Consider the following 287,500-nt stretch of genomic DNA (forward strand, 5'->3'; position numbering starts at 1 on the left):
GGTGATAGGATTGGGGCAAAGTTTAGCATTAGAGTGCGTGTTAGGTTTAGAGTTGGTGTTAGGGTGAAGTTTAGGGCTGTGGTTGGGTCTAGGGCTGGTACAAATTTGAGGGCTGTGTTTAGGATTTTGTTCGGGTTGGGTTTAGGGTTTGGGTTAGAGTTGGTGGTACAGTTTGGGATAGGGTAAGGGTTTTGTTTAGGGTTAGGGTTAGGGTTGGTGTTAGGGTGAAGTTTAGGTCTGTGGTTGGTTGTAGGGTTGGTATAAAGTTGAGGGTTGTGTTTAGAGTTGGTCTGGGGTTAGGGTTTGGGATAGGGTTAGTGACACGGTTGGGGCTAAGGTTAGGATTAGGGTAAGTATTAGTGCTGGTGCTAGGGTGAAGTTTAGGGTTACAAATGGGTGTAGGGTTGGTATAAAGTTGAGGGTTGGGTTTAGGGTTGATGTTAGGTTTGGGGTTAGGGTTCAGTTTAGTGTTTGTGGTAGGGTTGGGGCTAGGGTGAGAGTAAGGGTTCGGGTTAGGGTTAGGGTGAGGTTTAGGGTTTGAGTTGGTGTTAGGGTGAAGTTTAGGGCTGCAGTTGGGTGTAGGGTTGGTATAAAGTTGAGGGTGTGTTTAGGGTTGGTGTTGGGGTTGGGGTTAGGTTTTGAGTTAGGATTTGTAATAGGGTTGGTTCTAGGGTTAGGGTTATGCTTAGGGTTACGTTAACAGTAGAGTTTGGGTTGGGATTAGGGTGGCATTAAGAGCTGCAGTTGTGTGTAGAGTTGGTATAAAGTTGTGGGTTTTGTTTAGGTTTGGCATTGGGATTGGGGTTAGGGTTCGGGTTAGGGTTGGTGGTAGGGTTGAGGCTAGGTTTAGGGCTTGGATTAGGATTAAGGTTAAGGTTGGTGTTAGGGTGAATTTTAGGTCTGCAGTTGGTTGTAGGGTTGGTATAAAATTGAGGGTTTTGTTTAGAGTTTGTGGTGGAGTTGGGGTTAGGGTTCGGTTTAGGGTGGTGGTAGGGTTGGGGCTAGGGTTAGGGTTAGGGTTAGGGCTGGTGTTAGGGTGAAGTTAAGGGCTGCAGTAGGGTGTAGGGTTGGTATAAAGTTTAGGGTTGGGTTTAGGGTTGATGTTTAGTTTGGCGCTAGGGTTTGGGTGAGTGTTGATGGTAGGGTTGTGTCTAGAGTTAGAGTAAGGGTTATGGTTAGGGTGAAGGTTAAGGTTAGATTTCATGATAGGGTGAAGGTTAGGGCTGTGGTTGGGTGTAGGGTTGGTGTAAAGTTGAGGGTTGTGTTTAGGGTTGGTGATGGGGTTGGGGATAGGTTTCGAGTTAGGGTGGGTGACAGGTTTGAGGTTAGGGTTAGAGTGAGTTTTAGTGTTTGTGTTAGAGCTTGGGTAGGTGTTAGGGTGAAGTTTAGGGCTGCAATTGGGTGTAGTGTTGGTACAAAGTTGAATTGTGTGTTCAGGGTTGGTATTGGGGTTGGCATTAGGGTTCAGGTTAGGTTGATGATAGGGATGGGGATAGGTTTAGATTTAGGGATAGGGTTGGGGTTAGGGTTGGGGTTAGGTTGAAGTTTAGGGCTCCGGTTCTGTGTAGGGTTGGTATAACGTTGAGGGTTGTGCTTAGGGCTAGTGTTGGGTTTGCGGTTAAGGTTCAGGTTAGGGCTGGTGGTAGGGTTGGCACAAGGGTTAGGTTTAGAGTTAGGGGTAAGCTTAGTGTTAGTGTTGGTGTTAGGGTGAAGTTTTAGGATGCGTTTGGTGTAGAGTCGGTATGAATTTGAAAGTTGTGTTTAGGGTTGGTGTTGGTGTTGGGGTTACAGTTCGGGTTAGGTTTGGTGGGAGCATTTGGGCAAGGGTTAGGGATAGGTTTAGGGTTAAGGTTAGGGTTGGTGTTAGGGTGAGGTTTAGGGCTTCAGTTGGGTGTATGGTTGGTATAAAGTTGTGTTTTGTGTTTAGGGTTGGTGTTGATTTTGGGGTTGGAGTTCACATTAGGGATAGTGGTAGGATTGTGGCTATGTTTAAGGTTTGGGTTAAGGTTAGGGTTAGGGTTGGTGTTAGGGTGAAGTTTAGGGCTGTGGTTGTTTGCAGGGTTGGTATAAAGTTGAGGGTTGTGTTTAAAGTCATTGGTGGAATTGGGATTAGGGTTCAGGTCGAGTTCAGGTTAGGGTTAGAGTTGGTGTTCAGTGAAGTTTAGAGTTGCGGTTGGGTGTAGGGTTGCTATAAAGTTGAGGGTTGTGTTCATGGCTGGTGTTGGGGTTCAGTTTATGGTTCAGGTTAGGACTGGTGATAGGGTGGTGCTAGGGTTACGTTTAGGGCTAGGTTCATATTAGGTTTAGGGTTAGTGTTAAGAGGAACTTTTGGGATGCAGTTGGGTGTAGGATTGGTATAAAGTTGAGGTTTGTTTTAGGGTTGGTGTTTGGGTTGGGGTTAGGGTTTGGGTTAGGGTTGGTAGTAGGGTTTCGGATAGGGTTATGGTAAAGTTTTGGGTCCAGGCTAATGTGTGGGTTGTTGTTAGGGTTAATTTTAGGTCTGTGGTTGGGTATAGGGTTGGCTTAAAGTTGAGGGTTGTGTTTAGGGTTGGTGTTGGCATTGAGGATAGGGTTCGGGTTAGGGTTGGTAGCAAGGTTGAGGCTAAGGTTAGGGTTAGGGTTAGGGTTAGTGTTCAGATGAAGTTAGGCATGAGGTTTGGTATAGGTTTGGTATTAAGGTGAGGGTTGTGTTTGGACTTGAGGTGCAGTTGGGGTTAGGGTTTGGGCTAGGTTTGGTGGTAGGGGTTGGCCTAGGGTTAGGATTAGTGTTAGGGTGAGGTTTAGGGTTTGTGTTAATGGGAAATTTAGGACTGCAGTTGGGTTTAGGGTTGGTATAAAGTTCAGGGTTGTGCAAGGGTTGGTGTTGGGATGGGGTAAGTTTTCAAGTCGGTTGGTTTTAGGATATGTGCTCAGATCAGGGTTAGTGTTAAGTGTTGGGTTAGCTTAGAGTTAGTGTTATGGTGTACTTTAGGGTTGTGATAGGGTGTAGGGTTGGTATAAATTTGAGAGTTGGTGTTGGGTTGGGGATTTGGGTTTGTATTAGGGTTGGTGGCACAGTTGGGGCTAGGGTTAGGGTATGTGTTCAGGTGAAGTTAGGCATGCGTTTTGGTGTAGGTTTGGTATTAAGTTGAGGGATGTGTTTAGGGATTGAGTTGCATTTGGGGTTAGGGTTCGGCCTAGGTTTGGCAGTAGGATTCGGCCTAGGGTTAGGGTTAGTGTTAGTGTTAGGGTTAGGGTTTGTGGTAAGGGGAAGTTTAGGGCTGCGGTTGGGTTTGGGTTGATTTAAAGTTGAGGGTTGTGTTTAGGGTTGGTGTTACGTTGGGGTAAGTTTTCAGGTCAGTGTTTTTTTTAGGGTAGGTGCCGAAGTCAGAGTTAGTGTTAGGTGTTGGGTTAGGTTAGAGTTGGTGTTATGGTGAAATTTAGGGTTGCAGTTGGGTATAGGGTTGGTATAAATTTGAGGTTTGTGCTTAGGGTTGGTGTTGAGGTGGGGATTAAGGTTCTGGATAGGGTTGGCAGTAGGGTTGGGATTAGGGTTAATGTTAGGGTTTGGGTTAGGGTAAGGTTTCAGTTTGGTGTTAGGGTGAAGTTTAGGGATGTGTTTGGTTTTAGGGTTGGTATAAAGTTGAGGGTTGTGTTTAGGGTTGGTGTTGGGTTTATGTTTAGTTTTCGGGTTAGGGCTGGTGGTAGGGTTGGGGCTAGTGGCAGTGTAACGGTTATGGGTAGGGTTCGTGTTTGGATTGGTGTTTGGGTGAAATTTAGGGCTGCGGTTGGGTGAAGGGTTGGAATAGGTTTGAGGGTGTGTTTACTGTTGGTGTTGGTGTTGGGGTTAGATTTTTGGTTAGGGTTGGTGGCAAACTTGGAGCTAGGATATGGCACAGATTAGAGTCTGAATTAGGGTTTGGGTTCCTGTTAGGGTGAAGTTTAGGGCTGCAGTTGGGTGTAGGGTTGGTATAAATTTGAGGGTTGTATTTAAGGTTTGTGTTGGTGTTGGAGTTAGTGTTCGCGTTAGGGTTGGTGGTAGGGATGGGGCTAACATTTGAGTTAGGGTTAGGATTAGCATTAGGGTTGGTGTTTGGGTGATGTTCAGGGCTTTGGTTGGGTGTAGGGTTGTTATAAAGTTGAGGGTTGTGTATAGGTTTGGTGTTGGGGTTAGTGTTTGAGATAGGGTTGGTGGTGGATGGGTGCTAGAGTTAGTAGTAGGGTTAATGTCCAGGTTAGGCTTAGGGTTGGTGTTAGGGTGATGTTTAGGCCTGCAGTTGGGTGTAGGGTTGGTATAAAATCGAGGATTTTGTTTAAGGTTGGTGTTGGGGTTAGGGTTATGGTTTGGGTAAAGGCTGGTGGTAGGATTAGGGCTAGGGTTAGGGTAAAGGTTTGGGTGAATTTTAGGATTAGTGTTGGTGTTAGAGTTATGTTTAGGCCTGAAGGTGGGTGTAGGGTTGGTATAAAGTCAAGGATTGTGTTTAGGGTTGGGGTTAGGATTGGGTTTAGTGTTCACGTTAGGGTCAGTCATAGGTTTGGGCTAGGGTTAAGGTTAGGGTTAGAGTTAGTGTTAGAGATAGGGTTAGGATTGGGCTTATGGTGACTTTTAGGGCTACAGGTGTGTGTAGGGTTGTTATAAAGTTGAGGGCTGTGTTTAGGGTTTGTGTTGGATTTTAGGGTTAGATTTTGGTTTAGGGTTGGTGTTAGGGTTGGGGCTAGGGTTAGTGTAAGGGTTAGGGTGGTGTAAGGGTGAAGTTTAGGTCTGTGATTGAGTGTAGGGTTGATGTAAATTTGAGGGTTTTGTTTACGGTTGGTGTTGGGGTTGGGTTTAGAGTTCAGGTTAGGGTTGGTGGTAGGGTTGGGAATAAGGTGAGTGTTAAGGTTAGGTTTAGGTATAGGACTGTTGTTATGGTGAAGTTTAGGCCTGCAATTAGGTGAAAATGTACTATAAATTTGAGGGTTGTGTTTAGGTTCCATGTTATGGTTGGGGTTAGGGTGCTGGTTAAGGTTTAGGGTTAGGCTTAGGTTTAGGGTTGGTGTTAGCGTGAAGTTTAGGGATGTGGTTGGTTTTTAGATTTGGTATAAAATTGAGGGTTGTGATTAGGGTTGGTGTTGGGGTTAAGGTTTAGGTTCCATTTTAGGCCTGTTGTTTGGGTTGTGGCTAGGTTTAGGGTTAGGGTTAGGGTTAGTGTTTGGATTAGGGCTGGTGTTAGGGTGACATTTAAGGCTGCGGTTGAGTGTAGGATTGGTTAAATGTTGAGTGTTGTGTTTAGGGTTGGTGTTGGGGTTGTGATCAAGGTTCAGGTTAGTGTTGGTGGTATGGTTGGGTCAAGGGTTAGGGTTAGGGTTAGGGTTAGGATTAGGGTTAAGGTTAGTGTTAGAGTTAGGTTTAGGGTTGAGTTAAGGTGAAGTTTAGGCCTGTGGTTGGGTACAGGGTTGGTATAAAATTGAGAGTTGTGTTTAGGATTCGTGTTGGGTTTGGGTTAAGTTTTGGGTTAAGGTTGGTGGTAGGGATGGGGCTTGGATTAGGGATAGGGTTAGACTTAAGGTTAGGTTTAGGGTTGGTGTTAGGGTGAAGTTTAGGAATGCACTTGGGTGTAGGGTTGATATAAATTTGAAGGTTGTGTTTAAGGTTGGTGATGAGGTTCGGGTTAGGCTTCACATTAGGGTTGGTGCAAGGGTTGGGGCTAGGTTTAGTGTTAGGTTTAAGGGTAGGATTAGGGTTATCCTTTGTGGTAGAGTGAAGTTGAAGTCTGCGATTGGATGAAGTGTTGGTATAAAGATGAGTGTTGTGTTTAGGGTTGGTTTTGGGGTTTGGGTTATAGTTAGGGTAATGGTTAGTGGTAGGGTTGGGACTAGGGTTAGGTTTAGGGTTTGTGTTAGTGTTAGGTTTAGTGTTTGAGTTAGGGAGAAGTTTAGGGCGGTGGTTGGTTGTTGGGTTGGTATAAAATTGAGGGTTGTGTTTAGGGTTGGTGTTGGCGTTGTGGTTAGTATTCGTGCTAGGGTTGGTGGTAAGGTTGGTGCTAGGATTATGGTTAGGGTAAGGTTTAGAGTTGGTGTTTAGTGAAGGTAAGGGCCAGTTGAGTGTAGAGTTGGTATAAAATTGAGGGTTGTGCTTAGGGTTGGTGTTGTGGTTGTGGTTCGGGTTCGTGTAAGGTTTGGTGGTAGGGTTGGGTCTTGTGTTAGGGATAGGTTTAGGGTTACATTAAGGGTTGGTGTTAGGGTGATGTTTAGGGATGTGGTTGGGTGTAGGTTTGATATAAATTTGAGGATTGTGCTTAGGGTTGGTGTTGGGGTTGGAGTTATGTTTGGGGTTAGGTTTGGTGGTGTGGTTGGGTCAAGGGTTAGGGTTTGGATTAGTGTTAAAGTTAGGTTTAATATTGAATTAGGGTGATGTTTACAGCTGTGGTTGGGTGTAGGGTTTGTATAAATTTGAGGGTTGTGATTTGGGTTGGTTTGAGGTTGGCATTCTGTTAAGGTTAGGGTTGGTGGTAGGGTTGGGGCTAGGGTTAGGGTTAAGGTTAGGGTTAGTTTCTGGGTTGGTGTTAGGGTAAAGTTCAGGGATGAAGTTGGGTGTAGGTTTGGCATAAATTTGAGGATTGTGTTTAGGGTTGGTGTTCGGGTTGGAGTTAGGTTTTGGGTTAGGGTTGGTGGTATGGTTGGGTCAAGGGTTAGGGTAAAGGTTAGTGTTAGAGTCAGGTTTAGATTTGAGTTAAAGTGAAGTTTAGGGCTGCAGTTGGGTATAAGTTTGGTATAAAATTGGGAGTTGTGTTTAGGGTTGGTGTTGGGTTTGGGTTTAGGGTTCGGGTTAGTGTTGGTGGTATTGTTGGGGCTTGGGTTAGGGATAGGTTTAGACTTAGGGTTAGGTTTAGGGTGGGTGTTAGGGAGAAGTTTAGGAATGCACTTGGGTGTCTGGTTGGTATAAATTTGAAGGTGGTGTTTAGGGCTGGTGATGGGGTTAGATTTAGGCTTAGGATTAGGGTTGGTGGAAGGGTTGGGGCTAGGGTTAGGGTTAGGGTTAGGTTTAGGGATAGGGTAAAGGTTAGCCTTTGTGGTGTGGTGAAGTTTAGGGCTGAGATTGGATGAAGGGTTGGTATAACGATGAGGGTTGTGTTTAGGGTTGGTATAGGGTTGGGTTTAGGATTAGGGTAACAGTTGGTTGTAGGGTTGGTATTACATTTAGTGTTAGTGTTAGAGTTAGGTTTAGTGTTGGAGTTAAAGTGAAGTTTAGTGTTGCATTTTTGTAGAGTTGGTATATATTGAGGGCTGTGTTTAAGGTTGTTGATGGGGTTGGGGTTATGGTTTCGATTTTTGGTTGGTGGCAGGGTTGGAGCTAGGGTTATGGTTAGGGTTATGGTTAGTGTAAGTGTAAAGTTTAGGGCTGCACGTTGGGTTTAGGGCCGATATAAAGTTGAAGGTTGGGTTTAGGGTTGGTATTGGTGAGAGGTTTAGTGTTTGTGTTAGGGTTGGTGTTAGGGTGAAATTTATGGATGTGTTTGGATGTAGGGTTGGTATAAAGTTGATTGTTGTGCTTAGTGTTGGTGTTGGTGTTGGTATTGGTTTGGGGGTTAGGGTTCATTTTAGGGTTAGTGGTAGGATTTGGGCTATGGTTAGGTTTAAGTTTAGGTTTGGTGTTCATCTGAAGTTTAGGGATGTGGTTGAGTGTAGGTTTGTATAAAGTTGAGATTTGTGATTAGGACTGTAGTTGGTGTTTCAGTTAGCTTTCAAGTTAGGGCTGATGGTAGAGTTGGGGTAGGGTTAGGCTTAGGATTAGTGTTAGGGTAAGGGTTGGTTTTGATGGTATGGAGAAATTTAGGACTGTGATTGGGTGAATGGTTGGTATAAAGTTGAGGCTTGTGTTTAGGTTTGGTGTTGTGGTTGGGGTTAGGTTTTGGGTAGTATGATCATAGTGTTGGGGACAATTTTAGTGTTAGGGTTAGGGATGCTGTTATGGTGAATTTTAGGGCTGCTTCTGTGTGTGGGGTTGGTATAAAGAGTTGGGTGATGTTTAGGGTTGGTTTTGGGGTTAGGTTTATTGTTCCAGTTAGTGTTGGTGGTAAGTTTGGGTCTAAGGTTATTTTTAGGGTTAAGGTTATGATTAGGGCTAGGTTTACATTTGATGTTAAGGTGAGTTTACGGATGTGGATGTATGTAGGTTTGGTATAATGTTGAGGGTTGTGTTTAGGGTTGGTAACGGAGTTAGAGTTAGGCTTTGGTATAGGGCTGGTGGTTGGGTTGGGCCTAGTGTTAGGGTAAGGGTTAGGGTTGGTTTCGGATGAGAGTTGGTATTGTGGTGATGTTTATGGTTGGGATTGTTTGTAGGTTTGGTATAAAATTTATGATTTTGTTTAGGGTCAGTGTTGGGGTTGGGATTAGGGTTTGGGTTAGGAATGGTTTCAGGGTTCAGGCTAGGGTTAGGGTAAGGTTTAGTGTTAGGGTCCAGGTTATTGTTGGTGTTACGGTGATTTTTAGGGTTGCAGATGGGTGTAGGGTTGATATAAAATTGAGGGTTGTGTTTAGGATTGGTGTTGGTGTTGGGGTTGGGGTTCGTTTTAGGGTTGATCATAGGTTTGGGGTAGGGTTAGGGTTAGGGTTAGGGTTAGGGTTGGTCATAGGGTGAAGTTTAGGGCTGCGATTGGGTGAAGGGTTGGTATAAAGTTGAAGCTTGTGTTTACGGTTGGTGTTGGGCTTTGGGTTAGGGTTCTGGGTAGGGTGGCCTTAGGGTTGGGAATAGGGTTTTTGTTGGGGTTAGAGTTAGGTTTAGGGCTGGTGTTGTGGTGTAGTTTAGTGCTGTGATTGGGTGTAGAGTTGGTATAGTTGAGGGCTGTGTTTTCGGATTGGTGTTGGGGCTGTGGTTAGGGTTTGTGTTAGGGTTTGTGGTAAGATTGGGGCTAGGGTTAGGGTTAGGGTTAGGGTTGGTGTTAGGGTGAAATTTAGGGATGTGGTTGGGTGTAGGTTTGGTTAAAAATGAGGGTTGTGTTTAAGGTTAGTGTTGTGGTTAGGGCTAGGGTTAGGGTAAAGGTTAGGGTAAGGTTTCCTGTTAGGGTTGGTGTTAGGGTGACGTTTATGGCTGCTGTTTGGTGTAGGGTTGATATAAAGTTGAGGGTTATGTTTAGGTTTCGTGTTGGGGTTGTGGTTAGGGTTTGGGATAGGTTTCATCGTAGGGTTAGGGATAGGGTTAGTTTTAGGGTTAGGGCAGTTTTAGGACTGGTGTTATGATGAAGTTTGGGCTGCATTTGGTATAAAGTTGGGAGTTGTGTTTAGAGTTGGTGTTGGGTTTGGGTTAAGTTTCAGGTTAAGGTTGGTGGAAGTGTTGGGGTTCAGGTTAGGGTTTGGGTTAGAGTTAGGCTTAGGGTTAGGGTTAGGTTTGCTGGTAGGGAGAAGTTTAAGGTTGTGTGTAGAGTTGATATAATGTTGAGGGTTGTGTTTAGGGCTGCTGTTGGTGTTGGGGTTAGGGGTAGGGTTAGGTTTGGTCATAGGGTTGGGCCTAGGATTGGGGTTAGGCTTAGGGTTAGGGTTAGGTTTGGATTCGTGTTAGGGTGAAGTGTAAGGATGCAGTTGGGTGTAGGGTTGGTATAAAGTTGAGGGCCATGTTTAGGGTTGGAGTTTGGGTTATGGATAGGTTTCAAGTTAGGGCTGGTGGTAGCGTTGAGCTAATATAAGGGGAAGGGTTAGCATTAAGGTTCAGGTTAAGATTGGTTTTAGGGTGATGTTTAGGCCTGAGGTTCAGTGTATGGTTGGTATAAAGTTGAGGGTTGGGTTTAGGGTTGGTATTGGGTATGGGTGAGGGTTTGTGTTAGGGTTGGTGGTTGGGTTGGGGATAGGGTTAGTGTTAGAGTAAAGGTTATGTTTAGAGCTGGTGCTATGGTGAAATTCAAGGCTGCGATTGGGTGTAGGGTGGGTATAATGTTGAGGGTTGCGTTTAGGGTTGGTGTTGGTGTTGGGTTAGGGTTCGAGTTAGGGTTGGTGGTTGGGTTTGGGCTAGGTTAAGGGTTAGTTTCATGGTAAGTGTCAGGTTTACGGTTGGTGTTTGGTTGAAGTTTAGGGATCCGGGTGGATGTAGGTTTGGCATAAACTTGAGGGTTGTGTTAAGGGTTGATATCGGGGTTAGGGTTAGTGTTCAGGTTCAGGTTGCTGGTAGGGTTGGGGCTACTGTTAGGGTAAGGTTTAGGGTTAGGGTTAAGTTTAGGGTTGGTGGTAGAGTGAAGTTTAGGGATGTGGTTGAGTGTAGATTGGTAAAAAGTTGAGGGTTGTGTTTAGGGTTGGTGTTGGGTATAGGGTTAGTGATCAGGTTAGGGCTGGTGTGAGGGCTTGGGCTAGGGTTAGGGTAATGTTTAGGTTTAGGGTTCGGGGAGGGTTTGTTTAGGTTGACGTTTAGGGCTGCAGTTTACTGTATGGCTGGTATAAATTTAGGGTTGTGATTAAGGCTGGTGTTGGGGTTAGGGTTTAGATTTGGTTTTGGGCTGTGGGTTGGGCTGGGGCTATGGTTAGGATAAGGTTTAGGGTTAATGTTTGGTTTAGGGCTGGTGTTAGGGTGAGGTTTAGAGCTGCAGTTGAGTGTAGGGTTGATTTAACGTTGAGGGTTGTGTTTAAGGTTGGTTTTGGGGTTGGGGTTGGGGTTAGGATTCAGGTTAACGTTGGTGGTACGGTTGGGAATTGCATTAGGGTTAGGGTTAGGGTTATGTTCTGGGTTGGTGTTAGGGTGAAATTTAGGGATGTGGTTGGGTGTAGGTTTGGTATAAGCTTTAGGATTGTGTTAGGGTTGGTGTTGTGGTTGGGATTAGGGTTCGGGTTAGGGTTGTTGGTGTGGTTTGGGCAAGGGTTAAGGTTAGAATTAGTGTTAGAGTTAGGTTTAGGGTTGAGTTAGGGTGAAGTTTAGGGTTGCAGTTGGGTGTAGAGTTGATATAAAATTGAGAGCTGTGTTTAGGGTTGGTGTTAGGGTTAGGGTTAGGGTTCGGTTTTGGGTTGGTGGTAGGGTTGGGGCTAGGGTTAGTGTCAGGGTTAGAATTAGTTTTAGTGTTAGGCATAGGGTTAGGGTTAGGTTTAGGGTCAGGGTCAGGGTTAGGATTAGGGTTCGGATTAGGGTTAGGGTTTGGTTTGGTGGCAAGTTTGGTGCTTGGGTTAGGGATAGGGTAGAGTTAGGGTTAGTTTAAGGGTTGGTGTTAGGGTGAAGTTTATGGATTCGCTTGGGGGTAGGATTGGTATAAATTTGAAGGTTCTGTTTAGAGTTGCTATGGAGAAGTGTTACACTTTGGGCTAGAGTTGGTGGAAGGGTTGGGGCTAAGTTTAGGGTTAGCGTTAGGGGTAGGGTTAGGGTTATCCTTGTGGTAGTGTGAAGTTTAGGGCTGCGATTGGATGAAGTGTTGGGAAAAGGATGAGGGTTGTGTTTTGGGTTGGTGTTGAGGTTGGGCTTAGGGTTAGGGTAATGGCTGGTGGTAGGGTTCATGCTAGGATTAGGTTTAGGGTTAGTTTTAGGGTTAGGTTTAGTGTTGGAGTTAGGGTGAAGTTTAAGGTTGTGTTTGTGTGTAGGGTTGGTATAAAATTGAGGGCTGTGTTTAGGGTTGGTGATGGGGTTCGGGTGTCGGTTTTGATTTTTGGTTGGTGATAGGGTTGGTCCTAGGGTTAGGGTGAGGTTTAGGGTTGGTGTAAGAATAAAGTTTAGGGCTGTAGTTGGGTTTAGTGATGATATAAAGTTGAAGGTTGTGTTTAGGGTTGTTGTTGGTGTGAGAGTTAGTGTTTAGGTTATGATTGGTGTTAGGATTGGGGCTAGGTTACGGTTAGGTTTAGTTTTAAGGTTGGTGTTAGGGCGAAGTATATGGATGCACTGGGGTGTAGGGTTGGTATAAATTCGAAGTTTGTGTTTAGGGTTGGTGATGGAGTTAGGTTTAGGCTTTGGATTATGGTTGGTGGAAGGGTTGAGGCTAAGGTTAGGGTTAGGGTTAGGGGTAGGCTTAGGGTTTTCCTTTGTGGTAGGGTGAAGTTTAGGGCTGCGATTGGATGAAGTGTTGGTGTAAGGATGAGGGTTGTGTTTATGGTTGGTGTTGAGGTTGGGGTCTGGGTTAGGGCTAGGGTAACGGTTGGTGGTAGGGTTGGGGCTAGGGTTAGGTTTGGGATTAGTGTTAGGGTCCAGTTTAGTGTTGGATTTAGGGTGAAGTTTAGGGCTGTGGTTGTGTATAGGGTTGGTATAAAATTGAGGGCTGTGTTTAGGGTTGGTGATGGGGTTGGGTTACGGATGATTTTTAGTTGGTGCTAGGCTTGGTGCTAGGGTTAGGGTTAGGGTTAGGATTGGATTGGTGTAAGAGTAAAGTTTAAGGCTGTGGTTGGGTTTATGGCTGATATAAAGTTGAAGGTTGGGTTTAGGGTTGGTGTTGATGTGGGGGTTAGTGTTCGGGTTATGGTTGGTGTTAGGATTGGGGCTAGGTTTAGGGTTAGGGTTGGTGTTAGGGTGAAGTTTAGGGATGCGTTTGGGTGTAGTGTTGGTATAAAGTTGAAGATTGTATTTAGGGTTGGTGTTGAGGTTATGGATAGGGTTCAGTTAATGTTTGGTGAGAGGATTGGGGCTAGGATTAGTGTTAGGGTTAGGGGTAGGTTTATCGTTTGTGGCAGGGTGAAGTTTAGGGCTGAGATTGGGTGAAGGGTTGGTATCATGATGACAGTTGATTTAGGGTTGGTGCTGGTGTTGGGGTTAGGGATCGGGTAAGGGTTGGTGTTAGATTGGGGCTAGGGTTAGGGTTAGGGTTAGGTTTAGGGTTGGTGTAAGGGTGAAGTTTAGGCATCCAATTGGGTGTAGGTTTGGTATAAAGTTGAAAGTTCTTGTTGGGGACAGGATTAGGTTTAGGTTAGGTCTGGTGGTAGGGTTGGGGTTAGTGTTAGGGTAAGGTTTAGGGTTAGGGTTTAGGTTAGGTTTGGTGATAGGTTTTGTGCTTGGTGTGGGTGAGGTTTAGGGTTAGAATTCGGTTTAGGTTGGTGTTGTAAAATTGAGGGTTGTGCTTAGTGTAGGTGTTGGAATTGGGACTAGGGTTTGGGTAAGGGTTGGTGGTAGGGTTGGAACTTGGGTTAAGGTTAAGGTCAGGATTAGGGTTAGGTTTAGGTTTGGTGTTAGGGTGAATTCAGGGATGCATTTGGGTGTAGGACTGTATAAAGTTGAAGGTTGTGTTTAGGTTTGGTGTTGGGGTTATGGTTAGGGTTTGGGTAATGGTTGGTTGGGAGGTTGGGACTAGGGTTAGGGTTAGGGTTAGCATTGCTGTTAGTGTGAATTTAAAGCTGTGGTTGGGTGTTGGGTTGGTGTAAAGTTGAGGGTTTTACTTAGAGCTGGTGTTGGTTTTGGTGTCAGGTTTTGTTTTAGGGTTGGTGGTAGTGTTAGGTTTAGGGTTAGTTAGGCTTAGGGTTAGGGTTAGGCTTAGTGTTAGGGTTGGTGTTAAGTATAGTTTAGGGCTGCAGTTGGGTGTTGTGTTGGTGTAAAGCTGAGGGTTTTATTTAAGGTTGGTGTTAGTGTTAGTGTTAGGGTTCGCTTTAGTGTTGGGGTAGTGTTGGGGCTAGGTTTAGGGTAAGGTTTAGGGTTAGGGTTGGTGTTAGGATGAAGTTTAGGCCTTTGGTTGGTTGTAAGGTTGGTATAAATTTGAGGGTTGTGTTTAGGGTTGTTGTTGGGGTTTGAGATAGGTTTCAGGTTAGGGTTCAGAATAAGGTTGGTGGTAGGTTTGGGGCCAGGGTTAGGGTTAAGGTTTGTTTTCAGGTAGGGGTTAGTGTTGGTGTTGTGTGTGTGTAAATTTGAGGGTTGTGTTTAGGGTTTGTGTTGGGGTTTGGGATAGGTTTCCAGTTAGGGTTTGGAATAGGGTTGTTCGTAGGTTTGGGGCTAGGGGTAGGGTTAAGTTTAGGTTTCGGGTAAGTGTTATAGTTGGTACAGGATGAAATTTAGGATTGCGTTTGAGTGTAGGGTTGGTATAAAGTTGTGCATTGTGTTTACAGTTGTTGGGGTATGGGTTAGGTTTTGGATTAGGGTTCGGGAAAGGGTTGGTGGTAGGTTTGGGCCTAGGGTTAGGGTTAAAGCTTGGTTTTGAGTTTGAGTTAGGGTTGGTGTTCGGGTAACGTTTTGGGCTGCTGTTGGGATTAGAGTTGGTTTAAAGTTGAGCGTTGTGTTTAGGGTTCATGTTGCAGTTTGTATTAGGGTTCAGGTTCATTTTGGCAGAAGAGATGGGACTAGGGTTAGGGTTAGTGTTAAGGTAAGGTTGGTGTTAGGGTGAAGTTTAGTGCTGCAGTTCGGTGTTGGGTTGGGGTAAAGTTGACAGTTTTATTTAGGTAGGTGTTGGTGTTGGTGTTAGAGCTTGTTTTAGGGTTGGTGGAAGTGTTGCGGCTTGGGTTAGGGTAAGGTTTAGGGTTGGGATGAGGGTTATGGTTGGTGTTTGGGTGAAGTTTAGGGCTGTGGTTTGTTGTAAGGTAGGTATAAAGTTGAGTGTTGTGTTTAGGTTTTGTGTTGGACTTGGGGTTAAGAATCAGATTAGGAATGGTGGTAGGGTTGGTGCTAGGTTTAAGGTTAGGCTTAGGTTTATGGTTGGTGTTAGGTTGAAGTTTAGGGCTGAGGTTGGGTACAGAGTTGGTATAAAGTTGAGGGTTGTGTTTAGGCTTGCTTTTGGGTTTGGGTTAGGGTTCAGGTTAGGGTTGAGTGTAGGGTTGGGGCTAGGAACAGGGTTAGGGTAAGGGTTAAATTTAGGGTTGGTGTTAGGGTGAAGTTTAGGGATGCAATTGGATGTAGGGTTGGTATAACATTGAAGCTTGTGTTTAGGGTTGGTGTTAAGGTTGCGGCTATGGTTTGGATTAGGGTTAGAGGTAGGGTTGGGGATAGGGATAAGTTTAAGGTTAGTGTTAGTGTTGGTGTTAGGGTAAAGGTTAGGGTTCTGCTTGTATACAGAGGTGTTATAAAGTTGAGTGTTGTGTTTTGGTTTGGTGTTGGGGTTGGGGTTGGGGTTTGGTTCAGTTTGGGCTTGGTGGTCGGGTTGGGCATAGGGTTATGGTTAGGTTTAGGTTTAGGGTTTGGGATAGGATTGGTGTTTGGGTGTGGTTTAGGACTACAGTTTGGTGTTTGTTTGGTATACAGTTGAAGGTTGTGTTTAGGGTTTGTATGGGTTGAGGTTAGTATTTGGGTTAGTGTTCATGTAGGGTTTTGGCTAGCATCAGTGTTAGGGTTAGGGTAGGTCTTAGGGTGAAGTTTAGTGCTGCAGTTGGCTTAGGCTTAATTTAAAATTGAAGTCTGTATTTAGAGTTGGTTTTGGGGTTGGTGTTAGGATACAAGTTAAGGTTGGTTGTATGGTACATCTAGGGTTAGGGTAGTGGTAGGGTTAGGGTTAGTGTTAGGGTAGGTGTTAGGGTGAAATTTAGTGCTTTGGTTGGTTGTAGGGTTGATATAAAGTTGAGGGTTGTGTTTAGGGTTGGTGTTTGGGTTGGGGTTAGGTTTTGGGTTAGGGTTGATTGCAGGTTTGCGGCTAGTGTTAGTGTTAGGGTTAGGGTTAGGTTTTGTGTTGGTGTTAGGTAGAGGTTTAGTGGGGCGTGTGGGCCTAGGGTTGGGTTAAAGTTGAGGATTGTATTTAAGATTAGTGTTGGAGTTGGTGTTAGGGTTAGGGTTAGGGTGGTTGATATGGTTGGGGCTATGGTTAGGGTTAGAGTGAGTGGTAGGTTTAGTGTTGGTGTTAGTGTGAAGTTTAGGGCAATGGTTGGATGCAGGGTTGGTATAAAGTTAAGGGTTGTGTTTAGGGTTGGTGTTTGCATTGGGGTTAGGGTATTGGGTTAGGGTTGATGATATGGTTGGGGCTAGTCTTGGGGCTAGAGTTAGGATTAGGGTTAGGGTTGGCATTAGGTTGAAGTTTAGTGCTGTGGTTGGGCTTTCATTTGATATAAAGTTGAGGGTTGTGTTTAGGGTTTGTGTTGGTGTTGGGGTTAGATTTCGAGTTAGGGTTGATGATAGAGTTGTATCCAGGATTAAGGTTAGGGTTAGGATTAGGGTTAGGGTTGGTGTTAGGGTGAAGTTTAAGGCTGTGGTTGTATGTTGGATTGGTATAAAATTAGGGATTGTGTTTAGTGTTGGTTTAGGGGATGTGGTTAGAGTTTGTGTTAGGTTTGGTGATAGAGATGGGACTAGGGTTAAGGTTAGGATAAATGTTATGATTAGGGCTGGGATTGATGTTAGGGTGCAGTTTAGGGTTGTGCCTGGGTATAGAGTAGGTTTAAAATTGAGGGTTGTGTTTATGGTTTGCATTGGGGTTGAGGTTAGGGTCCAAGTTAAAGTTGGTGGTAGGCTTGTTTCTTGGGTTAAAGTGAAGTTCAGAGTTAGGTTTGGTATTAGGGTGAAGTTGAGGGCTGCACCTGGGTGTAGGGTTGGTATAAAATTGAGTGTTGTGCTTAGGAACGGTGTTACGGTTTCAGTTAGGGTTGGTGATAGGTTTGGGGCTAAGGTTAGGATTAGGGTTAGGGTTTGGGTGAGGGTTAGGGTTAGGTTGGTGTTAGGATTGGGGTTGGGTTAGGATTATGTTTAGGTTTAGGGTTAAGTTGAGGGTTGGTGTTAGGGTGAAATTTAGGGCTGCGGTTGGGTGTAGGGTTGGCACTAAGTTGAAGGTTGTGTTTTGGGTTGGTTGTAGGGTTGGGGCTAGGTTTAGAGATAGGTTATGGACTAGGTATTATAGTGAAATTTAGGCTGCATTTGGGTGTACGGTTGTATAAAGTTGAGGATCCAATTTATGGTTGGTGCTGGGGTTGAGGGTAGAGTTCGGGATAGGGTATGTGGATGTGTTGGGGAGAGGGTTTTGGTTAGGTTTAGGTTCAGGGTTATGTTTGGGATTGTTTCAGGGTGAAGCTTAGGGCTACTGAAGGGTGTACTGTTGGTATAAAATTGAGGGCTGTGTTTAGGTTAGGTGCTGTGTTTTGAGTTAGTGTTTGGGTTAGGGATGGTGGTAGGGTTAAGGCGAGGGTTAGGGTTAGGGTTAGGGCTAGATTTGGCGTTAGGGTGACGATTAGGGTGGCAGTGGGGTGTGGGGTTGGTATACAGTTGAAGGAAGTGTTTAAGTTTGCTGTTTGGGATGGGGTTAGGATTCAGGTTTGGGTTGGTCATAGGGTTGGGGCTAGGGTTAGGGTTGGGGTTAGGGTTAGGGTTGATTTTAGGGTGAAGTTTATGGCTGCAGTTGGGTTTAAGGTTAGAATAAATTGAGGGTTATGTTTGGGGTTGGTGTTGGGGTTGACATTTTCTTTAGGGTTAAGGTTGTTGGTAGGGTTGGGACTAGGGTTAGGGTTAGCTTTAGGATTTGTGTTGGTGTTTGGGTGAAGTTTACAGCTGCCATTGAGTTTAGGTTTGGTACAAAGTTGAGGGCTGTATTTAGGGTTGGTGTTGCAGTTGGTGTTAGGTTTTGGGTTAGAGTTGGTGGTAGGGTTGGGGCTACATTTAAGATTTGTGTTAGGGTTGGGCTTGAGGTTAGGGTTGGTGTTAAGGTGAAGTTTAGGATTTCATTTGGGTGTAGGTTTGTATAAAGTTGAGGGTTGTGTTTAGGGTTGGTGTTTGTTTTGGGGTAAGTGTTCGGTTATGGTTGGTGGTTTGGTAGGGGCTAAGGATAGGGTGAGGGTTAGAGTAAAGTGTTAGGGTAAGGGTTAAGGTTGGCGTTAGGGTGAAATTTAGGTCTGCGCTTGGGTGTAGCATTGGCATAAAGATGAGTGCTGTGTTTAGGGTTCACATTAGAATTGTGGTTATGTTTTGAGTTAGGGTTGGTTGTAGGGTTGGGGCTAGGGTTAAGCTAGTAGTAGGATTGTGGTTAGGGTTAAAGTTGTTTTTAGGGTGAAGTATAGGGCTGCATTTAGATATATGGTTGGTATAAAGTGGAGGGTTGTTTAGGGTTGGTATTGGGGTTGGGGTTAGATTTCAGTTTAGAGTTGCTGGTAGGATTCAGGCTAGGGATAGGGTTAGGTTTAGGAATAGGGTTGGTGTTAGGGTGAATTTTAGGACTGCAGGTGGGTATAGAGTTGGCATAAAGTTGAGATTATGTTTATGGTTGGTGTTCAGGTTGGGGTTAGGGTTCAGATTAGGGTAGGTGATAGTGTTGGGGCTTGGGATAGAATTCGGGGTAGGGTTAGGGTTGGTGTTAGGGTGAAGTGTAGGGCTGCGGTTGGGTGCATGGTTGGTATAAATTTGAGGGTTGTGTTTAGGGTGGTGTTGGGGTGAGGCTAGCGTTTGAGTTAGGGTTGGTGGTAAGGTTGAGCTTGGGTCAGGTTTAGGGTTAGGGTTGTTGTTATGGTTGGTTTTGGGATTGGGGTTAGAATTCATGTTATGGTTGGTGTTAGGGTTGTGGTTAGGGTTTTATTTAGGGTTATGGTTTGTGTTAGGGTGAAGTTTAGGGCTGTGTTTGTGTACAGGGTTGCTATAAATTTGTGGGTTGTGTTTAGGATTGGTGTTGTGGTTGTGGTTAGGGTTCGGGTTCGTGTTGATGACAGGATTGGTAATAGGATAAGAGGTTAGGGTTACGATTAGTTTTACGGTGAAGTTTAGGGCTGCAGTTGGGTATAGGTTTGGTATAAATTTGTGGGTTGTGTTTAGGGTTGGTGTTGTGGTTGGGGTTAGGGTTCTGGTTAGTGGTGGTAGTAGGATTGGGGCTAGGGTCAGGGTTCATGTTAGAGTCAGGTTTAGGGTTAGTGTAAGGGTTCATGGTAGGGTGAAGATTATGGGTATCATTGGGTGTAGGGTTGGTATAAAGTTGAGGGCTGTGCTTAGGGTTGATGATGGGGATGGGGTTATGTTGCAGGTTAGGGTTCACTTCTTGGGTTGGTTCTAGGATAAGGGTTAGGGTTAGGGTAAGTGTTATGTTGGTATTAGGGTAAAGTTTAGGGCTGCGGATTGGTGTAGGATTGGTTAAAGTTGAGGGTTGTGTTTAGGGTTGATTTTGGGGTCGGTGTTAGGGTTCGGGTTTGGGTTGGTGGTAGGCTTGGGGCTTTGGTTATGTTTAGGGTTAGTGTTATGGTTGATGGTAGGGTGAAGTATAGGGCTGAAGTTTGGTGTAGGGTTGGTATGAAGTTGAGGGTTGTGTTTGCAGTTGATGCTGGTGTTGGGGTTATGTTTCGAGTTAGGGTTGCTGGTACAGTTGAGCAAGGGTTTGTGTTAGGGTTAGGGTTATGGCTTGTGTTGGTGTAAGAGTGAAGTTTTGTGCTGCATTTGAGTATAGGGGTGGTATAATTTTGAGGGTATGTTTAGGGTTGGTGTTCGGATTGAGGTTAGGGTTTGGGTTATGGTTGCTGTTGGGCATGGGGCTACGTTTATGGTTAAATTTTGGATTAGGGTTAGGGTTAGGATTGGTGTTAGAGTGAAGTTTAGGGCTACGGTTGGGTACAGGGTCAGCATAAAGTTGATGGATGTGTTTAGGATTGGTGTTGGGTTTGGGGTTAGGGTTCTGTTTTGTCTTGGAAGTAGGGTTGGGGCTACATTGTTGGTTAGGGTTAGATTTAGGTTTATGGTTGTTGTTAGGGTGAAGTTTAGTTCTTCAAGTGTGTTTAGCATTGGCATAATATTGAGGGTTGTATTTAGGGTTGGTGTTGGTGTCAGGGTTATGGTTTGGGTTAGGGTTGACTGCTGGGATGAGGCTAGGATTAGGATTAGAGGTAGGGTTAGGGTTAGGTTTGGGTTGGTATTAGGGTGAAGTTTAGGGCTGTTTTTGGGTTCAGGGTTGGTATAAATTTGAGGGTTGTGTTTAGGGGCGGTGTTGGTGTTGGGGTTAGGGTTCATGTAAAGATTGGTGGCAGGGTTGGGGCTAGGGTTAGGATTAGGTTTAGGGTTAGGATGAGAGTTAAGGTTGGTGTTAGTGTGACGTTTAGAGCTGCACTTGGGTGTAGGATTATTACAACATTGAGTGTTGTGTTTACATTTGGTGTTGTGGTTTGGGTAGGATTTGGGTTAGGGTAGATTGTAAGGTTTGGGATAGGGTTGGGGTTAAGGTTGGTATTAGGGTGAAGTTTAGGGCTCCAGTTGGGTGTAGGGTTGGTATAAAGTGGAAGGTTGTGTTAAGGGTTGGCTTTGGATTTGGGGTTTGGTTTCAGGTTTGGGTTGTGGTTGATATGATTGGGGTTTGGGATAGGGCTAGGGTTATGAACAGGGTTGGTTTTAGGGTGAGGTTTAGTGCTGCATTTGGGTGTACAGTTGGTATAAAGTTAAGTGTTGTGTTTAGGGTCGATGCTGAGGTTGGGCTTAGGGGTCAGTTTAGGGTTGGTGGTTGGGTTGTGTCTAGGGTTAGGGTAAATGTTAAGGTTGGTGTTAGAGTAAAGTTTGTGGCTACCATTGAGTGTAAGGTTGGTATATAGTTGATGATTGATTTTAGGATTGATGTAGGGGTTGGGGTTAGGGTTCTGGTTAGGGCACATGTTTGAGTTGGGTCTAGGGTAAGGGTTATGGTTAGGGTAAATGTTAAGGTTGGTGTTAGGGTAAAATTTAGGGCTGTGGATCAGTGTAGGATTGGTTTAAAGTTGAGGGTTGTGTTTAGGGTTGGTGTTGGGGGTGGTTTTAGGGTTTGAGTGAGGGTTTGTGGTAAGCTTGGGGTTTCGGTTAGCATTAGGGTTAGTGTTTGGTTGATGTTAGGGTGAAGTACAGGGTTGTGGTTGGGGGTAGGGTGAGTATAAACTTGAGGGTTGACTTTAAGATTGGTGTTCAAGTTGGGGTTAGGGTTCGGATTAGGTTTGCTGGTAGGGTTGGGGATGTGGATAGGGTTAAGATTAGGGATAGGTTTAGGGTTGGTGTTAGGCTGAAATTTTGTGTTGCAGTTGGGTGTAGAGTTGGTGTAAATTTGAGGGTTGTGTTTAGGGTTGGTGTTGGTATTGGGATTGATGGTAGGGTACAGATCAGGGTTAGGATAAGAGTTAGTGTTAGGGTTAAGGTTAGGGTTGGTGTTATGATGAAGCTATGGTAAAGTTTAGGTGGAGTGATGGTATAAAGTTGAGGGATGTGTTTAGGGTTGGTTTTGAGGTTGGAGTTAGGGTTTGGGTTAGGGTTCTTGGTAGGGATGGTGCTATAGTTTGGGTTATGGTTAAGATTAGTGTTTGTGTTGGTGTTAAGGTGAAGTTTAGGGCTGCATTTGAATGTAGGTTTGATATAAATTAGAGGGTTGTGTTTAGGGCTGGTGTTTGGATTGGGTTAGGGTTCAGGTTAGGGTTGGTTTTGGGGATGGGGCAAGCATTGGAGTTAGGTTTTGGTTTAGTGATTGTGGTTGTGTTGGGTCTAGGGTTAGGTTTAGGGTTTGGGTGAGGGTTAGAGTTATGGCTAGGCTTGATGTTAGGGTGAAGTTTAGCTCAGTAACTGGGTTTAGTGTTGGTAAAAAGTTGAGGGTTATCTTTAGGGTTGGTGTTTGGATTGGGGTTAGGGTTCAGATTAGGTTTGGTGGTACAGTTGTGGCTTGGATTAGGGTTAGGGTTAAGATTATGGTTATGGTTGGTGTGAGGGTGAAGTTTAGGGCTGAGGTTGGGTGTAGGGTTGGTATAAAGTTGAGGGTTGTGTTTAGGGTTGTTGTTGAGATTGGGGTTAGGGTTTGGGATAGGGTTCCTGGTAGAGATGGTGCTATAGTTTGGGTTATGTTTAAGGTTAGTGTTTGTGTTGGTGTTATGGTGAAGTTTAGGCCTGTGTTTGAGTGTAGGTTTGATTAAAGTTGACGGTTGTGTTTAGGGTTTGTGTTGGCGTTGGGGTTAGGTTTCTGGTTAGGTTTTATATTAGGGTTCATACTAGGGTTAGGGTTAGGGTTAGGGTTAGGTTTCATGTTAGAGTGAAGTTTAGGGCTATGGATGGGTGTAAGGTTGGTATACAGTTGAGGCTTATGTTTAAGGTTGGTGTTCGGATTGGGGTTAGTGGATGGATTAGGTTTTGTGGCAGGGTTGGGGCTTGGGTTAGGGTTAGGGTAAAGGTCAGGGTTCTGGTTAGAGTTGGTGTGAGGGTGAAGTTTACAGCTGAGTTTGGGTATAAGGTTGGCATAAAGTTGAAGGTTGTGTTTACAGTTGGTGTTGTGGTTGGAGTTAGGGTTCCTGGTTAGGGTTGGTGGTAAAATTTAGGTTAGAATTAGGGGTAGGGTTAGGGTGAGGGTTCTGGTTGACGTTAGGGTGATGTTTAGGGCTTCAATTGGGTGTAGGTTGGTATGAAGATGAGGGTCGTGTTTAGGTGTGGTTTTGGGGTGGGGGTTAGGGCTCAGGTTACAGTTGGTGTAAAGATTAGGGCAATGTTTAGAGTTAGAGTAAGTGTTGGGTTTAGAGTTAGGGTTGGTGTTAAGGTGAAGTTAAGGACTTTGGTAGGGTGTAGGGTGGGTATAAAGCTGACTGTTATATTTATGGTTGGTGTTGCGTTTGGAGTTAGGTTATGGGTTTGGGTCAGTGGTAGGCTTTCGGCTAGAGTTAGGGTAAGAGGTAGGGGTAGGGTTATGGTTAGGGTTGGTGTTAGGGTGATGTTTAGGGGTGCAGATAGGTGCAAGGTAGGTATGAAGTTGAGGGTTGTATTTAGGGTTCTTGTTGGAGTTAGGGTTAATGTGGGTGGTATGGTTGGGGCTTGGATTAGGGTTAGGGATAGGGATGATGTTAGGATGAAATTAAAGCTATGGTTTGCTGTAGGGTTTGTATAGAGTTAAGGGGTGGGTTTAGGAATTGTGTTGGGGTTGTTATTATGGTTTGCTTTAGGTTTGGTGGTCAGCTTGGGGCGAGGGTTAGGTTTAGGGCGAGGGCTGGTGTTACGGTGAAGTTTAGGGCTGCAGTTGGATGTAAAGTTGGTATAAATTTGAGTGTTGTGTTTTGGGTTGGGTTTGGGTTTGGGGTTAGTTTTCAGCTTAGTGTTGATTGCGCAGTTGGGTCAAGGTTTAGGGTAAGGGTTATTGTTAGGTTGAGGGTTAGTATTGGTGTTAGAGTGAAGGTTAGGTCTGCAGTTGGTGTAGGGTTGGTATAAATTTGAGGGTCGTGTTTAGGGTTGGTGTTGGGGTTGTGGTTAGGCTTTGGGTTAGATTTGGTTTTTGGTTTGGGGCAAAGGTTAGGGTTAGGGTTAGAGTTAGGATTAGGGTTGGTGTCAGGGTGAATTTTAGGCCTGCATTCGGCTGTAGGGTCGGGATAAAGTTTAGGGTTGTGTTTAAGGTTGGTGTTGGGATTGAGGTTAGAGTTCGCATTAGGGTTGGTGTAAGGTTGGGGCTAGGGTCAGTGTTAGGTTTTAGGATAGGGTTGGTGTTAGGGTGAAATTTAGGGCTGCAGTTGGGTGAATGGTTGGTATAAATTTGAAGGTTGTGTTTAGGGTTGGTGTTCAGGTTGGGATTAGGAACTGGGTTAGGGTTGATGGTAGGGTTGAGGCTGTGGTTAGTGATAGGGTTTGAGATGGGTTAGGGTTGCTGTCAGTGTGATGTTTGGACTGTGATTGGGTGTAGTGTGGTATAAAGTTGAGGGTTGTGTTTAGGGTTGGTGTTGGGATTGGAGATAGGTTTCAGGTTAGGGATGGTGGTAGGGTTGGGGCTAGGGTTAGGGTTATGTTAGGGTTAAGGTTGGTGTAAGGATGATATTTAGTGCTGTGGTTGGATGTAGGCTTGGTATAAAGTTGAGGGTTGTGTTTAGGGTTGGGGTTGGGTTTAGGGTTCGTGTTAGGTAGGTGATAATGTTGGGTTTAAGGTAAGGTTTAGGGTTAGGGTTAGGGTTGGTGTTAGGGTAAAGTTGAGGGTTGCAGGTAGGTGTTGGGTGAGTGCAAATTTGAGCTTTGTGTTTAGGGTTGGTGTTGACATTTGGGTTAGATTTCAGTTTAGGGTTCGGGATAATGTTGGTGTTAGGGTTGGAGCTAGGCTTTGGGTTAAGTCTTGTTTTCGGGTTTCAGTAAGGGTTGGTGTTCTTGTGAAGTTTAGGGCTCATTTGTGTGTAGGCTTGTAAAGTTTAAGGTTTTGTTTAGGGTTGGTGTTGGGTTTGGGATTAGGGCTCAGGTTCGGGTTGGTAGGGTTTGGGCAAGTGTTAGGGTTAACGTTGTTGTTAGGTTAAGTTTAGGACTGCAGTTGGCATTTGGGTTGGTGTAAAATTGAGGCTTTTATTTAGGGTTGGTGTCAGTGCTGGTGTTAAGGTACATTTTAGGGTTGGTGGTAGTGTTGGTCTTAGGGTGAGAGTAAGGGTTAGGATTAGGGGTAGGGTTATGGTTGGTGTTAGGGTGAAGTTTAGGGCTGTGGTTAGTTGTAAGGCTGGTATAAAGTTGAGTGTTGTGTTTATGGTTGGTCTTGGGCTTGAGGATAGAGTTCGTAGTGATGATAGTGGTAGGGTTTTCACAAGGGGTAGGGTTAAGGTTAGGATTAGGTTTGGTGTTAGGGTGAAGTTAATGGCTGCTTTTGTGTGTAGGTTTGGTATAAAGTTGAGGGTTGTGTTTAGTGTTGTGTTGGATTTGGATTTAAGGTTTGGTAAGTGCTGCTGGTAGTGTGGGAATTAGGTTTAGGGTTAGGTATAAGGTTAGGGCTAGGATTAGGGTTGGTGTTAGCATGAAGTTTAGGGCTGCAGTTAGGTATAGGTTGGGTGTAAATTTGAGGGTTGTGTTTAGGGTTGGTGTTGGGGTTTGGGTTTGGTTTCTGGTTAGAGTTCATGATAGGGTTGGTGGTAGGTTTGGGCCTAGGCTTAGGGTTAAGTTTAGGTTTTGGGTTAGGGCTAGAGTTGGTGTTCAGGTGAAGTTTACATCTGTGGTTGGGTGTAGGGGTGTTATAAAGTTGAGGGTTGTGTTTTAGGTTGGTGTTGGGGTTGGGGTTAAGGTTCAGGATGGTTTGGTAGTAGGTTTGGGGAAGGGTCAGTGTTAGGGTAAGGGTAAGGGTTGCTGTTAGGGTGAAGTTTAGGGCTGCAGTTGGGTGTTGGGTTGGTGTAATCTTGAGTGTTTTATTTAGGGTTGGTGATGGTGTTGGTGTTAGGGTTCATTTTAGTGTTGGTCGTAGTGTTGCAGCCAGGGTTAGAGTAAGGTTTAGGGTCAGTGTTAGGGTTAGAGTTGGTGTTAGGGTGAAGTTTAGGGCTTTAGTTGGTTGCAAGGTTGGAATTAAGTGTAGAGTCGTGTTCAGGGTTGGTTCTGGGGTTGAGGTTAGAACTCAGGATAGGGATGGTGGTAGTGTTGAGGCTACTGTTAGGGCTAAGATTAGGGTTAGGATTGGTGTCAGTTTGAAGTTTAGGGCTGCGACTAGGTGTATTGTTGATATAAAGTTGAGGGTTGTATTTAGGGTTGGTGTTGGAGTGGGTTTAGAGTTAGGGTAAAGGTTGGTGGCAGTGTTGGGTTTAGGGTTATTGTTAGCATTTGGGTTAGGGTTAGGTTAGATTTTGTGTTAGGGTGAAGTTGAATGTGGTCGTTTGGTGTAGGGTTAGTGTAAATCTGAGGGGTGTGTTTAAGGTTGGTGTTGGAGTATGGATTAGGTTTCAGGTTAGGGTTCGGGATAGGGTTGGTGGTATTTTGGGGACAAGGGTTAGGGTTAAGGTTAGGTTTCTGGTTAGGGTTAGGGTTGGTGTTAGGCTGAAGTTCAGGGCTGCGGTTGGGTGTATGGTTGGTAAAATTTGAGGGTTGTGCTTAGTGTCGGTGTTGGGGTTTGGGTTATGTTTTGGGTTAGGGTTCAGGATAGGGATTGTGGTAGTTTTATGACTAGCATTAAGGTTAAGGTTAGGTTTTGGGTTTGGAGAAAGGATGGTGTTCAGTTGACGTTTTGAGCTGAGGTAGGGATTAGGGTTGGTGTAAAGTTGACGGTTGTGTTTAGGGTTGGTGTTGCGGTTGGTGTTAGGTTTTGGGTTCGTGTTAGTGGTAGTGTTGGGTTTACAGTTAGGGTTAGGGTAAGGGTTAGGGCTCAGGTTAGGGATGGTGGTAAGGATGGGGCAAGCATGAGGGTTAGGGTTAGGGTTGGTGGTAGGGTGAAGTTTGGGGCTGCAGTTGGGTGTAGGGTTGGTATAATGTTGAGGGTTGTGTTTAGGGTTGGTGTTGCAGTTGGGGTTAGGGTTCGGTTTCAAGTTGGTGATAGTGATGGGGCTAGGGTAAGGGTTAGAGTTAGGGTAGGGTTTTTGTTAGGGTTAAGTTAAGGGCTTCGTTTGGGTGTTGGGTTGGTGTCAAGTTGAGGATTTTTTAGAGTTGGTGTTGGTGTTGGTGTTAGAGTTCCTTTTAAGGTTGGTGGAAGTGTTGGGCCTAGGGTTAGGGTAAGGTTTAGGGTTGGGGTGTGGGTAAAAGTTGGTATTAAGGTGAAGTTTAGGGCTGTGGTTGGGTGTAAGGTTGGTATAAAGTTGAGGATTGTGTTTAGGGTGGGCGTTGGGCTTGGGGTTATGGATGATGGTAGGGTTGGGGTAGGTTTCAAGTAGCGTTAGGCATAGGGTTAGTGTTAGGGTATAATGTAGGCCTGCAGTTGGGTGTAGGGTAACTATAAAGTAGAAGGTTGTGTTTAGGGCTGGTGTTGGGTTTGGGTTTAGGGTTCGGGTAAGGGTTGGTGGTAGTGTTGGGTTTAGGTTTAGCGTTAGATTTAGGATTAGGGTTAGTGTTAGGATTAATGTTGGTGTTATGGTGAAGTTTAGGGCTGTGGTTGATTGAAGGTTGGTATAAAGTTGAGGGTAGTGTTTATGGTTGGTGTTGGGGTTGGGGGTAGAGTTTGGGTTCGAGTTGGTGGTAGTGTTGTGTTTAGGGTTAGGGCTAGGTTTGGATATAGGGTTAGGGTTAGGGTTGGTATTAGGGTGAAGTTTAGGGCTGCAGTTCGGTGTTGCATTGGTAAAAAGTTGAGGGATTTATTTAACGTTCGTGTTCCTGCTAGTGTTCAGGTTCCTTTTAGGGTTTGTGGCAATGTTAGGTCTAGGGTTAGGGTCAGGGTTATGTTTGAGTTAGGGGTGGTGTTAGGGTGAAGTTTAGGGCTGTGGTTGTTTCTAAGGTTGGTAGAAAGTTGAGGGTTGTGTTTAGCATTGGTGTTGGGCTTGGGGTTAGTGTTTGGCTTAGAGGTGGTGGTAAGTTGGGGTAAGAGTTAGGGTTAGGGTTAGGTTTAGAGTTGGTGGTAGGGTAAAGTATAGGACTGCGGTTGGGTGCAGGATTTGTATAATGTTGAGGTTTTGTTTAGGGTTGGTATTGGGGTTGGCTTTAGGGTTGAGGTAAGGGTTGGTGGTAGTTTTGGGTTTAGGGTAGGGTTAAGTTTAGGTTTAATATTAGGTTTTGGGTTTGTGATAGGGTGAAGTTGAGAGCTGCAATTTGGTGTAGGGTGGGTGTAAATTTGAGAATTGTGTTTAGGGTTGGTGTTTGGGTTTGTGTTAGATTTTGGGTTAGGGTTCAGTATAGGTTTGATGGTAGCATTGGGCCTAGGGTTAACACCAGGTTAAGGTTAGGTTTATGGTTAGGGTTGGTGTTCGGTGAAGTTTAGGGCTTCAGTTGGGTGTAGGGTGGGTGTAAAGTTGAGGGTTGTGTTTAGGGTTGGTGTTTGGCTTAGGTTTAGGTTTCGAGTTAAGAATGGTGGTAGGTTTGGGGATATGGTTAGGTTTAGGATTAGGGTTTGTGTAGGGTTTGGGTGAAGTTGAGGGCTGCAGTTGAGAGTAGGGTGGGTATAAAGTTGAGGGTTTTGTTTAGGGTTGGTGTTGGTCTTGGGTTTAGGATTTGGGTTAGGATGGTGGTAAGGCTGGGTTTAGGGTTAGGTTTAGGGTTAGGGTTAAGGTTGGTATTAGGATGAAGTTTAGGGCTGGGGTTGTTTGTAAGGTTGGTACAAAGTTGAGGGTTGTGTTTAGGGTTGTTGTTGGACTTGGGGTTAAGGTTCGTGTTAGGGATGTGGTTGGGTTGAGGCTAGGGCTAGGGTTAGGGTTAGATTTGGTGTTAGGGTGATGTTTAGTGCGGTGGTTGGGTGTGGGATTGTTATACAGTTGAAGGAAGTGTTTAAGTTTGTAATTAGGGATGGGATTAGGTTTCGGGTTTGGGTTGGTCACAGGGTTGGGCCTAGACTTAGGGTTATGGTTGATTTTAGGGTGAAGTTTATGGTTGCCATTGGGTGTAGGGTTAGAATAAAGTTGAGGGTTATGTATGGGGTTAGGGTTGTGGTTGGCATTTTCATTAGGGTTAGGGTTGTAGGTAGGGTTGGGACTAGGGTTAGGGTTAGATTAGGGTTTGTGTTAGTGTTAGGGTGAAGTTTATTGCTGCCATTGAATTTAGGTTTGGTGTAAAGTTGAGGGTTGTATTTAGGGTTGGTGTTGGGGTTGGTGTTAGGTTTTGGGTTAGGGTTGGTGGTAGGGTTGGGGCTAGGCTTAGGGTTTGTGTTAGGGTTGAGTTTGAGGTTAGGGTTGGTGTTAAGGTGAACTTAAGGGTTTCGTTTGGGTGTAGGTTTGTATAATGTTGAAGGTTGTGTTTAGGTTTGGTGTTCGTTTTGGGGTAAGTGTTCAGCAATGGTTGGTGGTTGGGTAGGGGCTAAGGATAGGGTAAGGGTTAGAATAAAGTGTTAAGGTAAGTGTTAGGGTTGGTGTTAGTGTGAAGGTTAGGTCTGAGCTTGGGTGTAGCATTGGCATAAAGATGAGTGTTGTGTTTAGGGTTTGTGTTAGAATTAGGGTTATGTTTCTGGGTAGGGTTGGTTGTAGGTTTGGGGCTAGGGTTAGGCTAATGGTAGGGTTAGGGTTAGGGTTGGAGGTGTTTTTAGGGTGAAGTTTTGGGCTGTGTTTAGATATAAGGTTGGTATAAAGTGGGGGGTTGTGTTTAGGGTTGTTGTTGGGGTTGGGGTTAGAATTCGTTTTAGAGTTGCTTGTAGGGTTTGGGCTAGGTTTAGGGTTAGGTTTAGGTATAGGGTTGGTGTTAGGGTGAAATTTAGGGCTGCAGCTGAGTAGAGGTTTGGTGTAAAGTTGAGGGTTGTGTTTATGGTTGGTGTTTGGGTTGGGGCTAGGGTTCCAGTTAGGGTAGGTGGTAGTTTGGGGTTTGGATTAGGATTCGGGTTAGGGTTAGGGTTGGTGTTAGGGTGAAGTATAGGGCTGCAGTTGGGTGTACAGTTGGTATAAATTTGAGGGTTGTGTTTAGGATTGGTATTGGGGTTGAGGTTAGTGTTTGAGTTAGGGTTGGCAGTAAGGTTGAGCTTGGGTAGGTTTAGGCTTAGGGTTAGGGTTAGTGCTAGGGTTAAGGTTGTTTTTAAGCTTGTTGTTGCAGTTGGGGTCAGGTTTCGTGCTATGTTTGGTGGTAGGGTTCGGGTTAGGTTTAGTGTTATGGTTTGTGCTAGGGTGTAGTTTAGGACTGTGTTTGTGTACAGGGTTGCTATAGATTTGTGGGTTGTGTTTAGGGTTGGTGTTGTGGTTGTGGTTAGGGTTCAGGTTAGAATTTGTGGCAGGATTGGGGCTATAATAAGAGTTAGTAAGGGTTATGGTTGGTTTTAGCTTGAAATTTAGGGCAGCGGTTGGGTACAAGGTGAGTATAAATTTAGGGATTGTGTTTAGGGTTGTTGGGGTTGGGGTTAGGTTTCTGGTTAGTGTTGGTAGTAAGGTTGGGGCTAGGGTCAGGGTTAATGTGAGAGTCAGATTTAAGGTTAGTGTAAGGGTTGGTGTTAGGGTGAAGATTATGGCTACCATTGGGTGTAGGGTTTGTATAAATTTGAGGGCTGTGCTTAGGGTTGATAATGGGAATGGGGTTATATTGTGGGATAGGGTTCATTTCTTGGATTGGTTCTAGGGTAAGGTTTAGGGTTAGGGTAAGGATTAAGGTTGGTGTTAGGGTAAAGTTTAGGGCTGCGGATTGGTGTAGGATTGGTTAATGTTGAGGGTTGTGTTTAGGGTTGGGGTTAGGGTTGGGGTTAAAGGTCAGGTTAGGGTTGATGATAGGGTTGGGATCATGGTTAGGATAAGGGTTAGGGTTAAGGTTAGGGTTAGGGTTGGTGTTATGGTGAAGTTTAGGACTGTTGTTGTGTGTAGTGTTGGTCTAAAGTTGAGAGTTGTGTTTGGGTTGGTGTTGAGGTTGGGGTTAGAGTTCGGTTTAGGGTTTCTGGTAAGGATAGTGCTATAGTTTGGGCTATGGTTAAGGTTAGTGTTTGTGTTGGTGTTAGGGTGAAGTTTAGGCCTGCGTTTGAGTGTAGGTTTGGTATAAATTAGAGATTGTGTTTAGGGTTGGTGTTGGGGCTGGGTTAGGGTTCAGATTAGGTTTGATTGTGGTGATGGGGCAAGCATTGGGGTTAGGTTTCGTGTTAGTGATGGTGGTTGTATTGGGACTAGAGTTAGGGTTAGGGTTTGGATTAAGGTTAGGGCTAGGTTTGATGTTAGGGTGAAGTTTAGGGTTGCAGTTGGGTGTAGGGTTGGTATAAAGTTGAGGGTTATGTTTAGCATTGGTCTTCAGTTTGGAGTTAGGGTTCAGATTAGGTTTCACGGTAAAGTTGGAGCTTGGGATAGGGTTAGGGTTAGGGTTAGGGTTATGATTAGGGTTGGTGTGAGGGTGAAGTTTAGGGCTGAGTTGGGTGTGGGTTGGTATAAATTTGAGGGATGTGTTTAGGGTTGGTGTTGAGGTTGGGGTTAGGGTTCAGTATAGCATTCATGGTAGGGATGGTGCTATAGTTTGGGTTATGTTTAAGGATACTGTTTGTGTTGGTGTTAGGGTGAAGTTTAGGGCTGTGTTTGAGTGGAGGATTGGTATAAAGTTGACGGTTGTGTTTAGGGTTTGTGTTGGGGTTGGGGTTAATTTTCTGGTTAGGTTTTATTGTAGGGTTCATGCTAGAGTTAGATTTAGGTTTAGGGCCTAGGGTTAGGGTTAGGTTCAGGTTAGGGTTAGGGTTGGTGTTAGGATGAGGTTTAGGGCTGTGTTTGGGTGTATGGTTGGTATAAAGTAGAGGGTTGTGTTTAAGATTGGTGTTGGCATTGGGTTTAGGGTTTGGGTTCGGGTTGGTGGTAGAGTTGGTGCTAGGGTTAGCTATAGCGTTAAGCTATGGTTGGTGTTAGAGTGAAGTTTAGGACTGTGATTGGTTGTAATGTTGGTATAAATTGAGGGTTGTGTTTTGGGTTAGTGTTGTCTGGGGTTAGGGTTCGGGTTAGGGATGGTGGTTGTGTTGGGGCAAGGTTTAGGGTTAGGCTTATGGTTAGGGTTGGTGTTAGGGTGAAGTTTGGGGCTGATGTTTGCTTTTGAGTTGGTATAAAGTTGAGGATTGTGTTTAGGGTTGGTGTTGTGCTTAGGCTTAGGGTTTGGCTAAAGGTTGGTAGTAGTTTTGTGTTTAGGCTTAGGGTTAGGGTGAGGATTAGTGTTAGGATTAGGGTTGATGTTAGGGTGAAGTTTAGGTCTGTGGGTTAGGTGTGGGTTGGTGTAGAGTTGAAAGTTTTATATAGTGTTTTTCTTGGTGTTGGCATTAGGGTTTGTTTTAGGGTTGGTGATAATGTTCAGCTAGTGTAAGGGTAAGGGTTAAGGTTAGGGTTGGTGTTAGGGTGAAGTTAAGGGCTGTGGTCGGTTATAAGGTTGGTATAATGTTAAGGATTGTGTTTAGCGTTGGTGTTGGGCTTGGGATTAGGGTTCAGTTTTTGGATAATGGTAGGGTTGGGGCTAGGTTAATGGTTATGGTTAGGGTTAGGGTTGGTGTTAGGGTGATGTTTAGGGCTTCAGGTGGGTGTAAGGTTGGTATAAAGTGGAGGGATGTGTTTAGGGTTGAAGTTGTGGTTGGGTTTAGGATTTGGGTAAGGGTTGGTGGTAGGTTTGGGGTTAGGGTTAGAGTAAAGGTTAGGTTTCGGATTAGGGTTAGTGTTGATGTTTGGGTGAAATTTGGGGTTGTGGTTGGGTGAACGGGTTGTAGAAACTTGAGGGTTTTGTTTAGGGTTGATTTTTGGATTGGATTTAGGGTTTGGTTTTGGGTTGATGGTAGTGCTGGGGTTATGTTTAGGGTTAGGGTTAGTGTAAGGTTTGTTGTTTGGGTGAAGTTTAGGGCTGCCATTGGGTGTTGGGTTGGTGTAAAGTTGAAGATTTTCTTTAGAGATGGTGTTGGTGTTGGTTTTAAGGTTCAATTTAGGTTTGGTGGTAGTGTTTGGCCAACATTAGGGTAAGGTTTAGAGTTAGGTTTAGGGTTAGGGTTGGTGTTAGGGTGAAGTTTAAGGCTGTGATTGTTTGTAAGGATGGTATTGAGGGTTGGTGTTTGGCTTGGGGTTAGGGTTCAGATTAGGGATGGTGGTAGGGTTGGGGCTAGGGTTAGGGTTAGGTTTAGTGTTAGGGTTACTGTTAGGGTGAAGTTTAGAGTTGCTGTTGGGTGTTGAGTTGGTGTAAAGTTGGGGGTTTTCTTTAGGGGTGGTGTTGGTATTTGTGTTAGGGTTCGTTTTAGGGTTGGTGGTTGTGTTGCACTATGGTTAGGGTAAGGTTGAGAGGTAGGTAGGGTAAGGGTTGGTGTTAGAGTGAGGCTTGGGGCTGTGGTTGTTTGTAAGGTTGGTATAAAGTTGAGGGTTGTGTTTAGGGTTGTTTTACTTGGGGTTAAGGTTCGTGTTAGGGATTGTGGTAGTGTTGAGACTAGGGTTAGGGGTAGGGTTAAGGTTATGTTTGGTGTTAGGGTGACTTTTAGGGCAGCGGTTGGAAGTGGGGTTGTTATGCAGTTGAAGGAAGTGTTTAAGTTTGGTGTTCAGGATAAGGTTATGATTTGGGTTTGGGTTGGTCATAGAGTTGGGGCTAAGGTTAGGATTAGGGTTAAGGTTAAGGTTGATTTTAGGGTGAAGTTTATGGCTGCAGTTGGGTGTAGGGTTAGAATAAAGTTGAGGGCTATGTTTGGGGTTGGTGTTGGGGTTGGCATGTTGGTTAGGGTTAGGGTTATTGGTAGTGTTGGGACTAGGGTAGGGTAAGCTTTAGGGTTTGTGTTGGAGTTAGGGTGAATTTACGGCTACAGTTGAGTTTAGGTTTCGTATAAAGTTGAGGGTTGTATTTAGGGTTGGTTTTGGGGTTGGAGTTAGGTTTCAGGTTAGGGTTGGTGGTAGCGTTGGGGCTAGGTTTAGGGTTTGTGTTAGGGTTGGGTTTGAGGTTGGGGTTGGTGTTAAGGTGAAGTTGAGGGCTTCGTTTGGGTGTAGGTTTGTATAAACTTGAGGGTTGTGTTTAGGGTTGGTGTTCATTTTGGGTAAGGGTTCAGTAATGGTTCGTGGTTGGGTAGGGGCTAAGGATAGGGTAAGGGTTAGAATAAAGGGTTAGGGTAAAGGTTAAGGTTGGTGTTAGGGTGAAGTTTAGGTCTGAGTTTGGGTGTAGAATTGGCATAAAGATGAGTATTCTGGTTAGGTTTTGTATTTGATTTTGGGTTACAGTTTGGGTTAGGGTTGGTTGTAAGTTTAGGGCTAGGGTTATGCTAGTGATAGGGTTAGGGTTAAGGCTAAAGTTGTTTTTAGGGTGAAGTTTTGGGCTGTTTTTAGATATGGGATTGGTATAAAGTGGAGGGTTGTGTTTACATTTAGTTTTGTGGTTTGAGTTAGGATTCAGGTTAGGGTTGGTTGTAAGGTTTGGGGTAGGGTTGGAGTTAGGCTTGGTATTAGTGTGAAGTTTAGGGCTGTGTTTGGGTGTAGGATTGGTATAAAGTGGAGGATTGTGTTAAGGGTTGGTGTTGGAGTTAATGTTCAGGGTCAGGTTGCAGTTGATGATATGATTGGGGTTTGGGTTAGGGCTAGTATTATGATTAGGGTTGGTTTTAGGGTGAAGTTTAGGGCTGCGTTTGGGTGTAGAGCTGGTATAAAGTTAAAGGTTGTGTTTAGGGTCGATGTTGGGAGTGGGGTTAGAGTTCGGGTTAGGGTTGGTGGTTGGGTTGTGTCAAGGTTTAGGGTTAGGGTTAAAGTAAGTGTTAAGGATGGTGTTAAGGTAAAGTTTGTGGCTACCGTTGGGTGTAGGGTTGGTATATAGTTGAACGTTTTCTTTAGGGTTAATGTTGGTGTGGGGTTAGGGTTCAGGTTAGGGCTCATGCTTGGGTTGGGACTAGGGTAAGGGTTATGGTTAAGGTAAGTGTTAAGGTTGGTGTTATGGTAAAGTTTGGGGCTGCAGATCAGTGTAGGATTGGTTTAAAGTTGAAGGTTGTGTTTAGGGTTGGTGTTGTGGGTGGTTTTAGGTTTCAGGTGAGGGTTGGTGGTAAGCTAGTGGTTTCAGTTAGCATTAGAATTAGTGTTCTGGTTGATGTCAGTGTGAAGTATAGAGTTGCAGTTGGATGTACAGTGAGTATAAAGTTAAGGGTTGATTTTAGGGTTGGTGTTTGGGTCGGGGTTAGGGTTTGGATTAGATTTGCTGGTAAGATTGCGGATATGGATAGGGTTAGGATTAGGGATAGGTTTAGGGTTGGCGTTAGGCTGAAGTTTTGTGTTGCAGTTGGGCATAGGGTGGGTGTAAAGTTGAGGGTTGTGCTTAGAGTTGGTGTTAGGGTATGGGTTACGTTTCTGTTTAGGGTTCGGGATAGGGTTGCTGGTAGGTTTAGGACTAGGTTTAGGGTTAAGGTCAGGTTTCAAGTTTGGGTTAGGGTTGGTGTTTGAGTGATGTTTTAGGCTGTAGTTGGGATTAGAGTTGGTGTAAATTTGAGGGTTGTGTTTAGGATTGGTGTTGCAGTTGGGGCTATGGTTCATATTAGAGTTACTGGTAGGGTTGAGGCTAGGGTAAGGTTAGGGTAAGTGTTATGGTTAGGGTTAGGGTTAGAATTGGTGGTATGGTGAAGTTTAGGGCTGTGATTGGGTAAAGGGTTGGTAAGAAGTTGAGGGTTGTGTTAGGGTTGGTGTTGGGGTTAGGGTTAGGGTTTGGGTTAGGGCTGGTGTTAGAATTGGGGCTAGGTTTATGGTAAAGGTTATGAAGAGAATTCAGGTTTTTGTTTGTGATTGGGTGATGTTGAGGGCTGTGGTTGGGTGTAGGTTGGTGTAAAATGGAAGATTATGTTGAGGGTTGGTGTTAGTGCTGGGGTTAGGGTTCAGGTTAGGGTTGGTGATATGACTGGGGCTAGTGTTAGAGTTAGGCTTAGGGTTAGACTTAGATTTCTGGTTAGTGGTATGGTGAAGTTTAGTGCTGTGATTGGGTGAATATCTGGTATAAAGTTGGGGGTTGTGTTTAGGGTTGGTGTTGGCATTGGGGTTAGGTTTCAGTTTAGGTTTTTTCATAAGATTGGGTCTAAGGCTATGGTTAGGGTTTAAGGTTAGTGTGAAGTTTGGGATGCAATTGGTTGTAGGTTTGGTATAAATTTGAGGGCTGTATATAGGGTTAGTGTTGGGCTTAGGGTTAGGGTACCAGTTAGGGCTTGATGTAGGTTTGGGTCTTGGTTAGGGTAAGAGTTAGGGTTAGAGTTCAGGTTACTATTGGCGTTATGGTAACGTTTAGTCCTGCAGTTAGGTATAGGGTTTGCATAAAGTTAAGGGTTGTGCTTAGAGTTGGTGTTGTGGTAGGAGTTAGGGTTCCGGTTAGGGTTGGTGGTAAGGTTGGGGCTAGGGTTAGGGTTAAGTATAGGGTTTGAGTTAGGATTCGGGTTGGTGGTAGGTTGAAGTTTAGGGCTGTGGTTGGGTGTATGGCAGGTATAAAATTGAGGGTTGTGTTTAGGGTTTGTGTTGTGGTAGGGATTAGGATTCGGGTTAGGGGCTAGGTTTAGGGTTCATGTTAGTGTTAGTGTAAGGGTGAAGTTTAGGGCTGTGGTTGGGTGTAGGTTTGATATAAACCTGAGGGTTGAGTTTAGTGTTGGTGTTGGGGTTGGGGTTAGGTTTCGGGTTAGGGCTCATGGTAGCATTGAGAATAGGGTTAGTGTTAGGGTTAGCACTAGGTTTAGGGCTGCTGTTATGGTGACGTTCAGGGCTGTGGTTTGGCATAGTGTTGGAAAAAATTTGAGAGTTGTGTTCAAGGTTGTGTTTGGGGTTGGGGTTAGGTTTGGGGTTATGGTAGGTGGTATGGTTGGGACTAGGGTTAGGGTTAGGTTTAGCGACAGAATTAGGTTTAGGGTAGGTGTTTCAGTTAAGTTTGGTAAGGCTAATGGGTGTAGGTTTGGTACAAAGTTGAGGGTTTTGTTTAGGGTTGATGTTTTGCTTAGGGTAAGGTTAGGGTTACAGCTGGTGGTAGGTTTGGGGTTAGGGTTAGGGTAAGGGTTAGAGTTAGGATTGGAGTTAAGGTGACCTTTAAGGCTGGCGGCAGTTGGGTGCAGTGTTGGTATAAAATTGATGGTTGCTTTTAGAGTAGGTGTTGGGGTTGTGTTTAGGCTTTGGTTAAGGGTTGGTTGTAGGGTTGGGGCTAGGGTTAGTGTAAGAGTTAGGGTTGGTGTAAGGGTGAAGTTTATGACTGTAGTTGTGAGTAGGGATGATGTAAAGTTGAGGGATGTGTTTAGGGTTGGGGTTGAGGTTGGTTTTGGGGTATGGGTTAGGGTTGGGGGTGTGGTTTGGTATAGGATTAGTGTTAGGGTTATTGTTAGGTTTAGGGCTGCTGTTATGGTAAAGTTTTGGGCTACAATTTGGTATAGGGTTGGTATAAAGTTGAGGGTGTTGTTTCAGGTTGGTGTTGAGGTTGTGGGTAGGGTTCAGGTTCGTGTTGGTGGTAGGGTTGGGGCTAGGTTTAGGGTTAGGGTTAGTATTGGCTTAGGGTTGGTGTTAGGCTGAAGTTTATGGATTCGGTTGGGTGTGGATTTCGAGTAAAGTTGAGGGTTGTGTTTAGGGTTGGTGTTGTGGTTAGGGTTAGGGTTCGGGTTATGGCTGGTGGTAGCATAGGGGTTATGGTTAGGGTTGGGGTAAGGGTTAGGTTTGGTGGTAGGGTGAAGTTTAAGGCAGCAATTGGGTGAAAGGTTTGTGTAAAGTTTGTGTTGGGTGGTGGTGAGGGTTCGGGTTAGGGTTTTTGGAAGGGTTCATGTTAGGGTTAGTGTTAGTGTTAGAGTTAGGTTTAGGGCTTGTGTTATGATGGAGTTTAGGGCTGCGATTGGTGTAGGTTTGGTATAAAGTTGAGGACTGTGTTTAGGTTTGGTGTTGGGTTTGGGGTTAGGTTTTAGGTTAGGGTGGTGGTAGAGTTGGGGCTAGTGTTAAGGTTATGGTTAGTGTTATGTTTAGGTTTAGGGTTGAAGGTAGAGTGAAGTTTAAGGCTGTAGTTGGGTTTAGGGCTGGTATAAAGTTGAGGGTTGTGTTTAGAGTTGGTGTTGGGGTTGCGGTTAGGGTTAGGTCAGGGTTGGTGATGGGGTTTGGGCTAGGGTTAGTGTTAAGGTTAGGGTTGGTGTAAGGGTGAATTTCAGGGTTGTGGTTGGGTGTAGGTTTAGTATAAAGTTGAGGGTTGTGTTTATGGTTGTTCTTTGGATGGGTTTAGGGTTTGGTTAGGGGTTGGTAGCAGTGTTGGGTTTAGGGTTAGGGTTAGTGTTGGGGTTAAGTTAGGGTTTGTGTTAGGGTGATGTTGAGGGCTGCTATTGGGTGCACGGTGGGTGTAAATTTGAGGGTGTGCATAGTGTTGGTGTTGTGGATTGGCTTGGGTTTTGGGGTTGGTGGTAGACTTGGAGGTAGGGTTAGGGTTAAGGTGAGGTTTCAGGTAAGGGTTAAGGTTGGTGTTTGGGTGAAGTATAGTGCTGTTGGTAAGTGTTAGGGTTAGGTTTAAGGCTGGTGTTAAAGTTAAATTTAGGGCTATGATTGAGTGAAGGATTTGTATAAAATTCTGGGTTGTGTTTAGGGTTGGTTTTGGAGTTTGTTAAGGTTTGGGTTAGTGTTGGTGGTAGGGTTAGGGATAGGGTCAGTGTTAGTGCTAGGGTTAGGTTTAAGGCTGGTGTTAAAGTGAAGTTTAAGGCTGCGACTGGGTATAGGGTGGGTATAAAGTTGAGCGTTGTGTGTAGGGTTGGTGTTGGGGTTGGAGTTAGTGTTTGAATTAGGGTTGGTCATAGGGTTAGAGCTTAGGTTAGGGTCTGGTTTATGGTTGGTGTTAAGGTGAAGTTTAGGGATGCGTTTGGGTGTAGTTTGGTTTCAAGTTGAGAGTTGTGTTTAGGGTTGGTGTGATCATTACTGTAAGAGTTCCGGTTAGGGCTTGTAGGAGGGTTGGGGTTAGGGTTAGTGTAAGGGTTACAGTTAGGGCTCAGGTTAGGATTGGTGGTAGTGTGACGTCTAGGGCTGCAGTTTTGTTTAGGGTTGGTATAAATTTCAGTGTTGTATTTAGGGTTGCTGCTGTTGATGGGGCTAGGGTTCGGGTTAGGGTTTGTGGTAGGGTTGTTGATAGGTTTAGGGTTAGGCTTAGGGTTAATGTTTGGTATAAGTTTGGTGTTTGGGTGAAGTTTATGGATCCAGTTGGGTGTAGGGTTGGTATAAAGTGGAGGGTTGTGTTTAATGTAGGTATTGGGGTTAAGGTTATGGATTGGGTTAGGGCTAGTTGTAGGGATGGGGCTATGGTTTGGGTAAAGGTTAAGGTTAGGTTTAGAATTTGGGTTGGTGAAGTTAAGTGCCATGGTTTGGTGTAGGGTTGGTATATATTTGAGGGGTGTGTTTAGGGTTGGTGTTAGGGTTGCAGTTAGGTTTTGGATTAGGGTTGGGACTAGGTTTAGGGTTATGATTAGGTTTATGGTTAGGGTTGGTATTAGGGGAAAATTTAAGGTTTGCTGTTAAATGTAAGGTTGGTTTAAAATTGCGGGTTGGTTTTAGGATTGATGTTGGTTTTGGGGTTAGGTTTCAGGTTAGGTTTGGTGGTAGGGTGGAGCAAGGGTTTGAGTAAGGTTTAGGGTTTGGGTTAGGGTTTTGGTTGGTGTTCGGGTGAAGTTTAGGTCAGCGATTGGGTGTGAGATTGAATAAAGTTGAGGGTAGTGTTTAGGGTTGGTTTTGGGGTTAGGGTTAGTGTTCAGGTTAGGGTTGGTAATAGGGTTGGGGCTAAGGTTAGAGTAAGGGCTAGGGTTAGGGTTTGGTTTGGTGTTAGGGTGAAATTTAGGACTGCAGTTAGGTGTATGGTTTGTATAAAGTTGAGGGTTGTGTTTAGGGTTGGTTTTGGGTTGGGATTAGGGTTCGCATTAGGGTTGATGATAGACTTGGGGCTAGGGTTAGACTCAGGGTTAGGGTTAGGGTTACGGTTGGTGTTAGGTTGAGGTTTTGTGCTTCAGTTGGATATAGAGTTGGTATAAAATTGAGGGTTGTGTTTAGGGTTGGCTTTGGGGTTGGGATCAGTATTCTTCTTTGGTTTGGTGGTTGGTTTGGGACTAGGGTTAGGCTTAGAGTTAGGGTTAGTGATAGGGTTTGGGTTGGCGGTAGGGTGAAGTTTAGTGCTGCAATTAGGTGTAGGGTTGGTATAAAATTGAGGGTTGTATTTAGGGTTGGTGCTGTGGTTGTGGTTAGGGTTCAGGTTAGGGTTGATAGTAGGTTTGGGGCCAGGTTTAGGGTAAGGCTTAGGGTTAGAGTTAGGATTAGGGTTGGTGGAAGGGTGAGGTTTAGGCCTGTACTTGGTTGTAGGGTTGGTATAAAGTTGAATGTTGTGTTTAGGGTTGGTGTTGGGTTTGTGGTGAGTGTTCACGTTAAGGGTGGTAGAGTTGGGACTATGGTTAGATAAGTTTTAGGGTTAGGGTTAGTGTTAGTGGGACCTTTTGGGCTGCACTGGGTGCAAGTTTGGTGTAAAGTTGAGGGTTGTTTTTAGGGTTGGTGTTGGGGTTGGGGTAAGGGTTCGTGTTAAGTTTGGTGATAGGGTTGGGGCTAGGGTTAAGGCTAGGGTTACTGTTAGGGTCAGGTTTAGAGTTCATGTTAGGGAGATATTTAGGGATGCAGTTGGGGGTAGTTTGGTATAAACTTGAGGGTTGTACAAAGTGTTGGTGTTGGGGTTAGGGTTAGTGTTTGGGTTAGGGTTGGTGTTAGGGTGATGTTTAGGGCTGTGGGTGGGTGTGGAGTTGGTACAAAGTGGAGGGTTGTGTTTAGGGTTGGTGTCAGGATTGGGGTTAGGATTCGGGTTAGGGCTGGTTGTAGTGTTTGTCTTGGGTTTGGGTAAGGGTGAGGGTTAGCTTTCTGATTAGGGTAGGTTTTAGAATTGAAGGTTGTGTTTAGGGTTGGAGTTGGGGTTAGGTTTATGGTTGGTGTTATGCTTGAGTTGAAGTATGAGGTTGGTGTAGGTTTGTATAAAGTTGAGGTTTGTGTTTTGGGTTGGTGTTGAGGTTAGTTTTAGTGTTTGGGTTATGTTTGGTGGTAGGGTTGGGGACGCGGTTAGGGTAAGGGTTATGTTGTTGAGGCAAGGGTTAGGGTAAGGGTTCAGGTTCGGGTTAGGCTTAAGGTTGGTGTGAGAGTGAAGTTGAGGGCTGTCATTTGGGTGTAGGGTGGGTGTAAAGTTAAGGGTTGTGCTTAGGCTTGGTGTTGGTGTTTGGATTAGGTTTTGGGTTAGGGTTAGGGGTGGTGTTAGGGTAAAGTTTAGTACTGTGGTGGGGTGTAGGGCTGGTATAAAGTTGATGGTTGTGTTAAGGGTTGGTGTTAGTTTCCTGGTTAGGCTTCATGCTCAGGTTGGTGGTAGGGTTGGGGCAAGGGTTAGGGTCAGATTTAAGGTTAGGGTTGGAGTTATGGTGAAGTTCAGGGCTGTGTTTGGGTGCTGGGTTAGTGTAAAGTTGAGGGTTTTATTTGGGTGCTTTTGGTTTTGGTATTAGGGTAGTTTTTAGGGTTTGTGGTAGTGTTCGGTTGAGGGTTATGGTTAGGGGTAGAGTTGGGGCTAGGGTTAGGGTTAGGGTTGGAGTACAGGTGAACTTGAGAGCTGCCATAGTGTGCAGGGTGTGTGTAAAGTGAGGGTTGTACTTAGGCTTCCTGTTGGAGGTTGAGTTAGGTTTCAGGTTAGAGTTCAGAATAGGCTTGGTAGTCACATTGTGGCTAGGGTTAGGGTTAAGGTTAGGTTTTGGGTTAGGGTTAGGGTTGGAGTCCAGGTGAAGTTTAGGACTGCAGTTGCTTGTAGGGTTGGTATAAAGTTGAGGATAGGGTTTAGGGATTGTGTTGGATTTCGATTTAGGGTTCAGGTAAGGTTTGGTGGTAGTGTTGGGTTTAGGGTAAGGGTTAAGGTTGGTGTTTGGGTGAAGTTCAGTGCTGCTGTTTGGTGTACGGTTGGTATAAAGAAGAGAGTTGTGTCAAGGGTTGTGTTGGTTTTCTGGTTAGGTTTCGGGTCTGTGTAGTGGTAGGTTTATGGTTAGGGTTAGTGTTGGTGTTAGGCTGAAATTTAGAGTTGTGTTTGGGTGTTTGGTTGGTGTAAAGTTGGGCATTTTATTTCAGGTTGGTGTTGGTGATGGTGTTAGTGTACATTTTAGGGTTGCTTGTAGTGTTGGGACTAGGGTTATGCTAATGGTTAGGGTGAGGGTTAGTGTTGGTGTTAGGGTGAACTTTAGGACTGTGGTTGGTTGTAAGGTTGGTATAATTTTGAGGGTTGTGTTTAAAGTTGGTGTTGGGCTTGGGGTTAGAGTTTGTGCTAGGGATTGTGGTAGGGTTGGGACTAAGGCTAGGTTTTGGATTAGGTTTAGTGTTAGGGTTGATGTTAGGGGGAAGTTTAGGTCTATGTAGGGTGTTGGGTTTGTATAAAATTGAGGGTTTTGTTCAGGGTGATGTTGGGTTTGGATTTAGGTTTCAGGTAAGGGTTGGTGGTATTTTTGGATTTAGGGTTTGGGTTAGGTTTAGGTATAGGGTTAGGGTAATGGTGGGTGTGAGGGTGAATTTGAGGGTTATCATTGGGTGTAGTGTGGGTGTAAAGTTGAGGGTTGTGCTTAGGCGTGGTGTTGGGATTTGGATTAGTTTTCAGAATGCAGTTAGGAATAGTGATGGTAGACATGTTGGGGCTAAGGTTAAGGTTAAGTTTAGGTTTCACATTAGGGTTAGGGTTGGTGTTCGTGTGAAGTTTAGGACTGTGGCTTGGTGTAGGGATGGTATAAAGTTGAGGGTAGTGTATAGTGTTGGTGTTGAATTTCGTTTTAGGTTTTGGGTAAGTGTTGGCAGTGTTGGGTTTAGGGTTAGGATTATATTTAGAGTTAGGGTTAGGGTTAAGTTTCGGTTTAGGGTGAAGTTTATGGCTGTGGTTGATTGTAAGGTGTGTATAAAGTTGAGGGTTGTATTTAGGGTTGGTGTTGGGGTTGCTTTTAGGTTTCATGTTAGGGTTCGGAACAGGGTTGGTGGTTGGGTTGGGGCTAGGCTTAGCCTTAAGTGAGGTTTCAGGTTAGGATTAGGGTTCATGTTCGGGTGAAGTTTAGTGCTGCAGTTGGGTGTAAGGTTGGTATTTGAGGGTGTGTTAATGGTTGGTGTTGGTTTTATGGTTAAGTTTTGGGTTCAGGTTAGTGGTATGGGTTAGGACTAGGGTTAGGGTTAGGTTTAGGGTTAGGGTTGGTGTTAGTTTGAAATTTAGTGCTGTGGCGGTGTGTAGGGTTGGTGTAAAGTTGCGGGTTTTATTTACTGTTGGTGTTGGTGTTAAGATACGTTTTTGGGTTGGTGATAGTGTTGATGCTAGGGTTAGCATAAGAGTTAGGGTTAGGGTTAGGGATGGGGTTGGCGTTAGGGTGAACTTTAGTGCTCTGGGTGTTTGTAAGATTGGTATTGGGTTTAAGGCTGTGTTTAGGGTTGGTGTTGAGCTTGCGGATAGAGTTCATGTTAGAGATGGTGTTAGGGTTGGGACTAAGTTTAGGTTTGGGTTAGGGTTAGGTTTAGTGTTAGGATTGGTGTGAGGGTGAAGTTGAGGGCTGCCTTTGGGTGTACAGTGGGTGTAAAATTGAGGGTTGTGCTTAGGCCTGGTGTTGGGCTTTGGGTTAGGTTTCGGGTTAGGGTTCAGTATAAGAATGGTAGTCGTATTGTGGCTAGGTTTATGGTTAAAGTTAGGTTGTTAGTCATGTTGGCATTAGTGTTAGGGTTAAGTTTAGGTTTAGGGTTAGGGTTAGGGTTGGTGTTTGGTGAGGTTTAGGACTGTGGTTGGGTGTAGGGTTGGTATAAAGTTGGGGGTAGTTTTTAGGATTGGTCTTGGGTTTGGATTTAGATTTCGGGGAAGGGTAGTGGTAGTGTTGGAGTTAAGGTTAGTGTTAAGTTTAGGGTTGGTGTGAGGGTGAAGTTGAGGGCTGCCATTGGGTGTAGGTTTGGTGTAAAGTTGAGGGTTGTGTTTAAACTTGATGTTGGGATTCGATAAGGTTTGGGGGTTGGGTTTGGAATAGGGTTGGTAGTAGTGTTGGGGCAAGAATTTGGGTTAAGGTTAGTTTCAGGTTAGGTTTATGGTTGGTTTTCGGGTGAAGTTTAGGGCTGTGGTTGGGTGTAGAGTTAGTATAAAGTTGAGGGTAGTGTTTAGGGTTCGTGTTGGATTTCACTGTAGGGTTCAGGTAAGGGTTGTTGGTAGTGTTTTGTTAGGGTTAACGTTAGGGTTAGGGTTAGGATTAGGTTTCCAGTTAGGGTGAAGGTTAGGCCTGAGGTTGGTTGTAGGGTGGGCAGCTGAGGTTTGTGTTTAGGGTTGATGTTGGGGGTTGTTTTATGTTTCAGATTAGGGTTTTGAACAGGGTTGGTTGTAGGGTTGGGGCTAAGGTTAGGGTTAATGTGAAGTTTCAGGTAAGGTTTAGGTTTGGTATTAGGGTGAAATTTAGTGCTGCAGTTGGGTTTAGGATTGGTATAAAGTTGAGAGTTGTATTAAGGGTTGGTGTTGGCTTTGTGGTTAGGTTTCAGGTTTGGGTTGGTGGTAGGGTTGGGGCTATGGTTAGGGCTATGTTTAGTGTTGGGTGAAATTTAGGGTTATGGTTGATTGTTGGGTTGGTGTAAAGTTGAGGGTTTTATTTAGGGTTGGTGTTAGTGTTAGGGTATATTTTAGGCTTGGTGGTCATGTTCAGGCTAGGATTAGGGTAAGGGTTCGAGTGAGGGTATGGGTCAGGGTTGGAGTTAGGATGAACCTAAGGGCTGTGGTTGGTTGTAAGGTTGGTATAGGGTTAGGGTTGTGTTTAGGATTGGTGTTGGGCTTGGGGTTAGGTTCATGTTAGGGATGGTGGTAGGGTTGGGACTCTGATTAGGTTTAGGGTTAGGGTTAGGGTTGGTGTTAGGGTGAAGTTTAGGGGTGCATTGGGTGTCAGGTTTGTATAAAATTGAGGTTTGTGTTTACAGTTGTTGTTTGGTTCGGATTCAGATTTCGGGTAATGTTTGGTGGTGGTGTTGCATATAGGTTTAGTGTTAGGGATATGTTTTGGTTTAGGGTTAGTGTTTAGGTGAAATTTAGATTTAATTGGATGTCGGATTTGTATAAAATTGTGGGTTTTGTTTAAGGTTGTTGTTGAGTTTGGATTTAGGGTTCGGGTAAATGTTGGAGGTTTGAGTTAGGTTTATGATTAAGGTTAGTGTTAGGTTTCAGGATAGGGTGAAGTTTAGGGCTGCGTTTGTCTCAAGGGTGGGTATAAGGTTGGAGGTTGTGTTTAGGTTTGGTGTTGGGGTTTGTTTTAGGTTTTGGGTTCTGGTTCAGGACAAGGTTGGTTTTAGGGTTGCAGCTAGGGTTAGTGTTAAGGTGAGGTTTCCGGTAAGGGTTAGAGTTGGTGCTCGGGTGAACTCTAAGACTGTGGTTCACTGTCAGCTTGGTATAAGGTTGAGGGTTGTGTTTAGGGTTGGTGTTGGGCTTGGGTTAAAGTTCGTGTTCAGGATGGTGATAGGGTCGGGACCAAGGTTAGCTTTAGGTTTAGGGTTAGGGTTATGGTTGGTGTTAGGGTGAAGTTTAGGGCTGCATTGGGTGTTGGGTTTGTATAAAATTGAGGGTACTGTTAAGGAATTAGTGTTGGGTTTTGATTTAGGTTTCAGTTAAGGGTTGGTAGTAGTGTTGGATTTAGGGTTAGGGTTAGGGTACAGTTAGGGTTAGGGTTGGAATGAGGATGAAGTTGAGGGCTACCATTGGGTGAAGGGTGGGTGTAATGTTGAGGGTTGTACTTAGGCTTGGTGTTGGGGTTTGGGTTATATTTTGGTTTAAGGTTCAGAATCACGTTGGTAGTCATGTTGGGGCTAGGTTTAGTGTTAAGGTTAAGTTTCAGGTTAGTTTTAGGGTTGGTGTTTGGGTTTAGTTTAGGGCTGTGGTTGGGTGTAGGGTTGGTAGAAAGTTGATAGTTGTGTTAAGAGTTTGTCTTGGTTTTGTGGTTAGGTTTCAGGTTTGGGTTGGTGGTAGGGTTGGGGCTAGTTTTAGGGTAGTGTTAAGGTTAGGTGTAGGGTTAGATTTCGGGTTATGGTGAAGTTAGGGCTGCGGTTGGTTGTAGGGTGCGTATAAAGTTGAGGATTGTGTATAGACTTGGTGTTGGTGTTTGTTTTAGGTTTCTGGTTAGGATTTGGGACAGGGTTGGTGGTAGGATAGGGGCTAGGGTAGAGTTAATGTGAGGTTTCGGGTAAAGGTTAGGGTTGGTGTTTGGGTGAAGTTTCATGTTGCAGTTGGATTTAGGGTTGATATAAAGTTGGGGTTTGTGTTAAGGGTTGGTGTTGGTTTTATGGTTAGGTTTTGGGTACAGGTTGGTGGTAAGGTTTAGACTAAGGTTAGGTATAGGGTTAGGGTTAGGTTTGGTGTTCAGGTGAATTTCAGGGCTGCAGTTGGGTGTAGGGTTGTTATAAATTTGAGGGGAGTGTTTAGGTTTGTGTTGGATTTCCATTTAGGTTTTGGGTAAGAGTTGGCGGTAGTGCTGTGTTTAGGGTTAGTGTTAAGTTTAGGGTTAGGGTTAGGGCTAGGGTTAGGTTTCTGGTTAGCATGAAGTTTAGGGCTGCAGTTTAGTACAGGGTGGGTATAAGGTTGATGGTTGTTTTTAGAGTTAGTGTTGGGCTTGGGGTTAGAGTTTGGTAAAGGATGGTGGTAGGGTTGGGTCCAGGTTAAGTTTAGGGTTAAGGTAAGGGTTAAGGTTGGTGATAAGGTGAAGTTTAGGGCTTCACTGGGTGTAGAGTTGGAATAAAGATGAGGGTAGTGTCCAGGGTTGGTGCTGGATATCGATTTAGGGTTCGGGTAATGGTTGATTATAGTGTTAGGTTTAGGGTTAGGATTAGGGTTAAGGTTAAATTATGGTTAGGTTTCAGGTTAGGGTGAAGTTTAGTGCTGTAGTTGGTTGTAGGGTAGGTATAAAGTTGAGGGTTGTATTTAGTGTTGGTGTTTGGGTTTGTTTTAGTGTTCAGATTTGGGTTGGTGGTAGGGTTGGGGCTAGGTTTAGTGTCAATAAAACCCAGTGGCAACCTTCAAGTTCACCCTCACAACAACACTAACTCTAACCCTAAATCCAACACTACCACCAATCCTTACCCAAAACCTAAATTCAAATCCAACTCCAACCCTAAATGCAACTGTCAATTTTATACAAACCCGACACCCAATGCAGCCCTAAACTTTACTCTGACATCAACCCTAATTCTAAACCTAACCCTAACAGTATACCCTAGCCCCAACCCTACCACCAACCCAAACCCGAAACCTAACCACAAAGCCAACACTAAAACTTGTGCCAAACCCTAACCCAACTGCGGCCCTAAACTTCACACGTACACCAACCCTAAGCCTAACCCCAAACCTAACTTTAACCATAAACCTAGCCACAATACGGCTACCATCCTTATACTGAACCCTAACTGGAAACCTAACCCAAACCCCAACACCAAGCCTAAACACAACCGTCAACTTTACACCCACCCTACACACAATGGCAGCCCTCAAATTCACCCTTACATCAACCCTAACTCTAAACCTAACACTAAACCTAAACCTAACCTTAAATCCAACACTACCACCAACACTTACCCAAAACATAAATCCAAACCCAACACCAACCCTAAACACAACCCTCAATTTTATACAAACCCAACAACCAATGCACCCCTAAACTTCACCCTAACACCAACTCTAACTCTAACCTTAACTTAAACCCAAATTTAGTCCCAACCCTACCACCATCCCTAACAGGAACTCTAACCACAAGTCCAACACCAACCCTAAACACTACCCTCAACCCTATACTAACCTTACAACCAACAACAGCCATAAAGTTCAAACTATCACCAATGTTAACACTAACCTTAACCCTAACACTTACCCTAACCCTAGCCTGAAATCTACCACCAACCCTAAAATGTACCCTAACATCATCATAAACACCAACCTTAAATAAAACCATCAACTGTACTCCAACCCAACACCCAACTACAGGCCTAAATTTCACCCTAACACCAACCCTATCCCTACCCCTTACTCTAACCCTAGCCCCAACTCTACCACCAACCCAAACCTGAAACCTAACCACAAAACCAACACCAACATTAAACACAACCTTTAAATTTATAGCAAACCTACAATCAACTGCAGCACTAAACTTCATGCAAACAGCAATCCTAACCCTTACCTGAAACCTCACCATAACCCTAACCTTAGCCCCAAACCTACCATCAACTCTCTCCCGAACCCTAACCCGAAATCTAAAACAAACCCCAACACCAACCCTAAACACAACCTTCAACTTTATACTCACCGTACAACCAACTGCAGCCCTAAACTTCACTCTAATCGAGACCTAAACTTAACCCTAACCATAAACCCAACACTACCACCAACCATTATCTGAACCCTAAATCAAAATCCAACACCCTAAAAACTACCCTCAACTTTATACCAGCCCTACACCCAACCACAGCCCTAAACTTCACCCAGAGACCAAACTTAACCCTAACCCTCACCTTAAAACCAACCTTAGTCCCAACCCTTCCAACATCTATTACACAAATAGTATCCCAAGCCCAACACCAACCCTAAACACAACCTGCAACCCTACACCAACCTTACAACCAACCACAGACCTAAAGATCACCCTAACACCAACACTGAAGCTAATGCTAACGCGAACCCTTACCCTAACCCTAGTCACAACACTACTACCAACCCTAAAACATAACCTAACACCTACACCAACACAAACCCTAAATAAAACCGTCAATTTTACACCAACTGAACACCAGCCACAACACTAAACTTCACCCTAATCCAAAACATGACCATAATCTTAACCCTATCCCTAACCCTATCCCAAGCCCCAACCCTACTATCAACCCGAACCTGAAATCTAACCAAAAAACCAACACCAACCCTTAACACAAACCTCAACTTTATACCAAGCCTACACCCAACCATAGCACTAAACTTCACCCAAACACCAACCCTAACCCTAACCCAAAACCTAACCTTAACCCTAACCATAGACCCAACATAACTACCAACCCTATTCCAAACCCTAACCTGAAACCTAACCCAAGGCACAACACGAAACCTAAGCACAACCCTCAACTTAACACTCACCCTACACCCAAAGGCAGCCCTGAACTTCACCCTCACACCAAACCTAACCTTAACCTTTATCCTAACCTTAACCCTAACCCTAAATCCACACTGCCACCAACCCTTACCCAAAACCTAAATCCAAACCCAACACCAAGCCTAAAGACAACCCTCAATTTTATACAAATGCAATACCCAGCCCAGCCTTAATCTTCACCCTAAAACCAACCTTAACTCTAAACCTATCCCTAAACCTAACCTTACTCCCAACCCTACCACAATGCCTAACACGATCTCTAACTCCAAGCACATACCAACCCTAAATGCAACCCTCCACCCTATACCAACCTTACAACCAACCACAGCCTTAAAGTTGATGCTAGCCCCAACCCTAACTTTAACACTTACCCTAACCAATACCCTCACCCTGGCTCCAACACTAACACCAACCCTAAAACGTACCCTAACACCAGCACCAACATGAACCCTAAATAAAATCCTCAACTTTACACCAACCCCAAATCCAATGGCAGCCCTAAATTTTACCCTAATACCAACACTAATGATAGCACTAACCCAGACCCTAACACCTACCCTACCACCAAGCCCAACCTGAAACCTAACCACAAATAAAACAGTCAAGTTTACACCAAAGCTACACCCAACCATAGCACTAAACTTCACCCAAACACCAACCTTAACCATAAACCAAACCCTAAATTTACCCTAACCCTAGCCCCAACTGTACCACCAACCCGAACCTGAAACCTAACCACAAAACCAACACCAAACCTTAACACAATCCTCACATTTATACCAACACTACACCCAACCAAAGTCTTGAACTTTACCCAAATGACAACACTAACCCTTATGCTAAACGTCACCTTAACCATAACCCGAGCCCAATCCTGCCACCAACTCTGTCAAGAACCCTAACCTGAAACTTAAAACAAACCTCAACACCAACCTTAAACAAAACCGTCAAATTTATACCCATCATACAACCAACCACAGCCCTAAACTTCACCCTAAACCGAAATCAAATCCTACCCTTAACCTAACCTAACCCTAGCCCTAAACCCAACACTACCACCAACTCTTATTTGAACACTAAATCAAATCCAACACCAACTCTAAACATTACCCTCAACTTTTTTACCAACCCTATGCCCAACCACAGACCTAAACTTCACCTGAACACCAACCCTAACCCTAATCCGAAACATAACCTTAAACCAAACACTATCCCCAACACGACTACCAACCCTATTCTGAACCCTAACCCGAAACATCAACCATACCCTGACACCAAGTCTAAGCACTACCCTCAACTTTTCACCCACTCTACACCCAACAGCAGCCATCAACATCACCCTCACACCAACCTTAACCCTAACACTTACCCTAACCCTAACCCTAAACCTAAATCCAGAACTACCACCAACTCTTACCCAAAACCTAAATCCGAACACAACAACAACCTTAAACACAACCATTAATTTTATAAAAACCTGACACCCAATGAAGCCCTCAACTTCACCCTCACACCAACCCTAACCCTAACCCAAATCCTAAACCTAAGCTTTGTTCCAACCCTACCACCATCCCTTACACTAACCCTAACTCCAAGACCAACACCAATGCCAAACACAACCCTGAACCCCATACCAACCTTACAACAAACCACAGCCCTTAAGTTCACCTTAACACCAAGCCTAACCTTAACCCTAACCTTAACCCTTGCCCTAACCCTAGCCCGAACACTACCACCAACCAACCTTAAATAAAACCCTCAACTTTAAACTAACCCAAAACCCAACAGCAGCACTAAATTTTACCCTAACACCAACTGTAACCCTAACCCTAGCACCAACCCTACCACCAACTGGAACCCGAAACCTAACCAGAAAGCAACACCAACATTTAACACAACCCTCAAATTTATACCAACCCTACTACCAAACGCAGCTCTAAACTTCACCCTCACACCAACCTTAACCCTAAACCTAACCATAACCCAAACCCTAACTCTAAATCCAACACTACTCCCAACCCTTACCCAAAACCTAAATCCAAACCCAACACCATCCATAAACACCACCCTCAATTTTATATAAACCTGACACCCAATGTAGCCCTAAACTTCACCCTAACACTGACCCTAATCCTAAACCCTAACTCTAAAACTGACCTTAGTTCCAACCCTACCACCATCCTTTACATGAACTTGAACCCCAAGCCCAAAACCAACACTAAAGAGAACCCTCAACCCTATACCAGCCTTATAACCAAACAGAGCCTTAAAGTTCACCCTAACACCAAACCTAACCCTAACCTTAACCCTTACCCATACCTTAGCCCCGAAACTACCACCAAACCTAAAAGGTACCATAACACCAACACCAACACCAATCCTAAATAAAACCCTAAACTTTACACCAACCCAGCACCCAACCACAGCCTTAAATTTCACCATATCATCAACCCTAACCATAACCCTTACCCTAACACTAACCCCAACCCTACCACCAACCCAAATTCAAAACCTAACCACAAAACCAACACCAAACCTTAACACCACCCTCAACTTTATACCAACCCTACACCCAACCATAGCCCTAAACTTCACTGTAACCCAAAACCTAATCCTAACCCTAACCCTCACCCTAAACCCAACACTACCACCAACCCTTAGTCGAACCCTAATCGAAATCAAACACCAACCCAAAAAACTACCTTCAACTTTATACCAACCCTACACCAAACAGCAGCCCTAAATTTCACCCTAACATCAACCCTAACCATAACCCTACCCCTAACCTTAGTCTCAACCCTACCACCAACCTGAACCCTAAACCTAACCACAAAACCAACACCAACCCTTAACACAACCCAAAAATTTATAACAAATGTACAACCAACTGCTGCAATAAACTTCACCTGAACACTAACCCTAACTCTTACCCGAAACCTCACCTTAACCCTAACCCTGTCCACAACCCTACCACCTACCCTATCCCAAGCCCTAACCCAAAACCTAAAACAAACCTCAACCCCAACCCTTGACACCACCCTCAACTTTATACCAACCATACACCCAACTGCAGCCCTAAACTTCACTCTAACCCAAAACCTAACCCTAACCCTAATGCTAACCTTAGTCCCAACGCTACCTCCATCCGTAACATGAACTCTATGCCCAAGCCCAACACCAACCCTAAACACAACCCTAAACCCTATACCAACCTTACAACCAACCACAGCCCTACAGTTCACCCTAACAACAACTCTACCATAATCCAAACCCTTACACTAATCCTAGCCCCAATACTACCACAAAACCTAAAATGTACCCTGACACCAACACCAACCCGAAATAAAACCCTAAACTTTACACCAACCCAACATCTAACTACAACCATAAATTTTATCCTAACACCAACCCTAACCCTAACCCTAACCCTAGACCCAACCCTAACACCAAGCTGAATCCGAAACCTAACCACAAAACCAACAACAACCCTAAACCCAACACTCAACTTTACACCTGCCATACACCCAACTGCAGCCCTAAACTTCACTGTAACCCGAAATTTAACCCTAACCCTAATGCTAACATTAGTCCCAACCCTACCTTCATCCCTAACATGAACTCTATGCCCAAGCCCAACACCAACCCTAAACACAACCCTAAAACCTATACCAATCTTACAACCAACCACAGCCCTACAGTTCACCCTAACAACAACTCTACCATAGCCCTAACCCTTATGCTAACTCTAGCCTCAATACTACCACAAAACCTAAAACATACCCTGACACCAGTGCCAACACCAACCCGAAATAAAACCCTCAACTTTACACCAACCCAACACCCAACCACAACCATAAATTTCAAACTAACACCAACCCTAACCCTAACCCTAAACCTAGACACAACCCTAACCCCAACCTGAATCCGAAACTCAACCACAAAATCAACAACAACCCTAAACCCAACGCTCAACTTTACACCTACCATACAACCAACTGTAGCCCTAAACTTCACCTTAACCCAAAACCTAACCCTATCCCTAACCCAAACAATAACCCTAACCCGCAACCCAACACTAACAACAACCCTTACCTGAAACCTAAATCGAAATCTAACACCAACCCTAAACACTACCCTCAAATTTATATGAATGCTACACCCAACCACAGACCTAAACTTCATCCGAACACCAACACTAACCCTAACCGAGAACCTAACCTTAACCTTAACCCTAGCCCCAACATGATGACCAACACTATTCCAAACCCTAAGCCAAAACTTAACACAAACCCCAACACCAACCTAAGTGCAACCCTCAATTTTACACCCACCCTACATCCAATGGAAGCCCTCACATTCACCCTCACACCCACCCTAATCCTAACACTAACCCTAACCCTAAACTTAACCCTATATCAAACACTAACCACAACCCCTTTCCAAAACCTAAATCCAAACCCAACACCAACCCTCCACGCAACCCTCAATTTTGTACAAACCTGACACCCAATGCAGTTCTAAATTTCACCCTAATACCAACTGTAAGCCTAACCCTAACCCTAAAACTAACCTTAGTCCCAACTCTACAAGCAACCCTCACACGAACTCTAACTCCAAGACCAAAACCAACCATAGGCACAATCCTCAACCTTATACCAACCTTACAACCAAACGTAGCCCTAATCCAAGCCCCAACACTACCACCAACCCTAAAACATAATCTAACACCAACACCAACCCTAAATAAAACCTCAACTTGACACCAGCCCAACAACCAACTGCAGCACTAAATTTCACCCAAACACCAAACCTAAACCTAACCCTAACCCTAACCCTAGACACAACCCTACCACCAACCTGGTCCTGAACTCCAACCCGAAACCTAAACAAACCCCAACAACAACCCTAAACACATTCCTCAACTTTGTACCTACCCTACAACCAACCGCAGCCCTAAACTTCACCCTAACCTGAAACCTAACCCTAACCCTAACCCTAAACCCAATGCTACCACCAACCCTTACACAAAACGTAAATTGAAATTCAACATCAACCCTAAACACTACCCTCCACTTTATACCAACACTATCCCCCACTGCAGCCCGAATTTCACCCAAACATCAACCCTAACCCTTACTCAAAACCTAACCATAACCCTGACCTTAGCCCCAACATGACTACCAACCCTATCCTGAACCCTAACCCAAAATCTAACCCAAACTCCAACACCAAGCCTAAGCACAACCCTCAACTATACACCCACCCTATCCCATAAGGCAGCCCTCAACTTCACCCACACACCAACCCTAAACCTAATCTTAAATCCAACACTAACGTCAATCCTTACCTGAAACCAAAATTCAAACCCAACAAAAACCCTAAACACAACCCTAAATTTAAACATCCTGACACCCAACACAGGCCAAAACTTCACCCTAACACAAACCTTAACCCTAACCCTAACCGTAAACTTAACCCTAACCCTAACCCTAAAACCAACACTACCACCAACCCTTACCCAAAACCTAAATCCAAAACCAACACCCACTCTAAACATAATCCAAATTTTGTACAAACCCGACATCCAACACAGCCCTAAACTTCACCCTAACACCAACCCTAACCCTAACCCTAACTGTAAACCTAATCTACTCCCAACCCTACCACCATCCCTAACACAAACCTAACCCCAAGTCCAACACCAACCCTATACCAACCTTATAATCAACCACAGCCCTGAAGTTCTTCCTAACTCCAACCCTAACCCTAAGCCTCACTCAAACCCTTACCCTAACCCTAGCCTGAACACGACCACCAAGCCTAAAACATACCCTAACACCAACACCAACCCTAAATAAAACCCTCGACTTTACACCAACCCAACAATCAACCACAGCCTTAAATTTCACCCTAACACCAATCCTAACACTAAACATAACCCTAACCCTAGCCCAACCCTACCACCAACCCGAACATGAAACCTAACCACAAAACCAACACTACCCTTAACACAGCTCTCAACTTGATACCAACCCTAAACCCAACCACAGCACTAAACTTCACCCAAATAACAAATCTAAGCCTTACCCAAAACCTCATACTAACCCTAACCTTAGCCCAAACCCTACCACCAACACTTTCCAAAACCCTAATCCAAACATAAAACAAACCCCAACACCAACCCTAAATACAACCCTCAAATTCATCTGCACCCTACAACCAGCCTCAGGCCTAATCTTCACCTTAACCAGAAACCTAACCCTAACCCTAACCCTAAACTTAACCCTAAAAGAATACTGCCACCAACCCTTACCTGAACCCTACATCAAAATCCAACATGAAACCTAAACACTACCCTCAACTTTATACTAACCCTACACCCAACCACAGCCCTAAACTTCACCTGAAAACCAACCCTAAATCTAACCTGAAACTAAACTTAACCCAAATCCTAGCCCCAACATGACTACCAACCCTACTCCAAACCCAACCCTGAAAACTTATCGAACCCCAACACCAAGTTTAAGCACAACCCTCAACTTTACACCAAACCTACACCCAATGGCAGCCCTCAACTTCACCCTCACACCAACCCTAAACCTAACACTAAACCTAACCCTAACCTTAAATCCAACACTACCACCAACACTTACCCAAAATCTAAATCCAAACCTAAGACTGACCCTAAAAACTACCCTCAACTTTATACCAACCCTACACTCAACCACAACCCTAAACTTCACCCGAGCACCAACCCTAACCTTAGCCCAAAACCTCACCTTAACCCTATCCCAAGCCCCAACCCTACAACAAACCTGTGCTGAACCATAACTGAAACCTAAAACAGACCCCAAAACCAACCCTAAACATAACCCTCAACTTTACACCCACCAGAAAACCAACCACAGCCCCAAACTTCACCCTATCCTGAAAACTAAACCTATCCCTAACCCTAAAACCAACACTACCACCAACTCTTACCCGAACCCTAAGTCGTTTGAGTGAAGTTTAGCGTTGCAGTTGTGTGTAGGGTTGGTATAAAGTTGAGGGTTGTGTTAAGGTTTGGTGTTGGATTTGTGGTTAGCTTTCAGGTTCGGGTTAGTGGTAGTGTTGGGGATAGGGTTTGGGTTAGGGTTACATTTAGGGTTGGTGCGAGGGTGAAATTTAAGGCTGCACATGGGTGCTGGGTTGGTGTAAAGTCGAGGGTTTTATTTACGGTTGGTGTTGATGTTGGTGTTATGGAACGTTTTTGTGTGGGTGGTAGTGTTGGGGCTAGGGTTAGGATAATGGTTAGAGTTAGGGTTAGGGTTCGTGTGAAGTTTAGGGCTGCATTGGGTGATGGGTTTCTATAAAATTGAGGGTTGTGTTTTAGATTTGGTCTTGTGTTTGGGTTTAGGTTTTGGGTAAGGGTTGGTGGTAGTGTTGCATTTAGGGTTAGGGTTGGTGTTAGGGTAAAGTTAAGGCTGCATTGTGTGTAGGGTGGGTGTAAAGTTTAGTGTTGTGCTTAGGTTTGATGTTGGGTTTGGGGTTAGATTTCGGGTTAAGTTTCAGAATATGGGTGGTAGTCATGTTGGGGCTAGGGTTAGGGTTAAGGTTAGGTTTCGGGAGAGAGTTAGGGTTTGTGTTTGGGTGATCTTCAGGACTGCATTTGGGTGTAGGCTTGGTATAAAGTTGAGGGTAGTTTTTCAGGTTGGTGTTGGATTTCGATTTAGGGTTTGGGTATGGATTTGTGGTAGTATTCGGTTTAGGGTGATGGTTATGGTTAGGGTTAGTGTTAGTATCAGGTTAGGGTGAACTTTAGGGTTGTGGTTGGTTTTAATGTTGCTATAGGGTTGAGGGTTGTGTTTAGGTTTCCTGTTCAGCTTGGGGTTAGAGTTCGTGTTAGGGATGGTGGTAGGGTTGGGACTATGGTTAGATTTAGGGATAGGTTTATGGTTAGGGTTGGTGTTACGGTGAAGTTTAGGGCTGTGTTGGGTGTTAGGTTTGTATAAAATTGAGGGTTGTGTTTAGGGTTGGTGTTGGGTCTGGATTTTTGTTTCAGGTAAGGATTGGTGGTAGTGTTGGATTTAGGGTTAGGGTTAGGGTTAAGGTTGGTATGAGGGTGAAGTTGATGGCTGCCATTGAGTTTAGGGTGGGTGTAAAGTTGAGTGTTGGTCTTAGGCTTGGTGTTGAGGTTTCAGTTAGGTTTCAGGTTAGGGTTTGGAATAGGGTTGGTATTCGTGTTGGGGCTAGGGTTAGGGTTAAGGTTAGCTTTAGGATTAGGGTTACGGTTGGTGTTCGGTTGAAGTTTAGGGCTGCAGTTGGGTGTAGGGTGAGTATAAAGTTGAGGTTTGTGTTTAGGGTTGGTGCTGGGTTTTGTTTTATGTTTCGGGTTAGGGTTCAGAATAGGCTTGGTGGTTGGTTTGGAACTAGGGTTAGAGTAAAGGTGAGGTTTTGGGTAAGGTTTAAGGTTAGTGTTCATTTGACGTTTTGACGTTTAGTGCTGCTGTTGGGTGTTGGGTTGGTATAATGTTGAGGGTTGTGTTAAGGTTTGGTGTTGGATTTGTTGTTAGGCTTCAGGTTTGTGTTGGTGGGAGTGTTGGGGATAGGGTTAGGATTAGATTTAGGGTTGGTGTTAGGGTGAAATTTAGGTCTGCAGATGAGTGTTGGATTGGTGTAAAGTTGATGGTTTTATTTAGGGTTGGTGTTGGTGTTATGTAACATCTTAGGTTTGGTGGTAGTGATGGGGCTAGGGTTAGGGTAAGGGTTAGGGTTAGGGATAGGGTTAGGATTAGGGTTGGTGTTAGCATGAAGTTTATGGCTGAGTTGGGTGTTGGCTTTTTATAAAATTGAAGGCTGTGTTTAGGGTTGCTCTTGGGTTTGGATTTAGGTTTCAGGTAATGGTTGCTGGTAGTGTTGGATTTAGGATTAGGGTTAGGGTTAGGTTTGGTTTTTGGGTGAAATGTAGTGTTCCAGTTGGGTGTAGGATTGATGTAAATTTGAGTGTTTTATTTGTGTTTAGGTTTCAGGTTAGGGTTTGTGGCTAGAGTTATGGTTAGGGTTAGAGTTGGAGCTAGGGAGAAATAAGGGCTGTGGTTGGGTTTTGGGTTGATGTAAATTGATACTTTTATTTAGGGTTGGTGTTGGTGTTGGTTTAGGTAAGGTTTTAGAGTTGGTTGTAAGGTTGGGGATAGGGTTAGGGTAAGGGTTAGGGTTAGGGTTAGGGTCAACTTTAGGGGTGTGGTTGGTTGTAAGGTTGGTAAAGGGTTGAGGGTGTGTTTAGGGATGTATTGGGCTTGGGGTTAGATTCGTTTTAGGGATAGTAGTAGGGTTGGGATTAAGATTAGGTTTAGGTTTATGATATAGTTAGGGTTGGTGTTAGGGTTAAGTTTAGGGCCATGTTTGTTGTCGGGTTTGTATAAAATTGAGGGTTGTGTTTAGGGTTTGTGTTGGATTTCAATTTAGGTTTCGGGTAAGGGTTGCCGGTAGTGTTAGGTTTAGGGTTAGGGTTAGGGTGGGTGTTACAGTGAAATTTAGAGATGCAGTTTGGTGTTGGGTTTGTGTAAAGTTGAAGGTTCGATTTAGGATTGGTGTTAGCATATGTTTTTGGGTTTGTGGCAAAGTTGTGACTAGGGTTTGGTTAAGGGCTAGGGTTAAGGTAAGGGTTAGGGTTGGTGTTAGTGTGAACTTCAGGGCTTTGGTTGGTTGTAAGGTTGGTATAGGGTTGAGGTCTTCTTTAGGGTTTGGGTTGGGCTTGGGGTTTGAGTTCATTTTAGGGATGTTGGTAGGGATGGACTAAGGTTAGGGTTAGGGGTAGGTTTAGGGTTAGGGTTGGTGTTAGGGTGAAGTTTAGGGCTGCATTGGGTGTCAGTTTTGTACAAAATTGAGGGTTGTGTTTAGGGTTAATGTTGGGTTTCGATTTAGGTTTTGGGTAAGAGTTGGTGGTAGTGTTGGACTTAGAGTCTGGGTTAGGGTTAGGGTTATGTTTGGTGTGAGGGTGAAGTTGAGGGCTACCATTGGGTGCAAAGTTGGAGTTTTTGCTTAGGTTTCGTGTTAGGGTTTGGATTAGTTTTCGTGTTAGGGTTCGGAGTAGGGTTGGTAGTTGTGTTGGGGTTTTGGTTAGGGTTAAGTTTATGTTTTGGGTTAGGGTTAGGGTTAAGTTTATGTTTTGGGTTAGGGTTAGGGTTTGTTTTCGGGTGAAGTTTAGGGCTGCAGTTGGGTGTAGGGTTGGTATAAAGTTGAGGGTAGTGTTTAGGGTTGGTGTTGGATTTTGATTTAGGGTACGGGTAAGGGTTAGTGGTACTATTGGGTTTAGGGTTAGGGTTAGTGTTAGTGTTAGGGTTAAGGTTTGGTATCAGGTTAGGGTGAAATTTAGGGTTACAGTTCATTAAGGGTGGGTATAAACTTGCGGTTTGTATTTAGGGTTGGTTTTAGGGTTTCTTTTTGGTTTGGGCTTAGAGTTCAGAACAGAGTTGGTGGTAGGGTTGGGGCTAGGGTTAGTGTTACAGTGAGGTTTCAGGTGAGGGTTCGGGTTGGTGTTCGGGTGAAGTTTACTGCTGCAGTTGGGTGTAGGGGTGGTATAAATTTGAGGATTGTGTTAAAGTTTGGTGTTGGTTTTGTGGTTAGGTTTTGGATTCGGGTTGTTGGTAGGGTGGGGCTAGGGTTAGGGTGAGGATTAGGGTCAGGGTTAGGGTTGGTGTTAGGGTGAGATTTAGGTCTTCGATTGGGTGTTGGTTTGGTTTAAAGTTGAGGGTTTTATTTAGGGTTGGTGTTGGTGTTGGGGTTAGGGTACATTTTAGGGTTGGTGGCAGTGTTGGGGTTAGGGTTAGGGTAAGGGTTAGGGATAGGGTTAGAGTTAGAGTCAGTGTTAGGGTGAACTTTAGGACTGTGGTTGGTTGAAAGGTTGTTATAGGTTTGTTGGTTGTTATAGGGTAGGTGTTGGGCTTGGAGTTAGAGTTCATTTTAAGGATGGTGGTAGGGTTTGGACTAAGGTTAAGTTTAGAGTTAGGGTTAGGGTTAAGGTTGTTTTAGGGTGAAGTTTAGTGCTGTGTTTGGGGTGTAAGGTTGGTATAAAGTTGAGGATTTTGTTATGGGTTGGTGTTTGTTTTGTGGTTAGGTTCGGGTTCGGGCTTGTGGTAGGGTTGGGGTTAGGATTAGGGTTGAATTTCAGGTGAAATTTTGGGCTGCAGTTGTTTGTTGGGTTGGTGTAAAGTTGAGGGTTTTATTTAGGAGTTGTGTTGGTGTTGGTGTTTGTGTAAGTTTTACGGTTGGTGGTAGTGTTGATGCTAGGGTTAGGGTAAGGGTTAGGGTTAGTGTTAGTGCTAGGGTGAATTTTAGGGCTGTGGTTGGTTGTAAGTTTGTATAGGGTTGAGGGTTGTGTTTAGGGTTGTGTTGGGCTTGAAGTTAGATTTCGTGTTAAGGATTGTGGTGGGGTTGGGACTAAGGTTAGGTTTAGGGTTAGTGTTAGGGTTTGTGTTAGAGTGAAGTTGAAGGCTGCTGTTGGGTGTCGGGTTGGTATAAAATTGAAGATTGTGTTTAGGGATGGTGTTGCATTTGAATTTAGTTTTTGGGTAAAGGTTGGTGGTAATATTGGATTTAGGGTTAGATTTAGGGTTAGGGTTAAAGTTGGTGTAAGGGTGAAGTTTAGGGCTGCAGTTGGGTGTTGGGTTGGTGTAAAGTTGAGGGTTTTATTTACAGTTGGTGTTGTGGTTGATGTTAGTGTACTTTTTAGTGTTGGTGGTAGTGTTGGGACTAGGGTTAAGGTAAGGTGTAGGGTTTGGCTTATGGGTAGTGTTGGTGTTAGGGTGAAGTTTAGGGCTGTGGTTTGTTGTAAGTTTAGTATAGTGTTGAGGGTTGTGTTTGTGGTTCTGTTGGTCTTGGGGTTAGAGTTTGTGTTAGGGATGGTGGCAGGGTTAGGACTAAGGTTAGGTTTAGTGTTAGGGTTAGTGTTAGGGTTAATGTGAGGGTGAAGTTGAGGGCTGCCGTTGGGTGTAGGGTGGATGTATACTTGAGGATTGTGCTTAGGTTAGGTGCTGAGGTTTGTGTTATGTTTCGGGTTAGGGTTTGAAATAAGTTTGGTAGTCGTGCTGGGGCTAGGGCTAGGGTTAAGTTTAGGTTTTGGGATACGGTTAGGTTTGGTATTCGGCTGAAGTTTAGGGCTGTGTTTGGGTGTAGGGTTTGTATAAAGTTGAGGGTAGTGTTTAGGGTTGGTATTAGGTTTCGATATAGGGCTCGGGTAAGGGTTGGTGCTAGTTTTGGGTTTAAGGTTAAGGTTAGAGTTAGGGTTAGGGTGAGGTTTCAGATTAGGCTGAAGTTCAGGGCTGTGGTTGGTTGTAGGGTGGTCATGAAGTTGAGGGTTGTGTTTAGGGTTGGTGTTGGGGTTTGTTTTTGGTTTTGGGTTAGATTTTGGGAGAGGTTTGATATTAGGGTTGGGGCTAGGGTTAAGGTTTCAGAGAGTTTTTGGGTAAGAGTTAGGGTTGGTGTTCAGATGAAGTTAAGTGCTATTGGGTTTAGGGTTAGTATAAAGTAGAGGGCTGTGTTAAGAGTGGGTGTTGGTTTTGTGGCTAGGTTTCATGTTCAGATTGGTGGTACACATGGAGATAGTTTTAGGTTTAGGAGTAGGGTTAGGGTTCATGTTTTTAGGCCTGCAGTTGGGTGTTCAGTTGGTGTAAAGTTGATGGTATTATTTAGGGTTGCTGTTTGTGATGGTGTTAGGGTATGCTTTAGGGTTGGTGGTAGTGTTCAGGCTAGGGTTAGGGTAAGGGTTAAGGTTAAAATTTGTGTTTATGTTGGTGTTAGTTCGAACTTTATGGCTGTTGTTGGTTTTAAGGTTGGTATAGCATTGAGGGTTGTGTTTAGGGTGGATGTTGGGCTTGGGGTTAGAGTTCCTGTTAGGGATGATGGTAGGGTTGGGACTAAGTTTAGGCTTAGGTTAGGGTTGGTGTTAAGGTGAAGTTTAGGCTTAGGGTTGGTGTTAGGGAGTACTTCAGGTCTCTGGTTGGTTGCAAACTTAGTATAGGGTTTAGGGTTGTGCTTATGGTTGGTGTTGGGCTTGGGGTTAAATTTCCTGTTAGGGATGGTGGTAGGATTGAGACGAAGGTTAGGTTTAGGTTAAGGGTGAGGGTTAAGGTTGGTGTTAGGGTGAAGTTGAGGGCTGCATTGTGTGTCGGGTTTGCATAAAATTGAGGGTTGTGTTTAGGGTTGGTGTTGTATTTGAATTTTGGTTTCAGGTAAGGATTGGTGGTAGTGTTGGATTTAAGGTTAGGTTTAGGGTTAAGGTTAGGGTTAGAGTTAGGGTTGGTATGAGGGCGAATTTGAGGCTGTAATTGGGTGTATGATGGGTGTAAATTTGATGGTTGTGCTTAGGCTTGGTGTTGGAGTTTGGGTTAGAATTTGGGTTAGGGTTTGGAATAGGGTTGGTAGTGGTGTTGGGGATAGGGCTAGGGTTAAAGTTAGGTTTTGGATTAGGGTTAGGGTAGGGGTAAGGATGAAGTTTAGGCTGCAGTTGGCTTACGGTTCAGTACAGGTTGGTGGTAGAGTTGGGACTAGGGTTAGGGTTATGGTGATGTTGTGGGTTAGGGTTAGGCTTGGGGTTCAGGTGAAGTTTAGTGTTAACCATCGTAGGGTTGGGACCAGGTTTAGGATTTGGGTTAGGTTTAGGGTTAGGCTTAGTGTTGGTGCTAGGGTTAGGTTTAGGGCTACGATTTGGTGTAAGGTTGGTAAAATGTTGAGGGCTGTGTTTAGGGTTGGTGTTGTGGTTGGGGTCAGGCTTCAGATAAGGTTTGGTGGTCGTTTTAGGGCTAGAGTTAGGGTGAGGGTTAAGGTTAGGGTTAGGGTTAAGGTTGGGATTAGGGTTAAGTTTAGGGCTGTGGTTTGGCATAAATTTGGCAGTTGGGTTTAGGGTTGGTGTCTGGGTTGCAGTTAGGGTTTTGGCTAGGGTTGTTGGTAGGGTTGGGGCTAGGGTTAGGGTTGGGGTTGGTGTTAGGGTTAAGTTTAGGTGTGTGGTTAGTTGTAGGGTTGCTATAAATTTGAGGGTTGGGTTTAGGGTTGGTGTTGGGGTTGGTGTTAGGTTTCGGGTTAAGGTTGGAGGTAGGGTTGGGTCTAGCATTAAGGTTAGGTTTAGGGTTAAATTTACTGTGTCAGTTTAGGTTGAATTCAGTCAATGGGTTGATTTTTGGACCAGATTTGGGTGTTGGGATTTGTGCCAGTATGGGTTCTTCAGTGTTTTGGTTTCTGGTTGTGTTTGTGGTGGCAGTAGTGTCACATTAAATTAATTGACAGTGAGGGTTCTCTGAAATCTGCAGTTCTGGTAAAAAAATAACCTTATGCCAGTGAATGGAACCAGGATGCATTTAAGTTTTCCAAAGATACTTAGGTAATGTTTTCCACTGTCATAGGTGAGTACTCCACAGAAATGCCATTGTTCTCCGAAAAAACTGCTTGAAAGTGAACGGAGCTGGTAAGTCAATGAGCTCTCAAAACACATGTACAAACTGGTCTCCTATTAATGGGTAGCATTAGTTTGCTGTGGTGTTTTCCATGAAAACTGCTTGGAAATGTGTGCAGATATTAGTATTACTCGGTTTTTGAGACAGATTTTGTTCATGTTTGTGTTAGGCTCAGGGTTAGTTTCAGGGATCTGTTTTGGCAAGCATTTGTGGTTGGTTGTGGGTAAGAGTTCATCTTAGGCTAGGGTTAGTATCTGGATTCTGCTTCTGGTGTGATTAAGATTGGTGAGAAGCTTGGCATAGGATTTTGTCTCTCGTTGGTTTTGAGGTACCTGTACATTTACGGGCAGTGCTACTGTCAACTTTAGGTGAGGTTAAGCGTAGTGTTCTCAGAAAAAAATTCCCTTCAGCTCAAAATGTGCATTGAAGTGAATGGATCCAATATGTCCTGAGCTTTCAAAATAGTACTAGGTAACAGATTTGCAGAGCAATTTTTCCATTTTCTTGGAAAATCCTAGTTTTCATGTAAGACGTGCATCCAAATGAATGTTGTCAGAATGTCACTCAGTTCTACAAACCCGTTCTACAGATTTTTCAGCAAGAATAAGGTGATATATGTTGGAAAATTCCGTTTTAACCTAAAAATAAGTATGGTCACATGTGAACCAGGTACATTTCTCTGTTTCTGAAACCAATTATATTAAGGCTTGGTCAGTGCCAGGCTTAGGTTTAGCATTAGCGTTACTGTAAGGATTGGGTATAGAATTAAGTTTCAGGCTGTGTTTGGGTGCCTGGTCAGTATAAAGCTGAGGTTTGTGCTTAAGGTTGGCTTTGGTTTGGGATTAGGGTTTGGGCTAGGGTTGGGTCTAGGTTTAGGGTTAGGTTTAAGCTTAGGTTTAGGGTTAGGATTAGACTTTAGTGTTGGTGTTAGGGTTAAGTTTAGGGCTGCAGTTTGTAGTAGGGTTGGTAAAAATCGAGAGTTGTGTTTAGGGCTGGTGTTGGGGTTGTGGTCAGGTTTAGGGCGAGGGTTAATGGTAGGGTTGGGTCTAGGGTTAGGGTTAGATTTTGGATTAGGGTTAAATTTAGGGCTTTGGTTTGGTGTAGGTTTGTATGAATTTGAGTATTTGTGGTGGGGTTGGTGTGGAGTTTGCGGTTAGGGTTAGGCCTGGGGTTGGTGGTAGGGTTGGGGCAAAGGTGAGGGTTAGGGTAAAGGTCAGGGTTCAGGTTAGGTTTCATGTTAGGTTTAAGTTTAGGAGTGTGGTTGTGTGTAGGGTTGCTATGAATTTGAGGATTGGTTTTAGGGTTCGTGTTGGTGTTGGGATTAGGTTTTGGGTTAGGGTAAGAAGTATTTTGGTCTAGGTTTAGGGTTTGGTTTATGGTTCCATTTAGTGTGAGGGTTTTGGTTGAAGTCAGGCATCGGATCAATTTTCGGACCCGGTTTCAAGGTTTGGATTTGTGCTGGTATGGGTTCTTTGGTGTATTGGTTTCTCTTTGTGTTTGTCATGGCGTTAGTGTCACATTCCAAGTAAGTGAAAGTGAGGGTTCTCTGAAATATTGCAGTTGTGGTAAAATATCTTACACCACTGAATGGAACCAAGATGATTCTGCTTTCCAAACATGTTTAGGTCATGGTTTCCATTGCTGTAGGTGAGTCCTCCTCAGAAATCCCATTTTTCTCCAACAAAATTGCTCGAAAGTGAATGGAGGTCATAAGTCAATGAGCTTGCAAAACACATGTACAGACTTTTCTCTTATTTTAGTGGTTAGCATTAGTTTGCAGTGATGTTTTCCATGAAAACTGCTTGGAAATGTGTGCAGATATTACTATTACTTGGTTTTTGAGACAGATTATGTTCATGTCCGTGTTAGGCTCAGGGTTAGGTTCAGGGTTAAGGTTCAGCAAGCATTAGAGGTTGGTTTTGGGTTCGAGTTCAGCTTAGGCTAATGTTAGTATTTGGATCTGCTTAGGGTGTGATTAAGATTAGTGAGAAGCTTGGCGTAGGTTTGTGTCAGTCATTGGTTTTGAGGTCATTGTACATTTACGGGGTGTGCTAGTGTTAGTTTTAGGTTAGGTTAAGGATAGTGTTCTCTGAAGAAAGTACTTCCAGTTCAAAAAGTGCATGGAAGTGAATGGATCCAATAAGTCCATTAGCTTTCAAAACAGTATTAGGTAAGGGAATTGTATAGCAATTGTTGAGTTTTCTGTGAAAATACTAGTTTTCATGCAAGACATGTATCCAAATGAATGGAGCCAGAATGTCGCTCAGTTCTACATGTTCACAGACTTTTTCAGCAAGAATAAGGTGAGATAAGTAGGACAACGTCATTTTAACCTAAAAATAAATATGATCACGTGTGGACCAGGTACTTTTTCTCAGTTTCTGAAGCCTAGTATGTTAAGGCTAGCTTCATGTCAGGGTTAGAGTAAGGGTTAGGTTTAGAGTAAGGGTTGGGTCTAGATTTGTGTTTCTGTCTACGTTTGGGTGCAGGGTCGGTATACAGCTGAGGGTTGTGCTTAGTGCTGGCTTTGGGTTTGGGTTAAAGTTCGGGCTAGGATTCATTGTAGGTTTGGGTCTAGGTTTAGGGTGAGGTTTAGGGTTAGGGTTAGGCTTAGTGCTGGTTTTAGGGTTAAGTTTAGTGCTGCATTTTGGTGTAGGGTTGATATAAATTCATGGGTAGTGTTTAGGGGTTGGTGTTTGATTTTGATTTAGGGTTCGGGTAAGGCATGATTGTAATGCTGGGTTTAGGGATAGGGTTAGGGTTAGGGTTAAGTTTCGATTTAGGATGAAGTTTAGGGCTGTGGTTGGTTGTAGTGTGGGTCAAAGTTGAGGGTTGTTTTTAGGGTTGGTGTTGGAGCTTAAGATTGGGCTTTGGGTTCGGGACAGGATAAGTGATAGGTTTGGGGCTAGGTTTAGGGTTAAGGTGAGATTTCCAGTAAGGGTTAGGGTTGGTGTTCAGGTGAAGGTTAGAGCTGCGGTTGGGTGTAAGGTAGATACAAATTTCAGGGTTGTATTAAGGGTTGGTGTTGATGTTGTGGTTAGATTTCAGTTTTGGGTTGGTGGTAGGGTTGGAACTAGGGTTAGGGTTTGGGTTGGTGTTCGGGTGAAGTTTAAGGTTTCAGTTGCTTGTACTGTTGGTGTAAAGTTGAGGAGAGTCTTTAGGGTTGGTGTTGGATATTGATTTAGGATTAGGGTAAGGGCTGGAGGTAGTGTTGAGTTTTGGGCCAGGTTTAGGGTTAGGGTTAGGCTTAGGTTTAGGTTACGGTTTAAGGTGAAACTTAGGGCTCCAGTTGGGTGTAGGGCAGGTGAAAAATTGAGGGCTGTGCTTAGGCTTGGTGTTAGGGTTTGGGTTAGGTTTTGGGTTAGGTTTCAGAATAGGGTTGGTAGCCCTGTTGAGGCTAGGGTTAGGGTTAAGGTTAGGTTTCGAGTTAGGGTTAGGGTTGGTGTTCGGGTGATGTTTAGGGCTGCAGTTTGTTGTAGGGTGGGTATAAAGTTGAAGGTTGTGTTTAGGTTTGGTGTTGTAGTTGTTTTAGGTATCAGGTTAGGGTTCAGAATAGGTTGGTTATAGGTTTGGTGCTAGGGTTAGGGTTAAGGTGAGGTTTTGGTTAAAGTTTAGGGTTGATGTTTGCGTGAAGATAAGGGCTGCATTTGGGTGTAGGGTTAGTGCAAAGTTGACTGTTTTATTTGTTGTTAGGTTTCATTTCACATTGGTTGTAGGGTTTGGGCTAAGGTTAGGGTTAGGGTTAAGATAAGGGGTGGTGTTAGGGTGAAATTTAGGGCTGTGGTTGGCTGTTGGATTGGTGTAAAGTTGAGGGTTTTATTTCGGGTAGGTGTTGGTGTTGATGTTATGGTACGTTTTAGGGTTGATGTTAGTGTTGGGTCTAGGGTTAGGTTAAGGTTTATGGTTAGGGTTAGGGTTAGGGTTGACGTTAGGGTGAAGTTGAGTGCTGCCATTGGGTGTAGGGTGTGTGTAAAGTTGAGGGTTGTGCTTAGACTTGGAGTTAGGGTTTGGGTTAGATTTCGGGTTAGTGTACAAAATAGGGCTGGTAGTCATGTTGGGGCTAGGGTTAGAGTTAAGGTTATGTTTCAGGTTAGGGTTGGGGTTGGTATTTGGGTGAAGTTTAGGACTGCGTTTGGGTGTAGGGTTGGCATAAAGTTGAGGGTAGTATATAGAGTTGAGGTTGGATTCTATTTAGGGTTCAGGTATGGGTTGCTGTTAGTGTTTGGCTTAGGGTTAAATTTACAGTTAGGGTTAGTGTTAGGGTTAGGTTAGGTTTCGGGTTAGAGTGAAGTTTAGGGCTGCTGTTGGTTTTAAAGTGAGTATAAAGTTGAGGTTTGTGTTCAGGGATGGTGTTGGGCTTTTTTTTAGGTTTCAGGACAGAGTTCAAGGCAGGGTTAGTTGTAGGGTTGGGGCTAGGGTTAGGGTTATGTTTAGGGCTAGGGTTGGTGTTAGGATGAACTTTAGGGCTGTGGTCGGTTGTAAGGTTGGTATAGGTTTCAGGGTTCTGTTAGGGTTGGTGTTGGTCTTGGGGTTAGAGTTTGTGTTACGGATGGTTGTAGGCTTGGGACTAATATTAGGTTTAGTGTTAGTGTTAGGGTTAGGGTTGGTGTTAGGGTGAAGTTAGGGTTGTTTTGGGTGTTGGGTTGTATAAAATTGAGCGATGTGTTTAGGGTTGGTGTTGGATTTGGATTTAAGTTTCAGGTAAGGGTTGGTGATAGTGTTGGATTTTGGGTTAAGGTTAGTGTTCATGTTAGGGTTAGGGTTAGGTTTGCTGTGATGGTGAAGTTGAGGGCTACTGTTGAGTGTAGGGTAGGTGTAAAGTTGAGGGTTGTGCTTAGGTTTTGTGTTGGGATTTGGGTTATGTTTTGTGTTAGTGTTCAGAATAGGGTTGTTAGTTGTGTTGGGACTAGGGTTAGGGTTGAGGTTAGGTTTCAGGTTAGGTTTAGGGTTGGAGTTTGGGTGAAGTTTAGGACTGCAGTTGGCTGTAAGGTCAGTATAAATTTGAGGGTGGTGTTTAGGGTTGGTGTTGGTTTTCAATTCTGGGTTCAGGTAATGGTTGGTGGTAGTATTGGGTTTAGGGTTAGGGTTTGAGTTAGGGTTAGGGTTAGGGTTAGATTTTGTGTTAGCGTGAAGTTTAGAGCTGCAGTTGGTTGCAGGGTGGGTATAAAGTTGAGGGCAGTGTTTAAGGTTGGTGTTGGATTTGTTTAAGTTTTCAGGTTAGGGTTCAGGACAGGGTAGATGGTATGTTTGGGCTATGGTTAGGGTTAATGTGAAATTTCGCTTAAGGGTTAGGGTTGGTGTTCGGGTTAAGTTTAGTGCTGTGTTTGGGTGTAGAGTTGGTGTAAATTTGACAGTTTTATTTGTGTTTAGATTCAGTTTCGGGTTTGTGGTAGGGTTGGGGATAGGGTTAGGATTCAGTTTAGGGTTAGGGTTGATGTTAAGGTGAAATTTGGGGCAACGGTTAGGTTTTGGGTTGGCATAAATTTAAGGTTTTTATTTAGGGTTTGTGTTGGTGTTGGTGTTAGTTTACATTTTAGGTTTGGTGGTATTGTTGGGGCTAATGTCATGGTAAGTGTTAGGGTTAGGGTTAGGTTTAGGGATTGGGTTAGGGTCAACTTTAGAGCTGTGGTGGTTGTAAGGTTTGTATCGGGTTGGTGGTTGTGTTTAGGGTGGTTGTTGGGCTTGGGGTTAAAGTTCATTTTAAGAATGGTGGTAGGGTTTGGAAACCTAAGGTTAGGTTTAGGGTTAGGGTTAAAGTTGATGTTTGGGTGAAGTTTAGGGCTGCAGTTCGGTGCAGGGTTGGTATAAAATTGAAGGAAGTGTGTAGGGTTGGTTTTGGATTTCGATTTATGGTTCTGGGTGAGGGTCTGTGGTAGTTTGGGTTTAGGGTTAGCATTAGGGTTAGGGTGAGGGTTAGGGTTAGGTTTCATGTTAGGGTGAAGTTTATGGCTGCAGTGGGTTGTAGGGTGGGTATAAATTTGAGGGTTGTGTTCAGATTTGGTGTTGGGGTTTTTGTAGATTTCAGGTTAGGGTTCCAGACAGGGTTGCTGTTATAGCTGTGGTTTGGGTTAGGGTTAAGGTGAGGTTTCAGGTAAGGGTTAGGGTTGATGTTCAGGTGAAGTTTTGTGTGTAGGGTAGGTATAAAGTTGAGGGTTGGGTTAAGGCTTGGTGTTGGTTTTGTGGTTAGATTTCAGGTTCAGTTTAGTGGTAGGATTGTGGCTAGGGATAGGGTTAGGGTTAGGGTTAGGGTTGGTGTTCGGGTGAATTTAGTGCTGTGGTTGAGTGTAGGGTTGGTGTAAAGTTGACTGTTTTATTTATGTTTAGGTTTCGGGTTTGGGTTGGTGATAGGTTTGGGGCTAGGTTTAGGGTTAGGGTTAGTGATAGGGTTAGGTTTTGTGTTAAGGTGAAATTTAGGGGTGTGGTTGGGTGTTTTGTTGGTGTAAAGTTGAGGGGTTTATTTAAGTTTGGTGTTGGTGTTAGGGTTCATTTTAGAGTTGGTGTTAGTGTTGTGGCTAGGGTTAGAGTAAGGTTCATGTTTAGGTTTAGGGTTAGGGTTGGTGGTAGTGTGAACTTTAGAGCTGTGATTGGTTGTAAGTTTGATATAGGGTTGAGGGTTGTGTTTAGGGTTGGTGTTGGGCTTGGGGTTAGAGGTCGTGTTAGGGATGGTGGTAGGGTTTTGACTAAGACTAAGTTTAAAATTAGGGTTAGGTTTAGGTTGGTGTTAGGGTGAAGTATGTCTGAATTGGGTTTCAGGTTTGTATAAAATTGAGGGATGTGTTTAGGGATGGGGTTTCGAGTAAGGGTTGGTTGTAGTGTTGGATTTAGGGTTAGGGTTAGGGTTAGTGTTGGTGCGAGGGTGAAGTTGAGGGCTGTGTTGGGTGTTGGTTTTGTATAAAATTGAGGGTTGTGTTAAGGATTAAGTATTGGGTTTGGATTTAGGTTTCGGGTAAGAGTTGGTGGTAGTGTTGGATTTAGGGTAGGGTTTGGTTTAGGGTTAGGGTTATGGTTAGGGTAGGTGTTATGGTGAAGTTGAGGGCTGCCATAAGGTGTAGGGTGGGTGTAAAGTTGAGGGTTTTGCTTCGGCTTCATGCTGGGGTTTGGGTTAGCTTTCAGGTTAGGGTTTGGAATAGGGTTGGTAGTCATGTTGGGGTGAGCATTAGGCTTAGCATTAGATTTTGAGTTAGGGTTTTGGTTGGTGTTTGGGTGAAGTTTAGACCTCTGGTTGAGTGTAGGGTTGGTATAAATTTGAGTGTAGTGTTTAGGGTTGGTGGTGGATTTCGATTTAGGCTTGGGGTAAGGGTTGGTCTTAGTGGTGGGTTAAGGGTTAGGGTTAGGGTTAGGTTTCAGGTTAGGGTGGAGTTGAGAGCTGCAGTTGGCTGTAGGGTGGGTATAAAGTAGAGGGTTGTGTTTAGGGTTGGTTTGGAGGTTTGTTTTAGGTTTAGGATTAGGATGCATGACAAGGTTGGTGGTAGGGTTGTGGGAAGGTTTAGGGATATGGTGAGGTTTTGGGTAAGGGTTAGGGTTGATGTTCAGGTGAAGTTTTGTGTGTAGGATAGGTATAAAGTTGAGGGTTGGGTTAAGGATTGGTGTTGGTTTTGTGGTTAAGTTTCAGGTTCTGGTTGGCCGTAGGGTTGGGTCTAGGGTTAGAGTTTAGGTGAGGGTTAGTTTTGGTGTTAGGGTAAAATAAGGCTGTGTTTGGGAGTTGGGTTGGTGTCAAGTTGAGAGTTTTATTTAGGGTCGCTGTTGGTGTTGGTGTTAGGGTACATTTTAGGATTGGTGGTAGTTTTGGGGCTAGAGTTAGGGAAATGGTTAGGATTAGAGTTAGGGTTAGGGTTGGTGTAATGGTGAACTTTAAGGCTGTGGTTGGTTGTAAGTGTCATATAAGATTGAGGGTTGTGTTTATGGTTTGTGTTGGGCTTGGGTTTAGAGTTCGTTTGAAGGATGGTTCTAGGGTTGGGACAAAGGTAAGGTTTAGGGTTAGGGTTAGGGTTAGGGTTGGTGTTAGGTTGAAGTTTAGGGCTGCATTTGGTGTTGGGTTTGTATGAAATTGATGGTTATGTTTAGGGATGGTGTTGTGTTTGGATTTAGGTTTCGGGTATGGGTTGGTGGTAGTGTTGGATTTAGAGTTAGTGTTAGGCTTAGGTTTAGGGTTAGGGTTAGCCTTGGGGTTAGGGCTGGTGTGAGGGTGAAGTTAAAGTCTGCCATTGAGTGTAGGGTGGGTTTAATTTGAAGGTTGTGCTTAGGCTTGGTGTTGTGGTTTGGGTTAGTTTTAAGGTTAGGGTTCAGAATAGTGTTGGTTGTCATGTTGGGGCTAGGGTTAAGGTTAAGGTTAGGTTTTGGGTTAAGGTTAGGGTTGGCATACAGGTGAAGGTTTGGACTGCCATTGGGTGTAGGATTGGTATAAAGTTAAAGGTACTGTTTTGGGTTGGTGTTGGATTTCAATTTACTGCTCAGGTTAGGGTTTGTGGTAGTGTTGTGTTTAGGGTTATGGTTATAGTTAGGGTTAGGGTTAGGTTTTGGATTAGGGTGAAGTTTAGTGCTGTGGTTGGTTTTAGGGTTGGTATAAAGTTGAGGATTGCATTTATGGTGGTGTTGGGGTTTGTTTTAGATTTCAGGTTAGGGTTCAGGACAGGGTTGATGGTAGGATTGAGGCTAGATTTAGGGTTTGGGATAGGGTTTGGGTGGTGTAAGGGTGAAGTTGAGGGCTGTCATTGGGCATAAGGAGGGTGTAAAGTTGAGGGTTGTGCTTAGGCTTGGTGATGGGGTTTGAGTTAGATTTCGGATAGGGTTCAAAATATGGTTGGTAGTCGCATTGTGGCTAGTGTTAGGGTTAATGTTAGGTTTCGGGTCTGGTTTAAGGTTGATGTTCAGGTGAAGTTTAGGCCTGTGGTTGGGTGTAGCATTGGTGTAAAATTGAGTGTGGTGTTTAGGGTTGGTGTTGGATTTCAATATACGGTTTGGGTAAGGATTGGTGGTAGTGATGATTTTAGGATTAAGGTTAGGGTTATAGTTAGGGTTAGATTTTGGGTTAGGGTGAAGTTTAAGGCTGCAGTTTGTTGTATGGTGGGTATAAAGTTGAAGATTGTGTTTAGGGTTGGTGTTGGTGTTTGTTTTAGGTTTTGGGTTAGGGGTTGGACCGGGGTTCGTGGTAGGGTTGGGTCTAGAGTTAGGAAAAAGGTGAGGTTTCAGGTAAGTGTTAAGGTTGATGTTCAGGTGAAGTTTAGTGTGGTGGCTGGGTGTAGGGTTGGTATAAGTTGAGAGTTGTGTTAAGGGTTAGTGTCGGTTTTGTTGTTAGGTTTCAGGCTCGGGATGAGGATAGGGTTGTGGCTAGTGTTAGGGTTAGTGTTAGGGTTAGGGATGGTGTTAGGGTGGAATTTAGGGTTGCAGTTGGGTATTGGGTTGGTGTAAAGTTGAGTGTTCTATTAGCATAGATGTTTTTGTTGTTAGGGTACGTTTTAGGGTTGGTGGTAGTGTATCCAAACCTACACGAAACCACAGCCCTAAATGTAACCTTAACACCCACAATAAGCCTAAATATGACCCTAGCTCTAACTCTAAACATAGACCCAACCCGGTCTCTTACCCTGACCCTAACCCTAACTATGACGCAGCTAGCCTTCACATAATTGGTTTTCAAAACTGAGAAGTGTACCTGGTTCACCCACGACCATACTTATTTTTAGGTTAAAATGGCATTATCCAACATATCCCACCTTATTCTTTTTTTTTAATAATTTTTTATTAATTAAAAAGAAATTACAAGAAAGAAACACAAACATCCATAATATATGCTCATTCCGTTCTACATATATAATCAGTAATTCACAATATCATCACATAGTTGCATATTCATCATCATGATAATTTCTGAGAACATTTGCATCAATTCAGAAAAAGAAATAAAAAGGCAATAGAAAAATAAAACAAAAACAGAAAAAGAAAAAAAATTTTTACATACCATATTCCTTATCCCTCCCTTTCATTGATCGCTAGTATTTCAAACTGAATTTATTTTAACATTTTTCCTCTATTATTAATTTATTTTTTTCCTGAATCTACTATGTGCTTTTATTTTTTTATCCAATTTTTAAAAATTTTTTTAATTAATCAAAAAAAGAAAAGAAATTAACACAACATTTAGAAATCATTCCATTCTACATATGCACTCAGTAATTCTTAGTATCATCACATAGATGTATGATCATCATTTCTTAGTACATTTGCATCGATTTAGGAAAAGAACTAGCAAAACAGCAGAAAAAGATATAGAATGTTAATATAGAGAAGAGAATTAAAATAATAATACTAATAAAATAAATATATAAAAAGGAAAAAGAAAAAAAAACAAAAACAGAAGATACAAACAAACAAACAAACAAACAAAAAACCATATTTCAGGTGCAGCTTCATTCAGTGTTCCAACATAGTTACATTACACTTAGGTATTATTGTGCTGTCCATTTTTGAGTTTTTGTATATAGTCCTGTTGCACAGTCTGTATCCCTTCAGCTCCAATTACCCATTATCTTACCCTGTTTCTAACTCCTGCTGGTCTCTGTTACCAATGATATATTCCAAGCTGATTCTCGAATGTCGGTTCACATCAGTGGGACCATACAGTATTTGTCCTTTAGTTCCAGGCTAGACTCACTCAGCATAATGTTCTCTAGGTCCATCCATGTTATTACATGCTTCATAAGTTTAGTCTGTCTTAAAGCTGCATAATATTCCATCGTAGGTATACACCACAGTTTGTTTAGCCACTCGTCTCTTGATGGACACTTTGGCTGTTTCCATCTCTTTGCAATTGTAGATAATGCTGCTATAAACACTGGTGTGCAAATGTGTGTCTGTGTCTTTGCCCTTAAGTCCTTTGAGTAGATACCTAGTAGTGGTATTGCTGGGTTGTAATCCATTCTGCCATTCTATGTCTTTTGATTGGGAAATTCAGTCCATTACCTTTTAGTGTTATTACTGTTTGGATAATATTTTCCTCTACCATTTTGGCTTTTGTATTATATATATCATATCTGATTTTCCTTCTTTCTACACTTTACTCCATACCTCTCTCTTCTGTCTTTTCGTATCTGACTCTAGTGCTCCCTTTAGTATTTCTTGCAGAGCTGGTCTCTTGGTCACAAATTCTCTCAGTGACTTTTTGTCTATAAATGTTTTAATTTCTCCTTCATTTTTGAAGGACAATTTTGCTGGATATAGAAGCCTTGGTTGGAAGTTTTTCTCTTTTAGTAATTTAAATATATCATCCCACTGTCTTCTAGCTTCCATGGTTTCTGCTGAGAAATCTACACATAGTCTTATTGGGTTTCCCTTGTATGTGACGGATTGTTTTTCTCTTGCTGCTTTCAAGATCCTCTCTTTCTCTTTGACCTCTGACATTCTAACTAGTAAGTGTCTTGGAGAACGCCTATTTGGGTCTATTCTCTTTGGGGTGTGCTGCACTTCTTGGATCTGTAAATTTAGGTCTTTCATAAGAGTTGGGAAATTTTCAGTGATAATTTCTTCCATTAGTTTTTCTCCTCCTTTTCCCTTCTCTTCTCCTTCTGGGACACCCACAACACGTATATTTGTGCGCTTCATATTGTCATTCAGTTCCCTGATCCCCTGCTCAAGTTTTTCCATTCTTTTCCCTATAGTTTCTGTTTCTTTTTGGAATTCAGATGTTCCATCCTCCAGTTCACTAATTGTAGCTTCTGTCTCTTTAGATCTACCATTGTAGGTATCCATTGTTTTTTCCATTTTTTCTTCTTTGTCCTTCACTCCCATAAGTTCTGTGATTTGTTTTTTCAGATTTTCTATTTCTTCTTTTTGTTCAGCCCATGTCTTCTTCATGTCCTCCCTCAATTTATCGATTTCGTTTTTGAAGAGTTTTTCCATTTCTGTTCGTATATTCAGCATTAGTTGTCTCAGCTCCTGTATCTCATTTGAACTATTGGTTTGTTCCTTTGACTGGGCCATATCTTTAATTTTCCGAGCGTCATCCATTATTTTCTGCTGGTGTCTGGGCATTTGATCAGATTTCCCTGGGTGTGGGATCCGGCTGGTTGAAAGGTTTTTCTGTGAAATCTCTGGGCTGTTTTTCTTTTCCTGCCCAGTAAGTGGCACTCGTGGTGCTCGTCTGTCTGTGGGGCCCACCAGTAAAAGATGCTGTGGCTCCTTTAACTTGCCAATCCGAATCTTGCAGTCAGCCCGGGAAACCACGCGTGGAGGGGGTGGGTCACCAGCCGCCGTGGCTTGGGGGACTGCCGGTCCAAATTGCCCAGCTGGCCCGAGATGCCAAGCGTGGCGGGAGAGCCCCACTATCCAACGTTCCCACTCAGACCGGGGAGCCACGTGCGTGGAGGGGACCCTAGTCGCCAGCCGCCCTGGCCGGGAAAACGCGCGCCCCTTGGGTATCTCACCGCAGTGGATTCTCCCTGCCTGTTCAGCTGTTCCAGAATGGGGTACGCTGTCTTTTTGGTCTCTGTTGTGGCTCCGGGAGCTGTTTCGTATTGTTTCTGTTTCTTTAGTTGCTTTTCTGGAGGAGGAACTAAGACCCGCGCGTCTTACTAAGCCGCCATCTTCTCCGGAAGTCCCCACCTTATTCTTGCTGAAAAAGTCTGTGAACGGGTTTGTAGAACTGAGTGACATTCTGACTCCATTCATTTGGATACACATCTTGTGTGAAAACTAACATTTTCCCAGAAAACTCAACAATTGCTCTGCAAATCCATTGCCTAGTACTGTTTTGAGAGCTAAGAGACTTATTGGATCCATTTAGTTCCATGCACTTTTAGGACAGAAAGGACTTTCTTTGGAGAACTCTACCCTTAACCTCACCTAAACCTGATACTAGCACTTCCTGCAAATGTACAAAGACCTCAATACCAAGGACTAACACAAACCAATGCCAAGTTTCTCACTAACCTTAATCACACCCTAAGCAGAATCCAGATCCTAACCCTAGCCTAAGCTGAACTCTTACTCACGACCAACCACAAATGCTTGCCAAAACTGAACCCTGAACTTAACCCTGAGCCTAATATGAACGTGAACATAATCTGTCTCAAAAACCGAGTAATACTAATATCTGCACACATTTCCAAATATTTTTCATGGAAAGCACCATGGAAAAATAATGCTACCCCCTAAAATAGGAGACCACTTTGTACATGTGTTTTGTGATCTCATTACTTACCAGCTACGTTCACTTTCAAGCAGCCTTTTCAAGGAAAAACAGCATTTCTGCAGAGCACTCGCCTACGGGAACAGAAACCATTACCTAAACATTATTGGAAAACTTAGAGGCATCCTGGTTACATTCACTGGAGTAATATTTTTTACCAGAACTGCAAGATTTCAGAGAACCCTCAATGTCACTTAATTTAAATGAGACATTAACGCCACCACAAACACAGAGACCAAAACACCGAAGAACCCATACCAGAACAAATCCTCAACTCCAAACCCGGTCTGAAATTCGACACAATGTCTGACTTCGACCCAATCCCCACACTAAATCTAACCCTAAACCTAACCCTAACCCTAACCTTAGACCCAACCCTACATCCAACCTTAATCCAAAACCTAAACCCAACACCAACACCAACCCGAAACCCAACCATCAATTTATAGCAAAACTACACCCAACCACACCCCTAAACTTAAACCTAACACCAACCCTAACCATAAACCTAACCCTTATCCTAACCCTAACCCTAACCCTAACCCCAACCCTACCAACAACCCTAGCCCAAACCCTAACTGCAACCGAGATACCAACCCTAATCCGAACCTCCAAATTTGCACCAAACCTACACCAACCACAACCTAAACCTAACCCTAATCCCAACCTTAAAACTATACCTAACCCTTACCCTAACCCTAATCTTAGCCCCAACCCTGCCAACAACCCTAGCCTGAACTCTAATCACAACCCAGACACCAACCCTAATCCCAACACCCAAATTTGCACCAAACCTAACCAAATCGCAGCCCTAAACCTAGCCCTAATCCCAACCATAAAAATAAACCAAACCCTAACCCTCACCATAAACCTAGCCCTAACCTGAACACCAACCCTCACCTGAAACTTGACCCCAACCTCAACGCCAATCATAAACACAGCACTCGAATTTTGATGAACGCTACACCCTAAGCAGAATCCAGACCCTAACCCTAGCCTAAACCGAACTCTTACCCAAAACTAACCACAAATGTTTGCCAAAACTGAACCCTGAACCTAACTCTGATCTTAAGATGAACATGAACATAATCTGTCCAAAGACAGAGTAATACTAATATCTGCACACATTGGCAAGAATTTTTCATGGAAATCACAACGGCAAACTAATGCTACCCACAAAAACAGGAGACCAATTTGTAAATGTATTTTGAGAGCATATTGACTTACCAGCTCCATTCACGTTCAAGCAGTTTTTTAGGAGAAAAACGGAATTTCTGCAGAGCACTCACCTACGTCAATGGAAACCATTACCTAAGTATGTTTGGAAAAATTAGATGCGCCCTGGTTCCATTCACTGACGTACAGATTTTTACAAGAACTCCAAGATTTCAGAGAACCTCGCTGTGACTTAATTTAAATGTGGCAGTAACATCACCCCTAACACAAACAGAAATTTAAACACTGAAGAACCCATACGAGCACAAATCCCAAATTTCAAACCCGGTCCAAAAATCGACCCGATGCCTAACTTCAACCCAAACCCACACACTAAATCTAACCCTAAACCTAACCCTAATCCTAGACACAAATCTACTTCCAACCCTAACCTGAAACCTTACCCCAACTCCAACACACACCCTAAACACTACCCTAAAATTTATAGCAAGACTACAATCAAATATACCCCTAAACTTAACCCTAACACCAACTCTAACCCTAACCCTAACCTTACCCTAACCCTAACCTTAGCCCCAACTCTTCCAACAACCCTAGTCCAATCCCTAATCACAACCGAGGCACCAAACCTAAATCCAAAGCCCAAATTTATACCAAACATACATCAAACCACAGCCCTAAACTTAAACTTAATCCCAACCCTAACCCTAACCGTAATCCTAAACCTCACCCTACCCTAGCACTAATCAGACAACCAACCCTCGACTGAATCCTGACCCCAAACCCAACACCAACCCTAAATACAACCTTTGAATTTTAACCATCTCTACACCACAATACAGCCCTAAATTTAACCCTCACACTAACAGTAAGCCTAACCCTAATCTTAACCCAAACCCTAAACGTGGACCCAACCCTACCATGAGCCCTATCTGAACTGTAAACCCAAAATCAAAGCCAACCCTAAGCACAACCCTCAGCTGTATACAGAGTCTGCACCCAAACTCAGCCCGAAACACAAGCCTAACCCCAACCCTTACACTAACCCTAACCATAATCCTAACCCTGACACTGAGCCAGCCTTCACATTACTGGTTTCCTAAACTGAGAAATGTTTCTTGTCCCCATGCGAACATGCTTATTGTTAGGTTAAAATGGTATTGTCCAACATATCTCATATTATTCTTGCTGAAAAAGTCTGTGAACTGGTTTGTAGAATTAGGTGACATTCTAACTCCATTCATTTGGATACAGGTCTTGGGTGAAAACTAGCATTTCCCCAGAAAACTCAACAACTGTTCAGCAAATGCGTCACCTGGTACTGCTTTGAAAGCTGAGGGACTTATTGGATCCATTCCCTTCCATGCACTTTTGGACTGAAAGGACTTTCTTCGGAGGACACTCTCCTTAACCTAACTTAAACCTGACACCAGCACTCCCCATAAATGTACAATGACTTCAAAACCAAAGACTGACACAAACCTATGCCAAGCTTCTCACCAATCTTAATCATACCCTAAGTAGAATCTAGATCCTAACCTTAGCCTAAACTGAACTCTTATGCACAACCAACCACAAATGCTTGCCAAAACTGAGCCCAGAACTTAACCCTGAGCCTAACACAAATATGAACATAATCTGACTCAAAAAAGGAGTAATCCTAATATCTACACACATTTCCAAGCATTTTTCATAGAAAACACCACGGTAAACTAATGCTACACACTCAAATAGGAGACCAGTTTGTACATGTGCTTTGAAAGCTCATTGACTTACCAGCTGCATTCACTTTCAAGCAGTATTTTCATAGAAAAATGGCATTTCTGCAGAGCACTCACCTACGGCAATGGGAACCATTACCTAAACATGTTTTGAAAACTTAGAAGTATCCTGGTTCCACTCACTGGCATAAAGTTTTTTATCAGAACTATAATATTTCAGAGAACCCTCACTGTCATTTAATTTAAATGTGACACCAATGCCACCACAAACACAAAAAGAAACGAAACATCATAAAACCCATACCAGCGCATATGCCAACCTCCAAACCCGGCGCAAAAATCGACATGATGCCTGACTTCAATCCAAACCCACACACTAACTCTAACCCTAAACCTAACCATAACATAGACCCAAACCTACCTCCAACCCAAACCCGAAACCTAACCCCTACCCCAAACCAATCCTAAACACAACCCTGAAATTTATAGCAACCCTACACCCAAAAAGACCCTTAAACATAACCTTAACACCAACCCTAGCCCTAACTCTAACCCTTACCCTATTCCTAACCCTATGCCCAACCCTACAAACAACCTTAGCCCAAACCCCAACCGCAACCCAGACACCAATCCTAAACCCAACCTCCAAATTTGTACCAAACCTACACCAAACACAGCCTTAACCTTAACCTTAAACCCAATCTTAACTCTAACCCTAACCTAAACCTCACCCTAAGCCTTACCCTATCCCGACCACCAACTCTCGCCTGAAACCTGACCCCAAACCGAACGCCAACCCTAAACACAAATCTCGGCTTTTTACCAATCCTACACTAAACCGCACCCCTAAACTTAACCCTAACACCAACACTAAGCATAACCCTAACCCTAACCCAAACCCTAAATCAGGGCCAAACCCTACCACGAACCCTAGCTTGAACCCTAACCCCAAACCCAAAGCCTACTCTAAACAACATGCTCTGCTGTATACCGACCCTGCACCTAAATGTATCCCAAAACGTAACCCAAACCCACACCCTTACTCTAACCCTAACCATAACCATAACCCTGACACTGAGCTAGCCTTCACATCACTGGATTCTGAAACTGAGAAAGGCACCTGGTCCACACGGGAACATACTTATTTTTAGGTTAAAATGGCATTGTCCAACATATCTCACCTGATTCTTGTTTAAAAAGTCAGTGAACGGGTTTGTAGAACTGAGTGACATTCTGTCGCCAATCATTCGGATACACGTCTTGCATGAAAACTAGCATTTTCCCAGAAAACTCAACAATTCCTCCACAATCCCATTAACTAGTGCTGTTTTGAAAGCTGACGGACTTAATGGATCCATTCCCTTCCATGCAGTTTTTGCACTGAAAGGACTTTCTTCCCAGAATACTACCCTTAGCCTCAGTTAAACATGACACTAGCACTTCCCATAAATGTACAACGACCTCAAAACCAGAGGACTTCCTGGAAGATGGCGGCTTAGTAAGACGCGCGGATCTTAGTTTCTTCTCCAAGACAGCTACTAGGGGAGTAGAAACGATACAGAAAGCGCCCAAAGCCACAACAGAGATAAAAAAGACAGCGTACCCCATCCTGGAACGGTTGGCTGGCTGAGAGAAGCAGCTCGGGTGAGATCGCCGAGGCGCGCGGGCCTCACCGGGTGGGGTGGCAAGCGGCCGGATTCACTCCCTTCCCCCTTCCCAGGCCGGCTGGGAGAATTGGAGAGGTGGTCCCCTGAAACTGCGGCGGCTGGCACCCACACCACGCGCAGCCCCCCGGACCAACTGAGAGAATTGGATCGGAAATCCCCAGGCTGTGGGGAACGGTGACGGGTGGGGGAGGCCCCTTCCAAACCCGTGACTCCCGGGGAACGTGCACTCTCTCGGGCGGGCCACTACCGCTGGTGCCCTCCCGCCACGCTTGTCGCCCAGGGCCGACTAGGAAATTCGGACGGGCTCTTTCCCGGGCTGCGACGACCACCAACCCTCCCTGCGTTCGGACCCCAGGCCGGCTCAAGCCGCTTCGGCTAGTGAACCCCCCGGACGGCAAGAGTTTTCCAAAGTTTAAGGTCCCACAGCACCTTTTACTGGTGGGACCCGCAGACAAACGTGTGCCACGAGCGCCACCTACTGGGCAGGATAAGAATAACAGAACCCAGAGATTTCACAGAAAAATCTTCCAAACTTTTGGATCCAATACCCAGGGAAATCTGTCTAAATGCGCAGACGCCAACAGAAGATAACGGATCATGCTCAAATATTTGAAAATATGGCCCAGTCAAAGGAACAAACCAATAGTTCAAATGAGATACAGGAGCTGAGACAACTAATGTTAAATATACGAACAGAAATGGAAAACTTCTTCAAAAACGAAATCGATAAATTGAGGGAGGACATGAAGAAGACATGGGCTGAACATAAAGAAGAAATAGAAAAACTGAAAAAACAAATCACAGAACTTATGGAAGTGAAGGACAAAGTAGAAAAGATAGAAAAAACAATGGATACCTACAATGATAGATTCAAAGAGACAGAAGATAGAATTAGTGATTTGGAGGATGGAACATCTGAATTCCAAAAACAAACAGAAACTATCGGGAAAAGAATGGAAAAATTTGAACAGGGTATCAGTGAACTCAAGGACAATATGAACCACACAAATATACGTGTTGTGGGTGTCCCAGAAGGAGAAGAGAAGGGAAAAGGAGGAAAAAAACTAATGGAAGAAATTTTCACTGAAAATTTCCCAACTCTTATGAAAGACCTAAAATTACAGATCCAAGAAGTGCAGTGCACCCCAAAGAGATTAGACCCAAATAGGCGTTCTCCAAGACACTTACTAGTTAGAATGTCAGAGGTCAAAGAGAAAGAGAGGATCTTGAAAGCAGCAAGAGAAAAACAATCCATCACATACAAGGGAAACCCAATAAGACTATGTGTAGATTTCTCAGCAGAAACCATGGAAGCTAGAAGACAGTGGGATGATATATTTAAATTACTAAAAGAGAAAAACTGCCAACCAAGACTCCTATATCCAGCAAAATTGTCCTTCAAAAATGAGGGAGAAATTAAAACATTCTCAGACAAAAAGTCACTGAGAGAATTTGTGACCAAGAGACCAGCTCTGCAAGAAATACTAAAGGGAGCACTAGAGTCAGAACCGAAAAGACAGAAGAGAGAGGTATGGAGAAGAGTGTAGAAAGAAGGAAAGTCAGATATGATATATATAATACAAAAGGCAAAATGGCACAGGAAAATATTATCCAAACAGTAATAACTCTAAATGTTAATGGACTGAATTCCCCAATCAAAAGATATAGATTGGCAGAATGGATTAAAAAACAGGATCCTTCTATATGCTGTCTACAGGAAACACATCTTAGACCCAAAGATAAACATAGGTTGAAAGTGAAAGGTTGGGAAAAGATATTTCATGCAAATAACAACCAGAAATAGCAGGAGTGGCTATACTAATATCCAACAAGTTAGACTTCAAATGTAAAACAGTTAAAAGAGACAAATAAGGACACTATATACTAATAAAAGGAACAATTAAACAAGAAGACATAACAATCATAAATATTTATGCACCGAACCAGAATGCCCCAAAGTACGTGAGGAAAACACTGCGAACACTGAAAAGGGAAATAGACACAAATACCATAATAGTTGGAGACTTCAATTCCCCACTCTCATCAATGGACAGAACATCTAGACAGAGGATCAATAAAGAAATAGAGAATCTGAATATTACTATAAAGGAGCTAGACTTAACAGACATTTATATGACATTACATCCCACAACAGCAGGATACACCTTTTTCTCAAGTGCTCATGGATCATTCTCAAAGATAGACCATATGCTGGGTCACAAAGCAAGTCTTAACAAATTTAAAAAGATTGAAATCATACACAAAACTTTCTCGGATCATAAAGGAATGAAGTTGGAAATCAATAATAGGTGTAATGCCAGAAAATTCACAAATACCTGGAGGCTCAACAACACACTCTTAAACAACGAGTGGGTCAAAGAAGAAATTGCAAGAGAAATTAGTAAATACCTCGAGGCAAATGAAAATAAAAACACAATATATCAAAACTTATGGGATGCAGCAAAGGCAGTGCTAAGAGGGAAATTTATTGCCCTAAATGCCTATATCAGAAAAGAAGAAAAGGCAAAAATGCAGGAATTAACTTTTCAGTTGGAAGAACTGGAGAAAGAACAGCAAACTAATCCCAAAGCAAGCAAAAGGAAAGAAATAACAAAGATCAGAGCAGAAATAAATGAAATTGAAAATATGAAAACAGTAGAGAAAATCGATAAGACCAGAAGTTGGTTCTATGAGAAAATCAATAAGATTGATGGGCCCCTATCAATATTGACAAAAAGAAGAGAAAGGATGCAAATAAATAAGATCAGAAATGGAAGAGGAGACATAACTACTGACCTCACAGAAATAAAGGAGGTAATAACAGGATACTATGAACAACTTTACGCTAATAAATACAACAATTTAGATGACATGGACGGGTTCCTGGAAAGACATGAACAACCAACTTTGACTCAAGAAGACATAGATGACCTCAACAAACCAATCACAAGTAAAGAAATTGAATTAGTCATTCAAAAGCTTCCTAAAAAGAAAAGTCCAGGACCAGATGGCTTCACATGTGAATTCTACCAAACATTCCAGAAAGAATTAGTACCAATTCTCCTCAAACTCTTCAAAAAAATCGAAGTGGAGGGAAAACTGCCTAATTCATTCTATGAAGCCAACATCACCCTCATACCAAAACCAGGCAAAGATATTACAAAAAAAGAAAACCACAGACCAATCTCTCTAATGAATACAGATGCAAAAATCCTCAATAAAATTCTAGCAAATCGTATCCAACAACACATTAAAAGAATTATACATCATGACCAAGTAGGATTCATCCCAGGTATGCAAGGATGGTTCAACATAAGAAAATCAATTAATGTAATACACCATATCAACAAATCAAAGCAGAAAAATCACATGATCATCTCAATTGATGCAGAGAAGGCATTCGACAAGATTCAACATCCTTTCCTGTTGAAAACACTTCGAAAGGTAGGAATACAAGGGAACTTCCTTAAAATGATAGAGGGAATATATGAAAAACCCACAGCTAATATCATCCTCAATGGGGAAAAATTGAAAACTTTCCCCCTAAGATCAGGAACAAGACAAGAATGTCCACTATCACCACTATTATTCAACATTGTGTTGGAGGTTCTAGCCAGAGCAATTAGACAAGAAAAAGAAATACAAGGCATCAAAATTGGAAAGGAAGAAGTAAAACTATCACTGTTTGCAGACGATATGATACTATACGTTGAAAACCCGGAAAAATCCACAACAAAACTACTAGAGCTAATAAATGAGTACAGCAAAGTAGCAGGTTGCAAGTTCAACATTCAAAAATCTGTAGTATTTCTATACACTAGTAATGAACAAGCTGAGGGGGAAATCAAGAAATGAATCCCATTTACAATTGCAACTAAAAGAATAAAATACCTAGCAATAAATTTAACTAAAGAGATAAAAAACCTATATAAAGAAAACTACAAAAAACTGCTAAAAGAAATCACAGAAGACCTAAATAGATGGAAGGGCATACCGTGTTCATGGATTGGAAGACTAAATATAGTTAAGATGTCAATCCTACCTAAATTGATTTACAGATTCAATGCAATACCAATCAAAATCCCAACAACTTATTTTTCAGAAATAGAAAAACCAATAAGCAAATTTATCTGGAAGGGCAGGGTGCCCCGAATTGCTAAAAACATCTTGAGGAAAAAAAACGAAGCTGGAGGTCTCGCGCTGCCTGACTTTAAGGCATATTATGAAGCCACAGTGGTCAAAACAGTATGGTATTGGCATAAAGATAGATATATCGACCAATGGAATCGAATAGAGTGCTCAGATATAGACCCTCTCATCTATGGACATTTGATCTTTGATAAGGCAGTCAAGCCAACTCACCTGGGACAGAGCAGTCTCTTCAATCAATGGTGCCTAGAGAACTGGATATCCATATGCAAAAGAATGAAAGAAGACCCATCTCTCACACCGTACACAAAAGTTAACTCAAAATGGATCAAAGATCTAAACATTAGGTCTAAGACCATAAAACAGTTAGAGGAAAATGTTGGGAGATATCTTATGGATCTTACAACTGGAGGTGGTTTTATGGACCTTAAACCTAAAGCAAGAGCACTGAAGAAGGAAATAAATAAATGGGAACTTCTCAAAATTAAACACTTTTGTGCATCAAAGAACTTCATCAAGAAAGTAGAAAGACAGCCTTCACAATGGGAGACAATATTTGGAAATGATATATCAGATAAAGGTCTAGTATCCAGAATTTATAAAGAGATTGTTCATCTCAACAACAAAAAGACAGCCAACCCAATTACAAAATGGGAAAAAGACTTGAACAGACACCTATCAGAAGAGGAAATACAAATGGCCAAAAGGCACATGAAAAGATGCTCAATGTCCCTGGCCATTAGAGAAATGCAAATCAAAACCACAATGAGATATCATCTCACACCCACCAGAATGGCCATTATCAACAAAACAGAAAATGACAAGTGCTGGAGAGGATGCGGAGAAAGAGGCACACTTATCCACTGTTGGTGGGAATGTCAAATGGTGCAACCACTGTGGAAGGCAGTTTGGCGGTTCCTCAAAAAGCTGAATATAGAATTGCCATATGACCCAGCAATACCATTGCTGGGAATATACTCAAAGGACTTAAGGGCAAAGACACAAACGGACATTTGCACACCAATGTTTATAGCAGCGTTATTTACAATTGCAAAGAGATGGAAACAGCCGAAATCTCCATCAACAGAAGAGTGGCTAAACAAACTGTGGTATATACATACGATGGAATACTATGCAGCTTTAAGACAGGATAAACTTATGAAGCATGTAATAACATGGATGGACCTAGAGAACATTATGCTGAGTGAGTCTAGCCAAAAACTAAAGGACAAATACTGTATGGTCCCACTGATGTGAACAGACATTCGAGAATAAATTTGGAATATGTCCTTGATAACAGAGTCCAGCAGGAGGTAGAAACAGGGTAAGATAATGGCCAATTGGAGTTGAAGGGATACAGACGGTGTAACAGGACTAGATACAAAAACTAAAAAATGGACAGCACAATAATACCTAATTGTAAAGTAATCATGTTAAAACACTGAATGAAGCTGCATCTGAGCTATAGGTTTTTGTTTTGTTTTGTTTTGCTTTGTTTTTACTATTATTACTTTTATTTTTTTCTCTATATTAACATTCTATATCTTTTTCGGTTATGTTGCTAGTTCTTCTAAACCAATGCATATGTACTAAGAAATGATGATCATGCATCTATGTGATGATGTTAAGAATTAATGATTGCATATGTAGAATGGTATGATCTCTAAATGTTGGGTTAATTTCTTTTTTTCCGTTAATTAAAAAAAAAAAGAGAGAGAAGGGATAATTGGAGCTGAAGGGATACAGACTGTACAACGGGACTGGATATAAAAACTCAGAAATGGACAGCACAATACTACCCAATTGTAATGCAATTATGTTAAAACACTGAATGAAGCTGCATGTGAGGTATAGGTTTTTTGTTTTTTTTTTCTTTCTATTATTGTTTTAATTCTTATTCTGTTATCTTTTTATTTCTTTTTCTAAATCGATGCAAATGTACTAAGAAATGATGAATACGCAACTATGTGATGTTATTAAGAATTACTGATTGTACATGTAGATTGGAATGATTTCTAATTGTTTTGTTAATTCTTTTTTTAATTAATAAAAAAATAAATAAAAATTAAAAAAAAAACCAATGACCAACACAAACATATGCCAACCTTCTAACCAATATTAATCACACCCTAAACAGAATCCAAATCCTAACCCTAGCCTAAGCCAAACTCTTACCCACAAACAATCAAAAATGCTTGCAGAAACTGAACCCTGAACCTTACCCTGAGCATAACATTGATATGAACATAATCTGACTCAAAACAGGAGCAATCCTAGTATCTGCGCACATTTCCAGGCATTTTTCATGAAAAACAACACTGCAAACTAATGCTACACACTAAAATAGGAGACCAGATTGTACATGTGCTTTGAGAGATCATTGATTGACCAGCTCCATGCACTTTCAAGCAGTTTTTTTTTTCAGAGAAAAATGACATTTCTGTGGAGCAGTCACCAATGGCAATGAAAACCATTACCTAAGCATGTTTGGATAAGTTAGAAGCATCCTGGTTCCACTCACTGGCATAAGTGTTTTACCAGAACTGCAATATTTCAGAAAACCCTCACTGTGACTTACTTTAAACGTGATACTCACGCCACCACAAACACAAACAGAAACTGAAACATCAAAGAACCCATACCAGGACAAATCCACCCTCCAAACCCGGTCCAAAAAGCGACACGATGCCTGACTTCAACCCAAATCCACAAACTAAATCTAACCCTAAACCTGATACTAACCCTAGATCCAACCTTACCTCGAACCCTAACCCGAAAACTAACCCCAACCTCACAACAATCCTAAACACAATCCTCAATTTTATAGCAAACCCACAACCAAACAAAGCCCTAAACTTAACCCTAACACTAAACCTAACCCTAACCCTAACCTTTACCCTAACCCTAGCCCTAGTCCCAACTCTACCAACAACCCTAGCCCAAATCCTAACCGCAACCAAGACACCAACCCTAAACCCAACCCCCAAATTTATAGCAAACCTACATGAAACCACAGCCCTAAACTGAACCCTAATCTCAAACCTAACCCTAAACCTAATCCTAACCCTAACTCTCACCTAACCCTAACCCTAACCCATCCACCAACACTTGCCCGAAATCTGACACCAACCCAACGCCTACCCTAAACACAACCCTCGACTTTTTACCAACCCTACACCAAATTGCAACCCTAAACATAACTCTAACACCAATATTAAGCCTAACCCTAACCAAAAACCTAAACATGGACCCAACCCTACCACGAACCCTAGCCAGAACCCTAAGCCCAAACCCAAAGCCAATCCTAAGCACAACCCTCAGCTGTATACCTACCCTACACCCAAACACAGCCCAAAGCATAACCCTAACCCCAACCATTACTCTAACCCTAACCATAACCCTAACCCTCACACTGAGCTAGCCTTGACATCATTGGTTTCCCAAACTGAGAAATGTACCTGGCTCCCACACGACCATACTATTTTTTTATTAAAATGGTATTGTCCAACATATCTCACCTTATTTTTTCTGAAAAAGTCTGTGAAGGGGTTTGTAAAACTGAGTGGCATTCTGACTCCATTCATTTGGATATATGTCATGTGTGAAAACTGGCATTTTCCAAGAAAACTCAACAATTGCTCTGCAAATCCATTACCTAGAACTGTTTTCAAAGCTGAGGGACTTATTGGATCCATTCCCTTCCATGCACTTTTTGGACTGAAAGGACTTTCTTTGGAGAACACTACCCTTAACCTCACCTAAATCTGACACTAGCACAACCCGTAAATGTACAAAATCCTCCAAACCAACGACTGACACAAACCTACACCAAGTTTCTCACCAATCTTAATCACATCCTAAGCAGAATCCAGATCCTAACTCTAACGTAAGCCTAACTCTTATCCACAACCAACCACAAATGCTTGCCAAAACTGAACCCTGAACCTAACCTTGATCCAAAAACGAACATGAACATAATCTGTTTCAAAAACCGAGGAACACTAATATTTGCACACGTTACCAAGCAATTTTCATGGAAAAACCATGGTAAACTAATGCTACCCACCAAAATGGGAGACCAATTTGTACATGTGCTTTGAGAGCTCACTGACTTACCAGATCCATTCAATTTCAAGCAGTTTTTTTTGGAAAAAAAACGGTATTTCTGCAGAGCACTCACCTACGGCAATTGAAACCATTATTTAAGCATGTTTGGAAAACTTAGAAGCATCCTGGTTACATTCACTGGTGTAAGGTTTTCTGCCAGAGCTGGAAGATTTCAGAGAACCCTCATGGTCACTTAATATAAATTGAAACTAATGCCACCACAAACACAAACACAAACCGAAACACCGAAGAACCCATACCAGCACAAATCCCAACCTACATACCCGGTCCGAAAATCAACCCGAGGCCTGACTTCAACCCAAACCATACAATAAATCTAACCCTATACCTAATCCTAAACCTAGACACAAACCTACCTCCAACTCTAACCTGAAACCTAACACCAGCCCCAACACCAACTCTAAACACCCCCCTCAAATTTATAGCAGCTCTACACCCAACCACACCCCTAAACTTAAGCCTAACACCAAACCTAACCCTCACCCTAACCTTTACCATAACCCTAACCCTAGCCCCAACCATACCAAAAACCCTAGCCTAAACCTTAACTGCAACACGGATTTCAACCCTAAACCAATCCCCAAATTTATACCCAAACTACAACAAACTGTAGCCCTAAAGTTAACCCTAATCCCAACCCTAACCCTAACCTTAATCCTCACTGCAACCCTAGCCCTAACCTGACCACCAACCCATGCACAAAACCTGACCCCAAAACCAACACCAACCCTAAACACAACCCTCGACTTTTTACCAACCCTACACTAAATCACAGCCCTAAACTTAACCCTAATATCAATACCAAGCCTAACCCTAACCCAACCTCTAACCCAAACCCTAAACCTGGACCCAGGTCTATCATGAACCCTAGCCCGAACACTTACCCCAAACCCAAAGCCAACCCTAAACATAACCCTCAGCAGTATACCACCCTGCCACCAAATGCAGCCTGAAACGTATCCCTACACCCAACCCTTACTCCAACCCTAACCCTAACCCTAACATGACATTGAGCTAGCCTTCACGTTATTGTTTACCGAAACTGAGAAATGTACCTGGTCCACAAGTGACCATACTTATTCTTAGGTTGAAACGACATTGTCCAACATAGCTCACCTTATTCTTGCAGAAAAACTCTGTGAATGGGTTTGTAAAACTGAGTGACCTGACTCCATTCATTTGGATACACGTCTTGTGTGAGAACTAGCATTTTCCCAGAAAACCCCACAATTGCTTTGCAAATCTGTTTCCTAGTACTGTTTGAAAGAAAGCTGAGGGCCTTATTGGATCCATTCCCTTCTGTGCAAATTTTGGACTGAAAGGACTTTCTTCGAGAACACTACCCGTAACCTCACCTAAACCTGACACCATCACTCCCCTTAAATGTACAATGACCTCAAAACCAACGACCGACACAAACCTACGCCAAGCTTCTCACCAATCTTAATCACACCCTGAACAGAATCCAGATCCTAACTCTAGCCTAAGCCGAACTCTTACCCACAACCAACCACAGATGCACTGAAACTGAACCCTGAATCTAACCCTGAGCCTAACATGAACATAATCTGTCTCAAAAACCGAGTAATACTAATATCTGCACACATTACCAAGCATTTTTCATGGAAAACACCATGGCAAACTGATGCTAACCACTAAAATAGAAGACCAGTTTATACATGTGTTTTGAGAGCTCATTGACTTACCAGTAAATGGATTTACTTTCAATAGTTTTGTTGAAGAAAGACTGCATTTCTGTGGAGCACTAATCTATGACAATTTAAACCATTACCTAAGCATGTTTGGAAAACTTAGAAGCATCCTGGTTCCATTCACTGTTGAAAGGTTTTTTTTTTTTTTACCAGAAATGAAAGATTTCAGGGAAGCCTCACAGTCACTTAATTTAAATGTGACACTAACGCCACCTCAAACACAAACAGAAACTGAAGCACCAAACTACCCATACCAGCACAAATCCCAACCTCCAAACCAGGTCCGAAATTCGACCCAATGCCTGACTTAAAACCCTCATACTAAATGGAATCCTAAACCTAACCCTAACCCTAGATCCGACCTTAACCCAAAACTTAACCCCTAACCCAATGCCAACCCTAAATCCAACCCTCAAATTCATAGCAACTCTACACCAAACAACACCTCTAAACTTACCCCTAACACCAACCCTAACCCTAACCCTAGCCCCCACTATAACACCATCTCTAGCCCAAACCCTAACCACAACCCCACATCAAACCTACGACCAATGCTCAAATTTATACCAAGCCTACACCAAAATGCAGCCCCCAAACTTAACCCTTTCCTAACCCTAACCCAAAACCTTACCCTAAACCTAGCCCCAACCCTACCACCAACACTTGCCTGAAAGCTGACCCCAAACCCAACACCAGCTCTAAACACAACCCTTGACTTTTTACAAACCCTACACCAAACCGCAGCTCTAAACTTAACCCTAACACCAAAACTACACATACCACTAACCCTCAACCTAGACTCAAACCTAATCCTAACCCTATCCTTTTCTCTCACACTACCCTACCTGAAACCCAACCACCAACCCTAACCAACCCCTAAACGCAACCCCCAACCAACTCTACCACCAATCCTCAGTCTTATACCATATTTTCAGACCAGATTTGGGGGTTGGGATTTGTGCTAGTATAGGTTCTTTGGTGTTTCGGTTTCTGTTTGTGTTTTTGGTGGCGTTAGTGTCACCTTTCAATTAAGTGAAAGAGAGGGTTCTCTGAAATATTGCAGTTGTGGTACAAAATTTTACGCCAGTGAATGGACTCAGGATGAATCCATGTTTTCCAAACATCTTTAGGTCACGGTTTCCATTGCTGTATGTGAGTGCTCCACAGAAATGCTGTTTTCCTTGGACAAAATTGCTTGAAAGTGAATGGAGCTGGTAAGTCAATGAGCTCAGAAAATACATGTACAAAGTGGTCTCCTATTTTAGTGGGTACCATTAGTTTTCTGTGGTGTTTTCCATGATAAATGCTTGGAAATGTGTGCAGATATTAATATTACTTGGCTTGTGAGACAGATTATGTTCATGTTCGAGTTAGGCTCAGGGTTAGTTTCAGGGTTAAGGTTTGGCAAGCATTAGTGGTTGGTTGTGGGTTAGAGTTCGGCTTAGGCTAGGGTTAGGATTTGGATTCTGCTTAGGGTGTGATTAAGATTGGTGAGAAGCTTGGCGTAGGTTTGTGTCCGTCGTTGGTTTTGAAGTCACTGTACATTTACAGGGAATGCAAGTGTTAGGTTGAGGTTAGGATAAGGATAGTGTTCTCTGGAGAAAGTACTTTCACTCCAAAAAGTGCATGAAAGAGAATGGATCCAATGCATCCTTCAGCTTTCAAAACAGTATTAGGTAAGGAATTTGCAAAGCAATTGTTGAGTTTTCTGTGAAAATGCTAGTTTTCATGCAAGACTAAGATATGTCGGACAGTGGCATTTTAACCTAAAAATAAGTATTGTGGCGTGTGGACCAGGTACATTTCTCAGTTTCTGAAAACAATTATGTTAAGACTATCTCAGTGTCAGCATTAGGATTAGGATTAGGGTTAGAGTATGGGTTGGGACTAGGATTAAAGTTTGGGCTGCATTTGAGTGTAGTGTCGGTATAAAGCAGAGGGTTGTGCTTAGGTTTCACTTTGGGTTTGGGGTTAGGGTTTGGACTGGATTCTTGGTAGGGTTGGGTCTAGGTTTACAGCTGGGGTTAGGGTTAGGGTTAGGGTTATGCTTAGTGTTGGTGTTATAGTTGAGTTTAGGGCTGCGGTTTGGTGTAGGGTTGGTAAAATTCAGGGGTTGTGTTTAGAGCTGGCGTTGGTTTGTGGTCAGGTTTCAGGAAAGGGTTGGTGGTAGGGTTGGGGCTAGGGTTAGGGCAAGGGTAAGGTTTAGGTTTAGGGTTTTGTTGGTGTTAGGACTAAGTTTTAGGGTGTGATTGGCTGTACGGTTGCTATAAATTTGAGGGTTGGTGTTGGGGATGGTGTTACATTTCGGGTTAGGGTTGGAGCAGGTTTGGATCTAGGGTTAGGATTAGAGTTTGGGCTAGGGTTGTTGGTAGGGTTGGGGCTAAGGTTAGGGTTCGGGTAAGGGTCAGGTGTAGGGTTAGGGTCAAGGTCAGGTGTAGGGTTAGAGTGCAGATATTAGTATTACTCGGTTTTTGAGACAGACTATGTTCATGTTTGTGTTAGGCTCAGAGTTAGTTTCAGCAAGCATTTGTGGTTGGTTGTGGATGAGAGTTCAATTTAGGCTAGGGTTAGGATCTGGATTCTGGTTTGGGTGTGATTAAGATTGGTGAGAATGGGTGGGCTACGGTGGCTCATCAGGCAAGAATGCTTGCCTGCCATGCCAGAGGACCAGAGTTCGATTCCTGGTGCCTGCCCATGTTAAAAAAAAAAAGATTGGTGAGAAGCTTGGCATAGGTTTGTGTCGGTTATTGGTTTTGAGGTCGTTGCACATTTACGGGGAGTGCTGGTGTCAGGTTTTGGTGAGGTTAAGGGTAGTGTTCTCTGAAGAAAGTCCTTTCCATCCAAAAAGTGCATGGAAATGAATGGATCCAATAAGTTCCTCAGTTTTCAAAACAGCACTTTGTAATGGATTTGCAGAGCAATTGTTGAGTTTTCTGGGAAAATTCTAGTTTTCACACAAGATGTGTATTCAAATGAATGGGTTTAGAATGTCACTCCAATCTACAAACCCGATCACAGAGTTTTTCAGAAAGAATAAGGTGAGACATGTTGAACAATGCCATTTTAATCTAAAAATAACTATGGTCGTGTGTGGACCAGGTACATTTCTCAGGTTCAGAAACAAATGATGTGAAGGCTAGCTCACTGTCAGGGTTTGGTTTAGGGTTAGGGATAGAGTAAGGGTTGGGGTTAGGATTAGGTTTCAGGCTGTGTTTGGGTGAAGGGTCGGTATACACCTGAGGGTTGTGTTTAAGGTTGGCTTTGGGTTTGGGGTTAGGGTTCGGGCTAGGACTCATGATAGGGTTGGTTACAGGTTTAGGGTTAGGGTTAGGGTTCAGCTTATGCTTAGTGTTGGTGTTAGGGTTAAGCTTAGGACTGCGATTTGGTTTAGGGTCAGTGAAAATTTGAGGATTATGTTTAGGATTGGTGTTGAAGTTGAGTTCAGGTTTTGAGGGAGGGACGGTAGTCGAGAAAAGGCTAGGGTTAGGGTGAGGGTTAGTGTTAGGGTTAGGGTTAAGGTTGTGATTAGGGTTAAGTTTAGGGCTGTGGTTTGGTGTAGGTTTGGTATAAATTTGGGGGTTGGGTTTAGGGTTGGTGTCTTGGTTGTGGTTAGGATTTGGAATAGGGTTGTTGGTAGGGTTGTGTCTAAGTTTAGGGTTTGGGTAAGGGTCAGGTGTAGGGTTATGGTTGATGTTAAGTTTAAGTTTAGGGGTGTGGTTCTTTGTAGGTTTGCTTTAAATTTGAGGTTTGGTTTTAGGGTTGGGGTTAGGTTTCGGGTTAGGGTTGGTGGTAGAGTTGGGTCTAGGGTTAGGGTTAGGTTTACGGTTAGATTTAGTGTGTGGGTTTGGGTTGAAGTCAGGCATTGGTCGATTTTCGGACCGGGTTTGGAGGTTGGGATTTGTGCTGGTATGGGTTCTTTACTGTTTCGATTTCTGTTTGTGTTTGTGGTGGCCTTTGTGTCACATTTAAATTAAGTGATAGTGAGGATTCTCTGGAATCTTGCCGTTCTGGTAAAAAACCTTACAACAGTGAATGGAACCAGGATGCTTCTAAGTTTTCCAAACACGCTTAGGTAGTGAAGCACTCACCATTGCCATAGGTGAGTGCTCTGCAGGAATGCCGTTTGTCTCTGAAAAAAAAAACTTGAAAGTGAATGGTTCTAGTTTGTCAATGAGTTCCCAGAACACTTGTAAAATCTGGTCTCCTATTTTAATGAGTTGCATTAGTTTGCCATGGTGTTTACCATGAAAAATTCTTCGAAATGTGTGCAGATTTTAGTATTCCTGGGTTAGAGAGATTACGTTCATGTTCGTGTAAGGCTAAGGGTTAGGTACAGGGTTCAGTTTTGGCAAGCATTTGTGGCTGGTTGTGGGTTTGAGTTCGGCTTAGGCTAGGGTTAGGATCTGGATTCTGATTAGGGTTTGAGTAAGGTTAGTGAGAAACTTGGCATAGGTTTCTGTTGGTCATTGGTTTTGAGATCATTGATCATATACAGGGAGTGCTGGTGTCAGGTTTAGGTGAGGTTAAGGGCAGTGTTCTCCGAAGTAAGTCCTTTCAGTCCAAAAAGTGCATGGATTTGAATGGATCCAATAAGTCCCTCAGCTTTCAAAACAGTACTAGGTAACGGATTTGCAGAGCAATTGCAGAGTTTTCGGGGAAAATGCTAGTTTTCATGCAAGACGTCTATCCAAATGAATGGAGTCAGAATGTCACTCAGTTCTACAAACCTGTTCACAGACTTTTTAAGCAAGAATAACGTGAGATATGTTGCTGTTTTAACCTAAAAATAAGTATGGTCCCATGTGGACCAGGTACATTTCTCAGTTTTGGAAACCAATGATGTGAAGCCTAGCTCCATGTCAGGGTTAGGAATAGGGTTAGAGTTAGAGTAATGGTTGGGGTAAGAGTTACTTTTCTGGCTGCATTTGGATGCATGGTCGGTATACAGCTGAGGGTTATCCTTAGGGTTGGCTTTGGGTTTGGGTTTAGGGTTAGGGCTAGGGTTCGTGGTAGGGTTGAGTCCTGGTTTAGGGTTTGGGTTAGGGTTAGGGTTAGGCTTAGTGTTGGTGTTAAGGTTAAGTTTATGGCTGCAATTTTGTGTAGGGTTGGTAAAAATTTGAGGGTTGTGTTTGGGGTCGGGGTTGGGGTTGGGGTCAGGTTTTGGGCGAGGGTTGGTGGTCGGGTTAGGGGTAGGGTTAGGGTGAGTTTTAGGGTTAGGGTTAGAGTTAAGGTTAGGGTTGGGATTAGGGTTAAGTTTAGGGAGCGGTTTGGTGTAGGTTTGGTATAAATTTGGGTTTTGGGTTTATGGTTGGTGTCTGGGTTGCAGTTAGGGTATGGGCTACGGTTGTCAGTAGGTTGGGGCTAGGGTTAGATTTAGGGATTAAGGTTAAGGTTGGGATTAGGGTTAAGTTTAGGGAGCAGTTTGGTGTAGGTTTGGTATAAATTTGGGTTTTGGGTTTATGGTTGGTGTCTGGGTTGCAGTTAGAGTATGGGCTACGGTTGTCAGTAGGTTGGGGCTAGGGTTAGATTTAGGGATTAAGGTTAAGGTTAGGGTTGGTGTTATGCTTAAGTTTATTGGTGTAGTTGGGTGTAGGGTTGCTATAAATTTGAAGGTTGGGTTTAGTGTTGGTGTTGGCGTTGGGGCTAGGTTTCGGGTTAGGGTTTGAGGTAGGGTTGAGTCTAGGATTAGGGTTAGGTTGAGGGTTAGATTTAGTGTGTGGGTTAGGGGTGAAGTCAGGCATCGTTTTGATTTTTGGACCACGTTTGGAGGTTGGGAGTTATGCTGGTATGGGTTCTTCAGTGTTTTGGTTTCTGTTTGTGTTTGTGGTTGCATTAGTGTCACATCTAAATTAAGTGACAGTGAGGGTTCTCTGAAATTATGCAGTTCTGGTAAAAAAAAACTAATGCCAGTGAATGGAACCAGGATGCTTCTAAGTTTTCCAAACATGCTTAGGTAATGCTTTTGATTGCCATAGGTGAGTACTCTGCAGAAATTCCGTTTTTCTCTGAAAAAACTGCTTGAAAGTGAATGGAGCTGGTAAGTCAATGAGCTCTCAAAACACATGTACAAACTGGTCTCCTATTTTAGTGGGTAGCATTAGTTTGCTGTGGCGTTTTCCATGAGAAATGCTTGGAAATGTGTGTAGATATTAGTATTACTTGGTTTTTGATACAGATTATGTTCATTTTCATGTTGGTCTCCGGGTTAGTTTCAACGCTCCGTTTCAGCAAGCATTTGTAGTTGGTTGTGGGTAAGAGTTCGGTTTAAGCTAGGGTTAGGATCTGGATTCTGCTTAGGGTGTGATTAAGATTGGTGAGAAGCTTTGTGTAGGTTTGTGTCCTTCATTGTTCTTGAGGTCGTTGTACATTTACGGGGAGTGCTGGTGTCAAGTTTAGGTGAGGTTGCCGGTAGTGTCCTCGAAGAAAGTCCTTTCTGTCCAAAAAGTGAGTGGAAGTGAATGCATCCAATAAGTCCCTCAGATTTCAAAACAGTGCTAGGTAGCAGATTGCAGAGCAATTGTTGAGTTTTCTGGGAAAATGCTAGTTTTCACGCAAGACGTGCATCCAATGAATGAAGTCAGAATGTCACTCAGTTCTACAAACCCGTTCACAGACTTTTTCAGCAAGAATAAATTGAGATATGTTGGACAATGCCATTTTAACCTAAAAATAAGCATGGTTGCATGTGGACCATGTACATTTTTCAGTTTCGGAAATCAATGATGTGAATGCTAGCTCATTGTCAGGGTTAGGGTTAGGGTTAGGGTTACAGTAAAGGTTGTGGTTAGGGTTACATTTCATGCTTCATTTGGGTGCAGGGTCGGTATACAGTTTGTGGCTGGGGTTGGCTTTGGGTTTAGGGTTAGGGTTCAGCCAGGAGCTCATGGTAGGGTTGGGTCCAGGTTTAGGGTTTGGGTTATGGTTAGGGTTAAGCTTTGTGTCAGTGTTAGTGTAAAGTTTAGGGCTTCAATTTGGTGTAGGGTTGGTAAAATGTCAAGGGTTGTGTTTAGTGTTGGCATTAGGTTTGGGTTAGGTTTCAGATGAGGGTTGGTGCTCGGATTAAAGCTAGGCTTAGTGTTAGGATTAGGGTTACAGTTGAGATTAGGGTTAAATTTAGGGCTGCAGTTTGTTGTAGGTTTGGTATAAATTTGGGGTTGGGTTTAGGGTTGGTGTCTGGGTTGTGGTTGGGGTTTGGGCTAAGGTTGTTGGTAAGGTTGTGGCTAGTGTTAGGTGTAGGCTAAGGGTTAGGGTTAGAGTTAGGGTTGGTGTTAGGTTCAAGTTTAGGGGTGTGGTTGGGTCTAGGGTGTTACCGGTGTTATGAACCTAAGGAGTGTTAAAGTAAAAACGATGGAAAGGAATCAGTGGGTCTGAAGCTTTTGCAGTAAAGACAACAGACAACTTTATTCTTAACTAATTCCTGCTTATATAATTCAGGGTTAATGTGACAAAAACCATGTATACATTTCGTGATAAAACAGAGTGCCTACTTTCAGTATATTACTTCCTACATACAAGAGATCACTAACATGACCTTGGGGTTTAGGAAAAAAACAAATATCCTCTTCCTCTCAGACTGTCCTCCAAGTAAGCAGGTAAGAGTCTCCTCAGTTAACTACTGATGCCACTTTGAAGTCAGTAACTCCCAATAAATTCTGCAGGTTTTCTATTAACCCTTGGATCCTACAATTTCCCCTTTTTATTTTATATGTTGAGGTTACTGTGCCTGTCTTAGGTTTCCCTTAAGCTCTGAATGAAGGGTCTTAGCAATCATTGGCTACCAGTCAAGCACACTGACTTTGATTTGGGAAGGGAGCAAAGAGTTTTTCAAGAATCATACTGTTAGTGTGGCTTTGCTCAGTGACTGTGCCTGTCTTAGGTTGCCCTTAGGCTCTGAAGGAAGGGTCTTACTTGTCATTGGCTACCAGTCAAGAGCTAAACCTTATTTAGGGGAGGAATTCAAAGCCTTTATAAACAATACATTGAAAGCTTGTGTTTGTTTATGATTAGAAGATATGACAGAGAGCAACCGGTGCTTCAGAACACTTAAGAGAAAAAGAAATAGTATAAAAAGTAAAATTCCTACTACCAATGTTGTCAGAAAATGAGAAGATTTCCAAGAATAAGCAGGATTAAGATTTTTTAGCTTTTGGGTAATTGATTGTATAATATCATCTCCATAGGCTATATGTAAATTATTCTGAGATATTTCTAATACACTTTTTAATTTTAAGATATCGAAACTTAAAATATCTGAATGCCCCAAAAGATGCCTCTTTTATCTTTTCCCATTCTATTTCAGAACGATTGTATCTTAAAGGGGTAATACAAAAAATTTCTCACATTCCAGTCACATCTTAAACTTCTTAAAAATTTAAATTATACATTTGATCTCTAATATGAACCAATGCTGTCTCTATATCATTTAGTCTATATTAATTTGCTCATCAATGAGATTGATTATGCCACAGTTCATTGGCATTTTTATGCTATTCTTTAACATAATGCTGTGACTGTATAGTTTGATGCAATGTAGTTCCAGCAACCCCAGCCACTGTTATAATTCCAATGATTCCAATGACAGCTGCAATAATGAGTTCAATTAGTCTCTTAGTCCTTTTCAGATATTCTTTTGCCAAACGGATCAGGACTTGTGTTTCTGGAGAGGATTACCAGGATCTTGACATCTGCACTGGCAGCATACCTCTTCTTCTCCTTGCTGCTACAGTCATCTCATTTTCCTACAACGTAAATGCTTGAGATAAGTGAATAGAGAACAATTCTCAAAATTAATAGTTTGATTTCTTATATGCACCTGATTTTTAACAAATACATATGGATCTCTAGTACATATTTGCAAATCATGTTTATGGCTGCTATTTAAAGAGAAGTTATAGTTACTAGAATTTGCTATAAAAATTTATCCCAGTCCTAGGAAAATTTTCCATAAATTTCTCTGTTTAATGTTATATTTATCATCCCATGGATTTGTCACAAATCTCCATGTATTAAACTCTGATTTAGCTTACCTGTCCATATAGTCTCAATTATCTTCAAGTTAGAGATGGGAGATGCGACAGGGGCCACATCTCTTATTATTCCATAGGAATCATTGATTATGATAACTGCTCAGTCCATATGACATAACTGCCATCCATTCCAACTTTCTTTCCCATACAACAGGCAAGTATCATTTGAATCCACAGAGTTAAAGGAGGGATATACATATAGGTAATTATGAGAATCATTCTGAATCTTAAACCATGTAGTTCAATTATTTATTGTCATACACAGTAATTCATTACCTATACATATGGGTCTTTCTAAAAATGGAACAGTTAAATTTGATACTATTTTTCCTTCTTCCTTAAGTAGTTTTGGAAGTCTTAAATCTACTGGACCTTGGAATCCTAAACTAGTATTCAGATATATTGGTAAAGTTGGACCTGCCCATGTTAGGGTCCTCAGCAGAGGTGGCTTAGGAATATAAGCCCAATAGGTATAATTATGTCCCTGTCCTTCAGCAATTAAAGTTATATGTCCTATAATGTACATTACCCATTTAGTTATTATTTTCTTCCGGGTCGACATGTCTGGGTTTTATTCTGTTCGAGGGAATCCAAACCGAGTTTCCATCATCTGCAATGACAAGAGCAAATCCCCTACCCCACACATTTATCATGCCTGGTTTTCATAGATCATCCTTACATCTTTCAAATAGATTGGCTGCAGCTGCAGTTCTGTTTGGTTCATATCATTTTTCTTTTCCAAATTACTAAAATTTTGTTCTGCAGGAGACTGTGATGAATTATCATAAATGTTTTAAAAATTTAAAGTAAATAGTACTTTTGCTAATTGATCTTTGGTGTACTTCTTTTCACAACTCATACTCTTGATCTCCCCCTTTTTGTTTTATGAGCATAGACTTTAGCATCCGGTTTGTTCAATTAATCCTTGCCCAGAGGGACTATGTGGAATTCCTGTGATATGAGTAATATGAAAAGTAGAATAAAATTTACGAAATTACCTCCCTGTATAAACAGGACCATTGTCTGTTTTAATAGATTGAGGGCATCCCATAACAGCCAAAGCATTAAATAAATGTGATCGAACATGACAGAAATGTTCTCCAGATTGTGTTGTAGCCCAGATGAAATGAGAAAATGTGTCTATGACAACATGTACATATTCCATTCTACCAAAATGTGAAATATGCGTAATATCCATTTGCCATAACTCATTTGCTTTTTGACCTCGAGGATTAACCCCTGATGCAAATGGGAGTGCATTTAAAGGTCCACATGTTGGACAAGTCCAAACAATGTCCTGAACTTGCTGTTTAGATAACGATGGAAATTTCTTTCATAGCCCTTTGCTATTAAGATGAGTCAATTTGTGAAATGTTGTGGTATCCTGAATTACCCCCACAAGAGTGTCTCCTTGCTGATTTCATAAAGAAATGATTTTTTGCAGACATGTATTTAAACGTTTTTGTCAATTATTTGGCAAAAAAATCTATTTTAAAACATTATTTTGCCAAAATAGGCCTGTGGGAGATTGCAAGGTAAAGAAAATAATAAAATCAACAGGTTTTTCTAAATCTATTTGAACAAGCTGTCCTTCTTGAATGCATTCTTCAATTAACTTTAATTCTTGTTAAGCTGCAGCTGTTAACTGCCTTTTGCTTAGTAAATCAGAATTTCTTTGTAAAATATCAAACAAGTTCTGTAACATATAATTAGGAATCCCTAAAGTGGCAGGTAGCAAAAATGAAAGAAGAGTGTCAATAGTGACGTGTACCCATAGTAAATGACCAGATTTTTTTAATTGTATTCATTGAATTGATTGAAAAGGAATGCAGGAATGTGGATTCTTTATAATTGGCTGTGCATTTTTGGTAATTTTAAATTTATTGCATGCAGTTTTTATGATGTTTTCCCAAAATAGTGGCCAAATTCCAATTTGCTTATATGACTGGGCCCAGTTAGTTAGGTACTCTGGGAACAGGCTATGAACCAAGAAGAGCTTTCTGGGACCTAAATATCTTTATTAAAGTACACCTTCTTCCAGGAGGATAGCCAGTCCTCCCAGCTAGAGTGCACATTTTAATTGTTTCTTACCAAGGTGATGTGACAGCAACATCGGTTGCATGTAATGGCAACATCAGGTGAACAGAACAGACTCCACAAGTATATTTGGCCTTGCATTCAGCCCTCAAATTTTATCTGCTCCCAACATAGGTCATGGTTATTTTGGGATAAATTTAGTTTGTACTTATGTAGTTTATATAAATTTGAGGGTTGGTGGTAGGGTTTGTGTGAAGGTTGTGGTTAGGTTTTGGGCTAGGGTTTGTCATAGTGTTGGGGCTTGATTTAGGATTAGGGTAAAGGTTATGGTTACAGTGCGGGTTGGTGTTAGGATTAAGATTAAGGGTGTGGTTTTTGCTAAGAATTTGAGGGTTGGGCTTAGGGTTGGAGTTGGGGTTGGGGTTGGGTTTCGGTTTAGTGCTGGGGTAGGGTTGGGTCTAGGGTTAGGGTTAGGGTTAGGGTTCCATTTAGTGTGAGGGTTTGGGTTGAAGTCAGGCATTGGATCGATTTTTGGACCAGGTTAGGAGATTGGCATTTCTGCTGGCATGAATTCTTCAGTGTTTTGGTTGCTGTTTGTGTTTGTGGTGGTGTTAGTGTCACATTTAAATTAACTGAAAGTGAGGATTCTCTCAAATATTGCAGTTGTGGTTAAAAATCTTATGCCAGTGAATTGAGCCAGGATGATTCTAAGTTTTCCAAACATGTTTAGGTCATGGTTTCCATTGCTGTGGGTGTGTTCCAGAGAACTATCGTTTTTCTCCTACAGAATTGCTTGAAAGTGAATGGAGCTGGTAAGCCAATGAGCTTGCAAAACACATGTACAAACTGGTCTCCTATTTTACTGGGTAGTGTTAGTTTGCAGTAGTGTTTTCCATGAAAAAAATGTTTGGAAATGTGTGCAGATATTAGTATTACTCGGTTTTTGAGACAGATTATGTTCATGTTCATGTTAGGCTCAGGGTTAGGGTTCGGCAAGCTTTAGTGGTTGGTTGTGGGTTAGAGTTCGTCTTAGGCTAGGGCTAGGATTTGGATTCTGCTTAAGGAATAATTAAGATTGGTGAGAAGCTTGGCGTAGGTTTGTGTCGGCTCTTGGTTTTGATGTTGTTGTACATTTACAGGTAGTGATAGTGTTAAGCGTAGGTTAGGATAAGGATAGTGTTCTCTGAAGAAAGTAATTTCTGTCCAAAAAGTGCACGGAAATGAATGGATCCAATAAGTCCCTCAGCTTTCAAAGCAGTATTAGGTAAGGGATTTGCATAGCGATTGTTGAGTTTTCTGTGAAAATGCTAGTTTTCACATAAGACGAGTATCCAAATGAATGGAACCAGAATGTCACTCAGTTCTACAAACCTGTTCCCAGACTTTTTCAACAAGAATAAGGTGAGATAAGTTGGACAATGCCGTTGTAACCTAAAAATAAATACGGTTGCGTGTGTAGCGGGTACATTTCTCAGTTTCTGAAACCAATTATGTTAAGGCTAGCTCAGTGTCAGGGTTAGGGTTTGGGTTAGGGTTAGAGTAAGGGTTGGGTCTAAGGTTATGTTTCAGAGTGTGGTTGGGTGCAGGGTCTGTATAAAACTGAGGGTTGTGCTTAGGGTTGGCTTTGGTTTTGGGGTTAGGGTACAGGCTAGGGTTCGTGGTAGGGTTGGGTCCAGGTTTAGGGTTAGGGTTAGGCTTAGTATTGGTATAGGGTTAAGTTTAGGGATGTGCTGTGGTGTAGGGTTGGTAAAAATTCGATGACTGTCTTTAGGTCTGGTGTTGGGGTTGAGATAAGGTTACAGGCGAGGGTTAGTGGAAGGATTGGGGCTAGGGTTAGGTTTAGGGTAAGGGTTTGGGTTAGGGTTAGGGGTGGGATTATGTTTAAGTTTAGGGCTGCAGTTTGGTATAAATTTGAAGGTTGATGGTAAGGTTTGTGTGAGGGTAGCGTTTAGGGTTTGGGCTAGGGTTGGCCGTAAGTTTCGGGCTAGGGTTACGGTTAGTGTTAGGGTTGGTGTTAGGGTTTAGTTTAAGGGTGTGGTTGGGTGTAAGGTTGCTATGAATTTGAGGGCTGGGTGTAGGGTTTGTGTTGGGGTTGGGGTTAGGTTTCAGGTTAGGGTGGGAGGTAGGGTTGGGTCAAGGGTTAGGGTTACGTTTAGGGTTCTGTTCAGTGTGAGGGTTTGGATTGCAGTCAGGCATTGGGTTGATTTTTTTTCTTTTTTTTTCATGGATCAGATAATCCAGAGTTCGTGCTGGCCAAATCCTAACCCAGCCTAAGCCGAACTTTAACACACAATCAACCACTAATGCTTGTTGAACCTTCACCCTGAACCTAACCCTGAGCCTAACACGAACATGAGCATAATCTGTCTCAAAAACCGAGCAATACTAATATCTGCACACATTCCCAAGCATTTATCATGGAAAACACAACTGCAAACTAATGCTACCCAGGAAAATAGGAGATCCGTTTGTACATGCGTTTTGGGAGCTCATTGACTTCCCAGCTCCACTCACTTTCAATCAGTTTTGTTGGAGATGAACGGCGTTTCTGTGGAGCACTCACCTACAGCAATAGAAACCATTACCTAAACATGTTTGGAAAATTAAGAATCAACCTGCTTCCGTTCACCAACGTAAGATTTTTTACCAAAACTGCAATATTTCATAGAACTCTCCATTTCACTGAATTTAATTGTGACTCTAATGCCACCAAAAACACAAACAGAAACTGAAACACCAAAGAACCCATAACAGCATAAAGCCCAACACCAAGCCAGGTCGAAAAATCGATCCGATGCCTGACTACAAAACAACCCCCACACGAAATCAAACCCTAAATCTACACCTAATCCTAGACCCCACCTTACCTCCAACCCTTGCCCAAAAACTAACCCAAGCCCCAACAGTAACCTTACACGCAACCTCAAATTTATAGCACCACTACACCCAACCACGCCCCTAAACTTAACCCTAACACCAAACCTAACCCTAACCCTAACCCTAACCCTTACCCTAACCCTAATCCTAGCCCCAACCTGACCACCAACACTAGCCCAAACCCTAACCACAACCCCCACAAAAACCCTAACCCTAACCCTCAAATTTATTCCAAACCTAAACCAAATGACAGCCCTAAATTTAACCCGAATCCCAACCGCAAACCTAACCCATACTCTAGTCCCAAACCTACAACCAACCTTCACCCGAAACCTGACAACAACCCAAACGCCAACCTTAAATACAACCCTCGACTTTTTACCTACCCTGCACCAAATCACAGCCCTAAACTTAATCCTACCACCAACACTAAGCCTAAGCATAACCCTATCCCTATCCCTAACCCTCAACTTAGACCCAACTCTAACACCAACCCTAGGCCGAAACCTAAGCCCAAACCCACAGCCAACCCTAAGCACAATGCTCAACTTTAAACTAACACTGTACCAAAATGCCACTGGAAACTTAACCCTAACCCTTACTCTAACCCTAACCCTAGCCCCAACCCTACCACCAACCATCACCCCAACCCCAACACCAACCCTAAACACAACCCTCAACTCTTTACCTACCCTGCATCAAACCACAGCCCTAAACTTAATCCTAGCACCAACACTAAGCCTAACCTTATGCCTAAACTTAACCCTCAAACTAGACTCAACACTAACATCAACCATAGCCCGAACTCTAACCTCAAATCAACAGCCAACCCTAAGCACAACCCTCAAATTTAAACCAACCCTGCACCCAAACACCACCCAAAACGTAACCCTAATCCCAACCCTTATTCTAATCCTAACTTAAACCTAGCCTTAACCCTCACCCTGACACTGAGTGAGCCTTAAGATAATTGGTTTCAGGAACTGAGAAATGTACCTGATCCACACGCAAACATTCCTATCCTTAGGTTGAAACTTCATTGCCCAACATACTTCACCTTATTTTAACAGATAAAGTGTGTGAACGGGTTTGTAGAACTGAATGACATTCTGGCTAAATTCCTATGGATACACGTCTTGCATGAAAACTGGCATTTTCACAGAAAAGTCAATAATTGCTATGCAAATCCCTTACCTAATACTCTTTTGAAAGGCCAGGGCCTTATTGGATGCATTCACTTCCATGCACCTTTTGGACTGAAAGTACATTCTTCAGGGAACACTACCCTTAACCTAACCTAAACCTCACACTAGCACTCCCCGTAAATGTACAACAACCTCAAAACCAACAAATGACACATACCTATGCCAAGCTTCTCACCAATCTTAATCACACCCTAAGCAGAATTCATATCCTAACCCTAACCTTAGCCAAACTCTAACCCACACGCAACCACTAATGCTTGCCAAATCTTCACCCTGAACCTAACACTGAGCCAAACACAAACATGAGCATAATCTGTCTGAAAAAACATGCAATACTAATATCTGCACACATTCCCAAGCATGTTTCATGGAGAACACCACGGCAAACTCATGCTACCCAGTAAAATAGAAGACCAGTTTGTACATGTGTTTTGGAATCTCATTGACTTCTCATCACCACTCATTTTCAAGCAGTTTTGTCAGAGAAAAAAGGCGTTTCTGTGGAGCACTCACCTACAGGAATGGAAACCATTACCTAAACATGTTTGGAAAACTAAGAATCCACCTGGTTCCATTCACTGACGTAAGATCTTTTACCAAAACTGCAATATTTCAGAGAACCCTCTCTTTTACAGAATTTAATTGTGACTCTAACACCACCACAAACACAAACAGAAACCAAAACACCGAAGAACATATAACAGCAGAAATCCCAACCTTCAAACCCGGTCTGAAAATAGATTCAATGCCTGACTGCAAAGCAACCCACACACAAAATCTAACCATAAACCTAACACTAACCCTAGACCAACCCTATGTCCAACCCTAATCTGAAAACTAACCCAAACACAACACCATCCCTAAATGCAACCCTAAAATTTATAGCAATGCTACACCCAACCACACTACTAAACTTAACCCTAACTCCAACCCTAGCCCTAACCCTTACTCTAACCCTAATCCTAGCCCCAACTCTACCACCAACAGTAGCCCAAACCCTAACCACAATCCCCACACCAACTGTATACTCAACCCTCAAATGTATTCCAAACCTACACCAAACTGCAGCCCTAAAGTTAACCCAAAACCCAACCCTAAGCCTAACCTTCACCCTAGCCCCAACCCTACCACCAACCCTCATCTGAAACCTGACCCCAACCCCAATGCAAACCCTAAACACAACCCTCAACTTTTTTACCTACCCTGTACCAAACCACCACCCTAAACTTAATTCTAGCACCAATACTAAGCCTAACCCTAACACTAAACCTAATCTTCAACCTAGACCCAACCCTAGCACCAACCCTAGCCTGATCACAAACCCCAAACCCGCAGCCAACCCTAAGCACAGCCTTCAACTTTAAACCAACCCTGCACCCAAAAGCCAGACGAAACATGACCATAACCATAACCCTAGCCCTAATCCTCACCCTGACACTGAGCTAGCCTTAAGATAATTGGTTTTAGAAACTGAGAAATGTACCTGGTCCACAAGAGACCATTCGTATTGTTAGGTTGAAATGGTATTGTCCAACATATCTCACCTAATTCTTGCTGATAAAGTCTCTGAAGGGGTTTGTACAACTGAATGACATTCTGGGAAAATTCATTTGGATACACGTCTTGCATGAAAACTGGCATTTTCACAGAAAATTCAACAATTGCTATGCAAATTCCTTACCTAATACTGTTTTGAAAGGATCCATTTCCTTCCATGCACCTTTTGGACTGAAAGTACATTCTTCAGGGAACACTACCCTTAAGCTAACCTAAACCTCACACTAGCACTCCCCATAAATGTACAGCAACCTCTAAACCGACGAACGATACAAACCTACGCCAATCTCCTCATCAATCTGAATCACACCCTAAGCAGAATCCAAATCCTAACCCTAGCCTAAGCCGAACTCTAACCCACAACCAACCACTACTGCTTGCCGAACCTTCACCATGAACCTAAACCAGAGCCTAACATGAACATGAGCATAATCTGTCTCAAAAACCTAGCAATACTAATATCTGCTTACATCCACAAGCATTTTTCATGGAAAACACCACTGCAAACTAATGCAACCCAGTAAAATAAAAGAACCATTTTTACATGTGTTTTAGGAGCTCATTGACTTCCCAGATCCACTCACTTTCAAGCAGTTTAGTCAGAGAAAAATGGCGTTTCTGGGGAGCACTCACCTGCAGCAATGGAAACCATTAACTAAACATGTTTGGAAAACTAAGAATCCACCTGGTTCCATTCACCACGTAAGATTTTTTACCAGAACTACAATATTCAGAGAACCCTTCCTTTCACTGAATTTAATTGTGACTCTAACGCCAGCACAAACCCAAACAGAAACCGAAACACTGAATAACACATAACAGCACAAATCCCAACCTCTAAACCCGGTCAGAAAATCGATCTGATGCCTGACTGCAAACCAACCAACACAGGAAATCTAACCCTAAATGTAAACCTAACCCTAGACCCAACCCTACCTCCAACCCTAACCCATAAACTAACCCAAACCCCAACACCACCCTAAACACAACCCTCAAATTTATAGCAATGCAAAACCCAATCACACCCCTAAACTTAACCCTAACATCAACACTAATGCTAACCCTAACACTTACACTAACCCTAACCCTAGCCCCAACCTTACCACCAACCCTAGCCCAAACCTTAACCATAACACCCACACCAACCCTCAAATTTATTCCAAACCTACACAAAACCATAGCCCTAAACTTAACCCGAATCCCAACCCTAACCCTAACCCAAACCCTAGCCCCAACCCTACCACCAACCCTCGTCCGAAACCTGACCCCAACCACAACACAAACCCTAAACACAACCCTCGACTTTTAACTACCCAGCACCAAACCGCAGCACTAAACTTAATCCTAGCACCAAAACTAAGCCTAACCTTAACCCTCAACCTAGACCCAACCCTAACATCAACCATAGCCCGAACCCTAACCCCAAACCCACAGCCAAACCTAAGCACACCATCAACTTTAAACTGACCCTGTGCCCAAACACCACCTGAAACGTAACCCTATACCCAACACTTACTCTAACCCTAACCCTAACCCTAGCCCTAAACTTCACCCTGACACTGAGCTAGCCTTAAGATAATAGGTTTCAGAAACTGAGAAATGTATCTGGTCCACACGTCCCCATTCTTATTGTTAGGTTGAAATGTCGTTGTCCAACATATCTCAACTTATTCTTGCTGATAAAGTCTGTGAACAGGTTTGTAGACTGAATGACATTCTGGCTGAATTCATTTGGATACACGTCTTGCATGAAAACTGGCATTTTCACAGAAAACTCAACAATTGCTATGCAAGTCCCTTACCTAATACTGTTTTGAAAGCTCAGGGCCTTATTGGATGCATTCGCTTCCATGTACCTTTTGAACTGAAAGTACATTCTTCAGGGAACACTACCCTTAACCTAACCTAAACCTCACACCAGCACTCCCCGTAAATGTACAATGACCTCAAAACCAATGAACGACAAAAACCTATGCCAAGCATCTCACCAATCCTTATCACACACTAAGCAGAATCCAAATCCTCCATTTAGGGCTGCAATTTTGTGTAAGGTTAGTCAAAAGTCGAGGGTTGAGTTTGGGTTGGCGTTGGGGATGGGGTCAGGTTTTGGAGAGGGTTGATGGTCAGATTTGGGCTAGGGTTAGGGTGAGGGTTAGGGTTAGGGTTAGAGTAAGAATTGGGGTTATGGTTAAGTTTGGGGCTGCGTTGGGGTGCAGGGTCGGTATACTACTGAGGGTTGTGCTTTGGGTTGGCTTTGGGTGTGGGATTAGGTTTCGGGCTAGGGATCATAGTAGGGTTGAGTCCAGGTTTGGGGTTGAAGTTAGAGATAGGGTTAGGCTAGTGTTGGTGTTAGGGTTACGTTTAGGGCTGTGATTTGCTGTAGGGGAGGTCAGAACCTTAGAGTTGCGTTTAGGGTTGGTGTTTTGGATGGGGTCAGATTTCAGGTGAGGGTTGGTGGTCCAGTTAGGGCTAAGGTAAGGGTGAGGGGTAGGATTAGGTTTAGACTAAAGGTTGGGGTTCGGGTTACGTTTCGGGCTGCATTGGGGTATGTGGTCGGTATACAGCTGAGGGTTTTACTTAGGGTCGGGTTGGGGTGTGGAGTTAAGTTTCTGCCTAGGGCTCATGGTAGTGTTGGGTCCAGATTTAGGGTTTGGGTTAGGGTTTGGGTTAGGCATAGTGTTGGTGTTAGGGATACATTTAGGGCTGCGATTTGCTGTAGGGTTGGTCACAATTCGAGGGTTGCATTTACAGTTGTCGATGAGGATGGGGTCAGATTTCATTTGAGTGTTGGTGTTCGGATTAGGGCTAGGGTTAGGGTGAGGTTTAGGATTAGGGTTAGAGCTAGGATTGGAGTTAGGGTTACATTTCAGGCTGTGTTGGGGTACAGGGTTGGTATACAGATGATGGTTGTGCTTAGGGTTGGCTTTGGGTATGGGGTAAAGTTTCGGGCTAGGTATCCTGGTATGATTGGATCCAAGTTTAGGGTTTGGGTTAGGGTTAGGGAAAGGCATAGTGTTGGTGTTAGGGTTCCGGTTAGGGCTGCGACTTAGTGTAGGGTTAGTCAAAAGCCATGGGTTGTATTTAGCGTTGGAATTTGGGATGGGTCAGGTTTCGGGCAAGGTTTGGTTGTCAGGTTCAGACTATGGTTAAGGTTAGGGTTAGGGTTAGGTTTAGGGATAGGGTTGAGATTAGGGTTAAGTTTAGGGCTGCAGTTTTCTGTAAGTTTGGTATAAATTTGAGGGTTGTTGTTAGGGTTGTGGTTAGGGTTGCAGCTAGTGTTGTTGGTAGGGTTGGGGCTACAGCTAGGGTTAGGGTAAGTGTTAAAGTTAGGGTTAGGGTTAGGGTTAGGGTTAGAGTTGGTGTTAGGGTTAAGTTTATGGGTGTGGTTGTGTGAAGCGTTGCTATAAATTTGAGGTTTGGGTTTCGTGTTCGGGTACATGCTGGGGTAAGATTTCGGGTTAGGGTTGGAGGTAGGGTTGGGTCTCAGGTTAGGGTTAGGTTGAGGGTTAGATTTAGTGTGTGGGTTTGGGTTGAAGACAGGCATCGGGTTGATTTTTGGACCAGGTTTGGAGGTTGGTGTGTTAGTTAGACTCGGTTGTCAACTTGGCCAGGTGAGCATATCTAGTCTTGTTGCTGAGGACATAAGCCAACGGTACGTGAACCTCATCTGTTGTCAATTACATCTGCAGTCAGCTAGGAGGCGTGTCTGCTGCAATGAGTGATGTTTGACTTAATTGGCTGGTGCTTAAATGAGAGATTGCAACATAGCACTGCTAAGCAGCTCGGCATTCCTCATCTCAGCATTAGCAGCTCAGCCCAGGCCTTTGGAGATGCAGAAAGAAGTCACCCCGGGGAAAGTTGTTGGAACCCAGGGGCCTGAAGAGAAGACCAGCAGAGACCATCTTGTGCCTTCCACATAAGAAAGAACCTCAGTGGAAAGTTAGCTGCCTTTCCTCTGAAGAATCAAAAAAATAAATCCCCTTTTATTAGAAGCCAATCCGTCTCTGGTGTGTTGCATTCCAGCAGCTAGCAAACTAGAACAGTTGGGATTTGTGCTGGCATGGGTTCTTAGGTGTTTCGGTTCTGTTTGTGTTTGTGGGGCGTTCATGTCACATTTAAATTAAGTTTCAGTGAGAGTTCTCTGAAATATGCTGTTCTGGTAAAAATGTTACACCAGTGAATGGAACCTGGACGATTCTAAGTTTTCTAAATATGCTTAGGTAATGGTTTCCATTGCCGTAGGTGAGTGCTCCACAGAAATGTTGTTTTTCTCTGAAAAAACTGCTTGAAAGTGAATGGAGTTGGAAAGCCAATGAGCTCTCAAAACACATGTATAAACCGGTCTCCTCTTTTAGTGGGTAGCATTTGTTTGCTGTAGTGTTTCCCATAAGAAGTGCTGGGAAATGTGTGCAGATATTAGTATTACTCGGTGTTTGAGACAGATTATGTGTATGTTCGTGTTAGGCTCAGGGTTAGGTTCAGGGATCAGTTTTGGCAAGCATCTGTGTTTGGTTGTGGGTAAGAGTTCAGCTTTGGTTAGGGTTAGGATATAGATTCTACTTCTGGTTTGATTAAGTTTGGTGAGAAGCTTGGCCTAGGTTTGTGTCGGTCGTTGGTTTTGAGGTCGTACATTTACGGAGAGTGCTAGTGTTAGGTTTAGGTGAGGTTACGGGTAGTGTTCTTCAAAGAAAGTCTTTCAGTTCAAAACTGCATGAAAGTGAATGAATCCAATAAGTCCCTCAGTTTTCAAAAGGGTATGATGTAGCAGATTTGCAGAATAATTTTTGAGTTTTCTGGGAAAATGCTAGTTTTCGGGAAATACATGTGTCCAAATGAATGAAGAATGTCACTCAGTTCTACAAACCCTTTCTCAGACTTTTTCTTCCAGGTGAAATATGTTGGACAATGCCGTTTTCACCTAAAAATAAGTATGGTCGCGTGTGGACCAGGTCCATTTCTCCGTTTCAGAAACCAATGATGTGAAGACTTACTCTGTGTCAGAGTTAGGGTTAGAGTTAGGATTAGAGTAAGGGTTGGGTTTAGGGTTAAGTTTTGGGCTGCGTTGGACTGCAGGGTCGGTATAGCACTGAAGTTTGTACTTAGGGTTGGCTTTGGGTGTGGGGTTAGGGTTCTGGCTAGGGTTTGTAGTAGGGTTGGGTCCAGGTTTTGGCTTTAGGTTAGGGTTAGGTTTAGGTTTAGCACTGGTGTTAGGGTTCTGTGTAGTCCTGGGACTTAGTGTAGGGTTAGTTAAAAGTCGAGGGTTGGGTTTAGGGTTGGTGTTGGGAATGGGGTCATGTTTCAGGCGAGGGTTTGTGTTCAGGTTAGGGCTAGGGCTAGGGTGAAGGTTAGGGTTAGGGTTAGAGTATGGGTTGGGGTTAGGGTTACGTTTCAGGCTGCGTTTGGGTACAGGGTCGGTATACAGCAAGGGTTGTGCTTACGGTTGGCTTTGGGTGTCTGGTAAGGTTTCGGGCTTGGGATCCTGGTATGGTTGGGTCCAGGTTTAGGATTTGGGTTAGGGCTAGGTTTAGGCTTAGTGTTGGTGTTAGGGTTATGTTTAGTGCTGCGATTTTGAGTAGGGTTTGTCAAAAGTCGAGGGTTGCGTTTAGGGTTGGCGTTGGGGATTGGGTCAGATTTCAGGAGAGGGTTGGTGGTCGGGTGAGGGCTAGGGTTAGGGTGAGGTTTAGGGTTAGGTTTATGGTTAGGGCTGAGATTAAGGTTAAGTTGAGGGCTGCAGTTTGATATAGGTTTGGTATAAATTTGAGATTTGGTTTTAGGGTTGGTGTCTGTGTTGCGGTTAAGGTTGGGGTTAGGGTTGTTGGTGGGTTGGTTCTACAGATAGGGTTAGGGAAAGGGTTAGGGTTAGGGTTAGAATAGGTGTGAAGGTTAAGTTTAGGGTTGTGGTTGTGTGTAGGGTTGCTAAAAATCTGAGGGTTGGGTATAGGGTTGGTGTAGATGTTGGGGTAATGTTTGGGTTAGGGTTGGAGGTAGGGTTAGGTCTCAGGTTAGGGTTAGGTTGAGGGTTAGATATAGTGTGTGGGTTTGGGTCGAAGACAGGCATCGTGTTGATTTTCACACCTCGTTTGGAGGTTTGGATTTGTGCTGATATTGGTTCTTCAGTGTTTCTGTTTCTGTTTGTGTTTGTGGGGGCGTTAGTGTCACATTTAAATTAATTGACAGTGAGGGTTCTCTGAAATATTGCACTTCTGGTAAAAAAAAATCTTTCACCAGTGAATGGAAACAGGACGATTCTAAGGTTTACAAATATATTTAGGTAATGGTTTCCATTGCCGAAGGTGAGTGCTCCGCATAAATGCTGTTTTTCTCCAGGAAAAAAACAGCTTGAAAGTGAATGGAGCTGGTAAGTCAATGAACTCTCAATACATATGTATAAACAGGTCTCCTATGTTACTAGGTAGCAATAGTTTGAAGTGGGGCTTCCCATGAAAAGTATTGGGAAATGTGTGCAGATATTAGTATTACTCGGTTTTTGAGAAAGATTATGTTCATGTTCGTTTTAAGCTCAGGGTTAGGTTCAGGGTTCAGTTTCGGCAATCATCTATGGTTTATTGTGGATACGACTTCGACTAATGCTAGGGTTAGGATCTAGATTCTTCTTCTGGTGTAATTAAGATTAGTGAGAAGCTTGGCATAGGTCTGTGTTGTTCGTTGGTTTTGAAGTTGTTGCACATTTACAGGGAGTGCTAGGGTTAGGTTTAGGTGAGATTATGGGTATTGTTCTACGAAAAAAGTACTTTCAGTCCAAAATTGCATGGAAGTGAATGGATCCAATAAATCCCTCAGCTTTCAAAAAGACTATGAGGTAGCGGATTGGCAGAGCAATTTTTGAGTTTTATCGGAAAATGCTAGCTTTCAGGCAAGACGTGTGTGCAAATGAATGGAGTCAGAATGTCAGTTCTACAAACCCGTTCCCAGACTTTTTCAGCAACAATCAGGTGAGATATGTTGGACAATGCCATTTTAACTAAAGATAAGTACGGTCGCATGTGGACCAGGTCTATTTCTCAGTTTCGGAAACCAATGATGGGAAAGATAGCTCAGTGTCAGGGTTAGGGTTAGAGTTAGGGTTAGGGTTAGAGTAAGAGTTGGGGTTAGGGTTAAGTTTCAGGCTGCATTGGGGTTCAGGGTTGGTATAGAACTGAGGGTTGTGCTTAGGGTTGGTTTTAGGTGTGGGGTTAGGTTGTGGGCTAGTATTCGTGATAGTGTTGGGTCCAGGTTTAGGGTTTGGGTTAGGGTTAGTGTTAGGGTTAGGCTTAATGTTTGTGTTAGGTTTCCATTTAGGGCTGTGACTTGGTGTTGGGTTAGCCAAAAGTCGAGGGTTGTGTTTAGGGTTGGCGTCAGGTTTCAGGTGAGAGTTGGTGGTCAGGTTGGGACTAGGGTTATGGTGAGGGTTAGGGTTATGGTTAGAGAAAGAGTTGTGGTTAGGGTCCCATTTCAGGTTGCATTGTGGTGCAGGGTCGGTATACAGCTGAGGTTTGTGCTTAGGGTTGGCTTAGGGTGTGGGGTTAGGTTTAGGGCCAGGGTTCATGGTAGGGTTGGGTCCAGGTTTAAGGATTGTGTTATGGTTAGGGTTAAGCTTAGTATTGGTGTTAGGGTTATGTTTAGGGCTGTGATTTGGAGTAGGGTTGGTCAAAACATAAGTGTTGCATTTAGGGTTGGCATTGGGGATGGGGTCAGATTTCAGGCGAGCGTTGGTGGTCAGGTTAAGGTGAGGGTTAGGGCTAGGGTTAGGGTTAGGGTTGAGAATAGGTTTAAGTTTATGGCTGCAGTTTGGTGTTGGTTTGGTATAAATTTGAGGGTTGGTGTTAGGGTTGATGTCTGGGTTGCTGTTAGGGTTGGGGCTAGGGTTGTTGGCAGTGTTGGGCTATTGTTAGGGTTAGGGTAAGGGTTAGGGTTAGGGTTAGGGTTGGTATTAGGTTTAAGTTGAGGGTTGTGGTTGTATGTAGGGTTGCTACAAATTTGAGGTTAGGGTTTCGTGTTCGGATACGTGTTGGGGTAAGGTTTCAGGTTAGCGGTTGGAGGATGGGTTGCGTCTCAGGTTTGGGTTAGGTTGAGGGTTAGATTTAGTGTGTGGGTTTGGGTTGAAGACAGGCATCGGGTTGATTTTCAGACCAGGTTTGAAGGTTGGGATTTGTGCTGGTATGGGTTCTTCAGTGTTTCCGTTTCTGTTCGTGTTTGTGGGAGTGTGAGTTGCACATTTAAATTAAGTGACAGTGAGTGTTCTCTGAAATATTGCTGTACCAATAAAGAATCTTATGCCAGTGAATAGAACCAGGAAGATTCTAAGTTTTCCAAATATGCTTAGGTAATGGTTCCATTGCTGTAGGTGAGTGCTCCACAGAAATGACGTTTTTCTCCAAAAAACTTCATGAAAGTGAATGGAGCTGGTAAGTCAATGAGCTCTCAAAACACATGTATAAACCGGTCTCCTAATTTGGTGGGTAGTATTAGTTTGCCGTGGTGTTTCTGATGAAAAGTGTGGGGAAATGTGTGCAGATATTAGTATTACTCGGTGTTTGAGACAGATTATGTTCATGTTCATGTTAGGCTCAGGGTTGGGTTCAGGGTTCAGTTTCAACAAGCATCTGCAGTTGATTGTGGTTAAGAGTTGGGCTTAGGCTAGGGTTAGGATCTGGATTCTGCTTCTGTAGTGATTGAGATTGGTGAGAAGCTTGGTGTAGGTTTGTATCGGTCGTTGGTTTTGAGGTTGTTGTGCATTTATGGGGAGTACTAAAAGGTTTAGGTGAGGTTACAGGTACTGTTCTTAGAAGAAAATCCTTTCAGTTCAAAATTGCAAGGAAGTGAATGGATGCAATAAGTCCCTGAGCTTTCAAAACAGTATGAGGTAATGGATATGCAGACCAATTGTTGAGTTTTCTGGGAAAATGCTAGTTTTCATGCAAATGAATGGATTCAAATGTGACTCGGTTCTACGAACCCGTTCCCAAAATTTTTCATCAAGAATCAGATGAGATATGCTGGATAATGCCATTTTAACCTAAAATAAGTATGGTCGCGTGTGGACCAGGTCCTTTTCTCAGTTCCAGAAACCAATGAAGTGATGGATGGCTCAGTGACAGGGTTAGGGTTAGGGTTTGGTTTTGGGTTAGAGAAAGGGTTGGGGTTAGGGTTTCATTTCGGGCTGCCTTGGGTTGCAGTGTCGGTATACAGTTGAGGGTTGTGCTTAGGGTTGGCTTTGGGTGTGGGGTTAGGATTCGGGCTAGAGATCATGGAAGGGTTGGGTCCAGGTTTATGGTTTGGGTTAGGGTTAGGATTATGGTTAGGGTTAGGCATAGTGTTGGTTCTAGGTTTATGTTTAGGGCTGCAATTTGCAGTAGGGTTGGTCAAAAGTCGAGGGTTGCGTTTAGGGTTGGCATTGGGGATGGGGTCAGATTTCAGGTGAGGGTTGGTGGTCAGGTTAAGGCTAGGGTGAGGTTGAGGGTTAGGGTTAGGATTAGAGTAAGGGTTGGGGTTAGGGTTACATTTCAGGCTGTGTTGGTGTGCAGGATCGGTATACAGGTGAAGGTTGTGCTTAGGGTTGGCTTTGAGTGTGGGGTTAGGTTTCAGGCCAGGGATCATATTAGGGTTGGGTCCAGGTTTAGGGTTTGGTTTAGGGTTAGGGTAAGACCTAGTGTTGAAGTTAGGGTTACGGTGATGGCTGTAATTTGCTGTAGGGTTGTTCAAAAGACAAGGGTTGTGTTTATGGTTGGTGTTGGGGATAGGGTCAGATATCAGGAGAGTGTTGGTGGACGGGTTAGGGCTAGGGTGAGGGCTAGGATTAGGGTTAGGGTTAGAGTAAGGGTTGGGGTTAGGGTTACATTTTGGGCTGTGTTGGGGTGCAGGGTCTGTATACAGCTGAGGGTTGGGCTTAGGCTTGGCTCTCAGTGTGGGGTTAGGTTTCGGCTAGGGATCATGGAAGCATTTGGTCCAGGTTTAGGGTTTGGGTTAGGGTTAGGGTTAGGCCTAGTGTTGATGTTAGGGTTATGTTTAGGGCTGCGATTTGCTGTAGGGTTGGTCAAAAGTCGAGGGTTGCATTTGGGTTGAAAATGGGGAAGGGGTCAGATTTCAGGAGAGGGTTGGTGGTCGGGTTAGGGATAAGGTGAGGGTGAGGGTTAGGGTTAGGGTTAGAGTAAAGGTTGGGGTTAGGGTAATGTTTTGGGATGCCTTGGGCTGCAGGGTCAGTATACAGCTGAGGATTCTGCTTAATGTTGGCTTTGGGTGTGGGTTTAGCTTCGGTCTGGGGATCGTGGTAGGGTTGGGTCCAGGTTTAGGGTTTGAATTAGGGTTAGGGTTAGGCCAAGTGTTATTGTTAGGCTTCCATTTAGGGCTGCGATTTGCTTTAGGGTGGGTCAAAAGTCTGGGGTTGCATTTAGGGTTGGCATTGGGGATGAAGTTACATTTCAGGCGAGGGTCGGTGGTCGGGTTAGGACGAAGTTGAGGGTCAAGTTTACGGATAGTGTTAGAGATAAGGTTGGGGTTAGGGTTAGGTTTTGGGCTGTGTTGGGGTGCAGGGTCGGTATACAGTGGAAGGTTGTGCTTAGGGTTGGCTTTGGGTGTGGGCTTAGGTGTCAGGCTAGGGATCGTGGGGGGGTTGGGTCCAGGTTTAGGGTTTGGGTTAAGGTTAGGTTTAGGCCTAGTGTTGATGTAAGGGTAACGATAAAGGCTGTGAATTACTGTAGGGTTTGTCAAAAGTCGAGGGTGCCATTAGGGTTGGTGTTGGGGATGGGGTCAGATTTCAGGTGAGGGCTGACAGTCCAGTTAGGGCTAGGGTGAGGGTGAGGATTAGTTTTAGGGTTAGAGTAAGGGTTGGGGTTAGGGTTACGTTTTGGGCTGTGTTGGGATGCAGGGTCGGTATACAGCTGAGGGTTGTACTTAGGCTTGGCTTTGGGTATGGACTTAGGTTTATGGCTAGGGATCATGGTAGTGTTGGGTCCAGGTTTAAGGTTTGGGTTAGGTTTAGGGTAAGGCTTAGTTTTGGTGTTAGAGTTATGTTCAGGGCTGTGATTTGCTGTAGGGTTGGTCAAAAGTCGAGGGTTGAGTTTTGGGTTGGCATTGGGGATTGGGTTAGATTTCAGGCGAGGGTTGGTGGTCTGTTTAGGGCTAGGGTGAGGGTGAGGGCTAGGATTAGGATTAGAGTAAGTGTTGAGGTTAAGGTTACGTTTCATGCTGCATTGAAGTGCAGGGTTGGTATACAGCTGAGGGTTGTTCTCAGGGTTGGGTTTGGGTGTGGGGTTAGGTTTCAGGCTAGGAATCATGTCAGGGTTGGTTACAGGTTTAGGGTTTATGTTAGGGTTGTGGTTAGGCCTAGCGTTGGTGTTAGGTTTATGTTTAGGGCAGCGATTTGCTGTAGGGTTGGTCAAAAGTTGAAGGTTGCATTTAGGGTTGGCATTGGGAATGGGTTCAGGTTTCAGGAGAGGGTTGGTTGTCGGGTTAGGGCTAGGGTGAGGGTGAGCGATAGGGTTAGGGTTAAGGTTAGAGTAAGGGTTGGGGTTAGGGTTACATTTCAGGCTGCGTTGGGGTGCAGGGTCGGCATACAGCTGAGGGTTGTCCTTAGTGCTGGCTTTGGGTGTGGGGTTATGTTTTGCACTAGGGATCATGGTAGTGTTGGTTACAGGTTTAGGGTTTAGGTTAGGGTTAAGGTAAGGCCTAGTTTTGGTGTTAGGGTTACGTTCAGGGCTGCTCATTTGCTTTAGGGTTGGTCAAAATTCTAGGGTTGCGTTTAAGGTTGGAGTTGGGGTCAGATTTCAGGTGAGGGTTTGTTTTCGGGTTATGGCTAGGTTGAGGGTGAGGGTTAGGGTTAGGGTTAGAGTAAGGCTTGGGTTTAGGGTTACGTTTCGGGCTGCATTGGGGTTAAGGGTCAGTATAGAACTGAGGGTTGTACTTATGGTTGGCTTTGGGTGTGGGGTCAGGTTGTGGGTTAGGATTCGCAATAGTGTTGGGTACAGGTTTAGGGTTTGGGTTAGGGTTAGGGTTAGGCTTAATGTTCCTGTTAGGTTTCCATTTAGGGCTGCAACTTGGTGTTGGTTTAGCCAAAAGTCAAGGGTTGCGTTTAGGGTTGGCATTGGGGATTGGGTCAGTCTTCGGGTAAAGGTTGGTGGTCAGGTTGGAACTAGGGTTATGGTGAGGATTAGGGTTATGGTTAGAGAAAGTGTTGTGGTTAGGGTTCCATTTCAGGTTGCATTGTGGTGTAGGGTCAGTATACAGCTGAGGTTTGTGCTTAGGGTTGGCTTAGGGTGTGGGGTTAGATTTCGGGCTAGGGATCATGGTAGGGTTGGGTCCAGGTTTAAGGATTGGGTTAGGGTTAGGTTTAGGCTTAGTATTGGTGTTAGGGTTATGTTTAAGGCTGCGATTTGAGTAGGGTTGTTCAAAAGTCGAGGGTTGCATTTAGGGTCAGTGTTGCGGATGAGGTCAGATTTAATGCTAGGGTTGGTGGTCGAGTTAGGGCTAGGGTGAGGGTAAGGTTTAGGGTTAGGGTAAGAGTAAAGGTTGGGTTAGGGTTACGTTTCAGGCTGCGTTGGGTTGCAGGGTCAGTATACAGCTGAGGTTTGTGCTTAGGGTTGGATTTGGGTGTAAGGTTAGGTTTCAGGCTTGAGATCGTGGTAGGGGTGGGTCCAGGTTTAGGGTTTGGTTTAGGTTTTGGTTCAGCCCAGTGTTGGTGTTAGGGCTACGTTTAGAGCTGTGATTTGCTGTAGGGTTAGTAAAAAGTCGAGGGTTGGGTTTAACGTTGGCATTGGGGATGGGGTTAGATTTCAGGCAAGGGTTGGTGGTCAGGTTAAGGCGAGGTTGAAGGTGAAGTTTAGGGTTAGGTTCAGAGTTAAAGTTAGGGTTAGGGTTACATTTTGGCCTGTGTTTGGGTGTAAGGTCGGTATATAGTTGAGGGTTGTGCTTTGGGTTGGCTTTGGGTGTGGGGTTAGGTTTCGGGCTAGGGATTATGGTAGGTTTAGCACCAGGTTTAGGGTTTTGGTTAGGATTAGGGTTAGGCCTAGTGTTGGTGTTAGGGTTGCGTTCAGGGCTGAGATTTGCTGTAGGGTTGGTCAAAAGTTGAGGGTTGTTTTTTGGGTTGGAATTGGGGGTGGGATCAGATTTCAGGCAAGGGTTTGTGGGCTGGTTAGGGCTAGGCTGATGATGAGGGTTAGGGTTAGGGTTAGAGTACGGATTTTGGTTAGGATTACGTTTCAGTCTGTGTTGGGGTGCAGGGTCGGTATATAGCACAGGGTTGTGCTTAAGGTTGGTTTTGGTTGTGGGGTTAGGTTTTGGGCTAGAGATCGTGGTAGAGATGGGTCCAGGTTTAGGGTTTCGGTTAGGGTTAGGGTAGGTCTAGTGTTGGTGTCAGGGTTACGTTCGGGGCTGCAAATTGAGGTAGGGTTGGTCAAAAGTCAAGGGTTGCGTTTAGGGTTGGCGTTGGGAATGGGGTCAGATTTCAGGCGAGGGTTGGTGGTCGGGTAAGGGCTAGCATGAGGGTGATGTTTAGTTTTAGGGTTAGAGTAGGTGTTGGGGTTAGGGTTACGTTTCAGGCTGCATTGGTTTACAGGGTTGGTATACAGCTGAGGGTTTTGCTTAGGCTTGGCTTTGGGAATGGAGTTAGGTTTCAGGGTAGGGATTGTGGTAGGTTTGAGTCCAGGTTTAGGGTTTGGTTAGGTTAAGGTAGGCCTGTTGTTGGTGTTAGGGTTACATTCAAGGCTGCTCATTTGCTTTAGGGTTTGTCAAAAGTCGAGGGTTGCATTTAGAGTTGGCATTGGGGAAATGGTTAGATTACAAGCGAGGTTTGGTGGTCAGGTTAGGGCAAGGTTGAAGGTGAAGTTTAGGGTTAGAGTTAGAGTTAAAGTTGGGATTAGGGTTAGGTTTTAGGCTGCATTGTGGTGCAGTGTGGATGTACAGTTGAGGGTTGTGCTTTGGGTTGGTTTTGAGTGTTGGTTTTGGGCTAGGGATCTTGGTAGTGTTGGGGCCAGGTTTAGGGTATCGGTAGGGTTAGGGTTGGGCCTAGTGTTAGTGTTAGGGATACGTTCAGGGCTGCAAATTGAGGTAGGGTTGGTCAAAAGTCAAGGGTTGCATTTAAGGTTGGCATTGGGAATGGGGTCAGATTTCAGGCGAGGGTTGGTGGTCGGGTTAGGGCTAGCATGAGGGTGATGGTGAGTTTTGGGTTAGAGTAAGGGTTGGGGCTAGGGTTACATTTCAGGCTGCCTTGGGTTGCAGTGTCAGGATACAGCTGAGAGTTTTACTTAAGCTTGACTTTGGGAATGGGTTTAGGTTTAGGGCTAGGGATCGTGGTAGGTTTGTGTACACATTTAGGGTTTGGGTTAGGTTTAGGGTAGGCCTACTGTTGGCGTTAGGGTTATGTTCAGGGCTGCTCATTTGCTTTAAGGTTGGTCAAAAGTCGAGGGTTGCATTTAGGGTTGGCGTTGGGGTTGAGGTCAAATTTCAGGTGAGGCGGACTTCCGGAGAAGATGGCGGCTTAGTAAGACGCGCGGGTCTTAGTTCCTCCTCCAGAAAAGCAACTAAAGAAATAGAAACAATACGAAACAGCTCCCGGAGTCACGACAGAGACCAAAAAGACAGCGTACCCCATTCTGGAACAGCTGAATGGGCAGGGAGAATCTGCTGTGGTGAGATACCCGAGGGGCGCGTGTTTTCCTGGCCGGGGCGGCTGGTGACTGGGGTCCCCTCCATGCACGTGGCTCCCCGGTCTGAGTGGGAACGTTGGATAGCGGGGCCCTCCTGTCACGCTTGGCGTTTCAGGCCAACTGGGCAATTAGGACCGGCACTCTCCCAAGCCGCGGCGGCCAGCGACCCCACCTCCACGCGTGGTTTCCCGGGCCGACTGCCGTGCAGACAGACGAGCGCCACGAGCGCCACCTACTGGGCAGGAAAAGAAAAACAGAGCCCAGAGATTTCACAGAAAAACCTTTCAACCAGCTGGGTCCCACACCCAGGGAAATCTGATCAAATGCCCAGACACCAGCAGAAAATAACGGATGACGCTCGGAAAATTGAAGATATGGCCCAGTCAAAGGAACAAACCAATAGTTCAAATGAGATACAGGAGCTGAGACAACTAATGCTGAATATACGAACAGAAATGGAAAAACTCTTCAAAAACCAAATCAATAAATTGAGGGAGGACATGAAGAAGACATGGGCTGAACAAAAAGAAGAAATAGAAAATCTGAAAAAACAAATCACAGAACTTATGGGAGTGAAGGGCAAAGAAGAAAAAATGGAAAAAAACAATGGATACCTACAATGGTAGATCTAAAGAGACAGAAGCTACAATTAGTGAACTGGAGGATGGAACATCTGAATTCCAAAAAGAAACAGAAACTATAGGGAAAAGAATGGAAAAACTTGAGCAGGGGATCAGGGAACTGAATGACAATATGAAGCGCACAAATATACGTGTTGTGGGTGTCCCAGAAGGAGAAGAGAAGGGAAAAGGAGGAGAAAAACTAATGGAAGAAATTATCACTGAAAATTTCCCAACTCTTATGAAAGACCTAAATTTACAGATCCAAGAAGTGCAGCGCACCCCAAAGAGAATAGACCCAAATAGGCATTCTCCAAGACACTTACTAGTTAGAATGTCAGAGGTCAAAGAGAAAGAGAGGATCTTGAAAGCAGCAAGAGAAAAACAATCTGTCACATACAAGGGAAACCCAATAAGACTATGTGTAGATTTCTCAGCAGAAACCATGGAAGCTAGAAGACAGTGGGATGATATATTTAAATTACTAAAAGAGAAAAACTGCCAACCAAGACTCCTATATCCAGCAAAATTGTCCTTCAAAAATGAAGGAGAAATTAAAACATTTATAGACAAAAAGTCACTGAGAGAATTTGTGACCAAGAGACCAGCTCTGCAAGAAATACTAAAGGGAGCACTAGAGTCAGATACGAAAAGACAGAAGAGAGAGGTATGGAGTAAAGTGTAGAAAGAAGGAAAATCAGATATGATATATATAATACAAAAGCCAAAATGGTAGAGGAAAATATTATCCAAACAGTAATAATACTAAAAGTTAATGGACTGAATTTCCCAATCAAAAGACATAGAATGGCAGAATGAATTACGACCCAGCCATACCACTGCTAGGTATCTACTCAAAGGACTTAAGGGCAAAGACACAGACGGACATTTGCACACCAGTGTTTATAGCAGCATTATCTACAATTGCAAAGAGATGGAAACAGCCAAAATGTCCATCAACAGACGAGTGGCTAAACAAACTGTGGCGTATACCTACGATGGAATATTATGCAGCTTTAAGACAGACTAAACTTATGAAGCATGTAATAACATGGATGGACCTAGAGAACATTATGCTGAGTGAGTCTAGCCCAAAACTAAAGGACAAATACTGTAAGGTCCCACTGATGTGAACCGACATTCGAGAATCAGCTTGGAATATATCATTGGTAACAGAGACCAGCAGGAGTTAGAAACAGGGTAAGATAATGGGTAATTGGAGCTGAAGGGATACAGACTGTGCAACATGACTAGATACAAAAACTCAAAAATGGACAGCACAACAATACCTAAATGTAATGTAACTAGGTTGGAACACTGAATGAAGCTGCACCTGAAATATGGTTTTTTGTTTGTTTGTTTGTGTGTTTGTATCTTTTGTTTTTGTTTTTTTCTTTTTCCTTTATATATATATATATATATTATTAGTATTATTATTTTAATTCTCTTCTCTATATTGGCATTCTATATCTTTTTCTGCTGTTTTGCTAGTACTTTTCCTAAATCGATGCAAATGTACTGGGAAATGATGATCATGCATCTATGTGATGAAACTAAGAATTACTGAGTGCATTTGTAGAGTGGAATGATTTCTAAATGTTGTGTTAATTTCTTTTCTTTTTTTTGATTAATAAAAAAAATTTAAAAAAAAATTTCAGGTGAGGGTTGGTTTTCAGGTTACAACTAGGGTGAGGGTGAGGGTTAGGGTTAGAGTAAAGCTTGGGACTAGGGTTACGTTTCGGGCTGCGTTGGAGTGCAGGGTCGCTGTACAGCTGAGGGTTGTGCTTAGGGTTGGCTTTGGGTGGGGTCTAGGTTTCGGGCTTGGGGTCATGGTAGGGTGGATTTCAGACTTAAGATTTGTGTTAGGGTAAGTGTTAGGCCTAGTGATGGTGTTAGGGTTACGTTTAAGTCTCTGATTTGCAGTAAGGTTGGTCAAAATCGAGGGTTACGTTTAGGGTTGTTGTTGGGGATGAGGTCAGATTTAATGTGAGGGTTGGTGGTCAGGTTAAGGCTGGGGTGAGGTTTAGGGTTAGGGTAAGAGTAAGGGTTAGGGTTAGGGTTACATTTGGGGCTGCATTTGGTTGAGAGTCAGTATACAGCTGAGGTTTGTGCTTAGTGTTGGCTTTGGTTGTGAGGTTAGGCTTCAGGCTAGGGATCATGGTAGGGTTGGGTCCAGGTTTAGGGTTTTGGTTAAGGTTAGGGTTAGGCCTGGTGTTGGTGTTAGGGTTATGTTTAGGTCTGCGATTTGCTGAAGGGTTGGTGAAAAGTCCTGTGTGGCATTTTGAGTTGGTGTTGGGGATTTGGTCAGATTTCAGGTGAGGGTTGAGGTCGGGTTATGGCTAGATTGAGGGTGAGGGTTAGGGTTAGTGTTAGAGTAAGGGTTGTGCTTAGGGTTGGCTTTGGGTATGGGGTTAGGTTTCGGCCTAGGGATCATGTTAGGTTTGGGTCCAGGTTTAGGGTTTGGGTTAGGGTTATGGTTAGGCCTAGTGTTGGTGTTAGGGTTAGGTTTAGGGCTGCAATTTGCTATAGGGTTGGTCAAAAGTCGAGGATTGCATTTAGGGTTGGTGTTGGGATTAGTGTCAGATTTCAGCCGAGGGTTGGTAGTTGGATTAGGGCTAGGGTGAGGGTGAGGTTTAGGGTTGGGGTTTTAGTAAGGGTTGTCTTTAGGGTTACATTTTGGCTGCATTGAATTGCAAGCTCGGTATACAGCTGAGGGTTGTGCTTAGGATTGGCTTTGGGTGTGGGGTTAAGTTTTGGGCTTGGGATCATGGTAAGGGTGGGGCCAGGTTTAGGGTTTGGTTTAGAGTTCGGGTTAGGCCTAATGTTATTGTTAGGGTTATGTTTAAGGCTGCGATTTGCTGTAGTGTTGGTCAAAAGTCGAGGGTTGCCTTTAGGGTTGACATTCGGGATGGGGTTAGATTTCAAGCGAGGGTTGGTGGTCAGGTTAGGGCAAGGTTGAGGGTGAGGGTTAGGGTTAGAATTAGAGTAAGGATTGGGGTTAGGGTTATGTTTTAGGCTATGTTGGGGTGCAGTGTCGGTGTACAGTTGGGGGCTGTGCTTAAGGTTAGTTTTGGGTGTGGGTTTAGCTTTCAGGCTAGGGATCATGGTAGGGTTGGGGCCAGGTTTAGGGCTTGGTTTAGGGTTAGGGTTAGGCCTAGTATTGGTGTTAGGGTTACGTTCAGGGCTGCAAATTGAGGTAGGGTTGGTCAAAAGTCAAGGGTTGTGTTTAGGGTTGGCGTTGGGGTTAGTGTCAGATTTCAGGTGAGGGTTGGTAGTCGAGTTAGGGCTAGCGTGAGGGTGACGGTTAGTTTTGGATTACAGTAAGGGTTGGGGTTAGGCTTACATTTCAGGCTTATTGGGTTGCAGGGTTGGTATACAGCTGAGGGTTTTGCCTCAGCTTGGCTTTTAGAATGGGGTTAGGTTTTGGACTAGGGATCATGGTAGGTTTGTGTCCAGTTTTAGGGTTCAGTTTAGGTTTAGGGTAGGCCTAGTGTTGGTGTTAGTGTTACGTTCAGGGCTGCTCATTCGCTTTAGGGTTTGTCAAAAGTCGAGGGTTGCATTTAGGTTTTGTGTTGGGGTTGGGGTTAGATTTCAGGTGAGTATTGGTTTTCAGGTTATGGCTAGGGTGAGGGTCAGTGTTAGGGTTAGGGTTAGAGTAAGGCTTGGGGCTAGGGTTATGTTTCAGGCTGTGTTGGGGTGCAGCATTGGTATACAGCTGAGGGATGTGCTTAGGGTTGGCTTTGGATGTGGGTCCAGGCTAGGGGTCAGGTAGGGTCAGTACCAGGCATAGGGTTTCGGTTAGGGTTAGGCTTAGGCCTAGTGTTGGTGTTAGGGTTATAATTTGCTTTGGGTTGGTCAAAAGTCGAGAATTGCTTTTATGATTGTCATTGGGGATGGGGTTAGATTTCAGGTGAGGGTTAGTGGTCAGGTTAGGGCCAGGTTGAGGGTGAAGTTTAGAGTTAGGGTTAGAGTTAAAGTTGGGGTTAGGGTTAGGTCTCAAGCTGTGTTGGGTTAAAGGAATGGTACACAGTTGAGGGTTGTGTTTTGGGTTGGTTTTGGGTGTGGGGTTAGGTTTCAGGCTAGGGGTCATGGTAGGGTCGGCACCAGGCATAGGGTTTCAGTTAGGGTTAGGCTTAGGTCTAGTGTTGGTATTAGGGTTACATTCAGGGCTGCGATTTGCTGTATGGTTGTCCAAAATTGAGGGTTGCATTTAGGGATGGCATTGGGGATGGTGTCAGATTTCAGACGAGAGTTGGTGGCCCGGTTAGGGCCTTGGTGTGGGTGAGGGTTAGGCTTAGGGTTAGAGTAAGTGTTGGAGTTAGGATTCTGTTTCAGACTGCATTGTGTTCGGGATTGGTATACAACTGAGCGTTGTTCTTAGGGTTAGCTTTGGGTGTTGGGTTAGGTTTCGGGCTAGGGATCATGGTAGGGTTGGGTCCAGGTTTAGGGTTATTGTTAGGGTTAGTGATAGGCCTAGTATTGGAGTTAGGGTTACATTCAGGGCTGCGATTTGCTATAAGGTTGATCAAAAGTCGAGGGTTGCGTTTAGGGTGGCGTTGGGGATGGGGTCAGATTTCAGGCGAGGTTTGGTGGTTGGGTTAGGGCTAGGGAGAGGGTGAGGGTTAGGGTTATTTTTAGAGAAAGGGTTGAGTTTAGCATTACATTTCATCAGCGTTGGGGTGCACAGTCTGTATACAGGTGAGGGCTGTGCTTAGGATTGGCTATGTGTGTGGTGTTAGGATTTGGGCTAGGGATCTAGTTAGGGTTGGGTCCAGGTTTAGGGTTTGGTTTAGGGTTAGGGTTAGGCCTAATGTTGGTGTTAGGTTTACGTTTAGGGTTGCGATTTGCTGTAGGGTTTGTCAAAAGTCGAGGGTTGAGTTTAGGGTTGGCGTTGGAGATGGGGTCAGATTTCAGGTGGTGGTTGGGGGTCAGGTTAGGGTTAGGGTGAGGGTGAGGCTTAGGATTAGGGTTAGAGTAAGGGTTGGGGTTAGGGTTACGTTTCAGGCTGCATTGGTGTGCAGGGTTGGTATACAGCTGAGGGTTGTGCTTAGGGTTGAATTTGGGTGTGGGGTTAGGTTTTAGGCTAGGGCTCGTGGTAAGGTTGGGTCCAGGTTTAATGTTTGGATTAGGGTTAGGATTAGGCTTAGTGTTGGTGTTTGGGTTGCTTTTAGGGCTGCGATTTGCTGTAGGGTTGGTCAAAAGTCTCGGGTTGTGTTTAGGGTTGTCATAAGGGATTGGGTCAGATTTCAGGCAAGGGTTGTGGTCAGGTTAGGGCTAGGGTGATGGTGAGGTTAGGGTTAGGGTTAGAGTAAGGGTTCTGTTTAGGGATACGTTTTGGGTTGCCTTGGGGTTCAGGGTCGTTATACAGCTGAGGGTTGTGCTTAGGGTTGGTTTGAGTGTGGGATTAGGTTTCAGGCTAGGGATCGTGTTAGGGTTGGGTCCAAGTTTAGGGTTTATGTTAGGGTTAGGGTAAAGCCTAGTGTTGGTTTTACAATTATGTTTATGGATGTGATTTGCTGTAGGGGTGGTCAAAAGTCGAGGGTTGCCTTTACGGTTGGTGTGGGGAATGGGATCAGATTTCAGGCAAGAGTTGGGGGTCAGGTTAGGCATAGGGTTAGGGTTACTTTTCAGTCTGCGTTGGGTTGCATGGTTGGGATACAGCTGAGTATCCTTAAGCTGTTGTGCTTAAGGATGACTTAGGATGTAGGGTTAGGTTTCAGGATAGAAATCGTGGTAGGTTTGGGTCCTGGTTTATGCTTTGGGTTAGGGATGCGGTTAGGGTTAGGCCTAGTGTTGGTGTTAGGGTTACGTTTAGTGGTACTATTTGCTGTAGGTTTAGTCAAAAGTTGAGCATTGTTAAGGGTTGGCATTGGGGATGGGGTCAGAATTCAGGCGAATGTTGAGTGTCAGGTTAGGGAAAGGGTAATGTTGAGGGTTAGGGTTAGGGTTAGAGTAAGGTTGGGGTTCAGGTTATGTTCTGGGCTGTGTTGAGGTGCAGGGTGGGTATACAGCTGAACGTTGTGCTTAGGGTTGGCTTTGGGTGTGGAGTTAGGTTTCAGGCTAGGGATCGTGGTAGGGTGTGGTACAGGTCTAGGGTTTGGGTTAGGGTTAGGGTTAGAGCTAGTGTTGGTGTTAGGGTTACATTGAGGGCTGTGATTTGCTATATGGTTAGTCAAATTCGAGGAATGTGTTTTGGTTTGGCATTGGGGATGGGGTCAGATTTCAGGCGAGGGTTCAGGGTGGGGTTAAGGCTAGGGTGAGGGTGAGGGTTAGGGTGAGGGATAGAGTAAGTGTTGGGGTTATAGTTACGTTTCAGGCTGTGTTGGGGTGCAGGGTAGGTATACAGCTGAGGGTTGTGCTTTGGTTGGCTTTGGGTGTGGGGTTATGTTTCTGGCTACAGATCGTGATTGGGTTGGGTCCAAGTTTAGCATTTGTGTTAAGGTTAGGGTTATGGTTAGGCCTAGAGTTGGTGTTAGGATTATGTTAAGGGCTGCTATTTGCTGTAGGATTGCGTTTGGGGTTGGCATTGGGGATGGGGTCAGATTTCAGGAGAAGGTTGGTGGTCAGCTTAGGGCTAGGGTGAGGGTGAGGGTGAGGGTGAGGGTTAGAGTAAGAGTTTGTTTTAGGGTTACGTTTCAGGATGCATTGGCATACAGGTTCGTTTTACAGCTGTCGGTTGTTCTTAGGGCTGGCTTTGGGTGTAGGGTAAGGTTCCGGGCAATGGGTCATGGGAGGGTTGGGTCCAGGTTTAGGGTTTGGGTACGGTTAGAGTTAGGGCTAGTGTTGCTGTTAGAATTACGTTTAGGGCTGCGATTTGCTGTAGGCTTGGTCAAAAGTCAAGGGTTGCATTTATGTTTGGCGTGGGGGATGGGGCCAGGTTTCAGGCGAGGGTTGGGAGTCATGTTAGGCCTAGGGTGAGGGTGAGGGTGAGGGTTAGGGTTACAGTTAGGGTTGGGATTAGGGTTACGTTTTGGGCTGTGATGTTGTGCAGGGTCAGTATACAGCTGAGGGTTGTGCTTAGGGTTGGCTTTGAGTATGGGGTTAGGTTTTGGACTAATGATCATGTTAGGGTTGGGCCCAGGTATAGGGTTTAGGTTAGGGTTAGGGGTAGGCCTAGTGTTGGTGTTAGAGTTACGTTTAGGGCTGAAATTTGCTGTGGTGTTAGTCAAAAGTTGAGGGTTTCCTTTAAGGTTGGCATTGGGGATGGGGTCAGATTTCAGGCGAGGGTTGGTGGTCAGTTAGGGCTAAGGTGAGGGTGAGGGTTTGGTTAGGGTTAGAGTAAGGGTTGGGGTTTGGGTTACCTTTCGGGCTACGTTGGGTTTCAGGGTGGGTATATAGCTGAGGGTTGTGCTTAGGGTTGACTTTGGGTGTGGGGTTAGGTTTTGGGCTAGGGATCATTGTAAGGTTGGGTCCAGGATTAGGGTTAGGGTTAGGGTTAGGATTGGTCTAGTGTTGGTGTTAGGGTTACGTTCAGGGCTGTGATTTGCTGTAGAGTTGGTCAAAAGTCGATGGTCGCATTTAGGGTTGGCGTTGGGGATGGGGTCAGATTTCAGGCAAGGTTTGGTGGTCAGGTTAGGGCTAGGGTGAGGGTGAGGTTTAGGGTTAGCATTAGAATAAGGGTTGGAGTTATGTTTACATTTCAGGCTGTGTTGGGGTTTAGGGTCGGTATACAGCTGAGGGTTGTGTTTTGGGTTGGCTTTGGGTGTGGGGATATCTTTCAGGCTAGGGATCATTGTAGAGTAGTGTCCAGGTTAAGGGTTTCGTTTAGTGTTAGGGTTACGCCTAGTGCTGTTGTCAAGATTACATTCAGGGCTGCGATTTGCTGTATGGTTGATCAAATTTGAGGGTTGCGTTTAGGGTTGGCGTTGGGGATGTGGTTAGATTTCAGGCGAGGGTTAGTGGTCGGGTTAGGGCTAAGGTGAGGGTGAGGTTTAGGGTTAGGGTTAGAGTAAGGGTAGGGATCAGGGTTACGTTTCAGTCTTCGGTGGGTTGCAGGTTCGGTATACAGCTGAGGGTTGTGCTTAGGATTGGCTTTGGGTGTGGGGTTAGGTTTTGGGCTAGGGTTCGTGGTAGGGTTGGGTCCAGGTTTAGGGTTTGGGTTAGGGGTATGGTTTGGCCTAGTGTTGGTGTTAGGGTTACTTTAGGGCTGTGATTTACTGTAGGGTTGGTCAAAAGCCGAGGGTTGCGTTTAGGGTTGGTGTTGAGGATGGGGTCAGAATTCATGCAAGGGTTGGAGTTCAGGTTAGGACTAGGGTGAGGGTGAGGTTTCTGGTTAGGGTTAGAGTTAGAGTAGTGGTCAGGGTTACGTTTTGGGCTGCAGTGGGTTGCAGGTTCGGTATACAGCTGAGGAATGTGCTTAAAGTTGGTTTGGGGTGTGGTTAGATTTCGGACTGGGGATCATTGAAGGGTTGGGTCCAGGATTAGGGTTTAGGTACGGTTAGGATTAGGTCTAGTGTTGGTGTTAGTGTTATATTTAGGGCTGTGATTTGATGTAGGGTTGGTCAAATTCGAGGGTTGTGTTTAGGGATGGTGTTGGGGAGGGGGTCATATTTCAGGCGAGGTTTGGTGGTCGGGTTAGGGCTAGGGTAGGGGTGAGGGTTAGGGTTTGGGTAAGAGAAATGGGTGGGGTTAGAGTTATGTTTCGTGCTGCATTGGGGTACAGGGTCGGTATACAGCTGAGGATTGTACTTAGAGTTGACTTTGGGTGAAGGAATAGGTTTCGGGCTAGGGATCATGTTAGGGTTAGGTCCAGGTTTAGGGTTTGAGTTAGGGTTAGGTTTAGGCCTAATGTTGGTGTTAGGGTTATGATTAGGGCTACAATTTGCTGTAGGGTTGGTCCAAAGTCGAGGGTTGCGTTTAGGGATGGCGTTGGGGATGGGGTCAGACTTCAGGCAGGTATTGGTGGTCAGTTTAGGATTAGGGTGAGGGTGACGCTTAGGGTTTGTGTTACAGAAAGGGTTGGGGTTAGGGTTACGTTTCAGGCTGCATTGGGGTGCATGGACGGTATACAGCTGAGGGCTGTGCTTAGGGTTCGCTTTGGGTGTGGGGTTAGGTTTCGAGCTAAGGATCATGTTAGGGTTGGGTCCAGGTTTAGGGTTTGGGTTAGGGTTATTTTTAGGCCTAGTGTTGATGTTAGGGTTACGTTTAGGGCTGCAATTTGCTGTAGGATTATTCAAAAGTTGCAGGCTGCGTTTAGGGTTGGCATTGGGAATGGGGTCAAATTTCAGGCAAGGGTTGGTGGTCCGGTTAGAGCTAGGGTGAGGGAGAGCGTTAGGGTTAGGTTTAGATAAGGGATGGGGTTAGCATTACGTTTCAGGCTTCACTGGGGTGCATTGTCGTTATACAGTTGAGGGTTCTCCCTGGGTTGACTTTAGGTGTGGGGTTAAGTTTCGGGTGAGGGTTCATGGTAGGGTTGGGTCCAGGTTTAGGTTTTTGGTTCGGGGTAGGGATAGGCCTTGTGTTCATTTTAGGGAATGTGTTTAGGGCTGTGATTTGCTGTAGGGTTGGTCAAAACTCGAAGGTTGCATGTATTGTTGATGTTGGGAATGGGGTCAGATTTCAGGCGAATGTTGGGCATCAGGTTAGGGCTAGGGTGAGAGTGTGGGTTAGGGTTATGGTTAGAGTAAGTGTTGGAATTAGGGTTACATTTCAGGCTGCATTGTGGTGTAGAGTCGGTATAAAGCTGAGGGTTGTGCTTTGGGTTGGCTTTGGGTGTGGGGTTAGGTTTCAGGCTAGGGATCGTTGCAGGGTTGTGTCCAGGTTTAGGGTTTGAATTAGGGTTAGGGTTAGGCATAGTGTTGGTGTTAGGTTTAGGTTTAGGGCGGCAATTTGCTGTAGGGTTGGTCAAAAGTCGAGGTTTGCATTTAGGGTTGGTGTTGGGGATGGGGTCAGATGTCAGGCGAGGGTTGGGTTCAGGTTAGGGCTAGTTTGAGGTGAGTTTTAAGGTTAGGGTTAGAGTAAGGGTTGGGGTTAGGGTTATGTTTCAGGCTGTGTTGGAGTGCAAGGTCAGTATACAGCTGAGGGTTGTGCTTAGGGTTAGCTTTGGGTGTGGGGTTAGGTTTCGGGCCGAGGATCATTGTAGGGTTGGGTCCAGGTTTAGTTTTTGGTATAGGGTTAGGGTTAGGCATTGTGTTGGTGTTTGTGCTATGTTTAAGGTTGCTATTTGCTGTAGGGTTGGTCAAAAGTCGAGGGATGCGTTTATGGTTGATGTTGGGGATGGGGTTTGATTTCAGGTGAGTGTTGGGGGTTAGGTTAGGACTAGGGTGAGGGTAAGAGTTAGGGTTAGGGTTGGAGTAAGGGTTGGGGTTATGGTTACATTTCGGGCTGCATTGGGTTGCAGGTTCGGTATACAGCTGAGGGTTGTGCTAAGGGTTGTCTTTGGGTGTGGGGTTAAGTTACAGGCTAGGAATTGTGGTAGGCTTGGGTCCAGATTTAGGGTTTGTGTTAGGGTTAGATTTAGGTCCAGTGTTTTTGTTAGGGTTACTTTTAAGGCTGTGATTTGCTGTAGGGTTGGTCAAAATTGAGGGTTGCGTTTAGGGATGGCATTGGGGATGGGGTCAAATTTCAGGCAAGTGTTGGTGGTCGGGTTAGGGTTAGCTTGAGGGTGAGGGTTAGGGTTTGGGTTAGAGAAAGGGTCTGTGTTAGGGTTACATTTCGGAATGCATTTGGGTGCAAGTTCAGTATACAGGTGAGGGTTGTGCTTAGGGTTGTCTACAGGTGTGAGGTTAGGTTTCGTGCTAGGGGTCATGGTAGGGTTAGGTCCAGGTTTAGGGTTTGGGTTAGGGTTAGGGTTAGGCCTAGTGTTGGTGTTAGGGTTATTTTCAGGGCTGTGATTGGTGTAGGGTTGGTCAAAATTCGAGGGTGGCGTTTAGTGTTGGTGTTGGGGATGGGTCTGATTTCAGGTGATGGTTGATTCTTGGGTTAGGTCTAGGGTGAGGGTGAGATTTAGATTCAGGTTTAGAGTAAGGGTTGGGGTAAGAGTTACGTTTTGGTTTGCATTGAGGTGCATGGTCGGTATACAGCTGATGGTTGTGCTTAAGGTTGGCTTTGGGTATGGGTTTAGGTTTCAGGCTAGGGATCACAGAAGGGTTGGGTTCAGGTGTAGGGTTTGGGTTAGGGTTAGGGTTAGGCGTAGTGTTGGTGTTAGGGTTAAGTTCAGGGCTGTAATTTGCTGTAGGTTTGGTCAAAAATCGAGGTTTTGCATTTAGTGTTGGTGTTGGAGATTGGGTCAGATTTCAGGTGAGTGTTGGGGGTTAGGTTAGGGCTGGGGTGAGGGTGAGTGTTAGGGTTAGGGCTAGAGTAAAGGTAGGGGTAAGGGTTTCAATTTGGGCTGTGATGGGGTGCAGGGTAGGTATGCTACTGAGGGTTGTGCTTAGTGTTGGCTTTCGGGTCGGGTTAAGTTTCAGGCTAGGGATCATGGTAGTGTTGGGTCCAGTTTTTGGGTTTGGTTTTGGGTTAGGGTTAGGACTAGTATTAGTGTTAGGGTTATGTTTAGGGCTACAATTTGCTGTAGGGTTGGTCAAAAGTCGAGGGTTGCGTTTATGGTTAATGTTGGGGAAGGGGTCAGATTTCAGGTGAGGGTTGGCAGTCAGGTTAGGGCTAGGGTGAAGGTGAGGTTAGGGCTAGGGTTAGAGTAAGGATTGGGGTTAGGGTTACGTTTCGGTCTTCGTTGGGGTTCAGGCTCAGTATACAGCTGAGGTTTGTGCTTAGATTTGGCTTTGGATGTGGGGTTAGGTTTCGGGCTTGGGATCATGGTAGGGTTGGGTCCAGGTTTACCGTTTGGGTTACGGTTAGGGTTAGGCCTAGTGTTGGAGATAGGGTTAGGTTCAGGGCTGCGATTTGTAATAGGGTTGATCAAAAGTCGAGGTTTGTGTTTAGGATGGGTGTTGGTGATGGGATCAAATTTCAGGCTAAAGTTGGTGGTCAGGTTAGGGTTAGGGTGCAGATGAGGGTTAGGGTTAGGGTTAGAGTAAGGTTAGGGTTTAGGGTTACATTGCAGGCTGCATTGTGGTGCATGGTCGGTATACAGCTGAGGGTTGTGCTTAGGGTTGGCTTTGGGTGTGGGGTTTGTTTTAGGGCTAGGGATCATGGTCGGGTTGAGTCCAGGTATAGGGTTTGGTTTAGTGTTTGGGTTGGGCCTAGCATTGGTGTTAGGGTTATGTTTACGGATGCAATTTACTGTAGGTGTGGTCAACAGCCAAGGTTTGAGTTTAGGGTTGGCGTTAGGGATGGGGTCAGATTTCAGGCAAGGGTTGGGGGTCGGGTTAAAGGCTAGCGTGAAAGTGAGGATAAGGTTAGGGTTAGAGTAAGAGTTGGGGTTATGGTTATGTTTTGGGCTGTGTTGGGGTGCAGGGTCAGTATACAGCTGAGAGTTGTGCTTAGGGTTGGCTTTGGGTGTGGGGTTAGGTTTTGGGCTAGGGATCATTGTACGGTTGGTTCCAGGTTTAGGGTTTGGGTTAGGGTTAGGGTTAGGGTTAGGATTAGGTCCAGTGTTGGTTTTAGGATTATGTTTGGGACTGTGATTTGCTGCAGTGTTGGTCAAAAGTCGAGGGTTCCGTTTTGGGTTGGCGTTGGTGATGGGGTCAGATTTCAGGCAACGGTTGGTGGTCGGGTTAGGGCTAGGGTGTGGGTGAGGATTAGGGTTAGGGTTAGAGTATGGGTAGGGGTTTGGATTACGTTTCAGGTTGCATTGGGGTGCAAGGTCGGTATACAGCTGAGCATTTTGCTTAGGTTTGGCTTTGGGTGTGGGGTTAGTTTTCAGGCTACGTATCATGTTAGTGTTCGGCCCAGGTTTAGGGTTTGGGTTAGGGTTAGGGTTAGGCACGTGATGGTGTTAGTGTTGCATTCAGGGCTGTGATTTGCTGTAGGGTTGGTCAAAAGTTGAGGGTTGCATTTAGGGTTGGAGTTGGGGATGAGGTCAGATTTCAGGCGAGTGTTGGTGGGCGGGTTAGGGCTAGGGTGAGGGTGAGGGTTAGAGTTATGTTTAGAGTAAAGGTTGGAATTAGGGTTACATTTCGGGACGCCTTGGTGTGCATGGTCAGTATAGAGCCTAGGTTCGTGCTTAGGGCTGGCTTTGGGTATGGGGTTAGGTTTCAGTATTGGTATCATTGCATGGTTGCATCCAGGTTTAGGGTTTGGGTTTGGGTTAGGGTTAGGTCTAGTGTTGTTGTTCGGTTACGTTCAGGGCTGTGATTTGCTGTATGGTTGGTCAAAAGTCGAGGGTTGCATTTAGATTTGGCGTTGGGGAGGTGGTCAGATTTTAGGCGAAGGTTGGAGGTCAGGTAAGGACTAGGGTGGGGGTGAGTGTGAGGGTTAGGGTTAGATAATGGGTTGGGGTTAGTGTTACCTTTCAGACTGCGTTGTGGTGCAGATTCGATATACAGCTAAGAGTTGTGTTTAAGTTTGACTTTCGGTGTGGGGTTAAGTTTCAGGCTAGGGATCACGGTAGGGTTGGGTCCAGGTTTAGGGTTTGGTTTAGGGTTAGGGGTAGGGTTAGGCCTAGTGTTGGTGTTAGGGTTACATTTAGGGCTGCAATATGCTATAGGGTTGGTCAAAAGTTGAGGGTTGCGTTTAGGGTTGGTTTGGAGGATGGGGTCAGATTTTAGGCGAGTGTTGGTGGTAGGGCTAGGGCTAGGGTGAGGATGAGGGTTAGGGTTAGGTTTAGAGGAAGGGTTGGGGTTATGGTTACATTTCATGCGCATTGCAGTGCAGGGTGTGTATGGAGCTGAGGGTTGTCCTTACAGTTTGCTTTGGGTGTGGGATTAGGTTTCGGGCTGGAGATCATGGTAGTGTTGGGTACAGGTTTATGGTTTGGGTTAGGGTTCGGGTTGAACCTAGTGTTAGTGTTAGGGTTATGTTCATTGCTGTGATTTGCTGTAGTGTTGGTCAAAAGTCGAGGGTTGCATTTAGGGTTGGCATTGGGGATGGGGTCAGAATTCTGGTTAGGGTTGGGGTTGGGTTAGGATTAGGGTGAGGGTGAGGGTGAGGGTTAGGGTTTGGTTTAGAGTAAGGGTTGGGGTGATGGTTATGTTTCAGGCTACATTGGGGTGCAAGGTAGGTATACATCTGAGGGTTGTGCTTAGGGTTGGCTTTGGGTGTTGGGTGAGGTTTCAGGTTAGGGTTCGTGCTAGGGTTGGGTCCAGGTTTAGTGTTTGGGTTAGGCTTAGGGTTAGGCCTTGTGTTGGTATTAGGGTTACGTTTAGGGCTGTGATTTGCTTTAGGGTTGGTCAAAAGTTGAGGGTTGCATTTAGGGTTGGTGTTCTTGATAGGGCTAGGGTGACGGTGAGGTTTAGGGTTGGTTTAGAGTAAGGGTTGGGGTTAAGGTTACATGTCGGGTTGTGTTGAGGTGCAGGGCCGGTATACAGCTGAGAGTTGTGCTTAGGGTAGACTTTGGATATGGGGTTAAGTTTTGGGCTAGAGATCGTGGTTGGGTTGTGTCCAGGTTTCAGGTTTGGGTTAGGGTTAGGATTAGGCCTAGTGTTGATGTTAGGGTTACGTTTAGGCCTGCAATTTGTGTAGGGTTGGTCAAAAGTCGAGGGTTGAATTTAGTGTTGGCATTGGGGATGGAGTCATATTTCTGGCAAGGCTCAGTGTTCGGTTTAAGGCTAGGGTTAGGGTTAGGTTAGAGAAAGGGTTGTGGATAGGGTTACTTTTCGGGCTGCATTGGTGTGCAGCATCAGTACACAGCTGAGGGTTGTGCTTAGGGTTAGCTTTGGGTGTGTGGTTAGGTTTCGGGCTACAGATCGTCGTATAGTTGGGTCCAGGTTTAGGCTTAGGGTTTGGGTTTGGATTACTCATAGCACTGGTGTTTGGGTTACATTTAGGGGTGCGAATTGCTGCAGGGTTGGTCAAAAGTCGAGGGTTGTGTTTAGGGTTGGTGTTGGGTATAGAGTCAGATGTCAGGTGGGGGTTGGTGTTCGGGTTAAGGCTAGGGTTAGAGTGAGGTTTAGAGAAAGTGTTGGGTTTAGGGTTAATGTTTGGGGTGCACTGGGGTTCAGGGTCGTTATACAGCTGAGGATTGTGATGAGGGTAGGCTTTGGGTTTGGTGTTACATTTCAGGCTAGAGATCGTAGTAGGGTTAGTTCCAGGTTTTGGGTTTGTGTTAAGTTTAGAGTTAGGCATAGTCTTGGTGTTAGGGTTACATTTAGGGGAGCAATTTGCTGCAGGGTTGGTCAAAAGTCGAGGAGTGTGTTTAGGGTTGGCATCGGGGATGGGGTCAGATTTCAGTTGAGAGTTGGTGTTCAGTTAGGGCTAGGGTTAGGGTAAGGGTTAGGGTTAGGATTACTAAAAGGGTTGGGGTTAGGGTTACATATCCGACTGTGTTGGGTTGCGTGTTTGGTATACAGGTGGGGGTGAACTTATGGTTGGCCTTGATTGTGGGCTTAGATTTTGGGCTAGAGACCGTGCAGGGTTTGGTCCAGGCTTAGGGTTTGGGTTAGGGTAAGGGTTAGGCTTAGTGTTGGTGTTCAGATTACGTTTAGGGGTGCAATTTGCTGCAAGGTTGGTCAAAAGTCGAGGGTTGTGTTTGGGGTTGGCATTGGGGATGGGATCAGATTTCAGCTGAAGTTTGGTCTTCGGGTTCAGGCAAGGCTAAGGGTGAGGGTTAGAGATAGGGTTAGAGAAAACGTTGGGGTTAAGGTTACATTTTGGGCTGCGTTGAGTGCAGGGTTGGTGTACAGATGAGGGTTGTGCTTAGGGTTGGCTTTGAGTGTTGGGTTAGGTTTCAGGCTAGAGATCAAGTTTACTGTTGGGTGTGGGTTAAGGGTTTGGGTTAGTGTGAGTGTAAGGCATAGTGTTGGTGTTTGGGTAACATTTAGTGGTGCAATTTGCTGCAGGATTGGTCAAAAATCGAGGGTTGTGTTTAGGGTTGGTGTTGGCGATGGGGCAGATTACAGGCGAGGGTTGGTGTTCGGGTTAGGGATAGGGTTAGGGTGAGGGTTAGGGTTAGGGTTAGAGTAAAGATTTGGGTTAGGATTATGCTTCAGGGTGCTTTTGGGTGCAGGGTGGGTACACAGCTGAGGGTTGTGCTTAAGGTTGGCTTTGCGTGTGGGGTTAAGTTTCAGGCTAGAGATTATGGTAGTATTCGGTCCAGGTTTAGGGCTTAGGTTAGTGTTAGGGTTAGGCATAGTGTTGCTGTTAGGGTTAAGTTTAGGGGTGCAATCTGCTGGATGGTTGGTCAAAAGTCGAGGGCTGTATTTAGGGTTGGCGTTGGGGATGGAGTCAGATTTCTGGCGAGGGTTGGTGTTCGGTTTAGGGCTAGGGTTAGTGTGAGGATTAGAGAAACGGTTTTGTATAGGATTACATTTTGGTCTGTGGTGGTGTGCAGGGTCGGTATACAGCTGAGGGTTTTGCTTAGGTTTGGTTTTGGATGTGGAGTTAGGTTTCGGGCTATAGATCATGGTAGGGTTGAGTCCAGGTTTAGGGTTTGGGTTAGGGCTAGTGTTAGGCATGGTGCTGTTGCTTGGGTTACCTTTAGGGGTGTGATTTGCTGCAGGGTTGGTCAAATGTCAAGGGCTGTGTTTAGGGTTGGCGTTGGGGATGGGGTCAGATCTCAGGCGAGGGTTGGTATTTGGGTTAGGGCTAGAGTTAAGGTGAGGGTTAGGGTAAGGGTTAGAGAAAGGGTTGGGGTTAGAGTTGCGTTTCGGGCTGTGTTGGGGTTTAGGGTAGGTATATAGCTGAGAGTAGTTCTTAGGGCTTTCTTTTGGTGTGGGGTTATGTTTCATGCTAGAGATCATAGTAGGGTTTTGTACAGGTTTAGGGTTTGTGTTAGGGTTAGGGTTAGGCGTATTGTTGGTGTTAGGGTTATGTTTAGGAGTGTGATTTGCTGCATGGTTGGTCAAAATTCGAGTGTTGTAATCTGGGTTGGCGTTGGGTATTGGGTCAGATTTCAGGTGAGAGTTGGTGTTTGGGTTAGGGCTCTGGTTAGGATGAGGGTTTGGGTTAGGGTTAGAGAAACGGTTGCAGTTAGGGTTACGTTTCTGGCTGCATTGGGTTGCAGGGCAGTATACAGCTGAGGGTTGTGCTTAGGTTTGGCTTTGGGTGTGTGGTTAGGTTTCGAGCCAGAGATCACAGAAGGGTTGGGTCCAGATTTAAGGTTTGGGTTAAGGCTAGGGTTTGACATAGAGTTGGTGTTAGGATTACATTTAGGGGTGCAATTTGCTTCATGGTTGGTCAAAAGTGGAGGGTGGTGTTTAGGATTGGCATTGGGGATGGGGTCTGATCTCTGGTGAGGGTTGGTGTTCAGGTGAGGTCTAGGGTTAATGTGAAGTTTAGGGTTAGGTTTAGAGAAAGGGTTGGGGTTAGGGTTACATTTCGGGATGCATTGTGTTGCAGGGTTGGTATACAACTGAGGGTTGTGTTTAGGGTTGGCTTAAGGTGTGGGGTTAGGTTTCAGACTGGAGATCCGGGAGGGTTGAGTCCAGGTTTAGGGTTTGGGTTAGGATTTAGGTTTAGGATTAGACATAGTGTTGGTGTTAGGGTTACATTTTGGGGTGCGATATTCTGCAGGGTTGGTCAAAGGTCGAGGGTGGTGTTTTGGGTTAGCGTTTTGTATAAGGTCAGATTTCAGGTGAGTATTGGTGCTTGGGTTAAGGCTAGGGTTGGGGTTAGGGTTAGGGCTAGGTTTAGGATGAGGGTTAGGGTTAGTTTTAGAGAAAGGGTTGGGTTTATGGTTACATTTCAGGGTGTGTTGGGGTGCAGGATCGGTATACAGCTGAGGATTGTGCTTAGGATTGGCTTTGGTTGTGGGGTTAAGTTTCAAGCTAGAGTCGTGGTAGGTATGGGTCTATGTTTAGGGTTTGGGTTAGGGATAGGTTTAGCCATAGTGTTCATGTTAGGACTACATTTATGGGTGCAGTTTACTGCAGGGTTGGTCAATAGTCGAGGGTTGTGTTTAGGGTTTGGCATTGGGGATGGGTTCAGATTTCAGGCAATAGTTGGTGTTCGGGTTGGGCTAAGTTTAGGGTGAGGGTTAGGGTAAGGGTAAGAGAAAGTTTTGGGGTTAGGGTTACATTTAAGGCTGCGTTGGAGTTCAGGGTTGGTATAGAGCTGAGGGTTGTGCTGAGCATTTGCTTTTGGTGTGGGGTTAGTTTTCAGGCTAGAGATCATAGTAGGGTAGGGTCCAGGTTTAGGGTTTGAGTTAGCATTAGGGTTAGGGTTAGGTATAGTGTTGTTGTTAGGGTTACGTTTAGGGGTGCAATATGCTGCAGGGTTGGTCAAATGGCTAGGGTTGTGTTTAGGTTTGGCATTGGGAATGGGATCAGATTTCATGCGAGGGTTGGTGTTCGGGTTAGGGCTTGGGTTAGGGTGACGGTTAGGTTTAGGGTTAGAGAACAGGCTGAGGTTAGGGTTACGTTTAGGACTGTGTTGATGTACAGGGTCAGTATACAGCTGAGGGTTGTGCTTAGGGTTGGCTTTGGGTGTGAGGTTAAGTTTGGACTAGAGATCATGGTATGGTTGTGTCCATGTATAGGATTTGGGTGAGGGTTAGGCTTAGGCATAGTGTTGGTGTTAGGGTTATGTTTAGGGGTGTGATTTTCTTCAGGGTTGGTCAAAAGTCGAGGGTCGTGTTTAGGGTTGGAATTGGGGATGGAGTCAGTTTTCAGGCAAGTATTGGTATTCGAGTTAGTGCAAGGTTGGGGTGAGGGTTAGAGTTAGGGTTAGAGAAAGTGTTGGGGTTAGGGTTACGCTTCATACTGTGTTGGGGTACAGGGTCAGTGTACAGCTGAGGTTTATGCTTACAGATGGCTTTGGGTATGAAGTTAGGTTTCGGTTAGAGGTTGTATTAGGGTTGGGTCCAGGTTTAGGATTGGGTTAAGGTTAGGATTAGGCATAATGATGGTATTTGAGTTACCTTTAGGGGTAAAATTTGTGGCAGTGTTGGAAAATTCGAGGGTTGCTTTTAGGATTGGCGTTAGGGATGGGGTCAGATTTCAGTCAAAGGTTGGTGTCCAGGTTAGGTCGAGGGTAAGAGTGAGGGTTAGGGTTAGGGTTAGAGAAAGGGTTGGTGTTAGGGTTACGTTTCAGAATGCGTTGTGGTGCATGGTCGGTATACAGCTGAGGGATGTGCTTAGGGTTGGCTTTGGGTGTGGGTTAGGTTTCAAGCTGGAGATCGCAGTAGGGTTGGGTCCAGGTTAAGGGTTTGGGTTAGGGTTAGAGTTAGGCATAGGGTCAGTGTTAGGATTACGTTTAAGTGTGTAATTTCCTGCAGGGTTGGTCAAAGATCGAGAGTGGTGTTTAGGGTTGGCCTTGGCGATGGGGTCAGATTTCAGGCAAGGTTTGGTGTTCGGGTTAGGGCTAGGGTTAGAGTGATGGTTAGGGTTAGGTTGATTCTAGGGTTACGTTTAGGGTTTGGTATTTGCTGCAGGATTGGTAAAACTTCGAGGATTATGTTTAGTGTTGGAGTTGGGGATGGGGTCAGATTTCAGGCAAGGTTTGGTGTTCGGGTTAGAGTTAAGGTTACTCTGAGTGTTAGGGTTAGGGTTAAAGAAAGGATTGGGGTTCGGGTTACGTTTCGATCTGCATTGGGGTGCAAGGTCGGTATACAGCTGAAGGTTGTGCTTAGGGTTGGTTTTCGGTGTGGGGTTAGGTTTCGGACTAGAGATCGCCGTAGGTTTGGGTCCAGGTTTAGGTTTTGGGTTAGGGTTATGGTTAGGCATAGCGGCGTTGGTGTTAGGGTTACGTTTAGGGGTGTGATTTGCTGCAGAGTTGGTCAAAAATTGAGGGTTGTGTTTAGGGTTGGGGTTGGGGATGAGGTCAGATTTCAGGTGAGTGTTGGTGTTTGGGTTAAGCCTAGGGTGAGGGTGAGGGTTATGGTTAGGGTTAGGGAAACGGTTGGAATTAAGTTTACATTTCAGGCTGCTTGTGGTGCAGGGTCGGTATACATTGAGGGTTGTGGTTAGGGTTGACTTCGGGTGTGGGTAAGGTTTTGGGTTAGAGATGGGATAGGGTTGGGTCCAGGTTTGGGGTTTGGGTTAGGTATAGAGATAGGCATTGTGTTGGTGTTAGAGTTATGTTTAGGGGTGTGATTTCCTGCAACTTTCGTCAAAAGTCTAGACTGTGTTTAGGGTTGGCATTGGGGATGGGGTCAGATTTCAGGCGAGGATTGGTGCTCAGGTTAGGGCCAGGGTTAGGGAGAGGGTTAGGTTTAGGTTTAGGGTTAAAGAAAGGGTTGGGGTTAGGGTTACATTTCAGGCTGCGTTGGGGCGCTGGGCGGGTATACAGCTGAGGGTTGTGCTTAGGGTTGGCTTGGAGTGTGGTTTTAGGTATCAGGCTAGAGACCATGGTAGTGTTGGGTCCAGGTTTAGGGTTTTAGTTAGTGTTAAATTTAGGCATAGTGTTGGTGTTAGGGTTGCGTTTATGGGTGCGATTTGCTGCAGGGTTGGTCAAAAGTTGAGGGTTGTGTTTAAGGTTGGCATTGGGGATGGGGTCAGATTTCAGGTGAAGATGGTGCTCGGGTTAGGTCTAGGGTTAGGGTGAGGGTTAGAGAAAGGGTAGGGATTAGGGTTACATTTTGGGCTGCATTGGGATGCAGGGTCGGTATAAAGCTGAGGGTTGTGCTGAGTTTTGGCTTTGGGTGTGGGGTTAGGTTTCAGGCTAGAGTTCATGGTAGGGTTGAGACCAGGTTTAGAGTTTGTGTTAGGGTCAGGGTTAGGCATAGTGCTGGTGTTTGGGTTACATTTAGGGGTGCAATTTGCCACATGGTTGGTCAAATGTCAAGGATTGTGTTTAGGGTTAGTGTTGGGGATGAGGTCAGATATCAGGTGAGGGTTGGTGTTCGGGTTAGGGCTAGGGTTAGAGTGAGGTTTAGAGAAAGTGTTGGGTTTAGGGTTACCTTTCAGGCTGTGTTGGGGTGCAGGGTTGATATACAGCTGAGGGTTGTGCTTAGGGTTGGCTTTCGGTGTGTGGTTAGGTTTTGGGCTAGAGATCATGGTAAGGTTGGGTCCAGAGAAAGATTTCGATTAGTGTTAGGGTTAGCATTAGTCATAGTGTTTTTGTTAGGATTACGTTTAGGGGTGCGATTTGCTGAAGGCTTGGTCAAAAGTCGAGGGTTGTGTTTTGGGTTGGCGTTGTGAATGGAATCAGATTTCTGGCGAGGGTTGGTGTTTGGTTTAGTGATAGGATTAGGGTTAGGTTTAAGGTTAGGGTTAGATTAAGGTTTGTGGATAGGGTTACGTTTCAGGCTGCGTAGGGGTGCTGGGTCGGTATACAGCTGAGGGTTGTGCTTACGGTTGGCTTTGGGTGTTGGGTTAGGTTTCAGGCTACAGATCATGATAGGGTTAGGTCCAGGTTTATGGTTAGGGTTTGGGTTAGGGTTAGGTAAGCATAGTCTTGGTGTTAAGGTTACGGTTAGGGGTGTAACTTGGTTCAGGGTTAGTCAATAGTCGAGGGTGAAGGTTAGGGTTAGGATTAGTAAAAAGGTTGTGGTTAGGGTTACGTATCAGGCTACATTGGGTTAAAGGTTCGGTATACAGCTGGGGGGTGTGGGGTTTGCCTTGGGTGTGGGCTTAGATTTTGGGCTAGGCACTGTGGTATATTTTGGTCCAGGCTTAGGGTTTGGGTTCGGGTAAGGGTTAGGCAAAGTGTAGGTATTAGGGTTACATTTAGGGGTGTGATTTGCTACAGGGTTGGTCAAAAGTCGAGGGTTGTGTTTGAGGTTGGCGTTGTGGATGGGGTCAGATTTCAGGAGACGATTGGTGTTCGGGCTAGGGCTAGGGTTAAGGTGAAGTTTAGAGAAAGTGTTGGGTTTAGGGTTATCTTTTGGGCTGTGTTGGGGTGCAGGGTTGGTATACGCTGAAGATTGTGATGAGGGTTGGCTTTGGGTGTGGCTTTAAGTTTCGGGTTAGAGATGGTGGTAGGGTTGGGTCCAGGTCTTTGGCTTGTGTTAGCGTTAGGGTTAGGCATAGTGTTGATGTTAGGGTTACGTTTAGGGGTGCGATTTGCTACAGGGTTAGTCAAAAGTCGAGGGTTGTGTTTGGGGTTGGTGTTGGGGATGAGGTCAGATTTCAGGCGAGGGTTGGTGTTCTGGTTAGGACAGGCTAAGGCTGAGGGTTAGGGAAAGGTTTAGAGAAATGGTTGGGATTAGGGTTATGTTTCAGGCTGCATTGAGTGCAGAGTCGGTATACAGATGAGGGTTGTGATTAGGGTTGGCTTTGAGTGTGGGGTTAGGTTTTGGGCTAGATATCGTGGTAGAGTTGGGTCCAAGTAAAAGGTATCGGTTTGGGTGAGTGTAAGGCATAGTGTTGGTGTTTGGGTTACATTTATGGGTGTGATTTGCTGCAGGGTTGGTCAAAAGTCAAGGGTTGTGTTTAGGGTTGGCATTGGCGATGGGGAAATTCCAGGTGAGGGATAGGGATAGGTTTAGGGTGAGTGTTAGGATTAGGGTTAGAGCAAGGATTGGGGTTAGGATTACGCTTTGGTCTGCTTTTTTGTGCAGGGTTGGTATACAGCTGAGGGTTGTGCTTAGTGTTGACTTTGGGTGTGTGGTTAGGTTTCAGGGTAGAGTTCATGGTAGTTCTTGGTCCAGGTTTAGTGTTTTGGTTAGGGTTAGGGTTAGGCATAGTGTTGGTGTTAGGGTTAAGTTTAGGGGTGAGATTTACTGCAGGGTTGGTCAAAAGTTGAGGGAAGTGTTTAGGGTTGGCGTTGGGGATGGAGTCAGATTTCTGCCGAGGGTTGGTGATCGGTTTAGGGCTAGGGTTTGTGTGAGGGTTAGGGTTAGGGTTAGAGAAAGGGTTTTGGATAGGGTTACGTTTGGGGCTGCGATGGGGTGCAGGGTCGGTATACAGCTGAGTGTTGTGCTTAGGTTTGACTTTGGGTGTGGGATTAGTTTTCAGGCTAGAGATCATGGTAGGGATGAGTCCAGGTTTAGGGTTTGGGTTAGGGTTAGGGTTAGGCATAGTGTTGCTCTTCGGGGTATGTTTAGGGATGCAATTTGCTGCAGTGTTCGTGAAAAGTTGAGGGTTGTGTTTGTTGTTGGTGTCGGGTATGGGGCCAGATTTCAAGTGAGTGTTGGTGTTTGGGTTAGCACTAGGGTGAGGGTGAGGGTTATGGATAGGTTTTGTAAAAGGGTTGGGGTTAGGGTTACATTTCGGGCTACACTGGGTTGCAGGTTCGATATACAGCTAGCAGGTATGCTTAGGGTTGGCCTTGGGTGTGGAGTTAGGTTTCGGGTAGAGACTGTGTTATGGTTGGGTACAGGATTAGGGTTTGGGTTATGGTTACTGTTAGGCATAGTGTTGGTGTTAAGGTTACATTTAGGGGTGCAATTTGCTGCATGGTTGGTCTTAAGTCGAGGGTTGTGTTTTTGGTTGGTGTTGGGGATGGTATCAGATTTCAGGCGAGGGTTAGTGTTTATGTTAGGGCTAAGGTTAGGGTGAGGTTTAGGGTTAAGTGTAGAGAAAGAGTTGTGGTTAGGGTTACGTTTTGGGCTGTGTTGCGTTGCAGAGTATGTATACAGCTGAGGGTTGTGCTTAGGGTTGGCTTTTGGTGTGGGGTTAGGTTTCTGGCTAGGGATAGTGGTAGTGTGGGTCCAGGTTTATGGTTTAGTTAGGGTTAGGGTTAGGCATAGTGTTGGTGTTAGGGTTATGTATGGGGGTGACTTGCTGCAGAGTTGGTGAAAAGTCGAGGGTTGTTTTAGGGTTGGCATTGAGGATGGGGTCAGATTTCAGGTGAGGATTGATGTTCGGATTAGGGCTAGGATTATGGTGAGGATTAGGGTTAGGGTTAGAGAAAGCATTGGGGTTATGGTTACATTTCAGGCTGCATTGGGTTACAGGGTCGGTATACAGCTGAAGGTTGTGATTAGGGTTGGTTTTCAGTGTGGGGTTAGGTTTTGGGCTAGAGATTGTGGTAATGTTGGCTCCAGGTTTAGGATTTTGGTTAGGATTAGCGTTAGGCATGGTGTTGGTGTTAGGGTTACACTTAGGGGTGCAATTTCCTGCAGGGTTGTTCAAAATATTGGGTTGTGTTTCAGGTTGGTGTTTGAGATGGGGTCTGATTTCAGGTGACGGTTGGTGTTCGGGTTAGTGCTAGGGTTAGGATGAGGGTTAGGGTTAGGGTTGGACAATTGGTTGGTGTTAGGGTTACGTTTAGGGCTGCATTGGGTTGCAGGGTCGGTATACAGCTGAGGGTTGTGCTTAGGGTTGGCATTGGGTGAGAGTTAGGTTTCAGGCTAGAGACCGTGCTGGGGAATGGTCCAGTTTTAGGGTTTGCGTTACAGTTAGGGATAGGCATAGTATTGGTGTTAGGGTTGGATTTAGGGGTGCAATTTGCTGCAGTGTTGGTCAAAAGTCGAGAGTTGTGCCTGCGGTTGGCATTGGTGATGGGGTCAGATTTCAGGTGAGGGTTGGTGTTTGATTGAGGGCTAGAATTAGGGTGATGGTTAGGGTTAGGGTTAGAGAAAGAGTTGGGGTTAGGTTGACATTTCAGGCTGTGTTGGTGTGCAGGGTTGCTATACAGCTGAGAGTTGTACTTAGGGTTGGCTTTGGGTGTGGGTTTAGGTTTTGAAATCGTGATAGTGTTTGGTCCAGGTTTAGGGTTTTGGTTAGGTTTCAGTTTAGGCATAGTGTTGGTGTTAGGGTTACGTTTAAGGGTGTGATTTGCTGCAGGGTGGGTCAAAAGTTGAGAGTTGTGTTTGGGGATGGTGTTGGGGATGGGGTCAGATTTCAGGCAAATTTGGTGTTTGCCTTAAGGCTAGATATATGGTGAGGGTTAGGGTTAGGTTTAGAGAAAGTAAGTGGTGGGTTTAGAGTTACGTTTTGGGTTCTGTGGGGGTGCAGGGTCGGTATACAGCTGAGGGTTGTGCTTATGGTTTGCTTTGGTGTGGGGTTAGGTTTCGGGCTATAGATCGTGGTAGAGTTGAGTCCAGGTTTAGTGTTTGAGTTAGGGTTATGGTTAGGCACAGTGTTGGGTTTAGGGTTATGTTTAAGTGTGCAATTTGCTTCAGGGTTAGTCAAAAGTCAAGGGTTGTGTTTGAGGTTGGTGTTGAGGATGTGGTCAGATTTCAGGCGAGAGTTGGTGTTCAGGTTAGGCCTAGGATTAGGGTGAGAGTTAGGGTTAGGGTTAGGGTGAGGATTAGGGTTAGGATTAAGGTCACGTTTTGGGCTGCGTTGGGGTGCAGGGTTGGTATACAAATGAAGGTGGTGCTTAGGATTGGCTAAGGGTGCTGGGTTGGGTTTTGGGCTAGAGATCAAGGTAGGGTTGTGTCCAGTATTACAGTTTGGGTTAGGGTTATGGTAGGCATAGTGTCGGTTTTAGGGTTACGTTTAAGTTTGTGATTTGCTGCCGGGTTAGTCAAAAGTCGAGGGTTATGTTTTGCGTTGACGTTGGGGATGGGGTCAGATTTCAAGCGAGGATTGGTGTTCGTGTTAGAGCTCAGGTTAGGGTGAGTGTTAGGGTTAGGGTTAGAGAAAGGGTTATGGTTAGGGTTATGGTTAGGGCTGCGTTAGGGTGTAGGGTTGGTATAAAGCTGAGGGTTTTGCTTACGGTTGGCTTTGGGTGTGGGGTTAGGTTTTGGGCAAGAGATCGTGGTAGGGTTGGGTTCAGGTTGAAGTTTTAGGTTAGGGTTAGGTTTAGGCATAGTATTGGTGTTAGGGCTACGTTTCTGGGTACGATTTGCTGCAGGTTTGGTCAAAAGTCTAAGATTGCGTTTAGGGTTGTTGTTGGGGATGGGGTCAGATTTCAGGTGAGGGTTGGTGTTCGGGTTAGGGCTACGGTTAGGGAGAGGAATAGGGTCAGGGTTAGAGAAAGTGTAGTGGTTAGGGTTACGTTTTGGGCTGTGTTAGGTTGCAGGGCCGGTATACAGCTGAGGGATATGCGTAGGGTTGGCTTTGGGTATGGGATTATGTTTCAGCCTAGAGATCATGACAAGGTTGGGTCCAGGTTGACGTTTTGGGTTAGGGTTAGGTTTAGGCACAGTATTGGTGTTAGGGTTAGGTTTAGGGGTGTGATTTGCTGCAGGGATGGTCAAAAGTCGTGGGTTGTATTTATGGTTGGTGTTGGGAATGGGGCCTGTTTCAGGCGAGGGTTGGTATTCCGGTTAGGGCTAGGGTTAGGCAGAGGGATAGGGTTAGGTTTAGAGAAAGAGTAGGGTTTAGGGTTACGTTTTGGGGGGGTTGTGGTAGGGTTGGTCAAAAGTCGAGGGTTTCGTTTAGGTTTGGCATTAGGGATGGGGTCAGATTTCAGGCAAGTGTTGGTGGTTGGCTTAGAGCTAGGATGAAGGTGAGGGTTAGGGTTAAGTTTAGAGTAAGTGTTGGGCCAGGGTTATGTTTCAGGCTGCATTGGGGTGTAGGGCCGGTATAGAGCTGAGGGTTGTGCTTAGGGTTGGCTTTGGGTATGGGGTTAGGTTTCAGGCTAGGGATTGTGGTAGGGTTGGGTCCAGGTTTAGGGTTTGGGTTAGGGTTAGGTTTAGGCCTGGTGTTGGTGTTAGGGTTACGTTCAGGGCTGCAATTTGCTGTAGAGTTGGTCAAAAGTCGAAGGTTGCTTTTAGGGTTGGTGTTGGGGTGGGTTCAGAGTCCAGACCCGTGTTGGGGGTCGTGTTAGGTCTAGGTTGAGGGTGGTAGTTAGGGTTAGTGTTAGAGTAAGGTTTGGGATCAGTGTTACCTTTTGGGCTGCGTTAAGATGCAGGGTCGATATACACCTGAGGGTTGTGCTTAGGGTTGACTTTGGTTGTGGGATTAGATTTCGGACTAGGGTTCGTAATAGTGTTGGGTCCAGGTTTAGGTTTTGGGTTAGGATAGGGTTAGGCCTTGTGTTGGTGAGGGTTATGTTCAGGGCTGCGATTTACTGTAGGTTTGGTCAAAAGTCAAGGGTTGCATTTAGGGTTGGCATTCAGGATGGGGTCAGATATCAGGCGAGGTTTGGGAATCAGGTTAGGGCTAGGTTTTGGGTGAGGGTTTGGGTTAGGGTAATAGTAATGGTTGGGGTTAGGGATACATTTCGGGCTGCATTAGGCTGCAGGGTCAGTATACACCTGAGGGTTGTGCTTAGGGTTGGCTTTGGTTGTGGGGTTAGGTTTCAGGCTAGGGATCATGGTAGTGTTGGGTCCAGGTTTAGGGTTTGGTTTAGGGTTAGGGTTAGGCATAGTGTTGGTGTTAGGGTTATGTTCAGGGCTGCAATTTGCTGTAGGGTTGGTCAAAAGTCATGGGTTGCATTTAGGGTTGGTGTTGTAGATGTGGTCAGATATCAGGCGAGGGTTGGAGTCAGGTTAGTGCTAGGGTTATGGTGAGGGTTAGAGTTAGTGTTAGGGTACGGGTTTGGGTTAAGGTTATATTTTAGGCTGCGTTGGGGGGCTGGGTCAGTATACAGCTGAGGTTTTGTGCTTAGGGTTGGCTTTGGGTGTGGGGTTAGGTATCGGGCTAGAGACCACAGTAGCGTTGGGTCCAGGTTTAGTATATGCGTTACGGTTAGGGATACGCATAGTGTTGGTGTTACAGTTGCATTTAGGGGTGTGATTTGCTGCAGTGTTGATCAAAAGTCGAGGGTTGTGCTTGGGGTTGACATTGTGGGTGGGGTCAGATTTCAGGCGAGGTTTGGTGTTTGTCTTACATCTAGATTTAGGGTGTGTGTTAGGGTTAGGGTTTGAGAAAGTGTTTGGTTTAGGTTTACTTTTCGGGCTGCATTGGGGTGCAGGTTCGGTATACAGCTAAGGGTTGTGCTTATGGTTGGCTTTGGGTGTGGGGTTAGGTTTTGGGCTAGAGATCGTGACAGGGTTGGGTCCAGGTTTAGGGTTTGGGTTAGTGTTACTCTTAGGCATAGTGTTGGTTTTTGGGTTACGTTTAAGTGTGCTATTTGCTGCAGGGTTAGTCAAAAGTCGAGGGTTGTGTTTGGGGTTGGCATTGGGTATGGGGTCAGATTTCAGGTGAGGGTTGGTGTTCGGGTTAGGCCTAAGGTTAGGGTGAGGGTTAGGGTTAGAGAAAGGGTTGGGTTCAAGGTTATGTTTCGGGTTGCATTGGCGTGCAGTGTTGTTATACAGCTGAGCATTGTGCTTAAGGTTGGCTAAGAGTGTGTGGTTAAGTTTCAGGCTAGAGATCATGGTAGGGTTGGGTCCAGGTTTAGGGTTTGGGTTAGGATTAGAGTTAGGCATAGTGTTGGTGTTAGGGTTACGTTTAGGGGTGTGATTTACTGCAGGGTTACTCAAAAGTCGAGGGTTGTGCCTAGGGTTGGTTTGGGGATGGGGTCAGATTTCAGGCGAGGGTTCTTGTTTTAGTTAGGGCTAGGGTTAGTGTGAGGCTTAAGGTTAAGCTTAGAAAGGGTTGGGTTTAGGGTTACTCTTCAGGCTGCATTGGGGTGCAGGGTCAGTATAAAGTTGATGGTTGTACTTATGTTTGGCTTGGTGTGGGGTTAGGTTTCAGGCTAGAGATCCTCGTAAGGTTGTGTCCAGGTTTAGGGTTTGGGTTAGGGTTAGTGTAAGGCATAGTTTTGATGTTAGGGTTAAGTTTATGGGTACGATTTGCTGCAGGGTTGGTCAAAGGTCGAGGGTTGTGTTTAGGGTTGGTGTTGGGGATGAGATCAGATTTCTGTCGAGGGTTGGTGTTCAGATTAGGGCTAGGGTTAGCATGATGGTTAGAGTTAGGGTTAGAGTAAGGGTTGGTGTTACGGTTACTTTTCATGCTGTGTTGGGGTGCAGGGTCGGTATACAGCTGAGGGTTGGCTTTGGGTGTGCGGTTAGGTTTGGGGATAAAGATCGTGATAGGCTTCAGTCCAGGTTGAGGGTTTGGTTCAGGGTTAGGGTTAGACATAATGTTGGTGTTTGGTTTACATTTAGGGTGCAATTTGCTATAAGATTGGTCAAAAGTCGAGAGTTGTGTTTAGGGTTGGCATTTGGGATGGGTCAGATTTCAGGTGACGGTAGGTGTTTGGGCTAGGGCTAGGGTTAGGTTGGTGTTTAAGGTTATGTTTAGAGAAAGGGTAGGGGTTAGGGTTCCGTTTCGGGGTGTTTGGGGTGCAGGGTCGGTATATAGCTGAGGCTTGTGCTTATGGTGGACTTTGTGTGTGAGGATAGTTTTCGGGCTAGAGATCGTGGTAGGGTTGTGTCCAGGTTTAGGGTTTGGGTTATGGTTAGCATTAGGCATAGTGTTGTTGTTAGGATTTTTTAGGGGTGCGATTTGCTGCAGGGTTGGTCAAAAGTTGAGGGTTGTGTTTAGGGTTGGCTTTGGGGATGGGGTCAGATTTCAGGCGAGGTTTGGTGTTCGGGTTAAGGCTAGGGTTAGAGTGAGATTTAAGGTTAGGATTTGAGAAAGGGTTGGGCTTAGGGTTACGTTTCGGTGTACCTTGGGGTGCAGTGTTGGTATACAGCTAAGGGTTGTGCTTAGGGTTGTCTTTGGGTGTGGGGTTAGGTTTCAGGCTAGTGATTGTTGTAGGGTTGGGTCCAGGTTTAAGGTTTGGGTTAGGGTTAGGGCTAGGCTTAGTACTGGTGTTAGTGTTATGTTTAGGGCTGCAATTTGGAGTAGAGTTGGTCAAAAGTCGAGGTTGCATTTAGGATTGTGGTTGGGGATGGGGTCAGATTTCAGGTGATGGTTGGTTGTCTGGTTGGAGCTAGGGTTAGGGTGAGGGTTAGGATTAGGTTTAGGGTTAGGGTTGAGATTAGGGTAAAGTTTATGGCTGCAGTTTGGTGAAGGTTTGGTATAAATTTGAGGGTTGGTGGTAGGGTTGATGTCTAGGTTGCTGTTAGAGTTGGGGCTAGAGTTGTTGTAGGTGGTTTGAGGCTATGGTTAGGGTTAAGGTTAGTATTAGGGTTGGTGTTAGGGTTAAGTTTAGGGGTGAGGTTGTGTGTAGGGTTGCTATAAATTTGAGGGTTGGGTTTAGGGTTGGGGTAGGTGTTGGGTTAAGGTTTCAGGTTTTAGTTGGAGGTAGGGTTGGTTTTCAGGTTAAGGTTAGGTTGAGGGTTAGATTTAGTGTGTCAGTTTGGGTTGAAGACAGGCGTCGGGTCCATTTTCGACCAGGTTTGGAGGTTGGAATTTGTGCTGGTATGGGTTCTTCAGTGTTTCTGTTTGTGTTTGTGTTTGTGTGGGCGTTACTGTCACATTTATTCAGTGACAGAGAGGGTTCTCTGAAATATTGCAGTTCTGATAAAAAATTTTACGCCAGTGAATGGAACCAGGGTGATTCTAAGTTTTCCAAATATGCTTAGGTAGTGGTTTCCATTGCTCAACCGTAGGTGAGTGCTCCTCAGAAATGCCGTTTTTTCCTAAACAACTTTTTGAAATTGAATGGAGCTGTTAAGTCAATGAGCTGTCAAAACACATGTATAAGGTGGTCTTCTATTTTATTGGGTAGCAATAGTTTGCTGTCGTGTTTCCCATGAAAAGTGCTGGAAAATGTGTGCAGGTATTAGTATTACTAAGTTTTTGAGAGAGATTATGTTCATGTTCATGTTAGGCTCAAGGTTAGGTTAAGCGTTCTGTATCAGCAAGCATCTGTGCTTGGTTGTGGATAAGAGTTCGGCTTAGGCTAGGGTTAGGGACTGGATTCTGCTTCTGGTGTGATTAAGATTGGTGAGAAACTTGACGTAGGTTGGTGTCAGTCGTTGGTTTTGAGGTTGTTGTACATTTACGGGGAGTGCTAGTGTTAGGTTAAGGTGGGGTTAGAGGTTGTGTTCTCTGAAGAAAGTTCTTTCTGTCCAAAATTTCAAGGAAGTGAATGGATCCAATTAGTTACTCAACTGTCAAAGCTGTATGAGGTAATGGATATGCAGACCAATTGTTGAGTTTTCTGGGAAAATGCTAGTTTTCAGTCAAGACGTGTGTCCTAATGAATGGACTCAGAAAATGACTTAGTTCTACAAACCGGTTCCCAGACTATTTCAGCAGGAATCAGACGAGATATGTTAGACAATGCTGTTTTTTTTTATTAATTAAAAAAATTAATTAACACAACATTTAGAAATCATTCTATTCTACATATACAATCAGTAATTCTTAATATCATCACATAGATGTATGATCATCATTTCTTAGTACATTTGCATTGATTTAGAAAAAGAAATAGCAAGACAGAAAAAGAAATTAGATGATAATAGAGAGAAAAAAATAAAAATTAAAAAAAAATCTATATCTCAGATGCGGCTTCATTCAGTGTTTTAACATGATTACTTTACAATTAGGTAGTATTGTGCTGTCCATTTTTGAGTTTTTGTATCCAGTCCTGTTGCACAGTCTGTATCCCTTCAGCTCCAATTACACATTATCTTACCCTATTTCTAACTCTTGATGGTCTCTGTTACCAATGACATATTCCAAATTTATTCTCTGATGTCGGTTCACATCAGTGGGACCATACAGTATTTGTCCTTTAGTTTTTGGCTAGTCTCACTCAGATTAATGTTCTCTAGGTCCATCCATGTTATTACATGCTTCATAAGTTTATTCTGTCTTAAAGCTGCATAATATTCCATCGTATGTATATACCAAAGTTTGTTTAGCCACTCATCTGTTGATGGACATTCTGGCTGTTTCCATCACCTTGCAATTGTAAATAATGCTGCTATAAATATTGGTGTGCAAATGGCCATTTGTATCTTTGCCCTTAAGTCCTTTGAGTAGATACCTAGCAATGGTACTGCTGGGTCATATGGCAATTCTATATTCAGCTTTTTGAGGAAACGCCAAACTGCCTTCCACAGTGGTTGCACCATTTGACATTCCCACCAACAGTGGATAAGTGTACCTCTTTCTCCACATCCTCTCCAGCACTTGTCATTTCCTGTTTTGTTAATAATGTCCATTCTGGTGGGTGTGAGATGATATTGTGGTTTTGATTTGCATTTCTCTAATGGCCAGGGACGTTGAGCATCTCTTCATGTGCCTTTTGGCCATTTGTATTTCCTCTTCTGAGAGGTGTCTGTTCAAGTCTTTTTCCCATTTTGTAATTGGGTTGGCTGTCTTTTTGTTGTTGAGTTGAACAATCTCTTTATAAATTCTGGATATTAGACATTTACCTGATATGTCGTTTCCAAATATTCTCTCCCATTATGTAGGCTGTCTTTCTACTTTTTGATGAAGTTCTTTGATGCACAAAAGTGTGCATTTTGAGGAGCTCCCATTTATTTCTTTCTTTCTTCAGAGCTCTTGCTTTAGGTTTAAGGTCTATAAAACCACCTCCAATTGAAAGATTCATAAGATATCTCCCTACATTTTACTCTAACTGTTTTATGGTCTTAGACCTAATGTTTAGATCTTTGATCCATTTTGAGTTAACTTTTGTGTAGGGTGTGAGATATGGGTCTTCTTTCATTCTTTTGCATATGGATATCCAGTTCTCTAGGCACCATTTATTGAAGAGACTGCTCTGTCCCAGGTGAGTTGGCTTGACTGCCTTATCAAAGATCAAATGTCCATAGATGAGAGGGTCTATATCTGAGCTCTCTATTCGATTCCATTGCTTGATATATCTATCTTTATGCCAATACCATGCTGTTTTGACCACTGTGGCTTCAAATTTTCCCCATTGAGAATGATATTAGCTGTGGGTTTTTCATATATTCCCTCTAATCATTTTAAGGAAGTCCCCTTGTATTCCTATCTTTTGAAGTGTTTTCAACAGGAAAGGATGTTGAATCTTGTCAAATGCCTTATCTGCATCAATTGAGATGATCATGTGATTTTCCTGCTTTGATTTGTTGATATGGTGTATTACATTAATTGATTTTCTTATGTTGAACCATCCCTGCACACCTGGGATGAATCCTACTTGGTCATGATGTATAATTCTTTCAATGTGTTGCTGGATTTGATTTGCTAGAATTTTATTGAGGATTTTTGCATCTATATTCATTAGAGAGATTGGTCTGTAGCTTTCTTTTTTTGTGATATCTTTGCCTGGTTTTGGTATGAGGATGGTGTTGGCTTCATAGAATGAATTAGGTAGTTTTCCCTCTGCTTCGATTTTTTGGAAGAGTTTGAGCAGAGTTGGTACTAATTCTTTCTGGAATGTTTGGTAGAATTCACATGTGAAGCCGTCTGGTCCTGGACTTTTTTGGGGGGGAAGCTTTTGAATGACTGATTCAATTTCTTTACTTGTGATTGGTTTGTTGAGGTCATCTATTTCTTCTTGAGTCAAAGTTGGTTGTTCATGCCTTTCTAGGAACTTGTCCATATCATCTACATTGTTGTATTCATTAGCATAAAGTTGTTCATAGTATCCTGTTATTATCTCCTTTATTTCTGTGAGGTCAGTGGTTATGTCTCCTCTTCCATTTCAGATCTTATTTATTTGCATCCTCTCTCTTCTTCTTTTTGTCAATCTTGCTAAGGGCACATCAATCTTGTTGATTTTCTCATAGAACCAACTTCTGGCCTTATTGATATTCTCTATTGTTTTCATGTTTTCAATTTCATTTATTTCTGCTCTAATCTTTGTTATTTCTTTCCTTTTGCTTGCTTTGGGATTAGTTTGCTGTTCTTTCTCCAGTTCTTCCAAGTGGACAGTTAATTCCCGAATTTTTGCCCTTTCTTCTTTTCTGATATAGGCATTTAGGGCAATAAATTTCCCTCTTAGCACTGCCTTTGCTGTGTCCCATAGGTTTTGATATGTTTTGTTTTCATTTTCATTCGCCTCGAGATATTTACTAATTTCTCTTGTAATTTCTTCCTTGACCCACTCGTTGTTTAAGAGTGTGTTGTTGAGCCTCCACGTATTTGTGAATTTTCTGGCACCCTGCCTATTATTGATTTCGACTTCATTCCTTTATGATCTGAGAAAGTGTTGTGTATGATTTCAATCTTTTTAAATTTGTTGAGACTTGCTTTGTGACCCAGCATATGGTTTATCTTTGAGAATGATCTATGAGCACTTGACAAAAAGGTGTATCTTGCTGTTGTGGGGTGTAATGTCCTATAAATGTCTGTTAAGTCTAGCTCATTTACTGTAATATTCAAATTCTCTGATTCTTTATTGATCCTCTGTCTATATGTTCTGTCCATTGATGAGAGTGGGGAATTGAAGTCTCCAACTATTATGGTAGCTGTGTCTATTTTCCTTTTCAGTAATTGCAGTGTATGCCTCACGTATTTTGGGGCATTCTGATTCAGTGCATAGATATTTATGATTGTTATGTCTTCTTGCTTAATTGTTCCTTTTATTAGTAGATAGTATCCTTCTTTGTCTCTTTTAACTCTTTTACATTTGAAGTCTAATTTGTTGGATATTAGTATAGCTACTCTTGCTCTTTTCTGGTTGTTATTTGCATGAAATATCTTTTCCCAACCTTTCACTTTCAACCTACGTTTATCTTTGGGTCTAAGATGTGTTTCCTGTAGACAGCATATAGAAGGATCCTGCTTTTTAATCCATTCTGCCAGTCTATGTCTTTTGATTGGGGAATTCAGTCCATTGACATTTAGTGTTATTACTGTTTCGGTAATACTTTCCTCTACCATTTTACCTTTTGTATTATATATATCATATCTGATTTTCCTTCTTTCTACACTCTTCTCCATACCTCTCTCTTCTTTCTTTTCGTATCTGACTCTAGTGCTCCCTTTAGTATTTCTTGCAGAGCTGGTCTCTTGGTCACAAATTCTCTCAGTGACTTTTTGTCTGAAAATGTTTTAATTTCTCCCTCATTTTTGAAGGACAGTTTTGCTAGATATAGAAGTCTTGGTTGGCAGTTTTTCTCTTTTAGTAATTTAAATATATCATCCCACTCTCTTCTTGCCTTCATGGTTTCTGCTGAGAAATCTACACATATTCTTATTGGGTTTCCCTTGTATGTGATGGATTGTTTTCCTCTTGCTGCTTTCAAGATCCTCTCTTTCTCTTTGACCTCTGACATTCTAACTAATAAGTGTTTTGGAGAATGCCTATTTGGGTCTATTCTCTTTGGGGTGCACTGCACTTCTTGGATATGCAATTTTAGGTCTTTTGTAAGAGTTGGGAAATTTTCGGTGATAATTTCTTCCATTAGTTTTTCTCCTCCTTTTCCCTTTTCTTCTCCTTCTGGGACACCCACAACATGTATATTTGTGCGCTTCATATTATTATTCAATTCCCTGAGCCCCCTGCTCAAATTTTTCCCTTCTTTTCCCTATAGTTTCTGTTTCTTTTTGGATTTCAGATGTTCCATCCTCCAGTTCACTAATTCTATCCTCCCTCTCTTTCAATCTGCCATTGTATGTTTCCATTGTTTTTTTCATCTCTTCTACTGTGTTTTTCAATCCCATAAGTTCTCTGATTTGTTTTTTCAGACTTTCCATTTCTTCTTTTTGTTGATCCCATGCCTTCTTCATGTCCTCCCTGAATTTATTGATTTGGTTTTTGAAGAAGTTTTCCATTTCTGTTCGTATATTCAGAATTAGTTGTCTCAGCTCCTGTATCTCATTTGACCTATTGGTTTGTTCCTTTGACTGGGCCATATCTTCAATTTTCCTGGTGTGATTTGTTATTTTTTGCTGGCATCTGGGCATTTAATCAGACTTCCCTGAATGTGGAACCCAGCATGTTGAAAGACTTTCCTGTGAAGTCTCTGGGCTCTGCTTTTCTTCTCCTGCCCAGTACGTGGTGCTTGTCTGTCTGTGGGTCCCACCAGCAAAAGATGTTGTGGCTCCTTTAACTTTGGAAGACTCTCACTGCTGCGTGTGTGGTGGAGACAGAGGAAAGTTTGTAGGTTGGTTTTAATGGCTTCAAATTGTGAAGTCCTGGGATCTGAATTCCTTGAGAGTGGGATTCCACCTGAGTTGAGTTTCACCCCTCCCGGGGGGAAGGTTCAGCTTGTAGAGAGCCCTAAAAGCAGCCTGTTTCTGCGTTTTGGGCAGTTGTAACCTATGTAATCCCAGTGCTGAACCCAGAGGCAACAAAGCCTCTGTAGAAACAGCCACAGAAGGCTCTGTTTCGCCCCCCTTCCTCTTTTTCAGTTAGCCCAATCGCCCCCAGAAACACAAACAGAAACCACAACACCAAAGAACCCACACCAGCAAATTCCCAACCTCCAAATCCGGTCTAAAAATCGACCTGATGCCTGTCTTCAACCCAAACCCACACAATAAATCTAACCCTCAACCTATCACTAACCCGAGACCAAAACCTACCTCCAACCCTAACCCAAAGCCTTACCCCAACACCTACTTCAACACTAAACCAAACCCTCAAATTTAAAGGAACTCTACACACAACAATACCCCTAAACTTAGACCTAACACCAACCCTAACCCTAACCCTAACCCTTACCCTCACCCTAACCCTAGCCCCAATCCTAAAACAACCCAGCCCCAACCCTAACTGAAACCCAGACACCAACACTAACACCAACCCTCAAATTTATACCAAAGCTACAAAACTACAGCCCTAAACATAACCCTAATCTCAACCCTAACCCTATCCCTAACCCTAACCCTCACCTCAACCTTAGCCCTAACCCAACCACTAAACCTTGCCTGATAGCTGACCCCATCCCCAACACCTATCCTAAATGCAACCCTCGACTTTTGACCAACCCTAATGCAAATCACAGCCCTAGATGAAACCCTAACAACAACACTATGCCTACCCTAACCCTAACCCAAACCCTAAACCTGGACTCAACCCTACAATGATCTCTAGCATGAAACCTAACCTGACAGGCAAAGACAACCCAAAGCACAACCCTCAACTATATACCGACCCTGCACCCCAACACAGCCTGAAACGCATCTTGCCCTAGCCCTCCCACTAACCCTAGCCCTAACCCATCCACCAACCTTCGCCTGAAATCTGACCCCATCCCCAATGCCAACCATAAATGCACCCTTTGACTTTTGACCAACACTACTGCAAATCCCAGCTCTAAACAACAACACTATGCCTATCCCTAACCCAAACCAAAACCATAAACCTGGACCCAAACCTACCACAATCTCTAGCCCAAAACCTAACTCCGCACCCAAATCAAACCCTAAGCACAACCCTCAGCTCTATACTGACCCTGCAACCCAACACAGCCCAAAACGTAAACCTAAACCCAACCCTTACTCTAACCCTAACCCTAAACCTCACCCTAACTCTAGCCCTAATGTGACCACCAACCCTCGCCTGAAACCTGAAGCCATCCCCAAGCCAACCCTAAATGCAACCCTCGAGTTTTAACTAACCCTACACTAAGTTGCAGCCCTAAACGGAACCCTAACACCAACACTAAGCCTAAACCTATCCCTAACCCAAACCCTAAACCTGGACACAACCTTGCCATGAACCCCAGCCTGAAGCCTAACCCCACACACAAAGCCAACCCTAAGCACAACCCTCAGCTCTATATCAACACTGCACCCCAGCAGACCGAAACTTAACTCTAACCCCGACCCTTACTCTAAACTTAATCCTAACCCTAACCCTAACACTGAGGTAGCCTTCACATCATTGGCTTCTGAAACTGAGAAATGGACTGGTCCACATGCAACAATACTTATTTTTAGGTTAAAACAGCATTGTTCAACATATCTCACCTGATAGCCTGGGCACAAGTGTGTCGAACTGAGTGGCATTCTGATTCCTTTCATTTGGACACACGTCTTGCCTGAAAACTAGCATTTTCAAAGAAAAATCAACAATTGTTCTGCAAATCCGTTACCTCATACTGTTTTGAAAGGTGAGGGACTTTTGGATCCATTCACTTCCATGCAATTTTGGAGTGAAAGGACCTTTTTTCGGAAAACACTACCTGTAACCTCACTTAAACCTAACACTTGCAATACCCGTAAATGTACAATGACCCCAAAACCAATGACCGACAGAAAACTACACCATACTTCTCATCAATTTAATCACATCAGAAGCAGAATCTAGTTCCTAACCCTAGCCTAAGCAGAACTCTTACCCACAACCAACTACAGATGCTTGCCAAAACTGAAACCTGAACCTAACCCTGAGCCTAACACGAACATACACATAATCTGTCTCAAAAACCGAGTAATACTGATATCTGCACACATTTCCCAGCACTTTTCATGGGAAACACCACTGCAAACTAATGCTACCCACTAATATAGGAGACCGGTTTATACATGTTTTGTTTAACCAGTTTATACCGGTTTTGAGAGCTCAATGACTTACCAGCTCCATTCACTTTCAAGCAGTTTTTCTCAGAGAAAACGACATTTCTGTGGAGCACTGACCTATGGCAATGGAAACCATTGCCTAAGCATATTTGAAAAACTTAGAATCGTCCTGGTTCCATTCACTGGTGTAAGATTTTTTTACCGGAACTGCAATATTTCAGAGAACCCTCACTGTGACTTAATTTAAATGTGACACTAACGCCCTTACAAACAAAAACAGAAATGGGAACACCAAAGAACCCATAACAGCACAAATCTCAACATCCAAACCCGGTACGAAAATCGACCTGATGCCTGTCTTCAACCCAAACCCACACAGTAAGTCTAACTCTCAACCTAACCATAACCCGAGACCCAATCCTACCTCCAACCTTAAAGCGAAACCTTACCACAACACCTTCCCCAACACTAAATCCTAACCTCAAATTTATAGCAACCCAACCCATAACAACACCGATAATTTAACCATAACACCATCCCTAACCCTAACCCTAACCCTTACTCTAACCCTAACCATAGCCCCCACCCTACAAACAACCCTAGCCCCAACTCTAACAGCAACCCAGACACAAACCCTAATGCCAATCCACAAATTTACACCAAATCTACAGCAAACTGCAGTCCTAAACTTAACCATAATCTCATCCCTAACCCTAACCCTAACTCCAACCCTCACCCTAACCCTAACCCCATCCCAACCACCAACCGTCACCCAAAATTTGACCCCATCCCCAACGTCAACCCTAAATGCAACCTACGACTTTTGACAAACTCTATTCCAAATTTCAGACTTAGACATAACTTAATACCAACACTAAGCATAACCCTAACCCTAATCCAAACCTTAAACATGGACCCAACCCTACCATGATCCCTAGCCCCAGACCTAACTCCACACCCAAAACCAACCCTAGGCACAACCTCCAGCTGTATACTGACCCTGCACCCCAGCGCAGCCCGAAACGTAACCATAACCCCAACCCTTTCTCTAACACTAATACTCTCACCCTAACCCTAGCCCTAACCAGACCACCAAGTCTCACCTGAAATCTGACCCCACCCCAAAGCCAACCCTAAATGAAACACTCGACTTTTTCCAACCTTACAGCAAATCGCAGCCCTAAACATAACCCTAACACAAACACTATGCCTAACCCTAACCCTAACACAAACCTTAAACCTGGACCCAACCCTACCATGATTCCTACCCTGAAATCTAACTGCACACTCAAAGCCAACCCAAAGCACAACCCTCAGCTGAATAAGGACCTTAGAACCCACTGCAGCCCAAAACGTAACCCTAACCCCAACTGTTACTCTAACCCAAACCCTAACCCTCACCCTAACCCTAGCCCTAACCCAACCACCAACCTCGCCCAAAACCACCCCATTACCAAGGCCAACTCTAAACTCCACCCTCGACATTTGACTAACCCTACAACAAGTCACAGCCCTAAATGGAACTCGAATACCAACACTAAGTCTAACCCCAACCATAACCCAAACCTTAAACCTGGACCAAACCATACCATGGACCCTAGCCTGAACCCTAACCCCACACCAATGTCTGCCTGCCCTAAGCACAACCCTCAGCACTATACCGACTCTGCACCCCAACGCAGACCGAAACGTAACCCTAACCTCAAAACTTACTCTAATCCTAACCTTAAGCCTCACCCTAACCCTAGCCCAAACCTGACCACCAACCCTCACCTGAAATCTGTTCCTATCACCAACACCAACCCTAAAGGAAACCCTCGACTTTTGACCAACCCTAAGCAAATTGCAGCCCTAAATGTAACCCTAACACCAACACTAACCTAAACATAACCCTAACGCAAACCCTAGCCTGGACCCAACCCTACCATGAACCCTAGTACGAACCCTGACCCCACATCCAAAGTCAACCCTAAGCACAACCCTCAGCTCTATACCGACTGTGCACCCCAACACAGCCTGAAACTTAACCCTAACCCCAACCCTTACTCTAACCCTAACCCTAACCCTAACCCTGACACTGAGCTATCCCTCACATCATTGGTTTCTGAAACTGAGAAATGGACTTGGTCCACATGCAACCATACTTATTTTTAGGTTAAAATGGCATTGTCCAACATATCTCACCTGATTCCTGCTGAAAAAGTCTTCGAACAGGTTTTTAGAACTGAGTGACATTCTGACTCCATTCATTTGGACACACGTCTTGCCTGAAAACTAGCATTTTCCCAGAAAACTCAACAATTGCTCTACAAATCCATTACCTCATACTGTTTTGAAAGCTGAGGGACTTATTGGATCTATTCACTTCCATGCAATTTTGGAGCGAAAGGAACTTCTTTGGAGAACACATCCCATAAACTCATCTTAACCGAACGCTAGCACTCCCCATACTGTACAACGACCTCAAAACCAACGACTGACACAAACCTACACCAAGCTTCTCACCAATCTTAATCACACCAGAAGCAGAATCCAGATCCTAACCCTAGCCTAAGCTGATATCTTACCCACAATCAACCACAGATAATTGCCGAAATTGAAACTGGAACCTAACCCTGAGCCTAACATGAACATGCATATAATCTGTCTGAAAAACCAAGTAATACTAATATCTGCACACATTTCCCTGCACTTTTCATGAGAAACATCACGGCAAACTAATGCTACCCACTTAAAAAGGAGACCGGTTTATACATGTGCTTTGAGAGCTCATTGACTTGCCAGCTCCATTCACTCTCAAGCAGTTTTTTTCAGAGAAAAAGGGCATTTCTGTGGAGCTCTCACCTACGGCAATGGAGACCTTTACCAAAGTATATTTGGAAAACTTAGAATCGTCCTGGTTCCATCCACTGTTGTAAGATTTCTTACCAAAACGTCAATATTTCAGAGAATACTCACTGTCACTTTATTTAAATATGACACTAACGCCCCACAAACACAAACAGAAACAGAACACCGAGGAACCCATACCAGCGCAAGTCCCAACCACCAAACCCATAGAGAAAATTGACACAATGGCTGTCTTCAACCCAAACCCACACAATAAATCTAACCCTCAACCTAACCCTAACCCTAGCCCCAAACCTACGAACAACCCTAGCCCCAAACCTAACCGCAACCCAGACACCAACCTTAACACCAACCTTCAAATTTATATCAAACATACAACAAACTACAGCCCTAAATGTAAACGTAATCTCAACCATATCCCTAACTTTAACCCTAATCCACACCCTAACCCAAGCCCCAACCCGACCACTAAACCTCGCCTGACATCTGACAAAATCTCCAACGCCAAACCTAAATGAAACCCTCGACTTTTGACCAACCCTACAGCAAATCACAGCCCTAGACGTAACCCTAACAACAACACTATGCCTAACCCTAACCCTAACAAAAACGTTAAACCTAGACCCAACCCTATTATGATACCTCACACAAAACATAACCCCACACGCAAAGACAATCCAAAGCACAACCCTCAGCTGTATACTGACCCTGCACCCCAACACAGACCGAAATGTAACCCTATCCCCAACCCTTACTCTAACCATAACCCTAACACCCACTAACCCTAGCCTTAACCCAACCACCAACCTTTGTCTGAAATTTGACCCCATCCCTGATGCCAACCATAAATGCACCCCTGGACTTTTGAACAACCCTACTGCAAATCCCAGGTCTAAACGTAACTGTAACACCAACGCTATGCCTAAACCTAACCCTAACTCAAACCCTAAACCTGGACCCAACCCTACCATGGTCCCTAGCCTGAAACCTAACCCCACACCAAAAACCAACCCTAAACACGACCCTCAGCTCTATAGCGACCCTGCAACCCACCACAGCCAGAAATGTAAACCTAATCCCAATCCTTACTCTAATCCTAACACTGACCCTCACCCTAACTCTAGCCCTAACGTGGCCACCAAACCTCGCCTGAAACCTGACGCCATCCCAACACCAATCCTAAACACAACCCTCGACTTTTGACTAACCCTACACCAAGTCGCCACCCTAAACGGAACCCTAACACCAACACTAAGCTTAACCCTATTCATAGCCCAAACTCTAAACCTGGACCCTACCCTGCCATGAACCCTAGCCCGAAACCTAACCCCACACACAAAGGCAACCCTAAGCACAACCCTCAGCTCTATACCGACCCTGCACCCCAACACAGCCCGAAACTTAACCCTAACTCCGACCCTTGCTCTAAACCTAACCCTAACCCTAACCCTAACACTGAGGTAGCCTTCACATCATTGGTTTCCGAAACTGAAAAATGGACCTGGTCCACACGCAACAAGAGTATTTTTAGGTTAAAATGGCATTGTCCAACATATCTCACCTCATTCTTGCTGAAATAGCCTAGGAACGAGTTTGTCGAACTGAGTGGCATTCGAACTCCTTTCATTTGGACACATCTTGCCTGTAAACTAGCATTTTCACAGAAAAATCAACAATTGTTCTGCAACTCCATTACCTCATACTCTTTTGAAAGCTGAGGGACTTCTGGATCCATTCACTTCCATGCAATTTTGGACTGCAAGGACTTTCCTCGGAAAGCACTACCCGTAACCTCACCTAAACCTAACACTTGCAATACCCGTAAATGTACAACGACCTCAAAACCAATGACTGACACAAACCTACGCCACATTTTCCACCAATCTTAATCACACCAGAAGCAGAATCCAGATCCTAACCCTAGCTTAAGCCAAAATCTTACCCACAACCAACCACAGATGTTTGCCGAAACTGAAACCTGAACCTAACCCTGAGCCTAACACGAACATGCACATAATCTGTCTCAAAAACCGAGTAATACTAATATCTGCACACATTTCCCAGCACTTTTCATGGGAAGCACCATGGCAAACTAATGCTACCCACTAATATAGGTGACCAGTTTATACATGTGATTTGAGAGTTCAATGACTTACCAGCTCCATTCACTTTCAAGCAGTTTTTTGGAGAAAAACGGCATTTCTGTGGAGCCCTCACTTACGACAATGGAAACCATTGCCTAAGCATATTTGAAGAACTTAGAATCGTCCTGGCTCCATTCACTGGCATAAGATTTTTTAAAGGAACTGCAATAATTCAGAGAACCCTCACTGTCACTTAATTTAAACGTGACACTAATGCCCCTACAAACAAAAACAGAAACGGGAACACCGAAGAACCTTAACAGCACAAATATCAACCTCCAAACCTGGTCTGAAAATCGACTCAGTGCCTGTGTTCAACCCAAACCCTCACACTAAATCTAACCCTCAACCTAACCATAACCCAAGATCCAACCTTACCTCCAACCCTAACCCGAAACCTTACACCAATACCTACCCCAACACAAAACCAAAAACTCTAACTTATACCAACCCTACACATAACAACACCCCCAAACTTAACCTTAACAGCAACCCTAACCCTAACATTTACCCTTACCCTAACCCTAACCATAAACCCAACCCTACAAACAACCCTAGCCCCAACCCTAACCACAACCCAGACACCAACCCTAACACCAATCCACAAATTTATACCAAACATACAGCAAACTGCAGTCCTAAACTTAAACCAAATCTCATCCCTAATCCAAACCCTAAACATAACCCTCACCCTAACCCTAGCCCCAACCTGACCACCAACCCTCACTTGAAATCTGACCCCATTCCCAACGCCAACCCTAAATGGAACACTCGACTTTTGACAAACCCTAGTCCAAATCTCAGCCTTAAACATAGCCCTAATATCAACACTAAGACTACCCTAACCCTAACCCAAACCCTAAACCTGGACCCAACATTAGCATGATCCCTAGTGCAAAACCTAACTCCACACCCAAAACCAACTGTAAACACAACCTCCAGCTGTACATATCGACCCTGTACACCAACGCAGCCTGAAACATAACCATAACCCCAACCCTTTTTCTAAAACTAAAACTCAATCTCACCCCTACCCTAGCCCTAACCCGACAATCAACCCTCGCCTGAAATCAGACCCCACCCCCAACGACAACCCTAAATGAAACACTCGACTTTTTACCAACCCTACAGCAAATCGCAGCCCTGCACATAACCCTAACACCCACACTATGCCTAAACCTAACCCTAACCCAAACCCTAAACCTGACCCCAACCCTACCATGATCCAACCTCGAAAACTAACCCAACACTCAAAGTCAACCCAAAGCACAACCCTCAGCTGTATAACGACCCTGCAACCCAACGCAGCCCGAAACGTAACCTTAACCACAACCGTTACTCTAACCCAAACCCTAATCCTCACCCTAACCCTAGCCCTAACCTGACCACCAACCCTCACCTGAAACCTGACCCCATTACCACTGCCAACCCTAAACACAACCCTCGAATTTTGACAAACCCTACACCAAGTCACAGCCCTAAAAGGAACTCTAACACCAACACTAAGGCTAACCCTAACCCTAACCCTAACCCAAACCCTAAACCTGAGCCCAACTGTACCACGGATCCTAGCCCAAAACCAAACCCCACACTCAGAGCCTGCCCTAAGCACAACCCTCAGCTCTATACTGACCCTGAACCCCAATGCAGCCCAAAACGTAACCCTAACCCTAACACTTACTCTAACCATAACCCTAAGCCTCACCCTAACCCTAGCCCAAACCCGACCACCAACCCTCACCTGAAATCTGTCCCCGTCACTAACACCAACCCTAAATGAAACCCTCGACTTTTGACCAATGCTACAGCAAATCACAGCCCTAAATGTAACCCTAACACCAACACTATGCATAAACATAACCTCAATGCAAACCCTAAGCCCGGACCCAACCCTAAGATGAACCCTAGCTCAAACCCTAACACCACACCCAAGCCCAACCCTAAGCACAAATCTCAGCTCTATACCGACCCTGCTACCCAGCGCAGGCCGAAACATAAACCTAACCCCAACCCTTACTCTAACCCTAAATCTAAGCCTCGCCCTAACTCTAGCCCTAATGCAACCACCAACTCTTGCCCAAAACCTGACACCATTCCCAACGCCAACCCTAAAGACAACCCTGAACTTTTGACTAATGCTACACCAAGTCACAGCCTTAAATGGAACTCTAACATCAACACTAAGCCTAAACCTAACCCTAAGCCAACCCCTAAACCTGGACCCAATCCGACAACGAACCCTAGCCCGAACCATAACCCCATACCCAAAGCCAACCCTAAGCACAACCCTCAGGTCTATACCAACCCTGTACCCCAACACAGCCCAAAACTTAACCCTAACCCCAGCCTTACTCTAACCCTAACCCTAACCTTAACTTTAACACTGAGCTAGCCTCCACGTCATTGGTTTCTGAAACTGAGAAATAGACCTGGTCCACAAGCGATCATACTTATTTTTAAGTTAAAACGTCGTTGTCCAACATATCTCACCTGATTCTTGCTGAAAAAGTCTGGGAACAGGTTTTTAGAACTGAGTGACATTCTGACTCCATTCATTTGGACACACGTCTTGCCTGAAAACTAGCATTTTCCCAGAAAACTCAACAATTGCTCTACAAATCCATTACCTCATACTGTTTTGAAAGCTGAGGACTTATTGGATCCATTCACTTCCACGCAATTTTGGAGTGAAAGGACCTTCTTTGGAGAACACAACCCATAACCTCACCTTAACCTAACACTAGCACTCCCCATGAATGTTTAACGACCTCAAAACCAACGACTGACACAAACCTACACCAAGCTTCTCCCCAATCTTAATTACACCAGAAGCAGAATCCAGATCCTAACCCTAGCCTAAGCAGATCTCTTACCCACAACCAAGCACAGATGCTTGCCGCAACTGAACCTAACCCTGAGCCTAACACGAACATGAACATAATCTCTCTCAAAAACTGATTAATACTAATATCTGCACATATTTCCCAGCACTTTTCACGGGAAACACCACAGAAAACTAATGCTACTCACTTAAATATGAGACTGGTTTTCACATGTGTTTTGAGAGCTCACTGACTTACGAGCTTCATTCACTTTCAAGCAGTTTTTTCAGGGAAAAACGGCATTTCTGCAGAGCACTCACCTAAGGCAATGGAGACCATTACCTAAGCATATTTACAAAACTTAGAATCGTCCTGGTTCCATTCAGTGGTGTAAAAGTTTTTACCAGAACTGCAATATTTCAGAGAACCCTCACTGTCACTTAATTTTAATGTGACACTAACACCCCCATAAAGACAAACAGAAATCAAAACACCGAAGAACCCATACCAGCACAAATCCCAAGCACCAAACCCGGTCCGAAAATCGACCCGATGCCTGTCTACAACCCAACCCACACACTAAATCTAATCCTCAACCTAACCCTAACCTGAGACCGAAACCTACTTCCAACTCTAGCCCAAAACCTTACCCCAACACATACCACAACCCTAAACCAAACCCTAAAATTTAAAGCAACCCTACAGACAACGACACCCCTAAACTTAAACCTAATACCAACCCAAACCCTAACCCTAAGCCTTACCTGAACCCTAACCATCACCCCAACCCTACGAAAAACCACAGCCTCAACCCTAACCACAACACAGAAACCAACGTTAACACCAACCCTCAAATTTATACCAAACCTACACCAAACTGCAACCCTAAACTTATGCCTAATCTCAACCCTAACCCCAACCCTAACCCTAGCCCTAACACTCACCCTAACCCTCTCCCCAACCCGACCACCAAACTTTGCCTGAAATCTGACCCCATCCCCATCCCCAACCCTAAATGCAACCCTCGACTTTTGATCAACCCTACAGCAAATTGCAGCTCTCAATGTAACCCTAACACCAACACTAAGCCTAACCCTAACCCTAACCCAAACCCTAAATTTGGACCCAACCCTACCACGATCCCTATCCTGAAACATACACCCACACCCAAAGCCAACCATAAACACAACCCTCAGCTGTATACTGACCCTGCACCCCAATGCAGATGGAAACGTAACCCTAACCCCAACCCTTACTCTAGCCCTAACTCTAACCCTTACCCTAATCCTAGCCAAAACCTGACCACCAACCCTCGCCTGAAACCTGACCCCATCCCCAATGCCAACCCAAACACAACTATCGACTTTTTGACTAAACCTACACCAAGTTGCAGCCCTAAACTTATGATTTTGATTCTGCTTAGGGTGTGATAAGGATTGGTGAGAAGCTTGGCATAAGTTTGTGTCGTTCATCGGTTTTGAGGTCGTACATTTATGGGGAGTGCTAGTGTGAGGTTTAGGTTAGGTTAAGGGTAGTGATCCCTGAAGAATGTACATTCTGTCCAAAAGATGCATGGAAGTGAATGAACCCATAAAGACCTGAGCTTTCAAAACAGTGTTAAGTAAGGAATTTGCATAGCAATTGTTGAATTTTCTGTGAAAATGCCAGTTTTCATGCAAGACATGCATCCAAATGAATTCAGCCAAAATGCCATTCAGTTCTACAAACCCATTCACAGACATTATCCACAAGAATAATGTGAGATGTGTTGCACAACGCTGTTTCAGCCTAACAATAGGAATGGCCATGTGTGGACCAGGTACATTTCTCAGTTCCTGAAACCAATTATCTTAAGGATAGCTCAGTGTCAGGGTGAGGGTTAGGTCTAGGGTTAGGGTTAGGGTTAGTGTTAGAGTAAGGGTTGTGTTTTGGGTTACGTTTTGGGTGGCGTTTGGGCGCAGAGTCGGTTTAAAGTTGATTTTTGTGCTTAGGGTTGGCTGCAAGTTTGGGGTTAGGGTTCAGGTTAGTGTTGGTGTTAGGGATGGGTCTAGGTTGAGAGTTAGGGTTAGGGTTAGGGTTAGGGTTAGGTTTAGTGTTGGTGTTAGGATTAAGTTTAGGGCTGTGGTTTGGTGCAGGGCAGGTAAAAAGTCGAGGGTTGTGTTTTGGCTTGCCATTCAGGTTGGGGTCAGGTTTTGGGCGACGTTTGGTGGTAGGGTTGGAGCTAAGGTTAGGGTTAGGATTAGGGTTGGGAATAGGGTTAAGTTTAGGGCTGCAGTTTGGTGTAGGTTTGGAATAAATTTGAGAGATGGGTTTAAGGTTGGTGTGAGGGTTGTGGTTAGGGTTTGGACTAGGGTTGGTGGTCGGGTTGGGACTAGGGTTAGGGTTAGGGTAAGGGTTAGTGTTAGGGTCAGGGTTTGTTAAGGGTTAAGTTTATGGGTTTGGTTTGGTGTAGCATTGCTATAAATTATAGCATTGTGTTTAGGGTTGGTTTTGGGGTTTGGGTTAGTTTATGGGTTATGGTTGGAGGTAGAGTTGGGTTTGGGGTTAGGGTTAGGTTTAGGGTTAGATTTCATGTGTGGGTTGGTTTTTAGTCAGGTATTGGATTGATTTTCTGATCGTGTTTGGAAGTTGGGATTTGTGCTGTTATGGGTTCTTCATCCTTTCAGTATCTGTTTGTGATTGTGGTGGCATTAGCGCCGCAATTAAATTCATTGAAATGTAGGGTTCTCTGAAATATTGCAGTTTTGGTAAAAAATCTTATGTCAATGATTGGAACCAGATGGATTCTGTGTTTTCCAAACATGTTCAGGTAATATTTTCCATTTCTGTAGTTGAGTGCTAGGCAGAAAAGCCATTTTTCCCCGACAAAACTGCTTGAAAATGAATGGAGCAGGGAAGTCAATGAGCTCCGAAAACACACGTACAAACTGGTCTCGTATTTTACAGGGTAGCATTAGTTTACAGTGGTGTTTTCCATAAAAAATTCTTTGGAATGTGTGCAGGTATTAGTATTGCTCGGTTTTTGAAACAGATTATGCTCATGTTCATGTTAGGCTCAGGTTTAGGTTCAGGGTGAAGGATCAGAGAGCATTTGTGGTTGGTTGTTGGTTATAGTTCGGGTTAAGCTAGGGTTAGGATTTGGATTCTGCTTAGGGTGTGATTAAGGTTAATATGAAGCTTGGCGTAGGATTGTGTCGTTCGTCAGTTGTGAGGTCATTGTACATTTATGGGGAGTGCTAGTGTGAGGTTTAGGTTAGGTTAAGTGTAGTGTTCCCTGAAGAATGTCCTTTCAGTCCAAAAGGTGCATGGAAGCGAATAGATACAATAAGGCTCTGAGCTTTCAAAAGAGTATTAGGTAAGGGATTTGCAAAGCAATTGTTGAGATTTCTGTGAAAATGCCAGTTTTCACACAAGACGTGTATCCAAATGAATTTAGCCAGAATGTCATTCAGTTCTACAAACCACTTCACAGACTTTATCAGCAAGAATAAGGTGTGGTATGTTGGACAATGCCATTTCAACCTAACAATAGGAATGGTCACGTGTTGACCAGGAACATTTTTCAGTTTCTGAAACCAATTATCTTGAGGTTAGCTCAGTGTCAGGGTGAAGGTTAGGGCTATGGTTAGGGTTGGGCTAGTTAAGTGTTGGGGACATTGTTACTTTTTAGGCAGCATTTGGGCACAGGGCCAGTGTAAAGTTGAGGGTTGTGCTTAGGGTTGGCTGTGGGTTTAGGGTTGGCTGTGGGTTTAGGGTTAGGTTTCTGGCTATGGTTGGTGTTAAGGTTGGGTCAAGGTTGAGGGTTAGGTTTAGGTTTAGGGTTAGGCTTAGTGTTGGTGCTAGTATTAATTTTAGGGCTGTGTTTGGTGCAGGGTAGGTAAAAAGTTGAGCATTGTGTTTAGGGTTGGCATTGGGGTTGGGGTCAGGTTTCAGGGGATGGTTGGTGGTAGGGTTGGGGTTATGGTTATGGTTAGGGTTAGGGTTGGGATTTGCGTTAAGTTTAGGGCTGTGGTTTGGTGTAGGTTTGGGATAAATTTGAGGGTTGGGTTTAGGGTTGGTGTGGGTGTTGTGGTTAAGGTTTGGGCTTGGCTTGGTGATAGGGTTGGGGCAAGGTTTAGGGTTAGGGTAAGAGTTAGGTTTAGGGTTTGGGTTGGTGTTAAGGTTAAGTTTGGGGGTGTGGTTGGGTGTAGCGTTGTGAAAAATCTGAAGGTTGCATTTAGGGTTGTTGTTGGGGTTTGGGTCAGTTTTCAGGTTTGGGTTAGAGGTAGGGTTGGGTCTAGGATTAGGGTTAGGTTTAGGGTTAGATTTCATGTGTGGGTTGGTTTTCAGTCAGGCATCAGATCGATTTTCCGACTGGGTTTGGAGGTTGAGTTTTGCGCTGTTATGGGTTGTCATGGTTAGGGACATGTGTCAACTTGGCCAGGTTGTGGTAGCTGTTTATCTGACTGGGCAAGTACTGGCTTGTCTGCTGCAATGAGGACATTTCATAGAATTAGGTCATGATCACATCGGCTGCATCCACAGCTGATTCCATTTATAATCAGCCAAAGGAGAGTGTCTTCTACAATTAGTGATGCTAAATCTAATCACAGGAAGCCTTTTAAGGAGGACTCAGAGGAGACAGGCCCCATTCCTGCTTCGGCTGGTGAGCCTCTCCTGTGGAGTCCATCCAGACTCTCCATCAGAGTCATCGGCTTCACAGTCTGCCCTGTGGATTTGGACTCTGCGTTCCTGCAGTCACGTGAGACACTTTTATAAATTTTACATTTGCAAGTGTTCCCTGCTGATTCTGTTTCTCTAGAGAACCCTAACTAATACATGGGTTCTTTGGTGTTTTCATTTCTATAGTTTTTGTGGTGGCGTTAGAGTCACAATTAAATTCGGGGAAATGGAGGGTTCTCTGAAATATTGCAGTTTTGGTAAAAAATCTTAGGTCGGTGAATGGAACCAGGTGGATTCTTAGTTTTCCAAACATGTTTAGGTAATGGTTTCCATTTCTGTAGGTGAGTACTCTGCAGAAAAGCCGTTTTTCTCTGACAAAACTCTTTGAAAGTGAGTGGAGGTGTTAAGTCAATGAGCTCCCAAAACACATGTACAAAAGCGCCTCCTATTTTACTGGGTAGCATTAGTTTCGAATGGTGTTTTCCATGAAAAATGCTTGGGAATGTGTGCAGAGATTAGTATTGCTTGGTTTTTGTGATAGATTATGCTCATGTTCGTGTTAGGCTCAGGGTTGGGTTCATGGTGAAGGTTCGGTAAGCAATAGTTGTTGGTTGTGGGTTACAGTTCGGCTTATGCTAGGGTTAGGATCTGGATTCTGCTTCTGGTGTGATTAAGATTGGTGAGAAGCTTGCCGTAGGTTTGTGTCAGTCGTTGGTTTTGAGGTCATTGTACATTTATGGGGAGTGCTTGTGTTAGGTTTAGGTGAGGTTACGGGTAGTTTTCTCCAAAGAAAGTCCTTTCAGTCCAAAATTGCATGGAAGTGAATGGATCCAATAAATCCCTCAGATTTCAGAACAGTATGATGTAATGGATTTGCAGAGCAGTTGTTGATTTTCCTGGGAAAATGCTAGTTTTGAACAGAGACATGTGCCTAAATGAATGGAGTCAGAATGTCCCTCAGTTCTACAAACCCGTTACCAGACTTTTTCAGCAAGAATCATGTGAGATATGTTGGACAATGCCATTTTAACCTAAAAATAAGTATGGTCGCGTGTGGACCAGGTCCATTTCTTAGTTTCAGAAACCAGTGATATGAAGGCTAGCTCAGTGTCAGGGTTAGGGTTAGGGTTAATTTAAGGGCTGGGGTTAGGATTAAGTTTCGGGCTGCATTGGGGTTCAGGGTCGGTACACAGCTGAGGGTTGTGTTTAGGGTTGTCTTTGGGTGTGGGGTTAGGTTTTGGGCTATAGATTGTGGTAGGGTTCAATCCAGGTTTAGGGATTGGGTTAGGGTTAGTGTTAGGTTTAGTGTTGGTGTTAGGGTTATGTTTAGGGCTGTGATTTGGAGTAAGCTTGGTCAAAAGTCGAGGGTTGCACTTAGGGTTGGCATTGGTGATGGGGTCAGATTTCAGGTGAGGGTTGGTGGTCGGGTCCAGGCTAGGGTTAGGGTGGAGGTTAGGGTTAGGGTTAGAGTAAGGGTTGGTGTTAGGGTTACGTTTTGGGCTGTGCTGGGTTTCAGGGTCGGTATACATTTGAGGGTTGTGCTTAGGGTTGGGTTTGTGTGTGTGGTTAGGTTTCAGGCTAGGGATTGTCATAAGGTTCTGTCCAGGTTTAGGGTTTGGGTTAGAGTTAGGGTTAGGCTTAGTGTTGGTATTAGGGTTACGTTTAGAGCTGCAATTTGGAGTAGGTTTGGTCAAAAGTCGTGGGTTCATTTATTCTTGGCATTGGAATTGGGTCAGATTTTAGGTGAGTGTTGGTGGTTGGGTTGAGGCTATGGTTAAGGTAAGGGTGAATGTGCTTGTTTTAAAGGAAGTATGCTCCCTAAGAAAAGCCATGTTTTAATATAAATCCCATTTCATGAAGGTAGAATAATCCTTATTCAATACTGTGTATTTGAAACCTGTAATGAGATCATCTCCCTGGTTGATGTGATTAATCAAGAATGGTTGTTAAGCTGGATTAGGGGATGACATGTCTCCAACATTTGAGTGGGTCATGATTGGTTTATTGGAGTCCTATGAAAGAGGAGATATTTTGGAGAATGAGAGATGCAGAGAGAGCAACACTACTAGCAGAGCATCCACGAGCCAGTGACGTTTGGAGACGAAGAAGGAAAATTCCTCCCGGGGAGCTTCATGAAACAGGAAGCCAGGAGAGAAAGCTAGCAGATGATGTCTTGCTTGCCATGTGCCTTTCCAGCCAAGAGAGAAATTGTGATTTCATTCACCATGTGCCTTTCCAGCTGAGAGAGAAACCCTGAACTTCATCGGCCTTATTGAACTAGATATCTTTCCCTGGATGCCTTTGATTGGACATTTCTTTAGACTTGTTTTAATTGGGACATTTTCTCGGCCTTAGAACTCTATACCAGGAACTCATTAAATTCCCCCTTTTAAAAGCCATTCCATTTCTGGTACATTGCATTTCAGCAGCTAGCAAACTACAACAGATTTTGGTACTGGAAAGTGGGGTGCTGCTGCTGCAGTTTGCAAATACCAAACATGTTGGAAAAGCTTTTAAATGGATAAGGGGAAGATTTTGGAAGAGTTGTGAGAAGCTTGTAGAGAAGGCCTAGAATGCTTTGAAGAGACTGCTGGTAGAAAAGTTGACTCTGAAGACACTTCCGATAAAGCCTTAGACAGGAATGAGCGTGTGTTATTATAGACTGGAAGGAAGACGAGCCTTGTTTTAAAATGGCAGATAATCTGGCAAAATTGACTAGTGGCTTTGGCTGAAAAGTCGATTTTAAAAGCCATGAACTTGGATATTTAGCAGAAGAGCTCTCCAAATTAAATGTTGAAAGTGCAGCCTGGTTTCTCCTTGTAGCTTATAGTGAAATGCAACAGGAAAGAGATAAGCTGAAAACTGAACTCTTGGGTACAAAGAAAACAGAAATTGAAGTTCTGGAAAATCCTGGGCCTCCAGGAAAGGAAACCCCAGAGAACAGTGCCCCACATGAGGATTTAACCAAATGTGAAACCAGTCAGCTATTTCAGAGAAAGCCAGTATTGGACATGGAGTTATCCAGGAAGGATTTGTGGAAACTCCTTATGTCTGATGGGCATGATCCAAGGTTACTGCATAGAAAGCCAACGAGAGTGCTGTGGGACCTGTATAAACAGAGTTGCTGCCAGGCTGGACTGGGGGGTTCAAAAGGGGGACACATTGGAGGAAAAATAACTTCAGAGGCAAAACCATGGAGGCTGAGGTCTGAAGTCAAGAAGCCTCAGGCCAGGAGAGCGAACCCACCAAAGCCCGTGAAAAGGGTGAGTTTGCCCCAAAGGCAGAGGATGGGCCTTCCACCTCGTTGCAGTGGAAGAGTCATGCTACCTCAGGCCTTGGAGAGGGTGGAGCATATTCCTTGGCGTTTGGGGAGATCTTGGCTGCCACCACATGGAGGGGTTGAGTGTGTGCCCCAGAGATGGCAGAGAGCCCGGGTGCAGCACCAGTGCTTGGAGAGGGTGGAGCCGAGAAAAATGTGATCTCCCCGGTGTTCCGCAAGGTTGCATTCAAAGAGAGGCAGGCCTCTGTGTAGGCCTTTGGAAAGGGTGGTACTGCCACTTTCTAAAGCCCTGATGATAAATGGTTCTCAAACTTTGAAATCTAATGGACTTTGCCCTGCGGGTTTTTGAAACTGTGTGGTCTGGTGACCCCTGTGTTCCCTCCTCCCTATGGAAAAGTGTATATGTATCCTATGAATGTTCCTCCTTTGTATGTTGGCAGGAAATAACTTGCTATGAGTTTTCAAAGGTCCAGAGCAAATGGGGAGAATTTTGCCTTAGGACAGATCATGCCTGTAACTGACTTGATGAGATTTTATACTGTCTCTAATTTTGTACTTCATTGTGTTGCTACTGAAAGGTTTAAGGTTTCTGATATTGTTATGAAATTAATGTATTTTGTATATGGGAAAAACATGTCTTTTTTAGGGGCCAGAGGGTGGAATGTGCTGGTTTGAAAGGAAGTATGCCCCCTAAGAAAAGCCATGTTTTAATATAAATCCCATTTCATAAAGGTAGAATAATCCCTATTCAATACTGTATATTTGAAACTGTAATGCGATCATCTCCCTGGTTGATGTGATTTAGTCAAGAATGGTTGTAAAACTGGATTAGGGGAAGATATGTCTCCACCCATTTGAGTGGGTCATGATTGGTTTATTGGAGTCCTATAAAAGAGGAAATATTTTGGAGAATGAAAGATTCAGGGAGAGCAACACTATGAAGCAGAGGGTCCACGAGCCAGTGACCTTTGGAGATGAAGAAGGAAAATACCTCCAGGGGAGCTTCACGAAACAGGAAGCCAGGAGAGAAAGCTAGCAGATGATGCCTTGTTTGCCATGTGCCCGTCCAGCCAAGAGAGAAACTGTGACTGCATTCACCATGTGCCTTTCCAGATGAGAGAGAAACCCTGAACATCACCAGTTTTCTTGAACCAAGGTATCTTTCCCTGGATGCCTTTTGTTGGACATTTCCTTAGACTTGTTTTAATTGGGACATTTTCTTGGCCTTAGAACTGTAAACCAGCAACTCATTAAATTCCCCCTTTTAAAGGCAGTTCCATTTCTAGTATATTGCATCCCAGCAGCTAGCAATTAGAACAGTGAGGGTTAGGGCTAGGGTTAAGGTTAGGGTTGAGATTAGGGTTAAATTTAGGGCTGCACTTTGGTGTAGGTTTTGTATAAATTTGAGGGTTGGTGTTAGCGTTGGTGTTTGTGTTGCAGTTAGGGTTGTGGCTAAGGGTGTTGGTAGGGTTGGGGCTATGGTTAGGATTAGGGTAAGGATTAGGGTTAGGGTTGGTGTTAGGGTTAAGTTTAAGCGTGTGGTTGTGCCTAGGGTTGCTAAAAATTTGAGGGGTGGGTTTAGGGTTAGGTAGTGTATTAGTTAGGGTTCTCTAGAGAAACAGAACCAACAGGGAACACTTGCAAATATAAAATTTATGAAAGTGTCTCACGTGACCGTAGGAACGCAGAGTCCAAAATCCACAGGGCAGGCTGCGAAGCCGATGACTCCAATGGATGGCCTGGATGAACTCCACAGGAGAAGCTCACCAGCCAAAGCAGGAATGCAACCTGTCTCCCCTGAGTCCTCCTTAAAAGGCTTCCCATGATTGGATTTAGCATCACTAATTGCAGAAGACACTCCCCTTTGGCTGATTACAAATGGAATCAGCTGTGGATGTAGCTGACGTGATCATGACCTAATCCTATGAAATGTCCTCATTGCAACAGACAGGCCAGCGCTTGCCCAATCAGATGAACAGGTACCACAACTTGGCCAAGTTGACACCTGTCCCCAACCATGACAGGTAGGTGTTGGGGAATGGTTTGGGTTAGGGTTAAGTCAAACATCGCTTATTGCAGCAGACACGCCTCCTAGCTGACTGCAGATGTAATTGGCAACAGATGAGGTTCACGTACCATTGGCTTATGTCCGCAGCAACAAGACTAGGTGTGCTCACCTGGCCAAGTTGACAACTGAATCTAACTAACACAGGGTATGAATTAAAAGGGGGGAAAAGAGCTCTGTCTTCTAATAGGATTGAAGCTGTCCTAAAAATACCACAACCAAAAACAAAAAGGCAGGTGCGGGAATTCTTAGGGGAAGTTGGATATTGCCGACTCTGGGTTCCCAGGTTTGCAGAAATAGCCAAACCCCTATACATCAGCACAGGGGGAAAGGAGGAAGCCCTAACATGGACTGAGACTGAGCACAAAGCTTTCAAAATGCTAAAACAAGCGCTTGTGCATGCTCCCACCTTAACCCTGTCAGACCTGTCCAAACCTTTTCAGCTCCACGTTGCTGAAACCCGAGGAATAGCAAAAGGAGTCCTCACTCAGACACTAGGACCGTGAAAAAGGCTAGTTGCCTACCTGTCTAAAAGACTAGACTATGTGGCGGCCAGGTGGCCAAGCTGCCTCTGAGTCATTGCTGCCATGGCCATTTTAGTGAAAGAAGCATCTAAATTAATGCTGGGACAGGACTTACACATAGTGGTCCCACATTCAGTAGAAATATTACTAAGGAGCCCTCCTGAGAGATGGCTCTCAAACGTCTGGATAACCCAATATCAGGTACTGCTGTTGGATCCCCCAAGAATCCGCTTCTTAAAAATGGCAGCTCTTAACCCTGCCACCTTGCTTCCGGATGATGACCCGTCCGAGCCCATCCATGACTGTCATGAGATTTTGGATTCTCTCACGAACCTGAGAGCTGATCTCACCAACAACCCCTGGCCAAATCCTGATGAAGAATTATATACAGATGGAAGCAGTTACCTCTCAGAGGGTATCAGGTATGCGGGGGCAGCAGTGATGACTGTGGACCGGGTCATCTGGGCTCAGGCTCTAGGACATGGGACTTCAGCCCGGAAGGCCGAGCTAATAGCTCTGACCCAGGCTCTAAGGTGGGGAAAAGGAAAGGTTGTCAACATCTGCATGGACAGCAGATACGCCTTTGCAACTGTGCATGTCCATGGGGCACTATATCAGGAATGGGGCCTTTTGACATCAGGAGGAAAGGAAATAAAAAATGTACCAGAAATACTCGCCTTGCTAGAGGCGATCTGGTTGCCAAAAAGGGCAGCTGTTATGCATTGCAAATGACATCAGACTGTTAAAACTCAAATCGCCAGGGGAAATGCCCTGGCTGACAAAATGGCAAGAGAGGTTGCCCAAAAACCAGTGGGGACATTGCAGATACTTCCTGTTCTGCCAGGGCATGTATTGCTGAGCCCTCCAAAATATACCAGGGAAGAGATTAGACTGGGCAAGACCCTGGGCACTAAAACAGATCCAGATGGTTGGAAAATTCTCCCAGGCAGGAGAATCCTAGTGCTGGAGCAGCTGGGGAAAAATTTAGTTACCTAGGTTCACCAAAGTACACACCTGGGCAGTATGAAACTAACTGAACTTTTACAGAGAAATTATTACATCCCCCGATTGCAGCAATAAGCCCGGCAGGTGTCGTCCAGATGCCACATCTGTGCACAGGTAAATTTCAGCCAAGGGAAAGAAATACCTTCAGGAACCATGCTGAGGGAACAAGCCCCAGGAGAGCAGTGAGAAGTAGACTTCACGGAAATATTACCTGGCTTATATGGATACAAATACCTATCAGTCTTCATCGACACTTCTCCGGATGAACTGAGGCATTTCCTACCAGAACCGAGACAGCACAAATAGTAACTAAAAAACTAGTTTCTGAAATTGTCCCCCAATTTGGCCTCCTGACTGCAATGGAGTCTGACAGTGGGCTGGCATTCATCACCCAGATTACTCAATTATTAGCAAAAGTATTAAGTATCAAATGGGGGTTACATTTTATTTATAAACCACAGAGTTCAGGACAGGTTGAGCGAATGAATAGAACAATCAAAGAAACTTTGAATAAACTAAAACTCGAGATTGGCAAAAAGTGGGTGAGTCTCCTTCCATTTGCCCTCCTAAGGACTAGATGTACTCCCTATGTTAAGGGAATTACCCTATATAAAATCATGTTTAAATGACCACCTCCACTAATCCCTAAATTGGGGGGGGGGGAATAGCTGAATTAAATAACCATTCTCTTCTAAAATCATTATAGGCCCTGCAATCTACCACCCAACAAACTCGGGAACTGGTGAAGGCATCTCATCCAGGACCAACAAATCCTGCCCCTAAAAAGATCTATTTCAGGTGCTGCCTGGAGACCTGGTCTGAATAAAGAAGCTTCAGCCAGCCACCTTGGAGACACGGTGGACGGGACTCCTGCCAGTGATATGAAAACTTATTTTCCTTGTCCCCATTGCTGACCATGCTCTTGTCCACTGTAGCAGGGTCCCTAATTCTCATATCATTAAGCTTCATGTTTGGACCCTGTATAATCAACTGTCTAAAGTCATACGTGCAAAGAAAAATACAAACTGTTAAATTATTAGTCCTTGGAACCCAATGTCAGCAAATTTATAATCAAAATAAAGAAACAATGATTTGATTCTCTCATAAAACCAGTGGGGAATGTGGAGGGCCAGGAGCAATTAATCAGGCCCAAGCAGGGAAAGTCCCCACACCATTGGGGTGGAATGTCCCCGAGAGTTAAACAATAACCAATGTTAAGAAACTGTGGGAATGGGATATGTTTTGGCAATGGCTAATGGCATTCTTCTGCTTCTATGATCCGCTTGCTTGCTATCAACTGCAAAAAAAGCAAACAAAAGCAAAAAAAAAAAAAAAAGCATGATTTTAGCCTTTATAAGCACACCTTGAAAACTTCTAGGGACTGTTCTCTGTATCCTCTTTCTTGGAGGTTTCTGAGGCAGTCGTCGGCCGGCTAATAAAGACTCCAAATTGGCTTGCAGTTTTGAATTATGTGGTCTCTCTTTCAGTGTGCCCCACAGCAGTGTTCTCCGAAGAAAGTGCATTCAGTCCAAAATTGCATGAAAGTGAATGGATCCAATCAGTCCCTCAGCTTTCACAACAGCATGAGGTAATGGATTTGCAGAGCAATTGTTGATTTTCCTGGTAAAATGCTAGTTTTCGGGCAAGACCTGTGTCCAAATGAATGGAGTCAGAATGTCACTCAGTTCTACAAACACGTTCGCAGACTTTTTCGGCAAGAATCAGGTGAGGCATGTTGGACAATGCCATTTTAACCCAAAAATAAGTATCGATGCATGTGGACCAAGTCCATTTCTCAGTTTTGGAAACCAATGATGTGAAAGCTGGCTCAGTGTCAGGGTTAGGGTTAAGGTTAGGGTTAGAGTAAGCATTGGGGTTAGGGTTGTGTTTCGGGCTGCGTTGTTGTGCAGGGTCAGTATAGAGCTGAGGGTTGTGCTTAGGGTTGGCTTTGGGTGTAGGGTTAGGGTTAAGGCTAGGGTTCATGGCAGGGTTGGGTTCATGTTTAGGGTTTGGGTTAGGGATAGGGTTAGGCTTAGTGTTGGTGTTAGGGTTCTGTTTAGGGCTATGACTTGGTGTAGATTTAGTCAAAAGTCCAGGGATGCGTTTAGGGTTGGCGTTGGGGATGGAGTCAGGTTTCAGGCGGGGGTTGGTGTTTGGGTTAGGGTTAGGGTTAGGGTGAGGGTTAGGGCTAGGGTTTGAGTAATGGTTTAGGTTAGGGTTATGTTTCCAGCTGCGTTGGGGTGTAGGGTCGGTATACAGCTGAAGGTTGTGCTTAGGGTTGGCTTTGGGTGTGGGGATAGGTTTCGGGCTAGGTATCATGGCAGGATTGTGTTCAGGTTTAGGGTTTTGATTAGGGTTAGGGTTAGGCTTAGTGTTGGTGTTAGGGTTATGTTTAGGGCTGCGATTAACAGTAGGGTTGGTCAAAAGCTTAGGGTTGCGTTTAGAGTTGGTTTTGGGAATGGGGCCAGATTTCAGGTGAGGGTTGGTGGTCAGGTTGGGCCTAGGGTTAGGGCGAGTTTTAGGGTTAGGGTTAGGGTTGAGTTTAGGGTTAAGTTTATGGCTACAGTTTGGTGTAGGTTTGGTATAAATTTGAAGTTTGGTGTTAGGGTTGCTGTCTGGGTTGCGGTTAGTGTTGTGGCTAGGGTTGTTGGTAGGGTTGGGTCTACGGTTAGTGTTAGGGTAAGGGTTAAGGTTAGGGTTAGGGTTGGTGTTAGGGTTAAGTTTAAGGGTGTGGTTGTGTGTAGGGTTGCTATAAATTTGAGGGTTTGGTTTAGGTTTGGGGTAAGGTTTCAGGTTAGGTTTGGAGGTAGGTTTGGGTCTTGGGTTAGAGTTAGTGTGACAGTTAGATTTGGTGTGTGAGTTTGGGTTGAAGACAGGCATTGGGACAATTTTCAGACCTGGTTTGGTGGTTGGGATTTGTGCTGGTATGGGTTCTTCAGTGTTTCAGTTTCTGTTTGCGTTTCTGAGGGCGTTAGTGTCACATTTAAATTAAGTGACAGTGAGGGTTCTCTGAAATATTGCAGTTCCGGTAAAAAATCTTATGTCAGTGAATGGAACCGGGATGATTCTGTTTGCCAAATATGCTTAGGTAATGGTCTCCATCGCTGTCAGTCAGTGCTCCACAGAAATGCCATTTCTCTCTGAAAAAAACTGCTTGAAAGTGAATGGACCTGGTAAGTCAATTAGCTCTCAAAACACATGTGTAAACCGGTCTCCTATTTTAGTGGGTAGCATTAGTTTGCCATGGTGTTTCCCATGAAAAGTGCTGGGTAATGTGTGCATTACTCGGTATTTGAGACAAATTATGTTGCTGTTCGTGTTAGGCTCAGGGTTAGTTTCAGGGTTCAGTTTCGGCAAGCATCTGTGGTTGGTTGTGGGTAAGAGTTCTTCTTAGGCTAGGGTTAGGATCTTGATTCTGCTTCTTGTGTGATTAAGATTGGTGAGAAGCTTGGCATAGGTTTACATCAGTCGTTGGTTTTGAGGTCACTGTACATTTACGGGGAGTGCTAGTGTTAAGTTTAGGTGAGGTTACGGGTAGTGTTCTCCGAGGAAAGTCCTTTCAGTCCAAAATTGCATGTAAGTAAATGGATACAATAAGTCAAACAGCTTTCAAAATAGTATGAAGTAGCAGTTTTCAGAGCAATTGTGTTTTCTGGAAAAATGCTAGTTTTCAGGCAAGACGTGTGTCCAATGAATGGAGTGAATGTCCCTTAGTTCCACAAACCCGTTTCCAGACTTTTTCAGCAAGAATCAGGTGAGGTATGTTGGACAGTGCCGTTTAACCTAAAAATAAGTATGGTCATGTGTGGACAAGGTCCATTTCTCACTTTTGGAAACCAATGATGTGAAGGCTAGCTTAGTGTCAGAGTTAGTGTTAGGATTAGGGTTAGATTAAGGGCTGGGGTTAGGGATAAGTTTTGGGCTGCACTGGGGTGCAGGATCGGCATAGAGCTGAAGGTTATGCTTGGGGTTGGCTTTGGGTGTGGGTTATGGTTCGGGCTAGGGTTCATGGTAGGGTTAGGTCCAGGTTTAGGGTTTGGGTTAGGCTTAGGGTTAGGCTTAGTGTCGGTGTAAGGTTTCCATTTAGGGATGGACGTGGTGCAGTGTTGTCAAAATTCGAGGGTTACGTTTAGGGTTGGCGTTGGGGATAGGGTCAGGTTTTGGGCGAGGGTTGGTGGTTGGGTTGGGGCTAGGTTTAGGGTGAGATTTAGGTTAGGGTTGGAGTTGAGAGTAGGGTTAAGTTTAGGGCTACAGCTTTGTGTAGGCAGGGTATAAATTTGAGGGTTGGTGTTAGCGTTGGTGTCTGGGTTGTGGTTAAGGTTGTGGCTAGGGTTGTTGGAAGGGTTTAGGCTATGGTTAGGGCTAGGGTAAGGGTTAGGGTTAAAGTTAGGTTTGGTGTTAGGTTTTAGTTTATTGCTGTGGTTTGGTGTAGCATTGCTATAAATTTGAGGTTTGCATTTAGGGGTGGTGTTGGAGTTTGGGTTAGTTTTTGGGTTAGGGATGGAGATAGTGTTGGGTCAAGGTTTATGATTAAGTTTAGGTTATGATTTCATGTATGCATTGGTTTGTAGTCAGGCATCTGATCGTTTTTAGGACCAGGTTTGGAAGTTGGGATTTGTGCTGTTATGGGTTCTTTAGTTTTTTGGTTTCTGTTTGTGTTTGTGGTGGCGTTAGAGTCACAATTAAATTCAGTGAAAGGGAGGGTTCTCTGAAACATTGCAGTTTTGGTAAAAAAAAAATCTTATGCCAGTGAATGGAACCACATGGATTCTTAGTTTTCCAAACATGTTTAGGTAATGTTTTCCATTACTGTAGGGGAGTGCTCTGCAGAAAAGCCATTTTCTCTGACAGAACTGCATGAAAGTGAGTGGAGCTGAGAAGTCAATGAACTCCCAAATCACATGTACAAACGGGTCTCCTATTTTACTGAGTAGTATTAATTTGCAGTGGTGTCTTCCTTGAAAAATGCTTGGGAATGTGTGCAGATATTAGTATTGCTACGTTTTTGAGATAGATTATCTCATGTTCATGTTAGGCTAAGGGTCATGTTCAGGGTGAAAGTTCGGCAAGCATTAGTGGTTGTTTGTGGGTTAGAGTTCGGCTTAGGCTTGGTTAGGATATAGATTCTGCTTAGGGTGTAATTAAGATTGGTGAGAAGCTTGACGTAGGTTTGTGTCGTTCATCGGTTTTGAGGTCGTTGTACATTTACAGGGAGTGCTAGTGTTAGGTTTAGGTGAGGTTATGGGTAGTGTTCCCTGAAGACTGTACTTTCAGTCCAAAAGGTGCATGGAAGCGAATGGCTCCAATAAGGCCCTGGGCTTTCAAAATAATATTAGGTAAGGGATTTGCATAGCAATTGTTGAGTTTTCTGTGAAAATGCCAGTTTTCATGCAAGACGTGTATCCAAATGAATAGAGTCAGAATGTCACTCAGTTCTACAAACCCGTTCACAGACTTTATCAGCAAAAATAAGGTGAGGTATGTGGGCAATGTTGTTTCGACCTAAGAATAGGAATGGTCACGTATGGACCAGGTACTTTTCTAAGTTTCTGAAACCAATTATCTTGAGGCTAACTCAGTGTCAAAGTTAGGGTTAGGGCTAGGGTTAGGGTTAGGGTTAGAGTAAGGGTTGGGGTTAGGGTTACGTTTCAGGCAGCGTATGGGCCCAGGGTCGGTTTAAAGTTGAAGGTTGTGCTTTGGGTTGGCTGTGGGTTTGGGGCTAGGGTTAGGGTTAGGGTTGGTGTTAGTGTTGGGTCTAGGTTAAGGGTTAGATTTAGGGTTATGGTTAGGCTTAGTGTTGCTAGGATTAAGTTTAGGGCTGTGGTTTGATACAGGGTAGGTAAAAAGTCGAGGGTTGTGTTTAGGGTTGGCGTTTGGGTTGGGGTCATGTTTTGGGAGAGGGTTGGTATTAGGGTTGGGGGTTAGGTTATTGTTAGGGTTAGAGTGGGATTCCGGTTATGTTTAGGGCTGCAGTTTGGAGTAGGTTTGGAATAAATTTGAGGGTTGGATTTAGGGTTGCTGTGGGTGTTGTGGTTAGGGTTTGGTTTAGGGTTGGTTGTAGTTTTGGGGCTAGGGTTAGGTTAAGGGTAAGGGTTAGGGTTAGAGCTAGGGTTGGTGTTAGGGTTAAGTTTAGTGGTGTGGTTGGGAGTAGCATTGCTATAAATTTGAGCGTTGCATTAAGGTTGGTGTTGGTGTTTGTGTTAGTTTTTGGTTTAAGGTTGGAGGTAGGGTTGGTTATAGGGTTAGGGTTAAAGTTAGGGATGGGATTCACCTTAAGTTGAAGGCTGTGGTTTGGTGTGGATTTGGAATAAATATGAGGGATGGGTTTAGGTTTGGTGTGGGGATTGTGGGTAGTGTTTGGGTTGGATTGGTTGTAATGTTGGGGCTAGGGTTAGGTTTAGGGTAAGGGTTAGGGCTAGGATTAGGGTTGGTGTTAGGGTTACATTTAGGGGTGTGTTTGGGTGTAGCATTGCTATAAATTTGAGGGTTGTGTTTAGGGTTTGTGTTGGGGTTTGGATTAGTTTTAGGGTAGGATTGATGGTAGGGTGGGGTCTAGGGTTAGGGTTAAGTTTAGGGTTAGATTTCGTGTGTGGGTTGGTTTGTAGTCAGGCACCGAAATGATATTTGGACCTTGTTTGGAGGTTGGGATTTGTGCTGTTATGGGTTCTTCAGTGTTTCAGTTTCTGTTTCTGTTTGTGGTGGTGTTACAGTCACAATTAAATTCAGTTAAAGGGAGGGTTCTCTGAAATATTGCAGTTTTGGTAAAAAGTCTTACGTCAGTGAATGGAACCTGTTGGATTGTTAGTTTTCTAAACATGTTTAGGTAATGGTTTCCATTGGTGTAGATGAGTGCTCTGCAGAAACGCCAATTTTCCCCAGCAAAACTGCTTGAAAATGAGTGGAGCTAGGAAGTCAATGAGTTCCCAGAACACATGTACAAACGGGTCTCCTATTTTACTGGGAAGCATTAGTTTGTAGAGGTGTTTTCCATGAAAAATGCTTGGGAATCTGTGCAGATATTTGTATTGCTTGGGTTTTGAGACAGATTATGCTCATGTTCGTGTTAGGCTCAGGGTTAGGTTCAGGGTGAAGGTTCAGCAAGCATTAGTGGTTGGTTGTGTGTTAGAGTTCGGCATAGACTAGGGTTAGGATTTGGAATCTGCTTAGGGTGTGATTAAGATTGGGGAGAAGCTTGGCATAGGTTTGTATCATTCATCGGTTTTGAGGTCATTGCACATTTACTTTGAGTGCTAGTGCGAGCTTTAGGTTAGGTTAAGGATAGTATTCCCTGAAGAATTTACTTTCAGTTCAAAGGTGCATGGAAGCGAATGGATCCAATAAGTCCCTGAGCTTTCAAAAGAGTATTAGGTAAGGGATTTGCATAGCAATTATTGAGTTTTTTTGTGAAAATGCCAGTTTTCTCGCAAGACATGTACCCAAATGAATTTAGCCAGAGTGTCATTCAGTTCTACAAACCCATTCACAGACTTTAACAGCAAATAGGGTGAGAAATGTTGGAAAATGCCGTTTCAACCTAACAATAGGAATGGTCACATGTGGACCAGGTACATTTCTCAGTTTCTGAAACCAATTATCTTAAGGCGAGCTCAGTGTCAGGGTGAGGGTTAGGGCTAGGGTAAGTGCTAGGATTAGAGTAAGGGTTGGGTTTAAGGTTAGGTTTCAGGTGGCATTTGGGCACAGGGTTGGTTTAAAGTTGAGGTCTGTACTTAGGGTTGGCTTTGGGCTTGTGGTTAGGGTTTGGGCTAGGGTTGGTGTTAAGGTTGGGTCTAGGTTGAGCATTAGGGTTGGGGTTTGGGTTAAGGTTAGGTTTAGTGTTGGTGCTAGAATTAATTTTAGGAATGTGGTTTGGTGTCTGGTAGGTAAAAACTCGAGGGTTGTGTTTAGGGTTGGTGTTGGTGTTGAGGTCAAGTTTTGGCAAGCATTGGTGGTGGAAATGGGGCTAGGGTTAGGGTTAGGATTGGGATTCGAGTTAAGTTTATGGCTGCAGTTTGTTGTATGATCAGAATAAATTTGAGGGTTGGGTTTTGGGTTGGTGTGGGGGTTGTGGTTATGATTTGGGCTAGGTTTGGTGGTCGGGTTGGGGCTAGAGTTAGGGTTAGGGCAAAGGTTAGGGTTGGGGTTAGTGTTGGTGTTAGAGTTAAGCTTAGGGGTGTGGTTAGGTGTAGCATTGCTATAAATATGAGGGTGCGTTTTCGGTTAGTGTTGGGGTTTGGGTTAGTTTTCGGATTAGTGTTGGACATAGAGTAGTTTCTAGGGTTATGAATAGGTTTTGGGTTAAATTTCGTGTGAAGGGTTGGTTTGTAGTCAGGCATTGGATCAATTTTCGGAATGGGTTTGGAGGTTGGGATTTGTGCTGTTATGGGCCCATCATTGTTTCAGTTTCTGTTTGTGTTTGTGGTAGCATTAGAGTCACAATTAAATTCAGTGAAAGTGAGGGTTTTCTGAAATATTGCAGTTTTGGTAAAAAATCTTACGTCAGTGAATGAAACCAGGTGGATTCTTAGTTTTCCAAACATGTTTAGGTAATGGTTTCCATTGCTGTAGGTGAGTGCTCCAAAGAAACACTGTTTTTCTCCAACAAAACTGCTTGAAAGTGGGTGGAGCTGGGAACCCAATGAGCTTCCAAAAGTCAAGTACAAACGGGTCTCCTATTTTAGTGGGTAGCATAGTTTGCAGTGGTGTTTTCCATGAAAAATGATTGGGAATGTGTGCAGATATTAGTACTGCACGGTTTTTGAGACAGATTATGCTCATGTTCATGTTAGGCTCAGGGTTAGGTTCAGGGTGAATGTTCGGCAAGCATTAGTGGTTGGTTGTGGGTTAGAGTTTGGCTTAGGCTAGGGTTAGGTTTGGATTCTGCTTAGGGTTGATTAACATTGGTGAGAAGCTTGTTGTAGGTTTGTGTTGCTGGTCGGTTTTGAGGACGTTGTACATTTACTTTGAGTGCTAGTGTGAGGTTTAGGTTAGGTTAAGGGTAGTGTTCCCTGAAGAATATCCTTTCAATCCAAAACGTGCATGGAAGTGAGTGGCTCCAAATAGGCCCTGAGCCTATCACGAACATGAGCGTAATCTGTCTCAAAACTGAGCAATACTAATATCTGCACACATTCCCAACCATTTTCATGGAAAACATCACTGTAAACTAATGCTGCCCAGTAGAATAGGAGACCCGTTTGTACATGGGTTTTGGAATCTCATTGCATTCACAGCAACACTCACTTTCAAGCAGTTTTGTCAAGAAAAAAATGGCGTTTCTGCAGAGCACTCACTTACAGCAATGGAAACCATTACCTAAACATGTTTGGAAAGCTAAGAATCCGCCTTGTTCCATTCACCGATGTAAGATTTTTTAAAAAAACTGCAATATTTCAGAGAACCTCCCTTTCACTGAATTTAATTGTGACTCTAATGCCACCACAAAAAAAAACAGAAACTGAAACACTGAAGAAAACATAACACCACAAATACCCACCTAGAAAACCCAGTCCGAAAATCGATATGATGGCTGACTACAAACCAACCCACACACGAAATCTAACCCTAAACCTAACCCTAACCATAACCCTCACCCTGACACTGAGCTAGTCAAAAGATAATTGGTTTCAGAAACTGAGAAATGTACCTGTTCTACACACGAACATTCCTATTCTTAGGTTGAAATGGCGTTGTCCAACATTTCTCACCTTATTCTTGCTGTTAAAGTCTGTGAATGGGTTTGTAGAACTGAATGACATTCTGGCTGAATTCATATGGATACATGTCTTGCTTGAAAACTGGCATTTTCACAGAAAACTCAACAATTGCTATGCAAATCCGTTACCTCCTACTATTTTGAAAGCTGAGGGACTTATTGGATCCATTTACTTCCTTGCAATTCTGGACTGAAAGGACTGTCTTCAGAGACCATTACCAGTAACCTCACCTAAACCTAACATTAGCACTCCCAGTAAATGTACAATGACTTCAAAACCAATGACCGACACAAATGTATGCCAAGCTTCTCACCAATTTTTATCACACCAGAAGCAGAATACAGAACCTAACCCTAGTCTGAGCTGAACTCTTACCCATAACCAACCACAGACGCTTGCCGAAACTGAACCCTGAACGTAACCCTGGGCCTAACACGAACATAAATATAATCTGTCACAAAAATCTAGTAATACTAATATCTGCACACATTTCCAAGCACTTTTCATGGGAAACACCACGGCAAACTAATGCTACCCACTAAAATAGGAGACCATTTTATACATGTGTTTTGAGAGCTCATTGACTTACCAGCTCCATTCACTTTCAAGCAGTTTTTTCAGAGAAAAATGGCATTTCTGTGGAGCACTCACCTACGGCAATAGAAACCATTACCTAAGCACATTTGGAAAACTTAGAATCGTCCTGGTTCCATTCACTGCCATAAGAATTTTTACTGTAACTGCAATATTTCAGAGAACCCTCATTGTCACTTAATTTAAATGTGACAATGCCCCCATAAACGAAAATAGAAACCAAAACATCAATGAACCCATACCAGCAAAATCCCAACCCATAACCCGGTCAGAAAATCGACCTGAAGCCTGTCTTCAACCCAAACCCACACACTAAATCTAACCCCCAACCTAACCCTAACCCAAGACTCAACCAACTTCTAACTCTAACCCAAAATCTTACCCCAACACCTACCCCAACCCTAAACACAATCCTCAAATTTATAGCAACCCTTCACACAATCACACCCCTAAACTTAACCTTAACACCAACCCTAACCCTACCCTAACTCTAACCCTAATCCTAATCATAGACCCAACCCTACCAACAACCCTAACCCCAAACCTAACCACAACCCAGACACAAACCCTAACACCAAACCTCAAATTTCTACAAAACCTACACCAAACTGCAGCCCTAAACTTAACTCTAATCTCAACCCTAACCCTAATCCTAACCCTAAGCCAAACCCTAACCCTCACCCAAACCCTAGCCCCAACCCGACCTCCAACCCTCTCCTGAAATCTGACCCCAATCCCAAAGCCACCCCTAAACACAACCCTTGACTTTTGACCAACCCTACTCCAAATCACAGCCCTAAATGTAACCCTAACACCAATAGTAAGTTAACACTAACCCTAACCCAAACCCTAAACCTGGACACAACCCTACCAGGATCCCTAGCCCAAAACCTAACCCCACACCCAAAGCAAATGCTAAGCACAACCTTCAGCTGTATACCGACCTTACAGCCCAACGAAGCCCAAAACGTAACCCTAACCCCAATCCAACCCAAACCCTAACCCCAACACTCACCCTAAACCTAGCCCAAACCAGACCACCAACACTTGTCTGAATACTGACCCCATTCCGAATGCAAACCCTAAACACAACCCTCAAATTTTGACTAACCCTACACCAAGTCACAGCTCTAAACAGAAACTTAACACCAACACTAACCCTAACCCTATCCTTAACCCAAACCCTAAACCTGGACCCAACTCTGCCACGAACCCTAGCTCGAACCCTAAACCCACACCCAAAGCACACCCACAGCTCTATACCGACCCTGCACTCCAACATAGCCTGAAATGTAACCCTAAACTCAACCCTTACTCTAACCCTAACCATAACACTAACCCTGACACTGAGCTCAGCTTCACATCATTGGTTTCCAAAACTAAGAAATGCGCCTGGTCCAGACACGACCATACTTATTTTTAGGTTAAAATGGCATTGTCCAACATATCTCACCTGATTCTTGCTGAAAAAGGCTGGGATTGGGTTTGTAGAACTGAGTGACATTCTGACTCCATTCATTTGGACACACGTCTTACCTGAAAACTAGCCTTTTCCCAGAAAACTCAACAATTAGTCTGCATATCCTTTACCTCATGTTGTTTTGAAAGCTGAGGGACTTATTGGATCCATTCACTTCCATGCATTTGGACTGAAAGGAATTTCTTCGGAGACACTTCCTGTAACCTCACTAAACCTAACACTAGCACTCCACATCAATGTACAACGACCTCAAAACCAACGAGTGACACAATCCTATGCCAAGCTCCTCACCAATCTTAATCACACCAGTAGCAGAGACCAGATCCTAAACCTAGCCTAAGGCGAACTCTTAACCACAGCCAACCACAGATGCTTGCTGAAACTAAACCCTGAACATAATCCTGAGCCTAACCCAAGATCCAACCCTTAACCCAAAAGCTTAACCCAACACCTACTCAACCCTAAACACAACCCTCAAATTTATAGCAACCCTACATACAACCACACCCCTAAACTTAACCACAACATCAGCACTAACCCTAAACCTAACCGTTACCCTAACCCTTACCATAGTCCCAACCCTACCAACAACCCTAGCCCCAACCACAACCACAACCCAAACACCAACCCTAACACCAACCCTCAAATTTATACCAAACCTAAACCTAACTGCAGCCCTAAAATAAACCCTAATCTCAACCCTAACCCTAACCATAACCTTAACCCTCACCTTAACCCTTGTCCCAACACGACCACCAGCCCTCGCCTGATATCTGACCCTATACCCAACGCCAACCCTAAATGCAACCCTCGAATTTTGACTAAACCCACATCAAGATGTAGTCCTAAAAGGTACCCTAATACCAACACTAAGCCTAACCCTATCCCTAACCCAAACCCTAAACCTGGAGCCAACCCTGCCACGAACTCTAGCTCAAAACCTAAACCCACACCCAAAGTCAACCCTAAGCACAACCCACAGCTCTATACCGACCCTGCACCCCAAAGCAGCCCAAAACTTAACCCTAACCCCAATCCTTACTCTAACCCTAAACCTAACCCTCACCCTAACCCAAGTCTTAACCCGACCACCAACACTCATCAAAAATCTGACCCCAACCCCAATGCCAGCATAAACACAATCCTCGATTTTGACCAAACTTACAGCAAATTGCAGCCCTACATAACCTTAACACCAACACTATGCCTAATCCTAAACCTAACCCAAACCCTAAACCTGGCCCCTACCCTACCACGATCCCTAGGCCGAACCCTAACCCCACACCCAAAGCCAACCCTAAGCACAACCCTCAGCTCTATACCGACCCTACAAACAAATGCAGTCCAAAAATTAACCCTAAATACAACCCTTTCTCTAACAATAACCCAAACCCTATCCCTGACACTGAGCTAGCCTTCACATCACTGGTTTCCGAAACTGAGAAATGGACCTCGTCCACATGCAACCATACTTATTTTTAGGTTAAAATGTCATTGTCATTCTGGAGAAGATGGCTGCTTAGTAAGGTGCACGTGTCTTAGTTCCTACTCCAGAACAACTACTAAATAACTAGAAACAATACAGAACAGCTCCCGGAGCCACGACAGAGACCAGACACACAGTGTACCCCAGTCTGGACTGGCTGGATTGGCTGTGAGACTCTGCTATGGTGAGGTCCCTGAGCGGTGCGCGCTTCCCCTGGACACAGTGGCTGGCGGCCAGCGCCCCTCCCTCCCTCCTTCCCAGTCCAGCTGAGAGACTCAGAGAGGCGAGTTCCCCAAGCCGCAGCAGCCGGCCACCAGCGCCCCTCCCCCACGCATGGTTTCCCGGGCCGGCTGCGAGCTTCGGATCAGCGGTTCCACAAGCCGTGGCGGCTGGCGACCTGCGCCCTTCCCACACATGCAGCTTCCCGGTCTGGCTGGGAGCCTCAGATCAGCGGTTTCCCAAGCCACGGCGGCTGGTGACTGGAGCCCCTCCCACACACGCAGCTTCCTGGGCCGGCTGGGAGCCTCGGATCAGCGGTTCCCCAAGATGTGGCGGACGGCAACCAGCGCCCCTCCCACACATGTGGCTTCCCGGGCCGGCTGGGAGCCTCGGATCAGCAGTTCCCCAAGCCACGGCGGCCAGTGCCCTTCCCCCACAGGTGACTTCCCGGAGGGAAAGGAAAGAGTCTCCAACAGTAGTAGAGACTGAGTCCAACCTAACACCAATAGTGGCATTAATGAACAACTTCTGACTACTAAAAATAGGCCCTCAGCTCAGGCAAAACTGATCAAGGCGGAATTCGCCTATTGGGCTAACTGAAAAAGAGGAAAGGGGGTGAAGCAGAGCCTTCTGAGACTGTTTTTATGGAGGCTTAGTTGCTTCTGGGCTCAGCGCTGGGATTACACAGGTTGCAACTGTCCCGAATGCAGAAACAGGCTGCTGTCAGGGCTCTCTACCACCTGAAACTTCCCTGCGGGTGGGGTGAAACACAACTCAGGTGGAATCCCTCTCTCAAGGAATTCAGATCCCAGGACTTCACAATTTGAAGCCATTAAAACCAGCCTAAAACTGTTCCTCTGTCTCCACCACACACCCAGCAGTGAGAGTCTTCCAAAGTTAAAGGAGCCACAACATCTTTTGCTGGTGGGACACACAGACAGACAAGCACCAAGACTGGGCAGGATAAGAAAAACAGAGCCCAGAGACTTCAAAGGAAAGTCTTTCAACCTGCTGGGTCCCACCTTCAGGGAAATCTGATTAAATGCCCAGACACCAGCAAAAAATAACAAATCACATCAGGAAAATTGAAGACATGGCCCAGTCAAAGGAACAAACCAATAGCTCAAATGAGATACAGGAGCTGAGACAACTAATTCTGAATATATGAACAGAAATGGAAAATCTTCAAAAACCAAATCAATAAATTGAGGGAGGACATGAAGAAGGCAAGGGATGAATAAAAAGAAGAAATGGAAAGTCTGAAAAAACAAATCACAGAACTTATGGGAATGAAAGTTACAGTAGAAGAGATGAAAAAAACAATGGAAACCTGCAATGGTAGATTTAAAGAGACAGAGTCTAGAATTAGTGAACCGGAGGATGGAACATCTGCAATCCAAAAAGAAACAGAAATGATAGGGAAAAGAATGGAAAAACTTGAGCAGGGGCTCAGGGAATTGAATGATAATATGAAGTGCACAAATATATGTGTTGTGGGTATCCGAGAAGGGAAAAGAAGGAGAAAAACCAAGGGAAGAAATTATCACTGAAAATTTCCCAACTCTTACGAAAGACCTAAAATTACAGATCCAAGAAGTGCAGTGCACCCCAAAGAGAATAGATCCAAATAGGCATTCTCCAAGACACTTACAAGTTAGAATGTCAGAGGTCAAAAAGAAAGAGAGGATCTTGAAAGCAGCAAGAGAAAAACAATCCATCACATACAAGGGAAACCCAATAAGACTATGTGTAGATTTCTCAGCAGAAACCATGAAGGCAAGAAGACAGTGGGATGATATATTTAAATTACTAAACGAGAAAAACTGCCAACCAGCAAAATTGTCCTTCAAAAATGAGGGAGAAATTAAAACATTTTCAGACAAAAAGTCACTGAGAGAATTTGTGACCAAGAAACCAGCTCTGCAAGAAATACTAAAGGGAGCACTAGAGTCAGATATGAAAAGACAGAAGAGAGAGGTAAGGAGAAGAGTGTAGAAAGAAGGAAAATCAGATATGATATATATAATACAGAAGGCAAAATGGCAGAGGAAAGTATTACCGAAACAGTAATAACACTAAACGTTAATGGACTGAATTCCCCAATCAAAAGACATAGACTGGCAGAATGGATTAAAAAACAAGATCCTTCTATATGCTGTCTACAGGAAACACATCTTAACCCAAACATAAACATAGGTTGAAAGTGAAAGGTTGGGAAAAGATATTTCCTGCAAATAACAACCAGAAAAGAGCAAGAGTAGCTATACTAATATCCAACAAATTAGACTTCAAATGTAAAAGAGTTAAAAGAGACAAAGAAGGATACTATCTACTAATAAAAGGAACAATTAAGCAAGAAGACATAACAATCATAAATATCTATGCACCGAATCAGAATGCCCCAAAATACGTGAGGCATACACTGCAATTACTGAAAAGGGAAATAGACACATCTACCATAATAGTTGGAGACTTCAATTCCTCACTCTCATCAATGGACAGAACATCTAGATAGAGGATCAATAAAGAAACAGAGAATTTGAATATTACAGTAAATGAGCTAGACTTAACAGACATTTATAGGACATTACACCCCACAACAGCAAGATACACCTTTTTGTCAAGTGCTCATAGATCATTCTCAAAGATAAACCATATGCTGGGTCACAAAGCAAGTCTCAACAAATTTAAAAAGATTGAAATCATACACAACACTTTCTCAGATCATAAAGGAATGAAGTCGAAATCAATAATAGGTAGAGTGCCAGAAAATTCACAAATACGTGGAGACTCAACAACACACTCTTAAACAACCAGTGGGTCAAGGAAGAAATTACAAGAGAAATTAGTAAATATCTCGAGGCGAATGAAAATGAAAACAAAACATATCAAAACCTATGGGACACAGCAAAGGCAGTGCTAAGAGGGAAATTTATTGCCCTAAATGCCTATATCAGAAAAGAAGAAAGGGCAAAAATTCGGGAATTAACTGTCCACTTGGAAGAACTGGAGAAAGAACAGCAAACTAACCCCAAAGCAAGCAAAACGAAAGAAATAACAAAGATTAGAGCAGTAATAAATGAAATTAAGAACATGAAAACAATAGAGAAAATCAATAAGACCAGAAGTTGATTCTATGAGAAAATCAATAAGATTGATGGGCCCTTAGCAAGATTGACAAAAAGAAGAAGAGAGAGGATGCAAATAAATAAGATCAGAAATGGAAGAGGAGACATAACCACTGACCTCACAGAAATAAAGGAGGTAATAACAGGATACTATGAACAACTTTACGCTAATAAGTACAACAATGTAGATGAAATGGACAAGTTCCTAGAAAGGCATGAACAACCAACTTTGACTCAAGAAGAAATAGATGACCTCAAAAACCAATCACAAGTAAAGAAATTGAATCAGTCATTCAAAAGCTTCCCAAAAAGAAAAGTCCAGGACCAGACGGCTTCACATGTGAATTCTATCAAACATTCCAGAAAGAATTAGTACTAACTCTGCTCAAACTCTTCAAAAAAATCGAAGTGGAGGGAAAGCTACCTAATTCATTCTATGAAGCCAAGATCACCCTCATACCAAAACCAGGCAAAGATATTACAGAAAAAGAAAACTACAGACCAATCTCTCTAATGAATATAGATGCAAAAATCCTCAATAAAATTCTAGCAAATCGAATCCAGCAACACATTAAAAGAATTATACATCATGACCAGGTAGGATTCATCCCAGGTATGCAAGGATGGTTCAACATAAGAAAATCAATTAATGTAATACACCATATCAACAAATCAAAGCAGAAAAATCACATGATCATCCCAATTGATGCAGAGGAGGCATTTGACAAGATTCAACATCCTTTCCTGTTGAAAACACTTCAAAGGATAGAAATACAAGGAAACTTTCTTAAAATGATAGAGGGAATATATGAAAAACCCACAGCTAATATCATCCTCAATGGGGAAAAATTAAAAACTTTTCCTCTAAGATCAGGAACAAGACAAGGATGTCCATTATCACCACTATTATCCAACATTGTGTTGGAGGTTCTAGCCAGAGGAATTAGACAAGAAAAAGAAATACAAGGCATCAAAATTGGAAAGGAAGAAGTAAAACTATCACTGTTTGCAGACGATATGATACTATATGTCAAAAACCTGGAAAAATCCACACAAAACTACTAGAGCTAATAAATGAGTACAGCAAAGTAGCAGGTTACAAGATCAACATTCAAAAAATCCGTAGCATTTCTATATACTAGTAATGAACAAGCTGAGGGGGAAATCAAGAAATGAATCCCATTTACAATTGCAACTAAGAGAATAAAATACCTAGGAATAAATTTAACTAAAGAGACAAAAAAACCTATACAAAGAAAACTACAAAAAACTGTTAAAAGAAATCACAGAAGACCTAAATAGATGGAAGGGCATACCGTGTTCATGGATTGGAAGACTAAATATAGTTAAGATGTCAATCCTACCTAAATTGATTTACAGATTCAATGCAATACCAATCAAAATCCCAACAACTTATTTTTCAGAAATAGAAAAACCAATAAGCAAATTTATCTGGAAGGGCAGGGTGCCCTGAATTGCTAAAAGTATCTTGAGGAAAAAAAACGAAGCTGGAGGTCTCAAGCTGCTGGACTTTAAGGCATATTATGAAGCCACAGTGGTCAAAACAACATGGTATTGGCATAAAGATAGATATATCGACCAATGGAATCGAATAGAGTGCTCAGATATAGACCCTCTCATCTATGGACATTTGATCTTTGATCAGGCAGTCAAGCCAACTCACCTGGGACAGAACAGTCTCTTCAATAAATGGTGCCTAGAGAACTGGATATCCATATAGAAAAGAATGAATGAAGATCCGTATCTCACACCCTATACAAAAGTTAACTCAAAATGTATCAAAGATGTAAACATTAAGTCTAAGACCATAAAACAGTTAGAGGAAAACGTAGGGAGATATCTTATGAAACTTACAATTGGAGGCGGTTTTATGGACCTTAAACCTAAAGCAAGAGCACTGAAGAAATAAATAAATAAATGGGAGCTCCTCAAAATTAAACATTTTGTGCATCAAAGAACTTCATCAAGAAAGTAGAAAGAAAGCCTACACAATGGGAGACAATATTTGGAAACGACATATCAGATAAAGGTCTAGTATCCAGAATTTATAAAGAGATTGTCCAACTCAACAACAAAAAGACAGCCAACCCAATTACAAAATGGGAAAAAGACTTGAACAGACACCTCTCAGAAGAGGAAATACAAATGGCCAAAAGGCACATGAAGAGATGCTCAATGTCCCTGGCCATTAGAGAAATGCAAATCAAAACCACAATGAGAGATCATCTCACACCCACCAGCATGGCCATTATCAACAAAACAGAAAATGACAAGTGTGGAGAGCCGCCTCCCGGGTTGGGCCTAGTGGACACGCTGCAGCCTGCTCTAGAGTTCCCCCCGCCCATCGAGTGAGCCAAGATGGCGCTCACATCCTGCTTCCGCAAATGACGCACGCGCCCACCAACCCTATCTTCCAATCACCTCTGTATACGTGGCACTAACCTATTGGGTTTGGGCAAAGTATATAAGAGGTTACCCGGACAGGGTGGGTGGAGACGACCCATAGGGAGCCGTACCTGACGGCCGCATAGAGGTTGTTCCCCCGCGGGGTATTCTGTCCCGCGCGGAACCTGTAACAGAGCTTGCAAGCTTAGCTCCAGTAAAGGTCTGTGCTCACAACTGCAGCGTGTCTCGAACCCGTGTCTGTCACTTGAGTCGGTTTGTCTGCGTCTGTCTCTCTCTCCCTCCTGTTCCCTCCGCCGGCCGGGGACCAGAAGCTGAGCGAGACGGCGCCGGACAGACAAGTGCTGGAGAGGATGCGGTGAAAGAGGCACACTTATCCACTGTTGGTGGGAATGTCAAAGGGTGCAACCACTGTGGAAGGCAGTTTGGCGGTTCCTCAAAAAGCTGAATATAGAATTGCCATATGACCCAGCAATACCATTGCTAGGTATCTACTCAAAGGACTTAAGGGCAAAGACACAAATGGACATTTGCACACCAATGTTTATAGCAGCATTATTTACAATTGCAAAGAGATGGAAACAGCCAAAATGTCCATCAACAGACGAGTGGCTAAACAAACTGTGGTATATACATACGATGGAATATTATGCAGCTTTAAGACAGAATAAACTTATTAAGCATGTAATAACATGGATGGACCTAGAGAACATTATGCTGAGTGAGTCTAGCCAAAAACTAAAGGACAAATACTGTATGGTCCCACTGATGTGAACCGACATTCAAGAATAGACTTGGAATATGTCATTGGTAACAGAGTCCAGCAGGAGTTAGAAACAGCGTAAGATAATGGGTAATTGGAGCTGAAGGGATACAGACTGTGCAACAGGACTAGATACAAAAACTCAAAAATGGACAGCACAATACTACCTAATTGTAAAGTAATCATGTTAAAACACTGGATGAAGCTGCATCTGAGCTATAGGTTTTTTTTTTTGTCTGTCTGTTTGTTTGTTTGTCTTTTTTTTCTTTCTTTTTCCTTTTCTTTTCTTTTTTTACTATTATTATTATTTTTATTTTTTCTCTATATTAACATTCTATATCTTTTCCTGTTGTTTTGCTGGTTCTTTTCCTAAATCGTTGCAAATGTACTAAGAAATGATGATCATGCATCTATGTGATGATGTTAAGAATTACTGATCGCATATGTAGAATGGAATGATTTCTAAATGTTGGGTTAATTTCTTTAATTAATTAAAAAAAACAATATGAGGTAACGGACTTGCAGAGCAATTGTTGAGTTTTCTTTTAAAATGCTAGATTTCAGGCAAGACGTGTGTCCAATGGAATGGAGTCAGAATGTCACTCAGTTCTACAAACCCGTTCCCAGACTTTTTCAGCAAGAATCAGGTGAGATATGTTGGACAATGCCATTTTAACCTAAAAATAAGCATGGTCACGTGTGGACCAGGTCCATTTCTCAGTTTCAGAAACCATGATGTGAAGGCTAGCTCAGTGTCAGGGTTAGGGTTAGGGTTAATGTTAGAGTAAGGTTGGGGTTAGAGTTAAGTTTTGGGCTACATTCGGGTATGGGGTCGGTACTGAGCTGAGGACTGTGCTTAGGGTTTGCTTTGGGTGTGGGGTTAGGTTTTTGGGCTAGGGTTCATGGGATGGTTGGGTCCAGGCTTAGGGTTTGCATTTGGGTTATGTTTAGGCATAGTGTTGGTGTTAGGGTTACATTTAGGGCTGCGATTTGCTGTAGAGTTGGTCAAAAGTCAAGGGTTTCATTTAGGGTTGGTGTTGGTGATGGAGTCAGATTTCTGGTGAGGGTTGGTGGTCAGGTTCGGGCTAGGGTTAGGTTGATGCTTAGGGTTAGGGTTTGAGTAATGGTTGGGGTTAGGGTTACGTTTAGGACTCCGTTTGGGTGCAGGGTCGGTATAGAGCTGAGGGCTGTGCTTAGTGCTGGCTTGGGTGTGGGGTTAGGGTTCGGGCTAGGGTCCACAGTATGGTTGGTTCCAGGTTTAGGGTTTAGGTTAGGGTTAGTGTTAGGCTCAATGTTGGTGTTAGAGTTCCGTTTAGGGCTGTGATTTAGTGTAGGGTTAGTCTAAAGTCGAGGGTTGTGTTTAGGGTTTGTGTTGGTAATGGGGTCAGGTTTCAGGCGAAGATGGTGGTCGGGTTATTGGTAGGGTTAGGGTGAGGGTTAGGGTTTGGGTTAGAGTAATGGTTGAGGTTAGAGTTACGTTTCGGCCTGCATTGGATTGCAGGGTCATTATACAGCTGAGGGTTGTGCTTTGGGTTGCCTTTGAGTGTGGGGTTAGGTTTCGGGGTAGGGATCATGGTAGGTTTGGGTCCAGGTTTAGTGTTTGTGTTAGGGTTAGGGTCAGGAATAATGTTGGTGTAAGGGATATGTTTAGGGTTGCGGTTTGCTGTAGGGTTGGTAAAAAGTCGAGTGGTTCATTTAGGGTTGGCGTTGAGGATGGGTTCAGATTTCAGGCAAGGGTTGGTCGTTAGGGTAAGGCTAGGGTTAAGGTGAGAGTGAGGGGTAGTGTTAGAGAAAGTGTTGGGGTTATGGTAATGTTTCGGGTGCATGGGTGCAGGGTCAGTATACAGCTGAAGGTTGTGCTTAGGGTTGTTTTTGGGTGCGGGATTATGTTTCATGCTAGGGATCATGGTAGGGTTGGGTCCAGGTTTAGTGTTTGGATTAGGGTTAGGTTTAGGCCTAGTGTTGGTATTAGTGTGATGTTTAGGACTGAGATTTGAATAGGGTTTTTCAATAGTCGAGGGTTGCATTTAGGGTTGGCATTGGGAATGGAGTCAGATTTCAGGTGAGTGTTGGTGGTCAGGTTGGGGCTAGGTTTAGGGTGAGGGCTGGGTTAGGGTTAGGGTTACTGATGAAATTAGGGTTAAGTATAGGACTGCAGTTTGCTGTAGGTTTGGTATAAATTTGTGGATTGGTGTTAGGGTTGGTGTCTGGGTTGCGGTTAGGGTTGGGTCTAGGGTTGTTTGTAGGGTTGGGGCCTTGATTAGGGTTAGGGTAAGGGTTAAGATTAGAGTTAAGGTTGGTGTTAGGGTTAAGTTTAGGGGTGTGGTTGTGTGTAGGGTTGCTATAAATTTGAGGTTTGGGTTTAGAGTTGGGGGAGGTGTTGGGGTATGGTTTCAGGTTAGGTTTGCAGGTAGGGTTGGGTCTTGGGTTAGAATTACGTTGAGGGCTAGATTTAGTGTGTGGGTTTTAGTTGAAGACAGGCATCGTGATGATTTTCGGACCGGGTTTGGAGGTTGAGATTTGTGCCGCTATGTGTTCTTCGGTGTTTCTGTTTTGTTTGTGTTTGTGAGGGCATTGGTGTCACGTTTAAATTAAGTGACAGTGAGGGTTCTCTGAAATGTTGCAGTTCCGATAAAAAATCTTATGCCAGTGAACGGAACCAGGATGATTCTAAGTTTTCCAAAACGCTTACGTAATGGTTTCCATTGCTGTAGGTCACTGCTCTGCTGAAATGCCCTTTTTATCCGAAAAAACTGCTTGAAAGTGAATGAGCTGGTAAGTCATTGAGCTGTCAAAACATGTGTATAAACCAGTCTCCTATATTAGTGGTTAGCATTAGTCTGCCGTGGTGTTTTCCATAAAAGTGCTGGGAAATGTGTGCATCTATTAGTATTACTCGGTTTTTGGGACAGATTATGTGCATGTTCGTGTTTGGCTCTGGGTAAGGCTCAGCTTTCAGTTTTGGCAAGCATCTGTGGTTGGTTGTGAGTAAGAGTTCTGCTTAGACTAAGGTTAGGTCTGGATTCTGCTTCTGTTGTGATTAAGAATGGTGAGAAGTTTGGCGTAAGTTTGTGTCGGTCGTTCGTTTTGAGGTCGTTGTACATTCACGGGAATTGCTAGTGTTATGTTTAGGTGAGGTTACGGGTAGTGTTCTCTGAGGAAAGACCTTTCAGTCCAAAATTGCATCGACGTGAATGGATCCAATAAGTCCCTCAGCTTTCAAAACAGTATGAGTTAATGAATTTGTGGAACAATTGTTGAGTTTTCTGGGAAAATGCTGGTTTACAGGCAAGACATGTGTCCAAATGAATGGAGGCAGAATATCACTCAGTTCCACAAACTAGTTTCCAGACTATTTCAGCAAGAATCAGGTGAGATATGTTGGACGATACCATTTTAACTTATAATAAGTATGGTCACATGTGGATCAAATCCATTTCTCACTTTCAGAACCAATGATGTGAACGCTAGCTCAGTGTCAGGGTTACGGTTAGGGTTAGGGTTAGAGTAAGGGTTAGGGTTAGGGTGAAATTTTGGGCTGCTTTGGGGTGCAGGGTGGGTATAGAGCTGAGGGTTGTGCTTAGGATTGGCTGTGTGTGTGGGGTTAGGTTTCAGGCTGGGATTCGTGGCAGGTTTGGGTCCAGGTTTACGGTTTGGGTTAGGGTTAGGGTTCGGCTTAGAGTTGGTATTAAGTTTATGTTTAGGGCTGAAATTTGGAATAGGGCTTGTCAAAAGTCGAGGGTTGCGTTTAGGGTTGTCGTTGGGGATGGGGTCAGATTTCAGGTGAGAGTTGGTTGGCGGGTTGGGGCTAGGGTTAGGGTGATTGTTAGGGTTAAGTTTAGGGTTAGGGATGAGATTAGGGTTCAGTTTATAATTGCAGTTTGCTGTAGGTTTTGAATAAATTTGTGAATTGGTGTTAGAGTTGGTGTCTGGGTTGTGGTTTGGGATGGGGCTGGAATTGTTGGTAGATTTGGGGCTGTGGTTAGGGTTAGGGTAAGGGTTAATGTTTGGTTTAGGGTTGGTGTTAGGGTTAAGCTTAGGAGTGTGGTTCTGTGTAGGATTGCTATAAATTTAAGGTTTGGGTTTAGTGTTGGGGAAGGTGTTGGGGTAAGGTTTCGGGTTAGGGTTGGAGGTAGGGTTGGGTCTCGGGTTATGGTTAGGTTGAGGGTTAGATATATTGTGTGGGTTTCAGCTAAAGACAGGCATCAGGTCGATTTTTGGACAGAGTTTGGAAGTTGAGATTTGTGCTGCTATGGGTTCTTCGGTGTTTTCATCTCTGTTTGTGTTTGTGGGGGCATTAGTGTCACATTTAAATTAAGTGACAGTGAGGGTTCTCTGAAATATTGCAGTTCTGGTAAAAAAAAAAATCCTATGTCAGTGAATGGAACCAGGATGAATTATAAGTTTTCTAAATATGCTTAGAAAATGGATTCCATTGCTGTAGGTGAGTGCTCCACAGAAATGGCCATTTTCTCCAAAAAAAAAACTGCTTGAAAGTGAATGGAGCTGGTAAGTCACTGAGCTGTCAAAACACATGTATAAAACAGTCTCCTATATTAGTGGTTAGCATTAGTTTGCCGTGGTGTTTCCCATGAAAAGTGCTGGGAAATGTGTGCAGATATTAGCATTACTTGGTTTTTGAGACAGATTATGTGCATGTTCGTGTAAGGTTCAGGTTTCAGTTTCGGCAAGCATCTGTGGTTGGTTGTTGGTAGGAGTTCGGCTTAGGCTAAGGTTAGGATCTGGGTTCTGCTTCTGGTGTGATTAAGATTGGTGAGAAGTTTGGCGTAGGTTTGTGTCAGTTGTTGGTTTTGAGGTCGTTGTACATTCACGGGGACTGCTACTGTTAGGTTTAGGTGAGGTTACGGGTAGTGTTATCCGAGGAAAGTCCTTTCAGTCCAAAATTGCATTGAAGTGAATGAATCCAATAAGTCCTCAGCTTTCAAAACAGTATGAGGTAATGGATTTGCAGGGCAATTGTTGAGTTTTCTGTGAAAATGCTACTTTTCAGGCAAGACGTGTGTCCAAATGAATGGAGTCAGAATGTCACTCAGTTCTACAAACTCGTTCCCAGACTATTTCAGCAAGAATCAGGTGAGATATGTTGAACAATGCCATTTTAACTTAAAATAATTATGGTCACGTGTGGATCAGGTCCATTTCTCAGTTTCGGAAACCAGTGGTTTGAAAGCTAGCTCAGTGTGAGAGTTAGGGTTAGGGTTTGGGTTAGATTAAGGGTTGGTGTTAAGGTTACATTTCGGGCTGCATTGGGGTGCAGGGTCGGTATAGAGCTGAGGGTTGTGCTTAGGGTTGACTTTGTGTGTGGGGTTAGGGTACGGGCTAGGGTTCATGTTAGGTTTGAGTCCAGGTTTAGGGCTTGGGTTAGGGATAAGGTTAGGCTTAGTGTTGGTGTTACGGTTCCGTTTTGGGCTGCCACTTTGTGAAGGGTTAGTCAAAAGTCGAGGTTTGCATTTGGGGTTGGCATTGGGGATGGGGTCAGGTTTCAGGGCAGGGTTGGTGTTCAGGTTGGGCTAGAGTTAGGGTGAGGGTTTGAGTTAGGTTTAGAGTAAGGGTTGGGGTTAAATTTACGTTTCGGGCTGCATTGGGTTACAGGGTCGGTATAGAGCTGAGGGTTGTGCTTGGGTTGGCTTTGGGTGTGGGGTTATGTTTTGGACTAGGGATTGTGGTATGGTTGGGTCCAGGTTTAGGGTTTCTGTGAGAGTTAGGGTTAGGCATAGTGTTGTTAGGGTTACGTCTAGGGCTGTGATTTGCTTTAGGATTGGTCAAATGTCGAGGGTTGCATTTAGGGTTGGCATTGGGGATGGGGCCAGATATCAGGTGAGAGTTGGTGGTCGGGTTGGTGCTAGGGTTAGGGTGAAAGTTAGGGTTAGGGTTATGGTTATGGTTGAGATTATGTTTACGTTTAGGGGTGTTGTTTGTTGTAGGTTTGGTATAAATTTGAGGTTTGATGTTAAGGTTGGTGTCTGGATTATGGTTAGGGTTGGGGCTAGGGTTGTTCGTAGGGTTGAGGCTAGGGTTAGGGTTAGGGTAAGTGTTAGGGTTAGGGTTTGGGTTGGTGTTAGGTTTAAACTTAGGTGTGTCATTGTGTGTAGGGTTGCTTTAAATTTAAGGGTTTGGTTTAGGGTTGGGGTACGTGTTGGGGTAAGGTTTCGGGTTAGTGTTGGAGGTAAAGTTGTGTCTCGGGTTATGGTTAGGTGGAGGGTTAGATTTGGTGTGTGGGTTTGGGTTGAAGACAGGCATCGGTTCGATTTTCGGACCAGGATTGGTGGTTGTGATTTGTGCTGGTATGGGTTCTTCAGTGTTTCTGTTTCTGTTTGTGTTTGTGGCAGCGTTAGGGTCACATTTAAATTAAGTGACAGTGAGGGTTTTCTGAAATATTGTTGTTCTGGTAAAAAATCTTGTGCCAGTGAATGGAACCAGGACGATTCTAAGTTTTCCAAATATGCTTAGATAATGGTTTCCATTGCTGTAAGTGAGTGCTCCAATGAAATGCCGTTTTTCTCAAAAAAATACTGCTTGGAAGTGAATGGAGCTGGTAAGTCAATGAGCTCTCAAAACATATATATAAACTGGTCTCCTATTTCAGTGGGTAGCATTAGTTTGCTGTGGTGTTTCCCATGAAAAGTGCTGGGAAATATGTGCAGATATTAGTATTACTCGGTTTTTGAGACAGATTGTGTTCTTCTTCATGTTAGGCTCAGGTAAGTTTCAGGTTTCAGTTTCGGCAAGCATCTGTGGTTGGTTGTGGGTAAGAGTTCTTCTTAGGTTAGGGTTGGGATCTGGATTCTACTTCTGGTGTGAATAATATGGGTGAGAAGCTTGGTGTAGGTTTGTGTCGGTCGTTGGTTTTGAGGTCGTTGTACATTTACGGGGAGTGCTTGTGGTAAGTTTAGGTGAGGTTACGGGTAGTGTACTCCAAAGTAAGTCTTTTCAGTCCAAAATTGCATGGAAGTAAATGGATCAAATACGTCCCACAGCTTTCAAAACAGTATGAGGTACAATATTTGCAGAGGAATTGTTGAGTTTTCTGGGAAAATGCTAGTTTTCAGGCAAGATGTGTGACCAAATGAATGGAGTCATAATGTCACTCATTTCCACAAACCCATTCCCAGACTTTTTCAGCAGGAATCAGGTGATATATGTTGGACAATGACATTTTAACCTAAAAATAAGGATGGTCGCGTGTGGTACCCGTCCTTTTCTCAGTTTCAGGAACCAATGATGTGAAGGCTAGCTCAGTGTCAGGGATAGGGTTAGGGTTAGAGTAAGGGTTGGGGTTAGGGTTACATTTTGGGCTGCGTTGGTGTGCAGGGTCAGTATAAAGCTGAGGGTTGTGCTTAGGGTTGACTTTGGGTGTTGGGTTAGGTTTTGGACTAGGGTTCGTGGTATGGTTGGGTCCAGGTTTAGTGTTTGGGTTAGGGTTAAGGTTAGGCATAGTTTTGGTGTTAGGGTTCCATTCAGGGCTCTGATTTGTTGTAGGGTTTTTCAAAAGTCGAGGGTTGCATTTATGGTTGTCATTGGGATGGAGTCAGATTTCTCGCCAGTGTTGGAAGTCGGGTTAGGGCTAGGTTTAGGGGGAGATTAGATTTAGGATTAGAGTAAGGGTTGGGGTTAGGGTTACGTTTCGGCCTGTGTTGTGGTGCAGGGTCGGTGTACAGCTGAGGGTGGTGCTTTGTGTTTGCTTTGGGTGTGGGGTTAGGTTTCGGGTTAGGAATCGTGGTAAGGTTGGGTCCGGGTTTAGGGTTTGAGTTATGGTTAGGGTTAGGCACAGTGTTGGTGTTTAAATTACGCCTAGGGCTGCAATTTGCTCTTGGGTTGGTCAAAAGTGAAGGGTAGCATTTAGGGTTGGCATTGGGGATGGGATCAGATGGCAGGCAAGGGTTGGTGGTAGGGTTGGGTCTAGGGTTAGGGTGAGGGTTAGGGTTAGGTTTAGGGTTATGGTTGAGATTAGTGTTACGTTTAGGGCTGCAGTTTGGTGTAGGTTTGGTATAAATTTGAGGGTTGGTGTCAGGATTGGAGTCTGGGTTGTGGTTAGGGTTGAGGCTAGGGTTGTTGGTAGGGTTGAGGCTTTGGTTAGGGTTAGGGTAAAGGTTAGGGTTATGGTTAGATTTGGTATTAGGGTTACTTTTAGGGGTGTGGTGTGTGTAGGGTTGTTATAAATTTGAGAGACTGGTTTAGGGCAGGGTACGTGTTGGGATATTGATTCAGGTTAGGTTTGGAAGTAGAGTTGGGTCCCGGGGTAGGATTTGGTTGAGGGTTAGATTTAGTGTGTGAGTTTGGGTTGAAGACAGGCATCTGTCGGTTTTCGGATCGGGTTTGGAGGTTGGGATATGTGCTGTTATGGGTTCTTCGGTGTTTCGGTTTCTGTTTGTGTTTGTGGTGACGTTAGAGTCACAATTAAATTAAGTGAAAGTGAGGGTTCTCTGAAATATTGCCGTTTTGGTAAAAAATCTTACATCGATGAATGGAACCAGGGGGATTCTTAGTTTTCCAAAGATGTTTAGGTAATTGTTTCCATTGCTGTAGGTGAGTGCTCCGCTGAAACGCCAGTTTTCTCTGACAAAACTGCTTGAAAGTGAATGGAGCTGGGAAGTCAATGAGCTCCCAAAACACATGTACAATCGGATCTCCTATTTTACTGGGTAACATTAGTGTGCAGTGGTGTTTTCCATGAAAAATGCTTGGAAAAGTGTGCAGATATTATTGTTTCTAGGTTTTTGAAAAAGATTATGTTATTGTTAGTGCTAGACTCAGGGTAAGGATCATTGTGAAGGTCGGGCTAGCATTAGTATTGTGTTGTGGGTTAGAGTTCAGCTTAGGCTAGAGTTAGGATTAGGATTCTGCTTTGGGTGGGATTAAGATGGTGAGAAGCTTCACGTAGGTTTTTATTTTTTATTGGTTTTGAGGTTTCAGTAGGTTTACAGGGAGTGCTAGAATTAGGTTAAGGTTAGGTTAAGGATAGTGTTCTCTGAAGAAAGTACTTTCATTACAAAAATTGCCTCCAAGTGAATGGATCCAGTAAGTCCCTTAGCCTTCAATACAACATTAGGTAAGGGATTTTCTTAGCAATTGTTGAGTTTTCTGTGAAAATGCTAGTTTTCACGCAAGATGTATATGCAAATGAATGGAGCCAGAATGTCACTCAGTTCTCAAAACCCATTCAGACTTTTTCATCTATAGTAAGATGAGATATGTTGGACAATGTTGTTTTACCCTAAAAATATGTGCAGTCACGTGTGAGCCAAGTACATTACTCAGTTTCTGAAACAAATTATGGTAAGGCTAGGTCAGTGTCATGGTTAGGGTTAGGGTTAGAGTTTGGTTTAGGGAGGGGTTTAGGGTTAGGTTTAGGGCTGCGGTGGGGTGTATAGTTGGTATAAAGTTGAGGGATGGGTTTAGGGTTAGTGTTAGGGTTGGGATGAAGGTTCAGGTTAGGGTTGGTCGTTGGGTTGGGGCTAGGTTTAGGGTTAGCATTTGGGTTGGGCTTAGGGTTAGGTATTGGGTTGTGGTTGGCTGTAGGTTTAGTATAAATTTAGGGTTGAGTTTAGGCCTGGGGTTGCTGTTGGAGTGAGGGTTACGGTTACAGTTGATGGTAGGGTTGGGGCAAAGGTTAGGGTTAGGGTTAGGTTTAGGGCTAGGTTTAGTGTGAGGGTTTGACATTAGGCTTGGTTTTCAAAACATGTTTCATAATGGTTTGCATTGCTGCAGATATGTGTTTCTCAGAAATGCTATTTTTCTCTGACACAATTGCTTGAAATTGAATGGAGTTGGTAAGTCAATGTGCTCTCAAAGCACGTTTATAAATTTGTCTCCTATTTTGCTAGGAAACCTTACTTTGCAATGCTATTTTCCATTAAAAATGCTTGGAATGTGTGCAGATATTATTATTCCTCAGTTTTTGAAACAGAGTATGTTAATGTTAGTGTTAGGCTCAGGGTTAGGTTCAGGGTTAGGGTTGGAGTAGCATTAGTGCATGGTTGTGAGTTAGTTTTTGGCTTAGGCTAGGTTTAGGGTTTGAATTCGGCTTGGGTTGGGATTAAGATGGTGAGAAGCTTCGCCTAGGTTTGTGCTTGTTGTTGGTTTTGAGGTTGTAGTAGGTTTACAGGGAGTGCTAGTTAGGTTTAGGTTACATTAAGGATAGAGTTCTCTGAAGAAAGAACTTTCAGTCCAAAAAGTGCATGGAAGTGAATGGATCCAATAAGTTCCTTAGCCTTCAATACAGTATTAGGTAAGGGATTTGCATTACAATTGTTGAGATTCCTGTGAAAATGCTAGTTTTCACACAAGATGTAATTCCAAATGAATGGAGCCAGAATGTCACTCAGTTCTCAAATCCGTTTACAGATATTTTTTAGCTAGAGTAAGGTGAGATATGTTGGACAATGCTGTTTCACCCAAATAATATGTGTAGTCACGTGTGGACCAAGTACATTATTCAGTTTCTGTGAAAAAATATGGTAAGACTAGCTCAACGTCAGGGTTAGTGTTAGGCTAATGATTAGGGTTTTGGTTAGGGTTATGTCTATGGCTATGGTTGGGTGTAGGGTTGGTAGAAAATTGACGGGTGGGTTTAGGGTTGGTTTTGGGGTTGAGGTTAGGGTTTGGGTTAGGGTTGGGGTTAGATTTAGGGTTAGGGTTAGGGTTAGGGTTAGTGTTAGGGTTGGGGTTAGGGTTAGGTTTACGGTTGTGGTTGATTGTAGGGTTGGTATAAAGTTAGGGTTGGTTTTAGGGCTGGCGTTGGGCTTGGGGTTAGGATTACAGTTGGGCCTAGGTTTAAGGTTAGGGTTATCATTAGGTTTGGGATGAAGTTTAGTGTGAGGGTTTGGCTTGAAGTTAGGCTTGGGACTGATTTGGTTACTGGGTTTGGAGGTTGGGATTTGTGCTGGTATGAATTCTTTGGGGTTTTCGATTGTGTTTACATTTATGGTTGCATTAGTGTCATATTTAAATTAAGTTAAAGTGGTGGTTCTCTGAAATATTGCAGTTTTAGTAAAGAATCTTACACCAGTGAACGGAACCAGGACCATTCTAAGTTTTCAAAACAGGTTTATATGATTTGCATTGTTGTTGTTGAGAGCTCCACAGAGATGCTTTTTTTCTCTTGGAAATTTACTTGAAAGTGAATGGAGCTGGTAACTCAATGAGCCCCCAAAACACTTTACAAACTGCTCCCCTATTTTACTAGGAAACATTACTTTACAATGATGTTTTCCATTAAAAATGCTTGCAAAGGTGCGCAGATATTATTATTACTCGGTTTTTGAAAGAGATTATATTAATATGTGTTAGGTTCAGGGTTAGATTCATGGTTAAGGTAGGGCTGCCATTAGTGTTTGGTTGTGGGGTATTGATCAGCTTAGACTGGGGTTAGGATTTGGATTCTTCTTAGGGTGGGATAATGATGGGGAGAGGCTTTGCCTAAGTTTGTGTTTGTTATTGATTTTGAGGCTATAGTAGGTTTATGGGGAGTGCTATGTTAGGTTTAGGTTAGGTTAAGGATAGTGTTCTCTGAGGAAAGCACTTTCAGTTCAAAAAGTGTAATGAAGTGAATGGATCCAATATGTCCCTTAGTCTTCAAAACAGTATTAGGTAAGGGATTTGTAAAGCAATTGTTGAGCTTTCTGTGAAAATGTGAGTTTTAATGCAGGAGGTATTACCAAATGAATGCAGCCAGAATTTCACTCAGTTCTCAAAACCCGTCCACACACTTTTTTTCAGCTAAAATGAGGTGAGATATGTTGGACAGTGCTGTTTCTACTTAAAAATAAGGGTGGTTGTGTGTGGACCAAGTACATTACTCAGACTCTGAAACAAATTATGGTAAGAATAGCTCAACGTCAGGGTTAGGGTTAGTGTTAAGGTTAGGTTTGGGGTTAGAGTTAGGTTTAGGGCTGTGGTTGGGTGTAGGTTCGGTTTAAAGTTGAGGGGTGAGTTTAGGGTTGGTTTTGCAGTTGGGTTTAGGGTTCAGGTTAGGGTTCGTTGTTGGGTTGGTGCTAGGGATAGGGTTAGGGTTAGGATTGGGGTTTGGGTTAGGTTTCAGGTTATAGTTGGCTGTAGGGTTGGTATAAAGTTTTGGATTGGGTTTATGGCTGATGCTGGGTTTGGGGTTAGGGTTAATGATAGGGTTGATTGTAGGGTTGGGTCTAGGGTTAGTGTAGGGTTAGTGTTAGGTTAGGGAATGCGGTTGAATTAGTTTAGGGTTGGGGTTAGATTTGGGTTATGATTTAGGGTTGTTGGTAGGGTTGGGTTTAGGTTTTGGGTTAGAATTAGGATTAGGGCATGGGTTAGGGTTATGTTTTGGGTTGTGATTCACTGCAAGGTTGGTGTAAAATTTAGGGTTGGGATTAGGGCTGGTGCTGGGGTTGGGATTAGGGTTACATTTTGTGTTGAAGGTAGGGTTGGGGCTAAGGTTAGGGTTAGGTTCAGGGTTAGGTTTAAGATTAAGCTTAGTGTGAGGGTTTGGCTTGAATTTAGTCTTGGGGTTGATTGTGGGACTGGGTTTGGAGGTTGGGATTTGCCCTTGTATTCATTATTTGGGGTTTCAGTTTGTGTTTGTGTTTGTAGTTGTGTTAGTGTCATGTTAAATAAAGTTAAAGTGAGTGTTCACTGAAATATTGCAATTTTAGTAAAAAAATCTTATGCCAGTGAATGGAGCCAGGTTCATTGGAAGTTTTCAAAACAGGTTTTGGTAATGGTTGGCATTGCTGTAGTTGAGTGCTCCACAATAATGCTGTTTTTCTCTGACAAAACTTCTTAAAAGTGAATGGAGCTGGTAAGTCAATGAGTTCTCAAAACATATTTACAAACTGGTCTCCTACTTTACTAGGGAACATTACTTTGCAATGGTGATTTCCATTAAAAATGCTTGGAAATGTGTGCAGGTATTATTATTCCTTGGTTTTTGAAACAGACTTTGTTAATGTGAGTGTTAGGCTCAAGGCTAGGCTCAGGGTTAATGTTGGGCTAACATTAGTGTTTGGTTGTGGGTTAGAGTTCCTCTTAGGCTAGGGTTAGGATATGAATTCTACTTATGGTGGGATTAAGATGGTGAGAAACTTCACGTAGATTTGTTTGCTGTTGCTTTTGAGGTTGTAGCAGATTTACGGGGAGTACTAGTGTTGTGTTTAGGTTAGGCTAAGGATAGTGTTCTCTGAAGAAAGTTTTTTCCGTACAAAAATTACATAGAAGTAAATGGATCAAATAAGTTCCTTAGCCTTCAAAACAGTATTAGATAAGGGATTTGCATAGCAATTGTTGAATTTTCTGTGAAAATGCAAGATTGCAAGCAAGACGTATATCCAAATGAATGGAGCCAGAATGTTATTCACTTCTGAAAACCCGTTCACAGAATTTTTCAGCTACGATATAGTGAGACATGTTGTAAAATGCAGTTTTACCCAAAAAATACGTGTAGTCACGTGTGGACCACGTACATTATTCAATTTCTGCAAAAAAAAATTGAAGTAAGGCTAGCTCAGAGTCAGGGTTAGGGTTAAGGTTAGGGTTGGTGTTAGGGTTAGTTTTAGGGCTTCGTTTGGGTGTATGTCAGTGTATTAGTTAGGGTTCTCTAGAGAAAAAGAATCAACAGGGAACACTCGTGAATATAAAATTCAAAAAATTGTCTCACGTGACCGTGGGGACACAGAGTCCAAAATCCGCAGAGTAGGCTGTGAAGCTGATGATCCCAATGGACGTTCTGGATGAACTCCAAGGGAGAGGCTCACCAGTCGAAACAGAAAGAGGCTGTCTCTTCTGAATCCTCCTTATATGGCTTTCAGTAATTAGATTAAACATAACTTATTGCAGAAGACATGCCGCTTTGGCTGACTACAAGCGAAATCAACTGTGGATGCAGCTGACATGATCATGATTTAATTCTATGAAATGTCCTCATCACAAAAAACAAGCTAGCACTTACCCAACCACCACTTGGCCAAGTTGACACATGAACCTGACCATGACAGTCCAGCCCTTGTCAACTTGGCAACTATACATACCACATTAAACGATACCTAATTTCTAAATAAAAAACGATAAAACAAACCTTTTTCTTTCACCTAACAATACTCAACTATCCTACATATAACTGGAAATACATTAATTTGCAAAATACATATTTGCAGATTACGGTGCAAATCCTTGGGCAATATTCATTCTTAAACTTGATATCCTGCAACTTAAATAGTATAACACGAATGAAACAGCATTACATTGCTCGTTTCTGTAATTGATCACGTGGTCGAAGTTCATATTTATCACTACCTTCTTCCACTCCCTTTTCCATGTTCCCTTTACCCTCAGGAAGCACTTCAGCTGGCCGTGGCTCTTCCCCTGGTGGGGTGGCCCAAACCTTCATTCATGAAGTTTCAGAGCCATTGGTAGTTCTGCCTGGATTGGGTTGCTGCAGTTTTCCATTAATTTTAATCATAGAGCAAGGTAGTACTAAAAGAGGCCCGAAGGGGTCTCCTATACTCCAAGAAAACTCTTCTTTACCTCCTTTATGTAGTTGCAGTCCTACTTCCCCCTGATACTCAGGGTCAATTACCCCAAACAATAATGTAATTCCCTTCTTGGCTTGTTGATTCAGTGACATAAGTAGCCCAAAGTGACCAGGTGGCTGTCTTAACTTCCAGTTCAGTGAAATCATTGTTCTTTCTTCTGGAGGAACCACTCCATGTCTTGGAATTAAAACCTGTAGACCAGAAGAGCTAAGGGTCACAGGGACAGGAAGCAAAAATTTTCCTAGTGGATCACTAGGGGTAATAGGGAGTGGTATCACTCCCAATTCCACTAGGGGTAATAGTGAGTGGTATTGGTCCCTGGACCCATGGATCCTGACTATGGGAGAACCAGCACCATATAGTAGATGCTGATTCAGAGCATATACAGCTTCTTGGAGAACATTACCACAGTCTTTCAAGGTATTGCCACTTAATGAGCACCATAATTAAGTTTTCAAAAGGCCATTCCACCGATCTATCAATCCAGCTACTTCTGGATGATGGGGAACATGGTAACACCAGAGAATTCCTTGAGCATGGGTCCATTCCTGCACTTCATTTGCTGTGAAGTGTGTTCCTTGATCAGAAGCAATGCTATGTGGAATACCATGACGATGGATAAGGCATTCTGTAAGCCCATGGCTTGTAACTTTTACAGAAGCATTACATGCAGGGAAAGCAAACCCATATCCAGAGTATGTGTCTATTCCAGTTAGAACAAATCGCTGCCCCTTCAATGAAGGGAGTGGTTCAATGTAATCAACCTGCCACCATGTAGCTGCCTGGTCACCTCAGGGAATGGTGCCATACTGGGGGCTGAGTGTGGGTCTCTGCTGCTGGCAGATTGGGCACTCAGCAGTGGCTGTAAGCAAATCAGCCTTGGTGAGTGGAAGTCCATGTTGATGAGCCCATGCATGACCTCCATCCCTACCACCATGATCACTTTGTTCATGAACCCTTTGGGCAATGACAGAAGTTGCTGGGGAAAGATGCTGACTTGTTCCAATGGAATGGGTCATCTTATCCACTAGATTATTAAAACCTTCCTCTGCTGAAGTCACCCTCTGGTGTGCATTCACATGGGACAGAAATATGTTCATGTTTTTAGCCCACTCAGAAAGGTCTACTCACATATTTCTTCCCAGACCTCCTTGTCACCAATTTTCCAGTTATGGACTTTCCAAGTCCCTGACCATCCAGCCAAACCATTAGCAACAGCCAGTATACAATATACAGTCAGTATACAAACACACTTCTGGCCAGTTTTCATTCCAGGAAAAATGAACAACCAGGTGCACTGCTCAAAGTTCTTCCCACTGGGAGGATTTCCCCTCACCACTGTCCTTCAAGGACACCCCAGAAAGGGGTTGTAATGCTGCAGCTGTCCACTTTCGGGTGGTACCTGCATATCGTGCTGAACCATCTGTAAACCAGGCTGGAGTTTTCTCTTCCTAAGTCAATTCACTGTAAGGAATGCCCCAAGAGGCCATAGCTCTGGTCTTGGAAAGAGAAGGTAATGTGTCAGGAGTGGAGACCATGAGCAATTGGGCCACTTCTTCATGTAACTTACTTGTGCCTTCACGACTTGCTCTGGCCCTATTTTCTATATACCATTTCCATTTTACAATAGAGTGCTGCTGTACATGCCCAACTTTATGGCTTGGTGAGTCAGAAAACATCCAGCTCATGATAGGCAACTCAGGTCTCTTGGTAACTTGGTGGCCCATGGTTAAGTACTCAGTCTCTACTAAGGCCCAGTAGCAGGCCAAAAGCTGTTTCTCAAAAGGAGAGTAGTTATCTGCAGCAGATGGTAAGGCTTTGCTCCAAAATCCTAAGGGTCTGCATTGTGATTCTCCTATAGGGGCCTGAGAAAGGCTGCAGACAGCATCTCTATTTGCCACTGACACTTCCAGCACCATTGGATCTGCTGGATCATACGGCCCAAGTAGCAGAGCAGCTTGTAGAGCAGCCTGGACTTGTCTCAGAGCCTCCTCTTGTTCAGGTCCTGTGTTAGTTAGATTCAGTTGTCAACTTGGCCAGGTGAGCATACCTAGTTTTGTTGCTGTGGACATAAGCCAATGGTATATGAACCTCATCTGTTGCTAATTACATCTGCAGTCGGCTAGAAGGCGTGTCTGCTGCAATGAGTGACGTTTGACTTAATTGGCTGGTGCTTAAATGAGAGCACCATGTAGCACAGCCTAAGCAGCTCGGCATTCCTCATCTCAGCACTTGCAGCTCAGCCTAGGCCTTTGGAGATGGAGAAAGAAGTCACCCGGAGGAAAGTTGTTGGAAACCAGGGACCTGGAGAGAAGACCAGCAGAGACCATCCTGTGCCTTCCACGTAATAAAGAGCCTCAGTGGAAAATTAGCTGCCTTTCCTCTGAAGAACTAACAAAATAAATCCCCTTTTATTAAAAGCCAATCCATCTCTGGTGTGTTGCATTCTGGCAGCTAGCAAACTAGAACAGGTCCCCACTCAAAATTAGCAGCTTTTCTGGCCACTCACTAAATCAGCTGAAGTAGCACACCCAAATGAGGAATGTGTTGTCACCAAAACCCAAAAAGACTAACTAGGTGTTGTGCCTCTTTTTCGGTTGTAGGAGGGGCCAGATGCAGTAACTTCTCCTTTACCTTATAAGGGATATCTTGACATGCCCCACACCACTGAACACCTACAAATTTCACTGAAATGTAAGGCCCCTCTATTTTTTGTTGGATTTATTTCCCATCCTCTGATACACAAATGCCTTACCAGTAAATCTAGGTTAGTTGCTACTTCTTGCTCACTAGGTCCAATCAGCATGATACCATCAATATAATGGACCAGTGTGATGTCTCATGGGAAGGAGGAAAGATCAAGGTCCCTGCAGACAAGATAATGGCATAGGGCTGGAGAGTTGATATACCCATGAGGTAGGACAGTGAAAGTATACTGCTGATCTTGTCAGCTGAAAGCAAATTGTTTCTGGTGGTCCTTACAAATAGCTATTGAGAAAAAAACATTTGCCAGATCAATAGCTGAATACCAGGTAACAGGTGATGTATTGATTTGCTCAAGTAATGATACCACATCTGGAACAGCAGCTACAATTGGTGTTACCACCTGGTTGAGCTTATGATAATTCACTGTTATCCTCCAAGGCCCATATGTTTTCTGCACAGGCCAAATAGGAGCGTTGAATGGGGATGTGGTGGGAATCACCACCCCTGCATCCTTCCAGTCCTTAAGAGTGGCAGTAATCTCTGCAATCCCTCCAGGGATGTGGTATTTCTTGATTTACTATTTTGCTTGGTAGGGGCAGTTCTAGTGTCTTCCACTTGGCTGTTCCCACCATAATAGCCCTCACTCTATGAGTTAAATAGCCAATGTGGGGATTCTGCCAGTTTCTCAGTATATACCAATTATACATTCTGGAACTGGGGAAATAACTACAGGATAGGTCTGGGGGCCCACTGGACCCACTGTGAGATGGACCTGCCCTAAAACTCCATTGATCACCTGGCCTCCATAAGCCCCCACTCTGACTGATGGACCAGAGTGACGTTTTGGGTCCGCTGGAATTAATGTCACTTCTGAACCAGTGCTTAATAATCCCCAAAATATCTGATCATTTCCTTTTCTCCAATGCACAGTTACCCTGGTAAAAGGCCATCAGTCTCCTTGAGGAAGGCGTGGAGGAAGACTAACAGTATAAATCTGTGGCAGTGTAACAGGGTTCTCCCCCAAAGGTACCTGGCCTTCCCTTCATTCAAGGGGCTCTGGATCTGCAAACTGTTTCATGTCTGGAAATTGATTAAGGGTCTGTGACTCTGTGTTTTCGTATTCAGGTTAGACTTCTGTTCACTTGACCTAGAACTCTTTTGTTTATACAGCTCGAACAAGAATTTAGTAGACTGCCCTTCTATTGTATTTCTAGGTACCCCATGATTTACTAGCCAATGTCACAAATCTCTGTGAGTCATATAATTTTGACGCCTGTTTTGAGTTTGCTTTCTATTATAATAGCGACGTCTACCCTGTCTTTGGCGATTAAGTGCTGCCACCTGGCTTCTGCCAACTTGAGATCCTGTCATCCTCATTGTGTTTAAGGATTCCATCTCGGTGACAGCAGTTCCTACAGTAATATCTGATCTACAGAGAAGTGCAACACAGAGCTCTTCAGGGATGATGGTGCTAGTCTCACAAATTTATTTCTCACTGTTCTGGTGAAAGGTGCATTCTCTGGACATTCCTGGGGTGTAAGAGCAGGCTTTGCATGAGAAATCCACTCTAACATTCCAATCTCTCTAAGCCTCTGGATCCCCTCATCTACATTATACCAGGGCAGCTCTGGCATTCCAACCTCAGGTAATGTCGGCCACCTTTGATCCGTTTCAACCAACCATCCAAACAAATTGTTAATACCTTTTCTAATCGCTTGAGCTATAACATTGAATGCAGAATCTCTGCTTAGTGGGTCCATATCAATAAATTCAGCCTGATCCAACCTTATATTCCTCCTATGATTATCCTACACCCTTAAAATCCATTGCCACATATATTCCCCTGATTTTGTCTTTATAATTTGGAAAACTCACACAGTTCTTTTGGAGTATAATGTACCTCCTCAAATGTGATACTTTGTACCTAACTTTTAGGGACCTGTTGGGACTTTATTCTAGTTATAGGTCTGGAAGAAATGAGGGGTGGTGAGGGTGGGTCCTGAAAAGAATTAGAAATATTTTCCAAGCCATTTGCTTCAAGGCCTTCATTTGCAGTTTCATCTGGTGAAACAGGATTAATCACTCTAGGGCTAATCCCTTTAGGAGGAGTTTGGGTGGCCAACTCAAGGCGGGCTGGAGGTGGGACGGTTATGTCCTCAAGGCAAAGTATTACAGGGTTATCTAGAGAAGACTCAGCATGATCTGAGTTTTCGACCTCACCCCCAACATCATTATCAATCTATATGTCACCATCCCATTTTTCAGGGTCCCACTCCTTTCCAATCAATGCCCTCACTTTAACAGCAGACTCCATGCAAGATTGAGATTTCAGTTTATGTTGTAAAGTTGCTATTCTACCAATAAGATTCTGAGTCTGATTTTGAGAGATCTCAAGTCTACAGCTTCAGGGAGTAAGATTTTCCTTCAAGGTTCATAGAAATGTCTTCACCTGTCAGACGCCACTTAAGCTTCTTGTTTGAAGCCTTAAGCCCATCCCTTTCACCACTTAATGTAGCCAGTGTATCTAACAACAGCCAACCAACATCTCTATACCTCTTATTTTTACAAAACTCTGTAAAGGTGTCAAAAACTTTATCCCCCAGAGCCTGGCTTCATACAAGCAAAGCACTAGGAGAATCAAATGGTGATATTTTGACTATCTCTTTTGTCAACTCACTCCATGGATTGGAAGTGTCATTCTGATTATGGGAACCAGAGTCCTTAGTGTCTTTGAGTCCAGTCAGAGTAGAAAACCATTCATAAAAGCCCATCTCTAAGATTTTGTTTCTTAAGAACCACTCCTGGTACCAAGATGCATTATGTTAGGGGTCTCTAGAGAAACCGAATCAACAGGGAACACTCGCAAATATAAAATTTATAAGAGTGTCTCAAGCGATCACAGGAACGCAGAATCCAAAATCCGCAGAGTATATTGTGAAGCCGACGATTCCGATGCAGGGTCTGGACGATCTCCACAGGAGAGGCTCACCAGCTGAAACAGGAAGAGCCTGTCTCTTCTGAATCCTCCTCATAAGGCTTTCAGTGATCAGATTAAGCATCACTCATTGCAGAAGACATGCCCCTTCGGCTGATTACAAATGGAATCAGCTGTAGATGCACCTGCCATGATCATGATTTAATTGTATGAAATGTCCTCACCGCAACAGACAAGCCAGCCCTTGCCCAAGCACCACTTGGCCAAGTTGACACATGAACATGACCATGACATAAGGTTAGTCTTGGACTAGGGTTAGGATTGTGGGTAGGGTTAGGTTTAGGTCTGTGGTTGGGTGTAGGGTTGGTTTAAAGTATAGCGTTGGGATTAGCGTCGGTGATAGGGTTGCGGTTAAGGTTCTGGTTAGGGTTGTTGGTAGGGTTGGTACTAAGGCTAGGGTTAGGGTTAGGATTAGGTTAGGGTTAGTACTCTCTTTAGGGATAGGTTTAGGGTTTCGGTTGGATGTCAGGTTGGCATAAAGTTTAGGGTTGGTTTTAGGGTTGGTGTTGGTGTTCGGGTTAGTGTTAGCTTAGAGGTGATGATAGGGTGGGGGCTAGGTTTTAGGTTAGGGTTATTGTGAGGTTTAGGGTTACGTTTAGAAGGAGGGATTGGGTAGAATTAGGCTTGGATTTGGTTTTGGGACAGGGTTTGGATGTTGGTATTTGTGCTGGTATTGATTTTGGGTAGTTTCTGTTTGTGTTTGTGTTTAATGGTTGTGTTAGTGTTATGTTTAAGGTAACTTCAAGTGAGGGTTCACCAAAATATTGCAGTTTCAGTAAAAACTCTTATGCCAGTGAATGGAACAAGGACCGTTCTAAGTTTTCAAAACAGGGTTTGGTAATACTTTGCATAGCTGTAGTTGAGTGCTCTGCAGAAATGCTGTTCTTCTCTGACAAAATTGCTTGCAAGTGAATGGAGCTGGCAAGTCCATGAACTTTCAAAACACATTTCCAATCTTTTCTCGTACTTTACTAGGAAACATTACTATGCAATGCTGTTTTCCATTAAAAATGCTTGAAAATGTGTGCAGACATTATTATTACTCTGCTTTTGAAACAGATTATGTTAATGTTAGTGTTAGGCTAAGGGTTAGGTTTAGGGCTAATGCTGGCAGGGCATTAGTGTTTGGTTATGGGTTAGAGTGAGGCTAAGGCCAGTGTTAGGACTTAGATTCTGCTTAGGGTGGGATTGATATTGGTGTGAAGCTTTGGGTAGGTTGGTGTTTGTTGTTGGTTTACAGTTTGTTGTATTTTCAGGGGTAGTGCCAGTGTTAGGTTTAGGTTAGGATTGGGTTAAGGATAGAGTGCTCTGAAGAAAGTGCTTTCAGTCTAGAAAATGGATACAATGGAAGGAATCCAATAAGTCCCTTTAGCTTCAAAATAGTTTTAGGTAAGGGATTTGCATAGCAATTGTTGAGTTTTCTGTGAAAATTCTATTTTTCATGCAAGACATACATCCAGATGAATGGAGCCAAAATGTCACTCAGTTCTCAAAACCTGTTCACAGATTTTTTTCATCTGGAATAAGATGAGATATTCTGGACAATGTGTTTTACACTAAAAATATGTATGGACATGTGTGGACAATGTGCATTACTCAGTTTCTGAAACAAGTTATGTTAAGACTAAGCTCAATGTTAGGGTTAGGTTTAGGTTTAGGGTAAGGGTTAGGTTTGGGGATAGGGTTAGGTTTAGGGCTGTGATTGGGTGTAGGGTTAGCATAAAGTTTAGTGCTGGGATGAGGGTCAGTGTAGGGGTTGTAGTTAGGTTTCTGGTTAGGGTTAATGGTAGGATTGGTGCTATGGTTAGGGTTAGCATAAGGATTTGGTGTAGGTTTAGGGTTAGGGTTAGGGTTGTTGTTATGGTTAGGTTTTGGGCTGCAGTTGAGTGTAGGGTTGGTATAAAATTTAGGGTTGGGTTTACGGTTTGTGTTGGCATTGGGGTTAGGTTTGGGTTAGTTTTGGTGGTATGATTGGTGCTAGTGTTAAGGTTAGGGTTAGGGTTAGGGTTGTCATTAGGGTTTGTTTTAGGGTTGCAATTGAGTGTAGGGTTAGTATAAAGTAAGGGTTGATTTTAGTGTTGTGTTGGCATTCTGGTTAGGTTTGGTGGTAGGATTGGTGCTAGGGTTAGGGTTAGTGTTAAAGTTAGGGTTAGGGTTAGGTTTAAGTTTGGGGTTAGGATTAGGCTTATAGCTGTGTTGAGTGAAGGGTTGGTAAAGTTAAGGTTTGGGTTTAGGGTTGGTGTTGGGTTTGAGTTCAGAATTCAGGTTAGGGTTGGTTGTAGGATTGGGCTTGGGTTAGGGTTAGGGTTAGAGTTAGGGTTTGGATTACGGTTGGGGTTAGGGTTATGTTTATGGCTGTGGTTGTGTGTAAGGTTGGTATAAAGTCTAAGGTTGGGGTTAAGGTTGGTGTAGGAGTTGTGGTTATGCTTCTGGTTAGGGTTGATGGTTCGGTTGGTGCTAGGGTTAGGGTTAGTGTTAGGGTTAGGGGTACGGTTAGGCTTCAGCTTAGGGTTTTTGTTAAGGTTAGGGTTTGGGCTTTGGTTGAGGGTAGGTTGGTATAAAGTTTAAGGTTGGTGATTGGGCTGTGGTTAGGGTTTGGGTTATGTTTAGTGGTAGCATTGATACTAGGGTTAGGATAAGGGTTAGGGTCATGGTTGGTGTTAAGGTTAGGTTAAGGGTTGCGGTTGAGTGTAGGGTTGGTATAAAGTTAAGGGTTTGGTTTAGGGTTGGTTTTGGGGTTGAATTTGGAGTTTGGATTAGGGTTTGTGGTAGGGTTGAGGTTAGGATTAGGGTGTAGGTTAGGGTTGAGTTTAAGGTTAGAATTATGGTTGCAGTTGGATGTAGGGTTGGTATAATATTTAGGGTTGGTTTTAGGACTGGTGTCATTTAGTTTAGGTTAGATTTGGGGTTGATGGTAGGGTGGAGACTAGGTTTTGGGTTAGGGCTAGGGTGAGGTTTAGTGTTAGGTTTAGTGGGAGGGTTTGGGTTGAATTAGGCCTTGTTTTATTTTGGGACAGAATTTGGATTTGGGGATTTATGCTGTTATTGGTTCTTAGGGGTTTCAGTTTGTGTTTGTGATTGTGTTAGTGTTTGTTTAAGTTAAGTTCAAGTGAGTGTTCTCTGAAATATTGCAGTTTTAGTAAAAAATTTTATGCCAGTGAATGTAATAAGGACCACTCTAAGTTTTCAAAACAGCTTTAGGTAATAATTTGCATATCTGTAATTGGGTGCTCTGCAGAAATGCTGTTTTTCTCCGATAAAATTACTTGCAAGTGAATGGAGCTGGTAAGTCAATGAGCTCTCAAAACACATTTTCAAACTGTTCTCATATTTTACAAGAAAACATTACTATGTAATGCTGTTTTCCATTAAAAATGCTTGGAAATGTATGCATATATTGCTATTACTCGGTTTTTGAATCGGGTTATGTTAATGTCAGTGTTAGGATCAGATGAGGTTTACCGTTAAAGATGAGCTAGCATTAGTGTTTGGTTGTGGGTTAGAGTATGGCTAAGGATAGGGTTAAGATTTGGATTCTTCTTAGAGTGGGATTAAGATTGGCATGAAGCGAAGCAATGGGTAGGTTTGTGTTTGTTGTAAGTTTAGAGTTTTTTGTAGGTTTAGGGGTAGTGCCAATGTTACGTTTAGGTCAGGTTTAAGTTAAGGATAGAGTTCTCTGAAGAGAGTAATTTCAGTCCAAAAAATGCATGGAAATGAAGGGATCCAATGAGTCCCCTCTCCTTCAAACCATATTAGGTAAGAAATTTGCATAGCAATTATTGAATTTTCTGTGAAAATGCTAGTTTTCATGTGACATACATCCAAATGAATGGAGCCAGAATGTCACTCAGTTATCAGATCCCGTTCGCAGATTTTTTTCAGCTAGGATACGTTGAGATATGTTGGACAATGTTGTTTTATGCTAAAAATATGTATGGACGTGTGTGTACCAAGTGGATTACTCAGTTTCTGAAACAAATTATGTTAAGGCTAGGCTCAGTGTTAGGGTTACGATTTAGTTTAGGGTTAGGGTTAGGGTTGAGGGTAAGGTTAAGTTTAGGGCTGCGGTTAGGTGTAGGGTTGACATAAGGTTTAGCATTTGGATCAGGGTCGGTATTGAGGTTGTGGATAGGATTCAGGTTAGGGTTGGTGTAGGGTTAGTGCTAGGGTTTGGGTGGGGGTTAGTGTAAGTGTTGACGTTAGGGTTATGTTTCGGGCTGTGGTTGAGTGTAGGGTTGGTATAAAGTTTAGGTTTGGGTTTAGGGTTGGTGTTGGGGTTGGTGTTTGGGTTCGGGTTAGAGTTGGTGGTAGTGTTGGGGCTAGGTTTAGGGTCAGGGTTAGTGTTAGGGCTGTGTTTAGGGTTGGGGTTATGGTTATGTTTAGGGTTGTGGTTGGGTGCAGGGTTGGTATAAAATTTAGGGTTGAATTTAGGCCTGGTGTTGGCATTTTGATTAGGGTTAGGCTTAGGGTTGATGGTAGGGTGGGGGCTAGGTTTTGGGTTGAGGTTAGGGTGAGGTTTAGGGTTAGGTTTATTGGGAGGGTTGGGTTGAATTAGACTTGGGTTTGATTTTGGGACAGAGCTTGGATGTTGGGATTTGTGCTGGTATTGATTCTTTGGGGTTTCGTTTTGCGATTGTACATTTGCTTGCGTTTGTGTTATGTTTAAGTTAAGTTCAAGTAAGGGTTTTCTGGAATATTGCAGCATTAGTAAAAAATTTTATGCCAGTGAGTGGAACAAAGACCATTCTAAGTTTTCAAAACAGGTTTCGGTGATAGTTTGCATTGCTGTAGTGGAGTGCTCCATTGAAATGCTGTTTTTCTCCCATAAAATTACTTGCAAGTGAATGGAGCTGGTAAGTCAATGAGCTCTCAAAACACATTTCCAAACTGTTCTCATATTTTACAAGGAAACACTACTATGCAATGCTGTTTTCTATTCAAAATGCTTGGAAATGAGTGCATATATTACTATTACTCAGTTTTTGAACCGGGTTATGTTAATGTTAGTGTTAGGCTCAGATGAGGTTTATGGTCAATGTTGGGATAACATTAATGTTTGTTGTGGGTTAGAGTACAGCTAAGGCTCAGGTTAGGATTTGGATTCTGTTTGGGGTGGGATTATGATTGGTGTGAAGCTATGGGTAGGTATGTGTTTGTTGTAGGTGCAGAGACTATTGTAGGTTTAGGTGTAATCCAGTGTTAGGTTTAGGTTAAGGTTAGAGTTCTCTGAAGAATGTACTTTCAGTCGAATAAATGTATGGAAATGAAGGGATCCAATAAGTCCTTTCACCTTCTAAACAGTATTAGGTAAGGGATTTTCATAGCAATTGTGTTTTCTGTGAAAATGCTAGTTTACACGCAAGACATACATCCAAATAAATGGAGCCAGAAGGTCACTCAGTTCTCAAAACTCATTCACAACCTTTTTTCAGCTATGATAAGGTGAGATATGTTGGACCCAGTTGTTTTACATTAAAAAATATATATGGATGTGTGTGGACCAAGTGTATTACTCAGTTTCTGATACAAATTATGTTAATGCAAGGCTCAGTGTTATGTTAAGGGTTAGGTTTTGAGTTAAGTTTAGGGTTGGGAGTAGGTTAGGTTTCTGACTGCAGTTGGGTGTAGGGTTGGGAGAAAGTTTAGCTTTGGGATTAAGGTCGGTGTTGGGGTTGCGGTTAGGGTCTGGGTTAAGTTTGGTTGTAGGGTTGGGGCTAAGGTTAGGGTTAGGATTGGGGTTGGGGTTAGGGTTAAGTTTAGGGTTGTGGTTGTGTGTAGGGTTTGTATAAAATTTAGGGTTGGATTTAGGGCTGGTGTTGGCGTTGGGGTTAGAGTTGGTTTTAGGGTTGATGGTAGGGTGGGGGCTAGGGTGATGGTTAGGTTTAAGATGAGATTTAGGGTTTGGTTTGTTGTGAGGATTTGAGTTGAATTAGGCTTGACGTTGATTTGGGGACACGGTTTGGATGTTGGGATTTGTGCTGATACAGGTTCTTTGGGGTTTTGGTTTGTTTGTTTTGTGGTTGTGTTAGTGTTATGTTTAAGTTAAGTTAAAGTGAGAGTTCTCTAAAATATTGCAGTTTTAGCAAAAAATCTTATGCCAGAGAATTGAACAAGAACCATTCTAAGTTTTTAAAAAAAGTTTAAGGTAATACTTTGCACAGCTGTAGTTGAGTGTTCTGGAGAAATGCTGTTTTTCTCCAACAAAATCGCTTGCAGGTGAATGGAGCTGGTAAGTCAATGAGCTCTCAAAACACATTTCCAAACTGTTCTCATACATTACTAGGAAACATTACTATGCAATGCTGTTTTCCATTTAAAATGCTTGTAAATGTGTACAGATATTATTACTAATCGGTTTTTGAAACAAATTATGTTAATGTTAGTGTTAGGCTCAGGGTTAGGTTTAGGGTTGATGTTGGAAGAGCATAAGTGTTTGGTTGTGGGTTAGAGTACTGCTAAATCTAGGGTTAGGATTTGAATTCTGCTTAGGGTGCGATTAAGATTGGTGTGAAGCTTTGGGTAGATTGGGGTTTGTTGTAGGTTTAGAGCTTCTTGCAGTTTTAGGGGTAGTGCCAGTGTTAGGTTTAGGTTAGGTTTATGTTAAGGATAGAGTTCTCTGAAGAAAGCACTTTCAGTCCAAAAAAATGCATGAAAGTGAAGGGATCTAATAAGTCCCTTCACCTTCAAAATCATATTTGGTAATGATTTGCTTAGCAATTGTTGAGTCTTCTGTGAAACTGCCAGTTTTCACGCAAGACATGTATCCAAATGAATGGAGCCAGAATGTCACTCAATTCTCAAAATCCGTTCACAGACTTTTTTCAGCTAGAATAAGGTGTGATATGTTGGACAATGTTGGTTTATCCTAAAAATATGTATGGCGGGTGAGGACCAAGTGCATTACTCAGTTTCTGAAATAAATTATGTTAAGGCTAGGCTGAGTGTTAGGGTTAGGGTTAGGTTTAGGGTTATGGTTAGGGTTGGGGTTAGGGTTAGGTATAGGGCTGAAGTTGGGTGAGGGTTGGTATAAAGTTTAGAGTTGGGGTTAGGGTCGGTGTTGTGGTTGTTGTTAGGGTTCGGGTTAGGGTTACCGGTTGAGTTTGTGCTATGTTTAGGGTTAGGGTCAGGCTTAGTGTTAGGGTCAGGATTGGAGTTAGGGTTAGGTGTAGGGCTGCGATTGAGTGTTGAGTTGGTATAAATTTTAAGGCTGGGTTTAGGGATGGTGTTTGGATTCGAGTTAGGGTTCAGGTTAGGTTGGTGGTAGGGCTAGGGCTATGGTTCAGAATAGAATTAGGGTTAGGGTTAGGGTTAGTGTTAGGGTTGATGTTAGGGTTAGGTTTAGGGTTGCATTTGGGTGTAGGGTTGGCACATAACACATAAAGTTTTGTGTTGGTATTAGGGCTGGTGTTGGTGTTGCAGTTAGGGTTATGTTTAGGGTTGATGGTAAAGTGGGGATAAGATTTAAGGTTAGGTTTAGGGTGAAGTTTATCGTTAGGTTTAGTGTGAGTTTTTGGGTTGAATTAGGCTTGGGGTTGATTTGGGGACAGGGTTTGGATATTGAGATTTGTGCTGGTATTGGTTCTTTGGAGTTTCGTTTTATGTTCGTGTTCTTGGTTGCATTAGTGTTATGTTTAAGTGAAGTTAAAGTGAAGTTTCTCTGAATTATTGCAGTTTTAGTAAAAAAAAAAAACTTAGCCATGGAATGACACAAGTACCATTTTGAGTCTTCAAAAGAGGTTTAGGTAGTTGTTTGCACAGGTGTAGTTGAGTGCTCCGCGGAGTTGTTGTTTTTCTCCAACATAATTGTTTGCAAGTGAATGGAGCTTGTAAGTCATTGAGCTCTCAAAACACGTTTCCAAACTGTTCTCATATTTCAGTAGGAAGCATTTCTATGCAATGCTGTTTTCCATTAAAAATGCATGGAAATGTGTGCAGATATTTTTATTACTTGGTGTTTCAAACGGATCATGTTTGTTAGTGTTCAGCTCAGAGCTAGGTATAGGTTTAATGTTGGGAGAGCATTAGTGTTTGGTTGTGGGTTAGCTTACAGCTAAGGCTAGGGTTAGGACTTGGATTCTGCATAGGGTGGAAGTAAGATTAGTGTGAAGCATCAGGTATGTTTATGTTTGTGTTGGTTTAGCACTTGTTAGAGGTTTAGGGATAGTGCCAGTGTTAGGTTAAGGTTAGGTTTAGGTGAAGGACAGAGTTCTCTGAAGACAGTACTTTTAGTCCAAAAAAAATGCATGGACGTGAAGGGATCCAATAAGACCCTTCTCCTTCAATACAGTATTAGATAAGGGATTTGCATAGGAATTATTGAGTTTTCTGTGAAAATACTAGTTTTCATGCAAGACTCACATCCAAATGAATGGAGCCAGAAATTCACTCACTTCTCAAAACCCGTTCAAAGAATTTTTTCACCTAGAATAAGGTGAGATATGTTGGACAATGTTGTTTTACGCTAAAAATAGGTATGGACATGTGTGGGCCAAGTGCATTATTCAGTTTCTGCAACAAATTATGTTAAGCCTAGGCTCAGTGTTAGGGTTAGGTTTAGGTTTAAGGTTAGGCTTAGGGTTGGGGTTAGGGTTAGGTTTAGGGCTGCCGTTGGCCATAGGGTTGGTATAAAGTTTAAGGTTGGGATTAGGGTCGGTGTTGAGGTTGCAGTTAGTGTTCAGATTAGGGTTATTGGTAGGGTTGGTGCTAGAATTAGGGTTAGGGTTAGGGTTGGGGTTAGGATTAATGTTGGGGTTAGGGTTAGATTTTGAGTTGTGGTTGGGTGAAGGAGTGATGTAAAGTTTAGGGTTGATTTCAGGGCTTGTGTTGGCATTGGGGTTAGGGTTAGGTTTAGGATTGATGGAAGGGGGTCTAGGGTTCGGTTTAAGGTTACAGTGAGGTTTAGGGTTAGGTTTAGTGTGAGGGTTTGGGTTGAATTAGGTTTGGGGTTGATTTTGGAGCAGGGTTTGGATGTTGGGATTTGTGCTGGTATTGGTTCTTTCAGGTTCCGATTTGTGTTTGTGTTTGTGATTTCGTTAGTGTTATGTTTAAGTTAAGTTAAAGTGAAATATTGCACTTTTAGTAAAAAAAATCTTATGCCAGTAAATGGAACAAGGTCCATTCTAAGTTTTCAAAACAGGTTTAGGTAATAGTTTTCATAGCTGTGGTTAAGTGCTCCACAGAAATGCTTTTTTTCACCAATGAAATAGCTTGCAGGTGAATGGAGCTGGCAAGTCACTATGGTCTGAAAACACATTTCTAAACTGTTCTTGTATTTAAGTAGGAAGCATTACTATGCAATGCTGTTTTCCATTACAAATGCTAAGAAATGTATGCATATGTTATTATTACTCAGTTTTTGAAGCAGATCATGTTAATGTTAGTGTTAGGCTCAGGGTTACTTATAAGGTAAATGTTGAGAGAGCACTAGTGTTTGATCGTGGGTTACAGTACGGCATAGACTACGGTTAGTATATGGGTTCTGCTTAGGTGTGATTAAGATTGGTGTGACACTTTGGGTAGGTTTGGGTTTGGTGTAGGTTTAGGGCTTGTTTAAATTTTAGGGGTAGAGCCAGTTTTAGGTTTAAGTTAGGTTTAGGTTAATAATAGAGTTCTCCAAAGAAAATACTTTCAGTCCGAAAAATGCATAGAAGTGAAGGTATCCAATAAGTCCCTTCGCCCCCAAACAGTATTAGAAAGGGTTTTGCATAGCAATTGTTGTGTTTTCTGTGAAAATGCAAGCTTTTGCGCAAGACATACGTCCAAATGAATGGAGCCAGAATGTCACTCAATTCTCAAAACCCGTTCACAGACTTTTTTCAGCTAGAATAACGTGAGATATGTTAGACATCATGGTTTTACGCTAAACATATGTATGGACATGTGTGGACCAAGCGCATTACTCAGTTTCTGAAATAAATTATGTTAAAGCTATGCTCAGTGTCAGGGTTACAGTTAGGGTTAGTGTTATGTTTAAGGTTAAGGTTTGGGTTTGGGGTAAGGATAGGTTAAGGGCTGTGGTTGGGTGTAGGTTTGGAATAAAGTTTACAGTTGGGGTTAAGGTTGCTGTGGGGGTTGCTGTTACAGTTCGGGTTAGGGTTGGTGGTAGGTTTGGTGCCTGGATTATGGTTAGGTTTAGGGTTAGGATTAGAGTTGGTGTTAGGGTTAGGTTTAGAGCTGCAGTTGAGTGTAGGGTTGACATAAAATTAAGGGTTGTGCTTAAAGTTGGTGTTGGGTTTGGGGTTAGGTTTCAGGTTAGTGTTGGTGGTAGGGTTGGGGCTAGGGTTAGAGTTAGGGTTAAGGTTAGGGTTAGGGTTGGAATTAGGGTTAGGTTTAGGGCTGCAGTTGAGTGTAGTGTTGGTATAAAATTTAAGGTTGGGTTTAGGGCTGGTGTTGGGTTTGGGTTAGGGTTCAGGTTAGTGTTAGTGGTAGGATTGGGGCTAGGGTTAAGGTTAGAGTGAAGTTTAGGGTTAGATTCAGAGTAAGGGTTTGGGTTGAATTAGGCTTTGGGTTGATTTTGGCACATGGTTTGGATATTGGGTTTTGTGCTGGTATTGGTTCTTTATGGTTTAGGTTTGTGTTCATGTTTTGGTTGCATTAGTGTTATGTTTAAGTAAGGTTAAAGTGAGGGTTCTCCAAAATATTGCAGTTTTAGTAAAAAATCTTACACCAGTGAATTGAACAAGGATCATCTAAGTTTTCAAAACAACTTTAGGTTATAGTTTACAAAGCTTTAGTTGAGTGCTCCTCAGAAATGATGCTTTGTGCCGACAAAATTGCTTGCAAGTGAATGGAGCTGGTAAATCAATGAGGTCTCAAAACACATTTCCAAACTGTTTTCATATTCGGACAGGAAGCATTACTATGCAATGCTGTTTTCCATTAAAAGTACTTGGAAATGTGTGCAGAATTATTATTACACTGTTTTTGAAACAGGTTATGTTAATGTAAGTGTAGATTCAGGATTAGGTTTAGGGTCAATGTTGGATGAGTATTAGTGTTTGGTTGTGGGCTAGAATATGGCTAAGGCTAGGGTTAGGATTAAGATTCTGCTTAGGGTGGGATAAAGATTGGTATGAAGCTTCGGGTCTGTTTGTGTTTGTTGTAGGTTTAGAATTTGTTGTAGTTTTAGGGGTAGTAGCCAGTGTTAGGATTAGGTTAGGTTTTGCTTAAGTATAGATTTCTCTGAAGAAAGAATTTTCAGTCCAAAAAATGCAAGGAAGTGAAGGGATCCAATAAGTCCCAACGTCTTCAAAAGAATATTATGTAAGGTATTTGCATAGCAATTGTTGAGTTTTCTGCAAAAATGCTAGGTTTCACGCAAGACATATATCCAAATGAATGGAGCCAGAATGTCACTCAGTTCTCAAAACCCATTCTCAGACTTTTATCAACTGAAATAAGTGAGATATGTTGGACAATGTTGTTTTACGCTAAAAATGTGTATGGACACTTGTGGACCAAGTGCATTACTCAGTTTCTGAAACAAATTATATTAAGGCTAGGTTCAGTGTTAAGGTTAGGGTCAGGTTTAGGGTTACAGTTATGGCTGGGGTTAGGGTTAGGTTTAGGGTTGCAGTTGAGTGTAGGGTTGGTATAAAATTTAGGGTTGGGTTTGAGGTTGGGGTTAGGGTTCAGGTTAGGATTGGTGGTAGGCATGGTGCTAGGGTTACGGATAGGGTTTGAGGTAGGGTTAGAGTTGGGGATAGAGTTAGTTTTAGGATTGTGGTTGGATGTAGGATTTGTACGAAGTTTAGGTTTGGTTTTAGGGCTTGTGTTGGCATTGGGGTTAGGGTTAGGTTTAGAGTTGGGAGAGTGGGGGCTAGGTTTAGGGTTAGATTAGGGTGAGGTTTAGGGTTAAGTTCAGTGTGAGGGTTTGGGTTAAATTGTTCTTGGGGTTGATTTTGGAGCAGGGTTTGGACGTTGAGATTTGTGCTGATATTGGTTCTTGGGGTTTTCGGTTTGTGTTTGTGTGTGTGGTTGTGTTAGAGTTATGTTTATGTAAAAGTGAATGTTCTCTAAATGTTGTATTTTAAGTAAAAAAATCTTACACCAGGGAATGGAACAAGGACAGTTCTAAGTTTTCAAAACCTGTTTTGATAACAGTTTGCATAGCTGTAGTTGAGTGCTCCGCAGAAATGAAGTTTTTCTCGGACAAAATTGCTTGCAAGTGAATGGAGCTGGTAATTCAATGAGCTCTCAAAACAAATTTTCAAGCTGTTCTCATATTTTAGTAGGAAGCATTACTAATCATGCTGTTTTCCATCAAAAATTCTTGGAAATGTGTACAGATATTATCATTATTACTCGGTTTTTGAAACAGATTATGTTAATGTCAGTGTTTGTTTCAGGGTTAGTTTTAGTGTTAATGTTTAGAACATTGTGTTTGGTTGTGGGTTAGAAGACAGCTAAGGCTAGGGTTAGGATTTGAATTCTGCTTAGGGTGGGATAAAGATTGACGTGAAGCTTTGGTTAGGTTTGTGTATGTTGTAGCTTTCAAGTTTGCTGTAGGTTTAGGGGTGGTGACAGTGTTTGATTTAGGTTAGGTTAAGGTTAAGGATAGAATTCTCTGAAGAAAGTACTTTCAGTCCAAAAAACGTATGGAAGTGAAGGGACCCAATAAGTCCCTTTGCCTTCAAAACAGTTCCAGGTAAGGGATTTGCATAGCAATTGTTGAGTTTTCTGTGAAAATGCTAGTTTTCAGGCAAGACACACATCCGTATAAATGGAGTCAGTTGTTACTCAGTTCACAAAACCCGTTCACAGACTTTTTTCAGCTAGAATAAGGTGAGATATGTTAGACAATGTAGTTTTATGCTAAAATTATGTATGGACGAGTATGGACCAAATGCATTACTCAGTTTCTGAAATAAATTATGTTAAGGCTAGTCTCAGTGTAAGGGTTAGAGATAGATTTAGGGTGAAGGTTAGGGTTGGCGTAGGGTTAGGTTTATGGCTGCGGTTGGGTGTAGGGTTTGTATAAACTTTAGGGATGGAATTAGAGTCAGTGTTGGGGCTACATTTAGGGTCTGATTAAGGTTGGTGGAAGGGCTGGTGTGAGGGTTAAGGCTAGGGTTAGGGTTAGGTTTTGGGCTGCAATTGTGTGTAGTTTTATATAAAGTTCAAGGTTGGGTTTAGGGTTGGTGTTGGAGTTGGGTTGAGGGTTCGGGTTAGGGTTGGCGATAGTGTTTGGGATAAGGTTAAGGTTAGGGTTTGGCTTAGGGTGAGGTTTGGAGTTAGGTTTAGGTTTAGGGTTGAGGTTGGTTGTTGGGTTGGTATAAAGTAAAGAGTTGTTTAGGGCTGGTATTGGATTTGGGTTTAGTGTTAGGTTTAGGGTTGGTTGTAGGGTGGGCGCTTGAGTTAGGGTCAAGATTAGGGTGAGGTTTAGGGTTAGCTCTAGTGTGAGGGTTTGGGTTGAACCAGGCTTGGGTTTGATTTTGGGACAGGGTTTGGATGTTGGGATTTTTGCTGGTATTGGTTCTTTAGAATTTCAGTTTGTGTTTGTGTTTATGGTTGCATATGTGCTATGTTAAAGGTAGGCTAAAATGAGGGTCTTTATGAAATATCGCAGCTTTAGTAAAAAAATCTTACACCAGTGGATGGAAAGAAGAACCAGTCTAAGTTTTCAAAATAAGTTTAGGTAATAGTTTGCATATCTGTCTTTGAATGTTCCACAAAAAATGCTGTTTTCTCTGACTAATCCTTCAAGTGAATGGAGCTGGTAAGTCAATGAGCTCTCAAAACACATTTCCAGACTTCCAGAGAAGATGGCGGCTTAGTAAGACACGCGGATCTTAGTTTCTCCTCCAGGACAGCTACTAGGGGAGTAGAAACGATACAGAACAGCTCCCAAAGCCACGACAGAGATAAAAAAAAAAGACAGCATACCCCATCCTGGAACGGCTGGCTGGCTGAGAGAACCCGCTTTGGTGAGATCGCCGAGGGGCGTGGGCTTCACCGGGCGGGGCGGCAAGTGGCCGGAGTCACTCCCTTCCCCCTTCCCGGGACAGCTGGGAGAATTGGACAGGCAGTCCCCTCAAACCACGGCAGCTGGCGCCCACACTACGCGTGGCCCCCCGGACCAACTGAGAGAATTGGATCAGAAATTCCCAGGCCGCGGAGAACGGTGACGTGGGGGGGCCCTTCCAAACCCGTGACTCCCTGGGAACGTGCACCCTCCCGGGCGGGCCATTGCGGCTGGTGCCCTCCCGCCACGCTTGGTGCCCTGGGCCAGCCAGGAAATTCGGACGGGCACTTTCCCGGGCTGCAGCGGCCAGCGACCCTCCCCGCATTCAGACCCCGGGCCGGCTGGCGCTCTTCCAAGCCGCTTCGGCTAGCGAACCTCCCGGACGGCGAGAGTTTTCCAAAGTTAAAGGACACACAGCACCTTCTACTGGTGGGACCCACAGACAAACGTGTACCACGAGTGCCACCTACTGGGCAGGATAAGAAAAACAGAACCCAGAGATTTCACAGAAAAATCTTCCAAACTTTTGGATCCAACACCCAGGGAAATCTGTCTAAATGCGCAGACGCCAGCAGAAGATAACGGATCACGCCCAAAAAATTGAAAATATGGCTCAGTCAAAGGAACAAACCAATAGTTCAAATGAGATACAGGAGCTGAGACAACTAATGCTGAATATACGAACAGAAATGGAAAACCTCTTCAAAAACGAAATCGATAAATTGAGGGAGGACATGAAGAAGACATGGGCTGAACATAAAGAAGAAATACAAAAACTGAAAAAACAAATCACAGAACATATGGAAGTGAAGGACAAAGTAGAAAAGATGGAAAAAACAATGGATACCTACAATGATAGATTCAAAGCGAAAGAAGATAGAATTAGTGATTTGGAGGATGGGACATCTGAATTCCAAAAACAAACAGAAACTATCGGGAAAAGAATGGAAAAATTTGAACAGGGTATCAGGGAACTCAAGGACAATATGAAGCACACAAATATACGTGTTGTGGGTGTCCCAGAAGGAGAAGAGAAGGGAAAAGGAGGAGAAAAACTAATGGAAGAAATTATCACTGAAAATTTCCCAACTCTTATGAAAGACCTGAAATTACAGATCAAAGAAGTGCAGCGCACCCCAAAGAGATTAGACCCAAATAGGCATTCTCTAAGACACTTTCTAGTTAGAATGTCAGAGGTCAAAGAGAAAGAGAGGATCTTGAAAGCAGCAAGAGAAAAACAATCCATCACATACAAGGGAAACCCAATAAGAATATGTGTAGATTTCTCAGCAGAAACCATGGAGGCTAGAAGACAGTGGGATGATATATTTAAATTACTAAAAGAGAAAAACTGCCAACAAAGACTCCTATATCCAGCAAAATTGTCCTTCAAAAATGAGGGAGAAATTAAAACATTCTCAGACAAAAAGTCACTGAGAGAATTTGTGACCAAGAGACCAGCTCTGCAAGAAATAATAAAGGGAGCACTAGAGTCAGAACCGAAAAGACAGAAGAGAGCGGTATGGAGAAGAGTGTAGAAAGAAGGAAAGTAAGATATGATATATATAATACAAAAGGCAAAATGTTAGAGGAAAATATTATCTAAACAGTAATAACCCTAAATGTTAATGGACTGAATTCCCCAATCAAAAGACATAGACTGGCAGAATGGATTAAAAAACAGGATCCTTCTATATGCTGTCTACAGGAAACACATCTTGGACCCAAAGATAAACATAGGTTGAAAGTGAAAGGTTGGGAAAAGATATTTCATGCAAATAACAACCAGAAAATAGCAGGAGTGGCTATACTAATATCCAACAAGTTAGACTTCAAATGTAAAACAGTTAAAAGAGACAAAGAAGGACACTATATACTAATAAAAGGAACAATTAAACAAGAAGACATAACAATCATAAATATTTATGCACCAAACCAGAATGCCCCAAAATACGTGAGGAATACACTGCAAACACTGAAAACGGAAATAGACACAAATACCATAATAGTTGGAGACTTCAATTCCCCACACTCATCAATGGACAGAACATCTAGACAGAGGATCAATAAAGAAATAGAGAATCTGAATATTACTATAAATGAGCTAGACTTAACAGACATTTATAGGACATTACATCCCACAACAGCAGGATACACCTTTTTCTCAAGTGCTCATGGATCATTCTCAAAGTTACACCATATGCTGGGTCACAAAGCAAGTCTTAACAAATTTAAAAAGATTGAAATCATACACAACACTTTCTCGGATCATAAAGGAATGATCTGCCTAATCAATAATTTGATCTCGGATCATAAAGGAATGATCCACTTAATCAATAATTGATGTGCCTAATCAATAATAGGCAGAGTGCCAGAAAATTCACAAATACGTGGAGGCTCAACAACACACTCTTAAACAACGAGTGGGTCAAAGAAGAAATTGCAAGAGAAATTAGTAAATACCTCGAGGCGAATGAAAATGAAAACACAACATATCAAAACTTATGGGATGCAGAAAAGGTAGTGCTAAGAGGGAAATTTATTGCCCTAAATGCCTATATCAGAAAAGAAGAAAAGGCAAAAATGCAGGAAGTAACTGTCCACTTGGAACAACTGGAGAAAGAACAGCAAACTAACCCCAAAGCAAGCAAAAGGAAAGAAATAACAAAGATTAGAGCAGAAATAAATGAAATTGAAAACATGAAAACAATAGAGAAAATCAATAAGACCAGAAGTTGGTTCTATGAGAAAATCAATAAGATTGATGGGCCCTTAGCAAGATTGACAAAAAGAAGAAGAGAGAGGACGCAAATAAATAAGATCAGAAATGGAAGAGGAGACATAACTACTGACCTCACAGAAATAAAGGAGGTAATAACAGGATACTATGAACAACTTTACGCTAATAAATGCAACAATTTAGATGAAATGGACGGGTTCCTGGAAAGACATGAACAACCAACTTTGACTCAAGAAGAAATAGATGACCTCAACAAACCAATCACAAGTAAAGAAATTGAATTAGTCATTCAAAAGCTTCCTAAAAAGAAAAGTCCAGGACCAGATAGCTTCACATGTGAATTCTACCAAACATTCCAGAAAGAATTAGTACCAACTCTCCTCAAACTCTTCAAAAAAATTGAAGTGGAGTGAAAACTACCTAATTCATTCTATGAAGCCAACATCACCCTCATACCAAAACCAGGCAAAGATATTACAAAAAAAGAAAACTACAGGCCAATCTCTCTAATGAATACAGATGCAAAAATCCTCAATAAAATTCTAGCAAATCGTATCCAACAACACATTAAAAGAATTATACATCATGACCAAGTAGGATTCATCCCACGTATGCAAGGATGGTTCAACATAAGAAAATCAATTAATGTAATACACCATATCAACAAATCAAAGCAGAAAAATCACATGATCATCTCAATTGATGCAGAGAAGGCATTCGACAAGATTCAACATCCTTTCCTGTTGAAAACACTTCAAAAGATAGGAATACAAGGGAACTTCCTTAAAATGATAGAGGGAATATATGAAAAACCCACAGCTAATATCATCCTCAATGGGGAAAAATTGAAAACTTTCCCCCTAAGATCAGGAACAAGACAAGGATGTCCACTATCACCACTATTATTCAACATTGTGTTGGAGGTTCTAGCCAGAGCAATTAGACAAGAAAAAGAAATACAAGGCATCAAAATTGGAAAGGAAGAAGTAAAACTATCACTGTTTGCAGACGATATGATACTATACGTCGAAAACCTGGAAAAATCCACAACAAAACTACTAGAGCTAATAAATGAGTACAGCAAAGTAGCAGGCTACAAGATCAACATTCAAAAATCTGTAGCATTTCTATACACTAGTAATGAACAAGCTGAGGGGGAAATCAAGAAACGAATCCCATTTACAATTGCAACTAAAAGAATAAAATACCTAGGAATAAATTTAACCAAAGAGACAAAAAACCTATATAAAGAAAACTACAAAAAACTGCTAAAAGAAATCACAGAAGACCTAAATAGATGGAAGGGCATACCGTGTTCATGGATTGGAAGACTAAATATAGTTAAGATGTCAATCCTACCTAAATTGATTTACAGATTCAATGCAATACCAATCAAAATCCCAACAACTTATTTTTCAGAAATAGAAAAACCAATAAGCAAATTTATCTGGAAGGGCAGGGTGCCCCGAATTGCTAAAAACATCTTGAGGAAAAAAAACGAAGCTGGAGGTCTCGCGCTGCCTGACTTTAAGGCATATTACGAAGCCACAGTGGTCAAAACAGCATGGTATTGGCATAAAGATAGATATATCGACCAATGGAATCGAATAGAGTGCTCAGATATAGACCCTCTCATCTATGGACATTTGATCTTTGATAAGGCAGTCAAGCCAACTCACCTGGGACAGAGCAGTCTCTTCAATAAATGGTGCCTAGAGAACTGGATATCCATATGCAAAAGAATGAAAGAAGACCCATCTCTCACACCCTATACAAAAGTTAACTCAAAATGGATCAAAGATCTAAACATTAGGTCTAAGACCATAAAACAGTTAGAGGAAAATGTTGGGAGATATCTTATGGATCTTACAACTGGAGGCGGTTTTATGGACCTTAAACCTAAAGCAAGAGCACTGAAGAAGGAAATAAATAAATGGGAACTCCTCAAAATTAAACACTTTTGTGCATCAAAGAACTTCATCAAGAAAGTAGAAAGACAGCCTTCACAATGGGAGACAATATTTGGAAATGATATATCAGATAAAGGTCTAGTATCCAGAATTTATAAAGAGATTGTTCATCTCAACAACAAAAAGACAGCCAACCCAATTACAAAATGGGAAAAAGACTTGAACAGACACCTCTCAGAAGAGGAAATACGGATGGCCAAGAGGCACATGAAGAGATGCTCAATGTCCCTGGCCATTAGAGAAATGCAAATCAAAACCACAATGAGATATCATCTCACACCCACCAGAATGGCCATTATCAACAAAACAGAAAATGACAAGTGCTGGAGAGGATGCGGAGAAAGAGGCACACTTATCCACTGTTGGTGGGAATGTCAAAGGGTGCAACCACTGTGGAAGGCAGTTTGGCGGTTCCTCAAAAAGCTGAATATAGAATTGCCATACGACCCAGCAATACCATTGCTAGGTATCTACTCAAAGGACTTAAGGGCAAAGACACAAACGGACATTTGCACACCAATGTTTATAGCAGCATTATTTACAATTGCAAAGAGATGGAAACAGCCAAAATCTCCATCAACAGAAGAGTGGCTAAACAAACTGTGGTATATACATACGATGGAATATTATGCAGCTTTAAGACAAGATAAACTTATGAACCATGTAATAACATGGATGGACCTAGAGAATATTATGCTGAGTGAATCCAGCCAAAAACTAAAGGACAAATACTGTATGGTCCCACTGATATGAACGGACATTCGAGAATAAACTTGAAATATGTCATTGGTAACAGAGTTCAGCAGGAGTTAGAAACAGGGTAAGACAATGGGTAATTGAAGCTGAAGGGATACAGACTGTGCAACAGGACTAGATACAAAAACTCAAAAATGGACAGCACAATAATACCTAATTGTAAAGTAATCATGTTAAAACACTGAATGAAGCTGCATCTGAGCTATAGGTTTTTGTTTTGTTTTGTTTTGTTTTGTTTTGATTTTACTATTATTACTTTTATTTTTTTCTCTATATTAACATTCTATATCTTTTTCGGTTATGTTGCTAGTTCTTCTAAACCAATGCAAATGTATTAAGAAATGATGATCATGCATCTATGTGATGATGTTAAGAATTAATGATTGCATGTGTAGAATGGTATGATCTCTAAATGTTGGGTTAATTTCTTTTTTTCCGTTAATTAAAAAAAAAAAAGAGAAGGGATAATTGGAGATGAAGGGATACAGACTGTACAACGGGACTGGATATAAAAACTCAGAAATGGACAGCACAATACTACCCAATTGTAATGCAATTATGTTAAAACACTGAATGAAGCTGCATGTGAGGTATAGGTTTTTTGTTTTTGTTTTTTTTGTTTTTTTTTCTTTCTATTATTGTTTTAATTCTTATTCTGTTGTCTTTTTATTTCTTTTTCTAAATCGATGCAAATGTACTAAGAAATGATGAATATGCAACTATGTGATGTTATTAAGAATTACTGATTGTACATGTAGATTGGAATGATTTCTAATTGTTTTGTTAATTCTTTTTTTAATTAATAAAAAATATATATATATAAAAAAAAAAAAAGAATTATACATCATGACCAAGTAGGATTCATCCCACGTATGCAAGGATGGTTCAACATAAGAAAATCAATTAATGTAATACACCATATCAACAAATCAAAGCAGAAAAATCACATGATCATCCCAATTGATGCAGAGAAGGCATTCGACAAGATTCAACATCCTTTCCTGTTGAAAACACTTCAAAAGATAGGAATACAAGGAACTTCCTTAAAATGATAGAGGGAATATATGAAAAACCCACAGCTAATATCATCCTCAATGGGGAAAAACTGAAAACTTTCCCCCTAAGATCAGGAACAAGACAAGGATGTCCACTATCACCACTATTATTCAACATTGTGTTGGAGGTTCTAGCCAGAGCAATTAGACAAGAAAAAGAAATACAAGGCATCAAAATTGGAAAGGAAGAAGTAAAACTATCACTGTTTGCAGACGATATGATACTATACATCGAAAACCCGGAAAAATCCACAACAAAACTACTAGAGCTAATAAATGAGTACAGCAAAGTAGCAGGTTACAAGATCAACATTCAAAAATCTGTAGCATTTCTATACACTAGTAATGAACAAGCTGAGGGGGAAATCAAGAAACGAATTCCATTTACAATTGCAATTAAAGAATAAAAAACCTAGGAATAAATTTAACTAAAGAGACAAAAAACCTATACAAAGAAAACTACAAAAAACTGTTAAAAGAAATCACAGAAGACCTAAATAGATGGAAGGGCATACCGTGTTCATGGATTGGAAGACTAAATATAGTTAAGATGTCAATCCTACCTAAATTGATTTACAGATTCAATGCAATACCAATCAAAATCCCAACAACTTATTTTTCAGAAATAGAAAAACCAATAAGCAAATTTATCTGGAAGGGCAGGGTGCCCCGAGTTGCTAAAAATATCTTGAGAAAAAAAAAAGAAGCTGGAGGTCTCGCGCTGCCTGACTTTAAGGCATATTATGAAGCCACAGTGGTCAAAACAACATGGTATTGGCATAAAGATAGATATATCGACCAATGGAATCGAATAGAGTGCTCAGATATAGACCCTCTCATCTATGGACATTTGATCTTTGATAAGGCAGTCAAGTCAACTCACCTGGGACAGAACAGTCTCTTCAATAAATGGTGCCTAGAGAACTGGATATCCATATGCAAAAGAATGAAAGAAGACCCATGTCTCACACCCTATACAAAAGTTAACTCAAAATGGATCAAAGATCTAAACATTAGGTCTAAGACCATGAAACAGTTAGAGGAAAATGTTGGGAGATATCTTATGAAACTTACAATTGGAGGCGGTTTTATGGACCTTAAACCTAAAGCAAGAACACTGAAGAAGGAGATAAATAAATGGGAATTCCTCAAAATTAAACACTTTTGTCCATCAGAGATCTTCATCAAGAAAGTAGAAGGACAGCCTACACCTTGGGAGACAATATTTGGAAATGACATATCAGATAAAGGTCTAGTATCCAGAATTTATAAAGAGATTGTTCAACTCAACAACAAAAAGACAGCCAACCCAATTGCAAAATGGGAAAAAGACTTGAACAGACACCTCTCAGAAGAGGAAATACAAAAAAAAAAAAAAAAAGAAGAGGAAATACAAATGGCCAAAAGGCACATGAAGAGATGCTCAATGTCCCTGGCCATTAGAGAAATGCAAATCAAAACCACAATGAGATATCATCTCACACCCACCAGAATGGCCATTATCAACAAAACAGAAAATGACAAGTGCTGGAGAGGATGCGGAGAAAGAGGCACACTTATCCACTGTTGGTGGGAATGTCAAATGGTGCAACCACTGTGGAAGGCAGTTTGGCGGTTCCTCAAAAAGCTGAATATAGGATTGCTATTCGACCCAGCAATACCATTGCTGGGAATCTACTCAAAGGACTTAAGGGCAAAGACACAAACGGACATTTGCACACCAATGTTTATAGCAGCGTTGTTACAATTGCAAAGAGATGGAAACAGCCAAAATGTCCATCAACAGACGAGTAGCTAAACAAACTGTAGTATATACATATGATGGAATATTATGCAGCTTTAAGGCAGGATAAACTTATGAAGCATGTAATAACATGGATGGACCTAGAGAACATTATGCTGAGTGAGTCTAGCCAAAAACTAAAGAACAAATACTGTATGGTCCCACTGATGTGAACGGACATTCGAGAATAAATTTGGAATATGTCATTGGTAACAGAGTACAGCAGAAGGTAGAAACAGGGTAAGATGATGGGCAATTGGAGCTGAAGGGATACAGACTGTGCAACAGGACTAGATACAAAAACTCAAAAATGGACAGCACAATAATACCTAATTGTAAAGTAATCATGTTAAAACACTGAATGAAGCTGCATCTGAGCTATAAGTTTTTGTTTTGTTTTGTTTTTACTATTATTACTTTTATTTTTTTCTCTATATTAACATTCTATATCTTTTTCGGTTGAGTTGCTAGTTCTTCTAAACCGATGCAAATGTACTAAGAAATGATGATCATGCATCTATGTGATGATGTTAAGAATTACTGATTGCATATGTAGAATGGTATGATTTCTAAATGTTGGGTTAATTTCATTTTTTCCGTTAATTAAAAAAAAAAGAGAAGGGGTAATTGGAGCTGAAGGGATACAGACTGTGCAACAGGACTGGATATAAAAACTCAGAAATGGACAGCACAATACTACCTAATTGTAATGCAATTATGTTAAAACATTGAATGAAGCTGCATGTGAAGTATAGGGTTTTTTTCTCTCTATTATCGTTTTAATTCTTATTCTGTTGTCTTTTTATTTCTTTTTCTAAATCGATGCAAATGTACTAAGAAATGATGAATATGCAACTATATGATGATATTAAGAATTACTGATTGTACATGTAGAATGGAATGATTTCTAAATGTTTTGTTAATTTTTTTTAATTAATAAAAAAAGCACATTTCCAAACTGTGTTCATATTTTACTAGAAAACATTACTGTAACAATGCTGTTTTCCATTAAAAATGCATAACCACGTGTGCAAATATTATTATTATTCAGTTTTGAAACAGATTATGTTAATGTTAGTGTTAGGCTCAGGGTTAACTTTAGGCCTAAGGTTGGAAGACCATTAGTGTTTGGTTGTGGGTTAGAGCAGAGCTAAGTCTAGGTTTACGGTTTGGGTTCTATTTAGGGTGGGATTAAGATTGGTGTGCAGCTTTGGGTAGGTTTGTGTTTGTTCTAGGTTTAGAGCTTGTTTTAGGGGAAGTGCCACTGTTAAGTTTAGGTTAGGTTTACTTTCAGGATAGAGTACGCTGAAGAAAGTACTTTCAGTCCAAAAAATGCATGGAAATGAAGGGATCCAAAAAGTCCCTTTGTTTTCAAAACAGTATTAGGCAAGGCATTTGCATAGCAATGGTTGAGTTTTCTGTAAAAAATGCTAGTTTTCACGCTAGACATACATCCACATGAATGGAGCCAGAATGTCACTCAGTTCTCAAAACCCGTTCACAGACTTTTTCAGGTACAATAAAGTGAGATACGTTGGACAATGCTGTTTTATGCTAAAAATATGTATGAATGTGTGTGGACCAAAGTATTACTCAGTTTCTGAAACAAAGTTTGTTAAGTCTAGGCTCAGTGCTTGGGTTAGAGATAGGGTTAGGGTTAGGGTTAGGTTTACAGTTAGGATAATGGTCGGGTGTAGGGTTGAGTTTAGAGTTAGTGTTAAGGTTAGGGTAAGAGTTGGCTTTAGCTTTAGATGTAGGTCTGCGGTTTAGTGAAGGGATGGTATAATGCTTAGATTTGGGTAAAGGGCTGGTGTTGGTGTTGGGGTTAGGGTTCTCATTAGGGTTGGTGGTAAGTTTGCATCTAGGGTTTGGGTTAGGGTCAGGGTTAGAGTTGAAGTTAGGATTGGGTTTAGGTCTGCAGTTGGGTGTAGGGTTGGTACAAAGTTAAGGGTTTGGATTGAGGTCGGTGTTGTTGCATTGTTGGTTTGGTTTACAGTTGGTGGTAGGGTTGGTGCTAGGTTTAGGGTTATAGTTTGAGTTAAAGTTGGGGTTAGGGTTTGGGTTGGGGTTAGGGTTAGGTTTAGACCTGCGTTTGAGTACAGGATTGGTATAAAATTAAGTGTTGGGTTAAGGATTGGTGTTGAGGTTGGGGTTATGGTTCAGGTTAGAGTTGGTGGTCGGGTTGTGGTGAGGGTTAAGCTTAGGCTTAGGGTTAGGGTTAGGATTAGGCTTGGGGTTAGGGCTTGGTTTAGGGCTGTGATTGTGTGCAGAGTTCTTATAAAGATTAGGGTTAGTTTTAGGGCTGGTTTTGGCATTGGTGTTAGGTTAGGTTTAGGGTTGGTGGTAGGGTGGGTCCTAGGGTTAAGGTTAGGTATAGGGTGAGGTTTATGTTTGGTTTTTCTGTGAAGATCTGGGTTGAGTTAGGGTTGGAATTGATTTTGGCTCACAGCTTGGATGTTGGGATTTGTGCTGGTATTGGTTCTTTTGGCTTTTGGTTTGTGGTTGTGGTTGCATTAGTTTTATGCTTAAGTTTGGTTAAACTGAGGGTTCTCTGATATATTGCAGTTTTAGCAAAAAATCTTACACCAGGGAATGGAACAAGTACCTTTGTAAATTTTTAAAACAGGTTTAGGTGATAGTTTGCATAGCTGTAGTTCTGTGCTCTGCAGAAATGCTGTTTCTCTCAGACAAAATTGCTTGCAAGGGAATGGAGGTGGGAAGTCAATGAGCTCTCAAAACACATTTCCAAACTGTTCTCATATTTTACCAGGAAATTTGACTATGCAATGCTGTCTTCCATTATAAATGCTTGGAAATGTGTGCAGATATTATTTTATACTTGGTTTTTGAAACAGATTATGTTAATGTTAGTGTTAGGTTCAGGGTTAGGTTTAGGGTTAATGTTGGGAGAGCATAAGTGTTTAGTTGTGGGTTTGAGTATGGTTAAGGCTAGGGTTAGAATATGGATTCTGCTTACGGTGGGATTAAGATTGGTGTGAAGCTTCGGGAATGGTTTTGTTTGCTGTAGGTTTAGAGCTTGTTGCAGGTTTAGGAGTAGTATCAGTGTTTGGTTTAGGTTAGGTTTCGCTTAAGGGTAGAGTTCTCTGAAGAAAGGACTTTCAGTCCCAAAAATGCTTGGAAGTGAAGGAATCCAATAAGTCCCTTTGCCTTCAAAACAGTATTAGGTAAGAGATTTGCCTAATAGTAGTTAAGTTTTCTGTGAAAATGCTTGTTTTCACACAAGACATACATCCAAATGAATGGAGTCAGAATGTCACTCAGTTCTCAAAACCCATTCACAGTCTTTCTTCAGCTAGAATAAGGTGAGATATGATGGACAAGGTAGTTTTACACTAAAAATATGTATGGACCTGTGTGGACCAAGTGCATTACTCAGTTTCTAAAACAAATTATGTTAAGGCTAGTCTCAATGTTAGGGTTAGGGTTTGGTTTAGGGTTAGGGTTAGGGTTAGTTTAGGGCTAGGGTTAGGGTAGGGCTAGGGTTAGGTTTAGGGCTGTGGTAGGGTGTAGGGTTGGAATAAAGACTGGTTCAGATTAGAGTCGGTGTTGGGGTTGCGGTTAGGGTTCAGGTTAAGATTGGTGGTAAGGTTGGTGCTAGAGGTTGGTTTAGGGTTTGAGTAGGGTTAGGGTTAGTGTTAGGATTGGGGTTAGGGTTAGGTTTAGGGCTGCGATTGAGTGCAGTGTTGGTATAAATTTTAGGGTTGAGTTTAGGGTTGGTGTGGGCGTTGAGTGATTTGGGGTTAGGGTTGGTGGTAGTGTTGGTACTAGGGTTAGGGTTAGGGTTTGGGTCAGGGTTAGGGTTCAGGTTAGCGTTAGGTTTAGGCCTGTGTATGTGTGTAGGGCTGGTATATAGCTTAGGGTTATGTTCAGGGTTGATTTGGGTTTGGGGCAGGATTGGGGCTAGGGTTAGGGTTAGCGTTACAGTTAGGGTTAGGTTGAAGGTTAGGATTGCATTTGGGTGAAGGGCAGGAATAAAGTTTAGGTTTGGTTTTAGGGCTGGTCCTTGCGCTGGGGTTAGGGTTAGGTTTAGGGTTGACAGTAGGGTGGGAGCAACTTCAGTTTAGTGTTAGGGTGAGTTTTAGGGTTAGGTGTTGTGTAATGGTTTGGGTTGAATTAGGCTTGGGGTTGATTTTGGGACAGGGTTTGGATGTTGGGATTTGTGCTGGTATTGGTGTTTGGGTTTCAGTGTGTGTTTGTTTGTTGTTGCGTTAGTGTTATGTTTAATTTAAGTTAAAGTGGGGTTCTTCGAAATGTTGCATTTTTAGTAAAAAATCTTATGTCAGTCAATGAAACAAGAACCATTATAAGTTTCAAAACAGGTTGAGGTAATAGTTTGCATAGGTGTGGTTGAGTGCTATGCAGAAATGCTGCTTTTCTCTGACAAAATTGCTTTCAAGTGAATACAGCAGATAAGTCAATGAGCTCTCAAAACACATTTCCAAACTGTTCTCATATTTTACTAGGAAATATTACTAGTCAGTGCTGTTTTCCATTAAAAATGCTTGGAAATTTGTGCAGGTATTATTATTACTCAGTTTTTGAAACAGATTATGTTAATGTTACTGTTAAGCTCAGGGTTAAGTTTAGGGTTAATATTGGATGAGTCTTAGTGTTTGGTTGTGGGTTAGCGTACGGTTACGGCTAGGGCTAGGATTTGAATTCTGCTTAGGGTGGTATTAAGATTGGTGTGATGCTTTGGGCAGGTTTATGTCTGTTGTAGGTTTAAAGCTTGTTGTAGATTTAGGAGTCGTGCCAGTGTTAGGTTTAGGTTTGGTTTAGGTTAAGGAGAGTGTTCTCTAAAGAAATAACTTTCAGTCCAAAAAATGCATGGAAACGAAGATATCCAATAAGCCCCTTCGCCTTCAAAACAGTATTTGGTAAGGCATTTGCTTAGAAATTGTTGTTATCTGTGAAAATGCTAGCTTTCATGCAAGACATAGATCCAAATGAATGGAGCCAGAATGCCATTCAGTTCTCAAAACCCATTCAGAGATTTTTTTAAGCTAGAATAAGGTGAGATATAGTGGATAATGTTGTTTTATGCTAAAACTACGTATGGATGTGTGTGGACCAAGTGCATTATGCAGGTTCTGAAACAAATTATGTTAAGGTTAGGCTCAGTGTTCAGGTTAGGGTAAGGTTTAGGGTTTGGATTAGGGTTGGGGTTATGGTTATGGTTAGGTTTAGCGGTGCTGTTGAGTGTATAGGGTTGGTATAAAGTTTAGGATTGGGAATAGGGTCGGTGTGAGGTTGCAGTTAGGGTTCAGGTTAGGGTTGGTGATAAGGTTGGGGCTAGGGTTAGGGTAAGGGTTATGGTTATGGTTTGGGTTAGGTTTGGGGTTAGGGTTAGGTTGTGGTTCCAGTTGAGTGCAGGGTTGGTGTAAAGGTTAGGGCTGGTTTTAAGACTGGTGTTGGCATTTTGGTTAGGATTAGTTTTAGGTTTGATGTTAAGGTGGGGGCCAAGGTAAGGGTCAGGGTTAGGTTTAGGATTAGCGTTAGGTTTGGGGTTAGTGTTAGGTATAGGGCTGTGGTTTGGTATAGGGTTAGTATAAAGTTTAGGGTTGGTTTTAGGGCTGGTATTGGCATTGGGGCTAGGGTTAGGTTTAGGGTTGATTGTAGGGTGGGGGCTAGCATTGGGTTAGGTTTAGCGTGAGGTATAGGGTTAGTTGTTGTGTGAGGTTTTGGGTTGAATTAGGCTTGGAGTTGATTTTGGGACAGCGTTTGGATGTTGGGGTTTGTGCTGGTATTGGTTCCTTGGGGTTTCAGTTTGTGATTGTATTTGTGTTGTGTTTGTGTTATGTTTAAATTAAAGTGAGGCTTCCAGGAAATATTGTAGTTTTAGTAAAAAATCTTATGCCAGTGAATGGAACAAGGACCATTCTAAGTTTACAAAACATGTTTAGGTAATAGTTTGCATAGCTGTCGTTGAGTGCTCCTCAGTAATACTGTTTTTCTCCGACGCAATTGCTTACAAGTGAATGGAGAGTGTAAGTCAATGAGCTCACAAAACACATTTCCAAAATGCTCTCATAATTTACTAGGAAACATGACTATGCAATGGTGTTTTCCATTAAAAATGCTTGGAAATCTGTGCATATACTATTATTACTCCATTTTTGAAACAAGTTATGTTAATGTTAGTGTTAGGCTCAGGGTTAGATTTAGGGTTAATGTTGGGACAGCATTAGTGTTTGGTTGTGTGTTAGAGTATGGCTAAAGCTAGGGTTAGAATTTGAATTCTGCTTAGGGTGGGATTAACATTGGTGTGAAGCTTCAGGTAGGTTTGTGTTTGTTGTAGGTTTAGAGCTTGTTGTAGGTTTAGGGGTAGTGCGAGTGTTAGGTTTAGGTTAGATTTAGGTTATGGATAGATTTCTCTAACGAAAGAACTTTCAGTCCCCAAAATGCATGGAAGTGAAAGGATCCAATAAGTCCCTTCACCTTCAAAACAGTATTTGGTTAAGGATTTGCATAGAAATTGTTGAATTTTCTCTGAAAATGCTAGTTTTCACGCAAGACATACATCCACATGAATGGAGCCAGAATGTCATTCAGTTCTCAAAACCCATTCACAGATTTTTTTCAGCTAGAATAAGGTGAGATATGTTGGACAATGTTGTTTTACGCTAAACATATATACGGACCCGTGTGGACCAAGTGCATTACTCAGTTTCTGAAACAAATTATGATAAAGCTATGCTCAGTGTTAGGGTTAGGGTTAAGTTTAGGGTTAGGGTGAGGGTTGGAGGCAGGGTTAGGTTTAGGGTTGCGGTTGGGTGTAGGGTTGGTATAAAATTTAGGGTCTGGAGTAGGGTCGGTGTTGGGGTTATGGTTCAGGTTAGTGTTGGTGTTAGGGTTGGTGCTGGGTTTAGGGTTAGGGTTATTGTTAGGATTAGGTTAGGGAAGGGGTTAGGGTTAGGTTTAGGGTTGCTGTTGAGTGTAGGGTTGGTATAAAATTTAGGCTTGTGTTTAGGGTCGAGGCTGTGTTTGGGGTTAGAGTTCGGTTTAGGGTTGGTGGTAGGGTTTGGGCTAGAGTTAGGGTTAGGGTTAGAGTTGGAGTTAGTGTTAAGGTTGGAGTTAAGGTTAGGTTTAGTGTTGGGTTAGGGTTAGGTTTTATGTTTGTGTTGGTGCTTGGTTTAGGGCTGTGGTTAAGGTTATGTTTAGAGTTATGATGAGGGTTAGGGTTAAATTTAGGGCCGCTGTTGATTGTAGGTTTGGTAAAAATATTTAGTGTTGGTTTTGGGTTTGTGTTGGGATTGGTGTTAGGGTTCGAGTTAGGGTTGGTGGTAGGGTTGGGGCAAAGGTTAAGTTTAGGGTTAGGGTTAGGGTTAAGATTGAGGTTAGGGTTAGGTTTAGGGTTGTGGTTGTGTGTAGTGTTGGTATAAAGTTTAGGGTTGGTTTTAGGGCTGATATTGGCATTGGGGTTAGGGTTAGGTTTAGGGTTTATGGTAGGGTGGGAGGTAGGTTTAGGGTTAGGGTGAGGTTTAGGGTTAGGTTTAGTGTCAGGGTTTGGGTTGAATTAACGTTGGGGTTGATTTTGGGACATGGTTTGGATGTTGGGATTTGTGCTGGTATTGGTTCCTTGGGGTTTTGGTTTGCATGTGTGTTTGTGGCTCCCTTAGTGTTATTTTTAAGTTAAGTTAAAGTGAGGGTCTCCAAAATTTTTCAGTTTTAGTAAAAAATATTACACCAGTAAACGGAGCAAGGACCATTCTAAATTTTCAAAACAGGTTTAGGCAATAGTTTGCATAGCTGTAGCTGAGTGCTCCACAGAAGTACAGTATTTCTCCAACAAAATTGCTTACAAGTGAATCGAACTGTGAGTCAATGAGCTCTCAATACACGTTTCCAAACTGTTCTCATATTTTACTTGGAAACATTACTAGGCAAACTGTTTTCCATTAAAAATGCTTGAAATTGTTTGCAGATGTTATTATCAGAATGTTTTTGAAACAGATTATGTTAAAGCTAGTGTTAGGTAAAGGGTTAGGTTTAGGGTTATCTTGGGAGAACCTTAGTGTTTGGTGGTGGGTTAGAATATGACTAAGGCTAGGGTTAGGATTTGGATTCTGCTTAGGGTGGGATTAAGGTTGGAGTGAAGCTTCGGGTAGGTTTGTGTTTGTTGTAGGTTTAGAGCTTCTTGTAGGTTTAGGGATAGTGCCAGGGTTAGGTTTAGGTTACGTTTAGGTTAAGGATAGTGTTCTCTGAAGAAAGCACTCTCAGTCCAAAAAATCCATGGAAGTTAAGGGATCCAACAAGCCCTTTCGCCTTCAAAACATTATTAGGTGAGCGATTTGCATAGCAATTGTTGAGTTCTCTCTGAAAATGCGAGTTTCCACGCAAGATATGCATCCACAGGAATGGAGCCAGAATGTCACTCAGTTCTCAAAACTCATTCAAAGACTTTTTTCAGCTAGAATAAGGTGAAATACTTTGGACAATGTTGTTTTATGCTAAAAATATGCGTGAACGTGTGTGGACCAAGTGCATTACTCAGTTTCTGAAACATATTAGTTAAGGCTAGGCTCAGTGTTAGAGTGGGTTAGGTTTAGGGTTTGGGTTAGGGTTGGGGGTAGGGTTAGATTTAGGGCTCCAGTTGAGTGTAGGGTTGGTATAAATTTCAGATTTGGGTTTAGGATTGGTGTTGGAGTTGGGGTTAGGTTTCAGTTTAGGGTTAGTAGTAGGGTTGGGCTAGGTGTAGGGTTAGGTTTATGGTTATGGTTAGGTCAGGGTTAAGGTTATGGTTATGGTTAGGTTAGGGTTAGGGTTAGGGTTGGGGTTAGGGTTAGGTTTAGGGTTGCAGTTGGGGGTAGGTTTGTATAAAGTTTAGGGTTGGTTTTAGGACTGGTGTTGGGGTTGGGGTTAGGGTTAGGTGCAGAGTTGATGGTAGGGTGGGAGCTAGGGTTAGGGTTAGGGTGAGTGAGGTTTAGGGTTAGGTTTAGCGTGAGGCTTTGGGTTGAATTAGGCTTGTGGTTGATTTTGGGACAGGGTTTGTATGTTGTGATTTGTGCTGGTATTGATTCTTTCGGTTTTTGGTTTGTGTTTGTGTTTGCGGTTGCATCAGTTATGTGTTTAAGTTAAGTCGTTGTGAGGGTTCTCAGAAATATTGCAGTTTTCGTAAAAAATCTTATGCCAGTAAATGGAGAAGGATCATTCTAAGTTTTCAAAACAGGTTTAGGTAATAGTTTGCAAAGCTGTAGTTGAGTGCTCCACAGAAATGCTGTTTTTCTCCGACAAAATTCCTTGCAAATGAATGGAGCTGGTAAGCCAATAAGCTTTCAAAACACATTTCCAAACTGTTCTCATATTTTAGTAGGAAACATTACTATGCAATGCTGTTTTCCACTAAAAATGCTTGGAAATGTGTGCAGATATTATTATTCCTCAATTTTTGAAACAGATTATGTTAATTTAGTGTTAGGCTCAGGGTTAGATTTAAGGTTAATGTTGGGAGAGCATAAGTGTCTGTTTGTGGGTTGCAGTACAGCTAAGGCTCGGGTATGTATTTGGATTCTCCTTAAATTGGAATTAAGATTGACTGAAGCTTTGAGTAGGTTTGTGTTTGTTGTGTGTTTAGAGCTTGTTGTAGGTTTAGGAGTAGTGCCAATATTAGGTTTAGATTAGGTTTAGGTTAAGGTTAGAGTTCTCTGAAGAAAGTAATTTCAGTCCAAAACATGCATGGAAGTGAGGGTATCAATAAGTCCCTTTGCCTTCAAAACAGTATTAGGTAAGGGATTTGCAGAGCAATTGTTGAGTTTTCTGTATAAATGTTAGTTTTAGCGCAAGACACGCATCCAAATGAATGGAGTCAGAATGTCATTCAGTTCTCAAAAGCTGTTCACAAACTTTTTATAGCTAGAATAAGGTGAGATATGTTGGACAAGGTTATTTTATGCTTAAAATAAGTATGGACGTGTGTGGACCACGTACATTACTCAGTTTCTGAAACAAATTATGTTAAGCCTAGACTCAGTGTTAGGGTAAGGATTAGGTTTACAGTTAGGGTTAGGGTTGGTGGTAGGGTTAGATTTAGGGCTGCGGTTGGTTGTAGGGTTGGAATAAAGTTTAGGATTGGGATTAGGGTCATTGTTGGGATTGCAGTTAGGGTTCGGGTTAGGGTTGGTTGTAGGATTCATGCTAGGGTTAAGTTTAGGGTAAGGGTTAGGGTTAGGTTTGGGGGTAGAGTTTGGTTTCAGTATGCGGTTGAGTGTAGGGTTGGTATAAAGTTTAGGATTTGGGTTTGGTTGGTTGCAGTTAAGGATTGGGATAAGGTTGGTGGTAGGGTTAATGCTAGGATTAGGGTTAAGTTTAGGTTTAGGGTTGGCAGAAGTGTTAGGTTTATGGCTGCAGTTGAGTGTAGGGTTGGTATAAAATTTAGGGTTGGGTTTTGGGTTGGTGTTGGGGTTGGGGTTAGGGTTCGGGTTTGGTTTGGTGGTAATGTTGGGGTTAGGAATAGTGTTAGGGTTAGAATTAGGGTTAGGATTAGGGTTGGGGTTAGAGTTGGGTTTAGGGTGGCAGTTCTCTGTAGGGTTCATATAAAGTTTAGGTTTGGTTTTAGTGCCGGTGTTGGAGTGGGGTGAGAGTTAGGTTTAGGGTTAATGGTAGGTTGTAGGTAGTGTTAGAGTTAGGTTAGGGTGAGATTTGGGGTTAGGTTTTGTGCGAGGGTTTGGGTTGAATTATGCTTGGGGTTGATTTTGGGACAGGGTTTGGATGTTGGGATTTGTGCTGGAATTGGTCCCTTGGGTTTTTGGTTTGTTTGTGGTTGCATTAGTGTCATGTTTAAGCTAAATTAAACTCAGAGTCTCCAAAATATTGCAATTTTAGTAAAACATCTTATGCCAGTGAATGAAACAAGGACATTCTACATTTTAAAAACAGGTTTAGGTAATAGTTTGCATAGCTGTAGTTGTGTGCTCCGCAAAAATGCTGTTTTTCTCCGACTAAAACGCCTGCAAGTGAATGGGGCTGGTAAGTCAATGAGCTCTCAAAATCCATTTCCAAACTTTTCTCATATTTTACTAGGAAACATTATTAGGCAATACGGTTTTCCATTAAAAATGCTTAGAAATCTGTGCAGATATTATTATTACTCGGTTTTTGAAAATGATTATGTTAATGTTAGTGTTAGGCTCACAGTTAGGTTTAGAGTTAATGTTGGGGGTGCATCAGTGTTTGGTTGTGTTTTAGAGTACGGCTAAGGCTAGGGTTTGGATTTGGATTCTGCTTAGGGTGGGATTAACATTGGTGTGAAGCTTCAGGTAGGTTTGGGTTTATTGTAGGCTTACAGCTTGTTGTAGGTTTAGGGGTAGTGCCAGTGTTTGGTTTAGTTTAGGTTTAGGTTAAGGATAGAGTTCTCTGAAGAAAGCACTTTCAGTCCCAAAAATGCATGGAAGTGAAGGGATCCAATAAGTACCTTCGCCTTCAAAGCAGTATTACCTAAGGGATTTGTGTAACAATTGTTGAGTATTCTGTGAAAATACGAGTTTTCACGCAAGACATACATGCACTTGAATGGATCAAGAACCTCATTCAGTTCTCAAAACCCGTTCACAGCCTTTTTTTAGCTAGAACATGGTGAGGTACGTTGGGCAATGTTGCTTTACACTAAAAATATGCATGGATGTGTGTGGACCAAATGCATTACTGTTTCTGAAACATATTATGTTGAGCTAGGCTCAGTGTTAGGTTTACGGTTAGGTTTAGGGTTAGGGCTAGGGTTGGGTGTAGGGTTAGTTTTAGGGCTACTGTTGAGTGCAAGGTTTGTATAAATTTTAGGCTTGGGTATAGGGTTGGTGTTGGGGTTGGGGTTAGGGTTCAGGTTGGGTTTGGTGATAGGGCTGGGGTTTGGTGTAGGGTTAGGTTTACGGTTATGGTTAGTGTTAAGGTTAGGTTTAGGGTTGGGGTTAGGTTTAGGTTTAGTGTTGTAGTGAGGGGTATGGTTGGTATAAAGTTTAGGGTTGGTTTTAGGGTTGGTGTTGGCATTGGGGTTAGGATTAGGTTTAGGATTGATGGTAAGGTGGGTATTAAGTTTAGGATTAGGGTTCGGATGAGTTTTAGGGTTAGGTTTAGCATGAGGGTTTGGGTTGAATTAGGCTTGGGGTTGATTTTGGGACAGGGTTTGGATGTTGGGATTTGTGCTGGTATTGGTTGTTTGATTTTCTATCTGTGTTTGTGTTTGTGGTTGCATTAGTGTTATGTTTAAATTAAGTCATTGTGAGGGTTCTCGAAAATATTGCAGTTTTAGTAAAAAATCTTACACCAGTGTGCAGGAGATAAGATTAAAGTAAGACCTGTGGAACTAGTTGGGAACAGATGGCATTAGGGTGGTATCCACAGTAAACTTTGGAGATTGTAATTTGCTTTATGTTACATGATTTATGTAAGACAGGTGGGAGGAAGAGAATGTTTGTTTATCCCAAATGGTTATCTTAAGTGTGAAGGAAGAGCACTAAAAGATAACTACTGTGTTCTCTTAGGAAATACTTGCATGCCTTTTATCATCTTGCAGTATCTGGTTAAGAATGAAGTTGTCTGCTGTCTGTTATCGCTGATCTTCCGACCCCCTGATCCCATTTGTCTTTCTCATCATCCCTTAATATCCTTCGAGCTCCGATCCCATAGGAAGGAACATTTGGCACCGAACGTGGGGCACGAAGAAGAAGAAGAAGAAGAAGAAGAAGAAGGAGAAGAAGAAGAAGAAGAAGAAGAAGAAGACTCCAAGACAATATTAAGGAACCAAGGAAAAGTCTCCATTAGAGAGACGTTTGTCCAGCCAATAGAAGAGGACTCGAGTCATATTGGTAAAGTAAGCATTTTCCTTGTAGCATCAGGGTAATGGGTAATCATAATAGGCAGCTGGAGGAGTATGTTTGTGTGTTAAAAATATTAAAACTACAGGGGTCTCAATGAAGACTTCAGAGTCACTAGAGCTCTTTTCTTTGATACAGAAGCATTGTTATTGGTTTCAGCCTTAAAGCCATAATGTTTTAAATCTTAAGTAATGGAAATTGGTTATGAAGACTTTGCAGCAAGCATAACAAAATGGGGAAGATAGTCCTGTTTCTATTTGGTCATTGTGTTCAGTCAGGCAATGAACCACCTAGCCCCCACTTTCTCTTAAACTCTGTGTTGTGTTTTTCTCAATTTCTCACTGCCCCTTCTGACCCTGTTTGGACAGTTGCTTGAGCTGGACTCAGCAATTGGTGCCCAGACAGGGATCTGATAGGGGAACTCTTAAAGCATAAAGTGAGAAGACGCTCCAGAGACGTCCACTACAAATACTACAAAGAGCTAATAAGTGCTACAAAAGTGTAAGGAGCGAATTGGAGATATTTTCAGCTAGGTGTAAAACATGGGGTATTCAGGTTCAGCAGAAAGGAACCTCTATAAATCTATGCTATCCACTAGAGGCACAAAATTTTCTGTCTCAATTAGAAACTTTTCTTTGTCATGTACAGGATTATTGCCCATGCTTTTCAGAAGAAAATACAGTTACTCATCAAACTTGGGCAAAAGAAGGAAAACAATTAAAAAACAGGTATGAGACACTTAATCTTAAACATACTCCAGTATGTACTTTTTCTCAGCTATCCAAATATATAATTGAGCCCACTGCTGACATAACAGTCCAACCCATACCTTTAACTTGGAAAACAAATGAGCCTTTGTGGGTTGAGCACTGGCCCTTATCTATAGAAAAGTTAGAGGCTCTAACTCAGTTAGTTCAAGAACAGTTTAAAGTGGGACATATAGAAGAATCTCATAGTCCCTGGAATTCTCCAGTATTTATTATAAAAAAGAAATCAGGAAAGTAGAGAATGTTAACTGATTTGATAAAAGTTAATGCTGTAATTCAACCCATGGAGTCATTACAATCTGGTTTGCCCACACCAGTTATAATTCCTAAAAACTGCTCTATTATTATAATTGATTTTAAAAATTACCTTTTTACCATACCTTTAGCAGAGTAACATAAAGAAAAATTAATTTCTGAGCTTGTTCTTAATAAGCTGCCTTTCTATAAAAATTCATATATGCCTGAGTCAGAAAATATTCAATAGGAACAATACCATGCCAAACAAAAGTCAATACTCATTAATGGTTCCTATGGAATTGTAACAGATTGGTCCCCTAAGGGGTATGTAGTTCAGGATTGTAGTTCTGACTCAAAGTGTTCTATTAAGTTACCTTGGTATAATCTAAATAATTATTCTACTGAAATTTATACCAACGTTAGAAATAAAATCTTGTGACAAGAAATGGGGATGGCAGCCCCATCTCCTTTTATTAACTTAGATCCTCAACAAACAGCAATTTGGAAATTGGCCATGAGTTTAACTCCGATTCATATTTGGAAAAGAAATATATTTTAAGAACTTTAAAACTGAAAATTCTTGCTAAAAACTATATATTGATGTTTCAAATTTTCATTAACTAAAGCATTTTAAGTATTTAACATTGTTGTAACAAATTTAACTTTAATGGTAATTATATGTGGTAAAATATTTGTTTAAAATAATGATTTAAGTATGAAAAATATAAAATATGTATTTTTATTAATAGGAAAAAGAGAATAGTTTTATCCTAAGATGAAATGTATAACTGTTACAAAATAAGAAAAATGTAGGACAAAGCCTGAACTAATATAATAATTGCTGAGGGTTTGTAAAAATGGAAATTATGATCAAAGCGAAGAAAGATTTAATGAGTTTAAAATAACAACGTTTTCTCAGACTCTTAGGCTGCTCTGATGAAAAGATATAAAAAAATTTTCTAAATAATCAGTGTAAAAAACAAAGAGCCTGTGTTTTATCAAAATAACTTATGTTAACTTTTATCGTGTCGTTAGCTGTATAAAAAATACTGATTTTCTCCTGGGTATCATTATACTGGCAAAAACTGTTCCTTTTCTTGCCCCAAACCAGGTGGCTTAATCTATTAATCCAAGTAATATTGCTGTAAATGAATCTATTATTTGCTAAATAATATTCAAATCATATAAATACCTAAATTCCTTTAAGCCAAAATATGTTAATGCTTTGTCCAGTGTTTATATAAACTACATAAGTATAAACTAAATTTGTCCCAAAATAACCATGGCTTATGTTGGGAGCAGAACAGATTTGAGGGCTGAGTGCAAGGGAAAAATATACATGTGGAGTCTGTTCTGTTCACCTGATGTTGCCATTACATGCAACTGATGTTGCTGTTACATGACCTTGGTAAGAAACAGTTAAAATGTGCACTCTAGCTGGGAGGACTGGTTATCCTCCCAGAGGGAGGTGTACTTTAATAAAGATATCTAGGTCTCAGGAAGATCCTCTTGGTCCCTAGCCAGTTTCCAGAGGACCCAACTGGGCCTGGTCATGTAAGCAAATTGGAATTTGGCCAATATTGTGGGAAAATATGATAAAAACTGCATGCAATAAATTTAAAATCACCAAAAACACACAGCCAATTATGAAGAATCCACATTCCTGCATTCTTTTTCAATCAATCCAATGAATTCATTTTTAAAAATCTGATCACTTTCTATGGGTACACGTCACTATTGACACTGCTTTCATTTTTGCAACATGTCTCTTTAGGGATTCCTAATTATATGTTATAGAACCTACTTGATATTTTACAAGGAGATTCTGATTTATTAAGCAAAAGACAATTAACAGCTGTGGCTAAACAAGAATTACAATTAATTGAACAACACATTCAAGAAGGACAGCTTGTTCAAATAAATCTAGAAAAACCTGTTGATCTTATTATTTTAGAAAGATTATAGAGGTGTAAGAGAGAAAAGGCAGACAAAGAAACCTTAGAGTGAGGAGGTTTATTTCTGCGCTCCCAGGTGGAGCTCACAGAACCCAAGGTAGGGGCTCGTGAGTCCACCCCTGGGTCTTGGCGGTCTTTAAGCAAGCAGGTCAGATGACATTTGGCAAGGGTCTTATCACAACGGTTCATCTCTTTGTTCCGGGAAATGCTTCTGCCCGCATCCGGAATGGGCGGCACACTCCACACAGCTCGAGTTTCGGTAACCCTCCCCCTTCTCCCGACCTAACATTCCAGACTTTTTGTGATAATAGGGTGCTGAGATGATTCTGGCTACTTCCTGCTGTATTGGGGCGGTATGGGGTTATAGGCAGGAACCGTCATAGTCAGGAGAGGGACCAGGTTGGCTATAAGAATCTGGTGAGGAAGGTAGGCAGTGATAATGATGCAGGAGAATTTGGTTGATTGCCACTCATGACAGTTCCTTTATGTGTCCTTGAAGGAAGTTGAGAAAACAGGGAGCTAGGAGAAAGAAAAGACAGATTAGGATAACTGGTCCTAGTAGTGGGAGAAGCCATGTTGCCAGGGGAGAAGAAAACCAGGTCAAGGTGGAGTTGGTTCCCTGTTTTCAATGGTAGAGATCTTCTTTCACTTTGGATTTATCTATTTGGTGTCCTTTGCAATGGATGATGGCCACCTATGATGGTAATTGAAGTGCTTGAAGCAGGCGTTGGATAAGTTTAGCATTAATTACAGGTGAGTCCTTGGTGGTAAGGAACCCTTGCTCCCTCCAGATGGCCGAGTGGCAGTGTGCAACCAGAAAGGCATATTTGGAGTCTGTTTAAATGTTGGCAGATTTATTTTTGGCTAGGTATAAGGCTCTGGTGAGAGCAATTAGCTCAGCATTTTGGGATGTGGTTCCCTCTGGGAACTGTACCACCTCAAGTATTTTGGTGGAAGAAACTATAGTGTATGAAACCCTGCGCTTCCCCCATTGGTCTATTATTGAGCTGCCATCAACAAAGAGGTTTGAGGTCTGCATGTGACAGTGGTGTGTCTGAGAGGCCCTGGCATGGGGAGGCGAGCTCTTCCATGATTTCACTGCAAAGGTGAGTGGGCTGTAGAGAGGGGTTTGATAGGGGACTGCAAGGGAGAAGAGTAGCAGGGTTGAGACCAGGCGAGACAGAGTGTGACATTCGAATTTTCTAGGAAGAGCAAGTGAAACTCCTGGAGGCAGGAAGAAGTGAGCAGAGATAGAGATTTATGGGATAACAGGTCTTGTAAATGGTGGGGCAACAGGACTTGGAGAGGCCTACCCAGACTAAGTTTAAGAGCTTCATGAGTCAGGGTGATGGCCGTGGCCAGTGCTCAGAGACAGGGAGGCCACCCATGGGTGGTGGGGTCCATTTGTCTAGACAGGTAAGCTACTGGAGTATAAGTTGGTCCCAGAGGCTGGGTTAAGACTCCCACCACTATCCCTTGTTTTTCATCAGTGAAAAGGAAAAACGGTTTGTTAGGATTTAGAAGAGTGAGTGGGGGTGACCGAAGTAAGGCATCACAGAGAACCAAAAAAGCCTTGGCTATAATAGAGGGGTCGTCTAGGGGTCCCGTGGGCATCACCTTGGCTGCCACATAAAGAGGCTTTGCCAGGAGGGAAAAACTGGGGACCCAGTGTCGGAAGAACCCCGCAAAACCTAGGAAGGATAAAATCTGTTTGGCATTTTCTGGAGGTTGGAGTTCTCGGAGGGCCTGCTGTCTGTCTACTGTCAGGTGTTGGGAAGTGGGAGTGAGGCAGAGCCCAGGTAGGTAATGGTTGAGGAAGAGAGCTGAGCTTTGGCAGGGGAGACCCGGTATCCTTTACTAGTCAAAAAATTTAACAGGGTGGCAGTTGCCTCTGTGGAAGCTTCTTCAGAGGGGCTGCAAATTAATAGGTCATCCACATATTGGAGAATGACACTGGGAGTTAGATTGCACCCTGTTAGGTCCCTGGCTAGGGCTTGGCCAAAAATGTGGGGGCTGTTGTGAAACCCCTGAGGTGATACCATCCATGTAAGTTGTTGGGCAGCAGAAGAGTCCAGGTCTTCCCAGATAAAGGCAAACAAATTGTAACAGGCAGGGTCTAGAGGGATTGTAAAGAAGGCATCTTTGAGGTCCAGGACAGAATAATGAGTGGTGTGAAAGGGGATGTGTGAGAGAAGAATATATGCGTTGGGAACACTGGGTGAATGGGGATGACAGCCTCATTAATTAGTCAGAGTTCCTGGACCAGATGATAAGAACTGTCAGGTTTCTTGACAGGCAAAATGGGGTGTTATATGACAAGTTAGTGGGTATGAGGAGTCACTTTCCCTTGAGCCAGTTAATGATGGGTTGGAGTCCCTTTTGATGGGTAATGGAGATGGGAAACTGTGGTCGAGACAGGAATAAAGAGGGGTCCTTAAGCTGGATTAGAACTGGTTTATGATGGGAAGCTATTAGGGAAGTTGAGGTATCCCATACTTCTGGGTTCACTAGGTGAAGCAGCAGGGGAGGTGAGGGAAGGGTGGAACCCTGGGTGGAGGTGGACACACATAAGGGTAATAGTAAATTTGTTTGAGAACTTTGTATCCAGTGAAGTGAGGCCCCTAACTTGGTAAGAAGATCCCACCCCATTAGTGGGCTGGGGCAAGAAGGCATTACTAAGAAAGAGTATGTAGTAGGGTAGCCTCTATTAAACATGTAAATGGTGTGATAGTTAAGGGGCATGAAGGACAGCCATCTATACCTATAACCGTGACCTGGGAAGGAAGGAGTTGACCCAAGTAAGAGGGGAGGACGGAGAAGGTAGCCCCTGTGTCCACCAAAAAGGATGTGGACTTACCCACTACCTTGATTGTTAACCTGGGCTTGACGAGGGTGATCGGGATCGCTGAGGCTGGGCATCGTCAGTCATCAGTGGCCAGGCCCAGGACTGCCAGTGGTGGGTCAGGGGTTGGAAGGATGGCCCCTCCATGGCCAGACGCCAAGGGGCAGTCACTTTTCCAATGTCTCTTTTTTCCACAGAGAGGGCATGGTCCCTTGGGCAGTCAAGGACTGGGGCACTGGCGGGACCAGTGTCAGTCAAGGTCACATCTGAAGCATTTTCCTGGCGCTGGATTAGTTGTAGCCAGCCTCTCATCAGTTGAAGTGGGCTGCAGGGCTGCAATCAGGGATTGGGTTTGTAGGTCTGCCCTTCAGTGGTCCCGGGACTCCTTTTCTGCCCTCTCCAACTCATCACGAGTATTAAAAACTTTAAAGGCCATGTTTACCAGGTCACGAATAGGGGCCTGATGACCGTCAGCAAGTCTTCTAAGTTTGCGCCTTATATCCAGAACCGACTGGGATATAAAATGTGTGGCTAAGATGGTCTTACCAGCCTCCAAGTCAGGGTCTAGGCAGGTATATTGGGAGAGGGCTTCTGTGAGCCAACTTAAAAAAGCGGCAGGATTTTCCTTAGGACCCTGAGCAACCTCCCTCAGCTTGTGAAAGTTTACGACTTTACGGCACGCTTTTGGCATGTTGGCTATGAGGCACATAAGCATTTTGTCTCACCTAGTCCATCCATTTTTCCCTGCTGGAGTGTCAACCTGATAGTCCCACCCTGGTTCTTGCTCGGGTACTACCTTGGCCCCTGCTGGCATGGTGTGGTCAGTTATATGCACCTGGTTAGCATGAGCCCTGGCCGCATTGAAAATGCAGTCCATTTCATCTGTAGTTAGAGAAGAAGAGCAGATCACATGAATGTCATGCCAGGTAGGGCTGTAGGCGTTAGCCAGATATTGGAATTCTTTAGTATAGGTAGTTGGATCATTGGAGACCGAGCCCAACCATTTCTCGATTTGAGAGAGATCAGCCAGGGAGAAGGGAGTGTGTACTCAAATTAACCCTTCAGGTCCTGCAACTTCCATGAAGGGGCAGAGTAAAGCACTCTTTGAGGGGTATGGGAGCTTATAGGTGAGGATGGCAAGGTTGTCGGGGATGGTGAAGGACCAGGTGGTGGCAGAGGAGCCGGTGAATGGAGAAGAGGGCACAGTGGTGGTTGGAGAGCTGCTGGAGTAGAAGGAGGAAGAGAAGGATGAGATGGCGGCTGAGGACCCGCTAGAGGAGAAGGGGAAAGAGAAGGACAAGATGGCGGCTGGAGTGCCGCCGGAGGGAGAGGTGGGTAGAGCAGGGAAGAAGAGGATAGTTTCCCTAAATATGGTGGAGGTCCTGGTCATCTAAAGGAAGAGGAATTGAGGGGGGTCAGAAAAGGAGGAAGTTTCATTCAACTGTTTGTCCAGGAGTGTGGGCTTGGGGTTTCTTTGGCTAGAAGAACCTGGGCCATAGAGCAGGAAGTGCAGAGAGATGGGTGGGAGCACAGAAGAAAAAAAGCCTGTACATAAGGAATCTCGGCCCATTTGTTGTCCCTCTGACAAAAGTTGCAGAGGTCTGTAAGGATATTAAAATCAAAAGTCCCATCCTCAAGCCAATGAGAATAATTGTCCAATCAATATTGGGGCCCAGCCTTATTACAAAAGTAAATGAAGCATTTTGGCTGGAAGTAAATCTGGTATAGATAGGTTAGTCAGGAGACAACCCAGAGGATTAGAAGGTTTGGCTTTCAAAAATTTGTTGCCCATACTGACGGGTCTCAAAGGACTGGCCCAGGGGGTGTCGGTGTCCCAAAGCCCTGAGAGAGTCCTCAGAGCTCCTACAAGCAGGGGCTCATCTCCCCAGGGGACACCTCACCCTGGTTTGAGGCCCTTTCAGATCCTGGACCTGAGAATTGGGAGGGAAACAAGAAGCAGGGCATCCCCATGGCTTTTCACACCTGGGAAAAGGTGTGAGGCTTGTGGGCATCCCTGCTCACCTCAGACCTCGGAAGAGAACCTGACGTGAATTCACGATTTTTGGAGGGTAATTTATGGACAGGCTCTCTCGGAACGGTGAGACCAAACAGCAGGGCTAGGAGGGAAGGGACTTACCCAATCTGTGGTGGATGTAGTGGTGGGCTGAGTGATCCTCTGTCACTGGTTATGAGGAGGAAAGAGGAAAGAGGAGGCCCGGTCTCCTGTGGCCAGGCGGGCGGCACCTGCACTCTCCTCCCGGGTTTTGGCACCAGATGAAAGGTTTTGGAGGTGTAAGAGAGAAAAGGCAGACAAAGAAACCTTAGAGTGAGGAGGTTTATTTCTGCGCTCCCAGGTGGAGTTCACAGAACCCAAGGTAGGGGCTGGTGAGTCCGCCCCTGGGTCTTGATGCGGGCGTTTTTTAAGCAAGCAGGTCAGGTAACGTTTGGCAAAGGTCTTATCACAACGGTTCATCTCCTTGTTCCAGGAACTGCCTCTGCCCTCATCCAGAAGGGGAGGCACACTCCGCACAGCTCGGCGACCCTCCTCTTTCTCCTGACCTAACAATTTTCTTTACCTTGCAATCTCCCACAGGCCCATTTTGGCAAGATGGTGTTTTAAAATGGATTTTTTTTTTTACAAAACAATCAACAAAAATGTTCAAATACATATTTGTAAAAAAATCATTTTTTTAATAGCCAAAGCTAGCCAAAGATATTATCAATTAAGAGAAAATGATCCTAATCGCAAAGTATGTGATCTCACAAAGGAAGAGGTTCAAAGTCTACTTATCTTCAATACCTCTTGGCAAATAGCATGAAGTAATTTTAAAGGATGAATTAATAATCATTTGCCTATGTCAAAACTTTTACAATTTCTAAAAAGAACACAATAGATTTTGCCTAAAATAGTTTGGGCCTTCCCGCTAGAGGGAGCCATTACCGTCTTTACTGATGATAGTAGTAATGGGCAGGCTGCATATGTCACCCCATGGGAAAACAAAACTTGGAAAACACCTTATACCTCAGCCCAGCACACTGAACTAACAGCTGTAATTCAAGTATTACAAAAATTTCCACAATCTCTTAATATTGTTTCTGATTCTGAATATTTCTGTCAGTTACTCACATTGAGACAGTTTCTTTGTTTGAAGGAGATGAATTGTCCTGAATGTTTTTACATTTACAAACATTAGTCAGAAGTTTAATTAATCCTCTTTTTGTCATACATGTAAGAGCTCATACTAATCTTCCAGGTCCTTTGTCATTACAAAATCAGCAAGCAGATACTCTTGTGGGGGTAGTTCAAGATCCCACAACATTTCACAAATTGACTCATATTAATAGCAAAGGGCTGCAAAAGAAATTTCCACCTTAATATAAACAGCAAGTTCAGGACATTGTTCAAACTTGTCCAACATGTGGACCTTTAAATGCACTCCCATTTGTATCAGGGGATAATCCTCGAGGTCAAAAAGCAAATTAATTATGGCAAATGGATGTTACTGATATTTCATATTTTGGTAAAATGCAATATGTACATGTTATCATAGACACCTTTTCTCATTTCATATGGGTTACCGCACAATCTGGAGAACATTTCTGCCATGTTCGATCACATTTACTTAATGCTTTTGCTGTTATGGGATGCCCTCAGTCTATAAAAACAGACAATGGTCCCGCTTATACAGAGAAGCAATTTCGTAAATTTTGCACTACTTTTCATATTACTCATATCACAGGAATTCCACATAATCCCTCTGAGCAAGGAATTATTGAAGGAGCAAACTGGATGCTAAAGTCTATGCTCATGAAACAAAAAGGGGGAGATGATAATCAGGAGGATGGTATTGTGAAAATTAGGTACACCAAAAGATCAATTAGCAAAAGCACTGTTTACTTTAAGTTTTTTAAACTTTTATGATAATTCATCACAGACTCCTGCAGAACAACATTATAGTAATTTGGAAAAGAAAAGTGATACAACCCAAACAGAACAGCAGCTGCAGCCAATCTATTGAAATGATGTTGAGGATGATTTATGGAAACCAGGCATGATAAAGGTGTGGGGTAGGGGATATGCTTTTGTCATTACAGATGGCGGAACCTCGATTTGGATTCCCTTGAAGAGAATAAAAGCCAGACATGTTGACTCTGATGAAAATAACTAAATGGGTAATGTACATTATAGGACATATAACTTTAACTGCTGAAAGACAGAGACATAATTATACTTATTGGGCTTATATTACTAACCCACCTCTGCTGCAGGCCCTAACATGGGCAGATCCAACTTTACCAATGTATTTGAATATTAATTTGGGATTCACAGGTCCAGTAGATTCAAAGCTTCCAAAACAACTTAAGGAAGAAGAAAAATGGCATCAAATTTAACTCTTCCATTTTCAGAAAGACCCATATGCATAACTCTATGGAATCAAATGATACTTGCCTATTAGCTAGGAAAGAAAATTGGAATGGATGGCAGTTATGTCATATGGCTCAAGCAGTTATCATAATTAATGAATCCTACGGAATTGTAAGAGATGTGGCCCCTGTGGGGCTTCCCACCTCTAACTCGGAGATAACTGAGACTATATGGACAGGCAAGCTAAATCAGAGTTTAATACGTAGAGGATGATTTGTGTCAAATCCATGGGACAATAAATATAGCATTAGTCATAGAAATCTATGGAAAAGTTTCTTAGGACTGGGACCAATTTTTATAGCAAATTCTAGTAACTATAACTTCTCTTTAAATAGCAGCCATAAGCACTATATGCAAATATGTACTAGAGATCCATATATACTTGTTAAAGTTCATATGCATATATGAAATCAACTTCTAATTGTGAGGGCTGTTTTCTATTCACTTGTCTCCAAGCATTTATGTTGCAGGAAAATGAGACAATTATAGCAGCAAGGAGAAAAACAGGTATTTGGCTGCTGGTGCAGATGTCAAGATCTTTGCAATCCTCTCCTGAAACACAAATCCTGATCCATTTGGCAAAAGAATGTCTTAAAAGAACTAAGAGACTAATTGGACTCATTATTGCAGCTGTCATTGGAATCATTGGAATTATCACAGTGGCTGTGGTCGCTGGAACTGCATGGCATCAAACTATACAGATACAACATTATGTTAAAGAATGGCATAAAAATGTCAGTGAACTGTGGCATAATCTATCTCATATTGATGAGCAAATTAATAGTAGACTAAATGATATAGAGACAGCATTGATTCATATTGGAGTTCAAATGTATAATTTAAATTTTTAGGGAGTAAAATATGACTGGAATGAGAGCAATTTTTGTATTACACCTTTAAGATATAATCATTCTGAAATAGAATGGGAGAAGGTAAAAAGCATCTTTTAGGGCATTCAGATAGTTTAAGTCTCCATATTTTAAAATTACAAAAGCAGGTATTAGAAATATCTCAGAATAATTTACATATAGCCTACGGAGATGATGTTATATTTACCCAAGAGCTAAAAAATCTTAATCCTATTTACTGGTGGAAATCACATCATTTTTTATTACTATAGGCTTAAGTTTGGTGCTGTTTATACTCTTTCTCTCCCTCCTCAGCTGTGTTAAACAGCAAATGTTCAAAGTAGCAAGCCGCACCACTAAGCAAAACCACACTAACAATATGATTTTGGCAAGAGCCTTTGGTTCCCTCCCAAATCAAAGTCAGAGAGCTTGACTGGCAGCCAATGACAGGTAAGACCCTTCCTTCAGAGCTTAAGGGCAACCTAAGACAGGCTTAGTCACTTTGGCTTATAAAATAAAAAAGAGGAAATGTAGGAGATTGTTGCTTTCTGTAGAAACAGAGCTCGAAGGATATTAAGGAATGATGAGAAAAAAAGAAAGGAAGAAAGAAAGAAAGACACAGACGGGCTCAGGGGGTCTGAAGCTTGAGTTTACTTCAGACAGACTTCAGACAACTTTATTCTCAACCAGATCCTTGTTATATACCACAGGATGTCAATAGATATGCAGGCATTTCCTGAGGGAGCAAGATTCTTATCTCACAGTGTTCTTCATACTTAACATAACTGTTTTGGGTAAACATTCTCTTCCTCCCAGACTGCTCTATATAACAATCGCCACAGTTTACCGCTGCCATCCTGAGGCCAGCAGCTTGCAACAAATTCTGTAGGTCTTGCTTTAAACTCCTGGCTTCTACATTTCCCCCTTTTTATTTTATAAGCCGAGGAAAACAAGAATCACCTTTTTAGGGTGACTATAAGCAGAGGTGGCCAGCGCCGTCTTAGGTTGCCCTTAGGCTCTGAAGTGTCTTACCCGTCATTGGCTGCCAGTCAAGCTCTCTGACTTTGATTCAGGAGGGAGCCAACGAGTTTTTGCAAGAATCACCTTTTTCTTTGTTGTTAAACACAGCTGAGGAGGAAGCGAAGTATAAACAGCCCCAAACCTAAGATTTTTTAGCTCTTGGGTAAGTGATTGTGTAACATTACTTCCATAGGCTATATGTAGATTATTCTAATTTACATTCTAATACCCCTTTTTTGTAATTCTAAGATATCAGGACTTAAACTATCTGAAAGCCTTAAAAGATGCCTATTCCCTTCTCCCATTCTATTTCAAATAAGCCATATGTTAAAAGAGGGTAATACAAAAACTGCTCTTATTCCTTTTACACTTTAAACTTTGTAAAAAATTTAAATTATACATTTGATCTCCAATATGAACCAATGTCATTTCTATATTATTTAGTCCATTATTAGTTTGCTCATCAATGAGATTGTCTATGCCACAGTTCATTGGTGTTTTTCTAACAATGCTGCATCTGTATAGTTTGTTGCAATGCGGTTTCAGCAACTGCAGCCACTGTGATGCTTCCAATGATTCCAATGACAGATGCAATAATGAATCCAATTAGTCTATTAGTCTTTTTTAGATATTCTTTGGCCAAATGGATCAGTATATGTGTTTCTGGAGAGGATTGCAAAGATCTTGACATCTGCACTGGCAGCCAAATCCAAACTGAAGTTCTGTCATCTGCAATGACAAGAGCAAATCCCCTACCCCACACCTTCACCATTCCTGGTTTCCATAAATCATCTTTAACGTCTTTCCAATAGATTGGCTGCAGCTGCAGTTCTGTTTGGGAGATATCACTTTTCTTTTCCAAATTGCTAAAATGTTGTTCTGCTGGAGTCTGTGATGAATTATCATAAATGTTTAAAAAATTTAGAGTAAACAATGCCTTTGCTAATTGATCTTTAGGAGTACCTATTTTCATAACATCATCCTCCTGATCATCGTCTCCCCCTTTTTGTTTTAAAAGCATAGACTTTAGCGTCTGGTTTGCTCGTTCAATAATTCCTTGCCCTGAGGGATTGTGTGGAATTCCTGTGATATGAGTAATATCAAAAGTAGCACAAAATTTATGAAATTGTTTTCCTGTATAAACAGGACCATTATCCATTTTAATAGATTGAGGGCATCCCACAACAGCAAAAGCATTAAGTAAATGTGATTGAACATGGCAAAAACGATCTCCAGATTGTGCGGTAGCCCAGATGAAATGAGAACAAGTGTGTATGATAACATGTACATATTGCATTTTACTAAAATGTGAAATATGAGTAACATCCATTTGCTATAATTCATTTGCTTTTTGATCTCTAGGATTAATCCCTGATGCAAATGGGAGTACATTTAAAGGCCCACAGGTTTGACAAGTCCTAACAATGTCCTGAGCTTGCTGTTTAAAAAAGATGGAAATCTCTTTCACAGCCCTTTGCTATTGATATGAGTCAATTTGTGAAATGTTGTGGGATTTTGCATTACCCCCATAAGAGTATCTGCTTGCTGATTTTGTAATGATAAAGGACCTGGAAGATTGGTTTGAGCTCTTTATATGCATGATAAAAAGGGGAGTAATTCAGCTTTTGACTAATGTTTGTGAATGTAAAAACATTCAGGACAATTCATTTCTTTTAAACAAAGAAGCCGTCTCAATGTGAGTAACTGTTTGGTAAACATATTCAAAATCGGAAACAATATCAAGTGATTGTGGAAAACTTTGCAATACTTGAATTACAGCTGCTAATTCAGTATGCTGGGCTGAGGTATAAGGCATTTTCTAACTTGTTTTCCACTGGGGTGACATATGCAGCCTTCCCATTAATATTATCATCAGTAAAGACAGTAATAGCTAGCAGGGAAGCTAGAACTATTTTAGGCAAAATCCATTGCGTTCATTTTTTAAAAATTGTAAAAGTTTTGATATAGCAAATGATTATTTATTTGTCCTTTAAAGTCACTTAATGCTATTTGCCAAGAGGTACTGAAAATAGACTTTGAACCTCTTCCTTTATGGGATCACACACTATGCAATTAGGGATCATGATCTCTTAATTGATAATATCTTTGGTGACCTTTGACTATTAAAGAAATAATCTTTTGCAAATATGTATTTAAACATTTTGGCAATTGTTTGGTAAAAAAAAATCCATTTTAAAACACCGTCTTGCTAAAATAGGCCTGTGGGAGATTGCAAGGTAAAGAAAATAATAAAATCAACAGGCTTTTTTAGATCTATTTGAACAAGCTGTCCTTTCTGAATGCATTGTTCAATTAATTGTAACTCTCATTCAGCTGCAGCTGTTAACTGCCTTTTGCTTAATAAATCAGAATCTCCTTGTAAAATATCAAACAAGTTTTGTAACATATAATTAGGAATCCCTAAAGTGGCAGGTAGCAAAAATGAAAGCAGAGTGTCAATAGTGACGTGTACCCATAGTAAATGACCAGATTTTTAAAATTGAATTCATTGGATTGATTAAAAAGGAATGCAAGAATGTGGATTCTTTATAATTGGTTGTGCATTTTTGCTAATTTTAAATTTATTTCATGCAGTTTTTATGATATTTTCTCACAATAGTGGCCAAATTCTGATTTGCTTACATGACCTGGCCCAGTTGGGTCCTCTGGGAACTGGCTAGGGACCAAGAGGAGCTTCCTGGGACCTAGATATCTTTATTAAAGTACACCTCCTTCTGGGGGGATAGCCAGTCCTCCCAGCTAGAGTGTACATTTTAACTATTTCTTACCAAGGTCATATGATAGCAATATCAGTTGCATGTAATGGCAATATCAGGTGAACAAAAAAGACTCCACAAGTATATTTTTTCCTTGCATTCAACCCTCAAATCTGATCTGCTTCCACTATAAGCCATGGTTATCTTGGGATAAATTTAGTTTATACATATATAGTTTATATAAACACTGGACAAAGCATTAAAGTATTTTGGCTTAAAGGAATTTAGGTATTTAAATAATTTGAATATTATTTAGTCAGTAATAGATTCATTTATAGTAATAGTACTTAGATTAATAGATTACGTCATCTGGTTTAGGGCAAGAAGCAGTTTTTGCCAGTATGATGATACCCAGGAGAAAATCAGTATTTTTTATACAGATAATAACATGATAAAAGTTAACAAAAGTTATTTTGATAAAACACAGACTCTTTGCTTTCTAACTAATTATTTAGAATTTTTTTTTATATCCTTTCATTAGAAGAGGCTAAAAGTCCAAGAAAACATTGTCATTTTAGACTCATTAAATCTTTCTTGATTTTAACCATAATTTCTATTTTTATAAACCCTCAGCACTTATTATATTAGTTTAGGCTTTGTCCTATATTTTTCTCGCTTAGTAACAGTTATTCATTTTAGGATAAAACTATTCTGTTTTCCTATTAATAAAAATACATCTTTCATATTTTTCATACTTAAATCATTACTTTGAACAAATATTTTACCACATATGTAATTACCATCAAAATTAAATTTGTTAGAATAATGTTAAATATTTAAAATACTTTAATGTTTCAAATATGCATTAACTATCAATATATAGTTTTTAACAAGAATTTTTAGTTTTAAAGTTTTTAAAATATATTTCTCTTTTCAAACATGAATAGGAGCTAAACTCATGGCCAGTTTCCAAATTGCTGTTTATTGAGGATTTAAGTTAACAAAAGGAGATGGGGTTGCCTTTCCCATTCTGAGTCATAGGACTTTACCTGTAGTATTGGTATAAATCTCAGAATAATCATTCAGACTAAACAAAGGTAACCTAACAGAATACCTTGAGTCAGAACTACAATCCCGAACTGCACACCCCGTTGGGGACCAACCTGCCACAGGAACCATCAATGAGCACTGACCCCCGTTTGGTATGGCACCTTTCTCACTGAATACTTTCTGACTCAGGTGTACATGAATCCCTATATAAAGGCAGCCCATCAAGAACAAGCCCAGAAACCAATCTTTCTTTATCCTGCTCTGCCAAAGGCACAGCAAAGAAGCAATTTTTAAAATCTATCATAATAAATCAGTTCTTAGAAATTACAACTGGTGTGGGCAAGCCAGGCTGCAATGACTCCATAGGCTGAACCACAGTATCAACTTTTATCAAATCAGTCAACATTCTCCATTTTCCTGACCTCCCTCCTGCAATAAATATTGGAGAATTCCAAGAACCACGAGACTCCTCTAAACGTCCTGCTCCAAACTGTTCCCAAATTAACCGAGTCAGAGCCTCAAACCTCTCTACAGATAAGGGCCACTGCTCAACCCAAAAAGGCCCACCTGTAGTATTTGTAGTGGATGTCCCTGGAGCATCTCCTCACTTTATGCTTTAAGAGTTCCCTTATTAGATGCCTGTTTGGGTACCAATTGCCGAGTCTGGCTCAAGCAACTATCGAAACAGGGTAAGAAGTGGTAGTGGGAGATCGAGAAGAAACACAACTTAGAGTTTAAGACAAAGCATGAGCCAGGTAGTTCATTGCCTGACTGAACACAATAACTAAATAGAAACAGGAATATTTTCCCCATCGTATATTCACTGCAAAGCCTTCATAACGAATTTCCATTACTTAAGATTTAAAACATTATGGCCTTAAGGCTGAAACCAACAACAATGTTTTTGAATGAGATCAAATAAGCTTACTAATTCAGATGTTTTAACAGGCACCCCAGTAGCTTTAACACACACACATACTCCTCCAGCCACCTATTATGATTACCCATTACCCTGATGATCCAAGGAAAATGCTTACTTTACCAATATGACTCGAGTCCTCTTCTATCGGCTGGACACACGTGCCTCTAATGAGATTTTTCCTTGGTTCCTTAATATTGATTTGGAGTCTTCTTCGAGCCCCACGTTGGGCACCAAATGTTGCTTTCTGTAGAAACAGAGCTTGAAGGATATTAAGGAATGATGAGAAAAAAGAAAGGAAGAAAGAAAGAAAGACACAGACGGACTCAGGGGGTCTGAAGCTTGAGTTTACTTCAGACAGACTTCAGACAACTTTATTCTCAACCAGATCCTTGTTATATACCATAGGATGTCAATAGATATGCAGGCATTTCCTGAGGGAGCAAGATTCTTATCTCACAGTGTTCTTCATACTTAACATAACTGTTTTGGGTAAACATTCTCTTCCTCCCAGACTGTTCTATATAACAATCGCCACAGTTTACCGCTGCCATCCCGAGGCCAGCAGCTTGCAACAAATTCTGTAGGTCTTGCTTTAAACTCTTGGCTTCTACAGGAGATAGGATTAAAACAAGACTTGCGGAACTAGTTGGGAGCAGATGGCATAAGGGTGCTGTTGGCAGTAAACTGTGGAGATTGTAATCTGCTTTACGTTATCTGTTTCATGTAAGGCAGTCTGAGAGGAAAAGAATGTCTGTTTACTCCAAATGGTTATCTTAAGTATGAAGGAAGAACACTGAAAGACAACTACTTTGTTCCCTTAGGAAATGCATGCATACCTTTTATCATCCTGCAGTATATAAGCAGGATCTGGTTAAGAATAAAGTTGTCTGTTGTCTGTTATCACTGATCTTCAGACTCCCTGATCCCATCTGTTTTTCTCATCATTCCTTAATATCCTTCGAGTTCTGGTCCTGTAGGAAACAACACAAGTGAATAGATCAAGGACCACTCTAAGTTTTCAAAACACGTTTAGGTAATGGTTCGCAAAGCTGCAGTCAAGTGTTCCACAGAAATACTGTTTTTTCTGACAAAATTGCTTGCAAGCGAATGGAGCTGGCAGGTCAATGGGCTCTCAAAACACATTTCTAAACTGTCCTCATATTTTACTAGGAAACATTACTATGCAATGCTGTTTTCCTTTTTAAATGCTTGGAAATGTGTGCAGATATTATTATTACTCGGTTTTTGAAACAGATTGTGTTAATGTTAGTGTTAGGCTCAAGGCTAGGTTTAGTGTTAATGTTGGGAGAGCATAAGTGTTTGGTTTTGTGTTAGATTATGGCTGAGGCTAGGGTTAGGATTTGGATTCTTTTTAGGGTGGGATTAAGATTGGTGAGAAGCTTTGGGTAGGTTTGTGTTTGTTGTAGGTTTTGAGCTTGTTGTACTTTTAGAGGTAGTGCCAGTGTTAGGTTTAAGTTAAGGATAGAGTTCTCTGAAAAAAGTACATTCAGTCCAAAAAAAAGCATGGAAGTGAACAGATCCAATAAGTCCCTTTGCCCTCAAAACAGTATTAGGTAAGTGATATGCATAACAATTGTTGAGTTTTCTGTGAAAATGCTAGTTTTCATGCAAGACATACGTCCAAATGAATGGAGCCAGAATGTCACACAGTTCTCAAAATCCATTCACAGACTTTTTTCAGCTACAATGGGGTGAGATATGTTGGACAATATTGTTTTATGCTAAAAATATGTATGGACATGTGTGGACCAAGTGCATTAAGCAGTTTCTGAAACAAATTTAAGGTTAAGCTCAGTGTTTGGGTTAAGGTTTGGGTTGGGGAAAGGGTTAGGGTTGGGGGTATGGTGAGGTTTAAGGCTGCAGTAGGGTGTAGTGTTGGTATAAAGTGTAGGGTTGTGATTCTGTTCAGTATTGGGGTTTCAGTTAGGTTTTGGGTTAGGGTTGGGGATAGGGGTGGTGCTAGGGTTAGGGTTAGTGTTAAGGTTAGGGTAAAAGTTGGGTTGGGATTAGTGTTAGGTTTAGGGTTGTGGCTAAGTGTAGGGCTTGTATAAAGTTTGGTGTTCAGTTTAGGGTTGCTGTTTATGTTGGGGTTAGGGTTCAGGTTAGGGTTGGTGGTAAGGTTGTGGCTAGGGTTAGGTTTAGGGTAAGGATTAAGGTTAGTGTTGTGGTTAGGGTTAGGTTTAGGGTTGTGGTTGGGAGTAGGGTTGATATGAAGTTTAGGGTTGGTTTTAGGGCTGGTGTTGGCCATGATGTTAAGTCGGTGTAGGGTTCAGGCTATGGTAGGTGGTAGGGTTGGTGCTAGGGTTAGGGTTAAGGTTAGAGTTAGGATTGTGGTTAGGGTTAGGTTTAGGGCTGCTGTTGAGTATAGGGTTGGTATAAAATTTAGGGTTGGTTTCAGGGTTGGTATTGGGGTTAGGGTTAGGTTTTGGGTTAAGGTTGGTGGTAGGGTTGGGGCTAGGTTTATGATTAAGCTTGGGGTTCAGGTTAGTTTTAGGGTTGGTGGTAGGTAGGGGGCTAGTGTAGGGGTTAGGTTTAGAGTGAGGTTTAGGGTTAGTTCCAGTGTGAAGGTTTGGGTTGAATTAGGCTTGGGGTTGATTTCATGAATTTTTTCGACTGAAAGTGCTTGTTTTGGAGAACTCTATCCTTAACATAAACTTAACCTAAACCTAACACTGTGATTACCTTATACCTACAACAAGCTCAAAACCTACAACAAATACAAACCTACCCAAAGCTTCCCAACTTAAGCAGAATCCAAATCCTTACCCTTGCCTTAGCCGTACTATAACCCAGAACCAAACATTATTGCTCTCCCAACACTAACCCCTAAAATAACCCTGAGCTTAACACTAACACTAGCAAAATCTGCTTCAAAACAGGGTAATACTAATGTCTGTAAACATTTCCGTGCATTTTAAATGGAAAACAGCATTGCCTAGTAATGTTACCTAGTGAAATATGAGAGCAGTTTGGAAACGTGTTTTGAGAGCTCGTTGACTTACAGTTCCATTCACTTGCCATCAATTTCGTCAGAGAAAAACAGCATTTCTGCAGATCACTAAATTACAGCTGTGCAAACTATTATATAAACCTTTTTGAAGGTTTAGAATGGTATTTGTTCCATTCACTGGCATAAGAATTTTTCAAAAACCGCAATATTTCAGAAAATCATCATTTTAACTTAACTTAAACAAACACAAACCAACCACAAACACAAACAGAAACCCCAAAGACCCTACACCAGCACAAGTCCCAACATCCAAACCCTGTCCAAAAATTATCTCCAGGTCTAATTCAACCCAAACCCTCACACTGAACCTAACCCTAAACCTCACCCTAAACCTAACCCTAGACCCACCCTACAATCAACACTAAACCTAACCCTAACCCCAACGCCAAAACCAGCCCTAAAACCAAACCTAAAATTTATTCCAACCCTACACTGAACCACAAACCTAAACCTACCCCTAACCCCAACCCTAGCCCTAACCCTAAACCTAGCACCAACCCTACCACCAACCCTAACCCCAATACCCAAACCAATACTAAACCAAACCCTAACATTTATACCAACCCTACAACCAACCGCAGCCCAAAACATAACTGTGAGATTTAGATTCAGTTGTCAGTTTGGCCAGATGAAGGCACCTAGTTTTGTTGCCGTGGACTTGAACTGATGGTACGTGAACCTCATCTGTTGCTAATTACATCTGCAATCGGCTAGGAGGCGGGCCTGCTGCAATGAATGACGTTTGACTTCATTGGATGGTGCTTAAATGAGAGAACACATCATAGCACAGCCTAAGCAGCTTGGCGTTCCTCATCTCAGCACTTGCAGCTCAGCCCAGGCCTTTGGAGGTGCAGAAAGGAATCACCCCAGGGAAAGTTGTTGGAACCCAGAGGCCTGGAGAGAAGGTCAGCAGAGACCATCCTGCACCTTCCCACATAAGAAAGAACCTCAGTGGAAAGTTAGCTGTCTTTCCTCTGAAGAATTAACAAAATAAATCCCCTTTTATTAAAAGCTAATCCATCTCTGGTGTGTTGCACTTGCAGCTAGCAAACTAGAACAATAACCCTACACCCAACCCTATCCCTAACCCTAACTCTTACACTAACTCTACCACCAACCCTACCCACAACCCTAACACTAACCCTTGTTCTAACCCTAGCCCTAACACTGAGCCAAGCCTTAAGATAATTTGCTTAGAAACTGAGAAATGCACTTGGTCCACACACATCCATACATATTTTTAGCATGAAACAACATTGTCCAACATATCTAACCTCATCCTAGCTGAAAAAAAGTCTGTGAACGGGTTTTGAGAACTAAGTGATATTCTGGCTCCATTCATTTGGATTTCAGTCTTGCATGAAAACTAGCATTTTTCAAGGAAAACTCAACAATTTCTATGCAAATCCCTTACCTAATACTGCTTTGAAGGTGAGGGGACTTATTGGATCCCTTCATTTCCATTCCATTTTTGGACTGTAAGCACTTTCTTCAGAGAACACTATCCTTAACCTAAACCTAACCTAAACCTAACACTGACACTACCCCTAAACCAAAAACAAGCTCTAAACCTACAACAACCACAAACCTACCCAAAGCGTCACACCAATCTTACTCCCACCCTCAGCAGAATCCAAATCCTAACCCTAGCCTTGGCCCTACTCTAAGAAACCACCAAACACTAATGCTCTCCCAACATTAACCCTAAAACTAACCCTGAGCCTGACACTAACATTAAGATAATCTCTTTCAAAAACAGAGTAATAATAATATCTGCACACATCTCCAAGCATTTTTAATGGAAAATGGCCCTGCCTAGCGCTTCCTAGTAAAATATGAGAACAGTTTGGAAATGTGTTTTGATTGCTCATTGACTTAGCAGTTCATTCACCTGCAAGCAATTCTGTCATCGTAAAACAGCATTTCTGCAGAGCGCTCAACTACATCCATGCAAACTATAACCTAAACGTGTTTTGAAAACTTAGAATGGTCCTTGTTCCATTCACAGGAGCAAGATTTTTTTACTAAAACCATAATATTTCTGAGAACCCTCACTTTAACTTAACTTATACATAGCACTAACGCAATGACAAACACAAACACAAACCGAAACCCCAAAGAACAAAAATCCCACAAATCCCAACATCCAAAACCTGTCTCAAAATCAACTCCAAGCCTAATTCAACCCAAACCCTCACACTAAACCTAACCCTAAACCTCACCCTAACCCTAACCCTAACCCAAGGCCCCACCCTAAGATCAACCCCTAACCCAACCCTACCTCAATGCCAACACCAGACCCAAAACCAACCCTAAACTTTATACCAACCCTACAGCCAACTGCAACTCTAAACCTAAGCCTAACCCCATCCCTAACCCTAACCCTAAACCTAAACCTAACCCAAATCCTAGCCCCATCCATAACACCAACCCTACACCGAGCCCAAACCCCAATCCCAACACCAACACTAAACCCAACCTTAAATTTAATACCAACCCTACAATCAACCACAGCCCTATTCCTAACCCTAACCCTGACCCTGACCTTAGTACTAATGCAACCACCAACCTTAACTCTAACCCTAACCACAACTCCAACCCCAACCCTAAACCCAACCCTAAACTTTATACCAATCCTACAATCAGCCAAAGCCCTAAACCTAACCCTAACCCCTACCCTAACCCCAACCCTAACCTTAAACATAACACTAACCCGAACCCTGGCACCAAACATACCAACAACCCTAACCCAAATCATAACCGCAACCCCAACACCAACCCTAATCCAAACCTTATACTTTATACCAACCGTACACTCAGCTGCAGCCCTAAACCTAACTCTACACCCAGCCCTAACTGTAACCCTAAAACTAACCCTAACCCTAATGCTGCACCTGGCCTAAACATAATTCGTTTCAGAAACTGAGTAATACACTTGGTCAACACACGTCCATACATATCTTTAGCCTAAAACAACATTGTCCAACATATCTCATATTATTCTAGCTGAAAAAATTCTGTGACCTGGTTTTGAGAACTGAGTTACATTCTGGCTCCATTCATTTGGATGTATGTCTTCCGTGAAAACTAGCATTTTCATAGAAAACTCAACAATTGCTATGCAAATCCCTTACCTAATAGTGTTTTGAAGGCGTAGGGACTTACTGGATCCATTCACTTCCATGCATTTTTTGGAATGAAAGTACCTTCTTCAGAGAACACTATCCTAAACCTAACCTAAACCTAACACTTGCACTTCTGATAAACCTACTAGAAGCTCAAAACCAACAGCAAACACAAAACTGCACAAAGATTCTCACCATTTTAATACCACCCTAAGCAAGATCTAAATCCAAACCCAAGACTAAACCAATCTCTAACCCACCACCAAACAGTAATGCTCTCCCAAAATTAACCCTAACCCTAACCCTGAGCCTAACACTAACATTTACATAATCTGTTTCAAAAAACCAAGGAATAATAATATCTGCACACATTTCCATGCATTTTTCATGGAAAACAGCATTGCAAAGTAATGTTTCCCAGTAAAATATGAGAACAGTCTGTAAATGTGTTTTAATAGCTCATTGACTTATCAGCTCCATTCACTTTCAAGCCATTTTGTTGGTGAAAAACAACATTTCTGCAGAGCACTAAACTACAGCTATGAGAACCATTACCTAAACCTGTTTTGAAAACTTAGTATGATCCTATTTCCATTATCTGGTGTAAGATATTTTTCTAAAGTTACAATATTTCAGAGAACCCTCACCTTAAACTTAACTTAAACATAACACTAATGCAACCACAAACACAAACTCAAAGCAAAGCCCCAAAGAAACAGTACCAGCACAAATCCCAACCTATAAACCCGGTTCCAAAATGAACCCCAAACCTAACTTTAAAGCAAACACTCATTCTAACCCCATCCCTTAAACTAAACATATCTCTTACCCCACACCTAATCCCAAACCTAAGCCTAACCCCAGCACCAACATCAGCACTAAACCTCACCCTACATTTTATACCAACCCTACACCCAACCGCAACCCTAAACCTAACCCTGAACACAACCCTAACCCTAAACGTAACACTAACCCTAACCCTAACACTGAGACTAGACTTAACTTATTTTTTTTCAGAAACTGAGTTATGTACTTGGTCCACACACATCCATAGATATCTTCAGCGTAAAACAGCATTCTCCAACAAATCTCACCTAATTCTAGCTGAAAAATGACTGTAAGGGGTTTTGACAACTCAGTGACATACTGGCTCCCTTCATGTTGATGTATGTTTTGTGTGAAAACCAGGATTTTCTCAGATGTCTCAACAATTGCTATGCAAAACCCTTACCTAATACTGTTTTGAAAGCAAAGTGATCCATTCACTTCCATGCAGTTTTTGGACCAAATGTTCTTTCTTCAGAGAACGCTATCCTTAACCTAAACCTAACCTAAATCTACCACTAACACGACCCCTAAACCTACAGCAACCTCAAAACCAACAACAAACCCAAACCAACCCAAAGCTTCACACCAATCTTAATCCCACCCTATGCATAACCCAAATCCTAACCCTATCCTAAGCCTAACTCTAAGCCGCAACCTAACACGAATGCTCTCCCTAAATTAACACTGAACAAAACCCTGAGCCGAACACTAATATTAACATAATACATTTCAAAAACCGAGTAATAATAATATCTTCACACCTTCCGTGCATTTTTAATGGAAAACAGCATTGCAAAGTAATTTTTCCTACTAAAATACGAGAACAGTTTGTAAATGCGTTTTGAGAGCTCTTTGACTTACCAGCTCCATTCACTTTCAAGCCATTTTGTCAGTTAAACCAGCATTTCTGCAGAGCACTCAATTACAGCTATGTGAAATATTATCTAAAACTGTTTGGAAAACTTAGAATGGCCCTTGTTCCATTAACCGGTGAAAAATTTTTCACTAAAACTGCAATATCTCAGAGAACCCTCACCTTAACTTAACTTAAACATAACTCTAACACAACCACTAACACAAACAAAAATTGAAACCCCAAAGAACCAATACCAGCACAAATCACAATCTCCAAACCTGGTTCTAGAAAGAAACCTCAGGTTAACTTCAACCCAAACCCTCACCATAATCCCAACCCTAAACGTAACCATATAACTAACCATAAACCTATCCCTAACCCTAACACTAACCCTAACCTTAACCCCAATCCTATCCCTAATTCTAACCTTAACCTTAGCTCTAAACCTAAACCTAAACCACACCCTAATCTTAAACCTAACCCTAATCCTTACACTAAATTTCACCCTTACCCTAAACCTAAACCTAACCCTAACCCTAACCATCAACCTAACCTAAACCTAACCGTAACCCAAACCCCATGCCTAATCCCAACCATAATCATAACCCTAACAATAACCATAATCCAAACACTAACCTTAGCCCAAACCCTAACCCTAACCCTAATCTTCATCCTAACTCTGACACTAACCCTAACACCAATCCAAGCACTCACTCTAACCTTAACCCTAACCTAACCTTAACCACAATCCTAACCCTTATCCTAACCCTAACGCTAACCCTAAATCTAAACCGAACCCTAATCTTAACTCTAACCCTAACACTAGCCATAAAACTAAACGTAGCCAAATCCAAAGATCAACCTCAAGCCTTATTTCAACTGAAACCCTCATCCTAACTCTAACCCTAAGCATAAGGCTAATGCTATCCTGTACTCGAACACTAACCTTAAACCTAACCCTAAACCTATACCTAGCCTTATTCCTAAACTTATCCCTAACCATAACCCAAATCACAGCTGAGTCCCAGAATCAAACCTAAGCCCTACTTCAAACCAAAACCTTATTTTAACTCTAATCAAAAACCTAAATCTAACCCTACCCTTACCCTAACCCTTGCCCTAAACATAACCCTAAGCCTAACCCTCATCCTAACTCTAACCCTAAACCTAACTGTAACCTTAACTTTAAATCTATTCCTAATCCTAACCCTAACCCTATCCTTAACCCCAAAACTAACCCTCATCATAACCCTAAACATGGCCCTAAACCTAAACCTAACCCTAACTGTAATGCTAACCCAAAACCTAACCCCCTCCCTCACCCGAAACTTAACCCTAACACCAGCCCCAATTTCAACCCCAACCCAAAATCTAACCTAACTTTAACCCTAACCCTAACCCAAACCCATGCCTAACTTCAACCAAAACTCTCATCTGAACTCTAACCCTAACCCTAACCCTAACCCAAAACCTAAGCCTATCCCTAATGCTAACACTAACACCAAACCTAACTCCAACCCTCATCTTAACCCTAACCTCACCCCAACCCTAAGCCTAATCCCAACCCTAACCCTAACCACAACCACAACCCCAAAACCTAAACCTAACCCTAAACCCAACCTTAGTCTTAACACAAACCCTAAACCTAACACTAACACTAATCTTAAACCTAATCCTAACCCTAACACTATCCCTAATGCTAACCGGTGCCTTACTTCAACAAAAACCCTCATCCAAACTCTATCCTAATCCTAACCCTAAGCCTAACCCTAACCCTAACACCAACCATAAGCCCAACCCTCACCCTAATCATAACCACAACCCCAACACCCAAATTGACCCCAACAATAACCCTAACCACACTCTAAAAACAACCCGAATCCTAAACCTAACCCTAACCCTAACACCAGCCCTAACCCCAACCATAACCCTAATCCTAACCCTAACACTGAACCTTGCATTAACATTATTTTTTAAGAAACTGAGCTATGTACATGGCCCACACATGTCCATACATATTTTTAGTGTAAAACAGCATTTTCCAACAAATCTCACCTAAATCTATTGGGAAAAAAAGGTCTATAAATGTGTTTTGAGAACTGAATAATATGCTGGCTCCATCCAGTTCCATGCACATTTTTGTGTGAAAAACAGCATTCTCACAGAGCACTCAACTAGTACAATGCCAAACCATTACCTCAGAGTATTTTTAAGACTGGGTAAGATCATGGCTCCATTCACTCCCGGGCACTTTTTGAGTCAAAATCAGAGTTTTCATTGGACACTCACATTATGCTTGATAAAACCTCTATGTAAGCCATTTCATAAATCTGAGAGATATAATGGCTCCATTCACTTTTTAAAGTGAAGAACAAAATTGTTACAGAACATTCTTCTTGAAAACTGGTGTGTATGTTGTGGAAACATTCTCAAATACTTCCTACATTCACTTCCATACAGTTTTCTGAGTGAAACTCAGCAATTTCCAGAACAATCCCAAAATACGATACTCCCAAACCCTACCACAATACCAACACCAATCACAACCCAAACTGAACCCTAATACTAACCCTAACCCAATCTAAATCCAAACCCTAACACTCAACCTAACCTAATCTGATTCAAAAGCTGAGTAACATGCTTCCTCGATTCATTTCAATGCATTTCTATAGTGTAAAAAAACATTGTAAAGTAAATCACTCCAATGTTATCTGAAAGAAGTATACAAATATGTTTTGAGACCCGAGTGATATAATACCTCCATTAATTTTGATGCATTTTTCGAGTGAAAAAGAGCATTTTCTCTGAAAACTCAACAATTGCTATGCAAAACCCTTACCTACTAGCATTTTGAAGGCATAGAACTTCATGAATCAATTCACTTCCATTCAGTTTTTGGACTGAAAGTACTTTCTTCAGAAGGCACTAACCTTAACCTATACATAACCTAAACCAAACGCGAAAACTATGCTGGAACCTACAACAAATTCAAAATCAACTGCAAACCCAAACCAACTGCAAGCTTCACACGAATCTTAATACCAAACTAGCAGCAATCCAAATCCTAAAACTAGCGTAAACCTACCCCTAACCCACAATCTAACACTAATGCTATCCCTACCTTAACCCTGAACCTAAACCTGAGCCTAACACTAACATAAAATAATCTGTTTCAGAAACCGGATAATAATAGTATGTCCACACTCAACCATACATTTTTAATGGAAACAACATTGCCCCAACCCTAAACCTAGCCCTAAACCTAACCCAAACCCTAACCCTAACCCTAAACACAACCGTAACCTAAACAGAGTTTCCTTGAAAGAAAAGCTTGAGTTCAGAAATTAACCTCAAGCTTTTCTTCCAAGGAAACTCTCATCCTAACTTTAATCCTAACCCTAACAATAATGCTAACCATTACACCAACCTTTACCCTTACCCTTACACTAACCCTTTAACTAACCTTAACCCTAAACCTACACCTCACCATAAACCAAACCGTAGCCGAGTCCCAAAATCAAACCCAAGCCTGACATTAAACCAAACCCTCATTCTGACTCTAACCCAAACATTAACCCTAACCCTAACCTGAACACATACCTAACCCCAAAACCTCACACTAACCCTAACACTAATCAAAACCTCAAACCTAAATCTAACACTAACCCTAATTCTAACCCTAATCCTAACCCTTACCGTAACCCTAACCATAAACCTTACCGTAACCATTATGCCAACCATAACAATAACCCTAAACTTAACCCTAAACCTACCCTAAACCTACCCTAGCTATAACACTTACCACAATCCAGAACTTCACCCTAAAGCTAACCATAACCCCAACCCTATATCTTATTCTAACCCTACCAGAAACCCTAAATCTAACCCTAGCCTTAACCCTAACTCTATCCATAACCCTTTCCCTAAACCTAGTGCTAGCCATAACCCAAACCTAAATCTAACCCTAAACCTAACCCTAATCCTAACCCTAACTCTAACCCTTACACTAACCCATGTCTCACTTCAACCGAAGAACCCATCCTTACATTAACCCTAACCCTAACACCAACACTAATGATTAACCCACCCTTACCATAACCCTAATCCTAACTCTAACCTTAACTCTAACCCTAACCCTAAACCTAAACCTAAACCTAACCCTATCCCTAAAATAACTGCAAGCCTAAACCTAACTGCAAACCAACCCAAACCCTAACCACAGCCATAAACTTACCCACAACCCTAACCCTAACTGCAAACCTAACCACAAACCCAACCCTAAATATAACACTCTTCCTAACCCTATCAAAAACCTTAACCCTAACACTAACAATTAAACAAAATGTAACCCTAACACTAACACTAAGACTAACCCTAAACCATGCCTTAATTCAACCAAGTCCCTCACCCTAACTCTATGCCTAACCCTAATCCTAAATGAGAAACATTCTCAAATACTGGCTCCATTCACTTCCATACGGTTTTCTGAGTTAAACTCAGCAGTTTCCAGAACACTCCCCACTATGTGATAATCCCAAATCCTACCGCAATACCGACACCAACCACAACCCAAACCTAACCCTAATACTAACCCTAACCCAATCTAAACCCAAACCCTAACACTCAACCTAGCCTAATCTGATTCAAAAACTGAGCAACAAGCTCCCTCAAATCATTTCCATGCATTTCTATAGTGTAAAACAGCATTGTCAAGGAAATCATTCTTGTGAATGACAATCAAGGAAATGATTGTCAATGACAATCATTCTATGTGAAAGAAATATAGAAATGTGTGTTGAGACCTAAGTGATATACTAGTTCCATTCATTTTGATGTATTCTTCGCGTGAGAAATAGCATTTTCCCAGAAAACTCAACAATTGCTATGCAAAACACTTACCTAGTAGTGTTTAGAAGTCTAAGAGACTTCATGGATACATTCACTTCCATTGACTTTTTGGACTGAAAGTACTTTTTTCAGAGAACACTAACCTTAATCTAAACGTAACCTAAACCTAACACTAACACTGCCCTGAAACTTGCAACAACCTCAAAACCAATCACAAAACCAAACCAACACCAAGCTTCACAACAATCTTACTCCCAACACTACCCATGATCCAAATCCTAATCCTAGCCTTAATCAACCATAATCCACAATCTAACACTAATACTATCCCTGCATTAACCCTAAACCTAACCCTGAGCCTAACACTAACATTAACATAATCTGTTTCAAATCCCGGGTAATAATAATATCTCCATGCATTTCCATGCATTTTTAATGGAAAACAGCAATGCAAAGTGATGTTTCATGGTAAAATATGAATTTTTAGAGTTTTTAAATGTATTGAGAACTCATTGATATACCATTCATGTTCACGTTCAAGCACTTTTATCCGTGAAAAACAGCATTTCGTCAAAGCTCTCATTTACAGCTTTGCAAACCATTTCGCAAAACATTTTGAAAACTTAGGATGGTCTTGGTTCAATTAACTTGTAAAACATTTTTTACTAAAACTACCATATTCAGAGAACCCTTACCCTAAACTAAATTTAAATATAATACTATACAAAAGAAGACACAAACAGAAACCAAAACCCAATAAACCAACACCAGTTCAAATTCAAAACACCAAACCCAGTACCAAAATCAAACCCAAGCCTTACTTCCATGGAAATGCTCATCCTAACTCTTTCCCTAACCCTAACCCAAACACTAACAGTAAACATAGCCTTAACCCTACCCTAAATCTAACCCTAAAACTACACCTAACCCTAACCATAACCCTAAGCCTAAAAGTAACCTTAACCCCAACCCTAACCTAACGCTAAACAAGCCCTAAACCTGACACTAACCCTAATCCTAACCCTAAACCTAAGCCGAACACTAACCCTAACCCTTACCCTAACTTAACCCTAAACCTAACCTTAAACCTAACTCAACCCTAACACCAACTGTCCCCAACAAAACCCCTAAACCGAACCCTAAACCCAACTGTCACCTTAACCCTAACCCTAACACCAAACCTAACCTTAACCAAATCCTAACCCTAACCACAATCCGAAAACTAAACTTCACCCTAACCCGAACCCAAACCCTAACGCTAACCCTTACAATGACCCTAACACTAACCATAAGCCTAACCCTAACCCAAACTCTAGCCCTAATCCTAAACCTAAGCCAAGCCCAAACCCTAAACCTAGTATTAACCATAACCCTAACCCTCACCTCAACAATAACCAAAACCCTCACCCTTCCCTAACTCCAACCCAAACCCCAATATTAACCCCAACCCTAACCCTAAACACAAACATAACCACAACCACAACCCTAACCCCAACACTAACACTAACCCCAACATTAACCCAAACCCTAACCATAACCACAATCCTAACCACAACCACAACCCTGACCTTAACCTTAACACTAACCCCAACCATAACACTAACACTAACCCCTACCCTAACCCTAACACTAACACTAAACTTAAACCTAACACTAACCTCAACCCTAACCCTAATTCTTAACATAGCCATAGTCCAAAACCCTAAATCTAACACTAACCCTAACCATAACCATAACTCAAGCCTTACTTCAACCCAAACCCTCATTTTAACTCTAAACCAAATCCTTACCCTCAGCCTAAATCTAACCCTAAACCTAACCCTAACCCTATCCTATGCCTTACTTCAACCAAAACCCTCACCCTAATGCTAACCCTAACCCTGACCCTAAACCTAAACCTAAACCTAACCCTAACCTTAACCCTTACACCAACCTAAACTTAACATTAACCTTAACCCTAACCATAATTCAAACCCTGACACTAAACTGACCCTAACCCTAACTCTAGTCCTAACCCTAACCCCAACCCCAACCCTCACCCTAACACTAACACCAACCCCACCCTGACCTTAACCCCAACCCTAACTTTTACAACAACAATAACGACAACACCAATCATAAACCTCACCCAATCCCTAACCCCAACCATAACTCTAACCTTAACCCTAACATTGAGTTTTGCCTTAACATAATTTGTTTCAGAAACTGAGGAATGTACTTGGTCTACACACGTCCATAAATATTTTTAGTGTAAACAACATTGTCCAACAGATCTCACCTAATTCTATTTGAGAAAATGACTGTAAATGTGTTTTGAGAACAGAGTGATATGTTCCCTCTATTCACTTCCATGCACACTTTTGCATGAAAACAGCATTCTCACAGAACACTGAACTATTACAATGCAAAACCATTACCTAAGACTGTTTTTAAAACTGGGTAAGATCGTGTAAAAGAGAATTGTCAAGAAAATCACTCCAATACTATGTGAAAGAATTATATAAATATGTTTTGAGAGCTGAGTGATATACTAGCTCTATTCTTTGGATGTATGTTTTGCATGAAAAAATAACATTTTCCCTGAAACCTCAAGAATTGCTATTCAAAACCCTTACCTAATACTGCTTTGAAGGCTAAGAGACTTTATGGATTCATTCACTTCCATACTTTTTTGGACTGTAAGTACTCTAACCTTAACTTAAACCTAACCTAAACCTAATACTAACTCTACCCCAAAACCTACAACAACCTCAAACCAACCAAAAACACAAACCAACACCAAGCTTCACACCAGTCTTAATCCCAACGGTAACCATAATCCAAATCCTAACCCTAGCCAAAACCTAACCCTAATGCACAATCTTATACTAATGCTATCCCTACATTAACCCTAAACCTAACCCTGAGCCTAACACTAACATTAACATAATCTCTTTCAAAAACTGGGTAATAATCATATCTCCACACATTTCCTTGCATTTTTAATGGAAAACAGCACTGCAAAGTATCGTTTCCTTGTAAAATATGAGAACAGTTTGTAAATTTGTTTTGAGAGCTCATTGATATACCATCTGCATTCACTTTTATGCAAATTTTTTGGTGAAAAATACCATTTCTGCAGAGCCCTCACCTACATACAGCTCTGCAAACCATTACCAAAACTAGTTTTGAAAACTTGAATTCTCTTGGTTCCATTAACTTGTAAAATATTTTTTCACTCTAACTACAATATTTCAGGGAACCCTTAAATTAAGCTTAACTTAAGCATAACACTAACACAACCACAGACACACAAAAACCGAGCCCAAAATAAACCACCACCAGCCCAAATCCCAACTTCCAAACCCAGTCCCAAAATCAGCCCCAAGACTTACTTCAACCCCAAACCTCATCCTAACTCCAAACCTAACCCTAACAC

Source organism: Tamandua tetradactyla, chromosome 5 (assembly GCF_023851605.1).
Source record: "Tamandua tetradactyla isolate mTamTet1 chromosome 5, mTamTet1.pri, whole genome shotgun sequence".
Lineage (NCBI taxonomy): Eukaryota > Metazoa > Chordata > Mammalia > Pilosa > Myrmecophagidae > Tamandua > Tamandua tetradactyla.